The sequence below is a fragment of the Carettochelys insculpta genome, chromosome 11, assembly GCF_033958435.1.
Source record: "Carettochelys insculpta isolate YL-2023 chromosome 11, ASM3395843v1, whole genome shotgun sequence".
Taxonomy (NCBI): Eukaryota; Metazoa; Chordata; order Testudines; family Carettochelyidae; genus Carettochelys; species Carettochelys insculpta.
This window is the reverse complement of record NC_134147.1, coordinates 44,268,125-44,556,482: the sequence shown is the minus strand read 5'-3', so window position 1 is coordinate 44,556,482 and position 288,358 is coordinate 44,268,125. Positions and strand designations below refer to the sequence as shown.

At 45.5% G+C, this 288,358-nt stretch overlaps 1 protein-coding gene and 1 long non-coding RNA gene across 5 annotated transcripts; one reads left to right on the top strand and one right to left on the bottom strand.

The window, feature by feature from the left end:
- Window positions 1-88,861: 88,861 nt before the first annotated feature.
- ADAMTS9 (ADAM metallopeptidase with thrombospondin type 1 motif 9) lies at window positions 88,862-229,059 on the bottom strand. 4 transcript variants are annotated; one of them, XM_075004888.1, is made up of 40 exons: window positions 228,898-229,059; window positions 227,738-228,114; window positions 225,261-225,423; window positions 208,614-208,900; window positions 205,907-205,990; window positions 205,684-205,808; window positions 205,192-205,232; window positions 204,951-205,056; window positions 202,597-202,743; window positions 200,394-200,535; window positions 198,431-198,538; window positions 184,516-184,661; window positions 168,250-168,431; window positions 168,024-168,160; window positions 166,368-166,485; window positions 166,112-166,207; window positions 160,784-160,950; window positions 160,542-160,671; window positions 159,548-159,674; window positions 155,305-155,515; window positions 153,936-154,100; window positions 152,549-152,713; window positions 151,454-151,573; window positions 147,297-147,401; window positions 146,996-147,163; window positions 146,497-146,775; window positions 145,213-145,374; window positions 144,097-144,273; window positions 129,468-129,635; window positions 118,188-118,361; window positions 105,633-105,803; window positions 103,102-103,296; window positions 101,675-101,807; window positions 101,331-101,425; window positions 101,078-101,172; window positions 100,851-100,984; window positions 99,435-99,526; window positions 97,166-97,270; window positions 93,107-93,201; window positions 88,862-91,910 (listed from the first exon to the last, which is right to left on the bottom strand). In XM_075004888.1, the coding sequence occupies exons 1-39, from the start codon at window positions 229,001-229,003 to the stop codon at window positions 93,112-93,114; spliced, it is 5,793 nt and encodes a 1,930-aa protein (XP_074860989.1). In that variant the 5' UTR covers window positions 229,004-229,059; the 3' UTR covers window positions 88,862-91,910; window positions 93,107-93,111. The 4 variants fall into 4 exon arrangements, 3 of the variants coding, with proteins under 3 accessions (XP_074860989.1, XP_074860990.1, XP_074860991.1); XM_075004889.1 differs by lacking the exons at window positions 204,951-205,056; window positions 205,192-205,232; XM_075004890.1 differs by lacking the exons at window positions 225,261-225,423; window positions 227,738-228,114; window positions 228,898-229,059 and adding an exon at window positions 223,807-223,936.
- LOC142018795 (uncharacterized) lies at window positions 227,906-263,971 on the top strand. Its single transcript, XR_012646936.1, has 5 exons — window positions 227,906-228,031; window positions 254,017-254,092; window positions 261,833-261,900; window positions 262,816-262,951; window positions 263,266-263,971. It is a non-coding gene; the product is annotated as an uncharacterized LOC142018795 (long non-coding RNA).
- Window positions 263,972-288,358: the final 24,387 nt, after the last annotated feature.

Sequence of the window (288,358 nt, the reverse complement as noted above, 5' to 3'; positions counted from 1 at the left end):
AAAGAGAATGACACTGGATGTGCAGAAATATTAAAGGTATTAAATATCATTAGAAGTGTAGTTCCTTGAACAGTCTCAGTTTTTAGAAAAACCAGTTTTTAGAAAAACCTCGTAGACTGATAAATTTTAAGGCCAGAAGGGGCAACATTTAGTCTGACTCCCCATATAATAGACGTAACAAAATTTCACTCAGTAATCCTTGCAGGGAAAGGGATTACTCACTCTTGCAGATAAACTGGTGTGTAAGAAATGCCTGCAGTGTGAAGAATAAAGGGATACCATAGGTGAGAAGAATCAAATTCTAAACCAGAAATGACAGGCACAACTGGGGATGTACCTCACACACAAAGCTCTTGTACTGGCTGAAAGTTCTGCAGAAAATGTTTCCACAATAATACAGAATTGGCAGAACAGTTCCCAAGTAATATTTCTAATGGAAAAGGGCAAAAATAAAATGATTACCCTCAGATTACATTTACCACTATTTTAAAAATGATTGCTTAGAGGAAAGGCTGGTAGCTACAAAAAAAAGCATAAATGGATTTAATATAGCGACTCAGGATGGCTCATTAGTGTGGAAAGTGAAGAGTGTGTGCTTTACGGGTATTGTTAGGACTGCTCATGTCAGCAACAGAGCAAAAACGAGTGTAATTGATCCCAGTTATTTAACAGAAATTGAGTTAGATTTCACCACATAGGAGGGAGGGGCTCTTTCTACAAGGGTGGAAAACCTGACACAAAAATCAAGCTTTCCAAAAACCACAGATGCAACTGGGGAAAAATAAAACCCCAACACCACACAGCATCAGCTGTCTGCCTGGGCGGGGCGGGGCGCGTGTGCGTGTGCGCGCCTATCAAAGATGTTGATGCTGAGGAGCAATTACAAGAGCTAAGAAAGCCTTTTAAAAACACAAAACTGTTAGTTGTCAAAGGACTAAGTATTTTATTTGTACTGCACTTGAAATTACTCTGTCACGACACAAACCTACTGATTATATACATTGCTTGCATCAAAATTCTAACTACAAACAGTCATCTCAATCATTTTCCTCAGCCCATTGTTTGTAATGTTTAATTTTTCCTAGAAATATTCTTTAGCTGTAATTGCATGCCCTGGTACAGTTATGGACTAAGTAACAACTGTGTTCCTTATGCCACCACAGGCTCAAATTCCCAAAGCCATGTCTCTAGGAACTTTTAAAACAAGACTGAGCTACTCCACTATTACTCAAGGGTGAGGGCTTCGTCTCTTTTCTAAAAATAAAGCAACAAGGTGACCAGCTACCTGCAGCAGAGAGGCAGTACTTACAATGGAAACAATGGCTGATGTTCCAGTTTGGTCCAGATGTCCAACTACTGCCAGAAGCCACAGGCCAACTGGGAACCTTGGAAAAGCTCCATAAACTCCCAAGGCCCAATACCACCATGTTGCGCTTTACTAACAGAAAGGAACTCCCTTGCAGTTCTTTGTGAAAGGACGGGAAGGAAAGTTACCACAGCTTTTCAAAGAACCCCAATGGCTCAGCATGGTACGACCCCGATACAGCAACCAAGTCCACTCAAAATGTGTGGGATGCCACAGAGATTGGGCAAGATGTGGGCAGGAAGGGACTTGCCCTCTAACATTCATGGGCACGGTCATAAAGGAAGCCTTAAGCATGTGCTATAGGACCATCCAACAGTAAGGCAACTGTCAAAAGAGGTGGGCACACGCGTGCCAATGGCTCTAGACTTCAGCAACCAAACCTCACCAGAAGATTATACACTAGGTCAGTATCAGAGGGGTAGCCATGTTAGTCTGCATCCATAAAAACCTATGAGGAGCCCTGTGACACCTTGAAGACTAGCAGATTTACTCGGGCATAAGCTTTCTGGGGCAAAACCCCACTGCATCAGCTCAAGTAGGAGTATGCATACTCTGGGTGGGGGAGGTACAAAAAGGTCTTCTAGGGGTATATCAGCTCATCTAGATATTTCCCTTGTTTTACAAAAGGCTACACAAAAAACATTAACAAAGAGAGTACAAACACATTTCAGACAATGACAATATCCTACTCTCTATTCTGTGTGCTGACATGTAAGAACTGTATTTATATGCCAATTGATTTATTTCGTAATTATGGGGTAAAAATGGGAACATGAGCAATTTTTCCGAATCAGTGTGCTGTGACACTTTTTTATGTCTGATTTTGTGAGCAAGTAGTTTTTAAGCGACGTGGAACTTGGAGATGGGCAAGACAAATCAGACTCCTGAAAGGGGGACAAGAGTCTGGAAAGCTTGAGACACGCTGTCCTAGGTTGTGTACTTCTGTTGCTAGGTTAACCGTGCCACAAAGCCCTAGATTCTGGAGGGCCTCAATGATTACCAAGAGCATTGTTTTACCAAAAATGTAGGTGTAGGCCTAGGCCTACAAGACAGCAGTGATATCTGGACCTGTCTGACCTGGCAGAGGAAGAATAGCTTAATGATATAGAAAGCACTGGTGTGAAACTATACAAATTAGAAGCCTGTTTCTTGATTCATTTAGCTAAGGATTGCTGAGATAGCTCAAATAATTCAAGACTTTCCTTCTACCTAACCTCTCCATTTCCTCCTAGTCTCCAACGCCCTGGTTGCCATCTTCTCTTCTAACCTGTGTATGTCTTTCTATTGATTTAGGTATTACTATCCCCACATCAGCATGAGCATATGGACAACAAAGTTGCAGCACTGCATAGTGCTGCCTCAAAGGCAGGCCTGAAAATCAGTAGATGTGAAACTAGAACTATGAGGGTCAACCACACTAAACAAGACAACATCACTTTATGGGGAGAGACCCTCGAAGACATTGAACAATTTACTTATCTAGGTAGTGTTGTGAATAAAGATGTTGGTACTGACCTAGACATCAAATCCAGGATTGGCAAAGCAACAGCTGCATTTCAAACTCTGTGGCCAGTATGGAGATCACACAACATCTCTGTCGAAAGAAAACTGAGAATCTTCAATTCAAATGTAAAGTCTGTCCTGCTGTATACCTGTGAATCATGGCGCACCACAAAGTCCTCAACACACAAACCGCAGATGTTTTTGAAGAGATGCCTGAGGTACATATTACAAATAAGATGGCAAGATAAAGTCACAAATGAACATCTGTGGACACGAACAGGCCAAGAGCCAGTGGGGATCCAAATAAAAAGGAGAAAATGGGGATGGCTGGGACATACTTTGAGGAAACCCCCATCCAGCATTGTTCGACATGCCCTAAAATGGAATCCTCAGGGGAAACGCAGCCGAGGAAGACCCCGAATAACATGGAGGAGATCTACAGTCACGGAAGCACAAGATCTGGGATATTCATGGGGCCAGATGGAAGCCATTGCCCCAGATAGAACCAGCTGGAGGAGCCTTGTGGATGACCTGTGCCCCACTTGGGGTTCATGGGTTTAACTTAACTAACTAATCCCCATGTAGCAAGTTATGTCTGTATAAGGCCTTATTTTGTACTCTCTGGCCTGGGAAGCTTTGACAAGCTGTAAATGGTACAACTGAATAATTTTACTCGATATCCTGTAAAAAGTACAGTATTTAGTAGCCTATGGAAGCAACAAGCCATTTATCTTTTTGTATTTCCTATTCACCATTTCTTTATGAAAACACATATATTAATCACAAAAGAATAACATGAAGCTAAACATTAAGGGTGAAATTCTGGTCCCCCTGAAATGAGTGGCAATGTTACCATTGACTTCCAGGAGGCCAGGACTTTCCTTAAAAATTTACTGCAGGGAGCAGTCCTTCACTGACAGGCACACGTGCTTTCTATTTCTGACTTCCCTAATTCTTTGGAATCCACACTGTGCTTTACTGTATGGGCCAAATTCATCACTGGAGTTGATTCACTAAATAGAAGTCACCAGTGGAACACTGGTGCAAAAGCAAAAACAAAAACAAACAAAGCTTTCTGGGATGTATTAGCAGGAGAACCGTAAGCAAGACATGCAAAGCAGTTCTTCCTCCACTCTGTGCTTATTAGCTGGAGTGCTGTGTCCAATTCTGGGTGCCGCATTTAAGGAGAGATGTGACCAAACTGGAGTAAGTCCAGAGAAGAGCAACAAAAATGATTAAAGTTCTTCAAAACATAACCTTTGAGGGAAGACTGAAAAAAATTGATTTGTTTAGTTTGAGAAGAGAAGACTGAGGAGGTACATAACAGTTTCAGGTAAATAAAAGGTTGTTACACAGAGGATGGAGAAAAACTGTTCTTCTTAACTTCTCAGGTTAGAACAAGGAGCAGTGGCTTAAACTGCAGCAAGTGAGGTTTAGGGCAGATATTAGGAAATCGTTCCTTTCAGGCTGCATATAATTTTCCCCAGGAGGCTGTGGAATCTCCAGCATTAGAAAGTTTAAAGAGAAGATGAGATAAACTGTCAGGGCAGATCTAGATTATACTTTGTCCTGCCATGAGTAGAAGAGCCTGAACTAGATGGCTCTTGAGGTCCCTTCCAGTTCGGATTCTAAAGCCAGAAACGAAGAAAATAGTCCTCCCTCTAAGACTTGTATCAGTCAAAACCTATATTAAAATAATATTGAGGTACAGAATTCCAGGTGTCTCCCCTTGCTCTTAAAATAAACACACCAAAATTTACAGCTTCTTTGTTGTAGCCAGACTGAGTAGTGCCACTTTGTAAAGGTTCCATGAAATATTAAAATCAGACAAATGCCTCCATAACCCCAGCCAAGTCCCTTAAGATTCATCAGAAGATATTTGCTGTTAAAGCAGCTACAGTCTGAGATGCACTGTCTTGCTTCTGTGATAGCCTGTGGGCTAGAAGACATAAAACGGATGATTTCAGTTCAGTTCCTAGAACTGAAAAAATAGTTACCAAGGATGAATTTGCTCGTTAAGGTAAATGCCCACACAACAACATTCTCCCTGCAAGACAGGCAGAGGCATGCTTGAATAGCTGTGTTTATCAATGGATTATTAGACATAGATGGAAGCGTTAAGATCCATTACAAACTCACTATTGTGGCTACTCTGGAAAAGCCTGGGACATCTTTGTGAAGAATCAAGCCTGGTCCACTCACAGGACAGATTTGAAACGGCAAATGAAATGCGAGAGTCAGGACCACTGACAGGAATTCTGGGGCCCAGGACAGCACAGCCAACGGGCCTTCTGTCCCTGTCCCTCAGACAGAGCGACATGCCACCCCTCTACCCAGGGAAAACCCTGAGTGCCAATCAGAAGACCTCCTGGTCACTCACAACCTCACCCTCCTCCTGCCTGGAGATGTCCCTCCCACTGGTCTCTGCTTCCCCAGTCACCTCGCCCAGCTCTGCCCCGAGAGGTCCTGTGCCCCCCTGCCCACCTTTGCCCCCACACAGTCCTGTGCCCACCCTGCTTGGCTCCTTTCTCCCAGCCATCCCTGCCTACCTCTGCTCCTGCCACTCTGCCCTCTTCCCTTGCCAGCCCAGTTCCTTGGTCCCCCTCAGCCCTCACTCCCTAAGGTCCCGAGGCTGGCTCTGCCCCAAAGCTTGGCTGCCTCCTTCTCTCCCCAGCCTGCCTCACCTCAGTTCCCAGCCCAGCTCTCCCCTCCCCACTCACTCACATGGTTACATCTTCTGGGGCCCCCTCAGCTCAGAGATCTGTGGCTCCCCGCAGTCCCACCACACTGCTACAGCAGCACTACTTAAAAGGACCTGAGCAGGACTACAACAGTCCACCGGGCCCAATCCAGTTGGCCCCTTTGCCCCCCTCTGTCGACAGGCCTGGTTAGAGTGCAGAGGAACTAGATAGGAAATACAGAAATTATTGCAGTGCCATTCTGCAAATCAGTTATCACAGCAAGCTAACATGGAGGGCAAGAGCTTAATATCGATTAGACATTTATATGGATAATGAGAAACTAAACAGTTACGTTACATGAGAGAAACTTTTTTCTGGTGTTTACAAGGGTTATAAATCCTTGTGCTTCAGAGAGCAAACCAACCAGTGGCTGATGGTGGTGAGGAAGAAAACTCCCCCAGTGGGCTGCTTATGCCATGGTTCTCCATTACAAGGTTTCTTTCATCTTCCCCTGAAGTATCTAGCACGGGGCTCTGTGAATGTATCCTCCGTTAGATGGACCAGTGACCTCCTAAGGAAAGAACAAGCTGCAGCACACAGTCCCAGAGAACAGCAAAATCTAAGCAGAGGACAGCACAGGGCAGCAATGGGACCTACTGCTTACTGATGCGAGCTGGGTTGAACACCAGCCCCTCCTAGCTGGGAGGTACTAGTACTGAGCTGTGTACACCAGGAGCTCAGAGTTAAGTTCGGTACTCCCAGGACTAGGCTCTACAGCCTCCAGCGGATTCGATAAATAGTCACATGTTCTGAGCAAAGGAGGAGTTTTGCTGGAGCTACCAGAAATTAGGAGGTACTAACGTCCTTGCCACAATGATTACAACAGAAGATCCATCCAACGGTTCCTAGCTCAGTCCCTGGAGACAGTCCAATGATGGGGACATAAAAATAACAGTGTCTTCCTGGGGTTTCCTCTGTGCTGCCCCTTAGCTGCACACATGCAGTCATGTCCATGCCCACTGCTTATGGACCTCTGCATCCTCCTGCCTCAGCTGCTGCTAGCCTCCTGCCCACATCAGGCAGCCTTCCCCCCAGGTGCCAGGCTGCGTGTTATTGCATTTTGGGTGTGCTTCAGTTTCTGATCCACTGGAGTTACATCCAGCTTACCCACCCAGCCCTCTGGTTACAAAGACTCGAATTGTGGTGACAATTTGTCCCTGTCCAGGAGAAAAAATCTAGCCCAGCACACAATCTAGCCCAAGTTCTAGCCCAGCACACAATCCTGCTGAAAGCTGACAATACTGCGATGGCTCGGGAGCTAACCAGACTCCCAGGTTGTGATCACAAGTAACACAGAGGAGACGCAGCTCTCATGCTGCCCAAGGTACTCAGTGCTGTGAGGTGCCTCACTACCACCTACCATTGGCCTAAGAAAGCCTTGTTATGGGTTAGCTCCACCAGCTACTGGCAACACAGGTGTAACCGCCCCACCAGACTCAAACCTGGGACCTCCAGAGCTTAATGCAGGAGACGCTACAGCAGGTTGAGCTAAAAGCCAGCTGGCGCTCAGCTGAGGCTATAGAGCAGATTCATTCTCTCTCTGGAAGTGGTTTAGGTGCCACTACATGGAACAGTCAGGATGTTGCTGAATCCCCATCAATCAGCATTGACAACTATACGTTAGAGGTCGTCCATGAGTTCGTTTACCTCGGGTCCACCATCACTGACACCCTGTCGCTGGACACTGAGCTAAATAGGAGGATCGGAAAAGCAGTCACAACTCTGTCCAGACTCAGCAAGAGAGTGTGGAATAACAACAAGCTTCACACTCACACCAAAATGCAAGTCTACAGAGCCTGCATCCTCAGCACCCTCCTTTATGGTAGCGAGACTTGGACCCTGTATGCCTGCCAGGAAAAGAGGCTGAAAGTCTTCCACTTGCGCTGCCTCAGGCGCATCCTTGGAATATCATGGAAGGACAGAGTGACCAACACCGCCGTCCTCGAGCAAGCTGGAATCCCAACCATGCACACCCTCCTCAAGCAGCGTCGGCTCCGCTGGCTTGGCCACGTCCACAGGATGAATGATGGAAGGATTCCAAAAGACATCCTGTATGGTGAGCTAGCCTCTGGCAAAAGACCTCCCGGATGCCCCGAGTTGCGCTACAAAGATGTCTGCAAGAGAGACCTCAGAGAGGTAGACATCGAGCTGGACGACTGGGAAGAACTAGCAGACGACCGCAGCAGATGGAGGCAGGGGTTACACAAGGGCCTTCAGAAGGGCGAGATGAAGATCAGACAGCTAGCAGAGGAGAAGCGAGCGCACAGAAAGCACACTAAGGACTTGCCAGACACCCACCACATCTGCAAGAGATGCAGCAAGGACTGTCACTCTCGTGTGGGTCTTCATAGTCACAGTAGACGCTGTAAATGAAGTCCTTAATGGAAACTATAAAGGGCGTGATCCATAGTCTATGCAGACTGAAGAATGCCTACCTACCTACATGGAACAGTGTACCACACCCAGTAGGTGTGTGAGTCACACAAGCATTGCCCTCTAGGCCATGCAGGCCTCCAGCTACTCTGCAGGCTAGTGACAGGCACACCCCAACACCTGAGAACTCCAAACAGCTCCCCAGAGTGTCCAGCCCCTGGACCACTGACTGCATGCTCAATGTTCACAGATTCGCTGCTTGCAAAGTCACAATATGCACCAGCATACCAGTCCATCCTCAGACTCCTGCTCTGCTTGCCACACACAACACCGAGGTACATTCAGAGGGGGATTAAGTATAATTTTATTTCACAAAGCACAGAGGTTCGTGGGACAGGCACTAGCAATACTGGAGACAAATGAGGGCATAAGAAAGAACACATTCAGGAGATAATCTCATGTCCTGTTCAGTATTGCTCACCCAAAATCTCTGTGGCCACATTGGGTGTGATCCTCCTTACATGAGACAGACACACTGTTAGCTTGACCGTAGATAAAGGAATCCATGTGTTCCCTTGCACCCTGAGACACACAAGAACTATCCTTTTTTTATAATGAGGAAACCCCCTCCCTTGCAGTTGTTTCATTCCATAAATTTCCTTTTGCCATCTCTTTTTTTATCTGAGGCTCGGTGCGTAATATGCGAACTTGAGGAGGCAGACATTGCGCAAATGGCCAGGCAGGGACACAGACATCTGTTAACTCTCACCTTACCTGTGGTTCCCATCAGATGTTGGCTTAGACTCTTCCTAAAATATACCTACTCCAGAAATAACTGTCTTCTGCCAGCTCCCTGTAACCGTGAAAGCAGTGAATATTTTATCTCTGGTCACACGTATTCTGTATGCTTTAAAAGGTTGCCTTTCCGAAAGTGTACTTCAGCTTGGCTGTGGACATTTGTCTGAATTGTAGTGGGATAAACTGGATAAGGTGTGAGACTTCATCAAAGAATGGTATCAAATAGTTTAATAAACTTTCTGGATCCCTGCTGGATTGGTAGCTTCCCTGCACTTCCTGCTGAACTAGCCAATGAAGGGCTCTTTTTCCTTGTTTCACTTCTGTTCCAACCAGGAGAGGGCTCTATGATCCTTGGGAGTCTGGCTGTGCAAGCAAACCTGTTTTTTTCTTTTTTTTTTTCCCCCTTTTTTCCCCTTAGTGGTCACTCAATAACAAATAGGACATTTTCCTTCATGTCACCCTCCTATTTGAGAGTCCATTGATGGCTGATCAGCCTGATTCTGGAACTGCAGATGTTATCACAGAACAGGCAGGTATTGGTAGAAGCTGAAGGGGCTTGGGGTAGTTTTTGACTCTCTTTTCTGCCTCTCCTCGTCTGCACTGCAGCAGGACCTCTCAAATTGTGCCATCCCCTCACAGATTACTGTTTGGCACTGGGGACAGTCTTGGGCAGGATTCTCCCCAGTGTCGACAATGATGCCGTACCTTTTCACGTGTGCCTTCTGCTGGCCCCCAACGCTCCTCTGTCCTTCCTCCAACTCGAAAAACAGAATCTGGGAGGCACTGACCAGACATCTGAACCACATTAGTAGCCCAATGAAGTTGTTGGTGAATGATAATGGCTTCAGTGTTGGTCACGTTCAACTCTTCCAGGACGCAAGTGTTCCTGCACCTATCCTCCCAAGGACAGGATTCTCCTGAGGCAGTGCTGATAATGTTCAAGTGCCTTCAAATGACACTTGTATATTGTCCAGGTTTCACATGAGTACACTAGCGCTGGAACAACCACTGCATGGTATACAAGTACAAGACTGTGTAACTACTTGTGCATTGCATACTTATTCGGTTGTCGCATGACCTACTGGCTGCCTGTGGGTTTCAAGCTGAAGTTTAAAGTGTACTGCCCTGTAAAACTAAAATCCAGAGAGTTTCCATTTGGCAATGGTGCAGGAGTGCACCATGCAAGCTGTAGTTCAGATTTCATATTCCCACTCTCCTCTGTGGGCTACACTCACCTAATGCATCATTGTCTCTCTTCTTTCTAAGCCAGAGTGGTGCATCATGGGGATCCCTGGTCTTTGTGCACTGTGGGAGGTGTCGTTTGAGTGGATGAACCCAGCCCACAGAGCAAAGGCACATAATGCAAAAACTTAAGAGTCACCTCAGCAGTGTGAAGGCAAAATAACTTTCCAAACACATGGAACGTGAGAGTGAATTCTGCTGCTCTGCTGATGTGATTGCTATGTTAGCTGAAGGTTCTGCACATCAGCGCAAGTGTGAGGAAGTACAGGTATGAGGGTTGTGTGAACCTGAAGTGGGTGAGTATGCAGTGCTTAAGGGTATTTTCTGGAAATGGCAGCAAAAACCCTATGTTGCATGGGAGTCTAGGCAAGATGAAGGTAAAAGGAGATGCACAAATCTGTCTCTTTAACTTATGTCCAGGATTTTAAGATGTTGGTTTGGATGGATGTGATATCCCCTGTTGAAAACTGAATCACCACTACATATAGCCTTTATTTGTTGACTCATCTGGAACAGTGATAAGCAGGGCTTTTTAAAAGATGAACAATGATATTTTTGGTGACTTAAATTTCAACTAAAATATTTCCTCTCCATGCATAAACCCTGCATAAGAGTGTCTTATTACTTCCTGGAAAACAATGTTCCCTATGCAATATGAAAGGCAGTGAAAGCACCATCAAACCACAGGGTAAAATCCAACATATTTACATAGCATTTTTTTAAGTGAAAGAACACTAAGCTTTTACCTTGTCAGATGTTACAAGCATTTGACATTGCGAATGCAATCCAATAATCCAGAACATGAAAGACAACATTCCAGGTCTCCAAAGGGATAAAATTATATGTTATTTATGTAGAGTAATGTGCATGTACTTTTTTTTCCCAAGAAGCTCATGTTTCCTTTAACAAGCTGCCTAACATAATTGTCTAAGGTGATTTAAATGGAAACTGAAAATCCTCCCCCCCTCAAAAGGGCTTAAGCTGCACTGACCAATTTGTAAATATTCTGGGTTCTATGGAAGATAGTTAGCATTAATATAGAAAACCTCACCGATATGGACAGAAAGTTCTCATTATGCAGTCTTCTTGAAATGACAGTGCTCAGATCACAAAATAACCACAAATGTCTGCTTTGGATTAGAGGAAGCTGTTTAGTGTTGCCATTATTATTTGCTGTTTTTATGGTTTGAGGGTTATGTGCAGTACTCTACAGACAAATGTAAAGATAAAGGCTGAAATTCGGGCTTCACTCAAGTCAGTGGCAAAACTGACTCCAGAGGGGGACAAGATTTCTTGCCAGGTTATTGCCCTGCTAGGTTTACAAAGAATTCAACAAACACTCATGCGTGGGAATAGACTTACTTCCACGAGGAGTCCCCAGGATGGGGAATGAAATTGAGATTCAGTTATCAGGAAAACACTGATGGATGGTTTTATCAGTGTTGGGTTTGGTGGATCCAATTAGAACTGATATTTTATTTTATAGGGGAGGCACTGAAAAAAGCACAGTTCCATTGACAGCACTGCCTGACCATTCAGCTGTCTGTAGTGAGCGTGCTTAAACTACAACTTCAATATGAATGCTGGACAACACGAGAAATGAGATACCATAAGCTAACAAAGTCATTTTCAGCCATCAGTCTAGGAAATTCTCTCTCTGTTTTAATAAGCATGAGGCTATTTTAACTAAAAAGGTAATCAATCATGTCTGTATTTTAGAAAATTAAGTCCAAATCTAACTGGAGAGAAGCTAGTTGATAGTCCTATAAAAATGTGACTGTGTAGCTTACCAACTCAAGTCACTTGGCATGCATTTCTTTTTTGCTAGAAGGGATGACATTCAACCAAACGAAAGAGCCAGTTTGTACAGTATTAATGAGACAATATAGATGATAAGAAATACATCCAGTGTCTGGATATAATGTATGCTCTGGGGAACAAAAGTCATACAAAACTGGAAAAGTAATGATCTATTGTGTAGGATGTATGTTTCAGTGAATGATTTCCAGATGGGACCACACAACTGAAAGATAGTAATTGTAATTTTTAATATTTGTATTCATGCTGTAGCATTTGTTCTTTCACAAACAATTTTAAGAATTTGTAGCAGCTCAGTTATAATTAAGAATTCGATGTTTAATGAGCAAATATTTAGGTCTGTAATTTTTAATTAGTTTTTCTGGGAGGGATGGGTTTGGTTGCAGTTTGGTGTAGAACAATGTTTTAAAATCAGGTGCGGGGAGAATAAAGTAGCATAATCAAACCTTGTTACAGAAACTGTCAGATCCAATAATTCTCTAGACAGCATAGCTACATTCACAGACTGGTGCTCAGATGTTGTACCTGAATCCTGGAATTTCTTTATTTTATGGCATTCCTATAGGTGCATTTATGATTACTGACTCAGTGTAAATAAAATCATTGTTGAACATGAGGAAAATAATCAAATGTGCACACATTTAAATAATTCCATCAAGCTCTCAGACTGTGAAAGTTAGCTGACACAGTGCAATCAAAGGTTACGTAATAAGGCCACACAGTAAAGAATTTGCTAGTAGAACATATTAGGAAATTATAGTAGCAAATAGTAGCACTTGTGTATTGGAGAAACAGCAAATTGGAGACAAAGGCAGCTCCAAAACTTGGGGGAGAGGTTATTAAGTTGATTAGTTGGTCTTTACACTCTGTGCTCAGGGTTGGTAGTCTCCCTGCTTGCCAGTGAATTTTAAAGCAATTTGCACCAAGCTTTGGAGTTACTACTGACAGCCAGATAGGCCAGGTCTTCCTTGTGGAGTTAAGATGGGTGATTGACACCCCACTCTCAGCACCTGGGTTTTTCCTAGCCCAGGGGCCAGTGCTCCAAGTGCGAAGAAAGGACTAGATAATAAGACAGAAAATGTCATATTACTGCTATATAAATCCATGGTACATTCACATCTGGAATACTGTGTGCAAATGTGGTCATCCCACCTCAGAAAAGATATACTGGAACTGGAAAAGGGTCAGAAAAGGGCAACAAAAATGATTAAGGATATGGAATGTCTGCCATATGAGAAGAGATTGGTAAAACTGAGACTTTTTAGCTTGGAAAAAAGACCATTAAGGAGGGATATGATACAGGTATATAAAATCACGACTCGTGTGGAGAAAGTAAATAAGGAAATGTTATTTACTTCTTCTCAGGACACAAGAACTAGGGGTCACCAAATGAAATTAATAGGCAGCAGGTTTAAAACAAACAATAGGAAATATTTTGTCACACAATGCATGGTTAACCTGTGGAACTCCTTGCCAGAGGATGTTTTGAAGGCCAAAACTATAGCAGAGTTTAAAAAAGAACGAGATAAATTCATGGGGGATAGGTCCATCCACGGCTATTAGCCAGGATGGGCATGGAGGGTGTTTCTAGCCTCTGTTTGCCAGAGGCTGGAAATGGGCAACAGGGAATTGATCACTTGATGATTACCTGTTCTGTTCATTCCCTCTGGGGCACCTGGCATTGGCCACTGTCGGAAGACAGGGTACTGGGCTTGACGGACCTATGGTCTGACCCAATATGGCTGTTCTTATGACCTGTTCATAAAAATATCCATGACTAAAACACAGCCTTACTTATGAGCTACCCTATAATAACCAACCACTTCTCTGACCGAAGTTTTGGTTACACTTCTCCCTGCACCTCCTGATCTCAGCACACCCTGTCCATAGCCCCACACAAGTCTCACAGACCTCCTCAACCATCTCCTCCTGGTGTTAATTAATGTTCATCCACCTGACCAGGAGGAGGAAGTCCTATGGATGGTGGGGGGTGCTCTGCGACCGTGGGGCCTATCTGCACCTCCAGTGATCTGCAGGGTGGTGTCACCTGACTCCTTAGATGACTGTGAGGAGCCAAGGTTGCTCTCCAGGGGTTCTCTGCTTGAAGTCCCCTTCTGGTTCTCTGATTGTCACCCTCTGCTCCCATCCCTGGTTCTTCATTTGCTGTCTCCAGTATTCAGCTGCATCCTGGGTCCTCTGACTCCTGCACCCCTTGACTAAGGGGGTGAACTTTTCACGAAGGATCAGTGATAGGCAACCTGCAGCTCCTCAGCGTTCTACGTGTGGCCCACTAGACACTTTGTTTACCCTTCCTCATGCACAGGGTTGTCAGATTCCACTGGTTTCTGTCCACATAGGGTTTTTTCCCTATCAGTATTACTAGGATAACATGCACGTAAAGCCAGGGCGCATGTAGTGAGGTATGTGCAGTCAGCACTCAACACTGAGTCTGAGAGCCGTGTACTCACTCTGCATCCAATCAGAGCACTCCAGTGGTTCTGTTGGCACACCCCTCAAATACTAAGTTCACAAGTGCAGTTAGCAAAACTATCCTGTCCCAGGAGACTGCCTTGGTTATGACAGTCTTGCAGCCCACTGAGATGAAAGAGGGCCATTCATGCTGCCCACTAACTAGACTAGGTTGCCCATTACTGCCATCTTCCAGTACCCACAATAAGTACAATAACTGACCATTTATTATATACAAGTTGGAATATTTTTGACCTTTATAAATATAATGTAGTACCAGACACAACAATGCGTTTGCACAACTATCTGAGGACCGTATGCATTTTGACCTACATTTTGTCAGCAGAAGAGACTGAACAAATTCAAAGGACCTGATTCTGACCTCATTTGTACCAATATAATCCAGAAATAACTCCCTAGGGGTCCATGGACTTGCATCAGCGAAAAAATCGTGAAAGATCAGAATCCGTTTTGTGAAGTTCACAAGTTTCAGCCCCCAAAGCGAGTAGAACCAAAGTAAGTTTGGTTAGTTTCTTAAAAGACCACACATCCAAGCACTCTCAATGATACTATGCAAAGTGCCATGTTCCACAAGAACCCAGTGGCACACTTTTTTTGCCTTAGATTCTGAGATGCTGAGGTTAGTGTGTGAAATGACAGCAAAGACGTGACGTAAGTGCCAAGGACCGTAACAAATGTGTGTCAATGATAAGCTGCTTTGTAAAAAGATAAATTAAGAGTATTCCCCTGCCATCAATGAATGGGCAATGAAAACGTGGTTTGGTATGTTTAAAAACAATTCACAGGGAAAAGTTGTTTTGAACTCTGCGGAACCTGGTACATTGGTAAATACTTCTAGTTCCTGTGCTATTTGTGTAGATAACTGTTTCTCTGGTTATCAACATTTTCAAAGATTTTAATTAATTTGTCAGAAAACCACTAATTAAAGAAGGGGTTTTTCTTGTTCAATGGACTGTATCTGGTGGTAGTTTTTATGAAATCCCAACCCCTCCTGATTGCTTCAGAGACTGCTTCAAAATGGAGTCTGAGATAGTGAAGGTCTCTCTTAGGCCGTTTCCATACATGCCACCTTCTCCAAAAGTGGCATGCTAATAAATGGCCCGAGATAGGCTAATGAAGTGTGGATGCAAATTCCCCATGCCTCATTAGCATAAGGTCACGTGATTTGGAGTCCGGAAGATGTTCTTCTGGACTCCAAAACGCCATGTAGAAGCATGGCCCCCGGGGGGGGGGTCTTCTGGAGGGAAGTCCTTCTTCTGGAGGCCTCTTCTACATGGCATTTTGGAGTCCGGAAGAACATCTTCCAGACTACAAATCACGTGACCTTATGCTAATGAGGTGCGGGGAATTAGCTTCCATGCCTCATTAGCATATTTTGGGATGTTTAAGTGGCATGTGTAGAAACGGCTTTACAGAGAAGAAAAATCTGATCTTTTCCTGAATATTCCTGACACTGGCATAAAATTTCATTTAAAAAAAACGTGAACTATAATGCTTCCTCTGAAAGGGTGCTCTCCTCTGTCTCAGATATAATGAACACTTAAGCCTAATATTGACTTTCAAGGCTTGGTTTTGGTTTCTTTTACACTGCTTTTTTCAGAGGGGCTAAAAAGATCAGAACCACACCCACTTTATTGATTCAAAGAAGACTCTTACCAGCACATGGGCCTGGTACTGTAATCACTTACACTAAATGATTCCAACAATAGCACTAAAGCAGAGGACGGTAAACCTATGGGATATTTTTTGTGTGTGTGTGTCTTCTATGAAAACTGAGAACTTGTACAATATTTAAACCTCTTCTCTACCAGCCTCTGGGCAATACACCGAATCAAACACCAGGAATAAGCACACCATGAATTACTTTGTTATTAAAGGTATACCTACACATTGCTATGTCATTGTTAAGATCACATACTCTATAGCACACACAAGGGACCACAGCAACCCCTGGCACGGGGACACAGAAGCCGATTTTCAGCGGAATGTGAGGCAGGAGCTCAGCCCCGCCCCTCCTCCCCCATTCTGGGAGCTTGCTCAAAGCCAGGCTGCCTGTGCATCAAGAAAAGACCAGCTATGCTAACAACCACCACCTAAGCTGTGAAGCCCGGCCTCTTAATTTATTTATTAAGGAAGCTATTGTAAGTAGGACTCTTAAGCTGCGTCTACACGTGCACGCTACTTCGAAGTGGCGGCAGTAACTTCGAAATAGCGCCCGTCACGTCTACACGTGTTGGGCGCTATTTCGAAGTTGAAATCGACGTTAGGCGGCGAGACGTCGAAGTCGCTAACCCCATGAGGGGATGGGAATAGCGCCCTACTTCGACGTTCAACATCGAAGTAGGGACGTGTAGACAATCCGCGTCCCGCAACATCGAAATAGCGGGGTCCTCCATGGCGGCCATCAGCTGGGGGGTTGAGAGATACTCTCTCTCCAGCCCTTGCGGGGCTCTGTGGTCACCGTGGGCAGCAGCCCTTAGCCCAGGGCTTCTGGCTGCTGCTGCTGCAGCTGGGGGTCCGTGCTGCATATACAGGGTCTGCAACTAGTTGTTGGCTCTGTGTATCTTGCACTGTTTAATGAAAGCGTGTCTGGGAGGGGCCCTTTAAGGGAGCGACTTGCTGTTGAGTCCGCCCCGTGACCCTGTCTGCAGCTGTGCCTGGCTCCCTTATTTCGATGTGTGCTACTTTGGCGTGTAGACGTTCCCTCGCTGTGCCTATTTCGATGTTGGGCTGAGCAACGTCGAAGTTGAACATCGATGTTGCCAGCCCTGGAGGACGTGTAGACGTTATTCATCGAAATAGCCTATTTCGATGTCGCAACATCGAAATAAGCTATTTCGAAGTTGGGTGCACGTGTAGATGTAGCCTTAGTGGCTTTAAAAAGGATCATCAGCACTCGGACGGTACATAGAGGTCCAAAGGGCAAATTTCAGCCCTTCACCTTGGAAAGGTTGCAAACCCCTGGCATAGACAAAGCCTACATTGACAAAAGGGGTTTTCCATTGTTGTAGGAAGACCATCTCCCCAATGGACGGTGGCCACACAAACAGAAGCCTTCTTCCATTAACATAACCGTGTCTCCTACAGGAGCTATCTCAGCACAGTTACGTTGGTCAGGGATGTCGATTTTTTGTGTGGTTTATCAACCTAAATTTTACACATGCACCGGGCCTCAGTATGAACCCAAGCTAATTAGCTGATTGGATTTCTTCCTCTGTACTGTATTTATTTAGTGCAACAAAAGCAAGTTACAGCATTCATTCATCACAATCTGAAGAGCAAGAATCAGGAAACTTGAGGTAATTATTAAAAATAAAAGCTGACTCGAAAAATCCACTTAAAAAGCATCCTTGAGGGAAAACACGGTTCTTGACAAAATGCTTCAGAAATGCAGCAAAACTGTAAACAACTTAGAAAGGGATTTCATTTCCTATTGGGCAATTAATACTTCAGGCATCTCAAACTACATTACACTGAGATACTGTGCATTAAAGGCACAGTAACAAAGGACCAGGTCCTGCAGTGAGCTTCCATTTTTCCTTCCATTTTTCGCTCAGTAACAGCTCACCAACTGCTGTTACAATCTTTTGCGAAGAGTGACAGAACAGCTATCGCTTCGCAGGAGCTGCTACAGCATCTTCAACTTCCGCTTGCCCAGCCTCTCGAGACAAGGCAGAAGAGACCTTTGTTTAACATCTCATCCAAGGCATGGCTTCTTCTTTCATATGCTCAAACCGTGTTTAGTCAAAACAGAACCAATGCATTTTCTAACCATAATTTTCAGAAGGCTGCACAGCATTTTGGGCACTTCAGAACGGTGACGGTAAAGTAGAGAGAATTCATGAAAGCACAACACAATTATGGGGTGACTACAGGAAAGATGATTAAATGACAGGAATATATATTGCATGACTGTATTGAGGAGGAAATAGGATAAATGTCTGCATTTAACCTCTCAGCATTCGAGAAGTACAAACAAATGATGGAAATGAATTAGTCTGGGTGCACATGTACCCAACTCACAAGATGAAACTGACTAGGGAAAAAATTAGATTGAATATCAGGAAATCATTTCCTAAACAGAGAGGTCTATTAGACTATGGAATAGCAGGCAAGGGCAGTGGTAGAAGACTTGAGTCATTTAATACCAGACTGGACAATGAAACCACTGCCTGAGTCATTTTCAGCTGAGCTAGACAAAACATTTGAGAACACACAGTTGTTAGGCAGACGGACAAGATGACCTAATAGCTCTACTCCAGCTCTGACTTTTAAGATTATTTTTTGTTCCACAAGGTTTCTTCTAGTTTTTCTTGAGCATGGACATGCTGATCATCCTAAAATTACATTTTAATTAGACTAACCTCTACTCAGTGAGATCATGAGCATTTGTTAATTTCCCTTTTATCATTAGTCATCTAGCCATAAGCAAAGCTCAAAATAGCTTTATTTATTTGTACTGAAGATAGCTGACTCTTTTTAATACAGTGTCACTCTCAGTTTTTTCTTTTTCCATTTGCAACAGGACTGCCATGAGAGTGATGATAAAACCATCAAGAAGAGCTCTGCACAATACGTGCACATCCACACGGTCAGACTAGTGGTTTTTTTATTAGATTTCTCTGCTGCTCATGAGAGTGTAACTGGCAACAGGCAGACTTGAACCAGGGAGCTTACTGCAGGAGCATCTATGATACGAGCTAAAAGCCAGTTGGCTCTCAACTAAGGCTGTAGAGGAGACTCATTCTTTCTCTCTATAAGTGGTCTAAGTGCCACTGCATGGGACAGGGAACCACACTCAGTAGGTGTGTAGGTTACCAGAGCAACAACCATTGACCTGTCTACAAGACCTGACAAGTGTGGACAAGTTTATTCTTCTGTAGCTCCCCTCCTTTAAAAAAAAATGATGGTACTGGGCAATGGTTACTCTGCTCCAAGGGCTCCACTGAGTCATGGCCTCCTGCTCAAAGTGGGTGTCCCTTGAGGAGAAAGGGAAGTATTTGGGGCTGCAAATATACGACCTTAATCATGCCACTTAACTCCACTTCTCCATTATGACAGAAGCAACAGCTTTCTCTGATTTCCGGTCAACCAGCTAACATGGAAACCAGGGTGATTACTGAGATGGAGCTGGATAAGGCTGATGCCTGTTTGTATGACTACAGCGCCTAGCAATTCTAGTTATGGGTCATGGCCTCGCTGCATGGGGCACTGAACAAGCACAGGACACAGCTGCATTCTCTGCCCTGTGAGTCTAGGGTGATTCCAGCTGGCAGAGAAAAGCAACTGGGGGCACTTAAGGGTTGCCCTTTGCTCAGAGGCTCTCAAGATAGGTTATGTCCTTCTATCCCTGTCTGCCCCAGCTCCCTTTTAAATTCCTGTCCCAGCTGAGTCCCTGGAGGTCCAGCACTGCTCCTTAATCCTTACTGTCCTCGTGTGGGATTTATAGAGCCCATCAGGAGCCCCGAGCCATGACCTGCCTGAACTGAATGTCTCTACACACCTGAATGACATTCTGTGAGTTTCCAGTGTCTCTCACTAAAGAAATCAAGTTGGGCTCCACGGGGTCTTACTTGCTTTCAACATAAATTACTTTTTTTCCTTTCTCTTCCTCCTGCTAATTGTGGCACCTCACTCAGTCCAGAAAAGACTCCGCTGAATCTCTTGCCAGTTCCCAGCCTTTGCCTTTTCCATCAGGGCCCATCCTATCAAAAAGAAACAGGTTGGTTTTGCCTTCTGCCGGAGCAGCAGAGTAAGGAAGCAGAACTGCTGCAGGTCTCCATGTGTGGTCTCTATTTAAGTATCGTTTGTCTTGAGTGTAGCACAACAGCACTGCAGTATAAGCAATTAAAATGAGCTGCTCAAGTTATACCCTGCATGAATGCAAAGTTAAGCAAATGGTCAGAGGTAAAGATAAACAGAGCTAGAATTCTGGAGTGACAAAATATATTACACAACCTATAGGAATGGGCTAGCTCAGCGAAAAATATTTTGGCTACCTTCCTTCAAGAGGGTATTTGCAATGCTGCCTCTTTTCACGTGCCAGACTGACACCAAGAAATGCCAAACCAGGGCTCCCAAGCAATCGGCTGTGGTTTCTCTGATTAAGCCATCGACCAGGAGAAGGGGTTTTTATGAACGCACATACAAATATACAAGCTGTGTATTCAAGTATGCAGATTGAAAAGAAAGAATGTCAAAACTCTCCTCGGGTTTCAAATCACCTCTGGCTGAAAGAGGTAAGGGCCTGCAGCCCTTTCTGAAGGTCAGAGGCCTGTTCACATCCCAGATTTAAACACACATTGGTTTGCCAGGGAGTGACGATCACATATTCTCAGAAAATGCAACTCTACAATGGACTTGGAATGGTTCCACGACAACAACTAGGAGATTCTCTAATGCAAACATGTAAAAAAATGCAAAAGCCCCTGACATCTATGGCTCAGGAGACTTGATTCCCTATATGCTTATACAACTTCATAAATTACTTGTTCCAGCTGAGCTGTTTCCCAATTCAGTACCAGAGAGAGAGACAAATCAAATTTTACATTTCTAAGAGACTGAGGAATAATGACCAGGATGAAAAGTTAAGCCACGTTCCTGAAAATCCCCAAAGCCAACCAATTATGAGCATGCCCATTTCCTCACCCTCAGCTATAAATGGTCGAAGGACCAAAACCAATGAAGCCAGGAGCCTGGGTTTACAATAAAACTTAGCACTGACAAGTACACGGACTCCTTTTTATTCTCTTGCAGCACAAGCATCAGTTGAAGGAGAGGCTGAACACAAGACACCCACCGTTCCTAAAAAGTGCAATTAATTGGTGAAAGCCAGTGTTCCTGGAAAGCAGCATGGAAAAGGCACAGCCTGGATTTGCCATTGAGGGCCTACACCTATGAGTTAAAAGGAGGAGCAGGTTTAGCTGATGGAATTCCAGATTCTTCAAGGAGCATCTAAACTAAAGCCTTTGCCCATAATCCCTCCCTCACACTTTTGATGAGGAAAAGTGCACAGGAGAAGGATGTGGGGAAAGGATAAAAATGCAGTGCTGGCCTGCTGATTACCATGTGGCCAGAGTGATAGAGGATGAAAGGGTGGCTATGAAATCCGCATATGCAAGAAACCATCTGTACTGGTTTGGAATATGAATGTGGCTGAGTCAGACTCATCTGGACTTATGTTACTCTTTGATGTGGTTTTCTTCAACCTGGAGTTAAATCCATCGTGGCAGCTGACCTCTATTAGATTTTTCTTGCACATTCTGCTAAAAAGAGGCCTATTTCTCAGTTGTAGGAAGTTACATATAGAAAAGTAAAGCTCGATTAAAGTAAGCAGAGGGTGTGTCAGGTTCATACAGCCACAGATACCCAGGTCAAAGATTAAATAATGCGTTAGCTGTTCATTATAGCATATGCCAAGCTGCCAGCTCTGAAGGACCATACCCAGTTCCTTCAAACTATCAACTGGAAACACGGACCACTGCACATTCAGGGGCCTGGTGCACTATATTGTACAGGAGATGGAATGTCAGCTAGCTCATGGCTAACCGTTCATGCCCTGAATTCACAGTGTCCTTCTCGGGTGTTAATAAAACGTGTCCAATGTGAGAGGGTGATTACACCACCCCCGACCCCACATGCCTCTTTTAAACACTGCTTCAACTTACTGAACAATGGCTTCCCTATGCACTTGAAGATGCTGCGCACTTGGAAATACATCAGCAGTTACACAAACAATCTGTGCAAATTGTTCAAGGCATGAAAATCTCTGAACAAGTAACAGGAAAGCAACAAATCTGCTGAAACATAAAGGGAGCAGTTCCAGCTTACTGCAGCTGAACTAACTTTGGGACACATCCTGGTCTTATCACAAGCAAAATTCCCTCTGAGGATAAAGCAGGGAAAGAAAGTAGTTTGGGGTTAGGGCTGAGAAAGGCTGTTGGAATTGTGCTGCAGAGGTTTGAAGAACAAAAAACAAAGATGTGCCAACTACCCTGACAGAAGTATCAGATGTAATGTTATCCCTTTTGCCCAAGAGAAGCTTGTTAGTTAACTTTCTGTGGCTATTAAACTTCTCAGCAGATGATGGGGAAATGGCCCTAGCTGAAGCAAATCTGTCTTGGAGGTTTTAAATGTGGATTAAAATGTTTAGAATCTGGATCAGCCTTGTCCTTTTGTTTCCTGTAATTATTCCTCAGCCCCCCTATTCCCAGGTGTACGACCCTGGGATTTTGAACTTTTTGACCCTACTTACACAGTCTTCGCAGTTCATGCGGCAAACAGATGGGAGCCAGTACTGAAATCACACTGACAGAAGCGCATGGCTCAAGTGTCTTCAGGACAACATAAACTGAAGTGTGTGCACCTGTGTATGTGAGTAGAAGTTAGTCTGCCCATCATAGAAGTGGTGAAATGCTTTAAAGGAAGCGTCACTGCTCTGGGCATCCGCTCAGGACAACGTGAACACGACTACTTCCATGCCAGGCCTGCAGACAAGAGTGATTTACGTACCAAGTCTTGGAGGTTTTACATTTGTCTGTCTGCTCTCAAGTCAGACGAGGTGATTTTAGGAGGTGCAAAAGCGACTTGTGAAAGCGTAAGCGGCACAGCGACACCAGCAGACTGTCAGTGGGTCAAAAACGGATGTGCACGCCGGTGCCTTATCCTAGGGCTCTCGGCCATCCCTCCAAAATGCATCAGGATTATCCAGGCAACGTGCCTTAAGCCAGTGGAGAAATGTTTCCACGTTGAATGGCCCATGATAGCTTACAAGAACGTAGCAAGTCGCTTGATGCATGCACACAAACATAAATCACAAATGTGTACCCATTGCACTGAAGGGTCCAGATTGAGGTGGACTTCCTGAATAGCACCTGAATGCCACAAACCATCCCTTGGACCTCAGTGGAATGACTCGTAGTGCAAGTTGCTGTGTAACAGCACCGAGGAGGTCACAACCTGATCATGTGATCGCTACTGGCCTGACTCTGCTTTCATGGAGGCCGGTGGGATTTGCCATGGAGTGCAGTGGCAACAGGAGTCAGTCCTAATGCAGCAAGTGCAGAGATCTAGCGGTGGGTTAATAAGCACCTGATCATAACTGTGTGGATAGTTAAAGTTGAGACTAGCTTACTGTTCACCAGCTGGTGTTTCTGAGTGCTCTGGAGACCGCATCCTTACTCAGATTGTACCCGATGGAACACGATCCTCCTCTCCAAACCCAAGCACCCTCTACCCCTCCCAGGAGCATGAGTCCTGCTGTTTTTCTCCATCAATGGGCAGAATAAATTTTCTTCTGTGCACCAAGGCATGTGCAGAGGTGCACCACCCATAGAAACACACGCTGCCAACAGTGGATGGCTGTGGGTGCTCTGTTAATTCACTGGGTGACATCTGAATCTCTTGTGGGTGGCCACCCAAGCCCCCCCCTTACAGGGAATGCTGCCCGTGACCCTGTGGGCTTTGCAATGACTTCTGGGGGCTTTGCATCAGATTTCTTCTGCAACCGACCCACTGCTTCCATTTCGTTGGTTCAGGAGCTGCTGGCATGAGCTCATCAGTACAACCAGCAGCAGAATGAAGTCTCACATCAGGGCTGGAACCCCGGAAAAAAATCATCATCTTTATCATGTTAGAGCTGAGGGGACCACCTTCGAAAACTCACTCAGCCAAACTTCAGTCACCTGTCTCCTACATTATATGGTCTATAAACATATAAAATAGCTCACTCCCAATTTCTGTGCAGTATTGTATTTGCTTGTATTCACCTCCCACATACTATTTTATTCAGACATAATTAGCCTCACATAAGAACTGCTGCAATGGGTGAAGTTTATTTGAACATATGGTTGGCTCAGCATAAGAAAAACATGTAAAATACATTTAAAACCTGTTATTCTTGCCTAATAGTTCTTATAATTTTTCTTTTGCCCAATATATACATTCCAAATGTAGGGGGTAGGTAAAAAAAATATTTTATCAGTCATATGGTTACTTGCTAAGTGAAAAAGTACTATATTACCTTTGCATTAGTCCAAATATAGCTGGACCTGTTGTAATTTTCAATATGAGAAGGGTAATTTGTGGTTTTGTAAATTCTGTTCACAACATCACCATTCTTACATGGTAACAGCTGTCAGAGGAAGATACGGCTTACTACAGCCAGGGACTTTTAAGCCAGAGATGGAATGTCCATTGAACTGACGAAGAATGTAAAATATAGCTAAATTTTTTCAGTTTGGAAAAGGCCCAGATAATACCCTATTCTGATTAGTCACTAAGCTCACAATTCAGTGAGGCACTTAAGCACCTGATTAACTTTAAGCATGAAAGTAATTTCATGTAAGCTATACACCTGATTCAATACTCTGCTGACTGAGCCACAAGTAATTGGCAACCATTTGGAAAAAATCTCTCCTCTTTTTTTTTTTTTTAAATAGAATCGGAAGGGACCTCATTGAGTCCAGTCCCCTGCGCTCACAGCAGGACATATCACCGTCCCTGGCACATTTTTTTTTCTCCAATCTCATCTGCCTCAGAACCTTGAAAGGCCCCCTCAATGACTGAGCTCACAACCCTGGGTTTACAAGGCCAATTCACTAACCACTGAGCTATCCCTCCTACCACTGCTAAAGAAATGTCCTGTAAGCAGCACCTTTCCTCCAGTGTTGTAATCGCATTCACATACACACTTCCTAGGAGGCAGCACCTATAAAGACGACACTTCACCTTTCAAGTCTGGGGTGATGTGATCACAAATTATCAACCTGATCAGAACTGCTGCACACACATGTGCTACAGAAAATTATATTTTCCCGAACTGCCTTCTGGCAGCTAATTACTATCCCCAAAGCATTTGACATGATATTAGACAGAATAAATAGACTTGCTAGTTGCATTGCCATCCACCCATAAAAATTATGCTTGCAAATTCTGTGTAGCTACAAAAAATATTTCCCCATTCCGGCCAATGGCAGAATAAACACCACTTTAAACAATGGACTTGTCCATGTGCTTGCAATGCATTTTGTTTTGTTTTTTGAGATCCTTGCCACATTTGGACAGCATGGGCTTATGAGGGTCTCACATTTATCACGTTCAGTTGCTCAGTAAGGTGCCATTAAAAGAGTCCCTGTTACATAGAATTGTCAGCTGTGTGCCATCAATAGCCCTGAAAAGACACAGGAAAAATGGTCTTATGGTTAACCCACTGAACCAGGATGTGGGAGATCTGCATTCAGTTCCCTACTCCATCACAGGTTTCTTGAGTAACCCTGGGCAAATCTCCATTTCTCTGTGCCGTACTTCCCCATCTGTAAAATGGGGATAATACTTCTTGGTCTCAAAGGGTATTGAGAGATCTTGAAACACAGTTCACTGCTGTAACATCTGAATGTCATACAAAACACTACTGCACCACCTGTTCCCAATACCCAGATGAAGTATGAAATTCTTCCTCATTACCAGCGCTACCTACTGTTGGAAAAAATCCCTAGCTGCAAGGGGCTGATCAGGTAGGTAGGCATCCTTCAGTCTGCATAGACTGTGGATCGCGCCCTTTAAAGTTTCAATTGAGGACTTCATTTACAGCATCTATTGTGACTATGAAGACCCACACGAGAGTGACAGTCCTTGCTGCATCTCTTGCAGATGTAGTGGGTGCCTGGCAAGTCCTTATTGTGCTTTCTGTGCGCTTGCTTCTCCTCTGCTAGCTGTCTGATCTTCATCTCGCCCTTCTGAAGGCCCTTGTGTAACCCCTGCCTCCATCTGCTGCGGTCGTCTGCTAGTTCTTCCCAGTTGTCCAGCTCGACGTCTACCTCTCTGAGGTCTCTCTTGCAGACATCTTTGTAGCGCAACTGGGGGCGTCCGGGAGGTCTTTTGCCAGAGGCTAGCTCACCATACAGGATGTCTTTTGGAATCCTTCCATCATTCATCCTGTGGACGTGGCCAAGCCAGCGGAGCCAACGCTGCCTGAGGAGGGTGTGCATGGTTGGGATTCCAGCTTGCTCGAGGACGGCGGTGTTGGTCACTCTGTCCTTCCATGATATTCCAAGGATGTGCCTGAGGCAGCGCAAGTGGAAGACGTTCAGCCTCTTTTCCTGGCAGGCATACAGGGTCCAAGTCTCGCTGCCATAAAGGAGGGTGCTGAGGATGCAGGCTCTGTAGACTTGCATTTTGGTGTGAGCGTACAGCTTGTTGTTATTCCACACTCTCTTGCTGAGTCTGGACAGAGTTGTGGCTGCTTTTCCAATCCTCCTATTTAGCTCAGTGTCCAACGACAGGGTGTAAGTGATGGTGGACCCGAGGTAAATGAACTCGTGGACGACCTCTAACCTATAGTTGTCAGTGCTGATTGATGGGGATTCAGCAACATCCTGACCGAGTACGTTTGTCTTCTTTAGGCTGATGGTAAGCCCAAAGTCCTTGCATGCTTTGGAGAACTGATCCAGTAGTTTTTGAAGCTGGTCTTCTGTGTGAGACACTACAGCAGCATCGTCTGCGAACAGCATGTCTCTGATGAGGACTTCTTGCCCCTTAGACTTAGCTTTCAGCCTTGCAAGGTTAAACAGTTTCCCATCAGATCTTGTGTGCAGCAAGATGCCCTCTGTTGAAGATCCAAAGGCATGCTTCAGGAGGAGTGCGAAGAAGATCCTGAACAATGTCGGAGCAAGCACGCATCCTTGTTTGACGCCGCTCCTGATTCTGAAAGCATCCGATAATGTGCTATCACATTGGATGGTTCCTCTCATGTCTTCGTGGAACGACTGGATCATCTTGAGTAACCGTGGAGGACAGCCTATCTTGTGGAGCAGTTTGAACAGACCATCCCTGCTGGCCAAGTCAAAGGCCTTGGTCAGGTCGATGAAGGCTATGTAGAGTGGCTTTCTCTGCTCCCTGCACTTCTCCTGCAGCTGCCTTGATCATGCATAATTTATCATATCCAACAGAGCTGCCCATATAAGCCTTCTAAATGTTTCTTACTTTTCAGGCTGTCAGGAAGCAATCTTTATTTGGACTCTTCTCATGTTAAAGACCCATGGTACATTTTTTAAAATATCAACTTTTGTTTCCTGACAGATAAAAAAGAAAACAAATCACTCTTATACGTATATGTGAAACAGTGACTGAACTAAAGATTCAGACGCTATTAAATACATTTCCCTCTGCATCTGAAGGCAGGTTTACACTAGACCTCAAAGTCAGTCTTTGATACACAATTCCTGCTACGGTAACTGTATAGCTGGAATAGACGTATCTATGATCGATGTATCTGGTTGTCCTGGCTGAGGGAGGTAGAAACTCTCCCATTGACCTCCCTGACTCATTTTGTTAATGAGAAGTACAGGGGTCAACTGTCCCCACTAGGCACACGAAACTGAATGCTGGAGGATCAACCTTGAGCAGGTCAATCCCCCAATAAGTATAGATGTACCCTCAGGTTCCAGCCCGGGATTTAAATATTCAGGTTATGGGATGAATTTTCAGACAAATTTTACAGGCAGTAAGCACATTCTAAAAATGGATTAAAACAATTGATTCCATGTGCCAATCTCTGTCTTCCCAGTAACCTTATTGATCCAAAGATACGATGACTAGTTAAATTTATTTAACTCTGCCAGCTCACTGCCTGAAGAAAGTGAGCTAAGAGGTCAAGACAAAAACATTTCCCAATGTTAGAGGTTTCTGTTAAGACTCATCAGAAAACAGATGGGAGAACTAGCTGGAAACATGAAATCAGATGACACTTGAGTCTCCTGCCTCACGCATGCGCCGCATACCTTTGTGCATTATTTACATTCTGAGCCACATCCTGTTTTGATCTAGTCATCATGCTACTTAACTGCTGTTTGCAAATTTGGCAAGTTGTAAGGCTGAGCTATCCAAACCCTGAAACCTGTGCTCACGCTCCACCATATGGGTAGTGCCTTTGAAGTCACCTTGGCAACTCCCGCGCTTAATGCTGTGTGGACCCTTCATTTTTGTGTGTCTTGCAGCCTACAAATTGGGAGGCCAGACACCAGTTCTGTAAGGTGCTGCTCACCCCCACCTTAAGAAGGATGCTGAGTTTCTTTCAGGAACCAAGCTGGTAAAGATATTTAAAACTGTGCTCGTTTAGTGCTCCGATCAGTCCCATTAAGTTATACTTACACGGCTACACACAATGCAGTGCCAGAACAGTCAAATATACGTTCTTGGTGCATAATAGGTTTGATCTGGTTTAGGTAGGGTATCCATGTGGAAACAGGAATGCCACAGTACAAGGAGCAGAGCTCAAAAGAAAGTCAGCACTGCTCACCACCAATGACTGCACATTAAGGGGAGGGGTCTCTTCTCATGCAGTGCTATTTGTATCATCCAGATATACCCTAGTCTCATGGGATGCTCTGAAAATTGATCCCATGCCAGCTCTGGGTTGTCATTTTTGTGACCCAGCTCTTGTTTTTTTATAGAAAGAAGAATCATGCCTTTCTGCATCCAGTGAATCACACTCCTTATAATTAGGGTTGCTGGTTTCTATGGCAACAAGGAGCCAGCTCTGTTTTATGTGAAATACGAACATAAAATAAAAGAATAGGAACGCTACCGCCATCGGTGTGGTCTGGGCTTTGAAAGGCAATTGAAGAGGTTTCATTGCTTGTTCAGTGCAGACAGGCAGTATTTAAGTCATACACAGCCTGTCTCTGGGACCATGGTGCTCAAAAATTCCAGCCAAACTGTTCTTGGTGGTATTTTTTTAATCACCATTGTAGTTGGTGTTCCTCCAGCTTCCACTTCCCTCTGCAGTTGTCTATATGAGCCTTTAGCGAGCCAACTGCCCCCCTCTGACAAGAAGGCATTAAAGCAGGCTGGTGGGAGCCTGTGTAACCACCGACAGGCAGACTCAAACTTGGGACTGTAGGACCTTAATGCAGCAGCCTCTACAGTTTGAACTAAAAGCAAGTGGGCTCACAGCTCAGGCTGTAGAAGAAAAGCATTCTTTCTCTGTGGAAGTGGTTTAACTGTGATGCAGTTCCAGACAGTAGAAACATCAAGACTATGTCTACACTAGCACTCCTCCCTTTTGAAAGGGGGATGCTAATGAGACACTTCAGGATATGCTAATGAGGCACTGCAATGCCATTAGCATAATGGCAGCCGCGGCACTTCGAAAGTGCCGCTTTCGATCGATCGCGGCTTGTCTACACTGGGTCCTTTTCGAAAGGATCCTGCACACTTCGAAATCTCCTTATTCCTATAAGCAAATAGGAATAAGGGGATTTCAAAGTGTGCAGGGTCCTTTCGAAAAGGACCCCGTGCAGACAAGCCGCATGCGATTGAAAGCGGCACTTTCAAAGAGCTGCGGCTGCCATTATTCTAATGAGATGCTGCACATTCATTGCAGTGTCTCATTAGCATATCCTGAAGTGTCTCATTAGCATCCCCCTTTCGAAAGGAGAGTGCTAGTGTAGACGCAGCCCAAGAGCGAGAATGACAATGGGTGATATATTGGCCAGAAGAGGGTACCCCACTGAGGACCAGAGATAATTCCCAGCATGACCACCATGGTGGCAGGTTGACCCTGCTACTGCTCTATGATACATCACACACACCACTCTTGGAAAGTGAAAAAAAATGTGTCATGGGAATTCCCAGTCATGGAAGTTGGGGAGCCAGGCCCATGGAGAGAATGGGGATATGAGGAAACAACAACTCATGAGAAATTTCCAGAGTGAAATACTGTCATTTTGGACACCAATTTCTGACAAAATTACATTGTACAAGGAAAGCAGAAGCTTTTCAGTGAAAAGAAACCTCCACTAATTTAGCTGAAAACCCAACTTTCAATTAAAAGACAATTGTGGCAGAAAATTTTCAACGAACTCTACTTGTGAGTCACCACAGTTTTTCCAGGAACAATTTTTGGCAGTTTTTCTTCTCCATCTGGAAACACAACAAGGTTGTTTATTTTTTCTTTTTCTTTTTCTTAAAGCCATCGATCACAATGTCTTGAGAGCTGGGTACAGGAACGTGGGTTAGGTCGAATTGGAGAAGTCACATACCTGACCTAAATTTACAAGACTAGCAATTTAGCATGTTCATGTGTTTGAGGGGCCAATTTGAGGCACTTTAAAGAAGCCTTTATTTTCAAAGGTGGGGCCCCTCCCTTTTCAGGAGCCTCCGGGGGCACCAAAACCACAAGTTACTTTTGAAAATGTAGTTCAGGTTAACTAATGTTAATAAACTTAACAGTAACAAATCACCGGGACCAGATGGCATTCACCGAAGAGTTCTGAAAGAACTCAAATGTGAAATTGTGGAACTATGAACTGTGATTTGAAACTTATCCTTTAAATCAGTTTCTGTACCTACTGAATGAAAGATAGCTAATGTGATCCCAATATTTACAAAGGGTTGTAGAGGTGATCCTGGTAATTACAGAAGAGTCAGTCTAACATCAGTACTGGTCAAATTAGTTGAAACTATAGTAAAGAATAAAATTGTCAGAAAAATAGATTAACTAATTTGTTGGAGAAAAGTCAACATGGTTTCTGTAAAAGGAAGTCATGCCTTACTAATTTACTAGAGTTCTTTGAGGGGGTCAATAAGCATGTGGACAAGGGGGAGCCAGTAAATGTAGCGTACATAGATTTCCAGAAAGCCTTTAACAAAATTCCTCACCAAAGACTCTTAAATAAATTTATTTGTCATGGGATAAGAGGGAAGGTCCTCTTGTGGATTGATAACTGATTAATAGATGGGAAACAAAGGGTAGGAATAAATGGTAAGTGATCAAAATGGAGAGTGGTTACTAGTGATGTCCCCCAGGGGTCCGTATTGGGACCAATCCTATTCAACCTATTCATAAATGATCTAGAAAAAGGAGTAAACAGTGAGGTAGCAAAATTTGCAGATGATACTAAACTGCTAAGGATAGTTAAGAACAAAGAAAACACTGAATAACTTCAAAAAGATCTCACAAAACAAAGTGATTGGGCAACGAAATGGCAAATAAAATCTAATATTGATAAATGCAAAGTAATACACATTGGAAAAAATAATCCCAACTATACACACGAACGTATGGGGACTAATTTAAGTTATAACTACTCAACAGAGAGATCTAGGAGTCATTGTGGATAGTTCTCTGAAAACATCCACTCAGTAAGCAGCAACATTCAAAAAAATTAATAGAATTTTAGGAAGTATTAAAAAAAGCAATATAGAATAAGACAGAATATCTTATTGCCACTATATAAATCCATGGTACACTCATCCCTCGCTTTATGAGCACAATTGGTTCCCAACTTTCTGCTTGTAGGCAGAAACTCATAAGAGGGACACTAAATTCCTATTAAATTACATGTAAAAGCCTCTGATTAGTTCCTAGGGCTCCCAACTCAAGAAAGGAGTGGCAGCAGGTGGCGCTGCTTTTGAAAGGTGAGTGAACCTTGGGTTGGGGAGAGTTAAAGGCTGGGGGGAGTGTGGGGGTAGCGTGGGGCTGTGAGCGGGAGGGAGGGTTAAAATCTGGTGGTGGGTTAGGGGGGCGTTCAGGCTGCTGCGGTTTGGGGCCAGTGGGGGAGGGAGGGTCGGGCTGCGATGCTGGCGGGAGTCAGATGGCAGAAGGGGTCTGGCTGTCTGCCTGTGGGCCAGTAAGTGGGTCTGGCTGCCAAGGTTTGGGGCTCTGGGGCTGGCGGGGTCAGGCCATGGGGCCGCAGAGGTTACGGGGGTGTCTGGCCATGGGGGGGGGTACAGGTGGCGGGGGGGGTCTGGTCACAGGGCCACAGGGGATACAGGCGGCTGCAGTGGGGTCTGGCCGTGGGGGGTACAGGCAGCCGTGGGGGGGGTCTGGCTGCGGGGGTTACAGGTGGTAGGGGGGTGTCTGGGTGCGGGGCCGCAGGGGGTGTACAGGCGGTCGTGGGGAGTACAGCTGGCTGCGGGAGGGTCTGGCTGCAAGGGGTACAAGCAGCGGGGGGGAGTGTCTGGCTGCGGGGCCAGCAGGGGGTCAGGCTGCTGCAGGTTGCAGCTGGGGGGCTGGCGGGGGGGGCAGGCTAGGGGGGTTGGAGCGGGAGGGGGTAAGTCTCGTGTGAGCAGGGGAAGTTCATCCATAGAGTGAACTAAGGTAGGTAAGTGTGTCCCTCATTTAAGCGAGTACTTGTAAATGAAGTATTCGTTTAATGAGGGGTGAGTGTACATCCTCATCTTGAATAATCGGTACAGAGGTGGTCACCTCATCTCAAAAAAGATATCTTGGCATTAGAAAAGGTTCAGAAAAGGGCAACAAAAATGCTGAGGGGTTTGGAACGGGTGCTTTGTGGAAAAAAAAAATTGAAAGACTGGGACTTCCCAGCTTAGAAAAAAGGAGACTAAGGGGGAATATGACAGAGGTCTATAAAATCATAATAGGTGTGGAAAAAGTGAATAAGGTAAAGTTATTTGTTCCCATAAGAAGTCAGGGTCACCAAATGACATTAACGGGTAGCAGGGTAGCAGGTTTAAAATTAACAAAGGGAAGTTTTTGTACCGCACACGGTGAGCCTGTGGAACTCCTTGCCAGCAGGATTTTAACAGGGTTCAAAAAAGAACTAGATACATTCATGGAGGTGAGGTCCATCAATGGTTATTAGCTAGGATGGGTAGGAATGGTGTCCTTAGCCTCTGTTTGTCAGATGCTGGAAAGGGATGACAGGAAGGAATCACCTGACGATCACTTGTTCTGTTCACTCCCCTGGCGCATCTGGCTTTGGCCACTGTCAGAAGACAGGTACTGGGCTAGATGGACCTTCGGTTTGACCTAGTGTAGTTGTTCTTGTGTTCTTATTTTCCAGCCTGATCACTAACTTGAATTCTGGTGAACTAGAACACAAAGTAATTTCACAGTCAGACTTGAGCACCCATCCTAACAAATAGGTTTATTCCAAGCTAACCCTCTCAGTATTCCGCTTACCTAAGTGGAATGTACCTGTTGCAACAGTTTGCAATCCCACTCCCAATTATACACAGAAAAGGGTGCACAAAGGTCCAGTGATGAAGTGCCTCACTTCCATTCACCATGCTAAAATCATATTTTATACACTTACTGCTTTTAAAGAGTCTGGTTAGCTTTACTTTGCTATGACAGTTCTTAAATACAAGTTGTCCTTGCTGTTTGCACAGAACGCAGAGAAATGTTTTTTATTTGTGCTGAAGGATTCCTCTAACTTTTGAAGGACTCTTTTTTTTAAAACAGTGTTTTCATTACTTTTGCCTTTTCACTGTACCCAAGCTCGATGCCTTTTTCTGTCACCATGATAAATATCACAGTCTCTAACAATGATAAGAGTATGTGAATTGGTTTAAAACAGAAGTCAGGTAGTTTGGATGAGAAACACTAACAAGAAGGATAAGTTAAAGTAACTGATAGGTTCTGCGACTGGACACACATGCCAAATGTATGCATTGCCGACTGCCCTTCGGGCTCAGGCGACACGGTGAGGCTTTCCAGGGCTTGGCGTGACGGCTTGGGGCCAAGCAGAGTCACTGGGAGGGGCAGGGGGGTGGCACCTGGAGGAGGGGAGGGGAACATGTGGTGATGGGATCAATTGGTTTTGGACATCACTGTTATGGACTAACAGATTTTTTTGGAGCAGAATTTTAAATTTTACCAAGAAAGAGGAGGAAAATTAAGAAAGGGGAGGAGAATTCCTTAGTACGTTTTCAGGAGAAGCTATATTTTCTTCTTCCTAACAGTCAAAAGAAAAATTCACCTAGAACAAATGGGACTGCTGAACAGTTCTAGCTGTGCACTGGCAAAGCATGTAGGCAGACACAGCCCCGGCCCCAAGGTGCTTCTCTTCTAGATGAGACAGACAGGACAGTTCAGAGAAAGTATACACAGGGTGGCCATTAGGAGGCTTAAGAGATGTCTTGGAATAAAACAGAGGAGGCCCAAGCGAAGAAGATGCAAAAGGGGCATTTAGAAGGGATGGGCAGAGCGTAAGCAGCAAGAAGCAGAGGAGAAATAAGCACTGGGACGGAGACTGGATCAGAGGCCTGGAGAGAAGGACAGGAGGCTGGAATGGACAGAGCAGGTGATGGGGTTCACACAGGGGCCTCAGCTGGGTGGAGCAGTGGGAGAGGGGCACTTTTCAGCAGAGATCAGATGGCCAGGCCAGAGAGGAATCAGGTGAGATATGGGGGTCTGACAGGAAGCAACACTCTGTGCTTTGAGTCTGATCTAGATTTAAAGAACTCAGTTGCGCACTCGGAACACACATCCTACAATCAACACAGTCCATAAGTATCTAATGGGAAACAAATACTTAATAAGGGGCTCTTCAGTCTAGCAGAGAAGGACATTACATGAGCCAACAGATAGGGGCTGAAGTTAGCCAAATTCAGTCTGGAAAGAAGGCATTAATTTTGAATGGTGGGAGTAACTAACCACTGGAACAACTGACCGAGGGTGAGGGTCACGTCTCGATCACTGACCATTTTTAAATTACGATTGGTTGTATTTTAAAAAGCTCTAGGAATTATTTTTGAAAGTTCTCTGACCTTTATTATACAGGAGGTCAGATTAGATGATCACAATGCTCCCCTTCTGGCCTTGGAACCTATGACTGCATGGCACATCCAGGTGTCATTCAAAAACTAAAAAAAGCCTAATCTACAGCTTCAGCAGCTGAAATAAAGCTAATGAAGGTGTCCTGAAGCTACACTGGAGTGTGAGTGTATAGCAGGGAGAGGAAGAGTATAGTGAACATGGATTAGATAAATTCCGACTTAAATTCGACAGTCTATCCTAGTCAAGTCAAATGCTAATTCAGACAGATATGCTGCTAAGGAGAGGGTGGAAAGGCAATCACATTTAAGGCACTATATTAGAAATTATTGACAAAACCATCTCTCTCCTCCAAAAGGAGTGGAAAACAGTTTTCAGGACTGTAAGAAATTAACTTCAGTGACTTTAGTAAAGAAAAGAAAAAAAGAAGTTTGATTAACTTTTGGAATGCATGACATGAGACATCTGCTGCATGAAACAGGGAACACATCAAAAACTTATAGGTCTGGTGAATTAGGTGCCTGATGCAAAGCCAACTGAAGTGAAGAGAGTGTTTTTTAATTTTGGCTTTAGTAAGTATTGGATCAAGCCCTAGGTGAAAAACAACTACTCTGAATGAGAATGGATGTTGCATCTCTAAGCCAACATGCACAATGTTGGAAAAATTATACCCGTTAACCATTCATAAAGAGGCAAAGTTCCCCAAAAGACTTAACGTGTAATCCTTTTTTTCTGACACTCCCCTCCCATGGCTATCGGCCTTCCAAAACTAAAGCAGTGTCCAAAGTAAAAGAAAAAAACATCTTATTTTCCTTAGCAACAGCAGGGAGTAGGCTGTTTTAAAAAAATAAGCAACAAATCTCAAGCTAACACAGATGATTTCAATGGCAATAAATACAGTCCGTGGGCGTAATCAAAATCACTGAAACGCAAGTCACACTTTTCAGCCTGAATTATTTTAAAGCACCAGCAGAACTGCTAGTGATCACCAAAAGGAGAGAGAATGGAAACGGGGAGGGGAGCTGGGAGGAAGTTAGCAAGAGCTTGTTAGTATGAAATGATATTTTACATTCTTCTTAACCGAATCTCATCTCTTTATTGCTGCTGAGATGCTGGATATTTGTCTTCAACACTCAGCACTGTACGGTCTCAAATTTCAGCAACATATTTCTCTGCCTACACATTGCAAAGGTCAAGTACAGTCAAAATCTGTTAAATGCATAACCTTGGTGCACAGCAAACGTATTCTTTTCACAGCTCTATTCCTTTAACAGTTCATTTAAGAGAGCGGTGTTGCATTTTTCCATTTGGTGTTGGGAAAATGTTTTCTTTCACCTGGCTTGGAGCCCATTTCAACAGAGAGATTAAAAAAAGCCCTTCTCGTTTCCACGGGGTTCCGTCGGGCGGAAGCTGGACACATTTTTGCTTTAATTTGGTCCACTTCAGTCTTTTGTCAGGTATTTGTTTAGCAATCCTCTCCCCCTTTCTTCTGTGGATGATTTAACCCTTCACTGTTCAAAGGCCATGTTTACCAACGGTAACAGCAAGTGCAAGTCCCTCATGCTGCTTTTTTTTTTGGCTCCAAGTGTTAGTAATCTTAGGGTCTGATTCCCATCACAGTTAACTAGTTTCACTCCTCCAGAACTGCACTGATTGCCGTGGAGTTATTCTTGAGTGACACAAGCATACCTGAACAGAATTGGGGCTGGAATACTGACTAAATGGAAGCCAAGGGAAGTTTGCCATTGACTTTAATGGACTAGGGTTTCAGCCCAGAGCCCAGCTGTCTATGGGCCTTACCCAATTTGCATTAAAGTCACTGCGGCCGTGTCTACACTAGCCAAAAATTTCGAAATGGCCACACGCACGGCCATTTCGAAGTTTACTAATGAAGCGCTGAAATACATATTCAGCGCTTCATTAGCATGCGGGCGGCCGCAGCACTTCGAAATTGGCGCTGCTCGTCCAGACAGGGCTCCTTTTCGAAAGGACCCCGCCTAGTTCGAAGTCCCCTTATTCCCATCTGCTCATAGGAATAAGGGGACTTCGAAGTAGGCGGGGTCCTTTCGAAAAGGAGCCCCGTCTGGATGAGCCGCATTTGCATGGCCATTTCGAAGTTTTTGGCTAGTGTAGACACAGCCTGCAAGTCTTCCTGTTAGCTTCACTGGCAGTTGGCTTGAACCCTAAATCCATTCCCTGCCTTCTCCAGTTCCTGGTGCTCAGAGACATCTTGTGCTGCATCTCTCTGATTACAGTAAGGGTCTCAAAGGTGGCTCCTGCTTTTCTTTATTGTAACCCGTGCTCCTACTGGGTGTGGGTCACTGTCCCATGGCGTGGCACTTAGACCACTTACAGAGAGAAAGAATGAGTCTCCTCTACAGCCTTAGCTGCGAGCCGGCTGGCTTTTGACTCAAGCGGCAGAGCCTCCTGCACTAAGCTCCCAAGTCCCAGGTTCGGTTCTGCCTGTCCATGTGACACTGTCACTAACACCAAAACAGAACGCAGGGAGCTGTAAATAGAGCCTCCGTTTCGCTCTCTTGACTGACACACTCACGCAAGTCTAAATTCCCTTCCCCTCACCTTTGCTAAACCACATAACTGAGCAGTTTCTAACTAGCACTGTGCAAAGTTAAATACCACGGCATATGACACATCACAACACGGTCTGTCAAAACATGTAAATAATGATTTTTAAAACACGGCCATTCCCATAACCTGCATTGACGAAAAAGGCCCCAAGAACAGTCCAGAGTCTGCACCTTGTTTCATTCAACACAATGGAGTTTCGTGCACGTGAGGACATCTGGAATGGAGTCATTTGCAGGACTTGGTCTGCGAGCAGGAAACATGTTAGCAAATATGATCTGGACCCCTGCAAAGATCTTTGGAGAATTCCTTGTCCCTGAACAGCTGAAGATATTTAAGGGGCAAATGAAATGAAGAACACAAAAGAACACAACTTTAGGTCAGTTTTCCATTGTTTTTGCCCACAATATGCCCTTATCTTATTGTAAACTAAAATACAGATGAGAACTGTCCTGAATGCTGAAAGAGTTAGAAAAGGGAAACCAATTATCACCATCATCTCGTAATTATTTCACCAAGAAAATGATCTTTGATGTGCTGTACTATTGGAGCTGTGTGCAAGCCCCCATGCATTCTGGGGTAAGCGGAGTCAGTTCCATGGCACAGGTCCTGGCACTCTTGTGTGGCAGATGGGAAGTTCCTCAGTCTGTGAGCAGAAGCCTGGACATTAAAAAGCTGGAGAATTTTTATTAAATAAATAATGCAACCAGCACAAGCCCCTGCATTCATTGCTGTATTTTCTGCCTGCCGTGTGGGAAAGATTGTAGCACTGACCACGCACAGCTGCAGGAAAAGTTGTCAAGGGAAAACCAGAGGGTTTGGCAACAAAATAGGAGGACAGTGGAGGCTTCTGGCACCTGAGGATGCCTTTGGGACTGAAGGGTAAACCACAGTAGGGCAGATTACAATTCCTGGAGCTTTCGTGTCAGTTTCTCCACAGACTCAGGAAGACAACAAGATATGTAATTTATATCCAGTCCCTGAATTTGAAAAGTCTTCTAGGAAATATTAGGGATAAAAAATAGCTTTAGTTTTTAAATTAAAGTGGAAATTCTGGACTGCAGTTCCATAGCCAGGGAATCACAGGATACTCAGCCCCTCTGGCTGAAAGAGCCTGCAAAAACCTGGCCTGCCTGAAAACTTCTCCCCGTCTCATTCTTATAAGCGCCATTTGCCAGGTGCTTTTGTCTAAATAGCTGCCACCTTCAGGGAAAGTCCTTGACAGAAGCTTGGCACTAACACATGGATTAACTAAGGGCTGATTCACACCACATCTAGACAAGATTAATCTCTCTGAGGTCCCACGCTGCAAGACCACAATGGGTACCTTACGGCCATTATGTACATATATGTATATTTACTGCAGTGGAGCTGTGCTGATTTACACCAGCTGAAGATTGGATGCTTTTATAGTTATCCAAATTATGTATATACTTAAACCCCTAAACCTGAAGTAAATAGGTTGAAAGCTACAACCACACAAGACAGATTTGCTCCCAAGTCCTCATCATTTTCAATCCTCTCCCATATTTTTCCTACATTAAATGCACCCTTTCGGGGGATTAGGTGGCATATGATTATGTCTAGTCTTCTTTACGTCCATAGAACCTCGTTTCCAAACTTTCACCAACTTTAATTAAAAGCTAAGGTTCTACCAACTTGTGCTGAACTGAGAGTCCCAGCAAAAATCATTCTTTGAATCAAATTTACATCTCTAAAGCAGCCTTGTGTGCAAGCCCCTCGGGGCAACTGCACAAAATCAGCTTAAAGACAGATCAGCATGGACATCAAACTACTCATAATATTAAACGTGCAGAGACCCGCAGACTCCTGAGCTTTCTACATTCAGAGAAAAGGGGAAAAATAGTATCGGAGGGAAAAACAAACAAACAATAAAAACACTCAAAAAGTAGCAATTTGTAAAGCAAGAATGTTAGTCAAACTCAATCAGCTGCAGATGTATGCAGAGAACCACCGACTATCACAATGAAGAAACGTTAAGGATTTGCTTTAAAATGACACGCATGGAAATCCAGAGCTAAAGCTCAGTTCACTTCCACCCCGCTGTCTTAAAGTAGCGCAATACATAAGAGTTATAGATCCCCTCAAGATACCACTGTAACTCCCATTAAAGTTAATGGGACTGAAGTGGGCACAGTACAATATGGATACAGATAATTGTATGCAAGATCATACTGCTACAGAAAGTCCTGCACTAACTAGGCAATAGAGAACGAGTTAAGAATGAATAATCAGTCAGAGCCAAAATGTAAACATCTCCAAAAGTGATGTTGGGGATCTGCTGGTATTGTAAGTTCAATGTGATTTATTTTAAATGGGAGCTGATAAAACAAAGCAAAACAAAACAAAATAAAACAAAACACATCAGGTCATGTCCCTGTTACCGATGTGTTTCAGCCTACATGACTTTTTGCAGCTGAGCTACAATGGCTTATTACAGACATACCAAGAGAAATTTAATTGGCACCAGTGACTGCAACCATAAGCCTAATATTATATTTCCTATAAACCATGTGTGAGGAATGGCCATCACAAACTCTGCCCAGTACTATATTTTAGAGGCTGAACAATGCCAACACTTTGACTGTGAACCCCTTCAAAATTCTGGGATGAGGTTCTGGATTTGAATTATGGGTTTGCACCTGAGCATCTTTGGTTCTGGTTCCAATCTGGATCTGAAGTTGGAAGGATCAGCAACAAAAGAGCAGTGGTTTCTCTTGCACCCCCATAAAAAAGAGGGATACTAATGAGCCATTTGGTTTTGGGAAGGGGCTTTCGAAATGCGGGGGGTCCTTTCGAAAGGCCCTCATCTACACTGGTGGCGTGCGTTTCGAAAACAGCACTTTTGAAATGTGTGCTGCTGCGATTACGCTAATGAGGTGTTGCATACGCATGGCAGCACCTCATTAGCATCTGCTGAAGTGGCTCGTTAGCATCCCCCTTTCGAAGGGAGGTGCTAGTGTAGCCACGGCCAAGGTATCAGAAGGACCAAGGGAACAAATTTTACTGCATGGGAGTGCTGGGAGCCACTGAGCCAAACTGTATCTAAAGGAATCTGCTTCAAACCAGGGTGTGGCAGCAATCCTTGCAGCCTGAGAGTACGTCTTCACAACATGGAAGATCGACCCCGTTACAGTCGATCTTCTGGAGCTCGATTTAGCGTGCCTAGTAAGGATATGCTAAATCAAAATTGCAGGACATCTGAATCAGTGCCGGTACTCCTGCTCCTCATTAGGTGTAAGGGAAGTCCTCCTTATTGGAGGTGGCACAGAAATCCAAATTAAGGTGCATTGACTCCAGCTACATAATTAACGTAGCTGGAAGTGTGCGCTTTAATTCAGCCTTCCCCTGTAGTGTAAAACTGCCCTTAGTTCCAGCATCTATGGCAGGTATCAGGTACCAAATTCAAGACCAATCTGTAGCCTGAGCCTTTCCTCTGCAGTCCATCAAAATAAAGCCAAAACAACTTGTTAGAAGAATGCTTAGGATGTAAGGTTATGGCTTCAAAAGTCTGCTGAAATCTAGATTAGGATTGCACATTCTCTTCATTCATTGTGACCATTCTTAGCTGAGTGTCTTGAGTGAAATTCACAGATGCAAAGAAAGGACAGCACAGAGCCATTTATGGTAGCCATGTGGCTAACATATAGCCTCATGCAATGCAATGTGCCTCAGTGTATCCTGCCAGCCATCCTTTCTAACTAGTTGGAAGGAACAACCTAGTGCTGGTCTTTCACTGTTGTCCAAGTGGGAACAGACTGGAAAGGACCTCGTGACTCATTATCCTCACCCTTTTGCCCTTAGAACTGTTCTCTTCTTCAAGAGTTTAAGAATGTTCTTTGTATTATGGAAGAATTTGTTATAGGAGGAGTTATTTTAATCTTAGTATATTTTGTACTAGATCTGTTCTTATGAAAGTGACTGTAATTTTTTGTGAGGCAATTATGAACTTCTTGTTTATGTGAATGAAAAACGAGTGTTTGAAAGGAAATTAGCCTGCAGGCTAGCCCAGCATCCAGATGGTCAGAGGTGGGGCCACAGACTCAGGGGCACAAAGGAACTATCGAATGTGTTCACAGTATTCAGTGGTGAGTGAGAGACAGTTTGGCGACCCTGAAGTTAGAAGCACACACTCCCAATGTGTGAAGATAACACATCTGTCAAAAACAGGGTGGGGAAACACCCAAAAAAGTCATCAGCAGACTGATGTTAAACAATGAAAACTATCTTCAGATAAACCTATGTTGCAAAGCGATTGATTACAACATGATGCAGCAAAATCTACAGATTTGCCTGAGAAGAGATTCCTATAAAAGACAGGGTGTGTTGCACGGTTCTTTGGGTTCTGTCCTGACAAGATCCAGAACATCAGCATGGACCACTCAAGTCCCAGTTCCTGACCCACATTCAGTCTAGCGGGCCACTAGGTTGATGTGAGCAACAGACTGTTAACTACAACATTGATAGACTGTGTGTGAGTGTGAATGGATGCATTGCGTGTGAGTGTGAATGGATGCATATGCTTTTTACTTCGTATTCTCTATAAACATGGTTTATAGCCCTTCTCCCTAAAAAGATACTGTGTGCTTCTTATAAGGACAACATACAGAACAGACTTGTCTCACTGAAGTCCTTACAATAGGGCTTTGGCAGGATTTAAGTCGTGCCTGGTGTTTGGATTTGCCCTCTGTGCACAGGTGAATTTCACCCTTTGGTTAAAAATGTATTGTGCTTACACTGTCCTCAAAATTTTGGAGTTTTATGGGTCAATCAAATCAAAACTTGTTTTCTCTGGAATGCACCAAGGCACTTCCATGAAGGACAATTTCCATGTCAAACTTCAGCTCTCTAATCCCCACACACTGCTGCTGAAGAGCTTTCCAACAGTGAGATCCTTTTTAAGAAATCATGGAGAGTTTTAAAAATCCTTGTTGTACTCCAAAACACTCAAACTCTCCAAAAACACATCACCTTCTGGCCAAGATCAAGGATAAAATCCAGGTCCCATTTAGATCAGTGGCAAAACTCTTCCATGGGGGCCAGATTGCCTCGCCAGCCTGGATTAGTTCAGAACAAAAAGGGTAAGAGTGTAAAAAATTATCTTGCGTGACTAAAAAGAAGAGTCAGAACAAAACCCGCAAGGTAACGGTTGCCAGCATCCCAATAAACTGTACACTATATGTTCCTTCGTTTAGGGCAGAGGTCTGCAACCGAAATAGCGAAAAGAGACACTTTTTCAAATTCAGTTACAAAATCAATACTTCAAGAGCCACAATGTATGAGAGTACGAGAGAGTCCTTAATAAATAACATCAAACCATACTTTTTGTCACCCCTATTTTAAGAACAGTGCACACACAATGGTTTGTACCCCCATCCCCAGGCTTTGCCCACCTCAGTCCCCAAATCTGCCCCCGATCCTCAAGCTTTACCTTATCCCACGAGCCCACTCCCCCAGCCCCAGGCTTAACCCCTCTCAGTCCCAAACCTGCTCCCCCATCCCCAGGCTTAACCCCTCTCAGTCCCAAACCTGCTCCCCCAGCCCCAGGTTTAATCTCTCTCAGCCCCAAACCACCCCCCATCCCCAGGCTTAACCCCTCTCAGCCCCACACCTGCCCCGCCATCTCTAGGCTTTACCTGCCTCAGCCCCCAAATCTGACCCCCACATCCTGAGGATTAACCTGCCTCAGCCAATGAGCTCCTGCAGCTAGGTGCACTGTCGCTGCTCCTCTGCGGCTGCCACCTTCCCCCGCTTACACTTCCCCTCCACCTCCTTCTCCAGGGGACTGCACAGCTTCAGCAGGGCAGACCCGGCCACCCCTCCTCAGATCACCTGCTCACTTGCCCCACCGGCACTGCGGGGGGCTCCCTGCCCTGATGTGCTGAAACAATGAAACTAAATTTAATTGGTTTGGTGGCTGGATCCCTCCTGCCGCCCTACCAGTCATTAAACCAATTATTTCAGTCCATTATTTCAGTCGCGGCAGGGCAAAGAGCCACAAGAGGAGTCAGCAGCCGCAGTGCCCAGAGCCGCATGTGACCCATAAAGAGCCGCAGGTTGCAGACCCCGGGGTTCGGGGATCCATTATGTTCCAACACACCTATGAACAGTCTGACTCTCTCGACCCCCCCACCAGCAGCAAAAGAAGAAGAACTCCATGTGGACTCCCCCTGACGGTTGTAGTGAAAGTCTGGATTTCTAAGTACAGTGCTTTCGCAACCGTGCTCAGGCTGACATTATAAGCAAACAATGCCAAATGAGACACAATCTCAACCATGCTGAACGCTATGCTGTCCAGCATCTCAAAAATAACCCAGACATTATAATCAAACCAGCTGACAAAGGGGGTGCTGTTGTCATCATGAATAAGTCAGACTACGAACAGGAGGCAGCCAGACAACTTTCCAACACCACATTTTACAGACCTCTCTCCTCTGATCCCACTTTGGAATTCCAAAAGAAATTACAACAACTATTCAAGGAACTCCCTGCTGCTACTCGTGACCTTATTTACTCAGACACACCATCTGAGCCCCAACCTGGATTATTCTATTTACTTCCCAAAATCCACAAATCTGGGAACCCCGGATGCCCTATCATTTCAGGTATTGGCACCCTTACCACTGGACTATCCAGTTAGGTGGACTCCTTCCTCAAACGCTATGGCACCAACACTCCCAGCTATCTCTGAGATACCACTGACTTCCTGAGGAAATTACAAAACATCGGAAAAGTTCCTGACAACACCATCCTTGCCACCATGGATGTAGAGGCTCTGTACACTAATATTCCACATGAAGATGGATTACAAGCAATCAGGAATACCATCTCTGATGGCACCACAGCCAATCGGGTGTCTGACCTCTGTAACTTTGTTCTCAGCCACAATTACTTCCGATTTGGAGACAATTTATACCTCCAGATTAGTGGAACTGTTATGTGCACCCACACGGCCCCACAATATGCTAATATATTTATGGCTGACCTGGAACAACGATTCCTCAGCTCTCGTCCCCTATTACCCCTCCTCTACTTAAGATACATTGATGACATCTTTATGATTTGGACCCATGGTATAGAGACTCTGGAAGAATTCCACAGAGACTTTAACAACCTGCAGCCCACCATCAACTTATGCCTCGATTACTCCATGCGAGAGATACATTTCCTTGACACTACAGTACAAATCAAGGATGGCTTGATTGGTACTACGCTCTACCAGAAACCCACTGATCACTATACTTACCTACACGCTTCTAGCTTCCATCCTGCACACATAACTAGATCCATTGTTTACAGTCAAGCCCTTAGGTACAATCGCATTTGCTCTGATCCTACTGACAGAGACCAAAAACTACAGGATCTCTATCAAATATTCATAAACCCGAATTACCCACCAGGAGAAATAAAAAAAACAAATCAACAGGGCCAGACAAATACCCAGAGACCAGCCACTCCAAGATAGGCCCAAAAAAGCCAAGAACAGAACACCACTGGTCATTACCTACAGCCCCCAACTCAAACCACTGCAACGCATTATTATAGACCTACAACCTATCCTTACTCAGGATGCCACACTCCAGAAGGCCCTAGGTGACAGGCCTGTTCTCTCCGACAGATAACCTCCCAACCTTATGAGGATTCTCACCCACAACCACAGTCTATACAGCGGGAGCTCTTCCTTGCAACAAAGCCCACTGCCAGCTTTGTCCACATATCTGTTCTGGAGATACCATCACTGCACCTAACCAGGTTATTCACAGAATCACGGGCACATTCTCATGTTCCTCAACTAACATTATATATGCCATCATGTGCCAACAATGCCCAGATGCTTTGTATATTGGACAGACTTCAAACTCTCTCCGACAAAAAATTAATGGGCACAAAACAGACATAAGAACACTCCCGATTCACAAACCGGTCAGTCAACATTTTAATGGAGTGGGACATTCTGTTAATATCTTAAAAGTTTGTGTTTTAATGAAGAGGAATTTTCACAACAGTCTGCAAAGAGAACAACAAGAAGTTTTGTGGCACCTTACAGACTAACAGATATTTTGGAGCATAAGCTTTCGTGGGGAAAGATCCGCTTCATCAGATGCATGAGTGTGGGGGTGGTTTCAGAGCTGTTGATACTGGGCCATTTCCACCTTTCTGAATAGACCTTGTCAGCTCTGGCCCTCCCTCTTACTGGGACCCCACTCTTTATATACCCCTCTGAAACCAACCCCCTACTCATGCATCTGATGAAGCAGGTCTTTGCCCACAAAAGCTTATGTTCCAAAATATCTGTTAGTCTATAAAGTGCCACAAGACTTCTTGTTGTTCTCGAAGCTATAGACTAACACAGCTACCTCCCTGATACTTGTCAGTCTGCAAAGAGAGGCTTCTGAACTCTCTTGTATATTCAAATTTGACACATTAACACGTGGTTTGAACCGAGATGTGAATTTTCTGGGTCATTATAGGGGCTCTTTTGCATACTTGGCTTAATCTAACTCTTACTCGCCCCCCCCTCACCCCTCTACTCTCTGATTTGCTCACCTTGATAATTTTTTTCTGATTTGTCAACCTTGATTACTTTTTTGGTTCTCTGTGCCTTAAATATTGAGTCTGTTCTGGTATGGCTATGGTCTGAAGAAGTGGGTCTGTCCCATGAAAGCTCACCACCTAATAAATTATTTTGTTAATCTTTCAAGTGCTACTTGACTGCTTTTTTGTTTTGATAGTGTGGCATTTCCTTTACCCTGTCACTGAGACATTGGGGTGCTGAAGATGTGAATTTGGTACACAGAGAGGAAGCTAATGTGCTCTTGCTACATATGAAGTACACTCAGCAGCACTTGACTGATAAATGCTGAGAGGTTTTTTAACTTTTGTGTGCCTTACATAAGGGTCCTTTATATGAGTATCATTAAACAATAATCTTGCATGGAGGTCCACACACTAACGTAAGAAAATATTTTAACTGCATATTTAAGTATTTTCACTTCTATTGATATTGGCAAAAGTGAGCTTTTAAACTAGAAGGTCTTCACAACAACGCAGGGCTGCCATTAGCACAATCATTCTAACGATGTGTCGATAAACACACATTAACACTCATGGCTCCTATGAAACCATTATAAAATCCTAACCTCACGATTGGTCAGTATTGTGAAGCACTCTTATTTTGTTAAGTGTGGTGTTTCATGAAGCTCTTACAACGGTGGGAGGTCCTGAATGACAGGAGAGGAGACAACCAGAGACTGTATTTGTACCACACTTAGCACAGTGGGAACATGGTTGATGAGTGGGGCTTCTACACACGACTACAATATAATAGCATCTTCTAGGGTAAGGAACTGTACCGCAGAAGTATACAAACAAAACTACAGAGGATACTGACTGCATATACAGATGTATCTTTCTACACAGCTTTGGATTTCTCCAATCTATGCCATTCCTAGGATAATACTGTGGTACATAGTAGTAGAGATCAGTGCCTAACAGGTCACCCTCCTGTTGGAGGCAAAATCAGCACAACATGAAGTTGGGTATATTCCCAGTTCAATGTGGTTTATACCATATACACTAGTCCTGGAACAGAGGTGCTAACAAACAGTATGCAAGCAATCCCCCTATTGTAGGAGTCTCAGCCAAATAAACCAATACCTGGTTACCGTGGAGTAACTCCACCTCCACAGTGGAATAGGTAGAAACAGTTAGCCAGAGAGCGCAATTCCTTTATGCATGTCATAGCTCTGCCCCAAATGATGCTGCCTCACAATACTAACCATACCACAAACACTTACAAGACTGAGCAGCACTCATTTTAAGATGAAGAATTTGTTTTTTGTTTTGTTTTGTTGAAAAAAAGAGGCCTAGTTATAACAGCACCATCTGGTGATTTCTCCCGTAATGCCACTCAGCTCCTCAGAAGCGCATATACACGACTTCCAAGCAAGCAGCATCCTGTGCATGGTTTACCCAACTGTTGTTATTTCAAATACTTTGGATAGAAGGTATTTTCAGATGTCAAATCTCCATATTTGAAACCTGGGCACTAGAAACTCACCATCAAAACAGATTCTTCATCTGCTCCCTGCTATGTATCAACATGGGGCAAAATGAACCACAGAACTTGTTTTTGCTTCTGCATCCCAGCTGCTGCTGCTGGCACTGGTTTTCCCTTGTTATAGTAAATTCCTTCCAGCACATCACTGGAAACTCAGCTCTTCCATCCAAGATTCCAGAAGGAAAAACTCTTCAATTGTCACAATGGCCCTTGCGGCCTGCCATTTCAACTACACAAAAATGGAACATGGGAATTGTCATGTAGGATGAGAACAACAGGCCACCTCGTCCAGGATTCCATTTCCAACAGGGGCCTGTACTAAAAGGTGCAACGAAAGTTTTAGACACCCTTAAGCGGGTAATTAGGCCTCAAACTAGCACAGCTCTTAAGTACCTCCATGTCTTTCTGCCTGCATGCAGCACCCCTATCTATTATGTATTTGAGAGAGCCTGGCTCTCCATGCACTCGTTTGTTCAAAAACTCCTCTTACATGGTTAGATTTAGGACCACCAGATTTGGCATGAAGCTTGCTCTTATCATAACAAAGCAAGGTCAGGGTTTGGTTGTGCCAGGACAATGGAATGTGCCTGGAATGGGATTGCTTCTCACAAAACCATACAGAAAAGAGATGGAATCACCAGGCAGGTGAAAGGGGCTGGCTAGGGCCATGCCTGCCATCTCCAGGACAGCCCCAGCCCTGAGCCTCCTCGCACCCACAGGAGTGTCCTTTAGGGAAGGTCAGGGGGAACTGAAGCTCCCTTCCCCTGTGAGTTGTACGGAACATTACTGACTGCAGCCCTTTGTCAAGGAGGAAGGGGAAAGTGCACTAGTTACTGAATGTTTTACTCTGACCGGGGAAGCACAGGAGGTAGATGAAACTGCACCTGCCCCAGACGAGGGACATGCAGCCACACAACCCCTGGCTGTGCTTGCTGGAGCTGCAACAGCCATAGAGAAGCACTTCTCACCTGGCCCCAAGCTTCTGCACAGAGGGCTGGGGAAGTCCTCTCTCCCCAGGGCAGCCTGCAGACTGAACCCCTCAGCACCAGCCCCACCATGCAGCAGTAAGTTAAGTGAAGAAAAATAAAATTAATTATGGACCCAACACCAGGTCCATTTTCTAATAACTTTATCTGCAGTGTTGCTACATATATTTCACCGTGATATCAATAAGTGAGTTATTAGTTTTCAAATGCTTCAAGACAAATTTTGTTATAGAGATGACTACAATAATGCACAGGGTGTGAATTCAAGGGTGCTTTCGGTAACATGCAGCTCTTCACTGAAACCTCCCTAGTTAAGACTTCTGGGACAATTCATGTCCTCAAGTTACACATTGTGCTGAAATGATTTGCTACATCAGGAGCTTACGGAATAATGTGCCTATGGAAAAAGTCTCTTTCTAACATGCTCAGAGGTTGTTTTTGAGCCCAAAAACCCACAGGTTTATATCCCTTCCAAACTCTTGGGCCTTTTTAACTCCCTACTAATATAGCTTGGTATAATTCTAATACCATATAAGTCCAGTTGATCTTTAATCGTAGAATCATAGGACTTGAATGGCCTCAGGAGATTCTCTAGACCGGGGATAAGTATTATAGACTACCCCGACAGATGTTTGTCTAACCCACTCTTGAAAATCTCCAGTGATGGAGATTCCACAGCTTTGTTGAGTGATTTATTCCACTGCTTAACCATCCTGACAGGAAAATTTTCCTGCTGTCCAATGTACCTCCTGTGCTGCAACTTAAGCCCCTTGCTTCTTGCCCTATCAGCAGAAGTTAGGGAGAATAATTTTTCTCCATCCTTCATGTAACAGCCTTTTATGTACTTGAAAACTGTCATCACGTTCCCTCCTCAGTCTTCCCTCCTCAGACTAAACAAATCCCATTTTTTTTCAAGCTCTCTTCATAGGTTTTCTAGTTCTTTCATCGTTTCTGTTGCTCTTCTCTGGACTTTCTCCAATTTGCCCACATCTTTCCTGAAATATGGGGCCTACAGCTGGGCACCATATTCCTGGTGAGGCTTCATCAGCACAGGGTAAAGCAGAAAAATTAGTTCTGTCTTGCTTACACCATTCCTGCAAATAAGTCCTAGAGTGAGGTTTGCTTTTGTCTCACACTACAGAGTCATATTTAGTTTTTGGTCCATTCTGGCTCCCAGATCCCTTTCCACAATACTCCATTCTAGGCAATCACTTCCCCTTTTATGTACGTACAACTGGTTGCTCCTTCTTAACTGGAGTATTTTGCACTTGTCCTTACTGAATTTCGTTTTATTTCCATTAGACTATTTCTCCAGTGTGTCGAGGTCATTTTTAATTGTAATCCTATCCTCCAAAACATTTGCAACCCCTGCTTGTAGGGTATTTTCCAAAAATATTATAAGTGCACGGTGTACATCAGAAAATGGTGCCCAGTATAGTGAAACCTCTCCAACATTTCCATGTTCCCCTAACTGTTCTTTACAGTCCACAGATATTCAGCAACAAAATTTACATAGCGTGACATTTTGGTTATCTTTTCTAGAAGGACGATCACTATAGTTACCAGCTCCCCTGTTGAATGCAATGATGTTCATACTTTCTGCGTACTGTCGGTGGAAAGCTCTTAGAGACAGCTTTGTCAATGTGCAATTTGAACGAAAACGGGCTGGTTGCCAAGAAGGAATGCTGAATTCCTGCTAGATTAATGGCAAATTCTAAAATTTGGTATGGAAATCTATGGGTCCGCCTTAAGATACAGAGGCCAAAGTGAAGCATCAGGAATGAAGCTGCATTGAATATTTTAATATGCCAGAGTGAAGTAAAGCAATTTAGGGTTTAAATTGAACACAGACTTGGCATTTCACAATCATACAGCTGCTGGCTGAACAAACGCCAACACATCTCACTTCTCCAACCACGTACATGATGAAATACGGGACACATGAGCAGGGTTTTCCCCTCCCTCGTTTAACAGAAACACTTAATAAATATATGAAGGAGTTCAATGAGAAATAGGATCAGCACTGGATTTACAGTTTAAAATGGCCTAACCTTGATTTTGACTTCAGCAGGACTACTGACTCTGTATAATGAATCACAAGCCTAGGTCTCTGCAGGATTAGGAATTTAACTAATATGCTTGCATTGTGATAAACTTGCCTGTGTGAGTGACTTTACAAACTGAAAGAGCCTGAAGGTGGCAGGACTGTAAGCATCTTAATTAAGGCCCATTCCTTCCACCCCGTTTTCTCATTAGTTTTCCCAAACAACCAGTTGGGTCCTGGGTCCAGTAGCCGCTCCCACTAGGCTGGAGGAGGGGGTTCAGCAGTGGGCAGGCTTAGTCCGCCCACTTCACATCCAAACAGGACTCTACCACCAGCCTTCCATGGCAACCACTGGGACTGGGCGTGCTGGCAGAACATGGCATGGCAGAGTAAACCGGACTGTTAAGTTCTTCTTGGCCAGGACTGTGTCTCCCTTCTCTGCTGTGAAGCACTTCTGGATGAAATGCACAATACTCTAATGCTGTCTAGATACTGTTCAGGATCTCTTGGATTGTAAGAGTGCCTACAGCTATATTGACTGGTAGCGACAGACTCCTTCAGACAGATCCCTACAAAGCTGACATCCATCATCATTAATCTGAACCAATCAGAATCTCTGCCCTGTCTCTCAAAATGCATCTTTCTCCACCTTAAACCACTGAAGCCTGGCGTACCAACAGGCTGAACACTAATCAATAAGACAAGTTCTGAACCAGCTACAGAGGTGGCCACATATTATAAATATATAGCTGCTCTGTAATTAATTTCTGAAAAATATGATTCAAGCAGTTTTTTCCTCTTTACACAGATACTAAGCTGCAAAATTCTCAGCTAAGCATTACACAGTGCCCTCTGCTGTGCACGAACATAAATGCTCCTTTATTTACAATGAAGAACCAAGCAGTGATTTTAATATTTATAACTTTAGTTTGGATAAAATATTAAAATTAAATGTTTGCGCAATTGACATGCTGAGCAGGAAACCAATGACTACAGATGTCTCATGTTAGACACTTTCAAAAATTCATATTTCCTTATGCCACAGCTGCATCACCTTTTCAGAAAGTAACTACAGCCTCTGCTGGATATTGGTGATACGCATTAAACAACAAAGGAAAATCAGTACAATGTGGCTTCATTATTCCAGCATTTATCAGATAGTTGGCACACTTGATCAAATTTCCATTACAGGTACAAGGTAAATCCATCGTAAGACAATGGGGAACCATTGTTCTGCTGCAAGAACATCATTTTTCCCGGTATTAGGAAGAAAATTCACAATAATAAAAACAAATTCAAATGCATCTATTTAGAGCCTTAAATGCACAGTGTGACTACTCTATACAAACTGCAGCGAGTATTTACTTTATTCTATTCACATTTCTCTGCCCTCTTTAACTCTGACATTTAAAGAAGCTAGAGTTCTGACACATTATTTTTATGGCACAGAATACAGATTTAATACAGCAGGAATACAGCTTTGTTATAAATAATACAATTTCTTCTGTGTGTGAAAAGAGAGAAAGAAATTCTGTATCTTGAGTTGTTCTCTATTGGTTGCCTGTTCTTTAATCGTAATTTATTTTAAATAAAGAGCTGACTTCTCCGTAGTTGTCAGTTTTAGAGTGAGAGTGTTTAAATAATCAGTAGAAATCAACATGACAGATTACTGTCTACTAGAAGCATCCAGCTAAGCCACATTCATGTTTTATTCCAAGTTCAGGTTTACGCAAAATTAAAACTTGTCATAACAGGAGAGGGGACTCATCTATTCAATTAGGATATCAACTACTTTCTCCCCTACTCCTCTTCACAGAAAACATTCCAAAAAGGCCCCAGGTATCTCCTATTCCCTCGCTCCCAAAATTCTGGGGGAAGGAAAATGCACACGACACCACGGGTCAAACAATTAGAATTTTTTTCCTCCAAAAATTTAAACAAAACCAAAAGAATGATTTTTGTCTAAACTTTCTATGAACAATGCACATGTTTTCGTTAAAATTCAAACCCCCAAATATTTCAGTATGGCTATGCCACCATAGTGCCTCATGCAAGTTGTCGTTTGGGTGCCTTGTGGTCCCATTCTCTTCCACGGGATAGACTCAGAGATGAGACTACACCCCACAGCTTCCTCTCGTGGAGAGAGAGAGTGGTACAGAATCTCTGACCATGGTGTCTTGCGAGTGATGTAGTCTGCACAGGGAACCTGGAGAATGAGGACCTGAGACAAAGAAACTACAACTCCCACGAGTCACCGTGGAAGAACGTAAATATCTAAATATTTCCAGAAAGTAGTTCTGAAGTATATTTTTGGCCAGTCCCAACTGCTTCTCCAATTCAGTAGTCAGAGAAGGAACAGAGCGAGGGCCTTCGGATAATGACATGCCTTCTCACCACAGGCTAATGTGAAAGATTACGAAGTCTTCAGACAGCTCCCTCCGGAATCCCCGCTACTGGAGTTGACAAAATCTGCACCATGGCCTCACAGATCAGGGTCTACATACACTGGTCTTATGGCATGGAACGGTCACTGTGACAGAGTGGGATGTGTGTGGGTCAAATTGTGAACTCCACATTGCATTGTATCCTGCCTTTTGCATTACGTACTGAACTCATGTCTGTCCTGGCCCAGCGCAGGGTTATCACACCATTTGTTTCAGTCAGCAGCCTGGTCACAAAGAGATGCTTGCCATTTTGTAGAATGACTCATGGAGGAGCCAGCACAGAGGAAATCTGCAGCCATCAACTGTGGTTGTCTCCAAATGGCTCACCCGCTCCTCTGATCCACCACCTCACTGCCCCTGCCCCACCCTCTCCCTGACCATGCTCTGCCCACGCCCCTCCACTTTGCCCAGGCCTCACCCTCTTCCCAGCCCTGCTTTGCCCTCTCCCCTCTCTTCCTTCAGAAGCACTGCACCACTTCTGGTGGGCGCAGGGGCAGTCCCATCTCCCCTCCAGGCGGCGTGGTCTGGGAGCAGCGCCAGTTGCAGGAGAGGCAGGACTGCCCCCACACTCACCAAAAGCAGTGTGGAACTGACAGTGAGCGTAAGGAAGAGGGCCAACCGGGGGGGAGAGTATGTGACTTCTGGTGGAACCCCCAAGTGTCACCTCTGGGCAATGCCATACAACGTTACCCTCACTTCTGCACCGCTGCTTTCCGAACTGGGCAGCTGGAGAACATCAGCAGCTGCCTGAAGGCCCAGCTCTGCTGGCTGCAGTGCAGAAGTAAGGGTGGCAATACCAGACTATGCCTTCCTTCCTTCCTTCCTTCCTCCCGTGCAGCTGCTATGAGCATGAAATGGACCAAAATGAACTGCAAATTTGGTAGGGGCCTTGGTATGAACGGTCACACTGCCCTGCTGAAGCAGGATTTGAATTGCACCCTCTTCCTGCAAACTGCTGGGCCCCTGAGCAAGGGGGGTCAGCTCTCTGGTCCCAGAAGGGGATGGCTAGCCCTCAGCACCACCAGGACTGTGCCACCCACATCCCGCCCCCCACCCCAGGCTACCCAGAGCACCCTTGACTCCAGTGTCAATTTAAAGGGCCTGGAGCAGTCGCAGAATGGAGTTCTGGGCCCTTCCATATTTCTGGCCCCAGAGGAGTCACCCTTTTTGCCTCCACCCCCACTCTGCTGTCCACAGGCCTGCCTACAAATCTCAGAGAAACTCTGCTCTAGCTGTTCTCTTCTTTGGCGGAACAGCAAGAACTGCCCACATACACTGAGATGACAAGGAAAGATGACAAGTGAAGACAAACCCACCAAGTTCTCCAGTCTGACTAGCTTGTGTATGTTGGTTTCCTTACCCCATCTTCTTCACAGCAGCCTGTCTGAGGAATTCCAAGAACTAATACAGCCCTGCAATGGCCAAGGGACAATGGAACAGTTGTTGGCAAAACACGAGAGACAGAAGGAGGATGGAGAAGACCCATACCGAGTCATCCAGGCAAGGTATATTTACTGGGACTGTAACTCCTTGCAGCAGGGACAGTCTGTTTGCCCTGAGCTATTGTTTTTATAGACACATCCACTTTTGGGGAGGGAGTAAATTGATCCTTATATTTCTGCCTTGTACGGAATAACATTAATTGTTCTAATCATAAATTAAATCTTCTTCCCCCCGCTTCTCCTTATGTGGCTAAAGGTGAAACCAAAACATAAATGGCCTCGTCTCCTCCTCATGATCTTCATCCCTAGAGCTGGGCAAAGTATTCTTTGTGACAACAATTGCTCTTTTTCCAGAGCCATGATTGTCGTGAACTACCAGACTCTAGTTCTCATTCCCATTTGCACCACTGGTTTCCAATTCATTAAGAGGACTGATTTAGAAGTTTTATTTCCAGCACCAGGCTTGTTTTTCACTTGAGGTTTCCTACACGCAGTGGTAACCCAGGGACCCCTTCTCTGAACTATCCCACTGAAAGCTGCTACAAACATTCCTTACTTCAAGTTCCTGATAATACTTTTAACAGAAAGTCTGTTTTCAACAAAAAACATTGATGGCATTTTAACAGTTTATTCTATAAATTGGTTTGTTCCAGATTCTCCATCCTTGTTGTAGGGTAAACATTCCCTCTCTTTTGCCCGGCTCCAAGGACTGTGTTACTCTGTGTTTGTACAGCTCCTAGTGTAATAAGGTCAGCCCTAAGCTCTGCAGTAAAACACAATAATTAGCTCACGGTTCTACTGAACAAACACCAGAGTTACGAACTGATCAGTGAACTATGCATGCCATTTGGAACTGGAATTGTACAATCAGGCACCAGCACAGACAAAAAAAAAAAAAAAAAGCAACTGCAGTCCTGTTCTGTATTAAACCGACAGTACTAAAAATAAAAAAGGGAAAGCAACGTTTTTCTTCTGCATAGTACAGTTTTGAAACCATACTAACTCAATGCTCAGTTGCACTTTTGAATGAACCCATAACATTTTCTTCAGAGTTACAAATAACCTCCATTCCTGAGATATTTGTAACTCTGGAGCTCTACTGCATTGTACATCCAGAAATACATCATCTTCCTAAAGCATTGTCAGACAGAACAGAGAAAGACACCCAAAGAGAATTAGGTACTGGAAGCCAATTCACTTGTCTTTCTAGAGTAATTAGCATTAGCACATTGTCCTCTGAACCCTGTGAGAGTGCGCAGGAGTCAGACGATAGCTGTGAAATTTTATGTCTTCCAGCAGCTCTTGCTACAAAAGCATTCCTAGCCAGTAAAAGAGAATTAGTCATCCAAACTTGGTTTCTCCACCCCCCAACCCATGCAGTTGTGCAAAAACATTCCAGTACACTTGAAGGAATGACAGACTTGAGGTGCTCATCAGCCAAGGGGCACAGCAAATATTCTTAGCCATCTATACAGTTATGACGTGCACAAAATCTCGGTGCGACTCGCTGTTCCGTTTGCAGAGTACACAGTTAAAATAAAGGAGCAGAGAACAAAACAGGACACATTCAGAAGGTTTCCTATGGTTACTGCTGCCATGGAAATCATTTTCATCCGCACGCTCTCAGAAATATCTGGCTGCAGGACCAGAAAACAGGCTTCTGTCCAGGTTTAAAAAATGGGGCCTACGAGGAGACACGGAAAACAAAGAGGAAAAATAAGCTTGAGTCTGGTCTACCCTGAGGGCTTCAGCCACCAGGATTGTCGCACTGATGTCAGCCCACAGCACAGGCCTGACCAATGGAACAGGTACTGGGCAACTCCTCCTTCCTATCTGGGTGAGCGGAACTGGTTCAACTCACTGGCACAAACCACATCTGTGCACATTTGTGTAAGCTCAGGGAGGGGCTAGAACTCCACCTGAGCAAGAAGTTTTAGAAATGGAACATTTTCTGAGACCTCAGTAGCTCCAGGTAGTCGGGTGTAACTCCCAATAATTTATGATGAGGCTGAATTGGTTCTTGTGGGTAGGCTAGTGCAGCAGCAGCAGCCCTTTATAAACCAGTTAGCCACAGTGGCTAATGCAACTTCAATGTCATTAACGATACACAGTTGGCTAAAAACTCTAATACTCTTCCTCCATCCTACTAGGGGCTCCCTGTTTCTTGCTCCTGGATTCCAAGTGGGGTTGGTGACAAGCAATAAAAGGGGGAAGAAAGGTGGTGCTGAGCTGGTTAGTTAACTGCTCCCAACTGTGACCAAACAGCATCACTTTAATATGCCAGAAGCTGCAACCAGCTGGAGCTGCGGTGAGTGGTTAGCATGCGGGTGGGTGGTTTTATCCCTTCTCTAGGGCATAGCAAAGTGCCACAGGAGCATCCTGCAGTTGAAGAAGCAGAGGGACTCATCTGTCTCCAGGCTTTCCCATTCCCTTGGCGCAGAGGGACATCAGTAATTGTATTTATATAGTTTCCTTATCTCCAAGAACAGCTATTAGGTCTTTTATCATTGTAGCAGCATGTGCATAAGGGTAAGTGATAGCAAAAGAAATGTTTGCCATGATGCTCAGCATCACCCTTCTTAGTAATAGTAATAAGAAGAAGACGAATAACAATCATTAATAATAGCAGCAATAGCACTACAAGCACCAAGCTTTGGAGTCCGATCACGGCCGAGAGTCAGAACCATACCCGGAGGAAGAAAAAGCCATGCTCTTTCTGCTTAACACAAGAGTGCACTGTGATTTTTTGCTGCTCCAGCCTAACTCCTGTGGTCCCTGCTCTCGTAGGGCCCAGTTCAAGTTGGAGATCAATTTTAATGGACATCTCTAAGGACCCTGGAACAATTTTCGTATGGTGGGGGTACTAAGAGCCAGTGACCCAAACTGCCAGTCCCATGTAGGATGGAAACCAACTCAAGTAGGGGGCCGCTGCACCCCTACATTCCTCATTTTAGCAGTGATGGACCCCTCTGTGCCTATACAGAGCTCCAACAATTTCAGTGGCACTCCATACAGATGCAGAGCTCTGTGGGAACAAAGACATACAGTGTCCACAGCTCCCCTTGAACACATGGATTAGACAGCCATGGTAGGTGATCAGCACCTTGCAGAACCTGGTTGTGTGCAGCAGAACCCCCTATTCAGCACTAATGGGAGTAAAAGTGACCAACAAAGTGAACAATCGGCAGCTGAGAGATCATTCCCGTCACATGGATCTGAAAGAGGAGCAGCTTTACTGAAACTAATGGAAGACCAGATTGGTGTAAAAAGCTCGTCCCTGTTACTCTCTGTGCTGTGGAGGAGGGGGTGGGTGGTCTCACACACTGCCTCTGTGCCCAGCAAAATCAAACATTATTGCCCACCCACGCATGATGCCAAATGCAACTTCAACAATCAAGTCCTCGTGCTGGTAGAATTACGGTCAACTACAAACAATGTGTGTACAACTTGCACCACATCTTAAGGGCAACCACACACCCAAACTCTGCCTAAACACTAGAGAATTACAGACAATGGCTAAGAGGCCTATTTTGCTTGGCTCTGTGTGTGTGTGTGTGTGTGTGTGTGTGTGTGTGTGTGTGTGCACGCGCACGCACACGCACCCACAGGACTGAAGATGTGGCTCCTTTCCCAAAAAGCTTGCCATCTGAAGAGAAAATAGAGTGGGAGAAAGGAGCTGGGTTATTGACCCCATTGTCCAGATGGGAAATTGAGACATTGCTGAGGAAATCTGGAATGGAATCCAGACCACCCTACCACCAGTTCCATAGCTTAACCACAAGCTCATCCTCCTTTCATGGATGCAAACTCCACACTGAAGGACCTTCACATCTATGGAGATGGCCCTTACCCTGAAAATTCACTCCTGGGAATGGGCAGGAAGAATGCTGAGACAATCTCAACTGCTTCTGCCAGCCAGGAGAGACTCAGGACCCATCTCTACTCTGAGTTATGCCAGTTTTGTATCAGTCACATCCCCATCTCTGACGAGTTCCCAGGACTAACTCCCAACTTACAGCAGCGTAAGTGGGAGGAGAATCAGACCTTCATTCTCTGCTATCAGAGAGGCCTTCAAACATCTTTGAAATGTGGACCCTATCTTAATAGAGAGGGAAGTTTTCGCCTGGACAATTCCCACTAACAAACTCTCCTTCCTATTTGTTACCACAGTACATTCTGGTGGCAATCATGGACATTATTTCCAGTGAAAAATCATACTGGGGAAATACTTAATGTAACTTTCAGCTGATTTTGGTGCAATGTGACACCTGGACACAATAAAACAGGCAGAGTCACATGGGCTGACAATTCTCCAGGGACCTTCCAAGTGCTAATGAAAGTACCCACAGGCAGACTCAACCCTGGGACCTTGGGAGCTTAATGCAGTTGCCTCTACAGCTTGAGCTAAAGGCCAGCTGGCTTTCTGTCTCTGTAAAGTGGCCTTGATACCACTACATGGGACAGTGAACCACACATAGGTGTGTGGGTTACATAAGGAGGGCTGCCAGTAGACCACCATTTGAGAAACACTGCTTCAGTAAACTGCGCCCTTTAGATGTCTTTGTCAACCCTTTCAATTTTTAAATGCGTTCTGGTTCTCTGCACTGAGGTGTTTTTCTCACCAACCCACTAGTATTACTCTACATCTTGTCACTGAATTCACACACGTCTTTTCACTGGGATCTTGAATTGCATCTTGAATTTGTAAACCACTCTGCTATCCCAGAGGGACAGCGCCCTTTACAAAACACCTCTTTTTCTCAGCAAGATACAAACGTGGCTGTAAAAAAACGTTCCAGCAAAGGATCAGCAGTGCAAACAACCAAACCATAACAGTATGAACCTTTGAATAAATGGGGTCAGTTCCTGCCAGTGTTCAAGTCATCTGAATGAATGAATGAATGAATTAATAAATGAAAGGCTATTCAATCACACAAACATTTGGTCAGTGACAGCTGTACCAAATTCCACCTGCCAGGCTGGCTCTCTGCTTCTGAAGTCACTTCCCAAGAGATGCTCTCTCTGAGCGTATTCAACACCTTTCATGATTAATCTTCCATCTCTCACTGAGACACACAGCGTGTGACATGCAGATGATAAATATTAAGACTCCGGCCTGGTCAGCAAATAAATGGCAGCTGACTACACGTAGTTAGTATGTGAATCAGAAACCCAACTTGAAAATTAGAACAATATTGCTGCAATTGATCTTCAGAAAGAAAGGAGCTTTGCCGCACAGTACTGGGACTTCATCAAAAGCAGGTTGTTATGTGGAAATACATAAGATACCTTCCAAGCCACCTCCTGGCTGAATCTCCACCCAAAACTGCACAATAATATATCGCAGAATTCTGATCAAACTTGGGTCAAAACTACCACTGCCACCCCAAAAATTTCTTCCCCTTCACAAGTTCTCCAACAGCTGCTCATCAGTTCTCGTCACACCCAACCCTACTTTATTTACATGAACTCACCACAAAATAGCCTTGACTCCTGATTGTGGCTTCAGAGCAATACAAACTAATAGCAATCAGGGATGGAAAATCCCATTTTATTAGTTAACCAGTTACCTGATTAAATAGGAGAGTGGCTGGGGATGGGGTCTGCTCCAGCCAAGCTAGACTAGTTAACCATTAACATCCCTGCTCTTACCCCTGGTGATGAGAGTGTGTCACCGCACCTCTATCATTTCTGTACCTCACAGAGTGCTGGAAGGACAAATACATTAAAGAATGTGAGGCTCTCAGCTATAACAGCAGTGAGGCCCATGTAAATACTATAGATAGTTGAATAATATTAACACTGGATTTTCAATGAACACTTAGAGAGGTCATAAAATAATAAATCAGGCCTCAATACTGCAAACGTGCGTATGTGCTTAACCTAACACATGTAAGGAAACGGGGCTTATGATGTTACATGCACGCACAAGTATCTTGCTAACTCAGGGCTTTTGTCTGTATCACTCAATAGCAACACAATCTAGTTCCTAATTTCTCTCCATAAAAAGAAGTCTGAAGAACTTGATCTTGCAAAAAGTTTTTTTCTCTTTCCCCTTGTTTCAGGTTTCTGAGTTGGTTGATCAAGTTTACAATAACCGTAGACAAACCTATACTAAAAGTAAATGCTTTTCCTAGAAGCATTTATTGTGGCCAATAAAATATACTCATTTACATTTGGTCAGTCATTTAAACAGGACACAACTATTGTATGCCAGTGCTTTAGATTTCCTTCAGGACTTTACAATATGTATACAGAGTTAAAAAGAAATGATCGAGTGTAAATATTCTCATGCAGGTGGAAACAAAATTAACCCCAATGGGACAGTTGAAGTCCTGATGTGAAGTCCTGATGTGAAGCCAATGATCCAAAGGTAGTGACTGCAATGGATCTATAGTATGTCTACTCTGCAGTTGGACCCCTCTCTCTGGCCCATGTCCACTTGTACAGGCTGCTGATCTGCTTAACTGTAGTGTAGATTTCTGGGCTCGGGACGCAGCCTGAGCTCTGGGACATTTCCACCCTGCAGGGCCTGAGCGCCTGCGTTCCCAAGCACAGGCTCAGCATTAACAACAGAAGATACAATGCCATGTAAGAGTGCTTCAAGAGAGAGATCCCTCTTCCCTCACCCTGTAGAGCCCCCAAACACATGGCAATTTTATAGACCGTCTTCTGCAGACGGCAGTAGGAGGGTATTTGTGGTTGTTAGGCTCACTATTCTTCCCACCAGTACTGTTTTGTCTATTTCAACAAGCCCCTGCAATAACTGAGCAAAACAGTCTGCAACAGAAGTTATATGAACAGAAGCTCATTCAGGATAAGGTTGTGTAAAGTATGCTCACGTCTCCAAACTAACACCCCTGGATATGCAGAATAGCTGAATCCTAAAGGAGACAGAAATGCAAAGTGTGTTATTCATGAAACAACGGCAAGCAGTGTGAAAGAGAGTGAAAACATGTGGAAGCAATAAACAGTATTTTCTTTCCTCTTTTTAAAAAGAACAAAAAAAACCAGAGACCAACTTTTCAGAATTTACTGTTATCCATTCATGGACTACACTGAAAACATTGTTGTTTCTGCCCTTTGGAAGCTGTACCAGTAATCAGACTTAAGACCAAAAGCTGGCCAGGGCCCTGGAGTCCTTTGTGTACATCTCCAGAAGGAATGAGACTCCAGATCAGCATTCCCTGTAAGCTGAGCACTTAGACGGCCACCCAAGAGAGATTCAGGTGCTGCCCAGCTGATTGGCAGAGAGCCCACAGCCACCCACAAGAGGCAACATGGGCTTCTATTGGTGCTGCACTTCCACACAGGCCTTGGCGCACATTACAAAATGTATTCCACCCATGGATGGAAAAAAAACTAGAGGGAACACTGCTCCAGATGGAAGCAGATTTGGGTTCTGTCCAAATACAGAATTGCTAGTTGTTTTATTAGTGGTATGTTAATCCCTTTGGCAGTGGTTCTTAAGCAGGGTATATATTCTTCAGAGTACACAGAAGTCTTCCAGAGGCTACTGCAAATCATCTAAACACTTGCCTCATTTTACACCAGGGTACATTAAAAAGAACTAGCCAAGGCGGTATACACCAATATTGGATTCAATGACTTATGTATAGTGCTCTATATGCTGTACAATGAAATGTAAGTACAAAATTTACATCCTAATTGTTTTATTTTATAATTATATGGCAAAAATGATAACAAGCAACGTTTCAGTACTAATGAACTATGACACCTGTCTTTTTTGTCTGATTCTGTAAACAAGGAGATTATAAGTGAGGTGAAACTTGGGGTATGCCAGACAAGTCAGACTCCTGAAAGGGGTACAGTTTGGAAAGGTTGAGAGTCACTGCCCTAGAGGATTCAGCTGACATCAGGACCCCACTGAACTAGGCACTGTACAAACACACTGTAAGAAACAGTCGCTACCACAAAGAATTTACCGCCCATTTCCCTACAAACCCAGAGCAACTAGATCTCTTGATCCCCAGCCTCATACTCTGCCCACTAATCTACATCACCTCTCTATAAATCTAGGGTCCTCATTCCTTGAGGCACTGTACTCTTAATTAAACCCAGTGAATGCTTTCAGCAGCCCGCTCCAGGGGATTTCATTTGTTAAAATATTAAATATGACCAAACTGAGATTAGCGAACAATGGCTCTGCTTTTTAAGGACTGGACAGTGCTTGTTACGTAAGCAGACGCCAAAGTTATGGAGACTGTGAAACAATTTTAATGGGCTACTTGAGGAGAAGTGGAGCTCTGGACCAACAAAATATGATTTACACAAAACATGCTGCAGCATGTTATAGGGCCGAGAAAAAGAACACAAATGTGATTTCACCATGGCAGTCAAAAACTTCAAGCATGAGAATCATTCTTATGACACATTTCTTACAGCTATTTAAAGTTGTTGCAAGTGAGAAGCATAACTATGGCAACAAAGACTTTCTGCAAGAGTTTGGCTAATTTTAAAAATACTGTCTGTCTGACGGTTTTGTACTGCCACCCTTTCATGTAAAATCAATAGCAACAGCAAAGTCTTCAGTGGACTTCATGGAGTCTCTGGTGCTTCTCTCTTTAAGGACATGAGTGGTCATACTGACGGTCCACACAGACCAGACTCCTGTCTTCTGATGATGGCTGATGACAAATGCTTCAGAAGCAACGACCAAATTCACTATTAATCCCTACTTCTGACAGTCAGAGGAAGAGGGACGCCATAGCATGGGACTGACCACCGATCGACCGATCCTCCATGAACTTATCTAATTCTGATTCTGAACCTAGTTATAATTTTGGCCCTCACAACATCCCCTGGCAACAAGTTCCACAGGTTGACTGTGTGTTATGCAAAGTATTTACCTATGTTTATTTTAAAGCTACTACTTGTTAATTTTGTTGGAGGACGCCTACTTTGTATGCTATGCAAAGAGGTAAATAGCACTTCCCTATTCCTCTTCTCCACACAAATCATGATCTGGGAAACCTCAATCATGTTCTCTCTTTTTTCAAGTGAGCAATCCATCTTTTTCATCTTTCCTGATATGAAAACTGTCCCCCAACCCTAACTGTGTTTGTTTCCCTTCTCTGTACCAATTCTACCATATGTTTTTTGAGATGGGGGGTGACCAGAACTACATACAGTATTTAAGAAATGGGCATACCGTGGATTTATATAGTGGAACTATGACATTTTCAGACTTATCCATCCTTTTCCTAATGGTCCCTAATATTCTGTTCAGTTATTTGACTTTCAATGCACCCTGAGCAGATGTTTTCAGAAAGGACTACATACAAGGATGTCAAGATCTCTTTCTTGGGTGGTAACAAGTAAGTTAAGCCTCATGTTCTTTACTGAATTGGGCCTTTGGTAAGGTTAATATGCATGGAGGAATTATGAGATTAAAACTCTACTTGGCATATAAAGTTTTTTGTGCACAAGTGGAAGCCTAGGTGGGGAGCTGAGAATAAAAGGGCATTTGAATTGCTGGTGTCACTGATGGTGGACAGGCTCTCTTTAAGAGGAAATCTACAAAACCTGTGGCTGTAGATGAGACAACAAAATCAGACAAGATACAGTATGCATGATTGTATATTTTAAAGCAGGACTGAAAATGTCAAGTATAACGTTCACCAGTGTCCATGTGAAATGACTATCAGAAACTTCAGGGTGGCAAAAGCAGCATGATCCCTCCTGAATGGTACTCATTTGTCACCTTGAAGGTTTGCATATTCATACTAATTGCATTAAGAATAACCTATAAATTCCCTTCCCTTTTCTCTCCTCTGCCCACCTCTTAAGCAGGCTTTTCTTCAGCCAGACGTTATCCACAAGCCACTTCCAATAGCTATTCATTCACTCAACTCCAGTGACAGCTTTATTTAATGCAAAGCTTGTTAACAAGTTGAATGGCGGTCAGTTTAATGTAATGCAGATCTGATTAGGAAACAGCAACCAGACTACTAAGGAGCTGGAGATTTTACTGAGTAAGATTTCACTTTCTCACACAACACCACCTAGCAAGTACCCGCCTATGTTAAATACTGAATGAGGAATCTGTTGTTTACATTATGGGTGACTTTCAAGAAAACAGCCATAACAAATATTTTTATGCTTTTCATGCAATCTACTGTAACTAAAAAAGCCCATGCTATTAAAGTAAAAAAATCACTGTGCTGCTCAAGATCACTGGGAAATTGCAGGTTATATTAGCTATTGTTTGATAGTCATGTCTTTGGAGGACTGCAGTGCAGAACTGATATCTAGTGATGACTAAATTCAGTCTTGAGTCATTTAAATAAAGTCTATTTTTCTTCTCTTTTTGCACAGTCACTACAAGCTTAAAATTTCAATAGCTGTGTATTCAGGGATGCACAAACTTCTGTGCAATTCCTATTGGGTATTGTATATATGAAAAGACTCCAATTTTAAAGAATATGTTGCATATGCTTTATTCTTACTTATATCTGTTGAAATACAGATTAAAATCGCTGGTGTGTTAATGCAAAAAATCTCCAAGTTTACATGAATGTGACATTGTAATGTACAAATATGATTAAAACAAATCATTCATCAAAGATATTTTGAACCTCCTTCCTTTTAAATTATTATTTCACTTTCTCTAAATTAGACACAATGGCCTTTCTCTCAAGGCAGAAATAGTTTGGCAGAATATAATTTATTTACGAAAGCTTTCCTTCAAACGGGAGACAAGCATATGCTTTCAAGAACAATAATTTCAATCAATCAAAATCAACATACCTGGAAAAGGGACTTTCCAATTAATGTAAAAGCATAACAGTCTCTGAGATCTGACAGAGAACACTTGCTCGATAACGTGGACATGTAGATCATGACCAAAACAGAAGTTAATTAAAAACACATAATTCCATACAATTACATAGACGGTACAAAGCTTGCCTGAGCAACTGGAGTGAATTTCACTTTCGCTGTCCGCAAGCTTTTAAATTCCTCTCTCCCTGATGTATGCTCTAAATTCCCATCTTTGAAGCCCAAGTCCAATTTACATTTATCAGCAAAAGTGCACTGTTAAAGGCTTACACAAAAGGCTTACAAACCTCTAGCGGTTAACTGATATAGGCTTGCAGCCTTAATCCATGCAGCCCCTTGAAAACCATTGTTTCTTTCAATTTCACCCAACAGTCTAATATGTTCACAAACGTCCCCAGTACTAGTTAAATATATTTTTTCCATATTCAGCCGATCTAGTCTCCTGGGTGTGTGCAACCTACTAAAACAACTGCTATTAACATTTGCCTACTTAGAAGTCTGGGGTACTAATGGGAGAACAGACATCTCAAAAGCAAAAATGAACATATACCCACATCATCTGTTTATTAAAGTAGGCAAAATAGCTGGCTTCATTTAATTGACTATATAGTCTTATATTTAGTCAATTAAAATAATTATATGGGAGATGGTACAGTCAGCAGTGTAACAAAGCATCTAAAAGAGGTTCTGCCTTGCGCACGTGGGTTACTCTAGCAGGCAGGGACAGAGAGAGTGCATCGTGTAAGAGCCACACACCTTGTGCCTGTGGGAAGGAACATCTTGCATTGGCCTGCATGGAGGCAGTGTGTAAGCGCCAATGCTGAACAAGATGAATCCCCAGATACCCAGAGCAGGGTGCCAGAATCTGGCTCAGTGGCTTTACTCCTGACATATAACGGTGAAAAAGAGGTCAGAATCAGGCCTTCAGTTAGGAACTAAGTCATTCTGACAATATGGTAGCCTTTCCTTTAGGGCCACCATGATCTCAACTCCCAACCTGCCAGAAATCTCCAGGATGGCTCAGGAATTCTGAGAGGGCAGCTGCTGCTATATTAGTGACAGGTTCTGGCAAGCAATTCATCCACAGAGATCAGTGCAAGTCCATTTATAGTTGTGAAATAGCATCACCAAATTGTGACTGTAGGAAAAACTAGCTAGCATAGATGTGGATAAGTAGCTGCAGATTTTTACATAATGAAAACCAAACCTGTGCACCACGCAGCTATTTTTGATGGTTAGAGACAGACAGGTGGTAACCCTGAAGGTTGCCTTTATCTTCGTGTTACATATTTATAAGGTTGCCTGGCCGCTGTCGATGTTATAAAGCACCTCACAAGCTTCTGAGACAGTATCAAGTACCACAAACCTGAGATGCCTTTGAGAGCTAACAAAAGCCCTTTATAGTCCCTGGAAAAAAATGCACAGGGTGACTATACAAACATATTATGAAGCATACGTGGTGGATGCAGAGTATGGCAAAAGCAGTGGGGCACTACAGCTGCATGAAGAGAAGGGGACCAAAAGCAGGCCACAAAAAAAAAAAAGGCAGCAGGGCTTCTGCCAAAGGTTAGGGTATGTGGCCAGGAGAGAGCAGTCACCATGGGGAAAAGCTGCCTGCAGTCACCAACCCTGCACTAAATGACACTGGGATGTGGGACATAACTGTTCATTCCTACATGGAGAAATGCTCAGTAAAGGGGCGGGCTGGAGCGTAAGTGAGGCAGTGTGTAAGCTCCAATGTTGAACATCTTGCCTGATAGTTTACTGCCAGTATCACCCCGACCTAACAATTCGCATTCATTACAAGGGGCATCCTTCGCTAGAGGCCCAGATTTGCCCCCATCCTTCCCAGATCTTGCTGTACTTCACTTTCACTGTTGTTAGGGAATGACATCCGAAACAGGGAGCTAGTGAGCTGAGGAAACAGAATCACGGACTGACAGGACTGGAAGGGACTCGGAAAAGTCACCTAGTCCGCTCCTGTGAGCTCAGGGAAGGACCAAGTATTATGAAGACCGTCCCTGACGCGTTTGTCTGACCTCCTCTTGAGAATCTCCCACGATGGAGATTCCACAACCTCCCTGGACAGTTGATTCCAGGTGCTGCTTCATGCTGCATAAATGATCCCAGCTCCTTCCACCATGTCATCCAAGGCCCTTCTTTTTGACTCTACTGCTTGCTCAGCCTGCTGCGCCCCAACCCTTAGAGGGATGACGGAAGCCCCAGATGTTGGCCTTTCCTTTGCCCTGGGGGCAGCGGCCCTCGACGGCCCCGGTGCATAAGATCAGCGAATGCCCCCAAACCCCTGTGCCAAGAAGGGAAGCGACTTGCCCTTGAAAAAGCCAAACCCGCCAGGGCCTTGCCAAGGACTCGCTGTGACCCCCCCCCCGCACCCGGGGCCCCGCTCGTAGAAGTCACTGACAAACTGGGGGCGTGGAGGGGCAGGTAGGAGGCTGCCCCAGGGAGAGGAGGCCGCACCCCCGGGCAAAGGGCGCCCCGGGGGAGCCGCGCCGCGCCGCGCCGCGCCCAGCAGCGGGACAGCTCCTCCTGGCTCCCGGCGGAGAGGAAATGCACCCAGCCCCCTCCCGCCCAGTGAGCCCTGCGGCCGCCCCGGCTCCAGGCGCTGGGGCGGCGTCGCGCCCCCCTACCTCCATTCGTGCAGCGCAAAGCCCGGGCACTGGTCGCCGCAGGCGCTACACGGCTGGCCCCGCTCCGGCTCGCCCAGGGCCGGCAGCTGCAAAGGCAAAGAGAAGCAAAGCGGGTGAGAGCCCCCTCCAGCCGCCGCCCGGCCCGGCCCGCCCGGCTGCCCCCTGCCGCCCCGGGGGCGAGCTCCGGACAAAGGCGGCGCGCGTGGGGGCAGGCGCCGGGCAGCGGCCGGGCGCTCCCAGCAGCACGTGCCGGCCCCGGGCCCCGCAGCGGCCAGTGGGGAGCACTCACCGATCTGCCGGAGAGCCGCTTCCGAGAGCCCCGGCTGAACATGGCAGCGCCCGGCCCCGGGCTGCCCTGCCGCGCCGCGCCGCGCCGCCCGTCTGCGAGAGAGCGCGGCCAGCACAGCCCTGCCGGCGCCCGCCCCGCCCGCCGGCTCCCCTCCCACGGCTCCCTCCCGGGGCCCTGCAGCTCCACCTGCTCTGCCCCCTCCCCTCGAGCTCCCGCTCCACCTGCTCTGCCCCTGCCCCCTCTCCTCCCCTCCCCCCACCTGCCCGTTTCCACCTCCACCTGCTCTGCCCCTGCCCCCTCTCCTCCCCTCCCCCCACCTGCCCGTTTCCACCTCCACCTGCTCTGCCCCCTCCCCTCGAGCTCCCGCTCCACCTGCTCTGCCCCTGCCCCCTCCCCTCCCCTCCCCTCCCCTCCCCCCACCTGCCCGTTTCCACCTCCACCTGCTCTGCCCCTGCCCCGTCCCCTCCCCAGCTCCAACTCCAGCTGCTCTGCCCCCTCCCCTCCAGCTCCAGCTGCTCTGCCCCCTCCCCTCGAGCTCCAGCTCCACCTGCTTTGCCCTGCCCCCTCTCCTCCCCTCCCCCCATCTGCCCCTCTCCAGCTCCACCTGCTCTGCCCCTGCCCCCTGCCCCCTCCCCCCACCTGCCCGTTTCCACCTCCACCTGCTCTGCCCCTGCCCCTGCCCCTGCCCCGTCCCCTCCCCAGCTCCAACTCCAGCTGCTCTGCCCCCTCCCCTCCAGCTCCAGCTGCTCTGCCCCCTCCCCTCGAGCTCCAGCTCCACCTGCTTTGCCCCTGCCCCCTCTCCTCCCCTCCCCCCACCTGCCCCTCTCCAGCTCCACCTGCTCTGCCCCCCAGGACTCCCTGATCACGCCTGCTCCCTCCCCACTCCCCCCCCACCCCCCTTCCTTTCAGCTCCCTCTGCTGCCCTCAGTGGCGCTGGAACACTTTGTGCAGTGGGGGCACCCAGGGCACAGACCAGGCATTTGTGGTGGTGTTACTACTTCACACCAGGCAATGGGGCAGCAAGCCCAGTTCCAGCACTTATGTGGCTCATTCACCACTCCCCTTCCTGGGCCCCATCCTGCCCCTGCCCCTCCCCACCACCACCACACGCACACAACTTCTGTCAGCTCTTTCACTGCCCTTGCTGCCCCTCCATCCTGCAGGCCCTGCTCCCACCCTACAGCTTACTGCACAGCCAGTGGAACCAGCCCAGCCCAGCCCAGCCCAGCGGGTCCCCTGCAGCTTCTCAGACCCTGGTCACATTAAGGACCCCTGCGCCCGCCTGCAAGCATGACCTAGACCCCCCAGCACTCGGGTGGAAATCACAGCAGCTTCAGGTAAAGCTGTCGAGGACTTTTTTTTTTTTAATTGAATTTGATCAGAATAAACAGTGCCGTAGCCCTGGGTATTCAGTGAATTATATGCTGTCCTCACAGTGCCAGTTTTCATTATGCTGCAGCAGGTCCTCATTCCATTCCAGAGTCAACATGCAGTTTGTTAGCCTGTCATTACTATTATTTATACAGTACAGGAGACCCAGCCCCAGCCCCTGCCCCTGCCCCTGCCCTAAGGCCTTAGCAAGGAGAAGGGTTATCGGACGCAATCCAGGACGAAATAAAAGGCACCGTGATCGTTGTGGGGGGCGAGAACCCTCCCTAATACAGCGAGCTCCATAGAAATGCTCAGGGAGGGGAGATCAGGAAGAGCTCCTGAGTCTCCTGCCCAGATGATGGAGCAGCATCTCCATGACTTTTTCACAGATTCACTCTTAACCCTTCCTGTCCCCAACCCGGTCATCTCATTTTCCTCCCTTCTTTCTTGCTTCTTCTCTGCCCATCTCCCTCCCTGTATGACCCCATCTCAAAGCTGGTCATAAACCTGTTAATCCGTTTTATATTTTTCAGTGAAAATGGAGCTTTTGTGCTGGACATGTGTAATAAACATCATTTTTAACATTGGTCCAAATTTTCTCTGAGCACCTTTTGAGGTTTTGGTGAAGGAAATTGAACTGGAAACCTTGTTTCCTGGTTTTCAAATACTTGTTTGAGTGAAAATGTTCATTTCTCAAGTCAAATGGTTGGGTTTTGAAGCCCAGTAGCTGAACATGTTTAAAAACCTGCACAAGGTATAGCCTAAAAGTTTCTGTAAAAGTTATTGAAAAGCCAAAATGACACAAAATTGTTGCACAAAATTACAATTCTAAGGAAAATGTTGACCACCCCGTTCCCTGTCTCCCTCTCTCTGCTTCCTTCATCCTGCTACCATCCATTCCTCCACCTTCCTTTCTTTCTTGGTTAGTCTTTTTTGGCTTTTTCCCTCTTTTCCTATGTTCTCCTGGATTTTTTCTTATCCTGTTAGCTGTGAGAGGATTTTATATACATACCGTAAGCTGCTCGGTGACTGGGACAGTCTTTTAATGCATGTACGCACAATGGGGGTCTGACTTCTGCATATGCTTCTAGCTGATACTGTAACACAACTCATAATAATGGGAGGTGGCCAAGGTGCATGGTCCCTTACTGCATGCCAGCAGGCTTTGGGTGGGAGACAGGAGGATCCGCTGCAATGTCAGTTAATATAACCCTGGTACTGCAAACCTACTGGCTGCAGTAAAAGCATCAGAGTAGCTCCACAGCTGCTTTATGTCTGATGTTGTAGATGATTGCATCCTCCTTTGCTCTGCATGAACCCTCTATGTATATTCTGATGATGTGGGTTGACTGATCAAGCACAATTTTAGGGTTCCAAGCATTAATTAAGCCCTCAATAAGATGCTCGGACCTCAAAGGGGAGTGCCCGAAAAAAGGCAGTCCAGGATCACAGGAGTCAAATTCTGCCAGCTGCTGAGCACTCTCATCTTGAGGAAAAGTCAGCAGGATTTCCTGACACTAGGAACTTGCAAGTTCAGGACCTTTGCAGTGTTTCAGAACTCTGTAGAAGGCACGACAAAACTAGAATGTCAATTAAAGCCAGCCAAACGAAAATCTGCATCAGATAAGTGATTTAAAACCAGAATCAGTGTGCGGTGGGAAATGCTTTCCAGGTTACCTACAAATCCTTTTCGTTTTAATTATTTTTGCTGAAAAGTGCTGAGTGCCCCAAATAGACTTACTGGTCAGGACATGTGCAGTCAGTTTAAAACATTTTATTAACAAAGTAACCCAGACTTCTAGGGCTAAATTCCCTGCTGGTGTTGCTGCACTCAAATCAGTGAAGTCAGTCCCACTTAAGCAAGGTTGAATTTAGCCTAACGTGCAGGCTGTCCCTTTTGGCTCAATATTGGGAGCATATGACAGGAATTGCTACAGATGGTGCTTTATTTTTTTTTTAAATGTGCAGTTTATTCTTAATTTAGTAGGATACTAGGCCAGATTCTCTGTTGCAGTAGAACAGGGACAATGATGTCTCTCTGATTTTCTGCTCTAGTCGTAGACTGGAGGCTGCTCTAATTGTACCCGAAGTTATGGCCACCAAAGCCTCCTGTGCCAGTTGGAGACCATTGGCGCATGCTGGACTGAGGGCATACTCCCCTCCCAGGCAGCACTCCCCTTCCTGCCACCAACATACCCTCTGAATTGGCGACCACTACACGGACGATGTAGAAACTTGCTCCACTGACTTTACTCCTTCTTGCTGCAGAGATTTCTGTGATGGGACAATCCCTAATGGGGACTCCTGGGTGGTTCCCCGTAAGCTGAGTGCTTGGCAATGACCTGTGAGAGATTCAGCTGATTAGCAGAGTGCCCACAGAGGTCCACAGTCCAAAGGATGTGTTTCTGTTGGCGGTGCACATTTGCTCATGCCTTGGCACACATAACATTTATTCTGCTCATGGATGACAAAAATCAGAAGGAGTGCTGGTGGCTTCCCAAGCCATTACAGTGCCTGGGTGGCACAAAGCGCATGGGAGGCCGGGCTTAGAACTCAAAATGACCTCAGCAAATTAGAAAGTTGGTCTGACTTCAACCAGATGAAATTCAGTAAAAGCAAGTGCAAAATATGTCTCCTAGGAAGCAAAAATAAAGGCACTGTTACAACACTGGGGGTAAGGGGCTAGGCAGTGCTACGGCTCAAACCAGTCTGGGATTGGTAGTGGATCATAAACTGAATGAGTGCCCACACCACGCTACAGCTGCCAAGGGGGAGAGAAACAAAAGTGATAAAAAGTTTGGAAAGCCTGACCTCAGCGTAAAGGTTAATAAAACTGGACATGTTTAGTCTTGTGGGGAGGGGGGGAACAGTGGGGGCCTGATCACAGCCTGCAGATATCTTAAGGGCTGTTATTTTGAGCACGGTGATCAATGGTTCTCCATGAAGGTAGGTCAGAAAACAATGGGCTCAGTCCCCAGTTAGGGAGGTCAGGTTAGATATGTGGACAAATGTTCTAACTCTAAGGTCAGTACAGTTCTGCCACAGGCTTCCAGTGGAATCCCCATCACTGTGGGTTTTTAAGAATCAGTTGGAAAAATATCGGTCAGGGCTGGTCTAGGTTAACTTGGATTTGCATCAGTGCAGGGGGCTGGGCTAGATGACCTCTTGAAGTTCCTTCCAGCCCAGCACATCTATGGTTCTGTGGTATGGAGCTGAACAGGACAGAGACCTGCCCCCTGGTCCTAATGATGGGTTTACAAGCCAAACTCCTAACCAGGGGAACTCCACTAGGAACTCTTTTAAGGCCAACAAAGCTGGATTCTTCAGCTGGCCCAGCACAGTGAGCCTGTTCTTAGAACTGGTGAGCCATCTTAACTCCCAGTACCCTCAGCGGGTTTTCTGCACCGCATAAGGATCAGGCTCAATGTAACTGGTACACAAGACTGGGATCCAGGAATCCTGGGACTTTTTACTGGGCCCTGTCACTGACTTCTTCTGCAACAGTGGGCAGATGACACCACTTCCCTGGTTTCCACTTCTCCTACCTGTAATGAGGGGACATTTATTCCCTCTTTCCTTACATGGCCTTAAGGAGAGAGCATGAGAGAATGATTCGCGAGACGGAGGAGGGGCTTATCTCTCTCTCTGATAGATGCTGGTGTAATAAAAGATATCACCTCCCCGATTCCGTCTCTCTCACAGCCTGGGACCACACCCGTACAATAGAGTCTCCAAAGCCTTTGTGGTTCCTGAGAGGAAAGAAGACAGTGGGTCTCAATAGGGCAGGCCAGTGGTGGCCCAGTCCACACAGAGCTGTGGCACACTTGACATCCTCGGGCCACACAGATAGCACTGAACGTGGCCCACATAACACATTATGGGCTGCATATATAGGTTGAGAACCACTGGAGAGAAATATAGACCTCTTGCCTGTTCTCCAGTCTCAGTAAGAGAAAGTCAGTCTCCGGCTGTTCTGGTTACAGAGAGAATCTTCAAACTGTGACCTGCACATCACCAATGCAGGGGAATCTGCTGACCCTTGCAGAGAGCCTCAACCCCTAAGGTTGTGTGATGAACTGCTTTGTTCATTCCACGAGTGCTAACCCTGGGGCCAATTGGGATGCTTTGAATGTTATATAGTCTGTAGCTCAAAGCATATTAAAAAGGCGAGGAGAGAGAATCTTGTGAAGATTTACCACCGCATGTCCCAAAAAGTGGGGGCTTGCCCCCTGGGGCATGGAAGATTCGCCTGGGGGGAGGCAAGATGGGGACATCACAATCTGAGTTTGATTCTTGGCTTTGCCCAATGTTCCTATGTGAGCCTGAGCAAGTTGCTTAATCCACATGCCTCAGTTTCCCATCAGGAGGCTGGACGTGACCATCCTTCCCTACTGGATAGCCCTCATTTGAGGGGGAATTCATGAATGTTGGTGAGATCTTTGGCTACCAGAGGGCGAAGGGCACCATGCACAGAGAGATGGGCCAAGAGAACATCTGTGAGATCACTGTAGTTTGGGAGCCTTGTGCATTTTGGGAGGGGGAGGGGGAGGCGGAGGGAGAGGGAGCCAGGAGGCAGTTCCTCCCAACCCAAACCCTCACCCCCAGGAAATCCCCTGGGCATCAACACTTCCCAGGACATGAACCCAGCCCATGGTTCTGCCACTTGGAAAGTGGGGGTGATGCACAACTCCCATCCTGCAGTGGTTTTGTCTGTGTAAATGTGTGGTGGTGGGAGGGAACCAGGGAACAGAACTGAAGCTCTTTCCCCCCTGCTCATTCCTACATATTTTTAAGCCCCCCTGTAGTTAGAAGGCCATTGCCCCTACCTCCCCATGACGTCACAAATTCTCTCCTTCTAGAGGGCCAGGCCATGGGCTGATCTACAAAAACATTAGTCTTCTTCTGGTCATTCTGAAGGAGGCAATGAAAATCAGAAGCAGTATTACTTTTTGGCTAGACAGACACCTCCTACAATAGGCTCAGCAACAGAGCTGGTAGAATATCATTTGTCAAATAGAGTTGACAGATTGTTGGCTTTTGCTGTTTTTTATAGTGCTCAACAGATTTTTCTCCCCACATCATTCAACCAGCCCTGCACAGAGATGACACTTCAAATTACCACCGTTTTCATTTTTAGCCTATTACCAATATTCCTTAGTGAGCAATGCTCCTTCTTCCTTTCGATGTTCCAAACTTTTAGGATGAGCAAAATGGCAGAGAGGAATTATCTTTTGCCCTTCCCTCTTGTAATTGGTGTATCCAGTCAATGGAATTCCAGGGAAGTGGAGGGGAATTCCATGGGAAACCTTAATTACCAGGCTGGACGGTTTTGAATTGCACTGCAAACGTTAGCTTTTGTCCACAAATACTGCAGAATGCAATATTGCGCACCAGCTTTGCCCAGGCTACACTGGAGATTATTCAGGAGCTTTTTAGCCCATGGCCTGAGCAAGTCATGCGATGTTTCTTAGTTCTCTTTGGTCACCTCCATCATATGGCCTTGCTCCTTTTCCCTGATGGGCCGAGCACAGTTCTTGGATGAAGTCCTGATAAGCAAATTTAAACCTTCTGGCTCTGCACGTTTTTCTGGCAGCAGAAGTCAAAGGCTTGAAGGTTCCTGGAACGCAGTCATGCACGTTTGTGTGCTGATTCTATCGGCACAGCCAAGTTGCACTGCCCCACAGGGCAACTGCTTCCCAGGACTCTGGGGGCACATGCGTGCCATCGCACCCTCTGAGAGGTGCAGCATACTAACACTGTCCTCAGGGAGGGCGTATGGGAGGGATGCAGGCGGCATCACCACTCTGCCTACTCAGTGCCTTTCCATGTTCTTCTTAGGACACCTGCCAAGACAAAGGAGTATGTAGGCTGTAGCTTCTGAGCTCTCCTGAAGTAGGGACTGGAATTCTGCCTGGCCTGACAGCATGAAATGAGAGGTTCCCGTTTCCCTTCCGCCACCCACCCTTTACCACTCTGTGCACCTTTGTAAGAGCTAGAATATAACCTTTGAAAAGTAAATAACTGTTCATGGAAAATTTCAAGTGTTATTCACCCACCTCCCACCATACCACTCCGCAGGGGCTCCATAGGGCGGATCTCTGCTCATTTACACCCCGCCAGCAACCTCACTGAAATCAGATACATTTCATTGGCAAGACAAACAAAATGTGGCCTTTCTAGAGCCCATTTAAAATTAGCTGCTTACGTTCATAAATTGAAAGGCTGGGCCAGATCCTCAGCTGGTGTGAAAATCACCATAACTCCTTTGTACTCCTGGGAGCAATACTGGTTTACACCAGTGGATGATCTCCCTCTGCCAACAATAGTTTGCATCACAAATGACCCCAGAGTCCATGGTGGGCCCAGCTGCTGCTGTTCGTATATTGCTCTGTCAGCCCTCTTGTGGATCTTGACACGGAGAGAGATTCAATGCAGGTAAATTACAGTCCTTATTAATGCCGCTGCCCTCCACTATGCCATTGATGATAACCCTCTGGCTGGGACCGTCAAAGCTCTTTCAATAACAAAAGGAGAGTTGGAAAACCGAATAAGCATCTCTAAATGCCACGCTGCTGCAGGACTGGGCTATAAAAACAAGGATCTATTTTATTGCACTGTCTTCAGTTTATTTACCAAAGCCTTTTCTTTGTGGCCAAATGTGCCCTCACTTGGGTCCTTCATTAGGGAGACAATGCGATGCTCCACTCTGGCCCGAAGACTGTATAGAAAGTAGAGATGATTATGCATCAAGCTGTAGATGAGGAAATATCAAGCTGTGCCATGCATAACAGCAACTCAAAACAAGGTAAATCACAGTGTATCGCTTCACTTCATTGAGTTTATTTTTTGTAATGTGTAGATTTTCTGCTGCATTGTCCATGAGCATTCTCATGCTGGTAAAACTGACCTGGCACATTCGCTACACAGTTATTCTGTGATACACACACTATGCATGCCTGAAACAATAGCCAAATAACCTTGTGGCTCACTGTGAGCTCTCCATGTTTCATTCTTTAGGTGGAATGCCGCACATCAGTAATGCAGTCCTTTGACTAATATGAGCATTGCTTTCCCTCTGGCATCACACTGGTGGGGTATGTTGGTTGAAACAGCTTTGAATAATTTTACAGCCCTTCCCTGCCTTGATCAATGCATTTGTAACTATTACATGAACGTTCTTTGTCTTCCCACCCAGGAATGTGAATGTAAACCTGGGCCGTACGTACACATCAAGGTATTTCTATATACTGTGCAGCCCCCCACCCTGCCTTTAAACCTTTGCATTTGAGTGGGTTAGTTGCTAGGTAACAGACTGTGATTTATAGCCCTGTATTGTTAATTTCAGTTTCACCATGAAAGTATTTGGGAGTCAACTTCAAGACAGACCAGAATAAAACCTACGAGCTGAGACAAACACACTCCATGCAGATTAGAGCCAAACAAAACCAGAAACAAAAATGCACCCTGGCCCAAAATCTGCATGGCCCTTTCGAACATATCCAATAATATACAGATATTAAATCCAATCTTCAGTGCCCTCTGGTGCCAGCTGTGAGAAATGCTCACATAGCTTTGCATCCATGGTGCTGGCTGCATCCTGTTTACCACTCTGCTGCTCCCTCACCTCCCACAGAAACTCCCACCACTTGTTTTTGCATTTTTATTGTCCTTTTAAGCTATTACTCCCTAGCAGAAATTGTGGGGAACAGCTCTTCTCAAGCCTTGCGTTCCTCTGCCGTAAAGAATAAAATATTCCGAAGAGAGCTGAATTTTCTTTGTGGGTTATGCTAGCTGATGCATTTGTTCTCATCAGGGATTTTAAAGCAAAGGTTAACTAATTATACAGGGATGGGTCAGCAAAGGGGCCTTCTTTACCCATATGCTGGGGAAAATGCCGTGCTGTCCCTGCAGTAACCTCTAGTGTGACCAAGAAGGGCTTCTTACAAATCAGTCTCCTCCCATACTACCTGAAGCACAAAGATGTGATTCTGGGGAAATGAAGGAAGCAAGGTAAGAAGAACTGCAGGGGATCCTCAATATGCATCAGGGATGGGGTCCGTAAAGTTGCAGCTTAAAGCAAAATGACGTATCTTGAAGAATTTCCCCCCATAAGAAATAGTGTAAATAGAGGGGGGCAGGGACTGTAGGAACGTAAACTTTGACTAGGTGAGTAATGTACCAGTCATGTACAGTCCCAGACATTTAAAACATTTTAAGCAACACTTAAAGAAATGATGCTAACCCAAAATCCATTTGTAAGCCATTTTATCCCATGTGCCGTCCGAGACAGAGGAGAGCTGCACAGGCTGCTGGGAGAGGGCGCTTGTTTGTCATTTTCTAAATGATGTAATGACTTCCGGGTGAGGAATTTTTACGTTGTGTTTCTCAAAGTTGCAGCGGTGTAAGTGTGAAACAACTTACATCAGAGCTGCTCCTCTTGAGGCCTGAAAGCACAGTAAGCTATTTAGAGCAGAGTTATTTGGATGTGCACTTGGGAGAGCGATGGAAGAGCCACTGTCCTGTTATTCAGTGTCTGAAATTAATCTTGCATTGCAGTCCCAGAGGTGGAAGGCCAATTTTTTAAAATCCTCAGAGCTGTTTTTCCCCTGCCTGCCCATGAGGAATAAAACATGGCGGCTGTGTGTACATTACAAAAATAACTTTGAAGGTGCTTACTTCCAACTGAGCGACTTCAAAGTTGAGCATCTACACACATCCTGCTTTGAAGTATGGCAACACTCCATTCCTGGGAATGGAGTAAGGACTTCGAAGGTGGGCTTCCTACTTCAAAGTTAACTTTGAAGTAAGGAAAAATGCATGTAGACTCTCTGCCAGCTACTTCGATGTAGTGCCTAACTTGGAAGTTAGTTCCTAGTGTAGATGCACCCAGTATGTTTTTCTAGGCAGTAACTAAAAGTACTGAACATACCAAATATTCTTTTTGTTTTGAAAATGTAGGGGTAGCACGAGGTATTTCAGAAACCTTCTTGCTTTTGGACATGTGGTGAAGTTGGGGGGTTTGTAATATTTATGGGAATCCTACTGTTTCACCATGCCTCAGTTTCCCTATATATTTTTGAATTGCCACCCAGGGAGGGATTCAAGAGTTAAGTGTGCTCTTGGGGGTGGGACATGACATAAGAGGTGGGTGCTGGCTTGCTAGCTGGCTGTAATGAATGAGCCATTGAGGAACCAGATGGCATCTTCTGAAAAATCAATACAGAAAAGAGGCAGCAGCTGCCTCCAGTGACCAGAACATTAGTGCTAGGAAACAGCAATAACAATCCAAAGTTTCCCTGGAACGACCTCTGAGCTGGGAAGCTGGCCAGAGACCAGCTCCAGGACAAAGGACTGAGCAGTGACAAGCAGAGGATAAAGGCTGGGGAGTGCCGAAGAGGTCAGAAAGAGACAGAGCCTGAAATGGAATCCTCTACAGGTTGGCTGGTGGATTGTTATGGCTCGGCCAGATGAAAGCAATTGGCCAGAAGCCCTGGGCCCTTTTGAGTCACCAAGCCCAGGGCAGTTGCCCCCTTCTCCCTTCTCCTCGGGTAAGCGTCCCTGGTGCTAGACACTGTACATATCCAGAGACACGCTCTCCCCTCAAGACTAATTTGATGAGCCAGCAAAGTGTGGGAGGAGGAACAGAGGCTTACACAGCTCAGGTGACTTACCCAAGATCACACAGGAATTCAGAGGTAGAGGTGGGAATAGCCCAATGATCTCCCAAATATCACACCAGCGCCTTATCCTCTAGGCCAGTGGGTCTCAGCCTTTCCAGACTACTGTCTCCCTTTCAGGGGCCTTTGTCTTATTTTCCCCAAGTTTCACCTCACTTAAAAACTCTTTGCTTGCAAAACCAGACATAATAATACACAAGCGCCACAGCATACTGGTTGAAAAAATCGCTGACGTCCTCATTTTTACCTTATAATTATAATATAAATCTTGCCTCCCAGGTTAAGACTGCCGAGCGCAATACAAACTAGTCACTGTCTGTATGACGTTTTAGGTTGTACTGACTTTCCTAGTGCTTTTATATAGCCTGTTATAAAACGAGGCCAATGTCTAGATGAGTTGATGTACCCCCTGGAAGATCACTGCATACCCTCAGGAGGATACACAGCCCTGGGTTGAGAACAACTGCACTGGGCCATATATAAAATACATAGAAAACTCTTTCAATCCAATGAAAAATCAGTGCCTGGAACTGGCATGCCTCAATATATGTCACACAAATTCTCCTCACACATCTTTCCCCATACAGGAATAAACTCATTAAGGAGAAGGCAATTATCAGCTTAGCAAGGTCACGTAATTAAGAGGTCCTCCACTGTGCTAGCATGCTTTCTTCCTACTTTCAATTATGCCAACTACCATGGAAATGAACAAGCTCTGGAAGAACCTATAGGTTTTTTTCCATTATGTAGCATAAATCTGTGGATACCGGTAGCAGTTCGTGGAAACACTTTTCAAAGATGATCGAAAGGGACTGGTAAAATTTGGTCGGCAGGGTTTGTGAACATGTCATTTTGAAGGCAGTCTTCAGAAATAAGTGCATAGGGGTCTAATGAAGTAAGCTTGCATCTTACTTGGATGAGGAAACATAGCTTGACATGGAAGCTAATGGTATGGGGTGTGTCATTATAGTGCTCCATCCTATTGTACAGCTGTTACTGTTCTGTAAGAGATTTGTATTTACAGAGAAAAGATACATGGGGAAAACCATGAAGAAGGAAGAGTTAGCAGACAAGACAAGAAGAAATGAAGGCCAAGCTAAGACTTTCCCTCGAGGTGGATGTTGTGGGTGTAGTAGCAGATTTATTAGTTGTATTGTATGAACAGGAAGAGGCTCTGTGGGATTTAAATGTTGTAGGAAAAGGATATTGTATTCTCCACTCTTGTAGGGAAAGTCCAAATTTACTTTTTTTCCCTCTCTGCTGGCATAATAAAGCCAATGGATTCACACCCATTTACGTAATTTACATAAATGCACATAATTTGGGGCATAGTCCACTTGGGTTATTATTTGTCACTTCAATTAAGCATTCACAAGTTCAGTTGAAACAGCAACATTTCATTTGCATCTAGATTTATCTGGCACAGATCTAACTTTTCAAACTATGGCTCACGTAGCTATGCTCATGCAGCTATACCCTAACCAGATCTGGCTGAGTGGCCACGTTGGGAAAATGTGCACCGAAACCAGGTATGTGCCAATGAATGTGCTCAGCTGTGTGCTCTTAATGTTGAAAATCTGGCCCATACTGTAAAGGGCTGGCAGAAGATGAGGACTGTAGTACAACAGACTAATACGTGCATGTGATGGCCACTATCGTAGCCAATACTACTGAATGGAGCAAGAAGCTCTGGAATAGAATGAACTGCCACACTTGAGCTAAAGTTCTCTGGCTGGAACTGTGAAAGACTAATAGCCTCTGGATTAGCCACATAAGGAAGTTAGTAACTCACACTCACCAGTGGAGTTATAGACACACTGCAATGATTAATTACTCGTAACTCTTGGCCACTCACCAGACGATGACAAGATCCAAACACTAACTCCGTGTGCTTTAAACCTCCAACTCCAGGCACTGCCCCTGGCTTGGAGTTTCTCGGCACCCTTTCAGAGTGCAGGACCCTTAGCAAATTTTCCATTCTGACCGTAGAGACCTCCATAGCCCAACAGCCTCAACCTTGGGACCAGTGCTCACTCCCAGACTTCCCCATTGGTTAAACACACCCACTCCCAGAACTCAAGCCATGTGGGCCTTCTGGATCTACAAATTGGCTCTTCCACGTTGTCAAAACGCAGGAGCATAAGTACACAGAGGCAGACTTTGCACAGGGTTCTAAAGCACCATTGGTCCTAACTTAAGACATAAAAGCACAACAGAGACCAAATCATTTAGAAAACAACAAACACACAGCAAACAGCGACCCTCACTCTCACTCACCCTTCTCTGGGCGTCACCTGAGCTCAGGTAGGCCAGGACCCTCACCGCTTCATTTGACTACGGCAGCATTCACTTATCAATTATTTCCTCAGGCTTTTGCATGACTTCTCCTGTTAGGTTATGGTGCTCAAGTACCTGTGCTCAATGCTGTAACTTCACTCATATGATATTTATGTTTGCAGGGGCCCATATTTACTGACCAATAGGTCCAGTATTGATTGTATATGCAGTCCAGTCCGCAGTGCTTTCCTGTTTGACTTATCAAGTTTATTTCCCGTCACTTCTGCTTAGAGAGGCTCAGCTCCCAGAATCTTTTTTTGTTTCTGGCCATGTTTAAGCCAGGTCAAGTCATGTTCACATCATCTGTTCAGTAGGCCACCCTAGCATGGTTTCCGTCACTGACAAATTTTAAATCAAGTTTAGTGGTTTTTCTAAGGGTATGTCTACATACAAAATTATTCCAGAATAGCTTATTCTAGAGTTGTTATTCCAAAATAATACTGCATCTACATGACAGGGAAACTCCAGAATAAGCAAATGTAATTCCGAAACAGTGTGTCTACACACAATAGAGCCCAATTTGAAATAAAGCAATCGAATGCACTATGGCTTATTTCAAAATAGGCTCTATTCCCTATCTACACAGTCCCTTTTTAGAAATCCCTATTTTCAAATAGGCACTGTTCCTCATACAATGAGGTTTATCTATTTTGAAATCAGCCATCTGCTATTTGGAATTTCAAAATAGCAGTTGCATTATGCAGCTGTTCACAAAGTTATTTTGAAAAAGCGGCCAGTATTTTGAAATAACTTTGCTGTGTAGACACACCCTAAAAGATCACCTCTAGGACTTATTCTGCTGCAGCTCTCTGGCCTATGTTACACAGGAATTCAGGCTACATGACCACAAAGGTCCCTTCTGCCTTTGTAATCAATGAAAATTCACTCCCATCCCTGTTAATTGAAGCATCTCATACAGAAAGCTCACAATCTCACTAAGTATTTGTAAATTGTACCTGGCCCCAAATTGTAATGCTAGTATTCACCATTCACAGGAGTCATCTGCAATGTGTATTTCTCTGACTATAAAAATATTTCTGGAGAAAATGTCCAGTACTGAGAAATGTTGCAGAATCAGTGCAATTACTAAGGTTTCCCTCCACAGACATCCTTGAAAAATAGAGAACATTAGCGCAGCTCAATATTCCTGGTGGGTTGGAAATGTGTCTCCGTGTTCAAGCATTATTCCCTGCTACATTGAGTGAGAGCAATTAATGAGTTTTATTTAAAATATTCCCTTCTGCATCATGCAAAAAATCCCCAGCAGTGAACAGCTTTAAAGAGAAAGGTCAGCAGCTAGCAGTCCTGGATTAGCACAGAACAATGAGGCAAAAACCTGATTAGTTTAACTGTTCATGTGAAGGGTAGTTGAAGATTATAGAAGGGTGATGAAAATGATCAACGTATGAATGGAGCCAAGTAATCATTTTTACTGAAGGAAGAATGCATATGTAACCCTACTTACCACCATACACACACAAGGGATTTGCACTCGGAGATTATGCTTTATAATTCTGGATTTTGTCCCTAGCTTTCTTGTCGAAGATGAACACTTTTATACACCAACCACTAATAAATGTCTAATTAGCTGCAGTTTGATATAATAGTTGTAGGTCCTGATTCAGCATCTACTTAAATGCCAGGTATGACTTAAGCAAGTGAATAGATTTCACATGCTAAAGTGCCTTCTTAACGGAGAGAAGGGACAATCTTTAATCACAACTTGCTCCTTGCTTAATCAGTGTTTCCCCTTGTGCATCCCATCCATTTCTTGTCTGAAATCCACAGTTATTTTTACGTTAGAGTAAGCTAAAAATGTAAATGGCCTGAAATATGCTTACATATGATTTCTTTTGGTTTTTAAGATGCACCCTGGAAAGAAATCTTGTGCACAGGTAGTTTAGCTTATGTTCAAACATTTTAGAAATGGTACCTCCAAATCTGTGGTTTTTAAGAAGGATGTGGTGCAACTCATGGATGACCAAAAGGACGAATGAGTCTGTCTTAACTGAAGCCAACAGCAAAAGAACACTGTTAAATAGGATAAGAACAAGGCAGGCAAACTTTATAGGCCATATAATTAGAAAGTCTGCACTTGAAAATTTAGTGACAACAGGAAAGTATAATGGAAAGCGAGGACGAGGTAGACAACGTGAGAAAATACTGGATAGTATCACTTCATGGTTGCATTGCCACAGTACTGTGGAGATGCTCCAGAGTACTTGTAATAGACAGGGGTGGAGGGCCATGATCGCCTACGCTAATCAGCATGGCATGAATGAATGACCTCCAAATGGAGCTCTGTGGGAAATGGAAATGGAAATGCTAAAATTTTGAAATTTGAAGTCAAAGACATTTTGAAATTTCCTGCAAAAGTTCAGTTCACTTCAAGCAAAATGTTATTTCGATAAACTCAGAATGTTTTTATTTCTGATTTGGCTTTTAAAACTTGTATTTGATAATTTACAATGTAGTATGAAATGAAATCAATTTCTAAAACAAGAGCCCAGGTGGGGGAGGTAGTATCTTTCATTAGGCTATCTTTAGCTGGCAAAAGAGACAAACTTTTGAGCTACAAAGAGTTCTTCATTGTGTAGCTTAAAAACATGTCTTCCCAACAGAAGTCGGTACAGGTTGAACCTCTCTACTCTGGCACTCTTGGGGCCTGACTAATGCTGAATAACAGAATTTGCTGGACCACAGGAGGTCAATATTGTCTAGCAGCATTACCAACACTTTCATAGCTCAGTGGGCTCTTAGAAGATATTTAGGGATCAATTAGAGTTAAATAACAGCACAGAACACTGAGAGCCAGGACTGGTAGCTGTAAGCCAAATTTATGGGACCATGGGAAACCTGGCCACATCCATAAGTGGTTGTCCAGCTAACCGAAATCATGCTGGATAATGGATGTTGCTAGACAAGAGAGTTCCAGACAAGCAAGGTTCAACCTGTACAATAAAAAATATTACTTCATTTACCTGCCTTTGTTATATCTTGGTACTGATACAGCTACTACAACATTGCAAACAAGTTGTAAACAAAATAATTTCAAAGTGAAAAAGTGAAATATTCCTACAACGGCAAAATGCTTTAATCTTAGTGCCTCGTTTCAACTTACTTACCATGCCACTTCACTTAAATTCAACATGTTCCTGCAGAAAGTTTAAATTTCAACAAAAGGCCATTTGGGATGGAATTTTTGTCAACTGATTATGGAAAGAGGCTCCTTTAAATTAGCTCTATGATTACTAAGCGTATGCAAAATGCAGAAGTTGGCCCAATAAAATGTATTACCTCACCCATCCTATCACTTTCAGGAAAATAAGCCCATTTGGAGAGCCTGTAAGGGACTGTTATAATTTTGAGTTGTGACAATTTCTTGCAATATCCTGGACCAACCTCACTGAATTACATTGAACCTTAATGAATCAAGCTGTCAAGATAGTATTCAAAAGGCAAACGTCTGCTCAACATTGTAGGGTTGTAAGGAAGAGAGCTGACTAACGTAAACTCTGGAGAGTTGTAAGCTCCAAAGGCCTATTTGAAACAATGGGAATTTCTACAATTAAGTGGCTTTCCTAGGCAATACCTGTGTACATGACAGAGGGAGAGTCCACCAACATCTGGATGGACTAGAGTATCTTTTACAGAGGCAGCTCAGGGGCAGGGCAGGGGAGGGCAATAGCCACCCCAAAATCTGCCTGAACCCCCTGTAACAGCTGCCACTCTCCAGCCACCCATCTCTGAAGGCAGCGTGGAGAGAGCAGTGGCTGCTGGCCAGGAGCCCAGCTCCAGAAGCAATGCAGCAGAAAGCCTGGGCAGGGGATACCAAAAACAGCCCCCAGCCCATGTCTTCACCCACTGGGGCACACCACCCAGGACAGACGGAGGGTCTGGAGATCCCCGAAGTAGCCTGGACTGACTCACTCCGGCCTTGGTTCTTGGGCCCTTCCCCTGAGTGCTGGGAGGGGTCTGCTGGCCCCAGAACTAACTCCCCGTTGCTGGGTGGCTCTTACTGCCTGCAAGTAGCCAGTGCTGCACACTGTCTGGCTCTGGCCGGACCATGGCGAAGGGGCCCTCAGTGGTGGAGAGCAGGGCCTCCTGGTCGCGGGAGGGAAAGGCCCATCTCAGTCCCTGCACAGGGAAGAGGCTGGTGCCACCCGTCTTTCAGACCCTCAGTCTTGATGTAACAAGTCCATCTGCTGGAGAACTCCCTTGGAGAACTGTCCCAGTTGTTAATGACCCTCACCGCTGGCCAGTAGTGGTGCTTCCAGTCTGTGCCTTCACTAGACGAAAGGGCCTTCTACGATTACAGGATTCCTCTCAGCTAGAGCTTCCAGCTGGTGGAGCAAAAGCTGCCAAAGCAGGGACTGCTGCATTGGGTGGCAGGGAAAAGATGGGGCCCAGACAGGGTCTTCCATCCCCCTGCATCTCTGTGAACCCAGAACTGTGAACATACACACACGCTGGGAGCAGCAGAAGCCAGGAATTGCTCTCCCTCTGCTGCCCCATTTGGGCTTGGGAGAAAACTGTGTTGAGGCGAGTCAGAGATACCATTTAGACTGTAAACTCTTCAGGGCAGGGGCTGCCTGTTAGAGAGTTTGTACAGGGCCTAGCACAACGGTTGGCCCTGAGGCACTGCTAGAATAAACAATCATATTAATAAATAGGTTTGGCTCCTTAAGTCTTGCCTTGTAATGTGCATTTATCTGAACCTTGTAACTCTTTGACCCCCTCTCCAGTTGTCCCAAGTGTGCGCAGCACATCTGACCTCAGGATTCCCAGCAACGGTTTCTCTGCTTTGTGGAACATCCTCCTTTCATTTAAAAGCACCTTTTTGCTGGACGTCAAGAGAAGGAATGGTGCCAATATTCAAGTGATAGGCTGAATAATACAAAGCAATCTGTGTAATCTTTACAGCAATTAATCCTAAACGTACAATAAAGAGTTTGCAGGGTGTACATTTCTGGCAGGCTTCTGGAACTCAGTAATTCAATAATTCTGCAATAATTACCCTTTTGCAATTAATACCAGATGTTCTGACCACAAGGACGTGCAAATACAGAACCAGCTAGCTTGGACTTGGGAAAAGCTGTGTGATCCAAAACCTGGAGAGTTATATATTTCTTGATTAAAAGAAAAACAAAGTCTCCTTTAGTACAGACAAATGTTGAACTAGCAGTGGGGCACAGTAAATTAGGTTTTTATGTCTTAGGGTCAATTCCAGCACATTTTGGTATAGGATAAAAGGCACATACTTAGCTTAGCAAGCCAGTCTAAATTGCTTTTCCATAGTAGAACCAACACATTATAATAGAAAAAGAGCACCAGCCTTCCGGTTCTGAAACCAACACACCAAATTCAGCTCACGGACTTTCTCTGCAATGTTAATGGGGTTGCGTGGTGGTTACTGACAGCAATGCTCAGCCCACCATCATTAAACAAGTAAATCACTTTGGAGAACTTACAGAAAAATATCTGAAGGAAGGGGATGGAGTAAAAACCATGGTGCAATACATATACCTTGGGTCAACTGCCGGGGGGGGGGGCGTCATTTGGCCTTGGCCTCGGCCTCAAATTTAGCCACTTTTTAATTAAACTTGGACTCTCTGGGGTGTTTCCCAATATCACAATTGCATTGTGTATTATGGTCAGCTTGACTGCATCACTGGCTTCAGGTGAATGCACCTTCAACATGTTGAAGCAGGTAAAGAAGTATCATGGTTCAGCTCTGAGACAAGAGCGTTTGAATGGGCCGTCCTATTCCAGGGCCATCTCATTGTCCTGGCACAGTCAAACACTTACCTTGCTTTATGCTACGATAAGAGGAAGCTGCATGCCAAATTTAGTCGTCCTATTTTCTTGCCATTTAGGAGACATTCTTGAACAGACAGACAGACAAACTCATATATATAGTGAATGTATCTAGTTTTTCATATTTGTATATAAGGCACGTATATATCACCCACTATCCGAGCCCCTCTGTCTGACCCTTATTAAACCGATCCTCCCAAGACCCCTGTTAGGCAGGACAGGGTGTTATCCCCACTGGTACAGAGGTATAGATAAGCTAAGTGATTCACCCAAGAAGTCACAGGCAGTCTGTGGCAAAGCAGGGATTTGAACATAGGTCTCCCAAATCCAAGTGCCCTGACCCTTGGAGCTTCCTTTCCCTATGGAAAGATACATTTTTTTATGAGCTCTTGAAATCATCATGGGCCTCATAGGACCTACTACTTCTGTTTCTGCCATCTGAGATAGTGGCTCATAATCTTTCCCCTCATTCCTACCTTCTGAAACTTTTGATAATTTAGTATTATGCCTCCTGTTTTTCTGTTATGACTTTTGCACTGAACTACTCCAGTAATCAAAAGTTTAAGGAGAGAGATGCTAGTGTAACATTCACTTTTACCAGTAATGAGTTCTTCCCTTGTGTACAGACCATTTTGCCTTTGTACTAGTACACAGGGAGTGACACATGATGATGGCAAAGAAAGACCACAAACGCATATGCTACAGAACTTTTCATTTCCTTTTGGTGGTAAGAAAAGAAAAAACAATAACTTTGTACAGGAAAGTGCTTGGAAAATAAACTTTTTAGAAAAATAATGGCATTGGTATGGAAAATACATAATTATATTTACTTCACATGAGCTAATATCTCAGTGGTCCTCCCCAATTTTCCTAACTTATTTAATCTATCCATGATTCTAAAGATAAGTATCAATAATTCCCTTATGTTTTATTTCATAATTTTAGGTTTCTCTTGCCTCTGTTGCCAGCGGTTACCAAGTTTCATGGTAGAACGGAATGCGTACAGGTCTAAATAATGTTTTGTTTTTATAAATATTTGTTCACTTCATTACAAAAAATAAAACCAGCCTGTGCTGTGTACACATTAATTGAGCATCACTGTTTTTGTTCCTAAAAGTAAAAGTGCAATTTTCCCTTTTCCCCTACAGAACAGGAGCTTCAATGGTGAGTAGCAATGGCAAAAACACTGCTTCAGAACTCCTCTCTCTTTTTCCCTGCTTCTCCTTTACAAATAAAAATAAAATGTACTTTGAAATGGTATTTTTGGCATTTTTGCAAATATTGTATATGTCATTTCGTTATTCTTTCACATAAACAAACAACCCAGGCTGTTGAAAAACAGTTTGCCTGTCGTAAAACCATATCCAACTACTTGGGGGAATATAAAATGCAAAATGGAATAACATAGCCTCTTTCTGGATCCAAACATTAGCACAAATAACTAGGCAACATTTGACTAAATAAGCAAAGACCAGAATTTTGGAGTGGTGGAAATCACCAAAACACTATTGACTTTAATATAGCTTTGCCAGTTTATTCCCACTGGGGATCTGGCTAACAATTTTCATTTCAAAATAGACCATATTTAGACCTCTGAATAAAGATGCTAAAAATAGCCTAGGCACAGGTACGCATTACATACCACTGGATCTGATCATGAACAGGTTCCAGCCCTACAGTTCTATGTTTGTAGTTTATTAATATTATAATTTTATATTCTTATAATAAACATTTTAAATTTGCTTTATGTAGTGTTGGCTGTTAGACAATTTAGGTTAACAGGATCTCAGAAGGATCTGAGTCTGGGTGTGGTTAAGTATGTGTGTAACCCACACACCTGGGTGTAACTCACTGTCCCATGCACTGGCAGGTAGATGAGTTAAAAAGAGAAAGAATGAGTCTCCTTTAGAGCCTTAGCTGAGCATTGGCTGGATTTTACGTCAAGCTGTAGAGCAGTGGTTTTCAACTGATGGGCTGCGAGGCCTCTCAAAGTGTGCCGCAGAAATTTCATCCATTTCCCCTCCCACCAGCTCTTTGTGGGGGGTGGAAATTGATGAAATTTCATAGCACTTAGATGACCCTGCGCCAGATAGGGGCTCAAGCAGCAAGGCTGCCCGAGTCCCAGCTGGCTTGGGGTCATCAGTTCCCCCCATGGCTCTGCAAAGAGCTGAAGGGAAGGGAAATTGATCAACCCTGCAGCAGCTGCCAGGTCAAGCAGCCAGGCTGCCCGAGTCCCAGCTGGCTTGGGGTCATCAGTTCCCCCCATGGCTCTGCAAAGAGCTGAAGGGAGGGGAAATTGATCAACCTTGCAGCAGCTGCCAGGTCAAGCAGCCAGGCTGCCTGAGTCCCAGCTGGTAGGGGTTGTCACTTTCCCTCTCACCGCTCTGCAAAGCCTCTGCGAGGGGAAATTTACCAGTCCCATGGAAGCTGGGAGTCAGGCAGCCTTGCTGCTTGAGCCCCCAGCTGCCTTGGGGTTGTCAATTCCCTCCCCGGGGGGGCTCTGCAAAGAGCTGAGGAGAGGGGAAATTGACCAAACCTGCACCAGCTGGGGGCTGAAACAGCAAGGCTGCCTGATTCCCAGCTGGCTCAGGGTTGGCCAATCTCCCCTCACAGAGGCGTTGCAAAGTGGCTACTGTGGGGGCAACTGATCAACATTGTGCCGCGTGACGAGGCATCTCCATGTTCTGTAACTACAGTAAACACAAGTCAACGTGACATTTATGAGCAATCGGTTCAGGTGGAAAAGGTGGATGTGCCCTGGAATTGTTGGTCTCATTGAAGTGTGCACTGAGCTCCGGAAGTCTGAGGTTTCAGTCCCCCTGCTGGCATTTAAATGTACATCCAAAAACTTGGGTATTTATGCAAACTTTTGGACAAACTCTTTGGCTTCTCATGTTGCTGAAAGTCCCATGATAACAGGCTCCCACTCCTACTGTTCCTGAGAATTCCTGGCATTGGGTCAGACCAAAAATGCAGTGTGAATGGGCAATATGTTCTTATGGGTAGTGAAACTGTAGGGAAAGAACTAAGGGGTACAGTCATCTACAAAAGTAGTCCAGAGCAATACTAACATATGCATTGTCTGTTCAGTTAGGTGCTTTTCCTGAGTGCCCTGGCTGTCCCATGACAACTCCCACATTTCCATAAACCCCACTTCCAAAATGAACTTCAGAGGCGTGGTGGCACAAGGTGGCAGGAACATATTACAGGTTGGACCTCCCTGGTCTGGCACTATTGGGACCTGACCTGTCCCGAATGAGGGAATTTGCCGGACCACGGGAGGTCCCCTGCTTCCAGCTCCCCAGACCGCCGCCCCTCCCTGCTGCTGGCAGCTGGCCCCAGCCATGCATACATTGGCTATGGCCCCAGCCCCAGCCTGGGCCTTGTGGATGTTGGCTCCAGCTGGGCTGCCACTGGGCCCACAGATGCCAGCCCCAGGTGTGGCCAGGCTGCCAGAAACAGTCCCTGGCCCCACAGATGCCACTCTGGCCCCGACCTTAGTACTCTCTAGTCCTGGAACATCTGTGGCTCTGCCAGATAAGGAAGTCCTCGATTTGGGAGGTCCAACGTGTACAAAGTAGGTGGGTTTGATGTTTTATGATTTTGAGGCAGATTTTGCTGTGCTTTTTAGCATACACGTATGGCTCAGTCTGTCTTGGACAACTTAATTTCCATATGGAAACAGGAGAGCCACAGCAGATACAGTTAGAATACGTTTATTTTAAAAAATGTAACTGAAGTTTTGTGAGCCTTAAAAATGGGTTTCAAGTTTTGGATCCATAAACAGGGTGAGACCCTAGGTTTGGGTTAGACTTAAGTTTATCTTAACTGGTTCATCCACTCATTTCCCTCCTTTATCTATGGTGGCACTGGATCTAACTGTTTAAAGCTATGCAGAATTAATAAATACATTGTGATAGCACCAAACCAGCGACTGTTAGCGCTGGCCACAGAGGTCAGATGCAATTAAAATATATATCTAAAAGATAATGACTGATAGTACAGCAAATACTGTATTCATTTTCCCTTACTCTTAGTGCTGTCTGCCTAATAAGTAAAAAAACAAAAAACAAAAACAACACCTCCCAAAATAAAAAAATGCTCTATTTTCCTCATAAAAAGACTGTACTTTGAAATGCCAAAAATACCCCTATGCAAATTGTGTAGCACCTTGAATGGCTAAAGCAGCCTGTAACAAGAAGAAAAATTACTGATGAAAGTAAACAATTGAGTACAGTGACAATGAAGTATCACTTTTGTCATAATGCTACATATAATGTAGAGTACGTAAAATGCAGTGGTTTGACTGCAAGATTTAACAAAAAAACAATAAAAGCAGCCTTAATATAAACATTTTACGTACAAAAATATTAAATCAAAATAAATAATTCCAGCCATAAATATTATACTTTACATCATTAAGAATATAAAATACATATACATACACACGCACACACAAACAAGCACAAAAGTAGAAGGCAGAGGTATTGCAACACTATCCTTCATCCATCTCATCTCCCTGCTTTTCCAGAAAACCTGAAATAGACAAACAAGTTGCATGGTTTAGTAAGATGGTTATCTTTGTTTGTGAAACATTTGATTTCTCATCTCAGAAAAGGACTTGCAGCTGGAAGGGCTTGGTAGCGCTGACTCGAAAATCAAATATCCATCTGCAAACATTCTACCTGCTATTGTTACATTAGCAGGTAGCTGCTAATGCTGCAAGAGGTGAAAAGAGCAGAGGAAACACATTCCTCCATTTCTTTCAGTTTGGCTAGGACTGTTCGGTATGTACAGTCAGTCTCACTGTTTCCCTGAATTTGATCCTGCTCCCTTTCAGGTAGATCAGTCAATTCCCATGAAGTTTAATGGTGCAAAAACAAATGGTTTTATGCCGTGATCCACTCAGTCTGGGGTTGGGGAAGCCATCAAGGAACCATAATTATAAATATAACTGGATCCTTGATTCTCAAATTGCAGCTGCTTCAGCCAGAGGGTCTGGTGTAAGTTTGGGCAGTGGCTGTTAATTTACCCCAGACAACTATGGTCTAAGGGGCTGCATAGCTATTTGTATTTCTGAGTAAATAACCTATCTCCACAGTGGGGTCTCTTGGAGAAACTCTTAAAAATGGAGCCCCAGCCTAGGTGGAAACAGGGGATTTAATTTTCAATGGACAATTTGAACAGTGGGTACTTTTTCCACCTTTTTTGGAGCATAAGCTTTTGTGGGCAAAGACCCACTTCATCAGGTGCTCCAAAAATCCGTTACTCTTTTTGCACAGGGACCTTCTCTGAAAAGTTGGTCCATGTGATTGCTGGTATTTTCATGAATTGGAGTGGTTTGTCCTCATGTCTAGGCCAGAAAGCAACTCCCTGCATTGTGCCAGACAGCATTATTTTCCCTCCCAAGGGTGACATATGAATGTTATGATCATTTGATAAGACCTTTGGAATTAAAGGCATTATATACAAGTCAAAGTTTAATACCAGTGAAGTTTAAATACTGGGTAGTATTTTCAAAAGGATCCTAAGGGCCTTAGAAGCCCAAAACCCACATTCCATTTGCAAAAGAGACTTAGACACTCAGGGTAACATTTTAAAAAGGCTGAATTCCCAAGAAAACAGAGCTTGAAGTGCCTAAATCTAGTTTGAAAATAGGACTCAGGCGTGTGTTGCTTCAGCAATAAATCCCTGCAACAATTTCCCTTAGCACCGAAACAATGGGAACCCACCATTGCTAGAACACTTGAACCTTGAGGCCTGTTCCAGAGGACGGAGTGCACTTTCCACAGTAACCACCACATTTCCCTATTACTTTGGTACCATCCTGTGGGGGGAAAAAAACCAGAAATGATGGTTCAAACTCAGGTCACATGAGCCAAAACAAAATGCCACCATTTCCAAAGACCCAGGTCTGTGGGTGTTTTAACAACAGAATAGAAATGATTTTTGGAAGGGAAAAAATTCCCCTGCAAATGTATAATGATTTATAAATTAACGGCTATTTTTTCTTGGATGCAAATGTAAATTACGTTTACAGATAACAGGTCAGACACTGGCTGGTTTGAACGCAGAGGAAGTAGAGCACAGTAAAACTCCTTTAATCCAGCATGTTCAGGACAGGACAGGTGCCAGATTACCAAATTTCCTGGGTTGTTGGATATCCCTATAACCCCCACGCCCTAGTTCAACCCTCGCCCCATCGTGGCTCACCACCCCTCCGCCCAGCTGAAGCTCACCACCTCCGCACATCCCCAGCTTCTTCACCACCCCCGCAGGCTCCACAGTGCCATTTGCATACCCAACGGCGAAGGAAACCAGGCGTGCACGATGATGCCACCCAGTGCACGACACCCTGGAGATCTGCAGAGCTCAGCGTGCCCTGGGCTAGCGCCATGGTGTGCCTTGGGCCAGCACCATAGTGCTGGGGACAGCGGTTCCACAGGCTGCTTTGCCGCGTGGCTAACAGACGCCTGGGAGCTGAGCCCTGCCTGTGTGCGTGAGTCCGAGCTGGTAAGAGGGGGCCAGCCACGCAGTCTGTGCTGCACTGAGGGGCGCAGAGCCTAGGTAGGGCCTGGGCGGCAGGTGCCATCTCCCTCTGTTCCTGCATGCCTGAGGCTGTTCTGATCTCACGTCTCAACACCTGTGCGCAGGAAGAGTGGGTGAAATGGGCAGCACTGTAGAACCAGCTTCTTCACCACCCCATGCTCCTCCAGCTCCTTCACTCCTCCCACAACCCTGGTGTATCTCGGGGACTACAGACGCTGGACCACCAGGATTTCCAGACCATCAGAGGCCGGATTAAAGGAATTTTACTGTATTTGTGATTTGCCAAATGAAACAACATCGAAGGAGAAGATGATGTGACAGGAAGTTCTTTACACCTGAGGTTTCTCCAACTTGCCTCCACAGAGATATAGGAGAATGTTCTCTGAATACGCTAACCCTATGTCCCTAGGGGAGGAAACGAGAGGGGAAATCCAAGTATTTATTTGACATGGAAAAGCCGGGTGTGGCTCGGCAGCCCTGGGTGTGATGGAAGTGATGCCCTGATAGTGGGGCTGACTAGATCTGGCTGCCATCTCCCTACATTCCTCTCTATCCGTTCCACCCTGCAGATCACTGTGATATGGTAGAAGACGGGAATACAGAGAAGAGCTTAGGCCCGAGTTTGACCTCAGTTAAACTCATGCACCGCCATCAGATCCAATGGCTCTACAGAGTCACTGAGATTTAAATCCACCTCTTATTGTCTACAGAGCATGCACCCTGGATCGTTTGCACAACGATCTGGGTGCGCTTCCAAGGGGAACTGAGCCTTTATTACCTGAACATAGGACTTAGGCCCCGTGCAAACCTGCAGAGCACTAATTAGTAAACTTTGACAGCTGCGCTCCATGCTATTGTTCTGGGATGGTAACGCATGGCTGGCATTTCAGATTGGTATTTCTTTTCTCCTTCGGTTTGCACTGGCACTGGCACCCCAAGAATTATGCCGGCCAGGCTGCCAAGAGTGATTAAGCCAAGTCATGTCCCTTCAGGTTTCTTTTGATGCTGCCAGCTACGATCACCTCATTTGCCTCTCCCAGCTCCTAACTCAACAGCCGGAGGTTTGCTGCTGAAGCTTGTTCCTGAAGGGGAGCTGAGTAGATCTGTCCTGGCCACAACTCAGATCCAGAGCTTGCATTCTTCTCGTGAGAGCCGGGCTCACTGACAGCTAAAGCGGTGCAGAAGCAGCTGTTCCTCTCAGGAACAGGTACTAGTGACATCATCAGCTGCCACAAGGGAAACAGAACCCTGAGGTGGGATTCTGCTCGGCCCTGACGTGAATGCATAGCAGGCGGCAGTACAAGGAACTTCTGCCAGCACTGAGCTGCCTCCGAAAGGACCGGAGAGAATGCTGCCCTCCTCTGTACCTTTTCTGGTTCTAGTTTAACATGTCGAGATGGGACCACCAGATCTGCATGCCACATTCTAGCTATGGGCACGCCATGAGCTGGTAATATGATATCTTCTCTCTTTTTATCCCTGTCTGTCCTAATGATTCCCAGCATTCGGTTTGCTTCTGCACATTGAGCTGCCTCCTAAAGCTCTACACCCACAGGAGAGTCCTTGTCTCAGCAGACCCTCGTTCTTATTCTGGGAGCCAGGCTTGAAGTTTGAAAGGGGCCTACAGGTGTCAGAGTCCCAAGCCCATTTGAAGCTCGCTGAGGTTTTGCTGAAAACCCCAGCCCTGATCTCTGAGAGGATGCAGCCTGAAGACCTTACAGCCCAAGAAAGAGTCTTCTTCTTAGTTCTTCTTCTTCTCTCAGTCTTTATGCTTTCCTACTCCTTTCCTGCCCTCTCTTCTCAAACTGTCACCCCTTCCACCTCACTCCCCCTCTCAGAAATACGAGCATCATATTTTAGTAAAACTGTATCTGTATTTCTACTCTGTGGTCCACCAAAGGCACTCACTTGAGGCTGCAGGCTCCACAGCCATCACCTCTCTTCTGTGGAGGCCTGGGCCTTTCTCCGTCCTGACTGGGATTTTCCCAGGCTGCACAGTTCCATGCTTACACACATGCTAATTATCTTACCAGAGACCATTCTCCAACTCTAACAAGGGCTCTGGTAGGAGTTAGTCCGTCAAGTCTCACCAAGGAGATTTGCTGCAGTAGTAAGTTCCTAAGAGCCTCAGTTCAGAACCAGGCATTGACAGTGCACATTAGCCTGTTTCTTTTTCAGCTTTGGCCTTTGATCCCCACACTTCAGAAACGGGTAATGAGCAAACAATGATCCCTTCCTGTGGGCCTGACTTCAAAAGGCTGGGTTTTGGCTAACCAGCAGATGATATTTGCATTCACCTCCTCCTAGAGATACCCCACAAATTCCACATCATGCATATTGTCCCAAAAGACCATTCTTGTCAGCTGCATTGTCCAACATAGGCTCTTGATCATCCCAGCCTGTAATAATGCAGAACCACGTCATTTACTGCATGGGATTCCAAAGACACTTACATCCTATTCAGTAAGGTCTTCCCAAGCCTATTGCAGGGAATTGCCTTCTCCTCACAACCAGCATCTGAGACTTATCAGACATAAATCAGCATCTAGTCCTAACGCCTACCTACTGAATGAAGATGGACAAACATCAACTAAGCAGGTCTTTAACTGTTCTAGCAGCCGAAAGACCTCAGCTTTTTGGGCGCAGGGACTGTCTTCTTCATTATAGATACGTGCAATGCCTAGCGCAAAGGAATCCTTATTCCTGACTGGAGCCTCTCATAGCTTCTGCAAGCAAATAGTAACAGCCATACGTCCATTACTGGATTTACTATGTGTGCTTGGTCATGAAATTCAAAGTTATAGATAGAAAAGGCTTCTGAGGTCAAATTTTACTGTCCTTACTCACGAAATGCTCCCAGAAAGAATGTTCCCAGAGTCAGGGACATAGAATGTGGCCCTGCTTATTATCCCATCAGGCAAAGGTACCACGCAGAAGGGTTCACAAGCTAATTAAAGACATGTCTGCACCATAGGTCTCAGTGTTTTTAGTTTCACAGTTAAACAAACCCATTAACTAACTGCAATAATTAAGATCAAGTTACGTTTACTACACCTGTCCTGTTCCAATACAAACATAGATAGAGGGCATTCTTCTTTACGCTTCCAATACGCTATGCTAGATTTCATTATGATATGGTGCAAGAAGAATGATTCAATGCAAGATAATGCAGCACATGGTAATTAGGCACCTCACATTAGCAGGTATAACCAGATTCAGAGTTAATAGGCTCATTCTCTTACTGGGGATTTTTGAATTTCCGACACTGCGTAATTCCCTTGCGAGATCCACTTGGCTGTTTCTGTTACCGAAAGGCCTGTTCCGGAAAGATCAATGCTAAAGCGACCCTAGAAAACAAACACAAACTGATTGTCACAAACCTGTATCTTCTGAAATGGCTCAACCACAAAGTGCTCTGAGAAGGATGCACAAGGAACCTCACATCCCATGCAACTCCAGAGCCCTATTTAAATTATGTCATTCTTCACTGCTGCAAGCCCCCTTCCGTAACAACATGTCATGGTGTCATTTTTCTAATGAGATCTCACTGGCAATATTTCCAGTTTTTCCAAGCCCTGATAGCAATTAGCACATATTACGCAAATCACAGCGTGACTCAGATTAAGAATTTCTTTTCATTTGGGGCGGCAGAGGGAACTGCTTTTCCACTCTTTGCCAGCAGAGGACAATCTTGGCCTTCATGTTACAAGCTGCAGATCCTACTCTCATGCTTCATCAGCTGCTGGTACACAGAAGGAAACTAGATCCAGTTCAGCCTCAGCTTTTCTCTCCCTTCTTACCTGCAGAGGGCATCAGTATCCCTATTTTGATCTGGCTCCTCTCTTCCCCCCTCTTAAATAAAAATCTGAACTCGGTTTCGTGGTGGTGTTAGATATGTCCTTAACCCTTTTTTCCAGATGTGGGGAAGGTCTGCCGCTCCACCCCAGCCCCACACCCTCCGCAAATAACCTGTCACACATCTCCGATTATCTAATACAGCGGTTTCCAACCTGTACTCTCTGCACCCCAAGGGTCTAGAGCAGTGATTTTCAACCAGTGTGCCACGGCACACTGGTGTGCCTTGGGAACTGTTCAAGCCTGCCCTGAAATTTTGTCAATTTCCCCTCGCTGTGGCTCTTTGCAAAGACACCCAGGGCTGTGGGGATTGATGATCCCACGCCAGCTGGGGCTCAGTCAGCACTGCTGCCTGAGTCCCATCTGGTGCAGGGTTGTCAATGTCCCCCACTACCCCTTTGCAGTGGCTCTTTGGAGAGCCGCTGCAAGGGGAAATGTAAATCCCGCAGGACCTCATTCATGCTGGGGTGCTGCTGAAATGCTGCTTCCTGACCTGAACGAGCTGGCAGGGAGCCTGCCCCTACTTCCTGCTGTGCCAATGGGTGGGGGGAGGGAGGGAGCCTGCTTTCTGGAGCCAGATCCCCAACTTCTGAGTAATTAAGTAACTGCTGAAATTTTCAGTGGTTATTTGTTTACTCAACATCCATAGAATGGCACTGAGCAGATTCTGAATATGCGCCTGTGCTCACTGTCTAAGACGTTGTATTTGGTGGTGGATTTGAAACATTAACGCATTGGAGCCTTGTTTAGCTTGTTTTATGCACCACTGTGCTGCAAACCTCTCTAGTAAGACTACAACCACAGTAAATGTAAGTAAAGGTGATGTTTTTGAGCAATCAATTCAGCTGAAAAAAGTGGGTGTGCCATGGAACTGTTTTCCTCATTGAATTGTGCCCTGTTATGGAAAAGGCTGGGAACCACTGGTCTGGAGATTACATCAGAGGACTACACAAATGGTTCCCGTTACCTGAGAACAGTGGTTTTCAGTTCCTGGTCTGCACACATCTGGGGGTCCACACACTATGTCCAAGGTTTCTAAGGGGGGTCCCCACTGCCATCCAAAATATTTTAGGGGACCACAAATAAAAAAGGGGTTGACAATAAAAATAACTGAGCCTAGTAGGAAAACGGTTCCGTGGTTAATGTGATAGCCAGAGATTTGGCAGAGCCAGGTTCAGTTCCCTGCTTCGCCACCGATTTGTGCCTTATCTGAAAAGTGGGGGTCCCAACACTGTCCTATTGCATGGGGCTACTTTGAGGAGCCATGCCTTAAGAAAGCGAGGCACATAGACACTACAGTCCTAGGTCCAGATAATTATCCAAGATGAACAGATCCTGCCAGCACACACTAATAAACCTCCCCAACCCCATCGTTACTTTTATTTCCCCTTTACTGTCAATTCCCTCTCCCCCTGCAGGGCTGCTGAATCAGACCTGGCATTATGGAATGTCTCTTTTCAAACCCTGCTGGTTATCACCCAAGCACCCATTGGCTGTTTGCAGAATGGACAGTACACTTTGTACAGACAAAAGAAAGTTTCACACCACTGAGATGAGAATGTGACAAAAGCTGGGCTGACGCGATCCAGAGTAATAAATAGGCAGTCTGAACATAACAAATGGACCCAGTTCCTACAAAATGTTATTGTCAAATACCTGTGGGCATTTGGCCGCACTGTAGCAGTCTCCTGCAGTGGCGTAAGGAACAGGTCGTCCATCGTGTGTCCGTGCAAACTGTAAATCAGTTGCTGAGACAATTATTTGGTGAACAGCGCCGAGAGGGCAGGTGGGGGAGAGAGAAATTTGAACACGTTATTTGCTAACAAGGACGCTCGGGCAATTTGCTTTTTTTGCATTAATCTGGTGAGTTCAGCAAGATCTCGTCTCTTATTCTTGCAGCAGTAAACCCTGATTCAGCAGGATGCTTAAAAACCAAGTGTGGCATTCTGCACATGAATAATGCACTTGACTGAACGGGACTCCTTCACCTATTGAAAGCTACACATGCGTTCGAGTACCTTGGTGAATCTGATGGTGTAGAAATCACCGACATGGACATCAGGCTTTCGTTATATTCTCACAGCAGAAAATTTCCCTGTAACCTGAGCCCACTGCTCCTGGAGTAGATGCAATCCCTGGCAGGGAAGATGGGCTGTGTCAACCACAGCCACCTCGGGCCGATGTGCAAAATCACATTTCTTAAATTGGATGCTCAGTGGAATTAAATAATGGATCTAATTTGGTAGTCGAGCCAGGACCTGAGATGTAAATGTGTGGGACTCCTCTGGAGTCAATCTCAGTGGGACACCAGACATGCAATTCTCATGTCAGTGAATGTGGCAAGTACAAGATTTACATGGAACTGCTGAAAGCCCCAGGTGTCTCCCGTGGAAGCCAAGAGCACAGCTCCCAGCACTAAGCTTGATTCACTGGGGCTGGCTCACGGCCTCCTAAAGCCAAGAGAAACACTCCCGTCGACTTCAGTGGCCATTGACTCATTCTTGTATGGAGCTCAGAGTCCAGGTCCAACTGCACTAAGGGGAGTTCTTATACCACAGTGCTTCATGCAGGGATGAACATCTCTGATCCTCTCAAGTCTTATCCTGCAATTGCACCTAATATATGTGTGTGTACGTGTGTGTGTGTGTGCGCGCATGTGTACGCGCGTGTGTGCGCACCTACACACGAGAGAGAGGGAGGCAGAAAGAAGGGGATGTAGGGCCAGACTCTCCAAGGCTCTATTTAAATTGATTCCAATTTAATATCAAGTCCAAACAACACATAAACCCGGTTAAGTTCTCAGAAAGGTAACAGACCATTCAAAGGAAGGAGAAAACTGGCATTATTTTGTGGTTTTTCCTGTCTAAGGGCCATACAGTTTCATCATTCCTTGTGCACCTCAGCAGCTTTTGGAGAATGATCTGAACTCTATGTGTCAATGATCTGGGAGGACCGGGTATAAAATAAAAGAAGGGCTTTCACAGGGCTGCCCAAGAGCACAGCTCACGAAACTCCACCTATGCCTGGAGTCAGACCTGCATTTGGGTAAATGAGACCCTGCTTTTTACTCACTTATTATCTGCATAGTGCTCAGGTCCAGCCGGACTTTGCTGAAGGCAGAGAACCCTGCTGCTGTGTAATCTTTCCGACACTGGCAATCTTCTCGTCTGCTCCCGTTATATGGGCATTCGGTCGGGTTATGCAATCTAAATCAAAAGAAAACCCTTTCTACTCATGGCAGGAAAATATTGCCATGGAAAACAAAGCATCATGAAGCGCTGAGTCAAGAGGTTGCTTACCTGTAGCCGTACACTTCAGAGAAATTCTCTGCATCCCCCCTGACAAAAGTTACATACTCTTTTGGGCTGTCAGTCTGCATCCCCGCACAATAGATCTGAGAGTGTGAGAGAACACAACTCTGTCAGACACTTACCGTACAAAGCACATCTCTAGAAAATGGATGGTGGGAAACGCTACAGTGGAGGTGAAGGGAACACACACAAAAGAATTTCTGCAGCATCCAGAAATGTATGTCATATAGTCGAAACACACCTTTAATATCCTTCCTTGAACTTTAAGATAATATTCGCCATCTTCAATAACACCCTTGAGTCTTTGCACATCCTGGCAGCTGCTTGGTAATTCACCTGCAATGACACCGAAAGGATTGTGGTTGAGAAGTCACTGGAGATCACCACTCCTTCTGGGAGTGCTCAGGCCCTGCTCATGAAGCATATACACGTTTAATTTTAAGCACGAGAGCTGTTCCAGTGAATTTAAAGGCCTGATGCAGGAAATGCCGAGGACTGCAGCCTGCATGGACATCCACGGGAGCTGCAGGAGCTTGGTGCCTCTCTAGCTCTGACAGAATGGACAACATCAAGCCGTAGACTTACAGTCATGGATGTTGTGACACCTCCTCCTCTCTTCAGGTTTTAATTCCGCAGAGCACAAAGTGCTTGCCTGGTCATCGTTGGTTAAGCACTGCACTGACCGATGCATCACTCCAATGCCACATGTCACCGAGCACTGTAAAATAAAACACGGTGAAATCCCACTCCATCCCTGGTGCTTATGGTCCAAGGAAGGTAAGACACAGATGACTGGCTGGCAAAGATCAGCTTGCCAAGACTCTAATCTAGCACAAAACATGAGCTCCTGCTGAACTTCACAAACACACAAGGAAGGAGCCCCACAGATCTCAATGGGACTATGTGCTAGTCTTAAGGCGCTTGGCTGCAACCATACGGTTAAGCAAAGAGTTCCAGTAGCAACTCATACCACTAGCTCAGTCCAGTTGTTTGACATTGTTTCACACCAGCAGGGATGAGCAAACATTTATTTGGGAGCCACAATCCAAGCAAATCTCTGCTTATGAATATGAGGCTAAGCTCCAGGTCACAGGGAGGTCCCCCATAAAACTTCAATGGGAGCAGAATCGGCCCCAGGGTTTGGAACAACACAGTTGAGAATTATTTCCACATTGAATTATTTTGAAAATCAAAGGTTGGCACAGCCATGGTAATTTACAATAGTTGGTAAGGACAATGGGGAAAATTAACAGCCAATTTTTGACTTCCTGAAGCATGTGCCACTCTCAAAAGAAGTTCTATTAATTCAGGGAAATCTCATGTTTTGCTTGACTCAACCCTCACAACTTCATAAACATTTGTTACATATCCTTCAATGCCAGAGGGGAGTTAATGAACCAAACTTCCTGGGGAAGTGTCAAGAGAATGGCAATGCCTTCGGAAACTAATCAGCTTTTAATTGAAATCTGAGCTGGTGATTTAGGATCCAGAAGATGTCCGGCACTATAATAATTTTACACTGAAAGGTTAGCTGTGTTTCAGTGCTCTATCACTGCACATGAAGGAAGCAGGGAAATGAATGCAGAATTCTTCGTATGTTGATACTCAAAACTGTCCATATATTACTATATCATTTTTTCACATTTTTGGTCTTGAACATCCACATAAGTGAATTTCATCCAAAACCATGTGGTCAACCATCCCTTTGGCTAGATCCAAGTCAAAGGGTCACGTATGCTTTTTTGCCTATCTCTGCAAAGGCTGCTGGGTACAAACTACCTTGATCGTCCAAGGTAAGACAAGCAAAGCATGGTGGGGAGCTGGGAGGAGGAGATCTGGGTCATGCTGTCTTGGCAAGACAGAAGGGTTGAATAGAAAGGAAGGGCCATAACGTGTGTTAACAGATACATCAATTTCAGGCCAACATTTGGACTCTCATGCTCAACTTAAACCTTTCTTGCCCTTGCTGGTATGGCCTTCCTCCAGGCCCAATGACTCAGCATTCAACTTACACTTCCCCAGTTGCCCACTCGCCAGGTTGCCAGAACTGGACATTCCCCGAGGTAGCATGTGAGGACATTTGGCGGCTGGGTGCCAGGACAGTTGTCTACATTCTGGTAACCATACTCATAATGGTCCTTCTCGGTGTAAATTTCACTGCACGAGACCAGCCTTTGCTTATACCCCTTGCCGCAGGTCACGGAGCACTGGGGAAAATGGAGGAGTTTGGTTAACATTGTACGTGGCCACTCATATTAAGTCTTTGACATTCAGGAAAAAGAGAGACGAGCTTGTATTCTTATGCCAGTTCCAGAGGAGATGGGGAGTTTGGCTATATGCTTGTGATGCGAATGACCAATAAATGCCGGGTACATCTTAAATTGAGGTACGATATGCAGATGCTGATTACTGAAGCAGCTGATGGCAACTTACAATTCCAAGAGCTAAAATCAGCTGTGGGTCACATTCTGACTGCCTTACTGAATAATAGCTCAGCTCACAAGGAGTCTCATGGGGACAGATCCTCAGCTGTTATAAATGTGCATGCAGGGGTCCACTGATACTGGTGGGACTTTTTACACTATATGGTGTTTCTCTTCATGAGTAAGGGCAGCAGCATGTGGCTGACTTTGACCAGTGAATCCGTCTTGTTCCACAGGATTTTCAGAAAAGGCGGGGAGGGTAAATGCCTGCCCTGCACCATTGGAACAAAGATACGCTAGGAGGCTACAGGATGAAAGGTGGAGTTTTTGTCTGCAGTTAAATAAAACAATAGCTCTCCATTTACATCCCGTGAATTTAACAGCAGCTGGGCTGAAACATTTGAGCTGTGTCATAGGCTAGGCCCCAATTCCACAAACATGCACATGCACAACTTTACGCATGCAAGCAGCCTCACAGCAATGGCTAACTGTAAACATGCGTAAGCGTTCGCAGGACGGGGTCCATAGAAGGCTACTGGAGCAGATACTTTGGTAGAGTGCAGCAACTGTATGCCACCTGGGGAATGCTGGTTGTAGGGTGATCCTCTCCAAAATCACTCTCTCTCCTGCCTCTATTTTCTTGTTCTCTCCCCTGCACTCTTTATACCATTGCTTTCTTTCTTCCCACCCCCACTCATTTCCGCTGAGCCAGCAGCAGCCTTCTCATTGTCCTTTGCTGCTCTTCCAAGTGGGATGTGCTCCTTCACATGACATAGAAGGAAAACCTATGATGAGTGTTTCCCTCTGCCGTGGGCTCTGGCTGCAGAGGGAAGTAGCCAATTTTCCTCAGCATGCCTCCTTCTTCCTGTTTTAGGATAGGTTTGAGGCTCATTTCACTCACATGAGTAACCCTATGAGTGCCAGTGAGGGCTCCGGGGATCAGGAAAGTCAGCAGGATCGGGCCCTCAAATGCTATGCTATGCAGGATTATGAGAAGGAGCTGGTCATTACGCTGATTTTCAAATGCTGATCAGGCTCAGCAGCAGGCGGGGAAGGCAGAGAGGGCAGCTGCCCCTGGACCTGGCATTTCAAAGGGGCCCGGAGCTCAGGCTGTCACTGCTGCCCAAGTAGACGTGGCAGGGGCTGAAGCCTCCAGCTGCAAGTGGCTATGACGGGCGAGGGCCCAGTGAGGTGGTCCGGACAGCACTGAGGGCTAAATGCCATAGGCCCTGCCGCTTCTGCCCCAGGCCCTGCCATTTCCAGGGTGTGGAGCCAGGCCCCCTTCCCACCTTGCCCTGGGCCTGCGGCAGCTGTCAACAACGCTGCAGCTGATGAAAACAGCATAAATCCAATGAACTCAATGGATTCCCGCCCGGTAAGGATATGTCTCAAGTGAAACTGTGGAGCTAGAAGGCTTTGGTTTCATTGTGTTCACTTATGTATACAAAGGGAATAAAAACAAATTTAATATACACGGCATAGTAGGTGGAATCCATGTGGGCATAAACACGCTTCAAGTTAATCAACCAGGATTTGTACTGGAAACCGGCTGTCACTTTTCAATATCCTCTCCTTTGTTCCTTTGCTCCTCCCTCCACCAGAGAAACTTCATAGGAACAATCAAAAGAGTAATTAACCTATCCAGCACCACACTGTCAGAACTAATTACTGTTCCAGCATGGCAACCCCAGGCTACTCTTGAGGTGATGGGGAAAAAGGGATAGTGCTCCTGTGTGGAAAAACTTGAGTTTTTGGCTCACATCCAGTTTTTCCTGAAAGCTGTGGACTTGTGTGACCACTCAGGAGAGATTCAAATGTCGCCCAGCTGATTAGCAGGGTGCCCACAGTTAGGCTTTTGTTTCTACTGGCAGTGCACATTCTCACATGCTGCAGTGCACATTAGAAAATTTATTCTGCACATGGATGGAAAAGACTAGTGGGAACATTGGTCACATCCCCCAACAAATCAGCATTGCTCCATCCAAGTCATAGGAACAACACTGATTTGCTCCAGCTCTTGCTGTTCAGATGGTACATTCAGCCGCTCATCAGACTACCGATACTGAGGCTCGTGGTCCAATCAGCCTGGAGTGTTGGGATAGCATCCCCACAATGCTCACCTCGGACCACTCCCCTGTAATCCATATGTACTCGCATGGTGGTAAATTGCAGCTCTCCATGTCAGGAGGTCGCTTGCTTGCATCACAGTTCATGCTGTCCTCCTCTTGGTTATTCTGATTCACGCACACAACTTTACGGTACCGGGACCCTTCCCCACATGTTTTCGTGCACTGCCAATAAAAGAGAGACGTCAGCACCGATGTTACAGAACTTCATGTATTGATGCAAAACGCTTTCCAGTGACACTTTTTGAAGTCACTAATAGTCCCACTTACAACAGCTTCATTGATAAATAAATAAAGATGAGGAACTTTCCCATTCAGGGCGTGGTTGGTAGCATTAGCTGGTCTTTTGTTAATCCACTGGCAGCCTGACTTTCAGCAAGCTGCCGACTGCATGAAAGGGGAGGGCTGGGCTGAGCTCCCACTTCACATGCCAATGAAAATCAGCTCACGTGCCACCCATGCCAGGGGTTGCTGACCCATGCCATATAGGTTTTTGGATCCCCAGTTCAGTGTCCTACCCACTCACTAAACCCCACCTGCTTTTTACTGTGTAACTGTTCATTGTATGTCAAATTGATTTGCTTCCTTTTTGGCCACCCATATTTGGAAACTCGGAATTGTTGAGGTCGGCTTGAGCCTGATGTAACTAGAGCTGGTAAGCGTCAATAGGGTCATGCTGATTAGTTTTTAAATGCTGGCAGATCCCATTTGTCTTTGGTTACCTTGTGCCACCCCAATGGAAGAATTAACTTCAAGGAGGGCTGATGTATTTACACTTCATCAATGGTATGGCCAGGAGAACATCAGGCAAGCAAAAAATAGACAGAACGTGCACAGAAAAAATAGGGACAAGATGAAAGTAAGAGGCTTGTTGATGGAAGTCCCAAAGAACACACATTTAAGGATGGTGAATCATGTGATGAGAATGAAGAGTGAGCAACAAAAAAGCACGGGAGGAAAAGGACTGCAGTGGAAGACAGGATACAGCAGAAAGACTTCCAAGAGAAGAGTGGAGAGAAAAGGACTTGAACTGTAGGGAAAGGCTGATGGATTTGGTCTTATTTAGTCTACAGAAGAGAAGAGTGGAGGGGGTGGGATTTGATAGCAACCTTTAGTTTCTTGAAGGAGGATTATAAGGAGGATGGAGAGAGGCTGTTTTCAGTGGTGGCATATGATAGAACAAGGAGCAATGGTCTCAAGTTGCAGTGGGAGAGGTCTAGGTTGGATATTAGGAAAATCTATTTCACCAGGAGAGTGGTGAAGCTCTGAAATGTGTTACCTAGGGAGATGGTGGAATCGCCATCCCTAGGAGTTTTTAGGTCCCGGCTTGATGAAGCCCCGGCTGGGGATGAGTTAGTTGGAATTGGTCTTGCATTGAGCAGGGGGTTGGACTTGATGACCTCCTGAGGTCTCTTCCAGCCAGTGATTCTATAACCATATGGGTAGTTTGACTTCTGCACTTGGAGAGAGAACTCCTGCCAGGCTAAGAGAGGTGCACTTGGGGGCGGGGGGCAAATTCTGCATCTTCCTGAGACTTGAGGTTTGGAGGAGCAGAGCTCCACCTTGGCCTTCCCCAAACTATGCACATGCCTGTAACCCGTGCCATGAACTGGAAGGAGTGGTAAAGAACCATAGGTGCCTCCAATACCATATGAATGGAAAAAGGAGAGGAAAAGTGAAGCAAAGTGGGGTTTATGTATTTAGATTTAAAAGAATCTATCACCAGTATTAAAAAAATGAAAAAAGTGATTCATGTCTTACACAGAAGATGAGAGTCCAAAGAAGGACTGTGGAGAAAACGTTCCTCATGTCAAACCTCGGGTGCCCTTTACAACAGTATTTCAGCACTTCACACTCTCAAATCTCCCCCCCTGTGAATCAGGGCAGTACTACAACCTCCATTTTACACAACGTGAGCTGACATACACAGAGATGAAGTAACTTCCTCGAAGTCGTTGGCAAAATAAGGACTTGAAGCCAACTCCCCATCAGGCAAGATCCCTAATCTCTGGGCCAGTTTTCCTCAACAACCAATCCCCTCTACCCTTCCAGGAAGGCCCATAAAAACAGAGGACCCTTGCAACATATTCCAAAGCTCAACAAACTTGGGTCTTGCTGGACAAAAAGTAGGAGGAAGTGGGAATTTCAGAGGAAAGAAAGCCTGTCAGTTGGCTCCCTTCTTATAAACCTGGGGTCCACTGGCTCAAGGGCCTCCGCTGATTGTAAAGGCCGGGGAACCCCTGAGGGAGAGAACCTAGCTCTCACTCTCAGCCTGGGCTCAAAACATGGAGAGGTTCATGCACCAAAGCCAATGTTTTAGATTTCACTTTGAATCTGACTGGAAGCCAGGGCAGGCCTGGGAGCATCCGCATAGTACGTTCACTGTCTGAGGGTGCAAGCAGCCTTCTGCACCAACGTGTGTTTCCAAAAGCCCTGGAAGGTGCAGCACACCAGCAGAGTACACTGCTACCTCGAGGAGACACAGGCAAGGATCGTTGTAGCAAGGCCTGCTTTCTGAAGGGACAGTTGCCTCTCATGCATCTGATGAGGTGGGTCTTTGCCCACTAAAGCTTATGGTCCAAAATATCTGTTAGTTTATAAGGTGCCACAGGACTTCCTGCTGTTCTCTCAGATCTTCCAAGTACTGATGAAGGGAAAACACCCTTACTGAGATTGCCTGGCTTGGGGGTGAGCAAATGAGAGCAGAATGTAACCTTTTTCTCAGATAAACGTCCTTTGTCTACACGCTGCAGCAACTATCTGCCTTCACCCGGGCACTGAAAATGCCTCCCTCAATGGAGGGGAGAGACCTTGGCAACCACTTTTGACAGAGCCTTTACAGAAAAATTAAGGTCCAAACATTCAGCCCTCTCTGTGGTGCCAGACACATGAATATGGGCTGGAGATCAAGAGTCTATTCAGCTTAGCAAAATTCCCCCACCTACGCTAAAAACAGAAGAGCTTCTCTTCACGACTTGATTTGGGTAAGGCAGGCTCTGCTCTCTCCCCCTTAACCGGTGCATTGAGAGGTCCCCCGGTGACTTTCACTTGTTTTAACCACTAATGCACGTTATTAAGAGGAGGGATACTTCAGCCAAGCCCAGCAAACACTTTTTAAGCCTTCGCAGCTACAGGAGACAAATGGGACTTGTCTCCTTGCCCTCTCTTAGCAGAGAAACACTGATCACACAGTTGTGCTGAACTAGGCCATGGGTACTTCCTCCATTCACACAGGTATCTGCTCTGCTCAAAGCGTATCCCACCAAAAGTACTGAAAGGTAAAGGGCACCGAGAGCCAAAAATTCAGAATAAAAAATTATCCCATGTACTGGGCTTATCAGCTTTCAAGTAAGTGGCGTCGTTAACAGATCATTGGATGTAATGCGCAAGAATTGTCTTCCCGAGGAAAGGATGTACTATTCAATCAGACAACTCATACACACATAACCACCCACCAGTCCCAAGTCACATCGGGTTTAACCCAGTTAGATTCACCATTTGTTAGTTACTTTTTAACTCTGACCTTGGCACTGCTTTCCTACGATCAGCAAGATCTGACACATAGACCCCAGCAAAAGGCAGCACGATCACAGCCTTTGGGTTTTAATTAGCTGTTAGAGCCCAGACTGCAAATATTTCCTGACCAGGCTGAAATAAAATGTCACAGAAGTGCAGTGGTCCTGAGGAGCAGAGCCCTTTGGAGGCCCAGGGCTCACAGGAAACGCAAGTTAATGCGTACTATTAATATTTAAGTGAGTAGTAACCATTCAAAACTGCAAACACTGCCACACGGCAGCATTTATTCTGCAGGAGTAATTTAGGTAACAGTCAACATTATAAAATCTGCAGGCTGGCAAAAGACCCCACGGGCTGCATGTGCTTTCAACCTTATTTACTCTTTTGCTGTAAGTCCCTCGAGTGGAAATTTCCCCCAGGTCTGAACTAAAATGTAGCAATCCTAACGGGAAGAGAATAATTTGCTTGACTGTGATTTCCCCAGAGGGGGAACCAAATGTGCTAGATTTACCCTCCTCAGCAATCGCCTCACAGTGTAAGTAGAGAACACCTTTAAATTAAATTTAGAAGTGGGTTATTGGATTCCCTAAGCTCAGTCAACAAAAAGCATTTGACCGACCCTTTTCCAAAGCAGCATGTTCTTTAACAGTAGTGCTCCTTTCTAGCTGGGAGTTTGAAAACCTGGATGCAGTGGGAGATGGACTTAGTTCTATGATTCCATGTCATGTAAGTCCAGCAATAATGCCACAAGCAACAGGCAGCAGAAGCCCCCTTGCTAGGCTGCAACGTGCACTAGAAAAAGTCCTTGAACTGGGCTTTCATTTTGCCCTTTGTTGAAATAGGGAAAAGACAAAATGACTGAAAGATGGTGAAAATATATTGCCGTATTATTTTTAGCTACTTAAGAAGGTCTTATATTTAAGATACCTGACTGAGACCCTCAGAATACGGTTCCAGTTCCTGGCTCTCCCACAGACCCCATGAGTGTCCATGGGCAAATCGCTTCATCTCTCAGTGCCTTAGTTGCTCATCTGTAAAATGAGAAACCTTGCCATGTATCCTGAAGGGCAAGAACTGAGGCAGAGAGGAAGGAAAAGTGAATCTAAAATGCATCTCCCACCTTTCTTCTGTCTTGACTATTTAGGCCCCTTACTTGGTAAGATAACTTCAGCAGATGCTTAACATTAAGCTCATGAATAGAGCTGGCTGAAAATAATAGCTTTTTTCCACTCAAAAATGCACATTTAGATCAACTGAAGCTTGTGGTGAATTTATGCCAAGCTAACAAACAAAACAAAAAGCACAAATAAAATCAGAACATTTTGATTTGACATGTTTCAAACCTAGCAGTGTTTATTTCTTTCATTCAAAAGAACTTTTTGGTTTGCACTTGTCTTCAGTTTTATTCTTAATTAAAACCAACCCTTGAAAATGACAGGAAGGGTTTTACTTCCAGCCAAACAAAGTATTTCATTCCACCCAGGATGAATGTTTCTGCTCTAATATTTGCTACAGCTGACAAGCTACAAGTCAGTTACTTGGCCAGCTCTACCTGCAAAGAGTGTCTTTGAAATTAAAGGATTTAAAATTAGGCACATGCTTACGTACCACGCTGCATCAGCCCCTAAGTGTCTAAACTGTTCCCTGGCCCACCAAGCGCGGGGAGAGGGACAAAGGAGCCACTGCCTCCAGGCTCAGCGTTTTGAAGGGGCTCAGAGCTCCAGCTACTGCTGCTGTTGCTTTGGTAGTTGGGGCTCTGGGTGCCTTTGAAGTGCCAGAGCATCTGCTCTGGCTGTGTGCAGTTGTGAGGTAGTGGGTGGGGCCCAGCATTGTGGTCCAGGCAGCACTAAGGGCAGAGTGCCCTTGGCCCCACCCCTTCTGCTTTTGTCCCTGCCCCTTCCAGGGCATGGAACGGAGGCCCCTCTCCCACCTGGCCCCAGGTACCACAGCAGCTGTTGGTGCGGCTGACTTTTTCCATGCTGGGCTTGTCTCTTACCTTGTGCATGCAGAGTGCCTACCACAATACATTTCCAAAGTCAGATAGGGCACCTAGATGGTACTGTATTACAAATAAGTAGTAATAATCAGAATACACAAAGACAACATTCAACTGGCCTCTTAAATATGGCGGCACACCATAGCCCACATTCTTCCTACAGGTCATAACGTTTCTTACAAATCCAGAATGACAGCACTCGAAAGTGGTGTCTCTTGTCCCCGAAGCAGGTGTTTCTGGCCTCTACTATTGCCTGAACCCTCCATTTCTATGACTGAACCTTCTCGATCAAAGCGTAGTCCAGATGCATGACTGTTCAAATAACGAGCCTCCCAGTGAGAGCATCCATGGGATGGTGGGTTGGATTTTGCAGTTTATCTGCCCACTAAGGCCTCTACTAAGCCCACAAACTAATTTGATGTAGGCCACTGAACAACTGTCATATAATAACAGTGCCATACATTTTAAATCATTAATAGTTGCCTAGCGATTAAGTCCTTTAACTCTCATGTAATGTCACACATAGCAGCCACATTTTCTAAACATTCTTCTTCAGGTTCTTTGAAAAATTATGGTCATGTGGCTATCTAAAACTGTGCAGCTCCCAAACACTCATTTTTTATGCAATTTCACTTAATCTGACTACTTACATACTGTCCAAAATAAATATCATTTTAAAAATAATCCCATCAAAATTTAAAACAGAGCTAAAATGAGTAAAATAGAGACATCAGATATTCTAATTAGCCACAGTAGGATTATAAAATTATCATTTATATCAAAGTTTGACAGTTCAAATAAATCTGAAGAGGCTGCCCTTAAAGCCACGAGAGATTTATGTTGATATTTCATGTTAACGACAGCTATAAATCTCTCATTCACAGTAGACAATAGGGAGCAGGGATTCATAGAGAGACCTGAAAAACAGGCAAAGTTTTCACAGATATTGCAAAACTCAAGGTGTTGATAAAGTATTTAGCTGACATTTCGAATTTAGGAATATTTCAACCCATCCTAGAGCTAGTGAAAAAAACTTGGACGACAAAAATTAACAGTTTAGAAATATTTTACCAACTCTAAAGTCTACACACACACACACACACACACACACACACACACACACACAAAGAGAGAGAGAGAGAGAGAGAGAGTCATTTCCAGCATTCTTGCATAAGGATGAATGTTCAAATTCTTTCCCTACGAATTTTGTGGTTTTCCTTTTGGTCCCTGCACCATGTCACCCTGGACCCTAACAAGGCCCTTTCGACTGGCTTCTGTTTCACAGAATCAGAGCAGAAGGCGAGGTGGGACCACTGAATCATATTCCCCATGCCCCCATTTCAGAGGCCACCAACACCGCGCACTCAACCCAACGACCTCAGTATCCTCTGTGATGTACAAATGAAAAACAGTTACTTAACGGATATAACAAGAGATGGTCTCCATTATGTTCCCTGTGACTATTCACTGGTATGAGCAGAATGGTAGTTTATATTATATCTATCTATGTATCTGTCTATCAATCAAAGGAAGAATATAAAATGCTTGACAAACTCCTTTTAAAAATGAAACCAAAAAAGCTACTGGTGAGGTAACGTTACCTCAGGTCATGCCGTTCATGTCAATTTGGGTTCACTGCATTCCTTGTTGGTAGCACACGAATGCAATTTGCATCTCATCTCCATGAATAACGTGCACGTTATAGTTACATCTGGCAAGGAGGTGACTTTGCTTTAACTACATTACTGACAAAATAAAAGCAATTCCAAGAGAAGGACTTGAAAAAAGTTACATGCTCAAAATGTGCAACGCCTGCAGTCTGTCTCTATTAGTGATGCTTCATGGGCAGGAAGGGTTCTCACTCCCCTCACCCCATCCCTACAGCTTTTTTGGAATCTGTATGTCACATGCTTCAGATTTCTCGAGTGCACACATCCGGGGGAAGTCCTTTAAGAAACCAATGTAAGCATCCACCCCAACCTACAGAAGTGTTGGCAGTGATGGGAAGAGGAATGGACCATTTTCTCTGCTCAGAGAAAAGTTGCAAAAATAAGAAAGCAGACGATGGGTTGGAGAAGTCGCCAGTTATGTTGTGTGGTAAGTCGTAAAACTGCATGCTGGGGGGTGATCTGCTTTGCTTTCCCCTGGCACATTCATTAGCTGAACACGTTTAATGTGCTCCGTAGAAAAAACGTGTTTTACAATGAGCTTGGGACACCAGCTCAGCCCTTTCTAAATGTCTTGTAAGTGAATGCACTTCTGTTTGAGAGGACCAGCTCAGAGTCTGTTCTGTTCTCCCTCTGCTTTTTATGTCCTGGATCTTGCAGCGGCAGGATCAGAGTTGCAGCAGCGGAAAATCGGAATAGTTCCATTCCAGTCAATGGACTTACGTTGCTTTACACCAGCTATAGCAATGATGCCTAATACTTCCAGCAGCCTAGGACTCATTCCTCAGCTGCCCCATACAACATCATTGCAGCTTTCAAACATGAAGACGATGATATGCCTAACGCAACCAAATTAGTTAAATTGATCTGGAACATACTCCATGAGGCCACGTATTACAGGGCAGTGAGATAAAGGCAATAACCCATTATGTGACTGGCAATGAGTGACCATACTGCAGAGTAAAGAGTCAAGGACTAGTTAGGGGAGCAGAAACAAATAAAATGAAAAAATGGAGTGCAGCTTTAACCTTGAATCTTCTTGCTGCAAGTAAAACACTCTACCCCCTTTGCAGGCCTGAAACGCTCTCGGCTTTGTCTGTGATTCTCTTATTTCTTGTACCAAACCATGGCACGAGAGTAAAGACAATGGAACTTTCTGAGCACATCAATATTCCAAGCAGGTGAATACAGTAAATGTGCCGAGCTAGCTCGTCCTTTGCATTCTGAAGAAAAGGCACCAGATTATCATTTACATTAAGGACCCCCTGTGGCAGCATAAACCAGCCTTGAAAAATTTACTCCTGCTTTAAGACCCTTCTGCATTGAAAAGCAAAGTAAAGGGGCCTTCATGTAAATTAAAACCTGGCCCTAGATCACTTAAAGATTATTTTGCTCAGTTTATGGGTTTGAATCTGCTCCATTGCAGCCTTCATTACCAACCCCAGTGTCCACAGATTCAAGATATAAGTCCTGATCTTGCACCATGCAAGCCATTGGGAGCTTTGCCCTGGATTTCAATGAGTCCTGAATGCATCCCAAACCTCCATTGACAGCAACGAAGGCTATGTGCCCGAAGCAGGAGGCAGAGCAAAAGGACACACCAAGCAGTTTTCCATTTAGATGAGAGAAGGGACCCGTGCAAGGTGTGCTACCCATGAGGATGCAAAGCAAGTCTTCTCACAAAAGCAGCAGAATACAGTAAACTTTCTGACATCCAGCATCCATGGGACTGGGACATTGCTGGAGAGTCAAATATTCTGGATAACAGAGAACAGCTCATGCTGGGTGGGAAAGCAGAGGAGCCTGCCAGCTGCGCTCACACACAGCATGGAGGAAGGCACTGCAGCACGTACCAGGCTGCCCCCTGAGGGACAAACCCCAGCTCTGATGCCGCTCCTCCTCTGCTCAGCAGACACAGGCAGGAGTGCAGAAAAGCAGCATCAGGGCTGGGGTTTGCACACAGAGCATGAGAGCAACACCTGGCCCCTTGGTGGCGGGGAGGCAGCTGGCTCAGGGCTGCCCTGCCTCCCTTCGTGCTGTGTGAGTGCAGCCGGCTGGCTCCTCTGTTCTCTCTGTGCTTCCACCCGGTGTCCCCTGACCAGAGCTATTCAGCTCTCAGTTACATTGGTTATTTGAGTGGGATGGTTAACTCAAATCCAGGTTAAACAAGAGTTTACTGTAAACCCCCTGAGCTTGAACCCCAGTCAGCTACTGCCTGCTTGGACATTCCCAACCCCTGGGTTTTCAAAAACATAATAAACCAATTACTAAATTCTCAAGCTGTTTCCATTCTGCAGTGTTTCAAACAGACTCTCCACATTTCTTTTGCTAGAAATCACCCAAAACGTGGCCAAGAAATGAAACATCTCAGAAAAGCCTGCAGGTGGTCAGGATTTTCCCAAATACCATCTTTACGACAATCCATTTGAAAACTTTCAAACTACTCTACTCTCACCTCTTTGCATCTCATGGTTGGTTGTTTCATGCAGGGAGTCTATTGGGAGCCATGCCTTTCCCCTCCCGTTCATCCCGATACCACTTTGGGGTAACTCCTGAAGCTAGGACATGGGAAAGCGATGTTAGGGAGTTCTGCTTTTTTTTTTTTTTAACAGTATTTGAATATAATGTAGCAGGTGGAACATGTGCTAAAGTAACTTAACATTTCCTACGGGTACTGTCCTATTGCAGCGTGGGTCTCTGCTCCCTGCTGGCTTTTGCCACAGCTCAGCCAGCCCTTGCTAGAGCTGTGCACCAGAGTTCACCTACTTACTTTCACCTCTGAGCTGACAATAAGGGAGAGAGGCTAGTAACATGTGACCATTCAAAAATCAATTGACTAGGCCTTGAGAACCTCTGATAGAGGCCGTTTTAGAATGTACTGTAAACTCTTGTTTAACTGCTATTTGAGCAAACGGCACACTCAAATAACTGGCATAACTTACAGCCAAGCAGTCTGGTCAGCCGACACCAAGAAGGAGCACAGAGAGAGCAGAGGAGCCTGCAGGTTGTACTCAGGCACAGCAGCACGAAAGGACACAGGGCTAAGGTTCGAAGGAGACTGCCCATTAAGAGATAATTAACGTCAATTACAATGTAGATATTTCTTCAAAAAGATGTAGACAGAGGATCTGCCAAGCAGCCCTCAGGCAGTCACTTTTAACTATCCAATCTCCCCTTTCTGGGGGACAGACATTGTCTGAGTGCAGCCAGCAGACTCCTCTGCTCTCCCATGCAGAGTGAACAACAAGATAAATACCCCTCTGAAACCACGCCCCCCACTCATGCATCTGATGAAGCGGGTCTTTGCCCATGAAAGCTTATGCTCCAAAATATCTGCTAGTCTATAAGGTGCCACAAGACTTCTTTTTGTTCTTGAACAAGAAGTTCTGTGGCATTACAGACTAACAGATATTTTGGAGCATAAGCTTTTGCAGGCAAAGACCCACTTCATCAGATGCGTGGGTGTGGCGGGGAGGGCCAGAGCTGACAAGGTCTATTCAGTCAGGGTGGAAATGGCCCAATATCAGTAGCATACATCAAGAGAGGAGAAAAAACAAGTCAGATCAGTCGGGGGGATGTGGCCCATTGTCAGAGTCTAATGTGGAGGTGTGAACTTCCAGCACAGAGAAACTGCATCCAGAGTGAGCTGTTCATGCTGCCCAGAGCTACTTATGCTGCGGTTGTGCCCTGCTGGCAGAGGGTAGTAGTCTTCCAATGTATGTGGAAGCTTGTGGAAGAAGACTGGGAACAATATTTTGCATACATTTTTGTTTGTTTCTTAATATCTAATCTTGTTTTTCTTCAGCGTTATGCACTACTAGGTATACCTCTCTATTACCCAGAATATTTGATTCTCTGGTAGCCTCCCAGTCCCATGGATGCCAGAAACCAAACAGTTTACTGTAATTGGCTCTGTGTTTTCATTTTTAGTATAATGCAAAATGGGGTTTATAGACAATCATATTTATCTTCAGAAAAATAATCTGGTGCCGTAAACTTCCAATGTTAAAAACTGTCCTCATGTTGATTCATTAGATGTCTAAATTCTGAGTATACTTGTCCCAAGAGGCATGAAAATCCTGCATTGAGATTGTCAAATTGTCAGATATTGAAATGCAGGATTTAGACTGCTGAAAAATGGACCTTACGTCCACTTGTAGGTGTTGGCAGACAGTAAGAATCTGCAGCTTCTCTGCTGACCTTAAACAGACCTCTGGCTTCATCCTTGTTTGCTCTTGCTGTATTCAGAGTCCAGCAGGTATGTCATGATTTCCGTTATAACTATCATCATCCCTCTTGGACACAGCATGGTAGGTTTATTGCAAGCATTGCTGAAATGTCAGTGATACTTGGCACAGTGAACCGCTCGCAGTGGAGGAGATCTGAGTGCAGCTTGAATCTAGGTGGTTTTTAAAGATAGAGGAAATGTCATGTTGGATGGAGAGAGTTATCCCATTACTGCAGGGGCTTTGGAAGGAAGGGGCATTTGGACAAGTATCCAAAAGGCACTTAGACAATTATGTAGCATGGGAGGTTAGTTTTTAAATGCACAGATTACACTACTTCCTGCAGCCCTGCAAAGGGTTGAAATTATCTCAGTAGAACTTTCTTGTCACATTACTCCTCCAGCATGTGTACCGGCAGCTGACTCACACCCAAAAGAACTAAGAGGAAGCCGTGCTAGTCTATACACTATCAAAACAAAAAACAGTCAAGTAGCACTTTAAAGACTAGCAAAATGGTTTATTAGGTGAGCTTTCGTGGGACAGGCCCACTTCTGAAGAAGTGGGTCTGTCCCACGAAAGCTCACCTAATAAACCATTTTGCTAGTCTTTAAAGTGCTACTTGACTGTTTTTGGTTCCAAAAGAACTAGTGGAGCAGAATCAGGGGAAGTGTCAGGAAAACGTGCAAAATACTAGCTTTGTGCAGGTCCTACCAAACCATTCTGTAGAATGCACATGTAAAACTACACTATGCTTCTCCTCAAGCACCAGTGCCTTCTCTGGTACTTTCCACAAAGCTGGCACAATCCGCACTCGTTACCATTTAATCGGCACTGGGCTTTCCAATATTTTTTTTTCTTTTTGGCAATCAAATGTTATGAACTCAAAGGCGTGGAAGTGCGCACGTACACACACAAACACACATGATCATATAGCCTGCCTCAAGACAGGCGCTAACACTGCCTAGTGTAAACCCTGAATCTGACAACAAGCCTTTGAACGAGTCAGACATCTCCTCAGGCTCTCTGTAGCTCTCACCACACAGAACCAGTAATGTGATACTGGTAAACATCAGGGAGACGGTCTTACTTTTTGGTATGCTTTGAATACTGCTGAAGCTGCCCACTCTGGGCCCTTTCTACTCACAGCTTGCCATTCCTCCGTTTCCCAGCTGTAACTGGGACATTCAGCCATGTGGCATTCCTGTTCAGAGACGGGTCTTGTGAACTGGTAGCAGTCAGTCTCCCTGGCGGCTTTCTGAGTTCCAGCGTGGCAATACACATTTCTCTGCCGAACTCCTCGCCCACAGGACACAGAGCACTGAAGAGGGACACAAAGAAGTAAGTTGCATCTTTCCTTTCAGTTTTGCTCATTTTCTTTATGAAACTCTCTGTTGCTGCAGTGAACGTCTCTGACTTCAGATAAGGAAGGGAGAGGAGATAATGCTCTGCTTTGAGTTCTGCGAACGCTCTTCTAGGCGAGCAAGCAGTAACACATTGACATTTAAAACTCTGCCTCTTTTGAGGCAGAAAATTCTTCTCTGTGTAAAAAAACACTCTGCAGGAACTCTGAATAAATAGGGCAAAATCCCAGCTCCACTTAGGTCAATGGGAGTTTTGCTATTAACTTCAGTGCAGTCAGGGTTTCATCCATAAGATGCACGGTACAAAAATCTCTAAGGATAGCTGCACTGTTAAAAAAATCACACGGTAGCAGGACTTGTATATTACTGCTTGCACACCTAGTTCAATAATCTAAAAACATCAATCAAACATAATTTAGTAGATTGATCAGCTTTCTATGGAAAGGAAGCATGAATTATGCTGCATGTGGAGTGAAGCAATGAAGATCTGTAGGTACGAGACTTCTGGAATTACTTTCAGCTTACACATCCCCCATTGCAAATCACCACATCCCGCACACCCCCACCAACAGAACTGCTTTTGTAAATTAGTTGCTTTACTTGCACATATTTTTGCTTCATTATAGCATGGGAACATTTTATCTGCTTCTAGTCATATGCTGAAAACCTGTTTTAATCATGAGCAAAATATTTTTTTCATATTTATGACATCTACAACTCAGTTTTCAACAGCTTAATTTTTTCCTGTAAAATTCTTATTTGCTAACATGCCACAATATAATATCCACAGAGGAAACTGTGGTAGTCTGTATCTTCACAAAATAAAAAAGCAGTCATGTACCACTTTAAAGACTAACAAAATCATACATTAGGTGATGAGCTTTTGTGGGGCAGACACAGATCTTTTTCAGTCTATTTCCAGACCTGAAGAAGTAGGTCTGCCCCAGGAAAGCTCATCATCTAATAAATTATTTTGTTAGTCTTTAAAGTGCTACATGACAATATAATATGTCTGACAGGTGCTTAACTTCACTGCTTTATATATAGATTATAAAAGTGGAACCACAATAGTAAAATCTATATAGGAAGTCAGTACAGCAGAGATGCATGGCTAAAAATACAGATATTATGATTAACATTTTGCTTCTTTAAAGTGAATAGGAAAGCCCTTATTCCTACATGATTTACAAAAAACAAAAAACAAGTTTGTAATACTATGACTGTAAGCCTTTTTAAGTAATGTATAATGTGCAAGTAATATTCTTCCAAGTACCTTTTTAGAAATATTCTTCTGTAATGCCGTACTGTATTTCCTTTGCTACCTGAACACATTTACATAAAGCAAAGGAGACCAAAGCAAAGCTGATTGTGAACATTCCCCTGCTTATAAATATTTAAGAACCCCTGAGTTGTGTAACTTGGAAAAGTAATACTACGCAGTTTGATTTCTATGATAGGTGAGGCTAATGCATCCCATATGCTGTAGTACGTCTATTGTGATTAATAACACTGCTTATCTTAAGCATTCCACAAAGAAGAGTTAGCTAAACAATGGAGAAACAGTCAGAGTAACATCTACCCGGATGCTTAGTGCATTCTAAAATGACTTTTGCCCAAGTTTATCACATAGAAAACAGTGTGCACGTTTGCAAGAATTTTGTGACATGTCTGTCCTAGAAGGAGCTGATCCTGCATTAGAAACTGTATTGAATAAGGAGTGTTAAACAACAAAGTGAGCGAAAAAGGACAGTGAAGTCTTATTTTCATCATGGAAGTTTATTGTATGTATGTAGAGCTAATAGAACGGTACTGCCGTTTATTTTATGTAAAGTTATATTATTGCCATGGATCAGACAGTGGCTTTTAAGCCATAGGTCCTAGCTCCCAGGAAAAGATTTTGGCTAATTAAGGAATTCAAGTGGGATGAATTTCTGCTCCAACTGAAGTCAACAGAAAAACTTCTGCTCACTTCAGCAGAGCCAGGATTGCACCCCATTTGTGTGCCTAAGCCAGGAAACATCTTCTGGAGTGGAAATTGTTTCATCAACTTCAACAGGACCAGGATTTCGTGCCTGAGATTCCCTGCTATGTCTTACTTGTTTATCCAGAATACATCCAAAACTCTCCCCCACCCTGCCTCCAAAACTACTACTTTGGCTTAGTGGATAATAGAAGAGTATTCACTGGTGGCATGAAAACATTAATGCTGGATGGACTTAATTTCTCTTTCAAAGCAGAGCAGTGACAAGGAAGTTGCCAGCTGATGAGCTAGTGTTCTTTCAAAAGGATTTCTATGCCTAGCGTGCGGATCCCAAGGAGACTGGAGCCAATACGACTGTTATTCCACTGACTTCATTCAGCCTCTACTCATGGATGCATCTTTGTCAGAGTACAGATAGGAATTCACTTGTAAAACCCTAAATAATAGAAGTACAGGTTGCACCTCCCTGGTCCAGCATGGTTGGGGCTTGACAAGAGAATCTGCTGGACTGGGGAGAACCAGGGCTTCTGTCCCCAGGCAGCCCCCTGCTCCTGGGGTTGCTGCTTCCCCAGTCTCCAGCCTCCCACCCTTGGACTCTGGCCCATGCCCAGACACCCCATGACTGCCCTGGGCTGCTGTGGGGCAGGCAGGCAGATCCGGCTCTGGCCCCTGCGCTGTCATGGGTCAGGCAGGGGCTCTGGCTTCCAGCCTCAGACAGGCTGTCGGCTGCCGCTCCAGCCCATCTTGGCTTGCAGACCCCCAGAGGCCAGTAGCCCCAGCCTGGTACTCTCCAGTTTTGGAACTTCTGTGGTCTGGCTGTCACACAAGGGAGCTCTGGATCTGAAAGGTGTTGGCTGTATACACTGCAGGTTGAACCTCTCTAATTCGGAACTTTTTGTCTGGCAACATCTGTAATCTGGCATGATTTTAATTGTCATGGGTGTGGCCAAGTTTCCTGTAATCCCATAAAGTTTGTTTCCAGCCGCCAGCCCTGGCTCTCAGTGTATTATGCTGTTATTTAGCTGTAATTTGCCCCTAAATGTCTTCTAAGAGTCCAGTAAGAAATGGGAGTGTTGAAGATGCTGCTAGACAATATTAACCTCCCATGGCCCAGTAAATCCTCTTGTCCAGCACCAGTCAGGTCCCAAGGGTGCCGGTTAGAGAGGTTCAACCTGTATTGTAAATTACCATTTAGACAGGCTCTACCATACAGTATTTTAATCTTTTCTTTTATGAAACCAATTGACTTATCGCTGTGGATCTGAGAGAAGCCACTCTGACTTACACCAACCATACAGCTAGCCTGAAAAGCATGATCAACTTAACACTTCAGTCCTCCCCTATATGCATAAGGATCAGGGAGGTCATACTGTTACTATACTCATGTATTCACCATCTATGGAGTAGCTGAAACCTGCCACATTCTTCACCATTTATAACAGGTCTCTGTGTAGTTTAGCACAAATTCTCCACAGCCTGCAGAGAAGCACAACAGTAACATATTCACTTCACATCACCACTGAGAAAAATATAGGGCCAGGCTTCAGCTTGACATTTACAAAAATAAATGGACAATTTTCAGACTACAGAACAAGTATTGGTATTTTTACTGCTTAAAAATAATGGTGCTGATTTACTAAGATACATAAGCTTACAGCCATCTCAGTGCAGTGGCTTTGTTAAAAACACAAACCCATTCATTGCTGGAAGAGACAACCTTTTCTGATGAGTGCATCAATTAACATGTGTTTTGCTCTGGGAAGGAAGCTTCTAGAAAAGAATTGCCCAGAATTTAAATGCAAGCCATTCCAGAGAATAGAAAGTATGAAGAACTCAAGTACTCCCTTACACTCTGCGCTGGCCGATATTTATGATTAATCATTCATGTACCAATCCTCGGAGGGAAAGGAAACAGCCTTGGGCACACACAATAAACCAGGGGCTTGTGGAGACAAAACAATTGTATTTGTATTGTAAAACTCTCGTTTCACATTTCTCACAGTCTGTGGCTAGCTTACCTGCTGCAGAAAGAGACAATCACAGGGTAGCAGAGCACCACAGCTGCTATGATCTACAAAAAAAAAGAGTGCTTCCCTGATGGTATCCATAGCTAAGATTTCAAACAGTACCTACGTCATTACACCCTGGGTGTGGAAGGAACGAACTAGTTCTCACCTCTCACATTAGGTTTCAACATAGAGCTTGACTGGGGCCCACAGCTTGAATTGGCCTGCTAGAAAATGCCACTCCTTGAAAATGGCACATAACTGGCTGTGGTTTTGCCCCTATTTGTATTAACTGGGGACCCTATCTTGCAGTTCTAAGTCCGGCCAAACCCCTCTGGTCTTCAGACCCAGGGAACAGGGTTCCCTCTCATTTTTTCCATCCTTGGGCAGAATAAATTTTGTTATGTGCACTGAAGCAGGTGTGGATGTGCACCACCCATAGAAACATATGCTGCCAGCTCTGGTTGGCTGTGGGTGCTCTGCTAATCAGCTGGGCAGCACCTGAATCTCTCCTGGGTAGCTGCCCAAATGCTCAGCTTACAGGGAACACTGCCAATGACCCACATGTACATGGACTCCACACGCTTTCCTGCCTTCGCACCTCTGGCTATACCTCCATCTCTTAAAATAACCACTGAAATTAATAGAACCAACTGAACGGATCTCCACAAGCATTGGATCCAAAGTGCGTTTGTTCATTTCTTGTGCTGTACATGCATTAGATATGTGTTAAGTACTATACAGGTTGAACCTCTCTAGTCCAGTACCCTCAGGACGTGACCAGTGCTGAACGAGAGTTTGCTGGACCCCACAAAGTCAATATCATCTGGCAGTATTACCAACACTTCCACTGGTTACTAGCCTCTAGGAAGATATTGAGGGGTAAATTACAGCTAAGTAACAGCACAGAACACTGAAAGCCAGGACTGGTGGCTGTAAACAAACTTTATGGGACTGCAGGACACTTGGCCACACCCATGATAAGTGGTCATCTAGCCATCTAAAATCATGCCAAATTACAGATGTTGCTGGATGAGATAGTGCTAGACTAGAGAGTTTCAACCTGTGAAGCTTTTTGATATGTAGTTTCTAATGATAAGTCTGTTCCCCAACTCATTCTGACCATTTCAGTGACATTCTGGAGCACAAATAGAGACAAGACGTTTGAAAAAACATGGGGCTCAGGTGTTGGTGTAAATCATTACAGGTGCATTGGTACACTTGCAGCTACACTGATTTACACCAGTTCAGGATCTAGCCATGCTGACTTCAGTCAATAGTTACGCTTTCTTGTTTCATTTAGCAGGCTTTCGGACATACCCTACAGAGAAAGCATTTGAACTGCTGAATAGTAACAAAGAGGAAGCTGTGCTAGTCTATACACTATCAAAACAAAAAGCAGTCAAGTAGCACTTTAAAGACTAGCAAAATGGTTTATTAGGTGAGCTTTCGTGGGACAGACCCACTTCTTCAGACCATAGCCAGACCAGAACAGACTCAATATTTAAGGCACAGAGAACCAAAAACAGTAAGCAAGGAGGACAAATCAGAAAAAGATAATCAAGGTGAGCAAATCAGAGAGTGGAGGGGTGGGGGGGAAGGTTAATAATTAGACTAAGCCGAGTATGCAGACAAGCCCCTATAGTGACTCAGAAAGTTCCCATCACGATTTAAACCATGTGTTAATGTGCCGAATTTGAATATAAAAGCCAGCTCAGATGTTTCTCTTTCTTTCCAAAACGGTGCGATAATTCCTTTTCAGTAACACACATACCTTTAGGTCATTGACAGAATGCCCCATTCCTTTAAAATGTTGACTAACTGGTTTGTGGATCTGGAGTGTTTTGATGTCTGTTTTGTGCCCATTGACCCTTTGTCTAAGGGAGTTAGAAGTCTGTCCAATATACAAAGCATCTGGGCATTGTTGGCACATGATGGCATATATGATGGTAGTAGAGGAGCATGAGAAAGTGCCCGTGATTCTGTGAGTAACCTGGTTAGGTCCAGTGATGGTACTTCCAGAGAAGATATGTGGACAAAGCTGGCAGCGGGCTTTGTTGCAGGGAAAGGTTCCAGGACTGGTATTCCTGGGGTATAGACTGTGGCTGTTAGTGAGGATCCTCATGAGGTTGGGAGGTTGTCTGTAGGAGAGAACAGGCATGTGACCCAGGGCCTTCTGGAGTGTGGCATCCTGATTAAGGATAGGTTGTAGGTCTTTAATAATTCGTTGCAGTGGTCTGAGTTGGGGGGCTGTAGGTGATGACCAGTGGTGTTCTGTTCTTGGCTTTTTTGGGCCGATCTTGGAGTAGCTGGTCTCTGGGTATTCGTCTGGCCTTGTTGATTTGTCTTTTTACTTCTCCTGGTGGGTAATTCAGGTTTATGAATATTTGGTAAAGTTCTTGTAGTTTTTGGTCTCTGTCAGTTGGATCAGAGCAAATGCAATTGTACCTAAGAGCTTGACTGTAAACAATGGATCTAGTCACGTGTGCATGATGGAAACTAGAAGAGTGTAGATAAGTATAGCAATCAGTAGGTTTTCGGTACAGTGTGGTACTGATCAGGCCATCCTTGATTAGTACTGTAGTGTAGTTGCTCTGATCCACCTGACAGAGACCAAAAACTACAAGAACTTTACCAAATATTCATAAACCTGAATTAACCACCAGGAGAAGTAAAAAGACAAATCAACAGGGCCAGACGAATACCCAGAGACCAGCTACTCCAAGATCGGCCCAAAAAAGCCAAGAACAGAACACCACTGGTCATCACCTACAGCCTCCAACTCAGACCACTGCAACCAATTATTAAAGACCTACAGCCTATCCTTAATCAGGATGCCACACTCCAGAAGGCCCTGGGTCACATGCCTGTTCTCTCCTACAGACAACCTCCCAACCTCATGAGGATCCTCACTAACAGCCACAGTCTATACCCCAGGAATACCAGTCCTGGAACCTTTCCCTGCAACAAAGCCCGCTGCCAGCTTTGTCCACATATCTTCTCTGGAAGTACCATCACTGGACCTAACCAGGTTACTCACAGAATCACGGGCACTTTCTCATGCTCCTCTACTACCATCATATATGCCATCATGTGCCAACAATGCCCAGATGCTTTGTATATTGGACAGACTTCTAACTCCCTTAGACAAAGGGTCAATGGGCACAAAACAGACATCAAAACACTCCAGATCCACAAACCAGTTAGTCAACATTTTAAAGGAATGGGGCATTCTGTCAATGACCTAAAGGTATGTGTGTTACTGAAAAGGAATTATCGCACCGTTTTGGAAAGAAAGAGAAACATCTGAGCTGGCTTTTATATTCAAATTCGGCACATTAACACATGGTTTAAATCGTGATGGGAACTTTCTGAGTCACTATAGGGGCTTGTCTGCATACTTGGCTTAATCTAATTCTTGACCTTCCCCCCCACCCCTCCACTCTCTGATTCGCTCACCTTGATTATCTTTTTCTGATTTGTCCTCCTTGCTTACTGTTTTTGGTTCTCTGTGCCTTAAATATTGAGTCTGTTCTGGTCTGGCTACGGTCTGAAGAAGCGGGTCTGTCCCACTTAAGCTCACCTAATAAACCATTTTGCTAGTCTTTAAAGTGCTATTTGACTGCTTTTCATTTGAATTGCTGTTGTTCAGCCATTTATATATACACTTTACTTGTATGTCTCCAGAGGTGTTTAGCATAAAAGGGACTCTCGAAGGATGATATGCAGGCTGCTACGTCAGCGATGGACAACGACGGGGCACTGCTTTGCCAGGGTTAGCTCCTGGTGCCTGCTGCTGTATTTACTTGCGCCTTTGACAGTATGGAGGGTCCTGTGGCACCTTATAGACTAACAAAAGTTTTGAGCATGAGCTTTTGTGAGCACAGACTCACTTCATCAGATGCTGGTCTTGGAAATCTGCAGGGCCAGGTATAAATAAGCCAGAGCAAGGGTGAGGATAACAAGGTTAGCTCAGTCAGCAAGGGTGAGGCGTACTGCCAGCAGTTGATCTGGAGGTGTGAACACCAAGGGAGGGGAAGCTGCTTCTGTATTTAGCCAGCCATTCGCAGTCTTTGTTTAAGCCAGAGCTGAGGGCGTCGAATTTGCAGATGAATTGTAGCTCAGAAATTTCTCTTTGGAGTCTGGTCCTGAGTGGTCCTTTCCTACAGCAAAGAAATTTCAGGACCAGACTCCAAAGAGAAATTTCTGAGCTACAACTCATCTGCAAATTTGACGCCCTCAGCTCTGGCTTAAACAAAGACTGCAAATGGCTGGCTAAATACAGAAGCAGCTTCCCCTCCCTTGGTGTTCACACCTCCAGATCAACTGCTGGTAGTACGCCTCACCCTTGCTGACTGAGCTAACCTTGTTATCCCCACCCTTGCTCTGGCTCATTCTTACCTGGGCCTGCAGATTTCCAAGACCAGCATCTGATGAAGTGAGTCTGTGCTCACGAAAGCTCATGCTCAAAACTTCTCTGTTGGTCTATAAGGTGCCACAGGACCCTTTGTTGCTGTTACAGATCCAGACTAACACGGCTACCCCTCCGATATTTGACAGTATGGGTGATCGCAAGTTCCCATTGGCCGCAGATTGCTTTTCCTGGTCAATGGGAGTGGCAGGAAGTGGCTCAGACCATGGCACCACTTCTGCAGCTCCCATTGGCCAGGAACCCTGATCCACTGCCAATGGGAGCTGTAACTGCCTGTATGTGAGGAGGCACAGAAAAATACGGTGGTGGCGGCCCACCAGGGCTAACCCTGGGGTACTGGGTCTGGCCCATGAGCCAGTATTTGTCCACCCCCTGTACTAGGGCATGACACTATTCCAGCTTGCTAACTCTTTTGGTTGTACTGTATCAAACATAGACAAACTCTGACAGTTTGCTATACAATGACTGGAGCGTGTTACAGATGGAATATAAAGGAAGAGTATCCGAACATCATTATTTTAAAATGATCTATCACATGGCTAGAATATGTATGTTTATCTTTGCTTTCACGGCTAACTTTTCATGGCCAGATCCTCACCCACTCCCACTGGCGATACTCTATTGACTTAACTGCAACTAGGTCAATACGCACCAGCTGAGGATCTGGCTCTTATACTAGAAACAATGTGACTATTCAGAGCTTGATTATTACTATACAAATATTCGTTAATGACCTAGTCATAACAGATTACTTTAGGCCATAAATAACCTCACATTCTCATTAAGCTGAGCTTCTTTCCCAAGTTGTATGAAACTGAATCCTATCATGCAATAGACTGTTTTGAATTTCAAGCCATTTATCTTTATCAATTAAAATTAGCATGTTTTTAAGCACTCAGCAGACCATCGTGTTGCTACATTGACTTTTATTAGCTGCAAAAATTGCCTTCAGGAGCAGTCACTTTAAATAAGGTGCTGCTCTGATACGATAAGACATTTTAATGGTCCTGTGAGTCCTTATTGTTGGGAGGAGGAGTCCTCTTGAGTTCAATTGAGCTACTCTGCTGCTTCAAGTTAACGTGTGTACTTTTTTCGGAGGATCAGGGATTAAATAACTGAATCTGCATGAGGATTACGCCATCTTCCAATACAGAAATGCAAATATCATAAAGCATCTATTCTACTTAATCTATGATGAGAATAAAAACAATCCAAGTGTGAAAATAATGATCAAAATTGATGGATTTAATTCTTTTTAAATTAAATACTTCAGATCTGATAATGTATCTACAGGTTGAACCTCTCTAATGCAGAACCCTTGGGACCTGACTGGTGCCAGCTGAAGGTATTTGCCGGATCATGGGAGGTCAATATCATCTTGCAGCATTACCCACACTTCCACTGCTTACTGGGCTCTTACAAGACATTCAGGGTAAATTATAGCTAAATAACCACAGAACACTGAGACTGATGGCTGGAAACAAACTTTGTGAGACCACAGAAACTTGGCCCCAATCATGATAAGTGGTCATCCGGCTAACTAACATTATGCTGGATTATAGATGTTGACTCATGAGAGCGCGCTGGACTAGAGAGGTTCAACATGTAGTAATACTAACATTTGTCTATAAAAATGCCTGTATATATGTGTTTATGTTTTGTCTTTTACGGAGGACTGCATACAGTAAGAATCTTAGTGCTTTATGTCTTAACATTAAAACTAAAGCACGATTGTGACTGAATATGACATTGTACAAGTTCAAAATTCATTTTGCTATGATCTTCAGTAGCTCGATTGGTTAGCACATCATTATGGTACATGCACAATGGTGATTCAGAGGTAAAAATAAATCTGATGAAATAGGTTAAAGGTGCAATTTGGTGTTTTGGTGAATGTTGAATGTTAGTTTCAAAAACCAAATTCCGCTATTCATGTTAATGAAAAAAGGATGAGAAAAGCAAACAGATATTTCTCATGCCTGAGATATTTCTCAAGAGTTTAATATGGGGAAAGCAATGTAAGGAACCAAAATGGGTTAGAGATATACTCTCAGCAAACAGCACACTTTAAAAACATACCCTGACTTTCCCACTTTCCTGTAGCCTATGCACTAAGCATCTGATGCACAGAGGTAATCTGCTGTAGCTAGTGTTATGCATTTGGAAGAACACCAAAATGAGTGACAAGTATTTCTTAAAATTAACAGCGCCTCTACATTTTCTCCACATTAACCAGAAAATAAACAACCATGATAATTTCATATACCTCCAAATTAATCAGAATTGTACTCATGATCCAAAGCATTTAAATAATAAAGAAGTATGAGAAAAAAGTCTGGCTACTCAGACAGATTAATGTCTTTTTTAGCAGCAGCTGAAGAAATTTACAGTTGGTGCTTCTTTGTTCCTAGTCAACCACCTCTCTCTATACAAAAGCAGTGCTAGGTCTTCAGCTAGGTACACATAATACAGCTCCATTGGCTTATCTGGAGCTACCCTGATTCAGCCCTGCTCTGAGCTTCTTCCCCAGAACATTTATATTTTTACTGAAAAAGGAACTAAATTAGGCTGCAAACAATTAAATAAATGGACAATGAATTGTTGCGAATGGGTAATGGTGCGAAGGGTAAAATGATAGGCTCACCTGTCCCCACTCTCCTGTTTTCCACTTTGGACATCTGCCCCCTCTGCACTTTCTCTGAACATTGGGTTTAGCCAGGTGCTTGCAATAATCATTTTCTATGCGGTTTCCTTCCTTTGATAAGCAGTATACATTTCGGTGTTTATGGCCCCGTCCACAAGAGGCAGAACACTGGAAAGGGAAAACAAGGAGACAGCTTTAATGTAACTTGGGCCAGTGTTACAAAAGTCCCATAATAAATAAGGTAATCATTTGCAATATAAAGAGGTGAAAAATTATACCCTCAGTCTCCCCATGGTAACCCGTGATGATGAGGGGTTGTGACTAATGACAGCGTTTACCCCTTGAGAAACATCCTCATTTGTTTCATGTATTGCATCTTATGTTAGCTTGCAAACACCCTTTTAAGCAGAAAATACCAATAAAAACACAAAGAAATTAGCATTCAGCAGGCTAGATATTTGGCCTGGCTCCAGTAACATCAAAAGACCAAAGTCAATTTGCAGCAGCAGAGAACTGGGCCCTTATACCAGCACATTCTGCTGCTAAAAAATGTAAAGGAACAGAATCTCTTTTGGAAGCCATGGACTCATGCGCCAAGCAAGCCTAAAAGGCGGGTAAATCAGAACAGTAACATGCTCCGCCCACTCTGCAGTGGAGAAATATAGCCACACCCTCCCAAATGCCATATTTCTAAAATGAGGTTTATTTTATGCTGTACTAACCAGTGGAAATGGATTAGTTTTTTTAAGAAATACTAAAATGAAATTGGGATCTCTCCCACTTCAGACTGATATATTTTGTCCAACTCAGAAGCCGCCAAGAAGGCAGAGCATGAAAATTCCAAGCAAAAAAGCAAATCAGCAGGTATGTTAGCTGCAAGCTTTGTAGTGAAGCCACTAATTTCAACCCTCTCTGCAGGTTCATTGAACTCTTTCAAATGTGACCACTTCTGGCATGCCAACCCTAAGCAACTTCACTTTGATTTCAGATTAGTTTCCTCCAAAAGATTTAGGACTCAAAAGGAGTCTGGACTCACAACAAGAATTTAATGTGACAGTTTTGGGTAGAACAAACCTCGTACTCAGCATGATGCACTGGGAGATTCAATTTCATTTTCTTCATGACATGTTATGCAAGTCATAGCTTGTTCTATCACAAACATGCTGGTTTAACCCTTCAACGCAAGCACGGGATTTCTGCTATCACTCCAGCTAAATGTTCTCCTGTTTTTCTTTCAGAATGGACCAAAGACAAGATGGAGATAAATAATGGCAAATAGACCTCAGAATTTTTCCTTCCTTTTGATGAGAGCCTTATCGCATCGCTTTTACTAGGAAATAAATCAAGCCGAAAGGTTCCCCTTCCTCCTCTTGGTAGCTAGAAACACAAGGATTATATATGTAGGAGCTCAGAGGTTACATTTGATCTAGAAATTGGCCAGAGCCAACCCCCAGCTATTATTACTTAAATTGCAGCATTCAGACTCTATTCTGTTGGACACTGCACTGACTGGCAGAGTTCCTATTCCTAAAGGGTTACTAACTAAAAAGGCCAAATAAAATTGGGGAGCAGGGGAGATAGCACATAAGCAAAGCTTACAAACTGAGGCTAAGAAATATGTTTGGCCCCAGATCAGGAAGGCCCTTAGGCACACATTTAAGTGCTGCCCTGAATGGGGATTTTCCCTGCAGCAGAGTATTATGTGACTTGCCCAAAGGCACACAGCAAGTTTGTGGCAGAGCCAGGAATTGAATCCTGATTTCCTGAATCCCAGTCCAGCATTCTAAGCACATGAGAACTGCCACACTGGGTCAAATCAATGGTCCAGCTAGCCCAAAGCCCTGTCTTCTGACACTGGCCCGTGCCAGATGCATCTGTAGCCAGACCATCGGCTAACAACATCAGAGGGAATGAACACAACAGAGGAACAGGTCCATCCCCTGTCATCCAATCACAGCTTCTGGTAGTGAGAGGCTGAGGATACCCAGAGAAAGGGGTATTGCTGATCATCACGACTATGGCCAGTTCATGGACCTATCTCCATGAACTTATCCCATTCTTGACCAGGAGATCACACAGATGCAGACTGTGGGGAAGGCCTTATCCAACCTTGTGCTTGGCCCCAGTCATTGGAATCCATATTGTCAAAACCCTAAACCTAAAAAGCCCTGATCTTAGAGGAAGCTCAGGTGCTTATTTGAACTTTGCCTCTCAGGTCCAGCCCCTCACTTACACAATTACTTGTTAAAGTGGCCAGCTGGCTGCTCGCTTCTCATTCATCTCAAAGGGATCCCAAACTGCATAATCCACAGAGTGGACTTTTGAAATACTCACACAAATTGTGGAGTAGTTACTCACACTCATCTCACTGACATCGGCTGAGAGTCACTCAATGCACGAAAGAATTGCAGAAATGAGTGCTCTGCAAACAGAATGTCCTAGAAACAGGACTCCCCTCGTGATTAAATGTAGGACAGTGCAGAGCACAACACTGGGAATGAGGGAATGGAAAAGTTGGCCAAAGCTACTCAGGTTAATCCTTACGTACACAAAAAGAGCCATGGTAACAGATGCCAGCTCCTTGACTATTAGCATCCCCCTAGCAGACACCCTCCACCCACCCCTAGATCAAAAACAGCATGGTGAACTGTCTAGCTCAGATCTACATTGGTCCCACTGGATTGGAATCTGTGATGCCAGGTATTCAAACGTGCATGTATGTGCAATCAGGGTCGGACAAAGCACTGGCACATGATTCTGAACGTGGGAGCCAAACACCATCTCATCTGTAAATATAGTCTAATTTGTATCTGGCAAAGAGCAGAAAAGATGAACCAACATAGAACATAATTGGTGCCTACACAGTGACCTTAGTTAGTCAAGATCACTCCAACTGTAGCACCTCAGCCGTGATTTGCTGCAGCAATGGGATACGAGTGGGCAGAACTTTCCTAGGGATGAGTCAATCCACTCAAGAGAGAAGTCTTTCATTTAGGGAAGGGCCTTTAAGTATTCATACGAGTTTGGTTGATGTATATTGTAATTTCAAGGGTGGTCAAAAAAAGCTCAGCCTCTGAGTAAAAAGCAAAGAGAAAACACGGCTTCCCCTTCCAATGCAGGAATGGCTTAAAATGATGGAAATTCCCAATCTTGACAAAATTTTGGCAACATTTTTGATACATCTGAAAAAAAGGGTCAGGATTTTTGTCAGGATTGACAAAAAAAATTAAATGGTGTTTTTCATTGCAAACTCAGGGCTTTTAGTGAAAACTTCCAGCAGCTCAACTGCAAAGTGAATGTAATTAAAATTAAATTGCGCCTGGGCAAGAACATTCTCAAATAGTGTTATAACCACATACCTTCTAATGTTTTCATTTGGTAATTGTCTTTGGACTAAATCCTGTCATTGATTATTTAATACAAATGTCTACTCTTTCCTTACCCATTCCACACCCGGAATGGTGGCAGATGTGCCTCTTAAACACGTGAAGTCCTTAGACTTAACTAGTATTTCCACCCAGTTAGTGGAGAAATGTGTCACTCACTCACTCACTCACTCTCACACACACACACACACACACTATCCTCCATTTATTATAACAACAACAACAACAACAACGCTTGTGCATAGCAACCTTCTAGGGAGTAGAAAATATTTGATAAATATTCTGTTTTATGAGAACTGTAGTAGTGGTAAATATGGTGGCAGTGGTTAGTATTTTTATCCCCATTTTACATGTAGCTCTACAGAGAGATTCAGGGTCCAGTCCTGCGAGGTGCTGAGTGCTCTTGTAGAAGGGTCAAAACCTTCCTAGATGAATTCCACACACACAGTTTACTTACTGTACCAGGGAGAATATCCAGAATATGTTAATGTAAGACCTATGCTCCTATGAGCATTCTAGGAAAAGAGTTCTCTGCCTGCAGCACACAATAGGCTACTGTCCTGTGAACTGTAATATTTTGGTCTCATTTTGGTCACTGGGATTAGTGCACGGATGGCCTGGCATATATGTAATATGATTTGATGGCCTCTTCTGGCCTCAAACGTGATGTCTGTAATTGAGTTTCACGCACATCTGCATTCACATCAGTACAGTCTCATTATCATTACAGTCTGCCCAAAAAGTCTAGAAGTCTACGTACATTAACTAATTGTGTGAATGGTTGAATATAATTGGCATATTTTCAAGATGCCATTGTCTGGTATCCCAAATACTGACTCTTTCTAGAACGTAAATAAAAAAGAGACAGCTGTGCACAACCTTCTTCCCATCTGAACTGCATTGCTTTCATGGCCATGGGATATACAAAGTCTTTTAAACTTAAAGACAAGATAGCAGCATGAACAATCAAATGCAGCTAAGTCTCTGACGACTGAAAATCCCTTGCCAAAGAGCATGTGCTGTGATGTCTTTGAAATTCTTTTCAGATATTTCCAGTTTTACTCAGAGCACAATTTTTAGGCAAATGTGATGAATATAATAAGCTTACACGTGTGCTTCACCTCCGTCGTATGCGCTTTACGGACAGTGCACCGTACGGTGATGTATTATGGCTAATCTTTTATTTTAACACAGAAAGAAAGATGTGTGTCATTCACAGAATTCAGAATTCTCTTCTAGCTGGGAACGACAGTGTCCATTTATACTCTGTAATGACTCCACAGTGAGGTAGGCTTTGACTTCCTTAAAGCATGTGAAGTGTACAAATGAAAACACTTCCTTTTTTCCTGGTTTTGTTGGTAGAAAATATTTCAGTGTAGTGGAGATGGGGGAAATCAGACTCTTTTCATGGGGAATATTGGCCTAATCCAAAGCTCATTTAAGTCAACAGAGAGAGACTCCTATTAACCAAAATAATCTTTGGCTCTGGCTCCAAAGGTGTAGTAGAGAGATGGGATGGATGATTTTATGCTAATAGGGTTTCTAGACTTAAGGGCTGTACTCTCAGGCCAGGCCTACACTAGGAAAATACATTGATTGCAGAGACACAGTTCTAGCTATGACAATTGCACGGCTAGAATTGACTTAACTGGCTGTCCTAACTGAGGAAGGTCAATGGGAGAGTTCTTCCTGTCAACCTTCCTTACTCCTTGTGATAGTGAGGAGTACAGAGGTCTACTGCGGACCCCTGATAGGTTAATTTTGTAGTCCCTACCAGGCATACCAAATCAAACCCTGAGCGGGTTGCTCTTCCGCGTAATGTAGACATGGCCTTAGGCATGCTCATTGTTACTCCAACTCACCTCCCACTGAAATGCTTTTGAAAATCTAGCCTAACACAATACCAGCCGGAGAGAAGTTGTGGCATAACAAAGGAAACAGTAACAAATGCCAAGGGGGACCTTGCAGTCTAGCCTCATGACAAACTCTCTTTTGCTATGGCTGGGTTTAAGTGAGTGGAAAGACTCCAGGAAGTGGATACCAAGGGGCTTCGTATGCTCCAAAGCTCAAATTAGATGGAGCCTTCCCACTGGTTTGAGAGAAAGGATAGCCCAGAAAGTCAATCAGAGCTGTTTCAATTAGTCAGCATAAGCAACTGCCTCTGATATTAGACACTGACTAAGGACTGCACAGGGCCCTACAAGCTCAAATGGGCCCTAGATTGCACCAGCATAAAATGGAGTCACTCCTTTGAAATAATGAGCATTCAGCACCTAGAGAAACTGGGCAATTTGGTAGCTATCTGAAAGTTTATGGCATACATGGACAATGAATTTAGAAGGTCGAGAGAATTTTTTTTCTTGGATCTTTCATAACTGCCCCAAACCTTCACTGCCTACCGCCCTCCAAAGCCCCATGAGCAAAGAGTGCCCCCCTCATACCTCCATTCCTGAGCCAGAGATATGGAGGTGCTTCAGAATAGCAAACAAGTTCCATTCCACTTCCAACAAGTTTAATTCACTGCCAGCTGGGGAATGTAACTTGGATCTTATCAGCACAAACTGATGAAACTGTGGTTTTATCTGACAAAGCATTAGGGAGGCTGATTTCTAGTCCATTTCACTTTTATTTGCCGTCAGGTTTCAGCCTTCTGCATCTCATACTAAAGCAAGTTGCTGCAGTGCTTGGGTTGAGAAAATGAGTGTAGAGAACTCTTATTACTTTAAAAATAAACTGTGTCCACTACACTAAAAATATAGTGAAACATTTCTATTGTTTATTATCATTATTCTTTTATATGTGCATAGCACCAGCTTTACACAGAGAATAAACGAGCCATCTCTTCCTGGAGAAGCTTAGATTTACTTTACTTATATTTTGTTATGATTAATTACAGAGAGACTCCTAGATTCTTGGAAAGGTGTCTATCTAAAACAAACAAACCTAAAATTCACCACCACCATTAGAGGAGGTTTTGGAGTTAATTGATAAACTGAATAGTAACAAGTCTCCAGGACCAGACGGTATTCACCCAAGGGTTCTGAAAGAACTCAAATGTGAAATTGCGGAGTTATTAACAGTGGTTTGTAACCTATCTTTTAAATCCGCTTCGGTACCCAATGACTGGAAGATGGCCAATATAATGCCAATATTTAAAAAAGGCTCTAGAGGAGACCCTGGCAATTATAGACCGATAAGTCTAACATCAGTACCAGGCAAATTAGTAGAAACAATAGTAAAGAATAAAATTGCAAGGCACGTAGAAGAGCACGAATTGTTGGGCAAAAGTCAGCATGGTTTCTGCAGAGGGAAGTCGTATCTAACAAATCTATTAGAATTCTTTGAAGGGGTTAATAAACATGCGGACAAGGGGCACCCAGTGGACATAATATACCTAGATTTCCAGAAAGCCTTTGACATGGTCCCACACCAAAGGCTTTTATGTAAATTAGGCGGTCATGGGATAGGAGGAAAGATCCTTTCATGGATCGGGAATTGGTTAAAAGACAGAAAACAAAGGGTTGGAATAAATGGTAAATTTTCACAATGGAGGGGGTAACTAGTGGTGTTCCCCACGGGTCAGTCCTGGGACCGATCCTGTTCAACTTGTTCATCAATGATCTAGAAAATGAGGTAAGCAGTGAGGTGGCAAAGTTTGCAGATGACACCAAGTTGTTCAGGACAGTCAAAACCAAAAGGGATTGTGAAGAACTACAAAAAGATCTCAGCAAACTGAGTGATTGGGCAGCAAAATGGCAAATGAAATTTAATGTGGGTAAGTGTAAGGTAATGCACATTGGAAAAAATAACCCAAATTACACGTACAACATGATGGGGTCAAATTTAGCTACGACAGATCAGGAAAGGGATCTTGGAGTTATAGTGGATAGTTCTCTGAAGACATCCACGCAGTGTGCAGCGGCAGTTAGTAAAGCAAATAGGATGTTAGGAATTATTAAAAAAGGGATAGATAATAAGACAAAAGATATCATACTTCCCCTATATAAAACCATGGTATGCCCACATCTTGAGTACTGCGTGCAGATGTGGTCTCCTCACCTCAAAAAAGATATATTGGCATTAGAAAAGGTTCAGAAAAGGGCAACTAAGATGATTAGGGGTTTGGAACAGGTCCCATATGGGGAGAGGCTAGAGAGACTGGGACTTTTCAGTCTGGAAAAGAGGCGATTGAGGGGCGATATGATAGAGGTATATAAAATCATTAATGGTGTGGAGAAAGTGAATACAGAAAAATTATTTACCTTCTCCCATAATACAAGAACTAGGGGACACCAAATGAAATTGATGGGTAGTATGTTCAAAACAAATAAAAGGAAATTTTTCTTCACACAGAGCACAGTCAACCTGTGGAACTCCTTGCCGGAGGAGGCTGTGAAGGCCAGGACTCTATTAGGGTTTAAAAAAGAGCTTGATAAATTTTTGCAGGTTAGGTCCATAAATGGCTATTAGCCAGGGGTAAAGTATGGTGCCCTAGCCTTCAGGACAAGGGCAGGAGATGGATGGCAGGAGATAAATCACTTGATCATTGTCTTCTGTTCTCCTTCTCTGGGGCACCTGGCATTGGCCACTGTCGGCAGACGGGATACTGGGCTGGATGGACCTTTGGTCTGACCCAGTATGGCCATTCTTATGTTCTTATATTCTTATGTTCTTACTTAAATATTCTTAAAAAAAATTTTTATATGTGTTGTTCCCCATGAAGGTCAGTGAAGCTGTAATTCAGAACAGGAAGCAACACATCCAAGATGCAATGTTCTGTTCCACTGTGTATAGGTCCTGGCATTTTCATTTTCACAGGAATACGCTTTCTGTTCCTCTTATGTCAAATACATGTAAGAGAGGCTGTGACCCTCATTCTGCTGTTGGATCTACGTGGGTAGATGGCCTCAAATCTTAAAACTGCATTTGCAAAACAACATCTGATTGGCTGCATATAGTGTATCAAAAGCCTGCCAGTAATCTAGACTTTGGTTTGCTGAATAATGAGGCACATGGAGACACACCCGTAGGGTACAGCAGCCATTCCATGAACCAGGGTCTGTTCAGATGACCGCTCAACCAGCTACTTAGTTCCCAGAAAGAGCAACAAGCCAGTCTGTGCAGTGTCACCACTCAGCTGGGAACTTGTCCTCTTCTTTATAGGGCTACAGACCGCCTGGGCTTCCAGCCTACTCCTGTTCCTGGCTCAGGCTATCAGCCTGTTCTCAGCAGCTGACCTTATACCAGCAATCACTTGCCCAAACTGTCTCTGCCCTGCCTCAGTGAATCACCCAGTGATCCCCTCAAAGCACTGAAGCCTTGCTCTTCAGAGAAAGCAGAAAATGTTGGATTACCAACAGAATATCAGTTAAAAGAAGCCGAGGGCCCGCAGGAGGCTCTACCATCAGATAATGGAGTTGAACAGAAGCTTTTCAGCAGAACATGAAGAATTATGAGATACTTTTGAATTCTGCTAACGTCAATTGCATGCCAGTTACGTCATGTTAAATACCACAGTCCCACCAATCAGAAGATTTTCTAAACTGTTGTGTATATGTTACTCCCTTAAAGGAATAACAGACTTAGTATATTTGAACTGTTCAGAAGAGGTTTCAATAAGGTAAGACATACATTTTAGAGGAAAAAGCTGGGACTGGGAGTGCTGGGGTAGTCTGGCAGAGGGTAAGGCTAGCAAAAGTCAGAGTGTAATTCAAGTGTGAGTGGTCCAGGTTGGGAGCTACAATAGTAAGGCATTGCTAGGCACCCCAGGTTCCAATAGTAAGGCATTGCTAGGCACCCCAGGTTCCAAGGCAGAACTGACAGCTCCTGCATTGGTCTGGCTATGACCCCAGTATGTCACACAAAGTACTGTTGAAATGCAGCCATTTCTGGGGTGTACTCGGGTAGCTGTCTGGCACACAACTGCACAACAGGGGGCAAAGAGGGAATTTTTGTCAAGTATAACTGGGTAAACTTCTAGGGTGGTTCTCTGAAAGTGAGAAGTGGGCTGAGGCATCAGAGGTATGTGGAATGAGGTACCCTCTGCAGATGAGTAATGCACAAGGCCACATATAAGAAAGAAGGGAGGAGCGGGGATTTGATAGCACCCTTGAACTGCCTGAAGGGTGATTACAAAGAGAATGGAGAGAGGCTGTTTTCAGTGGTGAGAAATGACAGAACAAGGAGAAATGGTCTCAAGTTGCAGTGGAAGAGGTCTAGGTTGGATATTAGGAAAAACTCTTTCACCAGGAGGGTGATGAAGTACTTGAATAGGTTACCTAGAGAGGTGGTGGAACCTCCATCCCTCTAGGTTTTTAAGTCCTGGCTTGACAAAGCCCTGACTGGGAGGAGTTAGTTGGGATTGGTCCTGCTTTCAGCAGGGTGTTGGACTTGATGACCTCCTGAGGTCTCTTCCAACCCTAGGATTCTAGGAAAGGGAAGAGTGCCCACAAACGGAACCCTGGGGACAGCATGGTAAAGAAAAGTAGCATCAGGGATTCCATGGTCAGAAGGAGGAGGAGGAGTTGGGGTGGAAGACAGAAACTGGGAAATGGAGATGCTGTAAACCCAATTTCACTTTACCAGGTAATGAAGAATGCCGTAGCTGGGCACTGACTCAAATACCAAAGAGAAGAGGAGGTGGCTGAGTAGTTTAAATACAATAAAAGAAAATCAACGTACAAGCTTTTGCATTTCGGACACAGGTCTAAGAGTTCTAGGGGGCTAATTCTGACATAGGCACCAATTTACCAGTTTTTCTCCCTACACATGGAAGTTGGCTGTACGTGGAATCAGGACTGCACAGCTGCCAAAAGAAAGATAGTCTGTGTCCCAGCGAGCTCACAGTTGCAAGGGGCAAATCCAAGCGGGCAGAAAATGGCTTTGACAGAGGAGCATGACAGGAGCATGGGTGGGGTGCTGGGGAACAGCAGGCAGAAGGGATGGGAAGGGGTCCTCACTTATTGAGACCCAGAGGCCCCACCAAACCCCAATCACCCACTGCAGAACCTTAAGTCTGCCTTTCCTTTGCCATTACAGTATTTTGTTTCCCCTGTAAGCGTCCACAGGAGAGGTCATTATTCCTCATATAGCGGTGGTGAAACCTGTGATACATAAGTAAATTCTTTATACAGATGTATCAAAGTACAGCCAATCTAACTTTTAGGGTACCCTTTACTGCAATCATTATTTTCTTGAGAAAAAACATACTCTGATTATTTGCCCTCTAATCATTGTATGCCGTTAGTTTGAAACACTCCTACCAGAATGGTCTGCAGTGTTGTGGTTGCCTCATTATTCAGCAAACCAAAGTCTAGATTACCGGCAGGCTTTTGATACACTATATGCAGCCAATCAGATGCTGTTTTGCAAATGCAGTTTTAAGATTTGAGGCCATCTACCCACGTAGATCCAACAGCAGAATGAGGGTCACAGCCTCTCCTACAAGTATTTGACATAACTCTCATTAACATCACGGAATACAATATTCATGTAATGAGGGTTCAACAGACCTGCCTCATTCAATACTTAGGTATTGTTAGCAGGTATCATATGATTTCCTTACTGTTTTGAGGAACTATAGTGCCCAGTTCCTCCAGACCTCTGTGCAAGAAACTCATACTAATTTCAGTTTGGATTCTAATCTCAGGAGGGTGACATCCTGATCCGAAGGAAGTCAGTTTGAGTTTCCCCACTGACTTCAATGGAATCAGAATGATATTTGGACAAATGAACTCACCCTCTAGTTTTAAGTGTACTGATTCTTGGCAACCTATTTTAAAAAAAGTGTGAGATGATTCTTCTTCTTCACCATTTGCAGGTACTGTACATGAAAAGCTGTTCTTTGTCAGCCAACCTAATTATGCACCTAAACATGCATCTAATTTTAAAGAAGTATTCGTTATCCCCAGTAACAGTCTCTATGTGTGTGTTCTAAAGAAGGTCTCTCGGATGGATTATGTTTCCCTCAATGCTTTGATCCTAAATGTTCTTGAATAAATAAGGAGTTGAAAGCTGCAACAAGGCTTTGTTATTCTTTTGTTCCCTTGTACATTATAAAGGTAATGTTTGGGGCCTTCACGCCAGCCATCTTGCATGATAATGGTATGATTTCACACAGAGCTTTAAAAAAAAATAATCTGAACTATACTCTGCAATGTTTAACTCATATAAAACTCCCTCCCCCCATTTCATTTCATAACATGTCACTACAGAGTTAGCCCAGCTAAGGGCTGCAGGATGAAATATTAATAAAGTAAACAGTCTATATTCTGATGTTTTATATAATAAACATCACTCAATCATGCAAGAAAATTATCCAATTAAATGTGTGCAAGGAATAACTCATTCGTACTTCATAGCTCACAGTGGGAAGTCTTTAGAGCAAAAGCATTCCTTCAAAAGTAACAACATTTCTGCCTTTCTAAATATATTTGTTTTTATTACTCAGTATGAAAGACTGATTTCATTAGAGAAACACTAAATAACTAATAATGATTTTTCAAAACCTTTTGATAGATATAATCTCACCTCACCTAGCCAGAAAGGCTTGCCATCTTATAGCATCAAGCTTCTTATTATAGTTTAGCATAAGACTCAAATAATCATTATACAAATTCATTTATGATTACATTCTACTTGTCTTTAATTTTCCACTGTTGAATGGTAACATTAAACATCGTAAAAGTATGCAATATTTATATAAAATTAAATAAGATATTGAAAAAATAAATACACTTTATTACATAAATACATAAATCCATGCGCTGAAAAGTTTCAGCTAATACTACACTCTTGTTTCAAAAGTGACCAAAAATATGGCAGTGACACTCCATCCACACAGATGAAGTATGAACGGCTACAGAATGTTTTCTGCAATCAATGTCCGAGCTAGAAGCAAGTGAGGTGATACAATATTAAAAATTGGACTTTCCCCTACAACAAATTTGAGTAGTTCATGGTAATATGAAAATGAGGGAATATATATATATATATTTTTTTTTTCCAATGAGAAGCAATACTTTGGTTCCTTGCTAAATCCACAGATGATCACCCAGGTCCTCAAATACAGCTCTGGAGTCACATAAGGCAGAGTTTGGGCAAATAGTGTAGACACTTGACAAGAAAAATCAAGACCCTACAGAGCAATAAGAGTGGCTCAGTTTTGAAGACCTGTCTTCAGTGAGAATTTTGCATGAGAAAGAACCATAGGAGTGGGTGACTGAATATTGCTACTGAGTACTTTGACCACAATGTTCTCCCCTGAAGAGTTAAAGTAAACATTAATTTACCTAAGACTAAGAACACAGTTTACTACTGCATGCACTCTGGTGCCACAAGACTGATTCTGCATACCCAACTCAGTTCACTAACACCAGGCATCAGTGGCCCAAGATTTGGCTGTGGAAAGAATGCAGGATGAGGCCCTATACAGCAAACCCTGGGGGGCAGCTTCAGCTGTAGTGTAAGTGGGCACAACTCCACTGAAACAGATAGTTATGCCAGAGCTGCGTACAACCCTGTGATCTGTTCTGAAAAACATGTGGTGACAATGTGAAATACTGGATCACACAAAAGCCCAACAGTCTATCCCTCTCTTTTGGTTTTTGCAAAAGTTCAAGAAGATGAAAAAAAAGTTAGCAGCAGTTTTCAGTACATAGTCACGGGAGAAAATAACAGCATGGGGTAGTGCTCAGCTCATTCACTTTTAGCACCAACCAGTTTACAAGTGATACTTTAGCACCTCAAGTTAAAATCTGAGATCACTGTCCCTTGTCAGGATGAAGCACCGTATAAATACTGTCTGCAATTTTATGGCTATCCCATAATTCACGGAGGTATGAAAAATATTCGAAATGTTACCAAAAGCATCCACAGAAACTAAGGTGATGTTAAACTCCAGCAATGTGACTTTTAAAAGCAAAGTGTTTAAGGAAGTCAATATGTCACAAAAGGCCACTTTTTTAGATAAAGTGCTTTTGCGTCAAATCACCTTTTAAAATATCTTAAGCAACATGAGAACAAAATATACAAGACACTGTGATGTGTGTCAGCTTGTAATTTTAAAACGGTCACATCAAAGGCTTCCATGGGGTCTAGTGAGTGTTCCAAGTGGCACACCCACTCGCATGTACAAGCACCTCTTAGCAATCAGCCTGGAACACTAAATTCCATCTGTCTTCAGATGGAGAGGGTCTTTTATAGAGGAAGTCAGTACAGTATTATTCTGTGGAGTGCACCTTGCAGAGCAGATAGATCCCGGGCTGGGAAGGGTAGTTTTTAGCTATACGATGACTGAGATTATCACCTGAATTAGAGCCACTCTGACCTGCTGGAACTATGGGAGGATTATCCAGAGCAGGAGAACTGGCCAAGCGGTACAGCACCATTATACCTGTTCTTATTTAAGTCCCCTCCCAGAGGTTGGGAGGGGGAACATGGCCTAAGATAAGGGGACTTCCCTACCACCTGTTGATTCCTGGCTTCCTTAATTATCCAATGGGTGCCATTTTTACCTACTGTAATTTAGAGCAATGATCCAGGATTAGATCAGGAATCAGGGAAATCTTAAAAGCCACTCTAAGCATGGCTCCTCACCAGTTGCCCTCTATGCTCCACAGCTGAAAATAAAGGACATTATATGTAATATGTACACACACACACACACACACACACATATATATAGACATACATATATGTGTATATATGCATTATACTAATGTAAGAATGTGCATGTGTTTTCTGGATGGGTGTGTATATATTTATAAACAAATACATACACACTTATAAACTCATATATTTGTGGATGAGGGCATTTTAGCTCCAGAATTCTCCCCTAACTGTATTTTTTTCAACAGAGAAAATATAACGTGCTCCAACAAGTGCACAGTAAAATATTGACTATTATCAACATTTTCATTTAAATGTAAATGTCCTGCTTAAAATGCCAGGTTTAAATTTGCATGCAAAGAACTCAGTCATAACCAAGACTCATAATGCACAGCGCTTGCAATGTAATGAAATGTACAAAGCTGGTTATCTAGCAGAAAGTGCCTTTTAAATTAAAGGACTTTACCTTGCTTAATGAAAGCCTTTCCTGAATGTGTCACTGTGAATATATTGTAAAACTTCTTTAAGTGCAGTGTTATGATGAAAAATATGGACACCTTGGCTTTAAGCAGATGAGATCTGTTGTAACGGAATATCTACAAAGAGTCACAAAGATAAATATGTTATGGTCGTACCGAGCTCCAAGGACCAGAACTCCAGAAGGCATCTCTTGGACAGTCCTGCATATTGCACTGCTCACGATCTGGTGGTTTGTCGAGAATTTCACAGCTCAGATCTGGAAATCTTTCACCGCTAGGGCGCTGGCACACCACAAGCCTTGTTCGTGTTCCAGCACCACATGACTTAGCGCACTAGAAAAAGGGAATCAGCAGAGACGGACCTAGTTATAATCTTAGTCATTTATGTATTGAACATGAGAAGCATTGTTTGAGCCATCCACCACAGAAATCAACCAGAGTATTTCCACTGACTTCGGGCAAGGTAAGACAGGCCCCAGGTGGTGTTTTTGGATTTTTTTTTTTTTTTTGATATTTTTGTTTTTTCCTTTAATATCAGAAGGCACCAGAGATTTTGGATGCCACTATTTTTGGGTGCTCAAAATAAAACACATTAAATGGGCCCAACAGAAAGGCTAAAAGCCAGCCCTGCCTAGCGCTTTTAAAGATGTTTGAAGTTGGACCCTAAACTCACTAGAGCAGGTTGGCATAATTCAAATGAGTAGCTGTTCTCCCAAAAAATTATGTCCTTTTATAAATAAAGAGTTTTCATTGTCTGGAAAAGTTTGAATGAAAACATTGTCTGACACTTTACAGAACTAGTGCCATTCCTGAGAACCTTCTTTTCAATAAATGAAAAATTTTGCTTACTATTGTTCAATTTTGCTGGCTACTGAACCTCTCTAATCCAAGATGCCGGGACCTGACTGGTGCTGAATGAGAGAACTTGCTGGACCCTGTGAGGTCAATAATGTTCAGCGGACTTACCAACACTTCCACTGCTTACTGGGCTCAAAGAAGACATTTGCGGTAAATTAGAGCTAAGGAACAGCACAGAACATTGAGAGCTACGACTGGAGGCTCTAAACAAACTTTTTGGGGCTGCAGGAAACTTGGCTACGCCCTGATAAGTGGATATCCCACTAAAATCATGCTGGACCAGAGAGTGCAGAACTAAAGAGGTTCAACCTGTATTTATTTCTTTAATTTTTTAACCTTCCCTCTCTCCTCCACTAACAGAAAACCTTGGCTTACATCTTTACAGAGACAGGAGAAGGTTAACTTGGCTCTCACCTCTCCCCAGCTGCCGTATGCCCACTGAGGACAAGGGCCAGACTCACATGATCTCTGCTCTACAGGTTTTGCTTTCGCATCACAGTTACTTGCTGTATATCCATTTTCATCCTGGCACACCACTGCCCGACGCTGGAATCCCCCAGCGCATGTACTAGAGCACTGCAAAACACAATCCACCACACCGCAATTAAGTTCAGGTTCTGCTGAGCTTTCACAGGCTTTTCCCCTCAGTTACGGATGAGCAACAGGCAGCAAAACCCAGCTCTCTGCAAAGGAGCCGGAGTCAACAGACAAAGGTGAAGTCTATGTCATTAGCACAAATAACATCCTTTTACCTTCGCAGCATAAGCATCAACTCTGTGGGTGTTCCAAAGCTGGGGTGCCCAGAAGAAAAAGAAGTGGGTGCTTAGAACCTGCCAATCAGCTCCTTCCCTCCCTCACAGCCACTGGTGGCCCCACTAAACAGCTTCTCCCCCTCCTGCCAGTGTCTCCTGTGTTGGTGGGAGGGAACGGAAAGTGAAGACAGAGTAAGGACAGGGCCTGGAGCAGAGTGGGGGATGAGCACCAAGTCAAAGGATTTATGTCTGGGCATCACTTCAGGTGCCCAAGCAATTCTACTCAGGCATTTAAAATTACATCCACCGCTCATTGCCTGGCTGAAGAGGGACCTGAGCAATGCAGTTTCAAATCTGCTTTCATAGGTTTTGGTTAGGGAAGCAAAAAGGCTCCATCGTGGTTGGTTGCCAACCCTTAGCAAGGAGCAGAGCTGCACTGCCCCAGGAGAAGACCAGTAACCAGACTGACTCAAAGGCCCCATCTGGCTCCTAATTAGTTCTTTACCTGAAGGGAAGTAATGCTGCCAGCCCTGTGTCTGGCACAGATAACTTCTCCTGCCGATGGTTTGGAGAAGCAGAGCTTAGGACACACTCACAAACATGGGCAGGGGGACAGAAGGCCCACAGAGGTTTGAGTCATAGGCAGGGCTCCCTCTAATTTTTTTCCATCCATGGGTGGAATAAATTTTGTTACATGCACCAAGGCATGTGTGGATGTGCACCACCACAACAAACAGGCTGCCAGCTGTGGGCGCTGTGCTAATCAGCTGGACAGCACCTGACTCTTCCCTGGGTGGCCGCCCCAAGCACTCAGCTTACTGGAAACACTGGTCACACAGGCAGTGAGTGCAGAGGAGAGGGGAGGTATCTCGTTGCATATGCATGCAGTGGGGAAAAGACACACAAGGTTTACAGTTTGGCCTGAAATGAATACATTGACACTCACAGCACCCCATGGGCCAATTCTCCACTGGTTGCCACGCAGAGGGCCACTGCTCTGGTCGGGGTTCCCCCCTGGGTAGGATTTTGGTCGATGTTCTGGGTATGGGAAAGGGTGGATCGGTCTGCCGTAGTCGTGGGTGTTCTGACAGGAAGACACAGAGCAATCCTGGTCCGTTGCCGGGAGATCATCTGGATCGCATTCACTGCTATCGACCACCTGGTCACTGTAATTCACGCAGACCACCTGCCGCGTTGCCTTACCCAGGCCGCACGTCACTGAACACTGCATTGAGAAGTAGAACAGATGACACTTTCACCCCTAACCTCATGAGATGCTTTTAAAAATCAAACCACTTGCTAATAAAAAGAAGTTTAAAACAGCTCAACTTCCTGGCTTTTAGCCTCACAAGTACACTGGATGACTGAACCCATGAGAAACATATCAAAGAAACTGCAGGAACAGGCAATACAGATGATGCTGTGATAAGAATGGGAAGACTTACAGAACTCCACTCCAGGGCTTTCCATTGTCCACAGGGGGTTATGATGCACACCTCTGTCACTGAAGGCTTTGGGAGGTGAAAACAGGCGGCTTCATCAGCCACTGAACCCTGATCATCACGACAGCTGACGTATCTCATCCTGGTGCCTTTCCCACATGTCATTGAGCACTAGGAAAGAGATCAACATGTTGTTTTGTGGAAAGTCAGCTTCTGCTGCACAACGTTACTAACTTTGGTATAAATTCAAAGGCTGGATAAGAACATGTGATCTTATCAATGTGGTCATTGACCACACACTCACAGGTGTCCAAGATCCAAATCTCCATTGGGTCCTCAGAACGCTGGGCATGGCTCTTTTTGTTTCTGGAACAGCTGGATGGAGTGGACATGCTGCTAGTTCACAGTCCTAGCAAACAAATGGATGAGAGGAAAGGAAACATATTGGCTTATTGGTCTGCAGATGTTCCAGGTAAGCAATTTCACCAGTGAGGTTAAGAAAGAGGGAAAAATACACAGTGCCCTCAAATCTGTTATTTACAAACTCTTCATTTTAGAGCCTCTCATATCCTCATAACAGATCTGCAAAATTTGTAGTCAATACATGTGGGTGGGGGAGGAGCACAGATAGCAAAATTGCCCCTAGCTTTTAATTTGTCAGCACCCAAACCTGACAATCAGATGCCATCTACATTAATGATGATGAACTTCCAAAGAGAGGGAAGTGTGGGGAACAAGAGTTATGATCGTCACCAAGAATGCAATAGGAGTTGTGGCTTCTAACAATTTTCGATGGCCATTGGGCTCCTAACACCCTTAGGTGCCGTTATAAAATACCAGCCAAATTAGTTATTTACATCCATGAAAAAACTGGATCTGGTGCAAATGTACTGGACATAAGTCACACTAGTTCTGGAAAGAATAAGACCCACTTTTAAGCGTCCTCCAATATGTTTCAGATAGGGAACTGTCTGGTCAATGTCTTTGCCTCTTTCAATCCGTCGTTCACAAAACAGTATAGCTGAGAGGACAGAGCACTGAACTGGTTCTCATAAGGTAAATGATTTATTACTGGCTCTGCCACTAACTTGCTGAATGACCTCAGGCAAGTCACTTCACTTTCCTGTGCCTCAGTTTCCCCATCTGCAAAATGCCTTGCAATCTCTTGCTGAAAAGAGCTCTGTAGTCATCTTAAAGGTTTAACTAGACTGAATATACAAAGGATATATTTAGTTTTTGTGTACATCAGCTGGGGTTTGTGACCCTCTCCCTTGTGAGCTTTGGATACACATACACACAAAAGATGGACTATTTTGTTTCATACATTCCTGTATTCTGGAGCCAAATTGGTGTAAATCTGGTGTAACAGTGAAGAATCAAGCCCATTTTTTTTCAGGTCTGGAAGGCATCAAAAAGAGAATGTTACCCATTTATTTAAGTCTTTCAAACTCTATGGGCTATGCCTGCACACACCAGCTTGCAGCAGCATGGCATTTGCCCTTAAATGGGAAAGAAGGCCACACATTCTTACTACACCTTTGGGAAAAATCTGCCCCAATTTCCCCCTCTCTCACACTTGGCTGTGTATTATTATTTCTGCTGGAGCACATGCTCTTTGTGTTACTTTAATAGTTGGGATTAGAATATGAGAACAAGGGGCCAATTATCATCATTACTGCAATTTTCTCTTCTCACGTAAGCTACGCTGTACCTCTGCAGAATTCTCCCTCGCTACTAACATACAGAGACCACCTGCACTGTGAACACAGAGAAAGGCCAGATTTGATGGTAAGACTAACTGTGATTCTGTGATGTGATACATCATTTTCAATCAGAAGGGCGATACACTGGTGATTGGATGATATCAGGAGATCTGAGAGACAGAGCTGGTGATGTCAGGCAGAAGCCATCAGTAGAACCAAGACTTGTTCTTGTCTTACCTTCCTTGACATCTTTGGAATTAATGGAAGAGGAAGGAAAACATACATATAAATCTACAACATGATGGTTCTTCTGTGCAGGGTTTATCAACACATGAAAGTAAGCTTCCTGCAAGTTCAGGGTCATGAACCTTGGGATATAAACTAGGAATAATTTAAGTTAGAGTTATCGTATGAAATTTGGTGCACCAACTGTATTTGCATAAATTTCTGAGATCCAGGATCAGATACCATCCTCCTGTCTGTTTTGGTGTGAGGAAATATAAGGAACAGAAGCCCTTTCCCACAAACTCTTGAGAAACCTGTTCTATCGCTTCTTGGTAGGTCATATACCTCCAAACACATACTGCTCTTGTAACTGCTGGCAGGAGGACTCAAACCTGGGACTTCTGGAGCTTTGGGCATGGGTCTCTACAGCAGGGGTGAACAATCTTTCCAAGGCAGAAGGCCGAAATTTGACCCTTTTGACCTCTATACTGTCCAAGTGTTGATGTCACTAATAGTCCTACTTACAACAGCTTCATTAATAAATAAATAAAGATGCAGAGCTTTCCTGACCAGGTGGTGGTTGGTAGCATTAGCTGGTCTTTTGTTAATCCACAGGCAGCCTGGCTTTGAGCAAGTGCCTGATTGCATGTAGGAGGAAGGGCTGGGCTGAGCTCCGACCTTGAGTGCTAATGAAAATCAGATCACATGACACTCTTGGCCCTGCCCACCCGTGCCATGGGTTCCTGACCTCTGCTCTACAGTTTGAGCTAAAAGCCAGCTGGCTCTCAGCTAATGCTGCGGAGGAGACTCATTCTTTCTCTGTGTATGTTGTTTAGGTGCACTACATGAGACAGTGAACCACAACCCCAGGTGTGCGAGTTACATTCTCATGAGACTAGTCACTAGAAAGGAACTGACGGGAGGCAGAGACTGAAACTGAATGGTGAAACCATCCGTGATACTGGAAGGACACCTTTGTCATTCAATCTTCCTGGATAGGAACCAAAGCAAGAGAAGATAAAAGTATTGATCCTTGTAGAATAGTCCAAGATCCTTGACTGTGGCACTGAATCTAATGCTTTTGCATCTGTCCTGATTATGAGGTTACCCAGGAGGATGGTGGACCATTCTCTTCTCTTGATGTCTCAGTCTCATCTAGGATTGGTCAGAAGACCTCTGTTGATAAAAGTCCCAGAAAGGTGTAGGAGCAAGACTTGTAGGGTGAGCCCTTTCTGATCTAGTGTTCCCTGTTAGCAATGCTAGCAGTGGGCTGTGTCTTGCAGTATGTATTTTTGCCAGGTTTGGTGAGGATTTTAGGTTACTATGCCATGAAATGTTTCTCTATAGCATTGTTGTCGTTATCACATGGTCTGATTTGACTGTGACACCACCATGGGCTTCCTGTCGTCATTTCTGTGCCCTAGAACAGGCCACAGTAGGAGTTGTGTTTATTGTTACGTGAGGAGTGAAATAAGTCTTGAACAGTTTAGTTACTGGAGATCTGGATAAGAAATCTGTCTGCTGCAATATGATCCTCAGAGGACAGATTTTTATCTCCATGCTGGGAAGCAGAGTGAGATGAGTCACCCCTGAGTTACCTCAGAGCCTGCACAGGCCTGAGGAAGCATCCCTGAGTCAGAGAGCATGAGGAGTCCCCTGAGGCAATTATCTCCCTCACACCATTCAGTCACAGTTCAGGCAATTCACATATGAGGACCCACCCCCAGAAATCCCAAAGCAAGTCTAAGAGAAGCTACCACTTTCCAGACTGCACAGCAATTAGACACTGGCAGCTTGCCTGAGATCTTAGGATGGCCACCAAAGGCTTGTCTACACTGCAGTTAAAACCCTGGGGCCGGCCTGTGACAGCTGACTCAGGCTTGAGAGTCCATTTAATGGTAAGATAGATATTTGCATTCAAACTGGAACCCTGATCCTAGGACTCCACCAGGCGGGAGGGTCCCTGAATACTTTCACCTCACTTAAAGAGCCCCACAGCACAGCCCAACCCCTGTGAGCCTGAGTCAGCTGGCATGGTCATGCTGCAGTGTCTATTTGCAGTGCAGATATTATAACTTCGTTTGGTGCAAATTAGCACTGTTTCACTGAACTAAGGCTATGTCTACACTACCCCAGAAGATCGACCTATTGGGGTCAGCATCAATCCCCGTACTCCTCAATACTGTGAGGACCAAGGGAGGTCAATGGGAGAAGCTCTCCGGTCGACCTTCTTCAGTGAGGACGTCCAGGTAAGTTGATTGCAGACACATTGAGTCTAGCTACGCAATTCCTATAGCTAGAATTGTGTATCTGCAGTTGACTTACTTTCCCTAGTGTAGAATTAGCCTCAGAAAGCTCTGTTGATTTATACCAGTGAGGGATCAGGCCCACGGACCTTCAAAAGAGCCAGTCTCGGTATTAATTTACTAAGCCAGGAACAATTAGTTCAGTGGAAAGGCATGCTTGTTTTATCACTCCTGCAAGCGGTAAGGCCAGAATGGGAACAAGAGATGAGGAGAGGCGTAACCTTTACCTGTGTGTCTGTTGGCCTCGTAGCAGCGTTACACTCGTTGTCATCCGCTTCCGACACATAAGCACCGACCACACATTTCACTGCTCTCATTTGGTAGCCCTGCCCACACGTCGTCGTGCACTGGGAGGGAGAAAAATAAAAAAAAAAAAAAGACATTCATATGACTTAACAAAGATTTGACCCAGAAAATATTAAGCCAGGGAAATGTATTTGAAGCGCATCATTTCCCTCAGAACATCCACCAAAAGTCAAAAAAAAAAAAAAAACAGGCCTTTTTTTCCTACTTCAGTCATTTCATCTTAAAATTAGGTCAAACTTAATTCACTGCTTCCATCGGAACCCAGCATGCTTCATTTATCACCTTCAAATAGGGACGTATGAGTGTTTAAATGATTTCCCATTCGGTGGAATATGAATTTACTATAAGCCCTGTCACATTGCTTTACGTACAGGCTGTGCAGACCTCCAGTCACTTACCACCATCATGAATGAAAAGTATTATGCTGGTCCATAATCTGTGTGGTCTAGCTAACTGTCTGTTAAATAGCTAAATCACAAAAGTTACAGCTGTAGTGGAAATCAAGGTGGCAGAATTCTCTGGAAGAAATTAGCACCAATTGCTTATTTCCCCTCTGTGAAAATTAATTTGAAACAGACAACAAAAACAAAAGCAAGATTTTGAAAAGGGGCTGCCTACAGTCAACAGGAGCTGCACTTTTGAAAATCAGGTGGCTTGCTATTAAAAGGAGGTAGTGTTGCCTAGTGGACAGAGCAGTGGCCTGGGATTCAGAGAAGTCCTAGATCGAGCTCAGTTGTTGGAAGGTTTTGGGCAAGTCCTTTCACCCCCTATACCTCAGTGTCTCCATCTGTAAGACAACGATGATGTCTTCCTTTGTGAAGAGCTTTGAGATGCCAGGTGTTGTGTAAGAGCAGCAGGTACTGATAATATTTAGATGCCTTAAATATGGACTTTGAAGTCTAAGCTTGGAAACCTATTTTGGAAACTCTTAGGCAATCTACTGCAAACACAAATGAAAATTAGCAGGACAGTCCATTCATACCAGAAGCAGAAGGGAACGGAGTCTCTTACATTACCTGGCCCCATGGTCCTACTTGCCAGGATGCACATTCCCGCTGCTGACAGGTCTGCACCGATTCCGGCTTTGTCTCAGGGTCACAAAACCTGTCATTTAATCGCTCTTCTCCAAACTGGCACCAAGTCTGGCGATGTTTGTGCCCCTTCCCACAGGTGACCAAGCACTGCAAGGAGTAAATCGCAGACTGTGGGTCAGGATCCCCAGTCGGTGTCACTGGAATTATGGTGATGGACTTCGGCTCTTGATATTAAAAACAGATCAGAAACCTGCCACAGAGAGCCACCAACTGTTTGCCTAGAGGCAGCAGGGCTGACAGCCATCATGGGCCTGGGGTCAAGGTGTGTGCTGTGGTGGGGGTGGGGAGAGTGACTGCATGCCCCTGGAAGGGATGGAGCCTTGTCAGGAAGGGGCGGAGCCATGGGCAGTCAGCCCCATAGCGCTGCTCAGCACACGGCACTGCCCACTGCCGTAGCCTTCAGAAGCTGTATGGAGTGGTGGAGTGATGCTCCTGAAATGTTTAAAAGGGGCCTGAAGCCAAAGAACCAGTGGAAAAAAATCAGGGTTATTAGTCAATCACCCTTTTTGAGTAAAATCAATGTAATTAAGGATGTGCAATCAACTGGGCTGGATTCTGGATTATGATGTAAACCTGGTGTAAGTGACTTCACGGGGGCTAGCTCAACTTTCCCGTGGTAGAACTTCTCCTGCACACTTGCTAACATCCTTGTTATTTGTGACGTTGTCTCCCGAGAACATCTTATGAAGCGCCAGAAATCAAAGCAGCATATTAATGGCTGCTGTAACATCAGGGCCAGAATCGGAGTCGTGCCAAGGAGAAAGGGTACAGAAGCCCTTGTCTTCAAACCAACCCACTGCAAAAGGCAGCCACAACTTGTCTCCAAGAACTAATGTTCCCTCTAGTTTTTCACATCCATGGGTGGAATAAATTACGTTATGTGCACATGTGTACCACCAACAGAAACACGTGCTGCCGGCTGTGAGCTACCGTGACTTTCCTGGGTGGCTGCCCAAGCGCTCAGCTTACAGGGAACACTGCCAAGGACTGCGGAGTTTGGAAAGTCATAAGCCAAGCATGAGCCAGGCCAGACCGGGGACAGGAGTGTAGGCGACATCTCTACAAAGATGTTGCAGAGTGCTGTAGACACAGGCAGGATGGGTGAAGAGAACTGGGATTTAATTCTCATTCATTCACTATGGGTAAAGACAGGAACCTCAGTGCAGGCACAGCCACGTCAGCCCCCAGATATGAGATACACAAGGTGGGTGTGGGATTGTCCTTTGTTGGACCAATGTGTGTTGGCAAAAGAGAATCACTCGAGCGACACAGCGCTCCCCTTTTTGGCTGTAAATTGACAGACACTTACTTCTGACCACTCCCCCGTTTTCCACTGTGGGCACAAGAAGTCACTGCAGCGCTGCTCCGTGAGTCTTTCCTGCTGGCTGCATTTGCTGTCATCCAGGACATCGTTGAGGCTGTTCACGCAGATGGCGCGGCGTCTCCTCGTGCCACCCCCACAACTTTTAGAGCACTGAAAGAAAGAGAAACTCCATAAACACATAGCGGCCAAGCCAGGAGTCTCTCTGGTCCTGTATCCTGATCTAGGTGCTTCAGCAAGAAAAGCAAGAAATCCAGTAAAGAACAACTGGAGAAACACTTCCCCACAGCGTATGTAAACTTCATAACCCCAGGCAGGCAATGTCTGGATTCGACCAGAGCTGCTCCTGTACTGTGTCCCTTATATATCCTTTTTTTCAAAAAAACAAACAAACAAAAAAAAACCCTAAGTATAGTAATATCCTGCAGCAATGAGTTCCACAGATTTCATTGTAGGTTGTGCCAAAAAAAGAATTCCATTATCCGCTTTAAATGGCTTGTTTTTGATTTCGTTCAACTTGTGTCATAAGAAATGCTGAACAGCAGAGTCGTGATTTAAGATCTCTCTATCATCCATTGTTTTACATCCTCTACCATTTATACCAGCATGCCTTAACACCACACAGGCACTTTATGTGGCCTCAACATGTGGGAATGCAAGATGTGATATAACAGAGCCTCTGGGTAACTATCGGGTTCTTGCATTTTAAAAAGTAAAGCTAGTCACACTGCAGTCATAGAATCACAGAACACTAGAACTGGAAAGGACTACAAAAGGTCATCAAACCCAGTTCCCTGCCCTCATGGCAGGGCCAAGCACCACTTAGATGTTCATGTTAGTATCCATGTGAGATGCTTATCCAACCAGTTATGAAACAAAGTCTTGCCTTTATTTCAGTTGGCATGCTCAGGCCACACACCAAAACTCTTACAGATGGCACCAGTAGTGGACATCGGAGGAATGCAACAACCAGTGGTGGTTACTGGGCTGCTCTGAGAGCCTCCTGCCTGAGAGAATATACTGAAAAATCCATGTAAACACCCCTGTGCTATTTATAGCTACCAGTTTCACAGAACAGCTCCTCCTGATGACAGATCCGTGCAGGACTGACAGATCACAGAGTATATATAACGCACTGTACCAGCAGGGGGCTTCAAAGCAGCAGCAGAAAGCTGAAGGACTGGCATGAGCGCAAAAAAGCACCTCAGGACACTTCCCACAGCTATTTTTATTGCTAAGTTACACTGACCCAGTGCCTGTCCCACCTAAACATTTGATTGAGAGCTGTCACAAGCACACAGGCTGTAGATTTTTACCTGCAATAAGGCAAATTTCACCACTCAGGTAACAGACTTACATCAGACCAGGCTGAATACCGCCATCCTCCAACATTACAGTCTCCAAAACACTTCTCCCTAGTATTGGGCTTGGCTTGGCCGCTGCAGAATCGGTCATCGACTTTTTCCATCTTCCCTTCCAACCTACTGTACTTTGTGCAGTAGACCTCCAGTGTCCGGTATCCCAGCCCACACTGTGCAGTGCACTCACTCTTTCTAGCAACATGCCACCTGGGCACCAAAACACAAAAAATCTCACCGTCAGTAGATGTACCAGTTTTATCCTAGCTAAAACAGGAAGCCTAGGGAAACACAGCAAGCACACCTGCTCTGAGAGGAAAGGAGGAAGCAGAAAGGGTTGCTCGTTTTCACTACTGGTTAAGCCTCTCTAACATGGAACTCTCTTGTCCAGCAACATCCGTCATCCAGCTTGATTTTAGTTAGCCGGACAACCACTTATCATTGGTGTGGCCATGTTTCCTGTGGTCCCGTAAAGTTTGTTTATAGTCACCAGTCCTGGCTGTCAGTGTTCTGCACTGTTATTTAGCTGTAGTTTACTCCTCAATGTTTTCTAAGAGCCCAGTAAGCAGCGGAAGTGTTGGTAATGTGGTATGCAATATTGACCTTCTCTGGTCTGGCAAATTCCCTCATCCAACACTGGTCAGGTCCCAAGTTACAGAGGTTCAACCAATACCTTGCATGTATAATGAAGTTAATATCATGCTACATAACTCAGGAATGCATGTACTTTAATTATGAAGGGTTTTAACTTGTTACACCACCACCCAAAGCTTTGCATCTTGAAACTGCTCTCTCAAACATTAGCTAATTATTCCTTGCATCACTTCTGGGATGTACATATATATTACTGGCCCCTTTTTAGAGATGAGGAAACCAAGGCAACGAGTCTAAGTGATCTACCCAAAGCCACAGATAGCATCAGTGTCAGAACAAGGATTAAAATTCAGGGGTTTCTAAGCCTGGGTTTGGACTCCTAGACTATTCCTCATTCTAAGAAAACCAAGGGTTTTCCAGAACATGGCATCATGTGTCTTGTACCGTATGGGTATGGAACATTCATCAAATGTAATTCCGTGGAGCAATATGTATTAGCAAAATCTGCAGCTCTCTGAAGTGGAACTAAGCCCTTTGTGCACTGTTACAAGACAGCCGATACAAAGAAAGAGTTGTCCAAGAGATAAAAGAGCTCTTGCTCTCAGCTGGTGGCACTCTGGCCCTGGCATTTACCCACAGGTAGTGCTGCAAAAATTAAAGCAATTCCATTGAAAACCTCAGGGCTTTCCTTTGCCTTTCAATTCTTCAATGAACTTTCTTCTCCCCAGCCACATCCTCCTGCTTTCATCTACTGTCTCACCCAGGAGGGGAGAGATGAAGAGCAAGGGTGCAAGAATGCAGTATGTGTGCCCTTCACTGCAGAATACTAGCAGCATCATCCCCATGCTGTCCTCAGGCTGGAAACCGGAAGCCCATATGTTGCCGCTTCTGACCTGGGATTTCTTCCCTCTGGTTGCATTAAATTCATCTCCACATATACAGTGCAGTTCTCACAAGACACCCAACACCACATTGTCTCAGCACCCAAAGACTTCAGCTGGAGCGATGGGCACTTGGTGCTTCTGAACATCAGGCTCCAGATGCACTTTCTAGTGTCTTGACGCCCACCTTGTGACAGTACTACATCTGTGCAGGCAAATTTCATTCACACTCTGGGGATTCCTCATTCCAGAATAAGAACATAAGAACATAAGAATCTGGCACAAATTAATTCTCCAACATTGCCAAGTCAGGCATTTGATATAAATGTGACATTCTTTAACTGAATGCTGGGAGGGGTGCAGTAGACCAGACCAGGAAACAGGAGCCCTGCAGGCTGTTCTTTGCTTTGCCACTGACATGCAGTGTGACCTTGGGGAAATTCCTTCACCTTTGTTCCCCAGCCTCTGGGTTTCTTTCCTACTCAGCTTGTAAACTCGATTGGACGAGATGAGTCTTAACATGAGGTTTATACAGAACCTAGCGCACTGGGCCCCAGACCTGGACTGTATTACAGTATTGTCTAGTAGTCTCAGTCAATAATAATAAATAACAAAATGTACATATAAGTCACAATCCTACTTTTGTATTTGGCCGTGACTAGCTGTGCTCACTCTTCCGTCAATGTGCTGAGGATATACGTGGGTAACTGACATTAATGGGCACTACCCAAGCATGCTGCCCAGAGGTCAGAGAGGAAGTAGACCAATTTTCAGAGCTATTAGGTAGAACCCTGTCCTTGCAGAGATGCACCTGCCTATCTGGAAGTAGAATTTGGCCTTTTATACCCTTGACAGTGTTCTCCATATTCCTCTTCAATAGTCCTCCATTCCCATTCTTCACACACACATTCTCCTGCATTTTATCAAAGCCCCCGTGCTAAAGATCCTCCAGTGCTGAGCCCATTTTTCTAGGTGAGGATTGGTCTGCCTTCATCACTGCCTCTGCTAGCAATCCCCTTCCCAGTAGGAGGTGCTCAGGGTTTCTTGACTGTGATCTCACACTTTGAAGACTCGCAGGATATGGCCCTGTGAATGGGAACTGATTGTGTGAGGTCCTGAGAGCCCACTGAAGTTAAGGGGACTTCATGGCACTCAGCATCTTGAACAATTGGGTCCATGGAAATGAATTAACGCCCACTGAAGCCAATGGAGTGAGTCCTGCTGACTTCAATGGGCACTGGATCAGGGCCCAGACTTCAGTCTACTGTACAGAAAATGCAGAGCTCCTCAACCTGGCCACAGGGCCAAAGTCCAGCAGAGCAGCTAGGAAAATAAACCAAGATCTGGAACCAGCAGCTCCAGACGTACGTGCTGACCTCAGACCTGGTACAGGTTGACCCTCTCTAATCTGGCACCCTTGGGACCTGACTGGTGCCAAAACAGAGACTTTGTTGGACCATGGGAGGTCAATATTGTCTAGCACCATTACCAATAGTTTACTGGGCTCTTAGAAGATGTTTAGGGGTAAATTAGAGCTGAACAACAACACGGAACCCTGAGAGCCAAACTGGCGTCTGGAAACAAACTTTTTGGGACTGCAGGAAACTTGGCCACGCCCATAAGAGGTCATCCAGCTAACCGAAATTATTCTGGATTATGGATGTTGCCAGACAAGAGAGTACCAAACTAGAGAGATTCAAATGGTATCTCTTTCCTAACTTGTGCAGTTCCCCATCATCACCCATCTGGAACTTCCATGCCTTTGTAATGGCAATCAAGTAACCTTTCAGCTGTTGCCATGACAGACCAATCAACAGACAGACGAATCACCCCATTTAGTCTGAAAGCATACAAGTTAAAAAGGGCTAGAAATAATGGTTCTTATTCCTCCCCAAAATCTTTTGCAACACTGTACACCTATCCCTGAATTTACAAACTTCTGATTTACATATTTGCACTACAATGAACCATGTAAATTTATACCTATTTTTCAATTTACAAACACTATTTTTGCTACAACAAAGAGCCAACCTTCATTCTAGCGTCTACTGTACAGCCAGTGCTCTGCCAGCAGCTCCATTTTTCATTTACAAATTTTCACTTCATGAACAGTTTTCATCCAACAAATTATGTTCCTAAATCGAGGGACAGGTGTACTTGTAAGTAGTCAAAGTTCACCTCACAGGCAGTTCTTTGGCTATGGCCTTGATGCAGCAAAACACTTCAGCACGTGCTCACTTAAAACTGACAAGTCATCCCCTTAACTCCAGGAGGACGACTCAGATGCTTAAAGTTAGGCTCGTGCTTAAGATGCTTTGCTGGATTTGGGCCTTTATTTATTTATTTTTTTAATGTTTTCAGTCGGCTTCTCCTGGAAAGACAAGACCACCTCAGAGTTCCCCACCTTGATGATCCAGCCAGGATAGGAACCACAGTCATTTGTGTTGTGTTTCTACATTTCACAGCATCAGGTAGAGGATGTGGGCCTTAAAGATAGAGCTGCTTTCACCACAGAAAGGCAAAGCTGAAGTGAAGGGAGCAAAACACGACCCTGCTACAAGGAGGCCAATGTGCAAAATTAGCTCTTGGCTGAGAGTAGTGGAATTCTGTCTCCAGAAGCATAGGAAAGCAATGTATTGGCAGCTTCCGCTACCACAGGTCAGAGTGGAAAAAAAAAAAAAAAAAAAGAACTACAAAAGGCAGTGAAAGGAAAGAAGAGGCAAGAAATATGTGGTATAAGGTATATACATGACGGAGCAGAGTGCACCTTAATTCACATTCTGTGTTACAAGGCTCAGTTACTGGATCAGGTTGTGGGGTTTGATCACATCTTTGATCTGACACCATGAGTTGATCAGATTCTCTGGTACAAATGGGTTTCCTTTTTCGAGTCCCTAGATGGGAAAAAATACATTTGTAAAGACATGCAGGAAGGTGACCCAGGCTATTTTCATTCTGTGCATGGTCTCAAAACAGTGTCTTAAAAAAGTTCATTTGGGCTCTGAAAATCTATTTCATGTGGGAGAACGCAGTAAAGGGGTGAAATCTGCATCACGACCTCACAAAGGATTTGCTTGTTTAGAAAGCCTTTAGTACAACCGGTAAAAGAGAGAGTGTAGAGACTTACAGAGACAGAACCTCTGGAACGCTCTGCCCCCAGCTCTGAGGTCGACTCCCTTTGCAGCGCTAGGGATGGCATCTCTCATTGCCACATTTCCCCACCTGAGAAGTTTATGGTGAGCAGCAGTGAGTGAAGGTTTGTGACACACTAAAACAGTGCTCAGCATAAGGCAGCAGAGATCATCCCACTACTACAGCTCACCAGACCCGCCGACAAGGTGCGGGGGCGAAGCGGACAGCTGACCTGGAACCCAACAAACAGGCCTGGAGCTCTGGCCACCATTGGTGTCAAAGTAGCAGTGGTCTGAGCGCTAGGCCCCTTTGACGTGCTACGGCAACCCTGCTGCACTGCTCCACATGGCTCTAAGGGCTCGGGGAGGGGCCCAGTGGCATGATCGGAATAGCACTAAGGACTGACTGCCCTAGGCCCCTCTATCAGCCTTTGGCCCTGCCCCTTCCAGGGCATGGAGCCGGACCCTCCTCCCACCTTGCTCTGGGGCCCAGTGTGGCTGTCGGCCCCGCTGCAACTCACACAAATGATCAGACTCACGCACGATGAGAAGCAAGTGAAAACACATTTGTCACCACCACCAAATTCCAGAAGACGCCGTGTCTGATTTACACTACACTAATGCACATACCTTGGCATAGCTTACTGCAGGCTTGCCACGGGCCATAGATGTTCCAGTAAAACTGCTGAGGTTTGTCTTCTATAGGGATATTGAATGCATATCGGACATCAGGGTTATACAAATTACCCACCGAGAGTATCTGGGGAAAACAAATACATCCACAGGTAGCTGAAAGACAGTCAATATCTGTGCTACTTTCATGCCAATAAAACCCAGGGGCATTGCAGTCATGTGAAGAAAGTACGCTTTACCTGAAGAATGATCTCTTGCTCAATGCGCTCTGTAGAATTAATCCTTTCGACTGTATTGTCAGAGCCACTGTATTCAATCACAGCATTCCCAACTTTGATTTCCCTTTTAAACATACTGACGACAAAGTCTCCATTTAAGATGAAGGCTCCATGACTGTTCGATAATGCTGCATAAGAGGTTTTTGAAAAAAACAACCCACACTCACGTAAGTAACTCAAACACCTAAGCAAGCATTTTATTTTAAAGCTATGGGACCAGACTTTCCGCTGGTGTAAACTGGTGTAGCTGCATTGGCTTCAGGAGAGCTCCCCTAGTTTCCAGCAGCTAAGAAGCTGGCCCATAGTCAGTGGGGGGAGCAGAGGGAGCCTCCATATCTTGTGGGGTCAGGCTCTTGGGTTTCAGACTTTGCCTCATGGCAGAGCCCGACAGCAGGATCAGGCAAATCAAGGCGAGGAGACTGTTTTGCAGCTTTTGAGACCTTTTTGTCATTGTTAAAAACCCTCATTTTAAGCCCCGCTGAAGAAGCTGTTTTTTGGGAAGTGGGGAGCTGCGGTAGCTTTCAAAGGAGGGGTTCTGGCACAATGAGCAGGACGGAGCTTGCATCATGGTTCAGGTCCCTGGCTATGACCGAGGAGAGTCCACCTTCAAGAAGAACCCTCGTTGGTCCCAATGCATGTAAGTGGGGAAACAGCTACAGCCTCGACAGTGCCTGTAATGAGAGGATCTCAGGGCTGGTGATGCTCCAGCCCACGACTGCGTCTCTGATTTTAAAATCGAGACTGGCTGTTTTTCTCAATGGTCTGTGCTAGCAACTATTTGAAAGAGGCTCTCTGGCCTGTGTCACACAGGAACTCAGATAAGATGATCACAGTGGTACCTGCTGGCATTAGAGCCTACGAACTATTTAGAGGAGATAACATCTATCCTCCTGCAGGAAAGCCTACTGGGTCTCTGAAGGAAGAGGGGCTCGCAAACAGTGCCTGCAGCGGAGGCCTGCTACTGCTTAATGTGGTGCACCACAGCATCACCCTGGGAGACCATGGGGATGTCTACATTGCACACTCTTTATGGAGGAGGCACATGGAACAGAGACACTGTATGGTCCCCTTGCGTGGGAACAAACAGCAGCACAGGTGCTGGGCGCTGCTTGAGCAAGCACAGTAAACAGGTGGCAAAGAACTGCAGCAAAGAGGTGCCAGTCTGGCGAACAGCAAACCTTTCTTTAAATAGCACATGTAAACTGCACCCTACATACTGCAACAAAAGCATGACACCGCTAAAAATAGGGCTGGGCAAGGCTATTAGTTGCGAGAGCTGCCAGGCTATAAAAAAATTTCACTCTGCATTCAGGTGCGTAAATGCCATATAACTAAGCTGCCTGGGTTTCACCTTCCACTGGATAATTAAAAGGAGTTTGGCCAGCAACATTATTTTGTTTGTTTTATTCCAGATCTTGAGGTCTGCAAAAGTGCTGACGGCTTAAAGCCGAACTGCTTTATAAGAAGAGTTTCCTGCAAACAGCAGTCTGCTGCACAACTTCACACTAATGCGATTAGGGAGCTAATTTCCTAAGTTAGTTTCTCCACCATTTCACCCATCACTGTTACACTACTACAAAGGCTCTCTGCTGTAAAAACCTGGAGCGACCATCAAACCATGGGAGGAGAATCAGAAGCATAACTAGGAGGGAAAACAGAGCAAAAGATTGCTCTGGACGCCCGGCTAACAGAAAACCTCAAAATGCAATGCACTGTTCAGCCCCAATCACTTTCCTCTGACTTTTACACTGCTAAGCAGCTGTAGGACACATTAAAAGAAGCCCTTCCATTTATTGCAACTTCCTACAATAATGGGGGAGAGCATTTAGACATTCCAAACTTGATGACATCATCAAATTCCTCCTAGATCGTTGTATAACTACTACAAAGTTCACAAGAGCCTAGGGCCTAAGCTTTCACACTCAGTGAACTGTTAAACGAGCACACACGTGCACACTTTTTCACTTGCTTTTCTTCAGGTCTAATGGGAAGCCGAACAATATTCACTTGAAGAAATCGCAAGGGTACACTGCACTGCAACATTCAAAAAGATCTGACTTCCTGCGTCTCAAGAAGATTAAAGCCCTCCAGAGAGACCTCAGAGGTTATTCTGGGCACGGGGCCTAGATGGGGTAGAATGCTCTGAACGCACAGCAGGGAACTGTGCACATGGAAGATTATTTTTATAGGGAAGAAAGAATAGGGAGGAAGCTCTCCCTCTGGAAAAAGACATAAAATGTTCAGAACGTTTTACAGTTCTCCTGGGTAACAATGCTGACGTCTTAATCAGGTTTTGTTTCATTAGACACTTGCATGAATCATAGGTTTAGATAGAAATTAATGGCTACATATGGGTAGAATATGTTTTATGGCCCCAATTCTGAAACCGAATCCACACAGCTGGATCCCTACCAGGGCTCAGGGGTCCACTTGAATAGATCAATTGTCGGCTCAAGGTCCAAATGATTTGCTTGGTTTTGTATTTCCTGTCCCTGCACTGTATTCTCGTCAGCCAGATTCTCTAATGACAGCAAAGGAAATATTCTCTAAACCTGGAACCACACAGAATGCCATCAGGCTGTTTATTTTCTTTAGCATATCAGTCTAGATTGAGCTTTTCGGATCAGCTCTCTGTAAACACATGGCCTCCTGGGCAGGAAGTGTGACTCCAAGTCCCCGCCCCCGGCCCCAGTCTCCTCTTGCTTTTAGCTCAATTCTCTTTCCAGGCCTGGCCAGGTCTTGTAGGGAAAGGATGGCTCCACCCACTCACATATGGGGCATGGAGTGTCTGCTGTCTCTCCCCATGCCTGGAACTGTGCCATACTGGCTGGAGGAGGACGGGGTGTTCTTTACAGCACACTTTTCCCTTGAGCAGCTGTAGTAGGATAAAGGACAATCTCCCCTATCATAAATCAAGGCCTAAGAACAACAAATCCACAGGTGACTTCAAGTTCCAGACTATGCGGTAGCAATCCCAGGCACAAGTGCCAAGAATGACACACGAGCCGATTTTCATCAGCATGTGAGGCAAGACTTAGCCCCTTCCCTGCACCCCCATGCAGCTAGGAGCTTGCTCAAAGCCAGGCCGCCTGTGGATTAACAAAAGAAACGCTAATGCTACCAGCCACCACCTAAACGGTAAAGCTCTGCCTCCTAATATACTTACTAATGAAGGTGTTGTAAGTAGGACTATTACTAGAGGTGGAAAAGGTACCCAAAAGTTACTTGAGTAAAAGTGCAGCCGCTTTCACTTCTGGATACTTGAGTACAATCAATGTGATGTGTGTGTGCACGTGCATGCACTTTTACTCAAGTAGTTTTCTAGAGGGACACCAGTGACTTGCACTTAAGCACAGCCCACCCCCAGCAGGCATACTTCTACTCGAGTAACTTTTAGGTGCTTTTTCCACCTCTGACTATTTAGAAAGTCACACTGGTACTTGGACCGTACATAGAGGTCAAAAGGTCAAATTTTGTCATTCTGGCCTTGGCCTATACATCATTTGGGTCCTACTTTGAGAACTAAGTGGAACATGAATGTTGGATGGGCTACCTGCCAGCCCTCTGAACAGGGATGAATTTCAACCCAAGTGAAGACAGCATTTAAAATAACTCCAATGAGTAAAGCGCGTACATGCGCGCGCGCGCACACACACACACACACACTTGTGTTCATTCATATATTTTTAAAAACCTATTCAAACAAAAAACCACCTAACAACAAAGCTCTCCTCTTGTGACAAGCCAAATATTCCACCTTTGGAAAACGAGATGAGACCTCCTGTCCAAACAGAGATCCAGAGAAATGCAGATGAACACACAGCAAGGCTGACCAACCCAGAGAATGTGTGCAAAGGAAGAGAAAACAGACCCCTCGTGTGAGCAGGCTGCAAATCATAGGCCAAACTTCCTGGAGTTCAATGTGGCCACAATTCGTGGCCATGATTTGACCCTGCTCGAGATGAAATTCACAGCTGTGTACACTTGATGTTCAAATCAAGAGAAGAAAGTGGGGATGGCTGGGACACGCTCTCAGAAAACCACCATCCAGTGTAGTCTGTCAAGCTCTCACATTGAACCCACAAGGAAAAACACAAACGAGGAAGACCTTGGACAACATGGAGAACATCTACTGAGACTGAAGGACAACAACCGGGGTATTCGTGGAGCCAGCTGGAAGTTTGATCCTGAGACAGAGTGACGTGGTGGAGACTTGTAGATGACTGATGCTCCACCCAGAGTACAAGGGTTTAAGCCAAGGAAAGGGCCAGCGTGAATCCCATTTGGGAAGAGACCACAGGCCTGAAGTGGAAGACTGGCCTTGTCCTGGGCATGTACAGAGGTATCAAACACGTCCCACGGTGAATTTCTGTAGTGCTGTATTTTGCTATCCTTGCTGCCCTCACTCAAACTGTTAGGTTTCAAGAGGAAGTAACTGCTCATCACGAACTAAGGGGTGAGAATAGCAAACGGCTGTGTTACCATTATATCAGTTTAAATAAAACTGAGATGCTTAGGACCTGTTTGTAGTTTACATGCTGTGGCAGGGATAAAGAGGGAGGTGGGGGTCAATGAGGATGAGGTCTGTTATTGTCCAGTGTTACAGTAAATAATACATATGGCTTCATCACCCAAGTACACATGTGTGGAATTTCTATTAAAATCTGGTAAATATCTCTGTCTTGCTGTTCCAGAAAATGCAGCTTATGAAGGGATCTGTTAACTTGCTCTGGGACCCAGGAATTCAGAGCTCAATTCCCAGCTGTGTTGCAGACTTCAGAGTCTTGGGGGAATTATTTAATTTCCATTACTGCCCACCTATGGAGCGTGAATACAACTATTTCCTGATCTCACAGGAGCAGTGCAACGATAAAGTAATTAAAATTTATGAGCCTCCAAGCAGAGTTCCCTCCAATTTTTTTCCATCCATGGGCAGAATAAATTTTGTTAAGTGCACCAACGCATGTGTTGATGTGTACTACCAGTAGAAACACATGCTACCGGCTGTGCGTGCTGAGTGCACTCTGCTAAACAGCTGGGTGGTACCCATATCTCTCCTGGGCAGCTGCCCAGGCACTCGGCTTACAGGGAACACTGATCCCAAGTACTACAGCAATGAAAACCTCAGACATCACCAGTCACACAGACAGATGAAACGAGATACAAGCTACTCAGTCTGGAAAATACCCTGCATGTATTTTTGACAGTGCAAATGAAATAGTCCTTAGTGGAGAAAGAGGCAGTATAAAAAGCAAGTTTCTCTACATTATAATGGGCATTGCAACTTACCAAGGTAGTTATCATCTTCTGGTTTCCCTGAGTAACTGTGCTGCCGCACATCAATATTTGTAGCACCGGCAGGTATGCGCACCACAGTGTTATAGCCTAAAAGATTGAGCAGAAAGGTCAAGACTGTTCTCTAGCCCTGTCATGTACATTTTGAATGGGAGGAGGGAGATCTTGAGTATTTTTATAGCCTGTATGTGGTTAACGCTTTTATAGCCTGGCCTTTTTCTCTCTACCCCTGTTGGTGATGGACTCTTACCATAATGCACGGTATTGAATGTGCCTGCAACAGTTTTGCATGAAGAATTATCACCACCACAAACACCACATTTGTCTCTTCTTGCCTTTGAATTTAGCACATGATCACAGCCAGCTTGCTTTAAGAGAAAAAAGTTAAAAAGTAGGTTGAACAAAAATTCAGTAGCCCAGAATAAAAAAGGCTCCTAATTAAATCATATTAAACAGCTGAGTACAAAGATCGGCACCAAACTCTCTTCCCTCTTTTCCACATAATTTACCATGTAAACATCTTACACTTTAGGATATTTAACTGGATAACCGTTTTAACCTGAGTCCCACCACCTGGCCTGCTGTGTCAAGGGTCCTGCTGCCCATCTCATTGCTCCTTCACGGCTGGGACTGCTCCAGCCCAGTGTCACTGGCCACGTCCTGAGATAATCAGCAAGAGCCAGATAACTGGTAAGCAAACCAGTAAGCACGAGGCTTCCCGGTAGGCCTACAAGTTAACATCCCGTCCTTCACTAAAGCTGATTTTAAGCAGAGGTTCTCAGGCCAGCCAATGTGGAAGAGGAAGTGAAGGGGGCATTTGCCCCGGGGCCTGGCAATTCAAAACTGCTGTGGCTACTGCCGCTCCAGCAACAGTGGTGGCTGAAGCCCTGGGTCCTTTAAATTGCCGCTGGAGCCTCACTCAACACACTCTGGGTAGTGCTAAGGGCTGGCTTGGGAAGGCGTGTGTGTATGGGGCACGGTGCACTCTGAGTGGAGTTGAGGGCCGGTTACATCCGGCCCCGCCCCTTCCACCTGAGGCCCCACCCCTTCTGGGAGTGCAGAGCCTCCCCAACCCACACCTTGTCCATGGGCCTGGCACAGCCGTTGGTGCCCCAATGGTTCTCCAAAAGGCCAGGCCTCGCTATAATCAAACATGGAATTTGCACTCTGTAGCACTATGAGGATTTGGGATTTCTTTCCATCACAGTCAAGTTATTGTACCTACTTCACCACTGTTAATAGCCCATTCCAGTGCATGCTGGTGTAACCTGCACACCTACTGGGTGCGGTGCCCTGTCCCATTTAGCGGCACTTATACCACTTACAAAAAGAAATAGCGAGTCTCCTCTGCATCCTTAGCTAATAGGCAGTTGGCTTTTAGCGCAAACCATAGAGGCTACCACACTAAGTCCCAAAGGTCCCAGGTTCGGCTCTGCCTGTCGGCAATTACACTAGCGCCTCTCACTCCCAATGAAAATAGCATTAAAATAGTTGCGACTGGGGAAAAATAAATTCCGGCAGGGTCAGGTTTTCCACAGAGCACACAGTTAGATTTTTCATGTGCTCCCTGCTCAAACTGGGCTCCAATTTCAGGAGTGTTCAGCACCCAGAAACTGATACGCATGGACAGATTTTCAGAGTTCAGGGCTGAGCTCTTCTGAAAATCTGGCCATGTACTATGGTGTAGAAGAAGTTGCTGAGGTCTCTGGAAAATCCAGCCCTTGTGGGGTGTGCCAAGCCCCCAGAAAACTCCAGCCACAGAGCATGAGACTATCACAGCAGGGCTTGCTTGATTTGCCTCAGGAAGAATCCACATGAGTACCAGTGAAGAACAGAATGTGGAGGTGGGATAGAGTTTTGCAATATAAACATGAAAATAACTTAACCGGCAGAAGGAAATATTTACCCGACAAAGCCCTTGTACACAGATATCATTTGTGTCTGGGCCACAGGGGGTGCCATCAACAACTCGGTCCCTGAGCTGATAGTAGGCGGTGTTTCCTGCTACTCTGCAGAACAACTTGCACCGATCTTTCATTAAAACTGAAAAAGCAAAAGGGCACGGTGTTTTTATCCTCTTCCCTTGAGCAGCCATTGTGCAGAGGCTAACATTCATTTCCTGGCATACTCACTTCCACTGTATTTTGGAACCCAACGCACATTAGGAGGTAGACCGTTAATATTAAAATGCTTCCCATCAAAGTCAGCGCACTGCTCATCTCGGAAATCTTTCTTCAGTTTAGAGCATGGTTCAGTGTTGCAGGATTTAAATTTCATTCGGCGGCCCACACAGTATTTTCCACCATTTTTCGGCCTGGGGAAAAAAAGTCATGTTAGTTCTAATATGCAATGTATCTGCTGAACCTGTTATTGGAGTTCATCCTCTCTCCCCACACTGCGCCTCTCAACCTCACTCTCCCATCTCATCCCAGCCGCTCTTCCAACCAATCGAGGTCATTGCTGCGTCAGCCTGGAGGTTCACATGCTACCCGTTCTCCTCTCCCAGGTACGTACGCTTCCTCTATTACACATGAGCATCTAAGTTACTCTTCCCCGGTTTGAACCCCACTCCTGGTAACAGTTGCTGGTGTTCTTATGGTGACATGCAGAGCTTGTCCTTAACAGTTATATTATTCTCTTACAGAGATTTCACAGCACATCAATCAGACCATGCAGTCATCCTCAAGTTTTCCCTCAGCCTTCCAAAACAGAAGATTACTTTGGTCTTTGTTTCCATCCTTCTCCGCATTACACAACAGCTGTCTTACACAGCAGAGGGGTAGGGAAGAAACTTTAAGTTCTTTAGATTGCGCTGATATTTGCGCATGCTGAATTGGATTCAAAGCCTGCTGATGTAAGCAGGAGTTTTCCCACTGACTTCAATGAGCTGTGCTACCAGCAATCCATCCCACAATCATATTCCTCTAACTAGTTCAAGACAAACAACAAACAGTCCTGTAGCAAGTTGGTTAGTCTTTAAGATGCTGCAGGACTGCTTGTTATTTGTGAAGCTACAGACTAACACAGCTATCCCTCTGAGTCTAGTTCAAGATGGTAATTATTTACAACAGTTCTTCTGTTACTCATGATGAAGAGCCTATATTTTGTTCAGGCATTTATGTTAAAAATATCTCAACGTGACAGTAAGTACTGTAAGCAGTAGATGGTGGAGATTAAGAAATAGACAAAAGGAGGTAGGCAAAAATGAAAAGTTTGGGGTTGGTGTGCGTGTGTGGCAGGGGTGGTAGTGTTTCAACTTTTTTTTTTAATTAAGTACCCTTTTAAAATTATAAAAAAAAAACCTCAGACTTCTCTCACTTACCTCTAAGGGCACATGTACCACCAGCAGAGAAACATGATCCTAAACAGGATCCTAAACATGCATGATCACTCATGCATCTGATGAAGTGGCTCTTTGCCCACGAAAGCTTATGCGCCAAAATATCTGTTAGTCTGTAAGGTGCCACAAGACTTCTTGTTGTTCTTGAAGCTACAGACTAACATGGCTACCTCTCTGATACATGATCCTAAAGCAATCTGAAGTCTTGAAACAAGTGCCATTCAACCTTTCCAGAAGACTGTACCCTTTGCAGGAGTCAGATTGGTTTTGCATCCTACCACCTCTCTTAAAAACTACTTACTTGCAAAAACATGCAAAAATATCACAGACGACGACTACTGAAAACTTGCTGATTTCCTGCCACCTTATTATCAAATAAAAATTAATTGGAATAGAAATATGGTACTTATATTTCAGAGTAAGGCGTATGGAGCAGTAGAAGCAAGTCACTGTCTGAATGAACCTTTAGATTGTACTATTTAACTTGTGTTTTTTAAGCAGTCTGTTGTAAAACGAGGCAAATATCTTGATGAGTTGATGCATTCCCAGAAGACCTTAGTGCACCCCCAACGGTACACATACCCCTGGTCGAGAAACACGGTGGTAGAGTGAGTCACAGCCTACAGCTCCAAGTAACACCAAGGCCATGACTCCATGGGTGACAGCTCAGGAGGCCGGGGTGGGATTGTACTTGGGCAGGTAGCCCAAGCCACCAGTCACAGCCATACTGCTATTTTTAGCACACTGGCTTAAGCACACTAGCAGCTCGTGCATCTCTTTTAGGGAATCTCCTCATTAGCATGTCACACTCCACCCTCTTTCTAGGAGCACAGATTAGAGTGGGAACAGCGGAAGAGATTCCCAGGAGGAATGAATTCTGCCTCTGCTGCATATATTGTGAGAATCTACAGATAAAGACAGGTCCATCCCTAGAGAGATGTACACAGACCTCATCACCATAAGAGCATTGTCACTGTGGATGACCTGCCCTAGATCATCCTGCTGTGATTATTATCAAGTACTGTATTACTGCAGAGCTTAGAAGTCCTACTTGATTACCATATGGAGGAACTAAGCCACCACCATCAAGGTTTACCTTGCCAAAAACAGCTTTTGCACCCGGGTGAAAATCTAGGCTGCTCATGCCAATTTCAACAGCAGCAAGTGAAAGGGACAAGGGCATCCCAGGCCGGCAGCTACCATTTCAACTTTCCTGAGAGGGAAAAAATTCTTCAGAACAGATTTTGCCCCACAGAAAGGGTGGAAGCAATCATCCCAACAAACATTTTAAATGGCTCTACTCACAACCCGCCATCCCATAACCACTGGTCTCCTCTACATCAACTAGGGATGTAAAATCCCGTTGAATTCCTTCACTGGTTAAATGTTCAGTTTAACCGATTAACCAATTAAACAGAAGGGGAGGGCGGCCAAGCCATGCCCCCTGGAACGCTACCTGGCTATGGCAGGCCACAAGGGGCTACAGCAACCCACTGCCATCACTTAACTGTAACTGGGAAGCCTCATCCATTTAAGGTGAGGCTTACTGGTTAAACACTAGCACATCCCTAACGTGAACCCAAGGGGACCTCCCATTGGCTGTAAGAAGCAATGAGAGGATAAATGTGCCCACCGTGATACTAGATGTACTGAGCAGGAAGTACTCCCAGGACAGGAACTCATTTCAGACATGGAAAGTATCCTTTGAGATAAAGGTTGTGGTGCATATTTTCAGCCCCCAGCACCACTCTTCTAGAAATTCTAGTAAAATTCCATATGGCCATGTTTGAGAACTGAGAATGAAAAAAAGGTTGTGGCACACCTCACAGAACATACAAGTGTCCAGTATAAAAAGAAGAAGAAGGTGGTGGCTGTTTTGGGTGCTAACATTTATCATTGCTGGACGATGGCTGTTCAATACAGAAAAAAACATTTTTAGCATTCACCAAGGTGGGGGGCAAGCTATACATTGTCCTCTGGAAGTTGGATCCCTTGCTTACCCACTCCTAGAACTGCCACAATCACCTGCTTGTTGAATTTTCAAGCAAGCACCTTCATGTTCTCCTTTTGCTGTCTCTCTGGCATCTCATATGCATCTGCAGTGTTCACTCCCAAATCCCTCTAAAATCTCTTTTGCAGTGATGCCTACAGAAAACTTGACAATGAATAGGACATTAGACCATAAGAAAGGCCATACTGGGTCAGATCAATTGCCCATCCAGACTAGTATCCTGCCTTCTGAGAGTGGCAAATGCCAGATGCCCCAGAGGGAATGAATAGAACAGGTAATCATCAAGGGATCCATCCTGTCACCCACTTCCAGCTTCTGACAAACAGAGGCTATGTCACCCAGTTTTGTGAGGTCCCTTTGGAGCTCTTCGCTGTCTACTTGGACCTTAACTATCTGGAGTATTTTTCTATCATATGCAAATTTTGCTACATTTCTGTTTATCCCATTTATCCAGATCGTTTACGAATATATTGAACCGCACTGATCCTCTTACAGACCCCTGCTGGACTTGCTACTGACCTCTTTCCATTCTGGAGACAGATCCTTTATTCCTACCCTCTGTTCTAATATTTCCCACATCTCAACCAGTTACAATCCAGTTTTAATCAATTAAAATATTCTAACCGGAACAACGTTGACCAGTTTTTTGTCATTTCCTTGTGCTCCCCATCTGATTGCTCTATCCACTTGTTATCTCTTGTCCTATAATTTTAAATACACATTCTGGGGCATGGAGACCATCTTGATGTGTGTTTACACAGTGTCCAGCACAATGAGGTCCTATGTACCATGATGATATAAACAACAAGCAATAACAACAAAACAGCATGGCACTGGAAAAAGTCCATTTAGCCCATCAGAGTTTGTTCTAGTCATTGTCTACAACTAGAATTTAAAACAAGCTCCAAAAGGGCAAAACAAAAAATTGTTGTAAGTGGAGAAGTGCTAGATCCCACATTCAAATGTGGGTGTATTGGTTTGATAACATAATCAAAACACACCCAGCGCTCTCCTTTATTTCTTGGTACTACTAAAGGTAAGATACGAGACTTCAAATCTGGGAGGAGACAAATTAGGTGGCTCATGAAAAACAGAAAAAAATTAGCTGGACAGAACAGTACATGTGCACAGAGGGGCCAAATTAATTCTGTTCCCAACTTTTGGGCATCGAAAATCTCCACTAACCCGCCTTGTTGCATTTAACCTACTCTTTTCAGATCAGCTGATAAGAAGGCAAAACCATTCCAAATAAATCAATGGTGGATTGGGGCTAACCTGTTCTGCCCTGTAGAGGGCAGTGTTACACAGCCTCAGGGGCAGAGCTGTCAAAGTATAAATGGGAGAGTGTCTACTTCAGCTTGGTGCCTCAAAATCACCTCCCGCTAAAACTACAGTAGCATCTGCTTCCCCTTCCGTATGCCCTTGGCCAAAACAAATGAGAAGGGAAACTTTCCAAATTCAAATAGGTTCTGAGATTTCCTTAATGAGCCACAGTACAAGAAAGTGAAACAAAAAGGTACCATGCAAATCCAAGAAGCTCGTCAGTGACTAGCATTGCGACGAGCTACATGATTGACCAAGTTGTTATTTTAATATGTCATAATGTGAAAAAAAAGAAAAAAAGACACACTGGCTCTCAACTGGGTAACACAGCCTGTCACTAAAAAATACATCTTCCGGTATTGATAGCAATACCTTATAAGCCGTGTCTACACGTGCACGCTACTTTGAAGTAGCGGCACTAACTTCGAAATAGCGCCCATCACAGCTACACATGTTGAGCGCTATTTCGATGTTAACATCGACGTTAGGCGGCGAGACGTCAAAGCCGCTAACCCCATCAGGGGATGGGAATAGCGCCCTACTTCGACGTTCAACGTCGAAGTAGGGCACGTGTAGTCGTTGCGTGTCCCGCAACATCGAAATTGCGGGGTCCTCCATGGCGGCCATCAGCTGGGGGGTTGAGAGACGCTCTCTCCAACCCCTCAGCTCAATGGTGGCCGTGTGGAGTGGCCCCTTAAAGGTCCCCTCCCCCTCCCTTTCTCTGCAGGAAGCTGAGAGCGTGTGCAGGCGGCAGCCCAGACACTCGGCCAGCCTGCACACTCTTGAGCAGCCCCAAGAACCCCCAACCGACCTCATGGCCACATGGCAGCCCCCCCAGCGGACCCCCCCCAAGGGGAGCCAGGGCAGCCAGGGCAGCAAGCGGCAGCGGGGCCCCTCCTGGACGGAGGCCGAGCTTCGAGACCTGCTGGGGCTCTGGAGCGAGGAGGAGGTGCTCCAGGTAACGGGGAGCAAGAGGCGGAGCATGGATGCGTTCGCTCGGCTGGCCGAGGGCCTGGCCGCCCAGGGTCACCCTGCCCGCACTCCGGACCATGTCCAGAGTAAAGTGAAAGAGCTGCGGCAGGGTTACGCCTGGGCCCGGGCTGCGGCCGGCCGATCTGGGGCTGCCCCCATCACTTGCCCTTTACAGGGAGCTCAGGGACATCCTGGGCCCCCGGCACACCTCCTCCCCTCCGGCCACTCTTGACACCTCAGCTGAGGAGCCCCAGCAGGCCCCAGAGCCGGAGTCCGCCCCAGAGGTAAGCCCCGCACCCCGGGGGCCCCCCCTGGAGCCCACCCCCGGGGCATCGCAGCAGGAGGAGGAGGAGGGGGACTCCTCCTCCGCTGAGACGGGGCTGCACATCGTCCTCCCCTCCTGGAGCAGCAGCCGGGCGTCCGCCCCCCGGGGATCTCCGGACCGTGGGAGTGGACCTACAGGTATGTACCCCCCCGGTCTACACCCCCGGGGTTGAGGGGCAGGGGTAATAGATATGTGGCCAGGGCCCTCCACATGCCCAGATGGCCATGGCCCCAAGGACAGCAGTGCCATGTCCCTCACAGGAGGGCATCAGCCCCTTCCCCACCCCCAGCACGACAGTGCCAGGCCCCATCCCCGGGGCAGGGGGGAGCAGAACCTCTACGGTCCCCCGGGAGGAGGGGGTGGGACACCCCGCAGCAGCAGCCGCAGCAGCATGTGATGGAGTGGGGGGAGTGCAAATGCGAGAGTCAGGCTAGCTATGAGCAGCAAGCTGAATAGTTCCCAGGGGCAAAGGATGATCCTGGGGCTAAAACTGGCAGGTGACACCCCTGCCCTGAACAAAGAGGGGGGAGGAGCCGAGCTGGCTTTGAATCGGGGGGGGGCCGCAGGTAGAGGCTAGGGGAAGGGAGAGCTAGGAGGCAGCCAGCCTGAGGAGGGGGAAAGCTACACCCCAGAGGGGCACCCCTTGGGGTCTTCTCCCCAGGACGGGTTGGAAGGACTGTCTCTGACAGCTGTACTGCCACTTCTGGGAGAAACTGGGCATCTGTGGCCTAAGAAACCTCTCCTGTCAGACCCTGCTGAGTGAAGTGAGAGTCACTCTCGCCAGGGGACGGGGTGCAGTGCAGGGGGACCCATGAACCCCATCACAGCAGCATCTCCCGGGGACGGGGATGGGGAACCTGCAGCACAGGGGTGGGGGGACAAGGGCCACGGCTCGGGGCCCACACTAACGCCTGTCTCCACTCTTCTTCCCCCCCTCCTGTGTTCCACAGCTGCACCATCGGAAAGACCGGAGAGCGCTGGCGAGGCGTCAGGGGTCCCGGAATCCCCTCCGGGGCCATCGCTCCAGGCCAGCCCCTCAGCAGAGAACCGACCGGCCCCATGGCGGGCAAGACGGCGGACACCGCAACACCACACGGCAGCGACGGACCCCCAGCTGCTGGCCATCCCTCGCCGGAAGCTGGAGGTTGCAGAGCAGCGTCTGCGGGTGGAGCAACGCCGCCTCCACCTCCAGGAGCAGGCGCTGGCCTGGCGCCAAGAGGCATGGGGGGCCTACATGGAGACATTCAATCGGCTAGTGGACTACCTGGCCCCCCATGCCGCACCGGCCGCCGCTGCGTCCGCCCTGAGTGCTCCACCCGCCACGCCACCCACTGGTCCGCTCGTCGCCGCGCCGTCCGCCGTCGCCCCGCCACCTGCCACCGAGGGCCGGACCGCTGAGGGACACCTGGGGCCAGCTGAGACTCGCCGGTCGTATCTTCCGGTCCGCCCGGCCCCCAGCCAGCCCCGGACAGGGCTGCGGCCGAGGCAGGGCTCCCGGCCGCCCACCCCCAGTGCCGGACTATAGGGGTGTGGGGCCCAGGACATGGCCCCCCCCCGTATATAGTTGGACTTATGTATTTGTGCCCCCTGTTTGCTCAGTCCCCCCCCCATGTAAATAGTTCTCCCCGTCCTTGCAATCCCTGGTTTTCTCTTTTTTGTTACATGTAAATATATGGAAACTTTTTTATTATTCACTTATGTTATGCTTTAGTTAGTAGGTCTTGTACATAGTTTTGTCGTTATTAGTTCAAAAAGCAGTTAAAAAAAGAAAACCAGTTTCATTTTACCAACGAGTGTGTGCTTTTATTTGTCCAGGAGAAGTGTGAGGGGGGGTGCTGTTGGGTGCTCCGTGGTGTGGATGTAGGGACAGGGAGTGGTGTGAAGGAAGGGGGGGGGCACAGTGGGGGACCTGGCAGAGTTCACCCCACGGCCTCCTCGAAGTGGGCCCGCAGGGCCTCCCGGACCCGGGTCCCTTCGGGGTCCACCTGGCGACTGGGGGCAGTGGGTGGCTGCATGTCGCCCCTGCTGGCTTCCAAAGCCCAGCCCTGAAAAAAGGCCTCCCCCTTGCTCTCCACCAAATTGTGCAGGGCGCAGCAGGCACCCACAATCTGGGGGGTGTTGTTGGGGCCCGCATCCAGGCGGGTCAGGAGACATCTCCAGCGCCCTTTGAGGCGGCCAAATGAGCGCTCCACCACCTGGCACGCGTGGTTCAGGCACTGGTTGAAGCGCTCCTGGCTGGTAGAGAGATGGCCCGTGTACGGGTGCATGAGCCAGGGCCGGAGGGGGTATGCCGCATCGGCGATGACGCAGAGGGGCATGGTGGTGTCCCCCACAGGGATCTCCCGCTGGGGGATGTAGGTCCCCGCCTCCAGCCGGCGGCACAAGCCCGAGTTCCGGAAAACCCGGGCGTCGTGGGTGCTGCCAGGCCAGCCCACATACACGTCCTGGAAACAGCCCCGGCTGTCCACCAAGGCCTGGAGGACCACTGAGTGGTAGCCCTTGCGGTTGATGTACCGTCCTCCACTGTGTTGCGGGGCGCGGATGGGGATGTGAGTCCCATCCAGAGCCCCGAAGCAATTAGGGAAGCCCAGCGTGGCAAAGTCCGCGATGGTGGCATCTGGGTCCTCCAGCCTCATGAGCCTGTGGAGGAGCATGGCGCGCATGACCTGCAGGGAAAGCACATGGGAGAGCACCAATGAGGGGTGAGCAGGGTGTGCGTGGCCCAGCCCTGCCCTGCCCTGCCCTGCCAGGGTCCCCCTGCCCTCCCCCCACCGTGGGTCCTCTTACCTCCATAAGGACAGCCCCGACGGTGGCCTTGCCGACGCCAAACTGGTGCCTGAGTTGGGGGGTGAGCCACTGGCACAGCTCCATAAATGTCTGCCGGCTCATCCTGAAGTTCTTGAGCCAGCGGTTGTCGTCCCACTCCTCAAGCACCAGCCGCTCCCACCAGTCGGTGCTGGTGGGCTAGCTCCACAGGCGGCGGCGTGTGCGGCGGGGGGCGCAGCGGGGTGCTGCAGGGTTGGAGGTTGAGTCCTGCTCCCCTGGGGGCTGCTCCTCCTCCGGTGTGGCAAGGAGGTGCTCAGCTGCCTCCCGCATGGCATGGATCAGGGTGAGCCCTGCTCCTGCAGGGAGGGCTGGGTGGACCTCTGGCTGCTGCTGCTGCTGCTGGGGGTCCATGACTGCGTCGCCCGAGGTCTGCGTGCCTATGGCTCTTCAGACCGCGTGCTGTGCAGGCTGAGTGTGTCTGGGAGGGGCCCTTTAAGGGAGCGGCTAGCTGTTGCCCCGGAAGCGCTAGTCCACCCTGTGACCCTGTGTGCAGCTGTGCCTGGCACCCCTATTTCGATGTGTGCTACTTTGGCGTGTAGATGTTCCCTCGCTGCGCCTATTTCGATGTGGTGCTGCGCAACGTCGATGTTGAACATCGACATTGCCAGCCCTGGAGGACGTGTAGACGTTATTCATCGAAATAGCCTACATCGCTACATTGAAATAGGCTACTTCGAAGTAGGCTTCACGTGTAGACGTAGCTATAGAGTGTTTTTCCTCTGCCAGTCTCAAAATACTTCACCAGTGGAGGCAACCTCAGTAATATCTGTTAAACATATATGCAAAGGCACAGAAAGGCAAATGCACTTTTTAAATAGGCCACTGACAGAGCCGAAATGGAAGCCAGGTCTCCTTGCCTCCAAATCCAATGTCTCCCAGTCAACACAGCCTCTCTACTACTTACTGCTCACTTGCAGGTACCCTTGTAAAAAGAGTCAATAAAACAATATTACTATTGTGCCTTCGTACTACTGAGTGCCTGGAACCTTGTGGCCTGCATTCAGACCCTACTGTGCTTGGTGCTGTACTCACACAGAAGGAAAAAGAATACAGACCCTGCCCCCACCTAAGGATAAGACACAGACAATGCACAGATGATGATGAACAAGTTGTGTGGGAAGCATAAGGCAACAATGAGCTGATATTGACCACCATGACAAGCAGTGGTGTCAGCCCATCAGGAGCCTACTGATTCTGGGAGAAAAAGGGGAGCTCTGCTGACTGGGCTCACCTACTGACTCGCCCACACAAATCAGATACTCCACTCCCCATCTTGGGCGACTGAAGAAGAGATTATGGCTTCCTACCCATCTTTACCTAATGCTGTTAACATCCATGGGGGTATTTTTAGATAGACTGAAGAATCAGACATTTCGTCTCAACCAAAAATCACAAAAAGTAGAATGCATCGTGAGATAAAAAGACACCCCATTGCCAGTCAGTGACCGCCCCTCCTCATTGAAATAAAGTGGAGTTATAAAGTAGGTCACTTAATTCTTCTCTTGACAATGAGGGCATGATTCCAGCTTTAGGAACTATTCTCTCCATAAGGCTGTGGTGTCCAACATGCTGGCTTAATAGCCACATGTTGCTCTTGGGCCAGTTGAGTGCGGCTAGTTGGCTTGAACAATAAATAATTTTCAGAATAATGTGGCTAGTTTGCTACATAGCTACTGCTTTAGAACTGGCTGGAGCAATCTTAGGATGCTGCAGCTTTGACAACTTGGTCATTTACTTAAACCCAGTGCAGATGCTCTTAATTCTGATTAAAGCTGTCTTATTTTGGCTTATCTTAACCCTTCTCATAACTCACCGAAGCTGAAAATTGATAGATTTTAACTGACATCAATGTGATAGAGCCTTCAGCGAGCCTTTTCCAATGGGTTAACTAAATCAATTTAAAATCAGCCCTTTAGCTAAAGCAGTACATGTAGACAAGCCCAGAAGCAAGGAACTCTCCTCTCTGCTCTGTTTCCAAGGAACTGTAATCTCCTGCTCGTCCAGAGCACCGATGATACTTTCTCACTTTATACTCTCATACCAACTCATCTAACTGGCCTGACTGCTGTGGGCAGAACCACAGCTCCATCCCGCCCCGCGTAGGAAGTGACTAAATGAGAGTTGTGTGTCCCCTCATGAAATGCCTCAAGAGGAAGTTCTTACTTCTTACAAACGCATAAAGTTCAAGTCAGAACTTAGCCCTTAATGCAGGGCTTTAAGGCTACGTCTACACGTGAAGCCAACATCGAAATAGCTTATTTCGATGTAGCAACATCGAAATAGGCTATTTCGATGAATAACGTCTACACGTCCTCCAGGGCTGGCAATGTCGATGTTCAACTTCAACGTTGCGCGGCACCACATCGAAATAGGCACTGCGAGGGTACGTCTACACGCCAAAGTAGCACACATCGAAATAAGGGTGCCAGGCACAGCTGCAGACAGGGTCACAGGGTGGACTCAACAGCAAGCTGCTCCCTTAAAGGGCCCCTCCCAGACACAGTTGCACTAAACAACACAAGATACACAGAGCCGACAACTGGTTGCAGACCCTGTGCCTGCAGCATGGATCCCCAGCTGCCGCAGCAGCAGCCAGAAGCCCTGGGCTAAGGGCTGCTGCCCACAGTGACCATAGAGCCCCGCAGGGGCTGGAGAGAGAGCATCTCTCAACCCCCCAGCTGATGGCCGCCATGGAGGACCTGGCAATTTCGACATTGCGGGATGCGGATCGTCTACACGGTCCCTACTTCGACGTTGAACGTCAAAGTAGGGTGCTATTCCGATCCCCTCATGAGGTTAGCGACTTCGACGTCTCGCCGCCTAACATCGAAGTTAACTTCGAAATAGCGCCCGACGTGTGTAGCCGCGACGGGCGCTATTTCGAAGTTAGTGCCACTACTTCGAAGTAGCATGCACGTGTAGACACAGCTTAAGAGTAATAGTGTGTGCTCTGAACTGGGATGGATCCTCAACTTGTGTAAACTGGTGTGGCTCCATTGAAGTCAATGGTGTTGCTGCTGTTTAGAACCGTACAAGATTGGACGCGTTAATCTTAAACCAGAAAATAAAAGTGGCGGTATATTTATTATAAACACATACCCACCACGCACAGGCAGCATTTGGTCATCTAAATAATCCAACATGCTACAGCAAATTCCAACGCAAACCCAGGCAGCTTGGCCTTACACCACTGAATGTCATCTTGGGACAATGACTCTGAACTAGAACAGGTGAAAAAATTCTGAATTACAAATTTCTGATGTCATTCTTAGATAAAATGTTACTTTAATTTTTAAGAAATTGTCAGGCATTTCAACTTGAACATAGGTCAGAATGATCATTGAATTATTAGTGCCAGAGTTTCCATTCTGTGGTGAACATTAGAGCTCTTCTTAAATCAAAAATAATTAAAACTAGATTTGACAGGAATCTTCTGACCCAAGAATCAGTTTCAGTTTGAGAACACTCTCCATTTATACTGCAAAGGTAGTACTTACAATTTCAGGATGGCCTTAAAATTATGCAAGCCTCTGCAGAAGTATGTTTTAAAGATAGAGTACATGACACAACCATGTCACTTTCAAGCAAAATGCTCCTGTTATAAAACAGATGTCATTAACAGAAGATGTATTTTTTATATTACGGTAATAAACAAGAACATGCACGATTTTTGTCCTATACAATACTAACCACTTCAAAAACTCCATACAATTAGATGTCTAAGCAATTACATTTTCTAGACATGATATTTGAGATAAGAGGTTAGTATACAGCATGTAAGAACCTAGCACAAACTAAAGGATGCTAACATTTACCATGAGCTGTCAACTTCATAACTTTTCTCGTCAGTCAGTATTTGGGGCTTAAATACACTTTACATTGATTTTTGTTTTTCAAACTAGCCCCAACCACTCATTGTTAAGAGGCACTAGAAAAACTTTAACAAAACCTGGGAAAATAGGTGACTGACCATGACCCTGAAAAATAAATCAGCTGCACATAAAATATTATTCAAACATGGATTTTCACCAGTAATATGTGACATTTTTAATGCTATGAAGACATACTTGCACATTAGATATGCTCAACCAGCACGGTCTAATATTTCTTACAGAGATCCATCAACAAGTGACAGATGATGAAAAACGAAGTAATTCATGCATAGAAACCTGCTCATGCAGTGCATACTCCTATCATTTCTGAAGCATCTCTACTATCATGTAACTTCTGCTGTGGACTATTTCTCTAGTCTAGAATATTTCCATTCCAACTCGGCTATCTAGCGAGCTACTTTTACATGTATCTGATGAAGTGGGTCTTTGCCCACAAAAGCTTATGCTCCAAAAAAACTGTTAGTCTATAAGATGCCACAGGATTTCTCCTCGTTTTTGTAAATTCTATGATATGCGACCAGGTCATTGCATTTGGACATGTGCATGTGGACGAACACCCACCGAAAATTTCACCCACAACATTTTGCACCTATCATTTTAGTGTTACATTTTTCAAGCCATGTGTTGCCAGCACAATATCTCCCTGACAAAATATTTCTCTCTAGGGCTAGACTTCCAAAGTTACACCCATTTTACATACATCAAAACCTGGCCGATGAGGGTCAGGTCTTCCAGATGGGTATGAGCCTGGCCTCTACTTGCAAGCAGTTCAGTGCACAAAAATCTGTGTGCCCAGTCTCTGGTGCAGAGGGGTGCATGAAGTGAAGCTTTTGTACTCAAGTGAGACTGCACAGACATTTGGGAGGAGATGCCATGCACACCCGACGGAGCCTGTATTTTGATAACCAGGCTGTAAAAGAGAGATCGGACTGCTCCATTCCAAACAACTAATCACATTGCAACAGGGAAAGGCTGAGAAGTATTTTAATCTGTAGCTCTATTTTACTGTATTGCCAGCAGCTCAGCAGTTAAGTGGCTTGAAACATTTATCTGTAGCTAGGCTTACATGTCAAAACTGAGGCAGTTTTCAACACGTTAACTATTCTTGCGATATTCCTCAAATGCAGATGTGACTCGAACCCCGGCGAGGGATGATATTGATAGCCAAACAGCCCTTCCTGCTGATGGGGCCCCCTGTGTTGACACCATGTTTTCTGCTGCTATTACTGCAACTGTGCCCTCTTTGGCACATGGTGCCAGAAATTCAGCTACCGTCCATGATACATTGCAGCAGTTGGCTTTAGCCATCCAGCCTTGATTTCCCAGGTGAAGGGTCTGGTCTGGTCAGCGAATACATTCCACTGAGTGCATGTCAAAACACAGCCTGCTTGGCTGTCGTAGGCATCCAGCTTCCTACTGTTCTACAAAGTGTTCAACCATGTAGGTGTCAGAACACATTATAGACAGAGGCAGCAGCACTCTAAGAGTGAGAGGCCTTTTCCCGTTTTAAATGATGGATTTGAGAGGAGCCTCATTCTGGCAGTATAATGGACTGCTTCATTGCCCTACTAGGCACCAACCGGGATGTTCATATAAAAAAAGCTTTATAAAAAGTTAAGATTTTTTTAAACATACAAGGGCACATGCAAAGGAATTTAGTTCTAACTTCAGACATTTTGGTGGTTTACAGTGTTCTATTTTTTTCCATCCATGGGCAGAATAAATTTTGCTATGTGCACCAAGACAGCTGGATGTGCACCACCAATGGACAAACAGGCTGCCAGCTGTGGGTGTACTGCTAATCAGCTAGGGCTACCATATAAAAAAAAAAAGGACACCGCTGAGATGGAGCACATGTGTATCAGCATCTATCAACTCACATTGTATTAATGTGTTATAGCGTATATAGTACATTAACACAACATGAGCTGGTAGATACTGATACAGACACACTCCCTGTCAGGGTTGTCCTTTTTTTTGACAGGTCAGAAACGGTAACTCTAAATCAGTTGAGTGGCACCTGCAAGCTATCATAAAAGAGCCACAACGATTAGGAGTAAAACTGCTTTTCGGCTAGACTAATGCTAGTTGATATGTTAGAAAAGAACATTTTGAAAAGCTGGGATGGGGGAGATGAGTGGATGTGTGTTTTAACAAGAAGAAAAGAGGCTATGCAGTGGCTTCTTCCTTTCTAACTTTATTCACTTGTCCAGGGGTCTGCAACCTAAGGCTCTGGATTATTTTCGATAAGCCGTGAACATCTAAAAGTTCACAAATGAACAACTCCCATCTAAACAGCAAACAATTTGTGATCCTGAAATGTTGTACAACTCCCCCTCGCGTCCTCCAGAGAGAAACAGTTCAGGAGTGTAAGCCAGGAAGACAGTGGTACAAACAAACATGTAAAGTGTGAAGAAACCGAATATGTAAACGTTTGTGAACGTCCTGCAGTAAACAGGTATCACATTACAAATCATTGTGTGCGCGCAGTTCTTAAAAAATAGGGGTAACAAAAAGTTCTGTTTGATGTTATTTATTAAGGATCATCTCATATGCACATGCACTGTGGCTCTTGAATTAATAATCTTTTTTTACCAAATTGGAAAAAAAATGACTCTTCTTCCTCTCTTGGCTGCTGACCCCTGCACTTGTCTCATTCACTTGCAGATGCCAAAAATTCTCGTGATGAGAACATAGTTCCTTGGAGCCCATATCACTATGTCAAATTTAAATGGCAAAACAAGTCAGTGTATAAAATCTATTCAGGCCAGCTTGAGACAAAAACACTCTGTGGAGATTTAGTGATGAGTTCAAGGGAAGGACACCACCACTTAGAGTGCTCCTGAAAGAAATCAAGGAAAATATACGCAACTGACTACATTATGAGTGGCGTTTTCAAAAGAGTACTCGGTTGTTAAGCCCTCAGCTCCCACTGGTTTCAATTAGGGTTCTTGCCTAACTCACTTAGGTGCTTTGGAAATGCCAGACGCAAAGATACACAATTTACCTGATAACTTACAGAGGGTACTGGCACTGGCTGTGGCTTGGTTCGGAGTCTCAGGAGTCTTCTTATCCAAGAATCTGTTCATTAGGTGCCCAGTGCTCCAAACCACCAGGAATGTATTTCTCCAGAACCATAAGCTTGTTTGCCATCTTTTGCACTCATGAAATTATATTTGATCTGAGAAGACTTGTCCTGTTTCTGCATTGCTTAGCTGTTGCAAAGCTGGTGGAGGCAGTCTGGAGTGAGAACTCTCTGATATCTGTGTTTCTGGCACATGCTCAACACTATTTTAACAGATTTTGTGATGTCCAACTCCCTTGCCCTCAGCCTTTCCTTCACTGTGACATTTGCTCAAACAAATTGAGCAATCTCCATGTAACACTCTACCACCCGTGTTCCAGGTATAAATCTCCTTTCCTCAATTAACACTCATCTGCCACAGACTTCAAAAGAGCTGATAGCAGGTTTTGCAGAGCAATGCAGAAACTAGCACAAATCCACTGCTAATGGGCAATAACCTCTTGGGCATTACTAGGAAGGAAGTGGAAGTGGAATGACTTCTGCCTCAAAGTGCTTGCTTGAATCTTACTTTTGCCTTTTTAAACAGTCTCAGAGGGACAGCGGTGTTAGTCTGTAGCTTCACAGAAAACAAGCAGCCCTTTACCACCTCAACAAGACCAGCAATTCAGCCCTATTGTACTTACTCAGGCCTGTTGCATTCTCGAACCGCTGTTTTTATGCCGCCACCACAGGTTCTTGAACAGCTGCCAAAGGGACTCCAGGAACCCCAGGCTCCATCGGTCACCGGCGCCTCTCGCTCCTTGGGGACGCACACGCCATACTTGCAGTGCTGTATACAAAAGAGGGTGTTACAGGCTAGTTTCATGCTACCAGAATACTGAATATTGATGTTTTCCCCTCATCCTTGAGCCCATGTTCATTTGCCTACCTTTTCTCCATGGCTATATTCACAAGGAAAAGGAACATTCTACAGAAGATGCTTTAACTTATTATTCCTCTATCACCTAAGTCACTTTGGCTCAAAAACAGCATTTAAAAGCCTGGATACCTGATCCTGCCCCCACTGAACCAAGGATGAAACGTCTGATTCTTCAGTCTATCTAAACTCACAGATCCCAATTCAGTAAATGACTACAATAAAGTCTCAGAGTACACGAAGACTGCATTCCACGCACCCTCGAGTAAACCCAGATTTTGTGCAAGTTGGGGTCCAGCTTTTTCCCTCAGCCAGGGAAACAGCAGAAAGGTAAGCCCTGGGCTGGGGGTGGCAGTTGCAGAGGGTTAAGCCTGGAGGTGGGTTGGGGCTGTGGGAGGTGGGGGCTAAGCCTGGAGTGGGTTAGGGCTGCAGGGGGGTGAGGGGTGGAGTTGAGCGTGGATGGTGAGCTGGGCTACAGGGGGGCGGGGAGTTGAACTGGAACCAGAGCTGTGCCTCGGTGGTGAGCCGACGGGGGTTGCACCAGAGCCCCACAGGGGGCTGGAGGGAGGCAAGCAGCTCGTGAACTGGTGGGGGAGGGCTGCACTGGAGCTGTGCGGAGGAGCGGGGGTTGGGCAGGAGGGCAGCTTGTGAGCCGGCAGGGGGGTCGCACTGGAGCCACGCAGAGAGCGGGGGGCTGGGTGGGAGGGCAGCTTGTGAGCGAGCAGGGGGGTCGCACTGGAGCCATGTGGAGGGGTGGGGGGTTGGGTGGGAGGGGAGCTTGTGAGCTAGCAGAAGGGTTGTGCCGGAGCTGCGCGGGGCAGCAGGGGCGTCTTGAACCAGAGCCACTTGCAGGTTGTTTAAACCGGGTCGGGGGGGTTGGGTCAGGGCAGATGGGGAAGAGCAGGGTTGCCTACTCTGTATATGCCTAGCTTTAATCACACTAGGCACATGCTTACGTGCTTTTCTGACTGCAGTAACTCCATGAGCAGGCCACAGGGCGTTATACTATTCTGCAGGACATTAGGGTAAAGCACCAGATTCAAAATTTTTGCCTCCTTAAATGGTGAAGACCAGCCAAGATTGCAGAAGCCAGAAGAGTGATTTATAGAGAGGCAGATAACAATACACCAGCCACAAAATACCTCCTGTTTACTGATCCTGAACTGTAATGCAACCCTAGGAGTGACTGCTTTCGGAAAACCAACTCATCTGATTTTTTGGCTAGAGGCTAGCCTCAATGTGTCAGAAGAAGAGGCAGAAGATCAAGAATACATATTTATTCCCCTCCCACACAACCCTCCAAAACTGTAGAAACTGACAGAATAAAGGTAAGGGAAAACATAAGAAAAGCAGGGCAATAAAATGCCAGTAAAAACCAGTTGGGTTTAGGGTTATCATATTTGAACTTTCAAAAAAGAGGACACCCCTGAGGGGGAGCGTATCTGCATCAGTAGCTACCAACTCACCTTGTATTAATGTGTTATAGTGTATATAGTAACTCTTTCATATCTGGCATTCTATCATCTGGAACTCTCAGATAAGGGATTTTAAACATAAGTAAATGTTAGTTACATTTTCCAGAAGTAAAGTGAAAGTAAATACAAATAATACAGCAAATGCAGTATAAGTTTACAGTGTACAATACTACTGTTGTTGGTAAATAAAGTACTCTTCATACATTTGTGTTTGTTTCTTAACATCTGATCTTCTTTTTCTTTAGTGTTATGAATTGCTAGGCATAATACCCCTCTATTATCCAGAATATCTGATAACCTCCTGATCCTGGGGCTGCCGGATATGAAAGAGTTTACCGGTATAGCACATGAATACAAGGTGAGGGGGTAGATAGTAATACAGATACACTCCCTCTCGGGGCACCCTCCTTTTTTGAAAGTTCAAATATTGTAACACTAGTGGAGTGTCTCTACCACAGAATCTCTTTTCCACTTAACCACACCACTTTGCTTTCCCAGGCCTGACTGCCACGGAAAAGATTTGCTGGCAAAACTATGTCAGGTACAAGCATGAAAAAAAATCACCTTCCTAACCTACACAGCTGGGCCAGCAAAAGCCTATGTGCAGCTGCATTTAACACTGGCAAACACAGTCCTTTTGCAGGAAGATCCTATTTAGTTCTGGGAACTCGTAGCAACTCTCCTGGGAAGAGCACTTGTTTGCTGGTATAAGCTGTACCGCCTCTAGGAAAGTTTGCTGGTGTAGCTTTAGCAGCATGGGCAAGGCCTGAGAAACAAGAGAGTCAAATCCTGGCCTCTCTGAATTCCGTGACGAAACCAGGATTTCACCCCCTTCCCCCCACCCGGAGAATTCATTTATTCTTCATTTATTTGTGTTGCATTGAAGCCCTTGTCCTGCAGCAGGACCCCACTGCGCTTTTTAACACAAAGGGTAATTAACCATTGACATCACTTGCCCAGGAAAGTGATAAATTCCTCACCCGATTGATGCTGCTCGTTGGAGAGAGGATGTCATTCCCAAAGCCATGCTTCATCTAATCCAAACACAATAAATGTTCCCCCCTGTGGAAAGTACTGGGTCAAATTCTACAGCCCATGCCATGCAAGAGGTCAGACCAACTGCTCATAAAGATCCCTTCTGGCCTTAAAATCTGTTAACACAGCCACACTTCAGAGCCTACCGCGCAGGAGATGGGAAAGGGAACAAAAGCTAAGGCGACCAGAGCTGCCTTGGAATACAAAAGGGGATTTTGAATAATGGACGCATATCACCCAGGCTCCAGCACCGAGGAGAGTGGGATGAAATAGGGGCTTGATCCTGAAAACACCTCTGTATACGAGTAGCTTTATGCAACCAAGTAATCTCAGTTACTTCTGTAAAACAATTCACATGTAAAGGATCACCGAACACTCGAACCAGAAAGGACCTCGAGAAGTCATCAAGTCCCATCCCCTGCCCTCATGGCAGGACCAGGCACCATCAAGCTCATCCCTGACAGGTGTTTATCTATTCTGCTCTTAAATATCTCCAGTGATGTCCAAAGACTGGGATGTACACAGGTGCTTACTTGCTTTGGGGAAAAAAATAAATCAAACATTCTCCACTGATCATGGCAAAGGTCCAGGGATTTTCCAGCACTACTGTAATGTTTACAGCGGTTCCTTGGATATTGCAACAGCTTCTTGAAAAACTTTTCTGTCAACAACCAGCAAGGATTCTGCACAAAATTCTGCCCATCCAGTGAGTTTCTATTTCTGTGTGTCTCTAAATGGCTCATCAAGAGGCTTCATTCACCCTAATGGGTGGCTGCTGTTGTACCCGAATACTTAGGAGTAAAACACTCTGCATATTACAGAGAGCAAGGCACTGGCAGCAAGTTCCAAATCATTATGATGCAATTGTTTTGCTTTTTAAATAGACCATATTCCTTTTCCATCACCTTTTGAGACACAACTTTAAAGCCAGCACTTTACTGAAGCAAAAACCAATGGAGGTTGCTGCTGTTTTGTGTGCCGTCTGCGGTGCCTTGAGAAGCCTGCAAACCTGCAGATATCTGTGGATGTGGATCTCCACAGCTCATTTTTGTGGATGAGGATGTGGGTCCAAATTTTTTTACCTAGACCCTGCAGATTTGCCAATATTGGCTTTGTATCCATGGGTATCCGCATCTGCGGACGTCAGTGTGGATATCCACAGCTCATTTTTGCAGATACAGATGGGGATGCGAATTTTGTATCCACACAGGGCTCTAACAGTGGGGTCTTTGTCCAGGACTAGGGCTGTCTGGTGATAATAAGCCAGAATAAGGAGTGCAGGATGAGGCCCTTTGCAGAACAAAATGCTCCCGTCTGAATTAAGAGTTTCATGAGAGAAATACAAAGCGTTTACATACATGTATCTCCAACAGTAGCTCATTAATCTTCAGAAATAGCCCCCAGAAGCATTAAAGATGATGTGATCATTCCCTTTCCTCAGAATATTCTGACCGTTTGATCTTGCTGCCTCCATACACCAGCCAGTAAATTCACTAAGAACGGAGGTTCTCCAACTTTGTGGAACAGTAAACTCCTACATGACATGGAGGGTGGGGAGAGGGACAAGAGCCAGAGTCCCACTGCCCCAGGTGCGGGGGACTGTAACCTAATCTCACTCATCCAGGGGTGAAGAGAAAGCCTGGGCCTTTCTGCGTAGGGTTGGATGCCTCAGGCTTGGGCTCAGGCAGTAGCTTCAGGCTTTTGCTTCTGCCCAGGGCCCATCAAGTCTAACGACAGCCCTAGTGGCCCAGTTTAATAGACTCCTGACCCACAGTTTGGCCTAGAACATCCCACCTCAATGCCAGTTAGGAAAGCGAGGCCCCTAAAGCTCTTTGTAGTGTTGTGGGCTTCTGGTTACAGATCCCAGGAATTCAGATCTCCCTGTTGTGTGCTCAGATTCTCTGGAAAATCCAATGTTAAGCCTAAAGAAAAATTTTACTCAATTCCATTCAACTCCCATTAAAACCAATTCTGGCTGGACTGGGACCTTGGATAGAGGAGTCATAACCCAATCATAACACAGGCCTTGCCATGAAAGTGATGACATACCCATAAATAAAGCTGAACCACTCAAATATTTAGAAAAATCACAAAGCACTCATCAAATTAATGCTGTGTCAACAAGCATTGCGAGATTACGGCTGAGGCTGGACTGAGATGGAAAGAAACAAACAAAATGCTCTCTCTGGCAGCGGAGTCAGAACTGGCTGATGAACCCAGGTGTCTTAGGCACAATGGGCTCTGTTGGTTTCATATTTAATTTGCGACTGATCACGGAAGCCACCAAGAATCTGAGGGGAGGTTCAACGATTTCTGCCGAATTATCCAATCAAAACTCCAGAGAAAGTCTCTGTAAAAATCTCAAGAAAAAGTCTGAGAGGAGACTTCCCCTCTCACTGCCATTGGATGCAATGTCAGAACCACAGAATCCTAGGAGGGGAAGTGTCTTTAAACTGAAGAGAGCAAACTTCATCATCTTAACTCCTCCACCCACTGCAATGAACTTTGCTCCTCTGACAGAACGGGGAACGAATCCATGCAATCCTCTCTGCTGTCTGCTACAGAATAGCAGAGGCGCTCATAATTAGGCTGCCTACACTCTTAGGTTAACTAAGAGAGTCATGCTTTGAAACAGGGAAGTACCTGGGTTCCAATCCTGTTGATCACACTGGGGCTTGGCCTATGCTAGGCAGGTAAGTTGACTTCAAATATGCAATTTTAGCTACGGCAGGTCTGTAGCTAGAACTGACTTATCTGCAATTGACTTACCTGGTCTTTGTCATGGGGATAGTGGGGGGGGTCAATGGGTCCCTTACTCCTTGTGATATTCAGGGGCACAGGGGTCAACTGCAGACCTGTGATAGTTTGATTTTGTGCATCTCTACCAGGCATGAGAAAATGAACCCTAGAAAAATTGACCCTGACAGGGTCAATCCTCCGTGTAGTCTAGATGTACTATGTGTCAGCTTACTCCAGCAGCCAGGACAACAGACTATTAATGTCTCAATCCAATGGCCAACACGTTTCTGCAGGCTTGGGGTCCTCACTGTACCTCCCAGGCACTTCTTCGGTCCATTTGAGGGTGATGAATCACAGCATGATTGTCCCTCTCACATTCACCTCACACACACTGCGCTGCACAAACACATGAACAAATCTTTCTCCCTCAGAAAGAACACAGCATACTTACTGGCTAAGCGGGCAGGATGGTGAATGGAACTGGAGAAAGAGAGTCAGGGTGCAGGGGAAGCTTGCTTAGTAGGACACTAAGGCTCTGTTGCCAGCTGCTATCCCCTAAATCTATATAAAATCCTATCTCTCAGCTCACTCTTCTCCTTGCTCCTACACATGTAGCTATGTAACCCTCATCAGGGGGACATGAACTTGGGACTTTGGGAGCTTAGTGCAGTAGCCTCTCCAGTTTGAGCTACAAGCCAGCTGGCTCTCAGCTAAGGCTATAGATGAGAATCATTCTCTCTCTGTAACTGAACAACAAGAAGTCCTGTGGCACCTTATCGACTAACAGATATTTTGGAGCATGAGCTTTCATGGGCAAAGGCCCACTTCATCAGATGCATATACATCTCTGTAAGTGGTCTACCTGTCACTATGTGGAACCACATCCAGTAGGTATGTGGGTTACAGCTAGTCACTCACTTTTCAGGATAAACGGTCTTTGCTGGATTCATTTGAAGATGAGCTTGTTCTCAAGTCTACAGCATGCCCAGGGTTTGCCTTCATCTGCAGGCTTGATTACGAAGGGACATTGTTTAACAAAAGCTTGCTGCAGTAAAACCTGTCTTATGCAACTATCCTATGATGTCTGGGTCACCTCCGTGGGTCCGAACCTGCCTTCTGACACCTACATCATTGTCATTAATATTTCATGGATTTAACCCCTGCAAGATGAGACTTTATGCCAGTTATTTTCAGAGGCACAAAGGGTTAGCAGTTGCCAGCAAAGTGGAGAAACATGTGGCCTCAAGATGGTAGTACCATCCCAGAAGAGAGACTTCCTGCAGAAACGTTGACGGTGGCAGTGGAATATCCAGCCATGCAAAGGGCTGGCACCAATGACCCCATAAAGCAGACTGAATAACTTACAAAAGCAGGCAATCATTGGACATTGACATGACTTGCAAGCTTTACCTCTAATGTCTAAAGACATAGAACTCAGACAGGAAAGTACACTAATCTACTAATGATATTCAGAATTTCAGGATTTTTGTTCAGAAATAGCACATCATTAGAGAAAGAAAGAGAGACATTCCATTTTAATAAACAGCAAGATTAAATTAAGGAAATACAGTTGGGTCTCTTGGAAACATATTGTGAATATGGAAGTTGCATAACTTTCATGTTGTCTTTGTTTGTTTTACATCTATGTTTGAATATTATTTTTGTGTTCTGGAAACACATGAATTAAAACAGAAAAACAGTGTCTGCCAGAACTTTCTTTCTTACAGGCCTGTGTTGTATGGGATGAGTGCAAGTCCTGTTGTTCATCCAGTTTTTTGTCTGTATCAACTTCAAAATAACTTATGCAGGCACAAAGTCATGAGGGGAAGTCATGGAGGTAGGGGCCTTCTTTCCTTTGGCTCAGCAAGGGGTTCCTAGGTAATTCACACTGTCCAGATCTCATGCATTCAGTTGAGTTGCTACTGAATAATTTGGCAGGGGGAAGACAAGTGTTCTGGGACTTCCTACACAACTACCTAAATGCCCAAACCAGGAAACCAAACATCACGATTATTCCGCTTCAGGTTGAAAACTTTATGGGAAAAAAAAAAAAGAAGGAAGCTACCATATATGCAACTCTGCTACTTTTTCCCATTGTAGAAATAGCTGCTAAAAACACAAGAGAAATGGATCTGAGTTTATAAGCCTCTTTTTTATGTCCTGGAACACAATCACTTATTTTAAAAATCAGGGAAACAGCGATACTGAGAAATAAAGGAAATGACTGGCACAAGAATTCAGCTAGCAAAGGCCAAAAACTGAGGTCGGATTATTACTTAATGTAGTGTTAACTTCCTGCTCTCATATTCAACTGTGTACAAGATACTACTCCTCTGTTACAGGAATAGCTTTGATTTGGGGTAAGATTGAAGGTGTGGGGATAAGATATTCCAGTTGTTTTATCTCAGTTTGGCAATGCAAGCTCTTTGGTTTCCAGAGATATTTCCATGAAAAAAAAAAAATGACACTTATTTTCTCTGCCAACCCCTACATAACAGACTTTAAACAAGGAGACCTGAGGCAACACATTACTGAACATGCAGGGCTGTTGACCACATCATAGCTTAATATAAAAATAGTGACTCATTCCAAAGAAATTAACTCCAGATTTTGTACGTCAGTGTTTTGCAAGATGCATTAAAATACTATGGAGGATTTTTATGCTGATCCAAACACTGGAAGGGTAAATTAGATCGAAACACAGAGCTGCTTCCTCCTCCCCTGGGCCTTTTGCCCATATCCACAGAGTGACTAAGGTGCTGCGATATTAAGCATCATGACATTGAATTTTTCGGTGCTTAGAAAAAAAATTACAGGAACAACAATGTGATCCACACTTTGAACAGGGTACCCAGGTTCTCTATTCAATGAATGGGGAGAGACAGATGCCTTAGAGAATATCTACACTACTGGGAAGATTGACCTGGTCAGAGTCAATCTTCTAGAATTCAATTTCACAGGCCTAGTAGAAATGTGCAAAATCGAACTATCTGGGGTTGTCAGTCAACTCCCGTACACCTCGCAATATTGAGGGGTAAGAGAGGTCTCCCATCAACCTCCCTCTGTGTGGATGGCCAGGTAAGTTGATTGCAGATAAGTCGATTCTAGCTATGCAATTGCAGTAGCTAGAATTGGAAATCTGCAATCAACTTAACTCCCTAGAGTAGACCAACCCTGATAAGGTGATCCACAAAGTGCCACTGCGCTAGGTAGGGAACCACCAATGGGAGATGGTGAGACAGGGGCATATCCCAAACTCTGCATTACAGACAGACACCTATATCTGGTCTGGGCCTCCCTCTGCTAGTGATCCACCGCTGAGCATGCGTCTCTTGGACACAGGTGGTACAGGAACCCGAGTCACTCCTTGTGAGAATGAGTCAGGTGTCTGGTTTGCTCCACACAGAACAGCAGTGGTGATTCCTACTGGTTAGAGCACTCAACCAGGCTACTGAACACCCAGGTTCAATTCCCGCCTCAGGCAGGGAAAAAGATGGGAAGCCCGTAGTCAAATCCTGCTTCCCAGGATATTCTGATCAGGGTGGGGCAAAGGGTCTCCTTCAGCTTCACCTAGTGAAGCTGTTCCACTGTGAATAAATAGTGAGAGAGTCACTGGGAGGCCTGTGGTGAGGAGATACAGGACTGACCTAGGTTTCAAGACACATATTTGGGGCCGACGAGGTTTGGATGGGCTCTTTTTGCATCTGCGATTCATTAGGATTGCGACACTAATTTCTGGATTTTGTTTTGAATTTTGCATCCCAATAAACAGGAACAGACAGGATGATGCTACAGCCCAGTGGTTAGGTCCCCAGCTGGAAGGCAAACAAGGCGAAGTCCAGTCTCCATACCTCAGTGAGTGTGTTTATATGCACTGCAACAACTTCAAGTGGCGAGGCTGAGGGTACCCACATCTGACTACCCCCGAGCTCAGCGGTTAAAGCACGCTGCTCAGACTCTGATTCACATCTTTTCCTCCCCTCTGCCTGAGGTGGGAATTGCACCTGGGTCCTCCCACACCCCAGTGAGTGCCCTAACCCTTAGGGTAAAAAGTTACAAGATAACAGGATTGTCACCACCTTAATTGCTGAGGGTTTGAATAGGACTTGCCTCTGAGCAGGCTTCCTGGATTAACCCAGATGGGTGAGATAAGTACTCTTCTGCCTTATGCTTTGAGGATTGTGCTGGGACTTAGGTGGGAGACAGGCACCCCTCCAGGAGTCTGGAGAGCAGCAGCATGCATGACCAGAGGCAGAAACTTTGGGGCTTAGGAAACTTCCACCCTGAAAACTTGTGGGCAGGTTAACTGAGGCTCCTACAGGACTGGACAAGAGTTTTGTGGATCACAAAAACCTGTATCCCATTAACAGGCCTAAAATTGGGACATAGGCCCAGACCTAGACATCTTTCTCCTTGCTCACCTTTCGTAAATCTGGGCTACTTCCAGACTCAGCCTTGTGATTTCTCACTATTTTCACCAATATGGACCCTGAAAATGGTTACAAGTGGGATTAGCGCTTCACCCTTAAACAGTCCCACTGAAGTCAATGGAGATGCCTTGCTGCTCTAACTTTAATTTAGCCGTCATTAATTCTTACTGTGCCTGAAGGTAACACACCTGCTGTATCTACTACAATGCCACACAAACACTCACAGCAGCAGACCTTACATGTACTCAGTCAAAAGACTTTACCTGTAAGTCCAGGTTGAACTTCTTTAGTCCGGCACCCTCAGGACCTGACTGGTGCCGAACGAGATGAGAGAATTTACCAGACCACGGGAAGTCAATATTGCCTAGCAGCATTACCAACACTTCCACTGCTTACTGGGCTCTTAGAAGACATTCAGAGGTAAACATCAAGCAGTTAACCTCCAAGATGCAGCTGACAGACATGATTTTAAAGCATTCTATGATGGGATGAAGGCAGTCTATGGGCCACGCATTGCTGACGGCACATTAGTGAGCTCCGCTGATGGCCTCATTTTGATCACAGACAGTACTAAAATCCTTGACCACTGGGCTGAACATTTTGAACTAGGCCTCAACCGAGCTGGGCTGGGTCACACCACCAACTCTTGATGAAGTACAAAAAGCTGTTTAAATAGGTGAAATCTGGAAAGGCACCTGGCAGTGATGCAGTTCCATCAGAAATTGATAAAGCCACTGGTGACTAGCTGAGGTATCATCTCCCCATTTATTTAGAGCCACTCGGGAGAAGGAACTAGTCCCTCAGGACTTCAAAAGACACCCTGATTGTATACATATACAAGAGAAAAGGCGACCGTGCGTGTTGTGATGACCATAAGGGCATCTCTCTGCTCTCTACAGCTGGTAAGATCCTGGCCCGCTACATGCTTTCAAAAATTGCATTATTCATGAAGGCCAGCGCAGATTTTGTGTCAGTCGAGGCACTGCTCATATGATATTTACAGCCAGACACACACAAGAGAAATGTAGAGAGCAACATCAGGATCTCTATGTGATTTTCATTGACTTGACCACGGCTTTCAACATGGTCCACAGAAATAGGGTCTGGAAAATACTCGGGCGAGTTGGCAGTCCTGAAAAATTTATCAACATTGTTTGGTGTTTTCAGGATGGCATGCTTGGTCACATCCTGAACAATGGAGAGACAGCAGCACCTTTCGAAACATCAAATGGTACAAAGCAAGGATGTGTCCTTTCTCCTCTCCTGTTCAACATCTGCTTTTCAATGATGCTGTTACTTCCTTTTAAAAGACTGCCATTGGGTATACCTATTCAATTCCAAACCGATGGCAGCATTTTCAATCTCCAGAGACTTCAGATCGCACTAAAATGGTCGCTACAACTATCCGTGACCTTCTGTTTGCTGATGACTATGCATGGTTATCTTATTCAGTGAAGGAGGCACAGGAGCTTTTTGGTTGCTTTGTTATTTCTGCTCACTGCTTTGGACCCACAGTGAGACTCAAGAAGACAGAAGTTACACCTCAGCCTGTTTGGAAAAAGCCCAGCACTCCAGTGATCACTGCTGCTGGTGCAGTTCTTAAGGTTGTTGAAAAGTTCTGCTACCTCAGAAGCATACTGTCCTCTAGCATAAAAGTGGACCATGATGTATCTATTCGACCAGCCAAAGCCTTTGGCTTTGGAAAATTGACCAAATGCCTATGAAATGACCATGCTATTGAACTCCATAACAAGGTAGTAGTTTATCAGGCATTTGTCCTCAATATCCTGCTGTATGGCTCGGAGACATGGATAATATGTTGCTGCCATGTTCTGAAACTCAATCAGTTCCACATGTGCTGTCTGATGAAGATCGCCAACATAAGTTGGTGGGACAAAACTTCTAACACGGAGTTTCTTCAGTTGTGTGGTGTCATGGGCAAGGAAGCAATGCTTATGAAAAACAGCTTTGCTGGATTCATCACTTTATAAGGATGGATAATACATGGATACCAAAGATGGTCTTCTATGGACAGTTTGCTCATGGAAAGCGCCCTATTGGAGGTCAGTATAAGTGCTATAAAGACATCTTAAAGGGCAATGTGAAGTCACGTGGCATATCTCCGAATGACCTGGAAACTCAAGGTCAGTTGTCCTTGTGGCACACCACTGTATAGGGTTTTAATTGTTTTGAGAGTCAGCGTATCCAGGCACTACACAAAAAGCACAGGATCCAAAAAGAATGTACAACGCCTGCAGCTGGCAGGTTTTTATGTGGCATCTGTGATAGGTTGGCTTAGTCGCTCACCAATAGCATCATAGAAGATGAGACTCATCGATCGATGGCTCAGTCCAAGCAAGAGCTAAATAACAGCACAGAACACTGACAGCCAGGACTGGTGGCTGCAGATAAACTTTATGGGACTGCAGGAAACTTGGCCACACTCATGATACGTGGTCTTCCAACTATGTTAATTATGCCAGATTACGGATGTTGCTGGACCAGAGAGTGCCAGACTAGAGAGGTTCAATCTGTTTTATATCATGAGCAGGAGTAAGTCAAGTCACTGAAAAGCACCTAAATCAGATAGTAATTTTTGAAGGTCAAGCCCGTATACCTTTTAACTGGTGAAATTCACAAGCATACAGTGTGTCACTGCAAGGTGTACGCACCACTGAAGTTCCACTTACACTGTCAAAATAGGTTTACATTGGCTGAAGTGAGGCATGGGCCTTATGTTGATTCTCTGAACCATGGAAAATGTCACAGAAAATATGTGAAGACTGAGGCCACTGCCATTCAGTTCCAAACAGCAGTATACAAATAGGAATTTCATGGACCTTCTTATGACACAGTCCCATCACTGATGCATGAGATGATGTACAATGTCCATGCCTGTGCTTTTCCATCAGAAAGAAAAAACTAAAAATGAATCTTTATGCCCATCAAGCTGAATCATCATTTAGCAAAACTCATCCAGAAAGTTTTCAGAATGCAAAAAGACTAATAACCTGTTTAATTTAGGTAAATATTTGGGTCACAAATAGCCTGAATGCATTTTAGTTAAAATGCTTTTAAAAGATTGCATGCATTAGACAGTAGTAAGGACAGCAAGTTTTCCAAGGCAATGACAACTATAATCATTAATGGTTCACCAGAGTGTTAAACAAATGAAGTTGAAGATATATGTCCTAGAAAGGTACTTGATAAATGTCTTTTTTTTTTCCTTTTTCAAGAACAAATCTGATAAAAGCCAACCAGATTTGGCTGAAATTTTTTTCCAAAATGGTCAAGTTCTCCTGAAAAATCTGAACTCCCATAAACTATATTTTTTCAGTTTTTGACTTATGAACACTGAAAAATTTCAAGCACAAACTAACCCATTTTTTGAACTCAAACATTTCCCAGAGACATTTCCATTTCTGGTGAAGAACTTGTCAAAGTTTCAAATGGAAGTTTAACCAGCTCTGTAGTCTACTCCAAGAGCCAACTTTAAACATAGTAATTACCAAATGCATACACTAAACTTCCAATGACCAGGGTAGGAAAACTCCCTGTGTCTGCTCAAGGCTATTAATTCCAAAAATACAATTAGCCTTCTGAAATGTAGAATGTGTTTCAAAAACACAGGAATGGCAACCAGGAGATTTTAACCACAGTTTATCAGGAACAGTTTAGAGGCAGATGTGTCTGAGAAAGGCGTTTGCAGCTGACACATTAATACATTAATTCCAAGTTACAGAAACACTATCATTTTGACATCATACACCAGCAGCACTGACAAGGAACAGAACACTTTCCCTCCCACACCACAAGCCAGCACTATACACTGGGCCTTCACGAAAGCTACAGAGATTTAGCCTGGGGTGAATTTCAGTTGTAAACTGCACTACATAAATGCTGAACTTTGGCGGGTGGGGGAAAGACATTTGATTGATTTACAGTATGAGCTTTGTAACACCGTTTTTAATCGGCAAAGGGAAGAACGTCAGGCATTACAGACCTTTCCAGGTTCACACTCTGTTCCGTCTGCCCAAGGTGTGTGTTGAGTACGACAGCCTTTGTGTGCTCCATCAATGTTAATGCACCAGAGCCGACGGCACTGCATCTGCTTCATTGATTGAAACAATCAACGGATTACGTAATGTCCGGCTTGAGCGTGATGCACACTGTCATGACATTTCACACTAGGCTTGACATCACTATCATGCTGACTGTGTTCAATAGACACAGGGTCAGGGGAGGGAGAATACTGAATAGGCCCTGGGAATTGTGGCTGTAAGATATATCAGCCCTCAAACTGAATGAGTGCAGACAAACTTCTTCATTTGTATGGAGCCAACATGAAATCAAGTTACCAGTAGAGCTGACTGGAAAATTTCTGTCAACAGGTTTTGATAAAACAAGGGTTGCATGTGTGTCTTGGAACTCAAATCACAACTCTCACCCTGAAAAATCCTAGTGTCTCCGGTTACCAATTACTACTGAGCCTAAGTTAGCCATGATTGCAATTTGTGCTCCTTGGGTAGTGATTTAGTTGCCTGACACAACAGAATTGACACCAACTGGTGCCTGGGTAGGGAGTCTCAGCAAACAACAGAGGACCATGCCTTTGCCTTGGAAAGGTGGTCCCCCAGCAGAGCAAGACCAAGGTGTGCTGAAGAGCCAAGCGAAGACAACTGTGATGCTTCCGTTCTGTGGACAGAGAGCCTCAGTTTCCAGGGTGATTGTGTGTTAAATAGCCCCTCAGTGTCTCATCCGCAGAGGACACTTGCACTTCACAGCTCCCAGTAAATCACTGGGGACTTGGATTTTCCATAGCAACAAATTATTTTGGGGTGCATCTCTGTCTTGGCGGCCAATTTGATGTGCCTTGGAAGTGATGAGCCTCTACACTCTGGAAACAAACAAACCCCTCCCAAGTGTCTAAGTTCTAAAACTCAATACTCACTTTTGAAGATTATGGGTAGGACCCTACCAAATTCACGATCCATTTTGGTCAATTTCACAGTCATAGGATTTTTTTTTTAAAAAATCATAAATGTCATTACGTCAGCTGTGTCAATCTGAAATTTCACAGTGAGACAAGTTTCGGGGGTCCTGACCCAAAAAAGAACTGGGGGGAGGTCACAAGGTTATGGGGGGATGGTACTGCTACCCTTACTTCTGAACTTTTGCTGGCGACGGTGCTGCCTTCAGAGCTAGGCAACTAGAGCGTGATGGCTTCTGGCTGGGTGCCCAGCTCTGAAAGCAGTGCCAGCAGCAGTACGGGAGTAAGGACGGCCTGGGATGGTATTGTCACCCTTCATTCTGCACTGCTGCCTGTAGAGCTGGGCCATTGAGCCAGCAGCAGGGGCCCTCTGGATGCCCAGCTCCAACGACAGCAACACAGAAGTAAGGGCAGCATGATATGGCATTGCCACCCTTCCTTCTGTTCTGCTGCTGAGGGAGTTGCCTCTAGAGCTAGGCACCAAGCCAACAGCTCTCATGTTCCTGCTGCCCAGCTCTGCAGGCAGCACAGAAGCCAGGGTGGCAATACCATGACCCCTCCTTGTATATAACCTTGTGACCCCCTCACAAGTCCCTTTGGGGCCAGGACCCCCACACTGGCAAATGCTGGTCTCCCTTGTAAAATCTATATAGCATAGGGAACAAGTACAAAGGTGGCCAAATTTCATGGGAGACCCCAGATTTTCATGGCCCAAGACATGTTTTTCATGGCCATGAATTTGGTAGGGCCAAAATCATGGGAGAGCAAATGCTATGGAGATTTGTGCTTCAGAGATGGGAGACCCTGGACTGAACCCCTGACAATGCCTTATGGTTGTGGTTTTACCACACTGCCTTTAGCCACTTACGAAAATTAACCACGTGGGCACCAAAGTATACTGTTATGGGACCAACCCAGCCATGCTTTGCTTCAATTGCACATTGCAGGCAAAACAAAGAGGTGGAAGAGAACTTACCATGTAGGGACAGACTTGAGAGCCTGGTCCAAAAATTAACTCACACTGTTTGTTAACATCATAAATTACTCCTGGGAGTTGTTGAGGCAAAGTGTACATTCTTGAGACAGGCTCATCCAGCAAACACTCCCCATAACCAGTGCTTCAATAAAACAGAAGAACAACAGGGTTAAACGGGGATTTGTCAGTCCAAACCCCAGTTTGTTTCAATGCATCTGTCAGTGCAATATGTCTACCCCACCAACATGAATGAATTAATCCCCAAAGGCTCCTGCTCAGTAGGGAATTTTGATTATTACCCAATTAATACACAGGATTGCTCTGGGGCAGCATTTCCCAAGGTGTGGTCTGTGGCCCAGTACCGGTCCTTGGAAAAAAATACTGGTCCTTAGAAAATATACAAATTATCGCTATGTAGGTTGTTGTGAATAAACAATGAAAACTTTTTCATTTTTCATTTTTTTTAATATGCATTTATATTTTTGGGCCACGAAAAAAATAAAAAAAATAAAAGGTACTGAAAAAAGATGAGTCCGAACAATATAAAGTTTGGGAGACCCTGCTCTCGGGTACAAATGATATGCCCAGGCCTGCTGATGTGGCGAGGGAGGAGTGGGGCAGTTGCACAGGGGCTTTTGTAGCAGTGGTGGCCAGAGCTCTGAGCCCCTCTGAAATGCCACGGCAGCACTGGTTCACCTCTCCACTTGGCTCTGATGGGGACCAGAACTGCAATGTGAGCAGCGCTAAGGGCAGACTGCCCCAGGTCCCACCCCTTCTGCCCTTGGTCCTGCTCCTTCAGGGGTATGGAACCGGCTCCCCTTCCCACCCTGCCTTGGGTCCCGCGGTGGCTATCGGCCCCCATTGGGTATGCCCCATGTTTCTGTTTATAAATGGAGCTGTGAGGAGAACAGACACTGACTTCTCCCAGCCTGGGCCTTAACTCACAAGACCACGCTTTCTCTCGTTATTGGGTTGTCATCTTTAACAAACTCTAGTTCAGCTCATGGGCAATGCAGCACATAGCTTTGAGTTCCAAGGGTGAGTGCAAAAAGAGGAAATACGGACTATTCCTGCTACACAAACACCAGAGACACCCCCAAAAGGTACATGCTTTCAGCTTTGACTATACACAACGCTGGGACCTCACCTGGTCCCACCAAAACCAATGGAAGAAGCAAGCAAGCCGAGGACTGTTTGTACATAACTTAGGAGAAAGAAGAGGAAGAGAACCAAGATGTTTATTTAACACGAGCATATGGGTACCCTATCTACTACAGTTATGTATGATACAGAATCCAACAATGAAAACTCTTCGAGGTACTTATGAACTGTACACTTTCTACCAACATCCTGGGCATAGATTCTGGGCCATGTTAGGGAAACTTTGTGTCACTCCAAGAGGCTGAAGCTGCATAGAGCTACCTAAACAAGGATCAGAGGACTTCTTCTGGGCTTCACAGGAGCATCCCAGAGAGCTGCAGTGCCATTTTAGCGGCTGCTATGCTAACCCTATCCCAGCTGTCCAGAGAGGGACTGTGGCCAGAGGAAAGGATGCAATGCCAAGTTTCCTCTTCTCCCTTCATCCTGGTCATTCTCAGATGCCAGAATGGGCACTCACTGCAAACCAGAGGAACTTGATGGCCTCTCTATTTATTCCAGGGCCTAGGTTGGCTTGAGGTCAGGCCCAAGGCCCACAGTGGTGTCTCTCATGGACTGTAACAACTGCCTTCCTAGCTGTACCAAGTGCTTCTAAGATACAACTGGGTGTCAGAGTCACAATGCTTGGGAAACGCACTGCTCAGTAGCAGATATGATGAGTTCCTTAAAAGCGATTTCCATGGGGGGGCACTTAGCCCTCCCTACAGAGAAGCAGCTCCTTGACAGCTAACTGCGAGACAAAACTGGGAGGGTCAAGGTGTCACATCCACCTCTGAGAATTACAGAACACTAGAACTGGAAGGACCTTGAGAGGGCATTGTGTCCCATCCCCTGCCCTCCTGGCAGGACCACCACTGCCTAGAGCCTCTAGACCATCCTTGATAGATGTCTGTCTAACCTGCTCTTAAATATCTCTAGTAATGGAGATTCCACAACCTCCCACTTCAGTTCCTCTCCAAATGAGGCATACTTTGATTTCAATGTAACAAATGAGACCTTTGAGGTAGGCTGTACATATAACACCACCACATATGTAAGGTCTTACTCTAGAAACTCAGTAATGTATTTCCTACTACATTTTGACCACATCCAGGGGTTGGTGTAGAAGTTCAGTGTTGGTGCCATGACGTGTTGTTGATTTTTCCCTCCATCTTCTTTGCACTTATTATTGTCATCATGTGGCATGTTAAATCTACAAAAAAGAAAAACAAGTCTAATGAAATGCCCATTAAAAGCCAAGCATACTGTGCTACAGCAGAAACAGGGTGGATAAAACATTTTCTCTAATTTTGTAACTGCTGGTAAACATTACAGATAAAAATAAAATTAGCCAACATATCTGGAATAAGCAATACACAGTTACAATGCACTGGAGCCTTACTGGATGCTTGGGGAATGGCTAGAAACCACAACAAAGCACACAAAACCTTTCAACATCGGAACTATAAATAGCAATGTGTGTACTTGAGGTATTCCCAAGCCAGATACTTTGGTAAGTTTCAGTTGCAGATTTCTTTCTTGCTACCAGTTTCTGTGACCCTGCCAGCATTCTGGACCTAACAGGACTGGGCCCAATGTTATGCCAGAGACAAGTTTTTTACAGCCAGTCCAAGCCATCAACGATTTTGGCTGGGATTTAGAAAGCCCATAGAAATTTTTCACCAAACACTTTTTAGCTCCTTTATAAATCCCAGCATGTGCTGAAATCATGAAATAGGGGTGTAATTTGGATTTACCATCATTTGAAACTGCAGCACTGTCTGTACTGGGAACAGCTATCAGGGCCCAGTCACCAGCATCACTGGGCCAGTGAAAAATCCCTGGGGCAGAAAGACATCGCCACCACAAATGCAGCAGTGCAATGCGCCCCAGTTTCAAGCTGAGTGAACAGCACTGACGCAAATTCTGTTTTACACCAGTGCTGCATACCTACTCCAGAAATCTGCAAGCCATGGATGGCTAAAATTCCTAGTATAGTCAAGCTGTGAGAGTTCAATAGCCTAGTAGCAGAAAGCTTCTGATGAAGCTAAACTATAGCTTTAGACACCTATGGCCAGGTTTATCACTAATGTAGCTGCCTAAATGGAATCACACCAGGGACAAACAATGTGTATCTTTTATCTGGCAGGTTGGCAGAATATCATCAAGAAGCAATATCAATGTAAGCTCATGTGTGATTTGTAGCGTACCCTCTATTGGAGAATGCTGCAAAAATGTAACACTCAGAACAGCTTTGCTGTTTGAAGAGGAAGAAGGGAAATGACTTGATGTGATCCCAATTGTGAAGGCTGATGAGTTACTATTTCCATCCAACTCTTCCCCCGCCTCCCGTAAAAGAACGGAGGCACTTCCTGTTCAGGGCCACCTTGAAGTCCCTTTTGGAGGAAGGTAGTGATGTAAGCCACCAAGAGTCAGGGGAGGAGAAGACCGCACCTTTGGGGATTTCCATCAGGGAATCAGATTAAAAAAAAAATACAACTGCACTTAAAAATAACCTGCCCAAACACAGACTGCTCTGAGCAGAGAAGGAGCTGTTTATTACAACGGCCTGCTCCCAGCTCTCTTGCCTAACACACAGCATGTAATTTTACATGGTGGCCTTGCCATCAGATGCATAGCACACCCTGCACAGCCCAAGTCTACACGACCAAGCACATTGTTTTCATCCCTCAGTTGGGGTGCAGGGACAGCTGGACTCCTAGCTTCATCACCATGAGCATTATATTTGTGGAAGCTGTCTCAGTCCTAACACCAACCACACAAAGATAAATTCATTCTCCAGCATGACTACTGCACTGACTCCAGCAAAGTCCCACGCGAGGGTAGGGCCTGTTCAGACAAGCTGAGGAACATGCTGTGGTGGGGGGCGGGGGGGGGATGTTGGCCATATTTACTCTCAACTCTTCTGCTACGCACCGTCCCAACTTCAGAACGAGAATGAGTCTGTGCAAGGTAAGCCCATAAAATGAACCCTCTCCATAGGCCACTGACACTTTGGTCTGTTTGGAGATACCCTACTGACTCCAAACCTCTGCATTCAGACATTAGCTAGTCCTGAAAGAGCAGGGCGGGATGTGATCTGGATGCTAGTTTGATTTGGGCAGGGGAATGGGAAGGGCAGTATCCTTTTCTCCATTGCTCAATTGCTGCCCACAGCTGGGGGCTTTTTCTGACTTGTCATCCTGCCCCATCTGTGATCCCTCTGGGCTGGGCCTTCTCTTTGCTCATCCATGCTGCTACCACCACTGGGGACTCTAGAGCATCTTCAGCCACCTTCCAGAAGCTGCTCGCTCTTTCCCCTGCTTGTCTTTGCACCTTCTCACCACGTACACATATTTCTTGCCAAGTAGAAACGTTCAATGTGGCTACTTTAATGTAAACTTATTACATGAAACATACACATGGCCAAGTTCATGTGCTATGGTGAAAGCAGTGCTTAGTCCGTTATCTTCGCTAATTGAACAACTTCTGTATGGATCACACACGGTGCCCAGTTCAGCCAGACCTACAGAGGCAATGGCAGAACAAAAAGGTTTACTCTAAAAAACGAAATCTTGCTCATGGCTCAGCACATATTAACATTGTCACCTCAAAGGAGTAAAACAAAAACAAAAACAAAAAAAAAATAGATCAAGCTTACCTAATGTATCACATTTGTCGTGAGCTCTACATATATCCTGTCTGAAAGCAGAACAGACTTGACGCTTTTAATTTTCATGTACACGCAAGTTACAGTATAAATGCAAAAATAAAAGATATCATTCAAAAGCAGTTCTTGACTCTCCAGCTGGAATTCTCAAGCTGGTTTTCTCCCACAAGCAGTCAGGGAACTGAACAGAGAGGCTTGATCTGACTGCCTATTTACATCACACAGAGTTTTGCCAGTTTCCTTCAATAACATTAGAATAAAGCCTGAGACGCTACAATCAGTCTAAGATGCATTTAACAAAGGGATAAATATTTACCAGGTTTCTTTTCATTGCTACACTACTTCCACAGTTGAAATCCAAACGTTTATTTTGTCATTACAGTGCTACTCAAAATCAATTATTTCTGGTCATCACATGCATTATAAACCAATCGCTTCCAACTGTGATACTGACTACATTATTAATGAGAAAACCCATTATACCTGGTAACTAGGACGGCAGTATCATGTTTCGGCAGGTTGTTTTCTTCAGGGTGGTTCTGGGAATGCTGCCATTGGCAAAAGTTTTTTAAAGTTGTCTGAGCATTATAAGATATTGAAGGACCGTCCTAACCATAAAAACATATACAAAAATGTGTATTTTAGTTATTTATCTCAGTGCTCATTCCCTGCGGCAAACCCAAAGAGGACATAATATTTTCATTACCTGTTCATTTTGTATCACTACTAATTTCACAATAATGATATTAATTAAATTTCCAATACTTGGGTCTTTATAGATAGAGGCTACCTGCATAAAAAAGAAATTTTCAGTGTTAATTCTGGCATTCAACCAAACAATTATAGCAACACTAAATTGTTTCCTCTTCTGTGAACGAGGGGCGTGTGGCTGCAATTCATTCTCTGACTAGATTTTATAGTGGAATGGTCTGATCATCATCTTGGTGCAAACGAGATATTTAGCATCAGCGTGTGTGTGTGGGGAGGGGGGTGTCAGAATCCCAACACTTTTCTTCTGGACCCAGTCCTTTAGTTCTGTGCATGCATATTATCACCAAATCACAGAGCCATGGTTTATCATCAGCTACACACCTGCAAAGATCACTAGCTAAGATTTTCAAAAGCAACCAGTGATTTCAAATGCTTCAGCATCTGGGGTGCCAAACAGCGTTCAAACTCAAGAAGGTTTATGTTGTTGAGTGCCAGCCCTCTGAAAACCCAGCCCTTCTAAACAAGCCTCAAATCGGACACACAAAATCACTAAACACAGCTGATGATCTTGACAATTCACTTCTGGTAAATGAGACTTTATGAAGTTTGTATATTTTGTGGGTGGGGGTGAGAAGGGGAGACAATTTCACCAGATTATCTTTTTACTTTTTTCCTAAGAGGTACACATAAATGTGCGTTTACCTGTATTATACTCTACTTTTCCATGGATATCATTCAAGGGAGGAAGTACTGGGAGGAAATCTGAGAGTGGAATTTGTTCCATTGAAATCAGAAGTGGAAAAAAAAAACCTCTAAATGGCTCGTCTGGTCAATGCTGAGAACTGATCCAGGAATGTTTCACATTAGATATTCACTAGTGCTTTCAAATCAATCGGAGGTCTCAACCAAAAGGACTGAAGCTTTTGGCATAATGTCCATCCAGAGAATTATTATGTATCATGATTAATTTAATAACAACAATATTAATTACATTTTCAATACTTGGTTTCTTATAGATAGAGGCCAGCTGCACCCTTCTCAAGGGACCTTTCTAACAACATTCCGTTTTCTATACCTCTGTCTGTATGTCTTTCACCTTGAAGTGAAATCAGGAACTTTTTTCTTGACAGCTCAGCACTGTAAAGCACAATATAAATTATCTAAGTGGATAGAAAATGCATTTCCACACTCTTCAATGCCCCATGCACCACAGAAGATAGTCCCTGAACATTATGTGGCAAGAGGAAACCTGTAATTACTTTGAAACTGCTGTTCTAAGACACACGAGGGCAGCAGTTTGATACTTACCCAAGACCCACTCATCTTCTCTCATGACAGAGAACAGCAGAGTCTTTTGAGCCCCACCACCTGGACTTTGAGTTTAGAGAGTGCACGCGCCATTGGGAAGATGGAGTTCTGTAATCAGCATCTGCTACCCATTGCATCTGCTCGCACAGCTGTCTGCTCCAGTGCTGTGGACAGAGCTCAGCACTCCACAGGCACAGAAAACTCAGAGCTGATCACTGAGCCGAGCACAGAGATCCAGTGGCATCTGGAGCCATTGAGCCAGAGTGGAGTAAGAACTGAGAAAGAGACTAGCAAACCACCCTACTGCTGCATACCATCAAGAGTTGCCACTGGGGCTGATACTACCCTACCGGAAGGTCAACTGATCCTACTACCTTTCATGAACTGAGTAGTGCTCCATATACTCACTCATGAGCCAAATTTTTCTGGTTAAAAAACTGTAGCAAAGAGTGAGGGTTGGCTTATGAACAAGTCAGTAAACGTTGGCTACCAGCCTGCCAGAGTAAGCCACTGGCGCATCCAGACGTTTTGTTTACCTGGAGTGTTGGAGGCACAGATCCCCTCAACTCCCAGTGGCTGTGATTCGCTGTTCCCAGCCAATGGAATCAGAGGAAAACAACATGGGCTGATGGATGTGCTGACCACCACCAGTTGGCTGAGAACAGTGGATTGCTGAGACTGGGAGATGCAGGGCTCCAGGACTGCTGACACTTCCAGTAAACAAAAGGTCCTGGTGCACCAGTGGCTTACCCTCATGGGCTGGGACACAAAGTTTGCCAAGCAGTGAAATATAGGGTCAGCTTATGAATGAATCAGAGCAATGTGCCGTCTTTGACTATTCAACTTGGGAGCGGGCTGGGGGTCAGCTGGGAAAGAAACAGGCTAATGATCAAGTATATACAGTATTTCCCTCGTCCTTCAAGCAGCAAAGAAAATTGGGTAACAAGTCAACCTCCAAATCCCAGCTTGTCAAAATGGGGGTGGTGTAAGTGGGAAGCCCGTACATCAAGATCGCCATGCAGTCAGTGCTTCACACGGGCCCGAGTGTGAAGGAAACTACATCCCATCGACCCTAAGACTTGCATGTGGCGACCCTTCCACTGAAGCCACAGGCAACTGCAGGAGCGAGGCACAGGAACAGTTTGTTTGTGTGGTGGAGTCAGGGACAGATGAACCCATCCAACAGGACTGCAAGAGTCTCTTGTGAGTTACAACATTCTCCCTCCTCTGGGAGTAGCCAAGCGTGAAGTTTTATCAGCCTGAACCACTTCCCATCCTAACTCACTCCTAACTGTAGCACAGTGCTTGCTGTCCACACGCTGTGAGCACAAAACCATTCTGAGATGGACAAGTAAAAGGCGAGGGGGAAATTTTTCCTCCATTTTGATACCTACTATTGACATCAATGTTAAGACGTAGTGTTGCAGATTAGCTCCGTGGTAGGCAACCATTCTGTTGTCTGCCACCACCATCACTTCCACAAACCGAGGGTAGGAGAGGAATCGCTTTGTTCTTCGGTGGGGCTTGTCTCCTCTTGTGTTCTCGGTCCTGTTGTTAGCGTCAGAAAACTGATTTCCTTCGATGCTGCGTCTTAATACCTCCATGTCAGATAACAAGCTACCTTCTTGCCAGTGTCTTCTCTGGTTTTTCCTCTTGTTCTTTTTGTGAATATTTTCATGCCCTACGGTTAAAAAAAAAAAAAAAGATTCAGCGAGATTGAGAGATGGCATGGATTCCCAACTCAATGCATTCAAAGTCACTTGGTTTTCATGTTAGGAATACTTGTCAGTTCATACAACAGCTAGTAGTCTGTCCCTAACAATCTTTCAGGTTTGTTCTGGTTAGCTCTGCAAAACACAAGGGCTGTGTCTACACGTGCACGCTACTTCGAAGTAGCGGCACTAACTTCGAAATAGCACCCGTCGCGGCTACACGCGTCGGGCGCTATTTTGAAGTTAACTTCGACGTTAGGCGGCGAGATGTCGAAGTCGCTAACCTCATGAGGGGATCGGAATAGCGCCCTACTTCGACGTTCAACGTCGAAGTAGGGACCGTGTAGACAATCCGCGTCCCGCAACGTCGAAATTGTGGGGTCCTCCATGGCAGCCATCAGCTGGGGGGTTGAGAGACGCTCTCTCTCCAGCCTGTGCGGGGCTCTATGGTCACCGTGGGCAGCAGCCTTTAGCCCAGGGCTTCTGGCTGCTGCTGATGCAGCGGGGGATTCATGCTGCATGCACAGGGTCTGCAACTCGTTGTTGGCTCTGTGTATCTTGTGCTGTTTAGTGCAAGTGTGTCTGGGAGGGGCCCTTTAAGGGAGCGGCTGGCTGTTGAGTCCACCCTGTGACCCTGTCTGCAGCTGTGCCTGGCACCCTTATTTCGATGTGTGCTACTGTGGCGTGTAGACGTTCCCTCGCAGCGCCTATTTCGATGTGGTGCTGCGCAACGTCGATGTTGAACATCGACGTTGCCAGCCCTGGAGGACGTGTAGACGTTATTCATCGAAATAGGCTACTTCGATGTAGGCTTCACGTGTAGACGTAGCCAAGGATTGCCAGGAAAGCCAGAGTTCAGCAAAATGCTTAAGAATGTTCTTAACTTGAAAGACATGAGTAGTCCTACTGAATTCAATGATGTTTAAAGTTAAACATGTGTTTACATATGTTACTAGACCGAGACCAGCATAATGCCGTACATATGAAGAATTTATAACTTTAAAAAAAAAATCAGCTAATTTTGTTATACTGGTTGAGCCTCTCTAATCTAGAGCTCCCTCATCTGGCAGCATCCATAATCCGGGATGATTTTAATTAGCTGGATAACCATTTACTGTGGATGTGACCAAGTTTCACAGGGCCCCATAAAATTTGTTTACAGCCACCATGCCTAGTCCTCAGTGTTCTGAGCTGTGAATTTGCTCTAATTTACCCATAAATGTTTTGTAAGAGCCCAGTGAGCAATGGAAGTGTTGGTAATGCTGCTAAACATTACTGACCTCCCATGGTCCAGCAAATTCTCACGTGTAGCACCAGTCAGGTCCCAAAGGTGCCGGACAAGAGAGGTTCAACTTGTATTTGCAGCCAGGAATTGCAACTATTCTGTCTGAAGCTGTGTCTAGATTCCATGTGTATCCAATGTTGCTAACAACCCACATAACAGATTAAGGGCTTTCTCAGTCACAATGGAAGGACGAAATAAGGACATGAATCAACTCTATATGACCGATTTCTGCCTCAAACAATAGCATGGCTGTACTTCAGATATTTTTTCCTCTTATTATTCTGTGCCACCAAAACTGTAAAGGTCATCTAATAACACAGCTGCCTTTGACTGACGAATAGAGCACAGGAAGTTTTGCATATATTGCTCAATATTCACATAGGAAAAAAAAACATTAAAAGGTGCCTGGAAAGTATGCTACCTGCTGATATGAAGATGACAGAGCCAGGAGGGTGCTTGGGCAAAGAGTACATATGGAACATGTACAATTAAGATGCACCATCTGAGTGGTGTGTAATTATAGCATTATTTAAGTGTAAGAGGAAAAATCACTGGTATTTGATGCCACTTAAGTTTTAATCAGCTCATCACAGGAAGTAGCTAATTGAATGTGATTCATCCAAGAAAAATAGTTCAGCACCAGTAAGAAACAAAGCCAAATCAGCACTGTTCATCTCTCGGCCCTGCAGACCTTGCTGTCTTTGTAGCTTTCCTTTAATTTCATCAGGCTAGTGAAAAATACCCAATTTCCTTATCTGACATACTGACAAGGGTACAGGAAGCAGAACACTCCATGTGCAAACAAGATTTCAGTGATAGGGAATTTCTCAGCTATTTTACATGTGCACTTTCCTTTTCGGAAGTGCTAGTAATAATTTCCAAAGCCCTGATTTTAAAATGTTAATGAATTGCAGCAGCCAGCTGAGTGAATGCTCCAGTAACTGCTCATCTGAGAAATGTTTGTTCACGTCCGACATATGAATACACAATTTTTTTTAAATTAAATGATATTGTACAGAAAACAATAAGTAACTCATATGAGCTCCGACCTGACTGCTGCATGTGTGGTGTAGACCACCTTATAACAGCTAACAATCCATGCAGAATAGCTATTTGCATAAGAAGCTTGGAAAAACCCCAACCCTAACATAACCATATAACAGAATTGCTCTAGTTCTTTTGCACTAAGCAATGCTGTTTAACAGGGCACAATTCTGCATCTCAGGCTCACATAATTTCATAGGCAGCAGTGGCCTACCCTTAATTTACACCAGTGTAAAGCAGCACAGAAGCAGGCCAGCTATACCTATTGGTAACTCTGTTTTCTTTTCTAGCCTTCAGCCGGGCCAGGTCAACGCTAGACCTTAAAGTTGATCGCAGAAACAAATTCCAGCTACAGCAATTATGTAGCTGGAATTGACGTATCAATGATTGACTTATCTGGTGGTCATCTCCCTTACTCCTTGTGATAATGAATACAGAGGTCAACTGTTGTACCCTGATAGTTGGATTTTGTGCATCCCCACTAGAGCTGCGTCTACACGTGCACGCTACTTCGAAGTAGCGGCACCAACTTCGAAATAGCGTCCGTCGCGTCTACACGCGTCGGGCGCTATTTCGAAGTTAACTTCGACGTTAGGCGGCGAGACGTCGAAGTCGCTAACCTCATGAGGAGATAGGAATAGCGCCCTACTTCGACGTTGAACGTTGAAGTAGGGACCGTGTAGACGATCCGCGTCCCGCAACGTCGAAATTGCTGGGTCCTCCATGGCGGCCATCAGCTGGGGGGTTGAGAGATGCTCTCTCTCCAGCCCCTGCGGGGCTCTATGGTCACCGTGGGCAGCAGCCCTTAGCCCAGGGCTTCTGGCTGCTGCTGCGGCAGCTGGGGATCTATGCTGCAGGCACAGGGTCTGCAACCAGTTGTCGGCTCTGTGGATCTTGTGTTGTTTAGTGCAACTGTGTCTGGGAGGGGCCCTTTAAGGGAGCGGCTTGCTGTTGAGTCCGCCCTGTGACCCTGTCTACAGCTGTGCCTGGCATCCCTATTTCGATGTGTGCTGCTTTGACGTGTAGACGTTCCCTCGCTGCGCCTATTTCGATGTTGGGCTGAGCAACGTCGAAGTTGAACATTGACGTTGCCGGCTCTGGAGGATGTGTAGACGTTATTCATCGAAATAGACTATTTCGATGTCGCAACATCGAAATAAGCTATTTCGATGTTGGCTGCACGTGTAGACGTAGCCTAGGTGTGAGAAATTGAACCCCGAAAGATCGACCCTCACCGGGTCAATCTCCTGGGTAATATAGCTACACCAGAAACCTTAAACCTGTCATTACAGCAGCTGTTCCTACTTGCTCTGAGTTGAGATGGAAACATTCCCAGAGTAGGGGGCAGAAGAGAGGCTATTTCAGCACACAAGAGGGAGTGCAGCAAGACAGCGACCCAGCTCGGTACCAGTTCTGAAGACACTGTGGATGTCTTCATTAATGGGAAACATTCCCGCACGTATGCACATTACCCCTCAGTTGACTAATGGGCAGTGAATTCTTTTCCCCTGCCAGGGCACAAAACAGACAGACAAGTTCAGTACTGGTTGAACCTACCTACCCAAGAAGATAGTGCTGCCAGGGGTAACCTAGGCTGAATGCACAGGCTGGCTCCCAAAATGATTTCCTGTATTTTTACAGGCTACCTGGACCTTGTGGGTCAGCAGTATTTCTGGATTAAGGTATCTGGAAAGTCCTTAGTTCCAAGGGGAAAAAAAAAAAGTATCTTATATCAGATAGAGATAGCAATGACTTGTACTTAAGGGAACAAAAGTTTGGTACTGGCTGCCTTTCTTTTTCTAAGGCACATAGCTAAATAATCAATGGATCTACCCTTGCCTAACTTGGCTGTCTATACTACGGAAGGCTGACAGGAGAGTTTCTCCAATTGACCTCCCTTACTCCTTGTGTCTCGCAAGAAGTACAGGGATCGACTGTGATCCCTGAGAGGTTGATTTCACACAACCATAACGGACGTGAAATCGAACTCCGTAAGATCAACCCTGAGTGGGTCCATCTTCTGAGGTAGCGTAGACATAGCCTTAATCACTGCACTGCCACACCCCATCTGTATGATAGGGAAACGCTATTATCCGTAACTCCCAGGGCTGTTGTGAGAAGAAATACATTAAAGAAACTGAGGCACTCCAAGAATGGGAAGCACTTAAGTACTTAAGAGGTAAAGAACACTAACCCTGGCAGTGCAAGCCTAGGTCCCGATCCATACCTGGAATCGGTAATTGACACCACCAGTGTCTTTAACCCCATAGCACAAGAAGCAAGGAAGATAATGAAAATCCTCATTAACGGGACACCAGCCGAGTAAAATGAGGTCAATTAACAGCATTAGTGCAAAGTGGCATGTGGTATGACACTTCCCCTGAGACCTCTGCATAATGCTCATGGTTCTAATCATGATTTTCCTGTTGTAAAATGTTGTTATATCTCCTGTCACGTGAAAAATCCACCAAAGCAAAATGAGCATTCTGAGCAAGGCCCTGATGCAGCCACCAGTAGCAAAGATGGACAGCCCCACAGACAGGCTGGCTGACAGGACCTGGGGGAGGGAGGAAGAGGACAAAGGGGGCAAATGCACAGGGGCCCAGAATTCCCAGCTGCTGCCATTCCTACGGTGGCAGCAGTGTGGCCAGAGCCCTGAACCCCTTCGAAATGCTGTGGAAAGGCCACTCTGCGTGGCTCTGAGGGCAGAGGAGGTTGGGGGGGGAACAGCTGACGGAGGGCCCAGCAGAACACTCCAGACGGCACCAAGGGCTGACTCCCCCCATCCCACCCCTTCCACCCAAGGCTCAACCCCTTCTAGGGCTTGGAGCGGGGTCCCCCCACACCTCGCTGTCGACCCTGCTGACACCTGCCCTGGGGCCCTGCCCTGCCATAATCGCTGTGCCCAGGCAGGTATCCTGCCCCTGCAGAGCTCTCTACAGAATCGGAGCAAAAGCATCCAACCTGGAAACACAGAACGTTAACATACACCAAGAGCAGCCAAATGCACAAAGCAAACACACCCTCACCTCTGGGGAAAAGGTTTTCTCTCATCTCTTTCAGAGACTGGACATATTATTCATATACTAACAGGCACCTTCCCACTGCCCCCACCCCAAGGCAGGATCTTCAAATCATTTTTAAAAATCAAAATATTTGTTACACAGCAGAGCAACTCAGACGTACGTAGAGCAGGCCTGCTAAGGCGGCAGTCGTGTTTATTCACTGGCTGCTCCAATCTAGTTCCTGAGAGCTTGTCTTCACCAACCGCACTGCAGCTGCACCGCCACGGCACATTATGGAAGACACCACTGTGCAAGCAGGAGAGGGGTCTTCTGTCAGCACAGCTATGTGGATGGGAGAAGCCTTCCTATCAGCACAGTGCTGTCCGCATCGGGGGGTTAGGTCAGTGTAGTTACCTCTGAGCAGCACGGTTACACTGAGCTAAGTCTGCAGTGTAGACCTGGCCTACAGACTGTGGCGAGATTTAAAAGCACTCTTGGACTTTGGCAATAACAAGTTGTCACTTTCACCCATCTTTCTAGTATACCAAGAACCCAGCCAGATACAGCGCCTTTGCATTTGTAAACAATGAAACACTCAGCCGTGCAGAAAACACCCCTCAGTAACCAGGCATGGAGACAGAGAATGCTATAGGGACTGAACGCTCTTAAAGGCCACCAAAGGATAGAAACACTCTTAAATAGCTCTGCCTACTACAGTGAGGGTGCTAGCCAGTTAACTGTTTTAACTCAGGACCTACTTGCCTGGCCAGCTGCAGCCTGGGGACAGGGTCCCACTTCCACAGTCCACTGGCCTTTCCATGGCTGGGGCTGCTCCAGCATGCCATGGCCACCACCAGATTCACCAACAAGTGCACCTGTAGGCTTCATGCCTTCCACTAAACCCTTTCACATCCCTAACCACTGTCTAATTAAGCAGAAGGGAAAAACTCAAGACATTACCCTGAACACCATGATTTTGCAGTGTGAGTCTAATAACGGATATTACTTCACGTACCTCATCTCTCTATTAGTAACCTGGAACAACAAGTTAAGTTTAATTTGTCACTGGCAAGTAGCGTTCCCTCAAACCTTTTCCACCTGGGTGTGGATTTTTTCCATCCATGTGCTGAATAAATTTTTATGTAAGTTTTTAAGTTTTTTGACAGTAACAACAAAAACTTAGCTCTGGGCATTGTGCTAATCAGCCGGGTGCCCTCCGAATCTCTCCTGTGTGACTGAGCAAGTGCACAGCTTACAAGGAACACAGCTGGCAAGCTTACCACGATAGCAGAAAGCAATGAAAACCGCTTCTATTTTGAGCTATAATAAGGTTGTGATGTGCAGTCTGCCATGTTCATATCTCAACAGATAACAGGAAGCAAAGTACTTGTTTGGCAGTCTTGCAATTCTTGCAGATGATTGGAAAACACCTACTTACACGACATGACAGCAATTAGATGGGTTTAAGTAACAAGATATTGGTTTATTCACAATAAAATCTGAGTGCCAACAATGAGAAGGGTTTTCAAGTGCCCAGCATTTAAAGACCAGCAACAACAAGATTAATAATTCAGAAACGAAGGAAGCTATCCCCCATACAGCTTTGACAGCTGATACTCATTTAAATGTGGTCAAAGACATATTCCAACAATTTCCTAATATTGGCTCTTTAAAGCCATGTCTGTTTTGAATGCTTATTTTATTTCCTTTAGCAACCATCCTGGACTTGATGAATCTAAACACCGTTAATTTGCACTTGCAATTGCAAGGAAGAAACAAAGCACACAGAAGGATACCGCGACTCAGTCCTGTAAACTTCATTCTCACGAGCAAATGACATGGCCCTGGTATAGTCATTTACAAGGGTTTTAATTGCAGGTAAAATTCTACCTCCCTCTTGCTTGATCTGATAGCATCATACATTCACTTTGCACTCAGTTTGGCCAAAGTAAGATCCAAAGTTCATTGAAATGCAACCAGTGAGACTCTTTGCATTGAGCTTATTGAGCTCTGGACTGGACCCAAAGGCAAAAGGAGACTCTATGGGAGTTCTTTGACTGATTGCATTAGTAAGGAAGGCAGGAGTAGAACTAGGATTGTTTTTGAAGTAGAAATTATCATTATGCTCCACATAAGAAATTAAGAGAGAGATCATTTTTCACTAATAGCTCTAATCCTGTCCATTTCTACATCAACTTGCCCTTGGGCCTAGAAAGCATTTTACACAATTAAAAAAGACACGTGACAATGAAAGCAATTCCAGTCCAGCTTCAAGTTCATGAAGGTTGGGCGGTGGGGTGGAGGGGAGAGCAGCTGCTTAGCTAACCATATTGAAATTCCCACCCAAGTTTTATTTAAAAAATGCTTTTAAACTAACTTATTATCACATGAAATTTGAATACCTAAACCAGGTGTTTTAGTACTTAAGACTTGCTCTTTGGCAGTGAGTCTATAAAGTTTCTGTAACTGCTCTGCCCCAGTGAAGCAGATGCTAAAGCTATAGTTGGGAAGTTAATTATTGCACACTTCCATAAAGCTGGGGAAAATTTAACTGAGCTCTCTCCAGGCAGTTAAACACCTTGTGACCTGACACCCGGGAACTGAAGTTGTTAGTGAGAGCTACAGGGAATTCACCCATTCAGAATGGCTTTATGTGCTTGGATTCACTATACAGGCCTGATCTTGCTAGCCATACTCACACAAGTCCCATTAAAAAAATCACTGAGAGCTGGGACTCCTAAGAGTAGGGATCCATCACCCCTGTTGTTAGAAACACTCTCAGTGGTGACCGTAATGCTGATGATACCAGTAACAATTATACAGTACAAGGAAAGGAGAACAGACCCTCTGAGTGAACTTCAAAACACAGAAGCCCTTTCTCACTTCCTTCCTTTCAAAAACCATCTAATTATTTCAGAGCCTGTTCACTGAAGTTCATGAAAGTTGCTTATGGGACCACATGGGAAACAACCATCCTCTCTCTGGCCTATACACAGATACAATGGCGAGAGCAGTAAAACAAGCTTTCCAACATTACTAACGTGCCCCACACTTGATTTCATGGGGCCACTGGTGGGAGGGAGAGAGCACGTCAGTCTCCATGCCAGTTTAGTCCTTGGCCTCTCTGAAGCTGCTCATGGGGAATGAGGTTTCGATGGAGCTTTCCATGATGTGGATACCAGAATGATAGGGGAAACTTGGCATTTTACACAATTAAAAAACAGACAGTGGCCAACTCCCATCTCAGACGGGATCTAAACACAAAGATGGAAGATGCTATTCTACATTCCTAACTCCCTGATCCATCCATCCAACCCAGATTTCAACTCAACGCACACACTTGGACTGTAATGCATGAAGAATCTTTCACAGTCCACTAAGAAATCCCTGCCTCATGACAGGTAGTGGATCTGTATTTATAGTCATAGCCTAGAACAATATCAGAAAGGTAGCCATGTTAGTCTGTATCTTCGAGAACAACAAGAAGTCCTGTGGCACCTTATAGACTAACAGATATTTTGGAACATAAGCTTTTGTGGGCAAAGGCCCGCTTCGTCAGATGCGTCAGATGAAGCGGGTCTTTGCCCATGAAAGCTTGTGCTCCAAAATATCTGTTAGTCTATAAGGTGCCACAGGTCTTCTTGTTAGTCTACAACAAAGTTTCTTAAACTTTTTTGAGACCACAGAACACCAAACAATAACATTTGTATGCAGAACACCTATGAAAGTTGTCTTCAAAAAACTGTTGTCAGACCCACCACGCCAAAACAAAACAAAAAAAAATAACAGCGACATGTACAGCAAAAGCAAAATGAAGTAATTTAATCAGGCATCATAGCAATGAAGAAGTAACATGGTATTTGGTTTTAATAAGGGAAAATATAGACCATCAGTGTATTTTTTCCAAATGCTCATGGCACACCTGAGGTTGTTCATAGAAAAACAGTGTTCTGTTCAACACAAGTTTAAGAAACGCTAGTCTAGAAAATAAAGAGTTTACTGAATTTGGACTAAATAAAATAAACACAAAAGTCCCACTTTATTAAAGTGATGGGTGTTCACTAAACTGTCAAAGAGAAGAAGGCAACTTAGATCTTTCTCTTTTAATGTTACCAAGGAAAAGGCTCCTTCTCGTTACATCAGAATGTAACTCTAGAGTCACTCTACCGCAGAGAATAGATTTATTACAAAATTTACCCCCATGTAAGTGAGAGCAGAGTTTAGTTTTGGTGATGGAAGCTTGTCATGCTGCTGCGATGACAGCTGGAGGTGGAGTAGTGACACGAGGCGGGAGGAGAGTGGTTTTCTTGGGAGCATATTCTGACAATCAACCTTAAAGGCAGAATTAATGTTAATTCCACATGATGCTAACTTCACTGCCTTGACTATGGGCCCAGAGAGTTGTCAACTAGTACAGCAGGATATGGAAAATGGCATTTACAGACTAGGGAGTGGGAGTGAAGAACACAAAGGAAACGAGAAAAGGATAATTGAGCCCAAACAAGAATCCAATGAAAAACAACGTATTCTACATTCTTACATATGGAACAAAAACAATAATAGCCTGATTACTGCTAGCTGCAAACCAAAGTTCACATGCAAATCAATCTGAGCTAACTTAACCACGTATAGAACTAAATTAGATTGAGAAATCTTTCACCAGAAAGGGATTTGCTAAAAATGTATAGCTGTAACTTACACTGGCCGTGCAGTAAAACCTGTAGCACCACATAATCCAGCACACTGTTTGGAGCATGTCTGAGTCGGGGGGAGGATGGAGATCCCATTTCCCAAAGGATTTGGAGCTTTTGCTATTTGTCTTTGTTCCAATTAGGAACGAAACAAGAAAATTTTCAAATTTCCACAAAGGCAAATTCTGAAAAGCTTTGTTTCAATTTAAGCCTTTTCCAAGAACATGCAAGAATTTTGAAATGCAATGTTGTTTCAAAACAGAGAAATCAATTGGTCTTGGTCCAGGACTAAGCCCTCATGACCGATGTTCATCTTCTTGGTGCCTGTGGCTTATTTCCCCTCATTCTAGTCTCTTCAGCCTCTGCATCTAATTATTTTGCTGGACTGTAAAACCGAGCAGCGCGATATTCTGAGCATCAAACCCATTCAGCGCTGCTAGGGACAGTTGCCTGACTGGCCCTGAATCCTGGGTTTTCCTCTTAAAACGTATCAAGCATGTGAACAGCTCAAAGCACAACATTTAACACTGCTACTGCAAAACTCACACCTTCCCATCGCACTGGACTCCGGTGCCATGAATTCTTCTGGACTCATACCGATTGCTAAGCTGGGAGAGGAGGGAGATCACATAGGCCTTTGCAGTCACAGCAGGGTCTCACCATCTGCGAGGGTTCTGTGTTGAGAACCCTCGTGAATGCTGAATTTAACGAATATTGCAGCTTCTCCCGCCTGGAGCCCAGCTGCCGGCGCTCCTGCCTGGGGTCCCAGGGAAGCAGCAGCTGCTGGCACTCCTGCCCCAGGGGAAGCAGCGGCTGCTGGTGCTCTCTGCCCCGGACCCCCCCCCACCCCGGGGCAAGCAGCTGCTCGCAAATAACTGAATTCGTGAACCTTAAGTTCGCAAATGTTGAGACCCTACTGAACTACAACTCCCTCTCTGCTTCCACAAAGCCCCAGATAGTACATTCATTGCCATCCCCTCCCCATCAAAGCGCTGCCCCCAAACATTGCCTTCTCGATGTCTTGTGTCTTCTCTCTGGGCCCTGCACAAGCCCCGGCCCTCCCAAACATGCCCCCCACCGCCCCTGTGCCTATACTCCTATCAGCTCCCCTCCTCCTAAAGCCAGGTCCTCCTCCTCTCCTCACCAGACCCCCAGGTCTGAGTCACCTCCCGCTTGTCTCCTCTCTCTGTCCCACAGAGCCTCCTCTTTGGGAAGTGGAACTGGCTTGGGAAGGAGGCCCTGGCTCAGTCTTTACGCAGGAGCCAACTCACCCCCTTGCCTGGGCTAGCCAGCTCTGTGCACAAGAGCCAGCAGGTGGATGAAGGAGGGAGCTCAGCCCAGCCAGCTCCTGAGAGGTGCCTTGTATCCACCCAGCAAGGGGGTCAGAGCGCCCAATGGTCCCACCTACCAACCTAACTGCAGAGAAGTAACAGCTGAGCTGCACTCAAATGCAGCCTCCAGCTGTTTCCTCAGCTGACTTCCTCCCCTCCAGTAAATTTAAGCACTGCCTATGCCATTCCACAACCCCCCCACACCATCACTCACCCTCCACTGGGCCTGTTATTAACCCACTGGTGCCTTGGGACTTCCACTGGGAGACAACGAAGGGGACCATCCTACCCGGATTTCTCCTGCTACTGATGTCTCTGCCCTGAAACAGGCACTTTCCCTCGCCCTTCCTGACAGGCTCAAGTTCAGCCATGCTCCCTGTCTAGGTCTTGTTCTGCTGAGCTGCCATTGCAAGCTTGAGCCACCAGGAGGCAGCAACAGGTGGGCGGAGCAGAGAGAGACCAACATGCCCACCCATCCCTGCAGCCGTAGGTTGACTTCAGCATTGCATGGGGACAGGGCCCTGCTTCTGCTGAGGGCGGCGCAGCCGGGGTTGAAATCAGCCTGGGGGGTAGGCAGGCTCTGGGATCCGTGCAGCACTCCCAACACAAGTCAAGCCCTATGCAGTGATGGGGTCGGCTTTACAATAATGAGACAGACTCTCAACAGTCCTGGGGTTCTCAGGACTATCCTGCTTTGACCGCCCCCCCCAGCACACTCTTTTCATGGTCAAAGCTAGACTGTTTCCCACATTCACGCCACCTGGTTAGGAGCACTGTACGGAGTTCCCTCTAATGTTCTCCATCGGTGGGCACAATGAACTTTGTTGTGTGCACCAAGGCATGTGTGGATGTTCACCACTCTTAGAAACACAGGCTGCTGGCTGGAGGCACTCTGATAATCAGCTGGGCAGCATCTGAATCTCCCCTGGGTGGCCACCCAAACACTTGGCTTAAAGGAACACTGGCACCGTGCAAAAGCAGCACTTTGCCCCAGGCCCCCAATCCCAGTAGCAGGGTTACAGCACCACTCGTGTTTGGTTCTGCTGTCCCCCTTTTCTGTCAATGGAGGGGCAGCTGCGCCAAATCTGAATGACGCACATCCTGCTTTACCCACTAGAATCACTGGGAGGGATGTTTTTATTTGCCTTCTGGGTTTGCAGTTTCAGACTTCTCTTCACAGCAACAAGACCCAGAAGTCGACGTTTGTACAAAAGGAAAGCGGAGATTGCCACCTCATCACATGACTCCAGGACCTGGGGCTTTAAGACACACAGCCATTATTGCGAGACTCACAACCAGCCTGCAGGCTGGGAACGCAGAAACTGAGAAGGAAGAGAGTCCTGAGGGACAAGAGCTCAGGGCTGGGGGAGAAAAAGGGAGGTTGGGTTGGGAAGGGATGGAGATGGATCACATGGGATATGGGAAGAGAAAGTAACCCTGAGATATGGAGGCAGAGGTAGGGCCTTGCAGAAAACAGGTGATTGCGTGTCCTGTTAGAGCCCAGATCACATTATTCTGAATCAGGTGTTCATTGAAAGATGCCATTTCAATGGCCTGCAGGACTAATCTTCTCTCTCACTCACAGGCCTTCTCAGCGAGTTTGGCAGCTGCCCACAACTTGAGGCCTCTCCGAAAGTTTATCCCGCTCCCTCCTAAAAACCTTAAATTTCACAATCAACTATTCTGAGCCCCACTTCCCATTGCGCACACACTATTTGAAACCAAAAACCTTCTACCATCTCCTAAGGCAAGGGCCAAGTCATCCCTCAGTCTGAGCGTCTCGCCTGCCTCCCGGTTCGCTTGTGAGGAAATATGGGCTTGGTAGCAGGCCTGGAAGCCTTAGAAATCCCGGCTCTGATACACTTAGTAGGGAAGTCCCAGGTTAACGGGAAAGCCATAGTTGTAGCTACTCACTTCAACAAGAGAGCACCACAAGCAATCTCTGGGAGAGAGAAAACAGCAGAAGACACAATGAGAATGGGGATGCTCAGCACATTGCAGGTTCTCTGCATCATCTAGGATCAGGCCCACAATTAGAAGCTTAATTACAATCATGCTCTGGTAGCTCAGGCCATTGTCCAATTGGCTGCCAGTTCCAGAGACTCTCCAGTGTTGCATTCAGCAGGAAAGGTGGTTAAAAGTTACTGTGCAAATTACTCATTCATGTAACTGAGACTCAGTGACCCATTACCGCTTATGTCAGGGCCACGCACCTCTGGGGCTTAGTGCAGGAGCCTCTACCATTTGAGCTAAAAGCCAGCTGGCTCCCACCTACAGCTGTAGAGGAGACTCATTCTCTCACAGTGTAAGTGGTCTAGGTGCCACTGCCATGTGACAGAGAATCACATCTAGCAGGTGTGTGGCTTATGTGTTCAGCAGAGTCCATATTCCATTGATCTAAAAAGCACAAAATACAGCCATAAGAAACCACTGATTAAAAATGCAGCAGAATGAAAAACCAATATGCCCGCTTTCCCTAGCTGGCCCGATCCAGTGAAAACTAATAAGAGGCACAATAAAGGCTTTGCAGAGAAATGAAAGATCCTACTTTATCCATCAGTCATAGCTCGGGGCGGGGGAGGGATTTTTACTGTAGAATGCCTACAATTACTTCGTTATGCTAAACACACACTTGGAAATCATTATGTTACATAGAAATCATTTCTGTGCACTGCAGTACCTATGGGAGAGAGATTAAATTAAGCCGCAACCTTGTGTCGGCCCATGCAGAGCTCATTGCAGGTTTGGGGTCTAAATCTTTTCTGGGGTTGAATTTCCTCCTTTGGTGGATTTCCATTTTCCCCAGTCACTTGCAGTACAATGGACTCTCCACGATTGCTGCAGCAAGAGTAGAAGTTTAATGTAATCTACAGACCCCAGGTACAATGCAACTGAGCTCATACACCCTAATAAGATCATTTCCTTTTCCCCTGGCTCGTGCAAACATGGCAATCTGCCCAAAAGGTGGCTCCAAACTGACTCCTAAAGATAAACTTGAGAAATGTTGCTGGACTTGACTTTTTCCCCAGGCAGCCCTGGAGCTACTCTTCAGCTGCCAGGGGTGGTGAGGGTAAAACACTGGCAAGCCAGTGGAGGTGAAACTGACCACATTGCACTTGTTCTCCTGCTCCTGCGGCTAAAGTTAACACCCCAGCACCAGACACCAGCACAAGAGCCACATAAAATCATTAAAACAGAAATGAGAAAAGGGGAAGGGAGAAGCATGCTGCCTATGCGGGGTTATTTGGACAGGACTTTAAATGTACTGGGTTCCTCTTTTTCCATACTGGATGGGGACAATGACAAGCAAGCAAAGGCAAAGGGGAAACTAAGCTGATTAGCAGAGGTAAGAAAGAGGCCTGGATAATCAAGAAGAATACAGCCGGACAGCTTCTTGAGAAAGTGAACATAGCATGAACACTGAACCTGGAAGCAGCAGACCTGTCAGAGGGTTGACCTATTTATGATCCCCGCACAAAGGGAAAGTCCCTGCATTGCTTTCAGGACCTTGCATTCTACCTTTGGTTCAGTGTGTTCCATGGTCAGCTGGTCCGTTCCTCCAAGGATTACTGATGGACTGTGCCAGATTCCATGTTTCTTTCCAACTGTTCTGAGTCTCCTGCATCTGATCTCAAAGAAGGGAGCAGAAACAGCTGGAAGAGAGAAACCAGAGTGGCATAGTCCAGCAGCGACCCTTGGAAGAACAAACATTGTGAGGCATACTGTTATTCCCCCTGCACCCCCGTGTATGGAGACATGCGTGTACCACCATGTTTCCATTACCAATCTATCTTACTTTGTAATTAGTGCCTGGGGACATCTTCTTGAATCACTCTGTCACCATAACAGCTCTAACTAACATACTTACATCTGAATGGGAAAACCACTGCCTAGATACCCTCAGCCTCAACAAGCCACACATTTGTAGCACCCAGAGGCACTGAGACCTCATACGAGGGTGAGTGAAGTCTCTGCTCTACAGCCTTGGCAGAGAGCCGGCCAGCCAGCCTTTAGCTCACGTTGTAGAGCACAGGGCTTTAGCCCCTATGATGGCAGGTCTGTTGGCATTACGCGTGCAAAACACAATGTAAGTTTTCCATAACACTTCATATGAACGCATCACAAAATAATCCAAAACAGATTGCACTGAGCACACACTTGTGCAAACAAGAAACCAGCTCCTGCTGCTCCTACCTCACATCAAGTAGTACCTTTCCTCTGTGAGTAACCTCACCTACTGGTTACTGATCATGCCACACAACCCAAGTAAGGCTAGCATATTCGTGCTGTGGTGTTTATGTTGCCATACGCAAGAAGGATCTGCAAATGTAGTATGCCTAGTAATATGAGCGGCACCCAAACAGGGAAAAAATGGCAGGGGAAGCAAGAAGTCTGTAGGAGCATTAAGTGGCCTCTGCCAAGGGAAAAAAAATGACCGGGAGAAGAGACAAGTCACTGCATTTTCCACCAATTCAGTTAAGGAGAGACAGGGCCTTGAAAGACCACCATGGAAGGAATTGTGCACTCAAAATGACAAAGCTGAAGGCATAATTAAGTGTCCGCTGAAATGCTGTAGCAATTGTGTATTTTGGGACTTATGGTTAGGAAGGAAGAGAAGGGGAACAAACACAGAAGCCATGACAGGCGCAGAGTTCAGAGATGACTTTACCTCCCAGTAGGCATGATTGGGATCAAGCGTAGCGATGGAAGAGGTTGAATTTGGCCTTGGGTTGACCTTCTTAATGATGTTAGAAGTCAAAAAGCAGCTGTATCTCCTCTCAACCCTATCAGGGGACTACCCCAAAGCAAAGACCATCACCCCGAGAAGTCCACCAGAGCCCCTTCACTGCAGGCCCATCATTGCTTATCACTAAAATAATTCCAATGTCCCCTCCTGTATCATGGTAAATAGTTTATAAGGCAGAAAGGCAGAAGCATGAATGTGAACATACAGGGAATAGCCGAATGAATACCTGAAATATCACAAGTGTGGCTTTCCCTAGGTGAGTCTTTCTGAGGTGGGCTGTGTCTGTAGACCACATGTGGCTTACTGTGCTCTTCTTCGTACTCTTGTTCATCAGGCGACAACAGTGGCTCTACAAAATAGTCCCCATCGTGAGATCTGAATGTGCCTAGCTGGGAGTGAAGAGAGAGACAGGTCATCAGCTTCTGGTGGGAATATGCAAGAGATGAGAATTACATAACTACCATATGAAACGGACAAAGTGACCTTAGACATGCAGAAGTTTCTGGGGTGTTTACACTTCCTATCTATGTTCAGTGTTGCAAGCAATCCCTGCCTCCATAGCTTCTGCTGCTTAAGGACCCAGTTCTACTACTCTGAGCAGCACTTTTCTTTGTGAGTAGCCCCATCAAAACCAGGGAGATTATTTATTGTTTAATTTACTTATCACCAGGAACAGAATTCAGTCCTGTGTGAAGAGAGGACACATATTAGACTCAGTTCTGCCTTCAGATAACTTTGCAAAATTACTCCTGATCTCAATGGGAGGTTCTGGAGTGCATCGGGGGGCAGAGATGGGCCCAGCATTCCCTGTAAACTGAACACTTGGGAGACCACATAGGAGAGGTTCAGGTGCCACCCATCTGATTGGTAGAGTGTCCAGTACCAGCAGCATATGTCTCTACTGGTGGAACACATCTGCACAAACCTCACTGCATGTAACAAAATTGATTTCATATCTGGACTGGTAAAAATTAGAGACAACTTTGGTTGGAACCTATGACATTCTGCCCTTTGTTTCTCACACATAAGAAATGCCAAGAACAACTCTGTGCAGAGAAATTCGTGGCATCCAGAGGCTTGGTGAGGGAAAGGAACTCACTGGGGAAGCTGATGCCTATGAGAGGGTATCAAAGCTTCCAGCCCACTTGACTGTGTGGCAGGCCGGGGAAAGAAAGCCACTTCCAGGCAAAGGTGCCCCATAAGACAGAAAGGAAGCATGACTGCAAGGGGCTGCCAGTCTAACCCCCTGCCAAGACGCAGGTACAAGATTACATGGGCCTGGGCACAATTCTAGCTCTGAACATCAGCTGCACTGGCCATGCAGGCCACACAGACACTGGCCTTCTGCACAGTGCATCAGCCTGCACTTTGGGGACAAGCCTCCAGCTGTTCCATGTCCCAGTGGGGGCAGACTGCAGCTGTCCCCCCTGGGCAGAGGCTGCCCGGAAGATAGAGAGAAGCAGTGGAGTGCCCAGGTGCTCTGGGATAAGTCCCACCCCGACCAAACTCCTAAAGGCCACCCCCAGTCAGGATACTTGGCCTGGGCTCCCTGCTCATGGCTAAGCACCAGGCGGACCTGGCACCCAGATGTCAGCACTGCCCCTGCGGTACATGCCCAAGCCAGTGACAACCCCAGCTTACTCCACCTCCTCCAGCTTCCCTCCCAGGGACTGAGCCCCACCCCAGGGAATCCAGCCACACAAGCCCCCTCTCACCAGCGCAGCGGGTTATGTTGTCTCCTTCTCCCCTCCCAGAGCTGAGGGGATGGAGGTGTCTTTACATCTCTAGCCTCCTTAAACCCCCAGCCACCTGGGGGCTGGCAAGGGGCCTCGTCCCTCCTAAGGTCGGCCCCACAAAGGACTGGCGGTGGGGTCAGATGGGGGGCTGTGTCAATGCCCCCCAATCCGGGGAGCAGCTCACAAGTGTGCAGACACCCCCCAGCCCAGAAGGCAACGTTGGCTGCTAAGGGGCTCCCTGGCAGCTCCCTGGGGCCTGAGCACGTGGCGCCCACAGCACCAACGGGGTGAGGGGGGGCTGCTGCGGGAGAACAGGAAGACTTAAGGGGGGGTAGGGGGCTTGCATGGGGCTCCCTGGGAGCCTGCTCTGGGGACCTGGGCTTTCTTCCTTCCCCCTGAAGTGGGGCAGAGCCTACAGGCCTGGCCAGGAACTACCCCCATCACCCCCAGCAGCCCCTTTGCCGGGGCTGGGATCTGCCCAGGTTTGTCTCCCCGTTGGGGGAACATCTGGAGGCACCGCTCCCCAAGGCTTGCAGCCCTGCTGGCGTTTTGGGGGTGCCCCAGTGATCCCGCTCCCCAGGCCGGGACAGCGGGAACTTGACTCCCCCTCCCCTCCCGGTTCTGGGTCCTGCAGGGCAGAGGCAGACCTGGGCCGGAGGATGCAGGCCCAGGCCGAGCGGCAGGGGGCTAACCCCAGGGGCGAGTCCCGCGGGAAGCGCACGGGGTCCCCCCCTGAAATGCGTCCGGCGGGGGCCCCGCTGGGGCGGTGGTGGCGGGGGGGGACCCCAACGTGTGACACCGCCCGCGCGCTGGCGCCCAGCCCCCGCCCCCCGCGGCCCGAAGCCCGGGCGGGGCCAGGCGGGCGGCCAATGGCTCGGAACGCCCCCAGGTGCCCCGTGCGAGCGGGCGGAGCTCGGCTCGGCTCGGCCCGGCCCGGCTCGCTGCGCGGGGGGGAGGGGGCGCTTACCATCCCCGCGCACAGGCTGATCACGGCGGTGTGCTGCGGCTCGCCATTGACGTGGCCTCGGTAGAAGCAGTGCTTCACGTCCCCGGCCGCCGCCGCCGCCGCCGGCCCGGCCCGGCCCAGCAGGCTGACCGTGAACAGCGGCGCAATGAAGCCAGCCTGCGCCGTGAGGTTGAGCAGGAACTGCCGCCCGAAGGCGGCCAGCCGGTAGTGGGCACGGCCGGCGGCGGCGGCGGCGGCTGCCCCGGGCTGGGCGGCGGCGGCAGGGGCGCTCCGTCTCCGGCGCTGGAAGTGGAGGTGCGGGGGCAGGGGCTCGCCCCGCTCGTTCACCCGGCGGGGGGAGACGATCTCGAACTCGGCCAGGCTCTCCAGCAGCCGCGCTGCGAAGGGAGCAGAGACAGCCCGTGAATCAGCCTCCCGCGGGCGGGCGGGCGGGGATGGGACGCGTGCACGCGTGTCTCGGCCCGGGCGGGGGGTGGGGTGGGGACAGGTACGAGCGCTACAGCGCGGATCAGGGCCCCGCTCGGTGGCCTGCAGCTGGCGCGGAAGTGCCGTGGCTGCACTGCCAGGGGGGTCCCACGCGCGGCTGGCTGGCCTGAAGGACGAGGCTGTTCTCAGACTCACACAGGTGCGGGAGCCAGGGGTGCAGCCCCCCCCCCCCAGCTTGGAGCAGGGCTAGTCTCTCCCGGGGGGGGCAACCCCTCTCAGCAGCCCCCCTCCCCCGTCTATCCTCTGCAGAGCAATGGGGCGACATCCCCGCCCCCTGGGGCCCACCCGTGCCGAAGCCGTAGCCGCTGGCGTGACCTGGTTGGGCACCAGGGACCAGAGACCCCCCCACCCCACCCCACCCCCAGAGCCAGTCGTGGCTCTCAAGAGAAACTGCCCCGGCAGCTCCCGTGTGAGCCCGCAGGGGCTGCCCGTGGCTCAGCCCCGCACCGGCTCGCTGCCGGGCCAGGGCATCTCCCCAGCCCAGGCTGCAGGAGGCTTTCGAGGAACCCGAGCGCGCCGTGTTCGGCAGCGGCCGCCCGGGGCGGAGGGAGTTGGTAAAAGTTGGCGTAACTGACTCCTGGGGACCCCCACGGCCGGGACCCCGCGGGCTGCCCCCCCCCCCGCCCCGAGGCCGTCCGGGCAACGAGCCCTCGGGGCCCGAAGCATCTCCTTACCTTGCCTCGGGTGCAGCCTCTGCCTCCTGGCTGCCGGGCTGGCGCCGTGCAAGGCGCTCTGCAGCACGAGCGTGCCCAAGCCCAGTGCCCAGAGCGCAAGCTGCATGGTGCTTGGAGCCGGTCCTTAGCGGAGAGCTGCCTTCCCCCTCCCCCTCCCGCTCCCCCTCCCCCTCCGGCCGGCCGTCCCCCTCCCCCGGCTCCCGCCGCGGCTCAGCCAAGGGGAAACTCAGCGCGCTCCGTGGTCCCCCCCCCGCCCCCCGCTGCGCTTTAGTCAACGTGGGAATCGCGCTGCTGCGCGTCCGCCCTGCGCTCTGCGCTGCGCGCAACTGCCAGCGGCCGCAGGAGGAGGGAGCGCGCCCGGGGGAGCGGCTGCCCCAGCATAGTGGAGGGAGAGGGGCTCGCCCAGGGCCGGGGAGCGCCCGCCGCACTTTTGGTGGGCTGCGTCTCCCTCCCCCCTCCCGCTCCGAGCCGGTGCCCTCGGAGTTCTTGGGAACCAGCTCCGGAGAGCGGAGGGGGGCGGGCTCCGGCCGAGCAAATGCCCAGAGAGCCCCGCCTCCGAGGGGAGAGCTCCGCCCTGCCTCCTCCGCGGTCCCGCCCCGCGCCTGGCTCGCCCGGAGAAAAGCCCTTGGCCGGTTCAGTACCGAGGCCAGGACTCCGACCTGGGATACGCTCAGCCCCAGCGAGGAATCACAGCGGACCTTCCCGCTGGCCCTGGGCTTTGGGTCTCCGGTCTCCCTCCTTGTGATTTCCCTCTCCGCTGCCAGGAGCGGCTCCTTGTTCCTCCGGTTGTATTTGTTGTTTGGGTTTCTGAGCCTAGGCGCAGCTCCCCGGGACTTGTCACTCTAGTCCTCTAATAGTGACTCCGAGCAAAGAAAGGCTGTCCAGTGCATTGCAAGGGTGGGAACCACAGCTGTTCTGTAAGAGACATGAAAACAGGAAAATGAGGGTGAAGAAATGCTGCTCTTTATTTTGGGTTGTTGGAAAGACAAGAATTTAAAAAATTAACTTGCCACTTCTTATGCCGTTTGTTTGCTGGGGGGGTCTGCTGAGTCAGGACCATTAAAGTCAGTCCTCTTCACCCCAGTGTTGTGTGTAGCCAGGTGCACTTTCTGCAGTGGGGAACATTACAGTCAATCTCATTTCTCAAAATATTTCCATTGATCTGAAGTTTTATATTAAGATCCAATTTAAATTGAGCTCCACATTTAAACTGAGGTAGTCCCTTTAGTTTTCCCCTGTTTGCAGGAAGGGGAAAGATTCCATCCCATTTAAAGGCTTCTAATAATGAGAAGCAAGTTACTTGTGATTTCTCTCCTGCTTTTCAGCCACTTTACTGTCTGTGAACTTGAAGCAAAGAACATCACCACACTTTACATAAGGAATGTGAAGACTAGCAAATTGTCCCATGGAATATGCATGCTGTGTCTCATTAAATGTGTCACAGAGGCCAGCTGCAGGCAGGTCTCCAGTGAAGATAGGCTTTAGGGATTATGTTCTCTTAATAATAAAGTTTTGTGTTCCTTGTTAGAAGGCTGCAGCTCTTTCTGCAGTTCGTTTTCATTTTTGATGGCGTAGTGTGCTAGCCCAATACAGACCTTTGTCAGAACCACTGGAGAGTTCCCCCTTGCTTTGAATTGCCTCCGTCTTGCTCCCCTCCCATCACTTGCTCCTCTTTCTGTACCCTGCCTATACAATCTGGGATGTGCCCCCAGTTAATTGGTTGTGCGTGTACAAACAAGTTAAAGTAAACCCTCAAAATAGGAAAGAACCCAAACCACTCTGAAATAACTTCAAGCTGCTGGCCCCACGTGGTGTTCCGTGCAAACCCATGTTCCTGGTATTCTCACTTGGCTGTCACCAAAAGTGGGTCACTGCACATGGGAGGAGTCATCTGTGGCTGTAGTGGTTTCCCCCTCCCCTCCGGCACTCGTGGAGGCCTGAAAATTCACCTCACCTGGGTGGAGAACCAAAAAGGGAATCCCCCAAAGGACCTGATGTCTGCTCAGTCAGTGAGTCCGCAAAACCTGCTTAACCCTTTCACATCAGGAGCAAGGCCTCCTAACTCCCTGGGGGTGTATCAGGCAAACACCACCAGCCTATTACTGTCACCAGGCAATTCCTGAATCTCACCTGTGAGTGCAGGAAATCACTATGCCTGTAAGTGACAATAGATATTTTTTGTTAGTATGTCAGGCTCAGAGACATTCTCTTGGGACAAGTGGAGGTGCTAAATGAGCAAGTAACAAGGAATATGTTTTCACAGCAGTGTTAACCTAGCTATTGCCTGCATCTCCCCCATCTGCCCCCCCCGAGTTTAACTGGTGCTTTCCTCCCAGGTTCACTGGCCCTGTTGGGGCTACACACTGAAACCAGCATTGCTTTCACTGGGGCTAGAAACCTGCCTAGGTTGCAGTGAAGATGCGGGCTGAGTCACTCACATGGTGATAGCAGTGTAGGTGCTCAGCTATTACAGAAACAAGGTGCGTGAGGTGCTTGCAGTCATTGGCCCAACTTACCTTGGTGAAACAGAAGTGGAGCTAGGTGTGGCTGGGAAGCGTATCCCTCACCCAGAATAGTGGAGGCAGGAAAAGATATTACTTCATCTCTCATACACCATGTCTCTCAAGTACTGAAAATCTTCCAGTGCTTTCCCACAACCCCGCTTCCCCTCTCATGTGCTTTGAAGGGCAGTGTCTCCCATCATTCACTGGGACGGAATCACAGAGCACCACAAGGAACCCTCGACTGTGGTCCGTTGAAGTCCTAGTGACACTGTAACCCACTCACTTAGGAGTGTGCTTTCACTGTCCCAGGTAGTGCCACCAAGACCCCTTACACAGAGAATGAGTCTCCTCTACAGCCCTAGCTGAGAGCCTGCTGGCTTTCAGCTCATGCTGGAGAGAGGCTCCTGCACTTAGCTCCAGAGGCCTTAGGTTCAAGTCTACCTGGCAGTGATTACAACAGCTCCTATGAGGACTCAGTAATGGGGATCTGGCTTTGCCGGGCAGTGTGGCTGCTCACTCCTGAGCTAGGCTAACAGAGTGGCTTAGATCAGGGGGCTGATCACCACCATCAGCTTCATGGGGAAGACTTGTTGAGTGAGTCATGATTCCTACTCCCCAGACAAAGACAAGAGGGGTGGTTGGCTGCAGGTGCTGGGCAATATCAGGCTGCCAGTCAGCAATACATATAATGGCCTTGTAAAAAGGGGAGCATCCCCAGCTCAAGCGGGGTTCTGTTAGTGCTTTAATCAGAGATTGGGCCTCTAGCCACTATTATGTGTATTACAGAAGTGGCTCGGGTCCCTGTAGGGCCCAGTGGACCACAAAAATGTTTCTCAACTTTTTAGATACCAGCAACTGGCTTGCTGTTTTCACCAGCTGCATCAGGGAGGTGGGTGGAACTGGCACCAGCCCATAGACTGGCTGCTGAGTAACACTGCCATGCACAACCTAACATAAGAGTCCTTAGTCCACATAAACAAGACAGGGGTGGGAGAAAAACAGTATTCTCTCCATGTGACAGATGGGAAACCGAGGCACAGAGACTCATTCCCCCACCCTGCTGCCGTGCGCTGCCGGTCAGAACGCAAAAGCCTACTTGTCTGTGGTAGCAGGTGCCACACCACCAGTTTGTGCACAACAAGCATGGCACACTGCAGATTCACACACCAGTTTGCTTAGTTGCTGCGCAGTAAGTCACCACACAGACAAGCCGTAATGAGTTGCTGCAAGTCACACGGTCCATGGCAGAGAGCTGGAAATAGCTTTTCAGAGTCCTGACCTCCCAGTGCAGCTCACTTAACAACACAGTCGTCCCACCTCTCAATCCAGGCCGGCTGACCAGGGGATGGGAGGGAACCTGGGGAGCAACTGCCTCAGGGCCTGGCAATTCAAAAGGGCCCAGGGCTCCCGGCCACTACTTCTGTGGCAGTGGCAGGAGACCTGAGCCCTTTAAATTGCCTCAGGAGGAGGGATGCCTGGGAGGTGGGGCTGTGGCAGGTTGTGGGTGGTGCTAAGGGCTGGCTGGGCCCAGCCCTGCCCTTCCTCCTGACACCTCGCCCTCACCCCACCCCCACACCTTTCCTAGGGGCCAGGCAAGACTTCAGCCCTCCTGTCTCAGCCTGAACCCATCGGAAGGGCAGAAGCAGAGACAGTAAGATCTAGGCATTGGAAGTTAACAAGGAACAGTGAAGACGCAGATAAAGAGACTCGTACACTTTAACGCCAGAAGGGACCATCATGAGCATCAACTCTGACTTCCTGCACACTGCAGGTCAAAGAACTTCATCCAGCCACTCCTGTAACAGACATTAATAAGCCCCCACTTACTGCTAATCTGAGCAGGAGACAGGAAAGAGGAGTAATAAGAGAGCTGAAATACGGAGCTACACTTAATATCATACCATAAATTACTCGAGCAAATAATTTGCTCCCTTGGAGAATGTTATAATGCTTTATTTTATATTTTCAGTAACAGAAATTGTTGGATACAATTTCCAAGGGACACAATTTTAAAACACATTGCAGTTACGGTATTAAAATCATAATAGTGCGTTTTTTTGCTGTTCTAATCCATTCCAGTGCCCTTCCTGCTCAAGGCAGGGAATGCCTCCCAGGATAATAAATTATTTTGAATTAATGTGCAGTTTTATTTGAAAAAGCTGAATAATTTAACACTAAATTTCAATCAATGCACATCAGTTATGCCAGATGATCTATGTTCTGAGCTTAAGCCCCTATACCGTCAGAAGCAGAATGGCAATAAAGTTCATCACTAATCTGGGAGCTGTGGCATTTGGCTATTTAAAATGTATATTTATCATCATTTTGGATAATGAACAAGTAAGTTGTATATGGTTCATTGTTCAGAATAGTCACCACTGGGGCCTGGGAGATGCAGGAGGAAAATCTGGGCATGAGTGAATAGATATGCAAGATCTGAAGGAACTAAGGCCTAAATACAAACTCAGGAAAAAAAAAACAACCTTTCCTATCAGGAGGATCTCTGCACACAAAGTCTCTACACCCAAGGAAATTACTAAAAACCCAAACCTGCACAAGCAAAAGTCCTGTCAAAATGATGCAGGGAATGCATACATAAATGCTGCCTACATAAATGCTGCCAAAAATCAATCCGCAGTTCTCATTCCTTCCATGATTTGAGGAGCAAGAGTGCACTTAACCACAGCACCCGGACAGTGCATTGTCTCCAGCAATTCATTTAGGTTTAAGTAGGATACTCTTGAGAGAAAGCACCCAACTTGCGTCTAGCATCAGAACTCTTTTGCACTATCTTTCCTATGTCTCCTGGACCTTATCTTTCTATGTTGGGGTGCCTGTGAGCCTAAGTAACTTTAATCTCTCTGTTCTTTGCTGTCCTGCTTGTCTGTATCAGCATTGTCTTCTCTTATCTGCTTCAACAGTTTGCTTGCCCAGTTCTTATCCCACAAGGTAAAATGTTTTCCTTTGATAGCAGATCTTCCCTGCTACAAGATAACCAATGGCAGCAGCCAGGTTTTCCCCTCCTCTCAGGGCAAGATTGAGATCTAGAAATGGAAGTTTACTTGTTTCCTAGAGAATCTGAAATTCTCTCTATTGTGCCATCCTACAAAGTCTTAGTAAAGATATTGCCGTGGTGCTCTCTGTTCTATGAATTCAGTTAACTTTTCTCCATTAAAAATGGTTATCCCTCTGAAGAGTATTTTCAGTCCTTGTGCCAGAGCCTTTATTTAAAATCCCACCACCTCTGAGCTTTCCCAACCTGGCTGGAAAGCTGAACACCTGCAGGTTCTTGGCATGCACTTCATTTTCAAGCTTCTCTTCATTTCTCTGCCAAGCAAAAGCTTTTGATCGTGCACTGGTTAAAGGATTTAAATTTGTGGTCTAACTCCTCTCCAGGAGCCGTTCGTTCCAGCTTCTGCTTTCTCCATTCAATTTCATGGTCTCCAAACCTTCTCTTACATAACAGGCTAACCTGTGCCCGCCGTGTGCTGTGTAGCCTCGAGCAGGGCATTCCACCAAGACACTCAGGTTGTTCAAATCAGTGTAGGATTTGAGCAGCTCAGTCATTAAGAAATTTTATCTGGAATACCTATATGGCTAGGAAGTGTTAGCCTCATTTTACTGAACCACAGAAGGGTTAAATGACTTGCCCAAGTTCACATGGGATGCTAGTAGCTGAGCCAGGTATCACCCTGAACACGAGTCCAGGGCCCTATCTTCTGACTAGACCATTCTTCTTATCAGCAAGTATTATGCCTCTAGCAGAGGAAAGAAGAGTGTTGTAACCTACAGAGTGAGAGAGCTGCATGGGCTGATGATGGTAGGTTGGTTCTGCCCTTCTCCTCGTAGCTGCAATTTTAATCCCCCTGGGCACATGGAGGGAGCAGTCCCTGCTTTTCCTGGAACTTGGGGTAGCAGAAAGGAAGTTCCTCCTACAACTTCGTCCTCCGTGCAAAGGCCAGGAACTATCTGTGCCCCTATATTTAATGCCTTTAGGTTTTCTATATTAGGCAGGTGAGTTGATTGCAGATACACAGTTCTAGCGACAGCAATTGTATAGCTAGAATTGACTTATCTGCAATCAGCTTACATGGAGATGTTCACTTAGGAAGGTTGATGGGAGAGTTTTTCCCATGGATCTCCCTTACAGGTTGCAATAGCTGACCCCGAGAGGTTGATTTCATGCATCTCCACCAGGTGAACCCCAGAAGATTGACCCTGAGCAGGGGGGTGGGGGAAGAGTAGGAGAGGCAGGATCAAGAGTTATGAGCTTGATGCAGAAATTAGGTGAGGTTCTCTGGTCTGCGTTCTGCTGAAGGTCAGGTGAGGTGATCATAATGGTCCCTTTTAACATCTGTTAATGTTGCAGTTCCAGTTCTGGCCCATCCCTTGCTTTTGAGGCATGTTTTCTGGATATTAATTATTTCATTTATGCCTCCTTGAATTGTGTTCACAGGAGGTCTGAACTGAGTTTGGCATAACTGCTGTGTCCTGCCATTACGTTACAGGGCTCAGGAGAAGCAAGCACACAGAGATTCTATTTTAATGCAGCCATGAAGTAGGACAGAATTGGGTGGGTGTGGGACACTTATTTCTGCATTTCCTGGCTCTTGCACAATTAAAACCTCCAACTAAACAGGGCATTAGTTTATATTTGGTGTGAACACGCTATTAGTTATGCAGAACCTCAACACATTTATTTCCATTTCTCATATCATGCACCAATCGGCATTCCAGGTGCCTTAGCAAAAAAATTCAAAATCCTGTCAAATTAAGGATAAAAATAGCACAGTTTTCTTATCACAACACCAGAGAACAGCTTGTGAAAGCTGAAGATGATGTAGGTACAAAGAGGTTTCCCCTAAAGCAGCAGTTTTCAATATGTGGTCTGCTTATCACTCCGGAGTGGGGGAAATCCACAGAATATGCCTCAGATTTCCAAAGAGGTCTGCACCTCCATTTGAAAGCTTTAGGACCCCACAAGTGAGCAAAGCTACTGCCCTGGAGCCATGTACATTTACATTATTTCTTAACAGATGTTCAAATAAACTAATTGTCTCAACAGTCCTGTGTGGCAGCTCTTATGCATAATATCACCACCACCTTGGGAAACGGAGTTAGTCAATTGACTTGTGAAGGGCCATGCAATAAAACGGTGCTACAACCATCCTGTGATCACTGTGCTGGAACACAGCGCCTCTCCTTGACATCCATCTGCAGCACTAAAGGTACAAAGCAGTGGCAGTAGCAAGTATGATTAAATGGGTTTAGTTAAGTGAGGTTTGCCTGCTTTTCCTGAACATGAGGTTTCCCCCAAAGAACACAACATCTAAACAGCTAGTAGGTTTTTTAAAAAATCAAAACCATGGTACAACACCCATGAAAAAACTCTTCCCCCACAAACTGGTGTCTTTCTAGGCCCTACATGACTTGAAGGGAGAAGGGTGTCACATTTTACTTAATTGCCTTAAAATCTTTTCAGAAATCTTTAGCCATATTGTACTTTACACAGAGTGTTATAGGTTGAACCTCTCTCATCCAGAGCCCTCGGGATGGGAGAATTTGCTGGCCAACAGGAGGTCAATATTGTTTAGTACATTACTAATGCTTCCACTGTTCACTGGGCTCTTAGACGACATTTAGGGGTAGATTACAGCTAAATAACAGCAGAGAACACTGAGAGCCAGGACTGGCAGCTGTAAACAAACTTTATGGGACCACAGAAACTTTGCCACGTCCATGATAAGTGGTCATCTGGCTAACTGAAATCATGCCAGATTATGGAGTTTGCTGGATGGTGGTGTTTCGGATTGGAGAGGTTCCATGTGTACTAAATCTGCACAGATTTTAAAACTTGGAGAAAACAACTAATGGCTAAACTAAGGTAAATGATATTGGCACAAACCAGCTTCCACTGGACAAATCAAAGGTGGCAGGATCAGGCCCTTGGCGTGGCAACCTGTTGATATTTTACAGCAGCACAGAATGATTATTTATATTCCCCTGGACAAGGGAATAGACCGCATACGATTTCAGAGCCCGAGTGCAGTGCCTTGTGCAACCCCAGAGGCACTGGGACCACTGGCAAGGGAACACGAAATCTCTGCTCTACAGCCTCGGCTAAGAGTCAGATGGCTTTTAGCTCATGTGGTAGAGCTTTAGCCCTTAAGGTTGCAGGTTCATTCCCTCCTGCTGATGAGCTGGGTCTGTCAGCCATGTAAGGAAAGCACTCTCCTTCTCCAGCTTAACTGCATTCTCTAGAGCTCATCACATCACAAGAGATCCACACGTTTAAAAGACAGGCCAAGTAGCTAAAGACCACTAGTGGACTTCTGGAGGAAGATTCTAAGAGGGGCTCCACCCTGTCTAAGAGCTACCTGAACTGCATACCTCCCCTGACCTGAATGCATCTGTATCAGAGCCAGCTCTGGCACTGGGCAACATTGAAAAAGCATGTGGTGCCCCGTGCCTGGAGCATCTTCTTGGTGGCCAAAGCAGTGGCAATGGAGTACATTTCCTTGGTAAGGCCATGGGTCAGGAAAGCACTTAAGCAAACACTTAAATCCAGTGCTGTTCAGTGAGGCACTGTAAGCATAGGCTTACCTCCACTGGCTTCAGTGGGACTTAGGGTGCGTCTTCACTACCTGGAAGGTCAACCCAGTCAGGCCTATATGCCTCAATCTCGTGAGGAGTAAGGAAATTCAATGGAGAGTATCTCCTGTTGACCTCCCTCAGTGAGGACAGGCAGGTAAGTCGATCGTAGATAAGTCGATTCCAGTGACAAAATTACCGTAGCTGGAATTGCTTGTCTACAATAGACCTGACCTTAAGCACATATGTAAGAGCTTTGTCTAGGAAGCTAGGAAGAAGATGGGCGAGGTGAGTGTGTGTGGAAGCTCCTGTGAAGTGGAGCCCTATGGTAGGTCAGTGAAACTGAGTGAGCTGATACCAGCTCCGTGGTTCACATGCTTCCTCTGATAGAAGGACCCCAAAGGTCTGCTACTCAAACTAAGCATGGGGAACCACAGCTGGACACATCCCTCATCCCCACTAGCAATAGATCATTGGTCCTCTGGCGGTGGGGTGCAACTGGCAGGTAGGTGGGGAGGGCAGGACAACCTTGGTTATGAAAAAAAAAACAGCAGGCAAAATTGCACTAGTGGAAATTCTTCTCTACAGCAGCTTGTTTTCCCCACCACCTACCCCTCCACCACAAGCTCCCCTCTCCAGTGCGTGTCCTGTGTGTGCACACTGCTCCCGGGGAAGCAGCTGAGGCACTGCAGCCCTGAGGTTGAACCTCCTCTCAGAGCAGAGTGGGGCGGGGATGAAACAGCCAGAACTGCAGAGCACCCACCTGCAACAAGATAGAGCTCCTGAGTGCAGCCGCCTGTGAGGCGGAGCTGACAGCAATGAGTCTGGCATTTTGGGGTCTGAGTGGAGAAGCAACACAGACTCATTTCATGATCCCCCCTGCCTCAGGTGACGTTTTCTGAGTCATGTCCATCTGTCTAGCTGAGTCTGCAGCCCAGAAATCCAGGATCGAGTATTGAAAGCAAAATCTTTATTTAGAGCAATAAAATTACCAAATGTTTGGCCATGACAATAGGGTACTGGATGGCTTTGGAAGAATATTTAACAGAAGACCATTGTGTTCCCATTCCCAAAAGCACCTCGAGCATTCATAATAGTTTATTGCTTCAGAGGCAAAAATGTACTTGTATTGTCAGTGCTGATTGAGAGCTAGCAAGTACACAAACACATGCACACCTTTAGGTGCCTTCCTAAAATGTAACATCTGGAGAGGGATTTTTCCTCCCCTTTTTCTAAAAGAGAATTGCTAGCGTGATATTCCCTCTGTATTTTTATAGTTACATATTGATACATGAAGACTAATCTGACCGTTTGCCCCCAGAATAGAATCCTGCAGCAGTTTGTTCCACAGAGGAATTATTCATCGCGTGAAGTAGTAACTCCTTGGAGCTGTTTTAATGATCTGCTGTGAAATTCAGCAGTTCCCATTTTTTCCATTGCACATACTACCAGCTTCGCTTTGGAAAAATTAGAGAAGAGTAATCCTGAAGATGCCGGAGTGAAGGCAACATGATTCTTGTAAATTACTCTGATGTTAGTAGATCAGCCGATTTACTGGACAAGGCCGCTATAGTTTTACTATTTTATTGCGATTGCACGAGGATGCCCAGTTGTGGGACAGGACCATTGTGCTAGTGGCATACGAACCCAGAAAAAAGTCTGCCTTGAGCTGCCAATATGTACCCTGTGGGGCTCGTACGCTGTCCTCTGAAAAAGGGTTACGTAGAACTAATCGTATGGGCATGTGTTATACTTATCAAGGCAGAGAGCTTGTATTATATTACTGCATTATTTTTAACTAAAACATTTCATAACAGAGCAATGGGACGGGCTATCAGAAGCTGCTCCCTCTCCCCGCCACTTCCCCAGACTGCAGTCTAAGGTCTCAAATTCTGAACTACAGAAGCCTGACTTCAGTCCATGTAGCCACACCACACAACTGGGGAACGCCACAACGGCTGCTCCCTTCAGGTGAAAGGTTGGTATTGAGTTGTGGGCAGTTCCTGGGCTCAGGTCAACTCTCAGTTAGGAGGTTGCCTCAGAAAACGCTTGGTGTTCATACACAGCCCAACCCAGTGAGGTACAGGTTCAGAGCTCCAAGGCACGAGTGCAATGCAAATAACTTAAGAAGCAGATTAAGTCACGAGCAAGAGAAAAAGTGGCATTGCCTAGAGGACCCCTGTCTAATAAGGATCCTGTCCATCTTTTTTTTTTTTAATTTAAATATCTTATTCAGTTCTGTAAATTATGCTGATCACTTACCAGACTAAGAGAATATAATATAAAAAGCAGCGGTAAGCAACCTGTGGCCACCAAGGGTGATTGTGTTCTGACTGTTTGCCTATGATGATGATGAACTGAAAAGCCTGCTCCCAGCGGAGCGGCGTGCTTCAGCTTCAGGGAAATGGAAGCGTTCAAACCAGCCTCATTGCTCCAGCCGTCGCTGTTTCCCCATCTGCCTCCCCCTCCAGCCCTTTCTCTCTTGTGGCTGTTCACCTGCAGGCCACCTGCTGCATTGACAGGGAGAGGAGCTCTCTCAGCTTTCTCCCTTGCTTCTCTACCCTGAGGAGAGCCAGATTAGAGCTTCACTGGCTGTGCCCGAGCTTCAGCAACTGCTAAGGGATTGATTGCAAGCCTTCTGACCTTTTAAAAGGTGTTTGCCCCTCAGGCTGCATGACAGCATTAGCCATTGTTTATTCTGGAGAAGCCACCCTTCCTTTTTAAACAGCACCCTGCCATGAAAATAAATAAATAAATAAATAAAAAAAAGCTGTGGGTGGCATCAAAGGAAGCCTTGAATTGCTAGCTAGGATTTGACCTCCACTTTATGGTGCAGAGAGCAGAGTGGCTGGCCAGAAGTTCCACCACAGTACGGATGATTCCTGTAGTCATAGAGGTCTTCCCTGTTTTGCTCCCAGCTCTGTGCCATTGGCAGCTGGTGTTAGAAGGACCATTTGACAAATTAAAAGGTATACTCTGGAGTGACCTTCTGTCTCTGGATCACTCCTTTTGGAGCAGAATGATCAGGTGCATTCACCTTATAGCAGAAGACAGCCTGTGAGATGCCAGATTGCACACAGCTTTCACTGCAGCAAAGGCTGCAAAGGACGATTTTTTTGGAACATTCGTCACTGACCCCATGCTCACTCTATTCTTTGACAACTTCTTGTCTCCTGGATTTTCTACCCTGATGCTTCCATGCTAATGTTAGTACAGACCCACACAGTCACCTTAGTAGATCAGAATAAGCATTTCCTTCTACTTCTGTTAAAAACCAGACAAAGCGCATGGGTCTCTCTTTGATCTGCTTATACTTCTGCTTATTTCACAGCCTCTTAAAGCAGATAGTTTGTAGCCAGCATACCTGATCTGACAAAAATAATCTTCAAAGGTGTGAGGGGAAAACATGGTTATAAAAAGAGGAAAAGGTGTAACACAATCCTGTCATTATACTTACCTACACAGGGTTGTCTACACAATCCTGTCCCTATATTGACCCACACACTTCTAGCTTCCATCCTGCACACATAAAGAGATCCACTGTTTGCAGTCAAGCCCTTAGGTACAATCGCATTTGCTCTGATCCGACTGACAAAGACCAAAAACTACATGATCTTTACCAAATATTCATAAACCTGAATTACCCACCAGGGCTGCGTCTACACGTGCACGCTACTTCGAAGTAGCGGCAGTAACTTCGAAATAGCGCCCGTCACGTCTACACGTGTTGGGCGCTATTTCGAAGTTGAAATCGACGTTAGGCGGCGAGACGTCGAAGTCGCTAACCCCATGAGCGGATGGGAATAGCGCCCTACTTCGACGTTCAACATCGAAGTAGGGACGTGTAGACGATCCGCGTCCCGCAACATCGAAATAGCGGGGTCCTCCATGGCGGCCATCAGCTGGGGGGTTGAGAGATACTCTCTCTCCAGCCCTTGCGGGGCTCTGTGGTCACCGTGGGCAGCAGCCCTTAGCCCAGGGCTTCTGGCTGCTGCTGCTGCAGCTGGGGGTCCGTGCTGCATATACAGGGTCTGCAACTAGTTGTTGGCTCTGTGTATCTTGCACTGTTTAATGAAAGTGTGTCTGGGAGGGGCCCTTTAAGGGAGCGACTTGCTGTTGAGTCCGCCCCGTGACCCTGTCTGCAGCTGTGCCTGGCTCCCTTATTTCGATGTGTGCTACTTTGGCGTGTAGACGTTCCCTCGCTGTGCCTATTTCGATGTTGGGCTGAGCAACGTCGAAGTTGAACATCGACGTTGCCAGCCCTGGAGGACGTGTAGACATTATTCATCGAAATAGCCTATTTCGATGTCGCAACATCGAAATAAGCTATTTCGAAGTTGGGTGCACGTGTAGACGTAGCCCAGGAGAAATGAAAAATAAATAGATAGGGCCAGATGAATACCCAGAGACCAGGCACTCCAAGACAGGCCCAAAAAAGCCAAGAACAGAACACCACTGGTCACCACCTACAGCCCCCCAACTCAAACCACTGCAACGCATTATTAAAGACCTACAACCGATCCTTGATCAGGATCCTTGATCACACTCCAGAAGGCCCTAGGTGACAGGCCTGTTCTCTCCTACAGACAACCCCCCAACCTTATGAGGATTCTCACCAACAGCCACGGTCAATACCACAGGAACACCAGTCCCAGAACTTTTCCTTGCAACAAAGCCCACTGCCAGCTTTGTCCACATATCTATTCTGGAGATACCATCACTGGACCTAACCAGGTTATTCACAGAATCACGGGCACATTCTCATGTTCCTCAATTAATATCATATATGCCATCATGTGCCAACAATGCCCAGATGCTTTGTATATTGGACAGACTTCAAAGTCTCTTAGACAAAGAGTTAATGGGCACAAAACCGACATAAAAACACTCCTGATCCACAAACCGGCCAGCCAGCATTTAATGGAGTGGGCCATTCTGTTAATGACTTAACAGTTTGCGTCTTACTGAAGAGGAATTTTCACAACACTCTTGAAAGAGAGGCTGCTGAACTCTCTTTTATATTCAGATTCCACACATTAACATGTGGTTTGAACTGGGATGGGAATTTTCTGGGTCATTATAGGGGCTTGTTTGCATACTTGGCTTCATCTAATTTTTGACACCCCACCCCCTCCCGTCCCCGTCTGCCCCTCCACTCTCTGATTTGCTCACCTTGATAATTTTTTTCTGATTTGTCAGCCTTGATTACTGTTTTTGGTTCTCTGTGCCTTAAATATTGAGTCTGTTCTGGTCTGGCTGTGGTCTGAAGAAGTGGGTCTGTCCCATGAAAGCTCACCTAATAAAGTATTTTGTTAGTCTTTAAAGCGCTACTTGACCGCTTTTTTGTTTTAATCCTGTCAATAGTTATCTATCATGGTTTGCTGCACAAATACTTTAAAAGTACCTGATTTTCCCTTTCTGCCGTATGCTAGAGATGGTTTCTGGCTAGTGACATGAGAACATGAAATACTAAAATTTCAACCAGAAGTGTCAGTGCAGGCCCATGTGCGGGACTTTCTGGGCACGTGTGTGTGCTTTTGTGTAAATGTGGATGCTCCCACAATGGGCCCTGCCCTTCTCCTTCCACCCCAGCTCTCTGGCTGGCCCTGACCCCACACTGTTCCTCCAGCCGCCCCAGTTTGGCCTCCCCACCCCACTCTACCCCCAATAGGCCCAAAGTTCCTCTCACCCCACTTGGACCAAAGCACCCTCCTCCCACCCCATCCCTGCTCAGACTGACATTCCCCCCTCACATGGGCCAACATCCCTCCTCAGACTGAACACAGCCCCCTGCTTGGCCTGAACATGCACCCCTCAGCCCAAGCACCCCACCCTTCCCTCCACTCAGCCGGAAGATTCCCCCCACTCAACCTGAACACGCTCCCCCTCCACTCTGTGCCCCACCTACCTCTGCTCAGCCCGGGGGGTGGGGGTGGGTTACCTGGGACAAGAGGCAGGTGACAGCAGCAGCCGGGGATGGCCTCCCCCCATCCCCAGCACTCACCACTTGGCCTCCCAGCCTGCTGAGCCCTGCTTCTCCACAGGTGGCTGGCAGCCTCCAGCTGCCCTCAGAGAAGTGGGGCTCAGTGGGCCCAGAGGCAGCGGCAGAACACCAGGTGGTGAGCGCAGAGGGGTGGGGAGAGGGCGGCGATCCCCTGTGGCTGCCATTGTCCTCACCTGCCTGCTCCCTGTCCCAGGTAATCCCTGGCCAGGCTTGTCAGGGTGAGGATGGAGCAGGGAAAGGGCTGGGCAGGGTGGTCCGTCCAAACGCACCGCTCACTCTGCCTCCCACCCAGGGGAACAGACCTGCGCTTTGCTACCCTAAGGGTCACGAATCTGGTGCTCGTGGCATAGCTGGGACAAAAGAGCCACCCTAATAATTCAGCAAGCTGACGTGGCAATTGCTGTTCAGGAATGGAGACTGGAGCCTCCATCAGTCACAAAAGAAAGGGAGGTTCCCGTTGGTTTATGATGGAGGTCAGGGAAAGGCCAGAGTGAGGAAGTTTGTGTTGCAGCAATTTGTACCTTATCTTGTTTATAGATGTAAACAGAAGGTTTGAATTTCCGTTACCGAAGCCTTCTACACATACAAAGAGTTCAGTGTGGAGGGAAGCGGAGGAAGATAGGTAGCTCGTATCTATTCGTAAGCATATATTGAGAAGCAGTGTGAAAAGATGTCTCATTTTCTTTGCAGTACCTCAAAGCATTCAAACTGCATTGTGGTGAATCAAAAAGTAATCTCTCCTTTGCCTGCTATACTCAGTCTGAGATCTCAGTAGTTCTCCAGGCAGGGTGTAACTCCTAGCTTTCTAAGGGCTTGATTCAAAGCCCACTGAGTCCTTCTGTTATGTTCAGTGAGCTTTATCTCAGGCTGTAATTCCCACATAGTTAACAGCCTAATGTCACCACACAAACTCTTTGCAAGCTTTCAACACTGGCACATGTACATCCTGCAAAATCATTGCCAACATCTTTGACTGCATCAATCCCATGCCAAGTCAATACTACGTGTCCAAACTGTGTATCAGGGCCTCTCAAGAGGAGAATTTGGTCCACTGAGTCAGCATAGCAAAATGTTAATCTTCCTCACCACACAGTCATGGACCATTCAGAGCAAAGAACATTGTTCAGGACTCCCAGAGATCTGTTAATATGATGAGCTCTTTGAGGAATCTGACCACTTATTTTGGTGTCTGGTGAGTTCTGGAAATCCTGGTTGGAATTGTGGCTACTTCATTCTTTTGAAAATCTGGCTGCAGGAATAGACCACTTCACATAACAGGATAATGGGATAAAATACCAACTTCAGAAACCATTCCAAAGAGAACCTACAGCTTGTTGTAAAAGGGAACAAGAGTAAGAAATACAGAGAGGCTACATCTCCACGAGAGGCTTTTCCCAGCAAAACTGGGATTTTGTCAGGAAAAACTGTGGGATGTCTACATGCAAAATGCACTTTGTTGACAAAACCCAGCACTTCTACTGGCAGCGCTATACCTCTCCCCATTCAGGTATCATGCCTCTCTTGACAGTGATCTGTCAACAAAATAGCTGTGTAGATGCTCTGGGGCCCTTTTGTCGACAGACAGGGCTTCCGATTCACCCTGCAGCCCTGTTTGCAGAGCTTCTGCTTAGCCACTCTGTTGAGGTCTGCTCCCTGGCAACAGAGCGGATTGCTCTTTCAAGCTGCTTTTGTGTGTAGATGCGATCTGCCAACAGACATTGGGAAATCCCTTCCAACAGTCACTTTTTCGACACATTCGTGGAAGGTTTACTTGTAAAATCCCAGTGCGTTAAAGTAATACATTGCTTTTCTCAAAATTAGAAAGCAGATTACAAAATGCTGTTCAAACATTGTTGGGGTAATTTTCATGAGCATACAGTTGCTGTTTTAAGGACTTCACCTGTTTGCATCTTTTCATAGGATTAAAACTAGTGAGACTGAAAACTACGCTACTTACCTCTTCTGGAAATCAAGACATCACACATGAGACATTGAGGAACAACAAGTTAAAAAAATGTGGTAAATTGCAGTTTGTCTGCCATGGAGTTCTAGATGAGTTGTTAACACGTAAGTGAACTCCAGTTCACAAGACAAACTGGCAGAAATGTAGCACTTTAAAGACTAACAAAATGATTTTTTCGGCGATGAGCTTTCGAGGGACAGACCCACTTCATCAGATCAATCTCATTTCCAATACAGACTGACAATTTATAAGTACAGAGGACCAAAGAAAAAATTCCAATTAAAAACTGACAAATAAATACATAGGAGGAGGATGAGGGGTGGGGGGATATTAATTGTCCTGCCTGAAATAATTATAAGCCTCAAAACAAGGGAAGCAGTCCTTGTAATGCATGAGGTAATTGATGACAATAACTGATGTCATACACCCCATCCTACGTATTTATTTGCCAGTTTTTAATTGCAGTTGTTTTTGGTCCTCTGTATTTATAAATGTCAGTCTGTATTGGAAATGAGATTGATGTGATGAAGCGGGTCTGTCCCATGAAAGCTCATCACCAAATAAGTCATTTTGTTACACTTTAAAGAGCTACATTTCTTCTGTTTTGTTTTGTGGGGGTACAGACTAACATGGCTACCTCTCTGTTTCCATTTCAGAGCTACTCCTTGTGGCAACTGTACTTGACACATCATTTTGAGTGTACTACGTCAAACCCATCCTGTGTATAGTCAAATAAGTTAGCAGAAATCTGTTCAAACAGCAGAAAGCCTGATGGATTTGTTGGATCTGTCCTTAGTATGGGTTTACAACCACAGAATACCTCACAATATCATATTGGGCTCACCAGCTTGGAGAATTATGGGCAGAACAATGATGATTGAACATAATCTCTGATAAGATTGTTGCTCCAAAAGCAGTTATCCTCCAAGTGGCTGTGAGAGGTCAATGGAAAAAAGTAAATGCAAGAAAACTAGGAGAAAGATGCTATGGGAAGAATACCATATGGTTACTTCCTTGGCAAGCTGCAGGGAGAAGGTGAGATTTCAACCCTGTGGTGGTAGTTTGCCAGAGTAACAGGTATGGTGTATGACAATCATCTCCTAGGAGCAGTACTGCACAAATAATTGAAGGCATCTAAGCAAACCTAAGGGGTATGTTTACACTTGTTGTAGCAGTCAATCACCAGGAGTTGATTTAGCAGGTCTAGTGAAGACCCACTAAATCAACCACAGATCGCTCTCCTGTTGACTCTGATACTCCACTGGAACAAGAAGCATAAGGTAAGTTGACAGGAGAGTTTCTCCCATTGACACAGTGCCATGCAGATACCACAATAAGTTGACCTAAGTGACGTTGATTCTAGTTATGTGAATTTGAGCTTATGCTTCTTATTGACTTAACTTACATTAGCCACAGAGAGGTATCTGTGTTAGTCTGTATTCTAACAAAACAAACTAGCAGTCAAGTAGTGCTTTAAAGACGGACAAAATAATTTATTAGGTGATAAGATTTTGTGGGACAGACCCGTGTCTTCAGATTTGAATCCTGCACATAAATACATGGGTCTGTCCCACGAAAGCTCGTCACCTAATAAATAATTTTGTTAGTCTTTAAACTGCTGCATGACTGCTGTTTTGTTTTGTCACATAATGTTCATGATAGATGTGGAAACCTTCTTTTTCATGATGCTATTTTGAATCAAGGTTTTCAGCCCTGTTCTGAGCATGCAGGAGTTTCAGATAATACTAATCAAAACAAATCAATCAAAAACAGTATTTGGGCATGGCAGTTTAAAGTTTGCTCATCCCAATTTAAACCCACCACTCTCCTCTCTGTCTGTTTCCAACCTTTCAGAAATTCTCTGCTTGATCAGTTTGACAAGCCCTCCTATGCAAACTACAGAAAGAAGCTTAGATACTAAGAACCACGCATGTGTACTTGAAGGATTATTTCCTTTTGCCTAAAGGCTTTTGGAAGGTGTTTATCTGTGGCTCATTTGCCCCATGCAGAGACAGAATGACATCATACTTTTAAAGGCTGCTTAAATTGGTCTACTCATATTTCACTGTGTGATTAAAAACTGAAGAATCCCATTAAGTGGGGTTAAAATGTTTAATATAGTAATCTGATTTTTTAAACTATTCCCCCACCCTGTGGTTGTAGATACTAATTGGCCATATTTGATTACACTGATGGCCAAAAGGCTATTGAAACATTAAGTCAGAGGCAGGAGAGGTAATATTTTCCAGAATTTAAAAAATTCAAATATATTTGAAGTCAAGCCATAGTGTTATCTGAATAGCTATTAATCAGAAAAAAAAAAACCCTCACTGAACAGAGTGTTCCTCTCTGTAATGGGTTTATTAGAGAAAAAAAAGGAGCCATGTGTGTTTTGGATGCAGACTATAGGGAGGATAAGCATGAGATCAGCTCCAAAACGAATTGAGAGGTTTCCTGGCAACTTTGTATAGGGCAAAGTATGTGGTTTGTGTTGTTTAACAGTCCACAGTATTGCAGGAATCCCAGATAACGTGCATAGTGATCTCTTTAAAAGGGTGGAGGAAAAGAGAGCTGGGATCAGTTAATGAAAAGGAGTTGGAAGAGGACTGAGAGGCAGGATAGAGGACTCAGTTTCCTCCTCCAGTTGTATTTATTAGGGGTACTGGACTGGCATTATGCATCACTTGTGAATACGTGCATATTTACAGGAATTATATTTTAATTGGTCTCTGATTGCTGGGTTAGCTCCCTCTGCCTCCTCACTTCAATAGTGGCGGGAGTCCTGCTGACCTGTACTGCCAGAGAAGCCTTGAAAACTGGAACAGAGAAGCAGCCCAAATCCAAACACTGGCTACAGTAGACTTATTTATAAATCATTTAGAAGAACAGCATGAACTGTAGAAGCAGGGAAGTTTCTTGCTTTCTTTCTTTCCCTTCCTAAGTTTTGCTGCCTCGGTGTGCAGAGTGTAACACAGCAAATCTAAACACACCAGCAGGCCTTGTATTATAAAAGAGTAAAATCCAAATACTGGCCACAATTCAGCCAAGAACTTGCATCTGCTGAGATTCCCTTGTATTCAATGCATTAGGCCTTTGCTGTCTGGGGCCATTCTCCATCAGAACTCATCAGCTGCAATTGAGGTTTTAGAACCCAATGCCACAAAGATTCATGACTATCCCCTCCTGATACTAGTCGCCCCATGATGCCACCAGAACTAAGATGACCAGATAGGTGGCACACACACACACAATCCCAAACACACAATCCCACACACCTCTCACGTGGGGATTGGGTGACTGCCTGGCCTGACCTGACCCAACTGACCCTCCCTGCCCAGTGCTCTCCACCCTCCATGCTTGGCTGGGCCCAGGGATGAACCCACTTCTTCTGGTACCTGCTACCACATCTTCTCAAGGCAACACGTGTGGTGGGCGGGGCGGGGGCACACAGGGTCACTGGCCTTCCTGCCCAGATTTCTGTCTGGGTTCGCACCCAGACTCTGGCAAGCAGCAGTTTTCAGCACGGTGCAGGAGGGAGGAGATGGGAGCTGCTTCTGGCCACAGCAGATATGGGTCGGAGTAGGGATGACCTGCCCTGTGTTTTCCAGAGGCCATCTCTTCCCTCCTGCCTCGTGGCTGGAGGCAGCTTGTCCCTTCCTGCCTGCGCAGTGCAGAAAGGCAGTTATCGCCTTCAGGCTGCTGCTGGCCACCAACATAACTCAGCCGCCTCCTGTCTCCTGGCTACAGCACAAGTAGGAAGAGTTTATTGAGCACCAGGGTTCAGGGAAGCTGACTGCAGGGGCTTCAGTGAATCCAGTCAGAGGCAGCCCAGCAGAGATAGTGTCAAGGGGACAGCGCAGCCCCACACTCCCTGGGGGCAGGATGTGGGGTGGGGGCAGCAAGTGAAGAGATAGGTCCTGCCTGGGGACCTGAAGGGCCAGGGCACAAACAGGCTAGAAATAGCTTCCTCCCCACATCGCCAGAGGCTAGCAGAGGGGTGGTGGGTGCCAGCACTGTGTGAGGCTTTGGCACATGCAGGGCTTGGCTCCCCTTGGCCAGCACCCCTGGCCAGAGGGTCGTGATCTCTCCCTGAGAGCCAGCCCAGCCAGGGGCCGTGCGGCGAGGAAGGAGCCTGCCAGCCAGGCTGTTGGTGAGCTGAATGATCCAACCAGGGGCTAACTCTCCATACAGCTCCGGAAGCAGGCCATGAGGTGCAGCAGGAGCAGGGGGTGGGACAGCATGTCAAGGGCCGATGGGTTGGCAGCGGAGATGACAAGTAACTGCCCACTGCCTGCCCACGCTCACCAGCCACCTCAGAAAGCAGCCTGTGCTGCCTGGAAGCAGGGGTGGGAGCCTGGTCTACTGGGGTAATGGACCAGCAGGGGGAGCAGCTGGCCCTGCACACTGCAGCTTTGCCCAACCACACACCTTGCACACTCATCCCCATCGTCAGCCACTGGACCCCCAACTCACCGCTGGTGGGCGTGCAGGTGGTGAGCAGGGATCTGGCCGGCAGTGGGACCCACTGGTACTGATGGGAGGGGGGAGACAGGAACTACAGCACAATTTGCCCTTTTTTAAACAAAAGTCGGGACATCTGCAGGAGGGCTTAAATACGGGAGTCCCTTTAAAAACGGGACACCCGGTCACCGACTCAGCATCAGCTGGGCACAGGCAGCTATGCAGGCTTGTGCCCATATGGTTAAATGCATAAGCATCCGTTTAGGAATAAAGCAGCAGGCCATACTTAGGAGATGGGAAACTCTATCTTGAGGAGCAATGGCTGCAAAAGATTGGGCGGTGATCAACTGGACATGAGCTCCCAACGTAACCCTGTGGCCAAAAGAGCTAATGCCCTCTTGGGGTGGATAAACAGGAGACTCTCCAGGAGGAGCAGCCAGGTAATTTTACCTCTGCATTCGGCACTGGGGCAGCCACGTGCTGGCGCCCACCATTCCAGACGGATTTTTGACAAACTGGAGAGGGCTCAAGAGAGCAGCTATGAGAATGAGTAAAAGGTTAAAAACCTTCCTCGAAGTAAGAGACTTGACGAGGTTAAGCTATTTCCCTTAGGGCACATCAATACTTACCCACCGATCGACGCGCCGGAGGTCAATCTGCAGGGTTCAATTTAGCGTGTCTGGTAGGGGATGCGCTAAATCAAATGCTGAAAGGGCTGCTGCCGACTCCGGTGCGCCTCACAGTCACAAGGGGAAAGGAAAGTTGGTGGGAGCGTTTCTCCAACCCACCTCACACTGTGGGGAGAGCCCCAAAGTTTGAATCAAGGTGCAGCGACTCCAGCTTGGCAATTAGCATGGCCCAAGTTGCATATCTTAATTCAAACTTATTCCCCGGTGTGGACTTGGCCTTAAAGGGCTAGTTAAGGATCAGCTTGATCAAAGTCTATATCTACCTACATGGGGAACAAATAGTTAATAATATAGCTAGATAAATCCAGACTGAAAATAGTGGATATACTTTTAATAGTGAATAATTAGCTATTGGAATAATTTGTCAAGGGTCATGGTGGAATGTCCATTTCTGGCTATTTTAAATCAAGATCAAACAGTTTTTTCTAAAATATCGTGTCTAGAAATTATTTTGGGGAAGGAGGATGGAGCAGATGATCTAAGGTCCCATTTCTCCTTAGAATCTATGGGTCTATGATCACATGACTCCAAGAGCAGGGGCTTTGAGAAAAGCTCCAGATGTCCTGGGTCTTGCAGTGAAATCAAGACAGGCAGGGACACTGGAGCTGGTGTTTTATCTCAGAGGTTCTATATGAAATTAGGGAGATATACAATTGCTCAGGATGTATCCCTGCTGTTCCCACAATCCCGATGTGGTCTTGGAAGCGTTAGCCGGCTTTCAACACTATGCAGGCAGGAATGGACAAGCTGCTTCCAGCCACAGGGGAGCAGAGGGTAAAGTGGGTGAATGGAAGAGATGGGCTCTGCAAAGACACAGGCAAAACAACTAATCCAGCCTTGGGGAAACCCTGAACCTTGGTCTTCCTTCTCTCCCACTTCTGCCCCAACCCCCGTGGAGCTGGAGTGGCACAGGAATGAGGTGTCTCAGTCAGGAGTCACACTAATGAGGTTTTTTGTTGTTGTTGTTCTCACTTGTGCGGACCCCAACTGATTTTTCTGTGGGACAGCAGCCCTCAACCCAAAAAAAGGTTCCCCTCCCCATGCTAGAGGATTAGGAGGATGTATTCAGGACAGCTGGCTCTGTTCCCTCAGCCATGAGGCAGAAATCTGAGCAGCAGTGATGAGATAATAGTGCAACATTAATAGTAACAGAAGCAGCACAGTCCGGAAGACAGGAACTTCTATGCCCTTTCCTAAAGGGAAACTTCCCTTCTTAGTGAAGAGAGAGAAGCAAGAAGCCTTCAAGCAGCCAGGCTGGGCCCAGATGCCCCAGGAGAGAGAACAGAAGCGAACGGAGGCAGGAGGACGACAGAAGAGACGAGAGTAAAGGGAAAGGCGACATTTCCACCTCTCGTGTTACAGCTAGCACAGAGCCCAGAGCCAGGCAGGGCCAAGGAAATCATCTAGCCTAGGCCCTACCAGTGCAGGGTTATTGCCTGGAGAGTGTTCTGGAGTGTTTTGTCCAAACCAAATGACCCCGGCGGTGGCCCTTCCATCAATCCCCTAGCCAGGATACACCCAGCCTGGTAACCTGGCTGCTAGGAAATACTTACTGAGGTTCAGCCTCTATTTTAACTTTGCTTGGATTGGTCCAATTTTTCCACGTTATACCTCCTCTTAGTCCTGCCAGGGAGACAGCGTCTAGACACATCTCTTCCCTTCTCCACCTCTTTTTCACTCCTCAAATCCCTTTGCTCCTGGGGCGGCTGCTGAGACAGAGCAGCCACTCCCTGAAGCAGGGATATCCCCAGGGTCCTGTCACAGGGTGCTCTACTCACCACTGTAATGCCTGCCTGTGGCCATGGCTGGAGCTTAGCTCTGCCAGTCTGACTCCTCTTCCCTCCCTCCAGCTCTCTCTCAGGACTTGGCTGTTCCTTCTCCGTGGCTTGACTCTCTGGCCTGGTCACTAGTTTTCCCCTTCCAGAGCAGAGTATCAAATTCTTTCTAGATCAACTATCTCAGGCAACTCTCCAACTCACTGCCTCTCAATATTGCCACTTCCCCAGGCCGGTTTCGGGAACCCGTCCTTGCACTCTTCTCTGGTATCCAGGCCAGGAACCCTACAACCAGCAGCCAGCGTCTGCACTGTCCCACTCATTGCAATTGTGCTTCCTACATTTCCTCTGACAGGATACTTCTCCATCCTCCCCCGAGAACTCCCTTTGCTCCACATCAACCTCCTTTCTACTACTAATCTCAAAGAGAACATCCACACACCACTTTCCTGCAGCCCCATTCTAGCCTCAGCTACCTGGCTTTATACAAGTACGACCTGATTCTGTCCAGGTGAGCTTCATCCTGAAATTAGTCCTCATTGCTCCCTGGCTCCTCCTCCAGGTGCAGCTCACCACTTTGCCAGCTGGAGAGGCTAACATGGACTAAAGATCCCATCACAGGGCCCATCTCTCTGCCCTGTGGACCCCTTGTGATCTCAAAGGGACTTCAGGACAGTGATGAATAGGGCTCCTGTTTATGGGGGTCTGAACTCACTTCACAGATGAGCAAACAGAGCTGCCATCTTGCTTGATTCGTTAGGCATTGAACAGGAGTTCTCCGGAGAGTAGCTTACAGCTTGCTAAAGAGCCAGGCCTCCTAATAGGGGCTACAACAAAGTCCATAGCCTCTGAAGCTCAGGTGCCGAGTGTGCGTGGGAACTGGTAACCTACATTGATGAATGGATTACCACTAAAAGAGACACTGGGATCAGCCCAAAGCCCATTGAATCAATGAGAAAACTTCTATGGAATTCCCTGGAATTTGAATCCATCCTCCCAGAGACAGCAGCTGCAGAAGTAAATGGTTTCTTAAGTGAAGGGAAAGTTAAGTTGCTACTTAGGTTGACTACATCGCTGCAAAAATATAAACTGTTTACTAATAAAGGCTTTAAAAATCGGTTCCTGTTTTTAGAAAGAAGAAAAGACTTTGTAAAATAAGGAGCCACAGTTGAATTTCTGGAAGGACCAGTGGAGGGTTTCTTAGAAAGGTAAACACATAAAAATACTCCCATTTGGTATTTAAAAATATTAATTTGCACATGAGAAGGTTTTCGGAGACTCTGTCCTTGCATTTCAAATATTTTCATGCTGGTTGGAGCTTTCAGGCATAATCCTGCTTCGGCAGAGGAGATGGACCAGGCACTTTAACCGGCCTCTCCTTACTTCTTGATTTTTGGTACACAGCAGTCTGAAAGTTTCCTCAATAAATAATTCTGCCCCTGGATAAGACATTACTGGGTAACTGTATCCAAGTGGATGCTCAGAAGAAGACTGTCCCAAAGGGTAGATGATGTGCCTGCTACTTAGAAAATGAATTCTATTCCTGTTTTGCTTCAAACTTCCTGTGTAACATCTGGTAAGTCACCCAGGCAAAGATTTTCAAAGGCTTTTGGGTGTTTGAAGATACAGATTGGCACCTAGTGGGATTCTAAAATGTCTGGGTGTTTCACTCCAACTTGTATCTGGGAAATCCCACTTGGCACCTAGCTATGTCTTTAAGCACCTACGCAGCACTGATAATCTGTCCTCCATATTCTGTGCCTCTATTTCTCCACCTGTAAGATAGGAATAGTAGTAACTCCCTTCCTCATAGGGGTTAGGGCAAGACAAATACAGTCACCATAGTGAAATGCTCAGATACCACAGTAGTATGGGTCAAATAAATACCAAAGACTACAACAGCACTTATGGGTACGACCTTCAGAATGACCACAGGTCATACACAATATTTTCCAACACACAGATCAGTATGAATGGAGCATCCTCACAACTATTGCCCTCACTTTATTAGGCATCACCATCCATGATAAATCCCTGCACACCATTTGATTACTGTTTCCGAAGGCAGTTTCTTTGGAACTTGGGCCCCTGTCATGCAAATAATCAACTTTGCACAAGTAAGTAGTCTGATGGGAGGACAAGATTGTTTGCACAGATGCAATTAAGCATGTGTATGAGAAGTATCAGGCTCCTGTAATCCATATTCTAACGACTATTAAACCAACACTCCAAATTGGTTCATGTTCCAAATTAGACAAGATAGTTTCAAGAAGCTGAAAGGGTAGCTAAATGCTAACTTTTAGACATGTGTCCACTAACAAAAGTCAACTGCTTAGAGCCAGAACAGACTAATGTCTCTGGTCCCACTGTCTAACCAGCCTGGCATCTGGCAGACACACGTGGTCTTAGCATTAGTCATCCGAAGTCAATTACAGGCACTGCTCTGACACAGAAAACATGCTCAGTTTTTGGGTTCTAGGATGATGATGAGATTGCGCTATGCCCGAAATACCTTGCAAGTACATGTTTTGTTTGTATACAAGCCTCTACTCCACTTTTTGAAATACATGTCCACAGCATTACATTTGTCAAGTGAATACCTGCTATAATGTTGCCTTTTGCACCGATTTTTTTTCTACTTAAAGTGATCATTAGGAGCGGAAGGTTCTGAAGGTTGTCTCTTGCAGCGGTTCTCAAAGTGTGGTCCGGGGACCACGGGTGGTCCTCAACAGTCTTGCGGAGAGACTTGCCATTCCCTGCCTTCCTGCAACAGGGAACCTACTCTTGTCTCCTGCCCTGCACTCGCCCCACCTTATATTGAAGTTTCATATCTACATCTTTATGCTTCAATACACTAATAGGAATTGTTTATTATTTAAGGTATTTAAAGATAAGCGAATGCATTTTGTCCTCATGGTGATTTGCTGGTGGTCTGCAGAAAGGTTTGCATTGGCCAGGTTGGGCTCTGGGCCAAAAAGTTTGAGAAACACTGGTCTATCAGGTAAAGAAAGAAAAAATTTCATGTGCCTTGCCAGAGGCAACCAGATTCTCCAGATTTACAAAGAGATGAAGGAAAAGATGGTGAAATCATCTTTGGAAGCCTCATCAAGTTGTTCAACATGTTAGCTTTGTCATCAGCAGCCAAATAAAAATGTAGAGGAAGGTATTTGAACCAAGGAAGAATGTTTCCACAATGGTCTTCTGGGAAATACCTATTTTTAGAATATCAGTAATGAAAATAGTGTAAAGCTGGAAATATGTAAACACAGACTGAAAACAAACCAGAAGAGTGTAAATAATCACAAAGGAGAAAAAAGACACACAATGAAATCTCTTTTCCTGCTAACATAAAAGTCTGCCAAATATTGTGATGTCTAAAAGTTAAGTGTATTGTGTGGAGGTCCACCACACCCCATGGACTTGAGTCCCTCGTGGTGCCAGTGGCAGAGTAATGTGGTGAAAGACCTCCCAGGAGCTGGAGGTACATCCTAAAAATTGGTCAAGGCCAGCAGGGGTTTGAGGTTCAGCAGAATCAGTGTGTTCCTTTGGCAGCCTCTACCGGTGGGGCTCTATTGAGTCACAGCCAGAACCTAAAACTGCTGTCATCTGCCAGACTCTCAGTGGAAGCAGGGCAGAAACCTAGGCCCTCAAAGGGGAGGAAAGACCGAGTGACTTTTAAAAATGGCAAGATTGGTTCAGACCAAAGGTCCATCTAACCCAGTATCCTGTCTTCCAACAGTGACCAGTGGCAGGTGCCCCAGAGAGAATGATCAGAACAGGTAATCATCAAGTGATTCCTCCCCTGTCACCTCTTCCCAGCTTCTGACAAACAGAGGCTGGGGACACTATTTCTACCCATCTCGGCTAATAGACGTTGATGCACCCATCCTCCATGGATGTATTTAGCTCTTTTCTGAACCCTGTTAAGGCCCTGATCCTTGCAACATCCTCTGGCAAGGAGTTCCACAGGTTAACTGTGCATTGCATGAAGAAATACTTCCTTTGGTTTGTTTTTTAATTTCTTTTGTTGAGCCCTGGTTGTTGTGTTATAGGAACAAGTAAATAACGTCTCCTCGTTCACTTTCTCCACAACAGTCATGATTTTAGAATCCTGTCGTGTCTCCCTTAGTTTCCTCTTTTCTAAGATGAAAAATCTGTGTCTTTTTAATCTCTCCTCATATGGCAGCTGTTCCAAACCCTTAATCACTTTTGTTGCCCCTTTCTGAACTATTTCCAGCACCAAGATATCTTTTATGAGATGAGTTGATTACATCTGTATACAGTATTCAAGGTGTGGGAATACCATTTTAGACCCACCATGCTTAGTTTTACCTGCAATTTAACTTTTTTCCTCCACAAGTGTCATGTTTACGGAAGGGCCCTAACATTCATTGTAACTGAGGATTTTATCTGTCCCCTGAACTGCAGCTGTGTTTCTCTTTGCCTCTTTTAGTTGTGTTTTAAAATAACGGGAGTAATTATTGAAAGTCAAATAGTACTTAAGCCCCTAAATCACTAAGGTACTTTTGAGAATTTTACTCCAAGTGGCTTGATCAAGTTCACACTTTAAGTGAGTGGCAAATCTATCATCATAACTCAGGAATTTGACACTAATTCAATATAGGTGACCACAAAAAAACAAACAAAAAAACCCTCTTCTCTTTTAAGACAATGCAGCTAAAGTTTTGTATCTAACTCAGGCATTGGCTGATTCTGCCTTTGCCTTTTTATTGACCACTTCATATGTCATACTTTGTAGACAGACATTGAGGCCAGCTAGTCTTTCCCTATGCTCTCAAGAAATACTTTTAAACTGATACGTTCTTTTTACTCTGTGGAGCTCCCTGTCACAGCAGCCTGTTGAGGGTAAGGGATAAGTACGCTCCAGGAAAATAAAAAATTTGGGAGAATGAGAGCTTTCTCTGGAGATGCTTTAGCTAAATTTTTTCCCAAGTGTATAAGAGGTCCAGATCCTCAAATTTAATAAACCAATCTGTTAGTGGCTAGGGGTTTAGAAAGACTCTTCCCCTCTGAAAGACTAGTCCTTAATGGGAGCTCTTGAACTTGCCGCCACTCTCACAGATGGAATACCTAGCTAGGCAGTGATCCAGTATGGTAATATGTTAGGTTCCTGTTGATAGCCTGTGTTGAGAGAGACATTAAATATAAGGGTAAAATTTCATTAAATAGCAACCCCCCTTAACTCTTACTTCCTAGACAAGACCACCAATGTTAGCACAGAAAAGAGACTGTGGGAGAACAAGAGTCCCATCACCATAGAACCGAGCTTTCAAATGAAGAACACAGCGAGAAATCCATAGACTGGCCCTTTCCTTTTCAAGTGATGTCTTTCAGGGTGTCTTCGCTGGCAATTCACTTGGCACCTGCAGGGCTGTAAGCCATGCTCGACGCTGAGCGAGTGCCTGGTGATGAAGCAGGTGGCTTGGTGACAGCTGACAGCAGCAGAGGATGTATCAATTTGTTAAACAGGCCAAAACCAAAATTGCTGTTTAAAGAAAAACTGAAAAGTGAGGCCAGATGAAAGCTGGCTTTTCCTGGCCTGACAACGTACGCAAGAACAGATCCAAAAACACTGAAGGGAGGAAGTCACTGCCAGCTTTCTGTTTGGGTACGGAATGAATGAATGAATGACTGTGGTAGTTACATGAAAGGAGATGTCGCGTGACACTGCTACACAGCTTTCCAGGCTGTTGTGATTCAACTGCCTTCGTCAAGTGAGAAGACAATACCCACCATGGCTGCCTTTCTGAAGAAGAGAGACCGAGTTGGCAAAGCTGAGAAGAGGAAAGTGAATTGGCTTCTTCCAGACTCATCAGCTTCAGCATCCTCATGGAAGCTGTCAAGACTTGTGCAATCATATAGCAAGGCCTTGAGACAGCAGAGAGCAACACAAGCAAGAAGAACACACCAAGAAATCTTTGTCTCTGTCAGTGGTTGGGGTGTGAGCAGACAGGCCTAGTAACTGGAACAGGCATTAAAGAATAAAAGCCCGGAGTCAGGAACCGGATGCCAGAGTCAGGAAGCAGAGCTGAGGGTCAGCACCTGGTTACCTAGAATGAGGCAAGGTAGGAGCAAGCCATGAGAGAATGCTTTGAGCAGCCACTGAACTGCAGGGCTTAAGAGGTTGTCTGGGGACTCTGCCAACCAACTAGGTGGTGTAGCCAAACAGATGGCTGACGGCGGGTCAGCTGTGCTCATTAGGTTGCCCAGAGACTGGCTCTGCTGCAGGCCCTGCTTCCAGAATGACTGCCCAGGCTTCTCTGCTCTGCTGTCCCAGCAGTAGCAGGTGCCTTACCTGGCTGGCAAGAACCAGACTTGCTTATTCTTTCAGAACATGAACCTCCCAGATCCTGCCTCTCTTCATTCCTCACCACCTGGGACTGCAGCCTCAACATGTTCACCAACAGCTGGCTAGGAAGGAAAAGTTTCTCTGCAAGGGAATTCAGGGCATAAAGCCTCTCTGCAGGCTCTTCAGGCATCTGTTAAATAGGACCACTGCTTTCTAGTCCACAGAGAAGCAGCCTGATCCTCCAGCAAGGCTGCCAAATCCAGAAGAACAAAAGAACCACCATACTGAATCAGACCAAAGGTCCATCTAGGCCAAAATCCTATCTTCTGACAATGCCAGATGCCCCAGAGGGAGTGGACAGAACAGGTAATCATTAAGTGATCCCTCCTGTTATCCATTTCCAACCTCTGGCAAGGACACTAGACCAATGGACCTGGGGGGCTGATCAGCTGTGATAATTCTTGTGTAATACTGGAGCTGCTAAGTATGGAGCATTCCTGAGGCCTGTCCTATATGGACTGATGTCCATGAGAAGTTTTGTTTATGGGAGGAGCACAGGGTCACAACCAGTTCTAGACAAGGTGCTGAATGCTGGTATTTGTTAATATCTACCTCCTTAATGACTTGGGCGTACACTCATTTCCCCTGATTCCTCCTCTTAACCCGTGGGATTTATCTGGTAGGTATAAAAGTTCTGTTTAACGTATTTGCTAACTGCATGTCACCATTTGTAATTGCCTCATTCCAGTCTATTTCTGGGGAGCACTCTCTTGCCTCCAGATGAAGCCCTTAAGCAATACACATGATTATTGTTCATGTATCCCACGTTCCCTGTAAGCTGAGCACTTGGGCAGCTGCCCAGGAGAAATTCAAGTGCCACCCAGCTGAACAGCAGAGCACCTGCAGCCAGTCACAGCTGGCAGCATGTGTTTCTATTGGTGGTGCACATAACAAAGTTTATTCTACCCATGGATCGAAAAAATTAGCAGGAACACTGTTAACTACCTGTTTGATCTGTTCGATCTTCCCAGACTCAGACATCAGTGGCTTTGAATTTGCCCAAAGACTCCAAACCCCATAAGTTTTATATGATTCGGGGTTGCATTGAAGAAATATCCCACATTCACAGTATAGAATGGAATAGGATACTTTGTGCAGCATTGACCTTTATATTCACAAGTCCTGAAAGCTGTATAAAGCCTAACTAACGAGCAGTGAGTTCTTACTCTCACAGCTTTATTCCCTCTATTATATCAATACAGACTCCCCTACATAATCAGTCCCCAAAAAATTACTTATATATTTTAAGCAGCACAAAATATTTCACGTGTCAAACTAAAAATTACCCAGAAAGTTTCATATGGACCATCTGTATGTGCCACTCCATTGTATACTTCCCTGAGTTCTGGGTCACAAATTCTATTCATTTCCAAGAGCTGGCTAAAATATCTTTTGGATTTAATCCTGCTGGCTGGGATACTGCATATTTGGCAGGGTAGGACTTCCTGGCTTTGCAGATGACATTTAGCAGCAGCAAGCTGAGAGTATTTAAGAGGAATACAACTTTTAAAGCAGTCTGTGGACTCTGGGATGATTTTCAAAGTCATTGCAAACACACTCAATCTATCATTTGTTGTGTGTTACTCTAAAATATGTACATTCCTAGAGAAATAGAAGTAAACCAGATTAATGCAAACAAATGAAAGTAACTGAATGCAAAATTAAGATTGGAAAATGATATTTTATGTAGTGAATAGGTACTTGGACTGAAGAGTAAACATCTCCCATTTGACTGTAAGATGCCCTCTGTTTTATGTAAGGCTAGTTTTATCTATTTGCTTTGGCAATCAATTTCAAGTCCATTTTATTTGTTTACTTTTAATTAAAACAAAACCAGTCAGGCCTTGGCCCTGTAAAGTGGTTCTGATCCTATGTGTCCAAGATGGGTCTTTGTATGGGCATGAAGATCTGCCATAAGAATGAATGCTTTGGATCCTGCTGGGAAACAGACCATATTATCTGCCACTGCTGCTCCTGAAAAGGCTGTTTAGTTGGTACAACACAACTGTGCATATACTTCTTCCTCTAAACTCTGCTTCACCTTACAAAATGGTTGCTGGTGGGTGATGCTGAGCAGCTCCTCTCAAAGGATTCCCATCATAGAGACTCCATAGTCCCCTGCTTAACACAAAGTGGACAGAAAAGCTTGTGCTCCATTTTCTACAAGGTTCATCTGTCGAACTGGGAACACAGGGTGAGAATTCTCAGAGCTGACACGTGGATCTGACTATTGGCTTTTGGTTTCAATAACATCTCACATCATTAAATTTCTTCCCCTTCTTCTTTGCTTGTGTGGGGCTTCTTGGTCATACTGCAATAAAAACGAAAATGAAATCTGGAGCAAAACACTTAGGCCTTTCCCATTGCTAAAATCCCCTATCACTGCTGCAAATGTACAGCCAAAAGTAAAACAGATTCACACCAATATGGATGCAGAGCATACTTGCCATGTACTGATCAGTTGCCCAGAGAACAGACTGCAGCTCAGGTAGTACACAGTCCCCTTCTGTTTGTGATGCCCACAATTTCTACCTACTTTGTTGTGAACAGCGAAATAACCATCTTGTCTTGCTTCCAGCTCTATGGGGAGGGTCAAAGAACGTGGGAATCCCAATAAGTCAAGAGAAGGAAGAATGTCTCATTAAGGTCAGTGTTCAGAGTGGGTGAACTTCTAAAAACTTGGCTGCTTATCTGAACTGCACTCATGTCCAAGCCTCACTATGCCACTCTGGATCTTCACAATTCCCCTCCCAAATAACAGACCTCATGACAGGCCAGTCTCCAACAATTTACTTTTACATGGTAGGATCATTTAAGGCAGATACATGTCCTCCTCCCACCCCATCTGTGGGAGTGCTCTCAGCAAGTAGCTCTGGTGTCCCCTTACATTCGTAGACTCAGAGCATCATAGGGTTGGAAGAGACCTCAGGTGGTCATCAAGTCCAATCTCATGCTCAAAGCAAGACCAATCCCAACTAAATCAACCCAGTCAGGGCTTTGTTGAGCCGAGATTTAACAATCAATAAGGATGCAGATTCCACCTCTCTAAGTAGCGCATGCCAATGTTTTACCACCCTCCTGGTGAAATAGTTTTTCTAATATCCAACCTAGACCTCTCCCACTGCAACTTGAGACCACTGCTCCTCATTCTGTCATTTGTCATCACTGAAAACAGACTCTCTCCATCTTCCTTGTTATCCTCCTTCAGGCAGCTGAAGGCTGCTATCAAATCCCACCTCACTCTTCTCTTTGTAGACTAAATAAGCCCAACTCCCGCTCATCATAAGTCATGTGCTCCAGCCCCCAAGGCATTTTTGTTGCCTCCGTTGGACTCTCTTTAATGGGTCCATATCATTTTTATAATGGAGCCCCAGAATTGGACACAGTATTCCAGATGTGGCATCACCAATGTCAAATAAAGGGGAATAATCACTTCCCTGTATCTGTGGGCAAAGGTCCTGCTAATGCGCCCCAATATACCATTAGCCTTCTTGGCTACAAGGGCACACTGTTGACACATGTCCACCTTCTCACTCTAATGCTCAGGTCCTTTTTTTGCAGAACTGCTGGTTAGCCTTTCGGTCCCCAGCCTGTAGCAGCGTTTGGGATTCTTATGTCCTAGGTGCAGAATGACCTTTCTGAGGGAGTGTAGAGTGGCGTGGGGTTGAGACAGTGGATGAACATGCCTCCCACAAAGGTACTCCTTGCTCCTGCTGAGTGATCAGGCTCTGTCGGCAGAGAAAAGCCCCATTAAACTTTCTGAGCAGCTGCAAGTAGAAACCCAGGCTCAGCTTCTGGGAAAGACAGATTACTTTTCTCCCAGTTGACTGAGGGAGAAACATAATATACCCAGCCACTTGCAAACGGCAGCTGACTCTCCTGCACATATGACACAGGTTCAGCCAATCAGAAGGCCACCATCTGACCAACCCTGTCATAAGTTCTGGATCAATAATTTGAAAGACGGCCTCTAAAACCATGAAACTATAACAAAATTGTTACTTTTTACAGGGCTAAACTCTGGTGATGTCATCTACTATGAGGGATTTCATCAGGAGGAAATATTCCCTTTTACACGAATCCTGCAACTGACAAGACTGAGGGACCTGTTGCACTCTGCAGTGTCAGCTATCTTCAAATTAAAGTTCCCTAAATTCACAGTGGCCCAGCAGACTCCAAGCTCTTTCAATGTTCTGGTAATACACCATAGAGGACTCCTGTTCTCCATTGTGTTAGTGACCTGTGAATTACAGACCATGGAGATCTTTTATTTTTATCTTTAAATAAAAAGTTAAAATACAAGCTTCAATACAATACAATATTAAAATGTTGTTAAGGGACTACTCTAAAACCACACACAAAAACAGCCACACACAAAAATCCAAGAAATTTTTTCATTAGGGACTGCACTCAATTGAGTTACAGTACGCAGTTGTCCTGATGTAACAGCAACAGACCACAGTCATCTGTGGGCAGAATTGAATCTGGGACCCCTGGAGCTTAGTGCATGGGCCTTTACTGCATGTCCTGAAAATCAGCTGCTGCTTAGCTAAAGCTGTAAAGTAGACTCATGGCTGTCTCTCTGTAAGTGGTTGCAATGCCACTAGATGGGAGAGTGCACCATACATAGAAGATGTGCAGGTTACATACTTCCCCTTAGCTAAAGAAGCATGTTTCAAGCTTTAGTGACACCTCAGTTGAAGTCCTAGCTCCCTACATATAACACTGACAGGCCACATTGAGCTTAGCACCTCTGTAGCTCAGAGCATGAGCTACCTTCTGATCTTTTTATAGCTCTCAGGGTAGAGACATATGCTCAGAGGTCCCAGGTTCAATTTCCCCTGTCAGTGGTACACTGGTATCTCTCATCAGTAAGGCCACGTCTACACTAGTGAGTTCTTTTGAAATATTTTTCGAAAGGAAGGGCTTTTCTGAAATATCCAGCGGAGCGTCTACACACAAAGAGTGTTCTTTTGAAATTAAATTGAAAGAACATGGTGCTCCTTTCGAAAGTACTCTTCTACTCCCATTTAAGGAAAACCTCCTTTTTTCAAAAGCTTCTTTTGAAAGAAAATGTGTATAAATGGACCCTTTTTTCATGGTGCCTGATTCTTTGATCCTTGGCCTGTTCTTTCGAAAGAACAGAGGTTGTATGGATGCTCTCTTTCGAAAGAGCAGGTCACTCTTTTGATCAACTTTTTTGTGCGTGGATGCTCTCCTTTGAAAGAAGATTTTCTGGAAGATCTTTTCTGGAAGATCTTTCGAAAGAACATTGTAGTGTAGACATTGCCTCATGGCAGGTTTACGCAGCAGCATTATTTCAACGTAAGCTATTCTGGAAGAACAATTGCAGAATAGCTATTTCGAAATATAGCACCTATAGGCTACGTCTACACGTGAAGCCAACATCGAAATAGGCTATTTCGATGAATAACGTCTACACGTCCTCCAGGGCTGGCAAAGTCGACGTTCAACTTCGACGTTGCGCGGCACCACATCGAAATAGGCGCTGCGAGGGTACGTCTACACGCCAAAGTAGCACACATCGAAATAAGGGTGCCAGGCACAGCTGCAGACAGGGTCACAGGGCGGACTCAACAGCAAGCCGCTCCCTTAAAGGGCCCCTCCCACACACAATTGCACTAAACAACACAAGATACACAGAGCCGACAACTGGTTGCAGACCCTGTGCCTGCAGCATGGATCCCCAGCTGCCGCAGCAGCAGCCAGAAGCCCTGGGCTAAGGGCTGCTGCCCACGGTGACCATAGAGCCCCGCAGAGGCTGGAGAGAGAGCATCTCTCAACCCCCCAGCTGATGGCCGCCATGGAGGACCCAGCAATTTCGACGTTGCGGGACGCAGATCGTCTACACGGTCCCTACTTCGACGTTGAACGTCGAAGTAGGGCGCTATTCCGATCCCCTCATGAGGTTAGCGACTTCGACGTCTCGCTGCCTAACGTCGAAGTTAACTTCAAAATAGCGCCCGACGCGTGTAGCCACGACGGGCGCTATTTCGAAGTTAGTGCCGCTACTTCGAAGTAGCGTGCACGTGTAGACACAGCTATACACATAGAGCTGATTTTGAAATAGAGCCATTGGATGTCATATGGTCATCTTATTTCAAAACAGGATCTATTCCCTGTCTTAAGAGAACCTATTTCAAAATAGGCACTATTCCTTGTAGAATGAGGTTTGCCAATTTGGAAATAAGCCAAGCTAAAAATAGTGGCTGCCTCTTGTAGATGCTTGCATAGTTATTAAAAAATAACGGCTGTTATTTTGGACTAACTTTGCTGTGTAGATCTACCCTAAAGTTGATTTGAAATGCTGCACTGAGGTTTTTTACAGCTGAAAAAAGACATGTTCTAAAACATTAAATCTAAACATTTCTTCAGAGCATGTCCATGAAAAGCTGTTTGCAAAGTGAACATTTTCCTTTCTCTTTAATATTTTCCCATGTAAAATATTTAGTATTTTCCAACCATCTAAAGCTAAGTGCAATCTGATCTAGTTGGGAACCAACTTAGGGTGGCTTCTCCATCGAGTAATGTTGTGCCATTTTGGGTTATGAGGTTCTTGTGAATGCTATATGTGAAGCAAGGCACATCTTGGAAGGACGTTACTGTTCTGGATGCATTGATTCACTGAGGTCTGAATGTCACTCCTAAGAGTCCTGGGATCTGGGAGCAAAATCAGCAGGAATTATGGCTTTGGATATCTAGCCAACTGAGTAATTAAAATAGAGTGGAACTCAGACCTGAAAGATCAAGGAAGGACAGGTTAGTGTTAAAATACATGGCTGCTAATCAAAAGGCTAGGTTCTGTTCAGCTCTTTGCTACATACCTCCAATAAGACCTTGGTTAAGTCTCCATGCCTTTGTTTTCTCATCTGTAGGGTAGAAAAGTTCATAAATTTTGGTAAAAGGCTTTGAGGCCTTTGCTTACCAACCGGAGAAATGCAGTGGGTTATTATCATGTGGAGGATGAAACAACATTGGAAACAGGCCATCCCTGTAGATAACAGGGACACTGTCTTCAAATACATGCAATAGTTCTTTGTAATAAGGCACATGCAGGACTTTCCATTTATTTGCTTAGGGGATAAAGTCAGACTTCTGACATTTTTCTAAACGGAGCATTTGGGACTGCAATCCTAGCCCTCCACTAGGAGTATCCACCAAAAATCCGGAAAACCCACTGACAATATTTTAGCCTTTCAGTCACACTTTATAAATGTACCTTTCACACTGTTTATGAGGGGTTAGTAAGTGTTTATTAAGTGGTTAATTAATTGTTGGACAATCCAACAGGTTGCCTGTAATTACAGCTTTACACTTTCTACTGATGTGCCTCATAAAACTATCTATACCACCCCTCATGTATGTTCTGTGCTTATATCATATGGTAACCCTCCGGCAACTGTTTCTAAAAATATCCTTCACACAAGGTGAGGCTGCTGGCTGTAACACCTGCCACAACCAAAAATAAACAGGGAGAGGAAGCAAAGAGTTAGGTCACTTCAGAAAAATCATCACAAGATAACTTTTATATTGTGTATTCAGCACCAGCCCAACATGCTCATGAGTGTCTCTAATCAGGAGCCAGTTTTGATATTTTTTTTTAAATATGGCAGTGCTAATTCATCCTTGCAACTGTCTTCCATAGCTGGGATTTTGTGTGGTGCTAGACAAGCATAGTCAGTCACTGATATGGAAGGAAATGAGACAGGTGAGAAAGAGCATATGGTCTCTATGGCTTTTTCCCCAGGGTGTACAACCCTCGAGGCACTTCGTAAACTTGACCATAATGCTTACACTTGCATTTAAGATTCTAAAACAAAAAGCTGTGTGTTGAATTTATAGCCTTACAAACCTCAGCACGTTTGTGCTCGTGCTCGTTATGGCAGCAGACTTGTTAGAGATAGGAAAGGCCTGTTACGGTATCTAGCCACTGCCCTCACCAAAGCAGGGCTGTGCTTTCGCCATGTTTTGAAGTGGATCAAGTGACAGAATTTTTATGGCCAGCACAAACTGAAATGTGAAGGGCTCAGCTGCACGACTGACTGCCCGTCTTCATTGCTTCACCTTGTAAACTGCAGGGAACAATGGGCTTGCTTTTTTCTTGCAGCATAGTAGCGAAGAGACTGCCTCTCAGATAGAGGAAAGTCTCTTGCTGATGGGCTCTGCGTTTTCCTCTGCCTGGTCCCTCCAAGCTAGGCTTGTGAATTGCCCCTAAAAGCAAATTCCATTAAATGAGTCTCCCAAAGACTTATTAGAGAAACATCATCTCACTATTAATTCTGCCAGTGTCAGCATGAAGATTCCTGCAGACAAATAGCAGTGGTGACCAATCAGTGCGGTAGCTGTCAGAGAAGGGATTAAAAATGCGAGCAGTGGGATGGAACCTGGCCATGCATTTTTATTGTTTGTGTAACCATTAGAAATACAAGCATCAGGCCAAAGCAAAGGAGATTCACTGCTGCTGCAATCACATGAAATGTATTTCTGCTGCACAAACCTGCAAGGCCACAAATGAACAGAATCGCTCGAAGCAGCCGCTCGGTTTACAGCTGGCAACGTCTTCCCTCCTACTCCACCCTGGTAGGGATTTTCATGACTTGCTTTATTGTCCTTTAAAATAGAATAAAACAAGGCGCTGAATGGCCTGTGTATCTTGGGCTGAAAAGCACACCTTTGAAACGGGATGTACGGTAATAAACTGGGGAAAAGAAATCTGACTCATTCACCCCATGGAAAGCCCTAAAACTCCATCATTGGTTCATTTCTGCTCTCCAACAGGTGTAAGAACAAAAGACATATTGTCACTAGGCAGCTTACAGAATAAATAAAAAGAACACGGCCATGCGAGCTGATTTGTGTGTGATAGAGACTATCGTTTCATCTCCTGACATTGCTAGGGTCCTGGGTGATGAATTTCATCTGATCATGCCACAAAGTCAGCCTTGTCTTCTGAAGCCATCTCAATGTTAAAATTGACCTCTCCATATTTTTCTTGGTTGTCACGCTGAGTGCAGTGTTTATCTTGTTATGCTATTTATACTGAGCAGGCTATTTTTCCAAAAGGGAAATATCATGTGTCAAACATCTGAAATCCTAAAGAATTGTATATGAGGGCTGCTCTTTACGCTGATGAATGATGGGAAACTTTTATTGAAGGTTGGGAAATTTAAACCATCCTTAAAATTTTACCGCTCAGTGTGAGGTATTCAAACTCCTTATATGATGTTAGTACTACATGGGCCACATGCAACTAATATACTTCTATGGCCCTGTCGTGAGGTAGATATGTACTGTCAAAGGGTGTCTCGTTATATACAGTCGGCAAGGAGCTTAGAACCTGAGGGCCTATCCCAGAGAGTAGCAGACCATGACTTAGAGGTCAGAGTTATTTGACTCCCCTTGTTCCCAGGGGAGAGTAGCCTAGCAGTGAGACTCCATAGGACACCCTTACTTTCCGGACCTCAGGGTGACCTCATGGTCAGGAAAGACTGGAGTACCACCTAGGATCTCAGGCAGGGTGGAGCGGCGAAGGCAGTCTCAGTAGCCAAGTGTTCTGACCCGATGGACAATAAACAACCACAAGCCTCGAGGCTGAAGGTGAGGGAGCTGCCAGACTAGCTGGGGCTTGCCAGTATGGGTAGGGAGACCTGAGCCCAGCCTGCTCCACCCAGCCCACACCCAGGTCCTAATAGTGGCAGAGTTTTCCACCACTGGGTCAACAGAGATCCACCCAACACATGTAGACAGACTCCTCGGTCCTACGACCAGACTAGAGTCTAGTTCCCCTGGGATATTTCCTACCTGGTCTTCCAGTACAGCAGTCCAGGGGTCGTTTGGGTCTCTGGGTCATCGGCTGGTGAGATCTGCAGTGACTCAGTCCCCTCCCAAGCCTCTGCTGGCTGTTGGGTGTCTGCTTGGGCTTCAGCATGCCTAGCCTCTGTGAACTGGGGCTCCCACAGGTCCATGGAGGGAACTGGCAGAACTCATCCTTCCTCCTCAGCAGTCTAGCCCAACTAAGCTGGGTTGCTTCCATCTATACCTTCTCTCCTGGCTGAACATGCCCAGTAGGAAGGGAGAAGTGTGGCTTCGTTAGCCTGTAATCCACAGCTAACCTCTGTGGGGCCAGAAGAGGTTAAATAAACTGTGTCACCAGCCCCTATTAATATAGTAACTGAGCACCTTACAATCGGTGACATTCCTGCGAGGAAAGGAAATGTAAATATGCCCATTTTACAGTTTGGAAACTGAGGCACGGAGTAACAAGAAGACTTCCCCAAAGTCACACAGGAAGTCTGTATTGGTGGTCTCCTGAATGTTTGGCAAGGAGGCTGTGTCTAGCGGTTAAGTCAAAGTGGAGTCAGTTATCCTGGTTTCTGTGCTCAAAGAAGGCCAATGCACCTCAGGCTAGTTCCTTAATGAAATTTAGCAATTAACTTGTGTGAAAGTTGTTAATAACGCAACGTCTGGAAGCCCAAATCGAGATTGCAAGCACTGTACAGATATAGTAAGACAATCCCTACCCTCAAGTGTTTACAGTTGAAAGACACAAGACAGGGAGTGGGAAAGAAAGTATTGCTCTTCTCTCCATATCACATATTAAATATCATGAGGAATTGAGGTACAGTGATATTAAGGGTTACACCCAGATTCCTCCAAGAAATCTACTGCAGACATGCCCAAGTTAACAAGTATGCACTGGCACAGAGCCCCCTACCAACCTGGGCCTCAGGGCGTGGCTGGGCCAAGTTTGAGTGGGATGGGAGATGGTACATTGAAGTTTTACCTCATCTGTGGATTGTGGTGAGAGCCAACCACCGGAGCTGGGCCCAGAGCTGCAGGGCAGGGAATGTAGGGCAGATTTTCTTTCCAACCCCTTTCTCTGCCACATGCACCTTCAGGACCCTGCATCCTACCATGCAGGCTTAGGATCTGACCCCACAAGGTCCAATAGTCCCAGGTTTGGTGCCACTGTTCTGTGTTCACCACAACAAATCCAGGCCCAGTCGAAGCAGCTGTTGCTGTGCAGGGCTGGGCTCCCTGCACTGGGCGTTGTCATCTGGGACATGGCCCAAAGGGATCACTCCATCATGCAGGTTTGACCCAGGTACGCAGAGTGAATGAGTGACCGAAAGTGAACGTGTGACGCTGCAAGAAGGTTCACCAGGGTGGGGGCTGCGCCAGTGCCGCTCCCTCAGTTTTGGCTCTGGAACACTTCCGTCACGAGGGACTAGCCCCAGCACCTGCCTTGAGAGCTGCTGCCAGCCCTGTGCACCAGGACGAGGCCGGGGAGCCTTGCAGGACAGGAACCGCATCTCTGAGGTGAGGGGTGAGGGATGGGAGGTGCCATGGTTAACTTGTTCCAGAGCTGAGTCCTGGCACCTCGAGGTGAGGCAGTTCACAGCTCCAGCACCTCAGGGTTCGCACTCCAGCCCCACGTTCAATACAAATCAAGCACTGTGTGTGTGTGGGGGGGGAGCTTCCACTGTAACTTTCCCCCTACAAAATCCTCCTTCTGGGGGGCAAGATCCCAAGGGACTCCTACTTCAGGGGAAATGGGTGTCCCTCAGTTTCCATAGTGAACTGGGCCTGACAGCAGGACCAGGGGCTGAATTAAGGTCACTTCACTCCCACTCCAGGGTCTACACCACCAGGTATCATGTCAGCATCTACGCAGACATTCTGAGCGCTCACTCGCTCCAGTCCCATGGCCTCATGTCTCTTCCCTGGAGGGCTGAGGCCATTTTAACAAACCCATTGCTGTGCTCCCTGCCTACCCTCCGCCCAGGGACCGAGTGCTTATCGAGGCAATGTAATAAGATTCCGCTATTGCACCCGCTTTCTCCTAACACTGAAACTACTGCCAGAATTCTCACTTGCAAGGGTAAAACCATGGAGGGCGTAGAATAAGGATCATGTATTTTCATCTGTTTACCCACAGGCCATCTCTGCCTTCATCGAGGCTTTCCACAGTCTCCTCAGTTACTTCAGCAGTGGGTACCTTATGGATGCTGCTGCTAATATCTGAACCAATAACAGTCTGTGGGTCTCTTTCTTTCCCATGCAGTTCAGCACACCCTCTCAGTGCAGCTAGTCGACCTCTCCCCAGCAATGCGAAGTAAGCAGCACCTCCCATGCGAGTGTGAACTTTGCAGTGTGCTCCCAACGAGGCGCAGGTTCCAAGGTGCTGAGTCAAGGATGGGTGACGATATCAATTGGAATAAAGATTTTAAGGGGAAAAAAAATAAAAAAGAGGGACAGGGATAGATAGTTGAGACCTCCCTACAAAATGGACAGAGGAGGGAATCCAGATCAGACAGAAGGGTTTCTACCTGGATGAAGGATCATTTTCTTTACTCCCCATCCCTCCCACTCTATTTTAGGGTAGCTTCCTTGGTAAAGAAGCCAAACTGTTAAAAAAGTCACCGTCCCATTCCAGCTCCAGTCCTCCAGGGCCCCTGTAGAAGAGCACAGCTAAAATGCTGGGCTGAGCTCTTCCTTAATCCCTCACACACGATTCGGTCCACCCATGGGAAGCCAGTGAAAGTTTTCTTTCCCCTCTTCTGGGGCCAGAGCAAAGAGGTGACATTCCATAAAGCTGCAGTGCTGGAATACAATGAGAGCCCCAGCACAGTGCTGGGGGTTTCCAAGGCGGAGTGCAGAAAAGCAGGAGTGAGCGCCTTCTCTTTTTGAAAGCCAGCACTGCAAGGGTTTTGAGAGAAGCCAACAAGAAGAGTCCACGTCCCCTCCTGCTGGTGCCATAGTATTAAAAAAAATCATAACCCTGCCTCCGCTGGGGAAAGCATGTGTGTCAAGAGCAGCTCTTGTCGGAAAGCGCCTGCTCCATGAGTATCGGGTGACATCCCTCTTTGGCAGTACAGGAGGGGCCTATTTCATAAGTGGGCTGGGGGAAGGTTAATTAATTTAAAAGGATCTAAGAAAATATAGTTGGGAGGAGGGAAGGACAAGTGTCACCTGTTTAGTCTCCTATCAGTGATAGACTCTTATGGTTGGAAGGGCCCTTGGTGGGTCATCTAGTCCACCCCCAACACTGAGAGAGGACCCAGCATACTTAGGAGGTAGAGGGTTGTCAGGAGTCTGGTTTTCAACCAAAATACCTGGTCTAAAAGGGACCCCGGTGCCTCCAGCCAGCACTGCTAACGGGGCTATTAAAAGTCTGGTCACTGTTGCAGCAGAGGCCCAGGGCTAAGGTGGGTTCCTTACTCGCCCTTGCTCTGCACAAGTCTCAGAACTGGCTGCCAGCTCCCCGCAGCTCTGAGGCACAGGGAGGCCCCATGCACTGCCCCTGTCCTGAATGCCAGCTCTGCAGTTCCCATTGCCCGGGAACCGTGACCAATGGGAGCTGTGGGGGCAGTGCCAGTGAACGTGAGGGCAGTGCCTGCAGTATCTTAGGCTGTCCATGTGCCCAGGGGCTGCAGGTACCTGGCGGCCACTTCCTGGGAGCTTCGCTGGCTGGAGGAGCTGCCCAGCTTGAGGAAGGGCCGTGCAATCTGGGCCTAAATGAAACTGAGCAAGTGGGCTTGGTGGTGAGATGCAAAAGGTACCATCCTCAGGTGGCTGTTAATCAAATTCCATCTCCGGTTCCACATCTGTTGTCAGCAAGGCTCAGAATTCACCTAAAACAGAGGTGGACTCAGATGAGTCACTCAGAAGAAGGAAAAATCCACACCCTGGAGAGGCGTAGTTAAGCTGGCCTAAGCCCTGTACAGGCACTGCTAGTTTGGTGGAAGAAGTCTTCAGTCAGCCTAACCCCTGCTTCTCAAAGCGGGGGAGGGTAGTGCAGGAACACGAGGACCTGTTCTGTCGCACGAGCCAGTGTCAGCAGCTGCTTTCCTGCAGTGCTTGTAATGTAGCCATATCCCAGAGACATTCGCCAAAACCAGGGAGGGGGAACCCTTCAGTCAGGGCCACACTCTCCTCAGTCAAATGTGCACACTTATCTCAGAGTACCAAGGCTCCACTCGTGCTCCAGCCTCCTTGGTGGGGGGACACTGAGGTTCAGGGCTTCCCCCAGTGGCAGGGTGGGCCAGCGCTCATGCTCCAGCCCTGCAGCTTGTGAAGGTGCTGAGGCATGGAGATTTGTCACGGGGCTGGAGCATGATGCTGTGGAGGGAAGCCTCAAGCCTCACTGTGGACTGAATCAAAGTAAGATGAGGGCTGGATCCGGCCAATGGGCCATAGGTTCCCCACCCCAGCCTAAACCCTCCACTCCCATGTAGCAATGCTGCACTGCCCTCAATGTGGAGAATTTCACCCACCTGGGGGTATCTCCTCATGGTATAAATAACTCTGAGGCTGCTCTAAACTGGTCCTTAGGTCTTGCGTCTTGCAGCCCCAGGTAGTTACTTCATGCTTGTGCAGTGAGCAGCTGCAAATGGCATCCCGGTCTCAGCAAGGAGGTGTCAGTGCTGTGGATAATAAAGGAGACAAACCGGGGGCCCAGCTAAATAAAAGAACAACCCTTCCTTGTCCCCTCCCTGATTGTAGGTCAGAACTATCTTACCACAGAGCCAGATGGTCTCATGCCACAGAAGGGTGGATGGAAAAGGAAAGGGAATAGACATGAGTCAGCAGTTGTTTCAAACCTTGGCTTTCTTACAGAAGGGACAAGCGTGGAGCCTGTAATACCCACACAGATGAGAGAGATCCACTGGAAACGCTGGGCCCTAGGTTGCACAGATCCCCCAGAGGTTTAAAAAAATGGACGTGACCCAGTAAACCAGGTGTTACGGTCTTCACTGGTAGTTTGGGAGGGGAAGATGGTCAGGCCACCTGACCACAATGAAACTGGATGAGGGAAGGATGAAAAGGCACCTAGAAAGAGAGAGAGGAAGCTCTGCGCCTGGTAACACAGTATGTCGTCCAAGCCCTCACAGCAGACTTACTGTGTCAATGAATTAATAACAGTTTCCTATTACAGCAAGTAGCCCTGTATGGAACAGGGAACCAACGATCACCAGTTCTCACTTGCAGTGACTGGAAGCTGTTACCAACACATTTGCTTTACAATCAGTCTCAAGACATTTAAGATCTATCTTCAATTTTCTTAAGAAAATCCAGGACATTAATTTCAACCCTTTTGGTTTTGCTATCAATCAGCTTGTTCATTCTGATGGGCCAACCAAAAAGTAAATAACTTAGAATGCTGTCTGTTTAACTTCCTTCCAAAAGCAGAGCTCAGGATGGCTAGGGTGTCCTCTCTCAAAAAGAGTTTTACAAGCCCAGATTAGAGGACAGTTTTACAGAGGCCTTTCTTGTGCTTGGATGGTTAGCTGCTGCTGCTCCAAGAAAAGGTCTTTTATTGCAATCGCAGCAGAAATGTAAACATTTGAAATAAAGCTAAACAAGAGTTTAGTTGTTGAGGAAAGGGACAGTCATCTGTCAGCATTTGGCAAACAAACCATTCTGAAGAGTGGTTTTCTGCAGCTCTGCACTTCAGCTCCTGCAAGCAGATCAAACATTTTAACCTCCGTGCTTTTTTAACCCAATGCACACAGCTTCCTACAGTACCTCCTGCTGGCTGGAATACACAACATGGTTGATAAAGGCCTCAGGAAGTGGTGTGTAATTTGCGTACCAGCTGGAGGGTAGGAAAAGAAATGTGTCAAGTCCAGATCCCAGTGGAGTTTGCTACTGGGGGAGATTTTCCCAGGTAAAGAATTATTAGTTACCCAATTCTCATTGGAGAAAAATCCCTACAAGTTGGATGCCTGACTCTTCTCCATGCCTTGAGAAAATCTACCCTGAGGGCTTCAGTGGCCCTCTATGTGAAATCCTACAGTTATAAGGCCAGTTTTACACCAACGTATATGCAAACAGGTCCCAGAGGCTCCAGTGAAGTTGTGTGTGGCTCATGGAAAGCGCCATAAATCCAGGTTTGCCCAAGGTTTCAAACATTTTCAGGGCTGCTTCTCTTCTATCAAATTCTTCTGTTACCTCTGTGTGTGACAGTGTGCGCTTAGCGGCTGTGTGAGTGACTTGCAGACCCTATCAAATTGTGCACGTGTTTAGGATTTAACCAATAGCTAGTCTCACTAATCTGAACCATGTTTTGATATCTCAACATGCCTATGCCCGCACTTTTTCCTGTTGCTTTCTGTATCCATGTTTTTAGAAGCAATTACATGCCCCTAGCATCTGGTGTGTTTGTTCTGTGCCTGTCATTGACACAAAATCTGACAATTTTCTTCTCCTTTTGAATCCTGCAAGGTTTACTTCCAGAAATTTAAAAAAAAAATGCAGTCAGGTGAAAATTAAAGAATTAAACCATTATAACATGAATATTGAAAAAAGTATTTGCATCGGTCAGTTCAACTCAAAATCTTTCAGCACTGGAAGCCTGTCTGACTGAAGCAGTGTGTTCATTTTGGCAGACTGCGTGACTTACATTTTGCAATATCATCTCTGTTCTTTGCAATTTTGTTAATCAAAAGAGAGGGTTCCCGGTCTTATCAAAATAAACTGCTGAAATCAGCACAACTATTATGTAAAAAAATGTTAAAAGTACTGTGATTCTTTGGTGAAAGAACATCAAGGTTGCCAAGTCAAGCACTCAAATGCTAAGAAATGCCTGAGGCTGCTTGTGTAACGTTAACTTGTCTCCTTTCTTTATATGCATTATGATACCATGCTCAGTTAAATACACGTATATAAAAATTGTAGCTAAAGGCCAGTCAGCTATCAAGATTGTGCCTCTTCTGTAACTTGATGTTGAGAGGAAGGATGTTCCAGTGGTTAGGGATCTAGCCAGAGACTTGGATTCATTTCCTTGCTTCACCACAGGCTTCTTGTCTGACCTTTGGCAGGTCACTTAGCCTCTGTGTGCTTCAGTTTTCCCATCTGTAAAAAAGGGTTTGTCCTGCCTCACGGGGTGTTGTGAAGCTAAATGTGTTAGGGACTGTGAGTGTATAGTGATTTTGATGGGGACTAGATAATAGTGTACTGTAATAGTGCAGTGATGGGGACTAGATAAGTCCCCTGTTTAGACTGGGCACAAGGCTGGATCCAATATGCCCTGTCATTTGTATGACCCCTCCCCCAGATATTTACTTTGGAATGATTTGGCTGAATCATTCCAAAACCAGAATTTCATAACTTGGGAGATTATTAGTTCCTCCCTCTCCTTCCAGTTGTTCAAACGCCATCAAGCACATCCAAGAGAGGAACAACCACCACCAAACATTCAGCATGAAGGTTTCTGGGCAGCGACTTTTCTGGCTGTGATTTGGAACCCTGGCGTGCAAGGGAGGGAAAAGGAAGAGAAAATGAGGTGCTACGCTAGGGGTGAGATGTCTGCTCGACGGCCAGGCTGGGCTGAGGAGGGGCTGTGGTAGTCCCTGGAAGTGTTACGCCTTCGGAAGCATAATTGATTTCACTAGGCCCTGGGGTCAGCTGTCAGCAGGCTGGAAAGCTGCTTTGGAAAGATGATGCTTGTGCCCCACTCCCACAGTACAAGTCTATTGGTATCTCTTGGCCATACAACCATCCCACCCAGAGACTCTCTCCCTTGGGTGGCTATCATTGCAGCAGTTCAGATCTGGTTTGGGTCCCTCTGGTCAAAACCATGAAGCACAAGCCAATCTCCTCCCCCTGCAGATTTCCTCTCCGTTGCTCCCCCGTGCCCTATAGCTACATCACAGCTCTCCCCCAGGAGGTATCTTCCACAGATAGATTCCTCGAAAGATCTCATCACTGTGGTGCACCCTAGCCATAATTTGGGCTTCAAGAATCGTTCTCAGAACCATAATTCCTTGTCTTGAGGCCTTTCAGTATCAGCCTGTTTTAGGTTCTTGTATAGTTATTGCAGACACTCATCCACTCCCCCATGCCTTGTCCATGCTGATCTCAGCATGCAATCACCAGCCTTGCCTTCACCTTAAGGCCAGGACTGCTTGAACTCCGTGGTTTATGAAAAGAACTCCCTCTGTCTGCTCCTCCCAAGAGACAGACAGGGTTATGCTCGTGGGCAGAGTGTGCCTTCAAAGGACAGCCAATCAGTCAGCGAAAACTCACAAATGCTCCTATTTAAGTCTACTAGAACAAAGTTAAAGCCATGCAATGTGCAGCTTAGTGAAAATACAGAGTAGGTCTCCTTCTGGCCTGGGCCAAATGTATAAAGAAAAATTGTTTTTCTGCCTCACTAGAAATCTGTATGGTATCATCACACAAAGCATTTGTCTTATTCCTAGGACAGGGTCCGTCTCACTCCAGTTGAGATCAGTTTTAGAAAGTCTCTGATCCGTGGAGGGGAAATTGTCTTGAGTGAGCCAATTATCTATGTTTCCAACCCAAGGCACTCTGAAGGAGCATTAAGGCCTGCCATTCCTAGACTTTGACCCGTTGTGCATTACTCAAGTTATATTTGCCATTATGAGACACCTTCCGACCATTTGCCATAATCAGATCCATTATACATATCTGCATGAACACAGAGTTCCTTTGAACTTCAAAAGAGTTTTAGTTCTTTGATTGTGACTTTATCAGCAGCGCATAATCAGGTTACAGACAGACCCACTCAGAATTTAGCCTTAACTCTTTTTGACTGCAGACACTTGTAGGTACGTAGCCAGCCTATGGCCTTTGTGTTGTGTCCCAGTTATTTATCAAGATAAACTGTCTCTTCTTTTCCAGGAGACAGTCTTCTGCGTCAGGGGTGAAGACTTAGCTTCCTGAGATCTCAAAAGTCCTCACAGCTCATAAAGTAGTTGCATCCCAGACTTTCCTGGGAGAGGGACTTTCAACAATGACTTCACATACCACTTTGATCCTGATAACTTGTACATTAAACACTGAGTACCCTCAGAAGGGATTTGACCCTGAGTCTATGCAGCATTTCAGAAGCCTAGGCTCATGAGGAGGTCCAGCAGAACTAGTCTAATCCAATTTAAGGCCAGGGACTGTGAATTTTCACGTATTTTAAAGAGTAAGAATGCTTTCTCATTTGACTTCCTTCATTTATTGCACTGAAGGTGACAGAGTTTAGGGTTAGAACTGGGTATTTGGATCTCAGCACGGTATTGGGACAAGAAAGTGCCATATGTGAAAAAAAATCAGAAAGGGGCCCTGCATGATAGCTGGACCGTGGAGGTACCTGGTTGCTTTGCTACACTATTAATGAGTTGCTTTGTTTCCCCAGCAGGCTGTGAAATATTGATAGAATTGGCATTTCCAGAAAGTAGACAAAGCTCTTGCCTGCAACAGAAAAATAAAAATAAAGAGGGGAAAGTCCTTGTCCGTGTATCTCACCTTTGTATCTAGGTGCTCCCACCACTCTTAATTCTAGGAAATCCACTGAAACAAAATGAAGCCTGCTTGGCTCTTCCTTCACCACAGGACAGGGCAGCCAGGCTACTTTTCTCTCTCAACCCTTTCTAACTCCAACCCCTTTTAGTTCCAGCCTTCCACCCCAGTACTCTGGTGCCCTTCTCCTGCCCATCCCCAGTTGTCCCTGACCCCCTCTCAGCAGCCAGAAAGAAAGCAGAAGACCTTCACCTCCTCTCATCAGTTAGAAAAGGTGGAGAGGGCACGCAGGATGTACACTAAGAGATCCTCACTTCTGTGACACATCCACACTGAATCCTCCAGGAAACTGACCTTAGACAGCAACCTAAAAATATACAAAAAGACAAAAGCATGAGAAGGCATGAAACAAACACTTCTGGAAAATGTAGGCGTTGGTTCAGGTCATTTGTCAATACGGGCTTAAGTGAGTATCACAATCTGTACTATGTTATTCAGTTTCAGGGAGAAGACCTTATTTTCTGTCTGAACCTCTTCCAGATGCAGCTTTGTAATTTGCTGCAGATTTCAGCACAGAAGTGTGGTTGTCTTCTCTGTTAAGTTTAAGCTTAGCGTGCTTCTGAATACGCAGGGCTCCAAGGACGTTGATTCCAGTACTGCAATACAACAAGCCTCTCGGATTTAGATCCTTAGGGTTAAATGGCACAACACATTGTTGCTTTGTGAGTTGCAGCTGATGAAGAACAACGCTTTTTTATTGTTGTTCAAACCATTTCTATACCAAAAGTTGCACATTTTCTCAAGGCTGGACTGGGTGAGGCAGAGCTGACAGACTAGATGATGTGCTCAGGTTGGTGAGATGGACTTTTCATGGCTCATCTGAACAGAGATCAACGATGATGTTAATAGCACAGCTCAGCAATCAAAATAGACTGCACAGAGCTGTGTGAACATCAGCTGGCTCAGTTCACAGGCAATTCTGAAAAAAAATATGGCTTCAGGTCAAATGAAACATTTAATCAATATTGACCATTTTTCAAATGTTTTTGAATTGTCCAAATGAAAAGTCATTTTGAATGAGAACAATCAAGAGTTTCTTTTTAGTTCCTCACAACAAACAAATCAGAAAAACCAACATGAACTTGCAAAACATTTTTGTGTCACCAAATCGACATTTTTTACTAATCCAATTTTGCTCCATGCTTTGTGTTATTCTTCGTGCACAGCTTTTATGAAGCCATGAAATGATCTATTTTATGGACTGGGAAGCCTGACAGGGAACATGTTAATGTGGGTCAGCTCCCCTCTGAGGATCAGCTCTGCATCATTCCTGTTCTGTGGAGCTGACTGATCAGAGGTGGCTCAGTCTCTTAGGGTCAGCATTTCAGTTAATCTTCCACGATGCACTTGGGCTCCTATACAAATTGACTCTTGCTCTTTTCAGTCCCATACCTTTCTCACAGCCTGCTCTGTACCAAGGTGAGAGGCATTCAGAGCCCAGCGGGACCAATGTTCCCTCAAACTTTTTCCATCCATGTGTGGAATAAATGTTGTTCTGTGCACCAAGGCACATGCAGAGGTGCACCACCAATAGAAACACATGCTGCCAGCTGTGGGTGCTCTGCTAATCAGCTGGTGGCACCTGAATTTTTCCTGGGTGTTTGCTTACGGGGAACGCTGGTCTGGACCAATATTGCAATATTGCTATCTAGGTGATATCTAATAGGATGATTACTCACATGGCCCATGGCTCCGACTTACTTACTTAGACCCTTGTACCTCCAGGTGGAGCATAGGTCGTCTCCAAGTGTCCTCCACTTCACTCAGTCTTGGGACAAAACTTCTAGCTGACTACAGGAGTACCCCAGTTGCTGTCCTTCAACCTCAGTAGATGCTCTCCACGTTGTCCAAGGTCTTGCTCTTCTATGTTTTCCATGTGGATTCCACGTGAGAGCTTGACAGACTATGCTGGATGATGGTTTTCTGACTGAGACAATTTCAGGGCTTGAGAGGGGCATTCTTCCCTTCTGCCACCCCAAGTCCCTTCTTGGGCATATTGGGAAGCAACATGGCTGCGCAACTTAGGAGGAAATTAGGAGACAGCCATTTTGGATGAGATTCTGACTAACAGGGATGAACTAGGTGTGAATCTGGAGGCTGAAAGGCAGTTTGGGTGAAAGTGATCTACGATTGCATGATTTTAAAGAAAGGAAGAAGTGAAAGCAGCAGAAAGAGGAGAATGGACCAAAACAAAGCAAACTGTAACAGAAATGGTAGTAATGTCACACAGAAAGGAAATCTAAGGGAAAAAAAGAGCCCGGGAGGGCTGGCAGTTTCCCAAAGACAATATTAAAAGCAGAACAGCAAGCAAGCCTGATGCAAAGGGAAGAGAGGAAGAAAAGTAAGAGGTCAATGTGGTTCCATCAGGAGCTCTTTAATGCCCTGAAAATCAAGAAGGAAGCCTGCAAAAAGTGGAAATAAAGACAAATTGATAAGGAGGAGGACGAAGATGGCACAAGTATGTAGGGACAAAATCAGAAAGGCTAAAGCACGAAACAAGGTGTACTTAGCAAGAGACATAAAAGTGAATAAGGAGATCCTATTTGAACAATAGGGCCAAGAATGTAAAGTATAGGTCCTCCACTTAGCTGGGAAGGAGAGCTAATAATGGTCACATCATGATGGTTGAGAGTGTGTAATGCCTACTTAGTTTTGGTCTTCTCTAAAGGAGTTAATTGTGGGACTTACTTAATATCTATTAACAATTAATTTTAAAAACAAGGGAAGGGAAACAGTAGGAAAAGAACAGGTTAAATAAATTAAACGCATCCAGTCAGCAGAGCCTGAGGAAATTGACGCTATAGCACTTACGGAACTAGTGAAAGCAACATGAAAACTGTGAGTGATTATCTTTGAGAACTTCAGGAACCTGGGGAAGGTCCCAGGAACAGAGAAGGATAGATATAGTATCTATCTTGAAAGGTAGGGGGCAAGGGACCTGGAGAATGATAAGTCAGTCAGCCTGGAAAGATACTGGAACAAATAAACTCCAATACCTGGAAAGATACTGGAACAAATAAACTGATAAATTGCATAATTGTTCTGAAGCCAACAGGATTACATGTAACAAAGATGAGTGCAAAATACTTCACTTAGGAAGGAAACATCAAACATACATATACAAAATGGGGAATAACTGGCCAGGTGGTAGGACTGCTGTAAAGAACCTGGAGTTATAGTGGGTCACACGTTGAACATGAGCCAACAATTTGAGGAAGCTGGTAAAAAGACAGATACAGTTCTGGGGTGTATTAACAGGCATGTCGTATGTGAGACACAGGAAGAAACTGTCTTGTGCTATTCAGCACGGAGAGGTCTCAGCTGCAGAACTATGTCTGACTCAGGACCTGTAAGAAAAATGTAGACAAACTGAAGAGTCTATGGGAGAACAAAAAAAAAAAAAAGCTACTCAGATTCAGTCTTGGGTGAAGAAGACCAGAGAGGCCGTTAAGCAGAGGAAGAGGCTTCCAAGGGAGGTAATGGAATCTCTATCGTTGGAGGGTTTTATACAAATTCTGTCTGGGAAGATCTAGGATTACTTGGTCCTGCCTTAGTGCAGGGAGGTGAACTTGAGGACCTCTTGTGGTGCCTTTCAACCCTACATGTCTGTCTTTGCATGATGATATGACTGGGAAACCAAACCCAGATCATCAAAGAACCATCCCATCCACACTGAATAACTCTACCCTGGTGGATCAGTGGGGGCTACCCTTAATGCCATCAGCCCACAAGGTGTCTGGCACAGCAAAAAGTGCGAGAAACCGCTTTTTAAAGATGACATGGTTTCTAGAAGAGGAGATGGGGCAGACATTGCCAGGAGACCCAGGTGGAGGAGTGGAGGCAGGAGGGACCTGGCCTCTCATAAGAACCCCAAAACCAGAGGCTCGTAAGTGGGATGAGACAAGATCAAGGGGACTGCCGGCAGATCTGTGCTTTACCTAGGTCTGCACCTCTTTTATGTCACCTATTGGTAAAGTTCTTTGCCAAAGCCAATATTTCTAACTTACCTGGCCAGAACACAAGGGGTCAGTTTTCGTCCAGGTGCTTGGGTTCAGGTATGTAAAAGATCACCTAAAACTCCAGGGTGTAGAGTTCAGCTGAGCTGGCAGCTCTGTCACGGTGATACCAAGTGAGTAAAGCTTGAGTTTGGAGCCAGTCCAAGGCTGAAAAACTAACGCCTCTAAGAATTCAGAGCCACTGCCAGAACTTCCCCATGTTGTGTTCCATTGCAGGTGCATATCTAGAATCTCGCTTTAGCTCATCTAAGCAGGACACTTTGTAGACAAAAATTGTAAATCATAAATTAAACCCACACAATTCCTCCTTAGGCAGATCGAGTGAGAAAAAACAAACTGCAAGTGGCAGATGCTGGTCTCAAGTTATGCACATCTGGAAGATGCTCAGGGCCTGAAACACAGTGAAACTGGTACATGCCTGCTTGGAAAGATAGGGGAAAATTAGCGGCCAAGACTTTCAAGTCTATGACTAATGTTTAGGGGTAACTAACTTTCAAGTTCCCAGAGATTTTTAAGGGGCCTGATTTTCACCAGAGAACAGAGTGACCACCATCTGAAAATCTCCTACTCTGTCACCAGTCAGGCACCCAAGATGCATCATACATAACCACTTGTTACTTTAGAAAAAGGTAGCCAGTCTGTGGAGCTGCTTATTCCTTGGGTTCTGCAGGGCTGTGTTGAGCAAGTAGGGAGCTACATTTCCAATACCTCAGAGGAGAATTTTGAGGGTAGAGTCATTGGATGTAAATCTGAGAGTCTTACTGGATGAGCATCCTTCTGTCGAAGGCCTGTATATTTTTCCATCATGTCCAGTCTAGTTTTAAACATCTCTGTGATTGACAACTTCCTTATGATCTATAATAACAGAAATGAGCACCCTGACATTTAGAGATACCTAACATTTTTAAGTCAGTCTGATCCATCTTAATGAATTTGCACAATGTTTACAAATATAAAATATTAAATGACAAAAGCTGAACTGCATTTGATATAAGAGAACAAAGTACATTTTCTTACGTCCTTAGGCTTGCATTCTTTCACTTGTTAATTTCCAGAAAAAAAAAAGCATCTTCCTGCACCTGAAGCAAATCCCATTGAAGATTTCCTGACCTTAGAACCATTTATGAAGTCCCATTATAAGAACTAGCACGTCTTTTGCAGAACACACATACAGTGAAGACAATAGATATTTTGCCATTAACTACAATGAATCCAGGAGTTCACCCCTAGAAACAGAAAGCTCTTCTTTGATAATTGACTATGATTCCATAACAGTCAACATATACTGTAGTCTGAAGAAAAAATGTTTATCCCACAATAAACCCTACTGACTTTTCAAAAAAAATGGTCCATGTATTCCTACCCCTGCATCCAGCATTGTTCTGAAGTTTTGACCAGCCATGATTAGAAATCCATTTCTGAAGTTTAAAATCTCAGGGTTTTCCATATTATCACAACTCTCCAACAGCTCAATAAAGATTTGTGTACACAAAATGAGTTGCTGACCACTTTCTATTCTGGATCAGGGCACGCATCCAACAATTGCTGAAATGCTAAGTCTCTCAATTGTGATTTTTATGCAAAAGCTCTGTTGCTAAAAAGCTGGGGTTTGCTCACAATTTTGGACACAAGTCCACTCATGCTGAATTCCAAAAGAACCCAAGAAGCGTAAATTAAGGAAAAGTTATGCAGAATGCCAAGGCCATTTTAGTAGTAAGTTTCTCTCCAGGCTAGATTGTAGGAGAAAGGTAGTCCCACAGGGAGGATTGAACACATATACCAAGTAAATTCCTGATGCTGCATGGAAGTGCTTGGCTAGGGTACAACTATGTTTAATAGCCCAATGTAAAGCATTTAGCGGGGAAGATTGAGGCTAATCAAATGAAGCCCTTTGTGTAAGGGCTGAAATTAAAATCTTTTCCTTAATACAGATCCAGACCATGTTAATTTATTTTTCAGATAGTTGAGCGGGGACCTGAGAATTAAATTTAGTCTAGCATAAGTCCAAACAAGCAAATAAAGTTTGATACAACTGCAAGTAAAAGCAAAATCCCTTTAAAGATATAGTGCCTCCTACCCTAGATTCTTTTGTGTTTAAATCATTCATAACATAGGGGAGTAAATGAGAGGAACAAAAGGTGAAAAGGGTGTCTGGAGCTAGCGCGTCTTGTTCCACATTGAACCTGTGTGACCAAGAAAGGCTTTCCAGATTATCAATATGCAGATGTGGGTCATTTGTTTTGAGGAGGGAGCCTGGGAGAAGCTGCTCCACACACACAGCATGTTCTCTTCAACCGCTAAAGGACTGCTGAGCAGAACTCCTTACACGTAGAGATAGTCAGAAAAGAGGTGGGTTTGGAAAAAAAAAAAAAAAAAACTTCTCAGCAACATTGAAAAACAAATATTATGGTCTAACACTAGCGAGAGGAAGTTGTGTCATAGCAGAACCCTGGCATGATGTGGCCTGGGAATTGTAGTCTGGCCAGAGAGATGGGTTCAGAGACAGACAACGGTGGAACCTCAGAATTACAAACACCTCAGGAATGGCGGCTCTTAGTGACGCTGAACCAAAATGTTGTGATTGTTCTTTCAAAAGTTTATGGCTGAGGACTGAGTGTTGAAGTTTTATTTTTCAGAATTAAAATGGCCCTTTTAATCGTCATAACACAGAAACGGTTTCCTCACCTCGCGAAACCTCCCTTTTTTTTAAAAAAAAAATTCCTTTTATTTTTCTTAAGTTTACAGTTAAAGTTATAGGTCATGCATGGGGTGTGCACAGGCTGCATGCACCCCCCGCATGGTCCTCCCTCATGCACTAATGGGATGAATATGGGGTGGGGGTGTAAGTCCACCTCTCCCCTGCAGCAACGCAGCCCGAGAGCAGCGGAAGCTTCCTAATGCATGTTACTTGCAGGCTGTGCCACTCCAGGAGAGGAGGGGGAAATGCCCCACACTCGCTGGAAGTGACATAGCACTTCCGCAGGAAGAGGTGGGCTTGGGCGGAGGGAAGAAGAGAGGGTGGGGCACTGGCAGGGAAGAGGTGGGATGTGGGTGGAGCAGAGGTGGGAGGGGAAGGGGCGTGGGTGGAGCAGGGGCCTGAAATCCACCCCCCTGATGTCCCCATACCAGTTGCCTCTGTTTAAAAGATTACTTTACTGTTGGGGGTGGGGCTTTGTAGAATGGGGAGTCGTCTTTTGTCTCTGCCTGATTGCATCTCTCTGGTTCTAAATTAGAAAGATGGAGATAAACATATTTTATAGAGCTGGAAGGGACCTCGAGAGGTCATTGAGTCCAGTGCCCTGCCCTCACTACAGGACTTATCACCATCCCTGTCAGATTTTTTTTTTTTAATCTAACCTGATCCAGAAACTTGAAAAGCCCCCTCAAGAACTGAATTCATAATCTTAGGTTTACAAAGCCAATGCGCTAACCACTGTGTATGGTTGACCATTCAGTGTGTAATCTGCTGTTCATAACTTTGAGGTTTTAACATACCAGGCACCTGAACAAAAACATCCATGATGCACAACAATTCCATTTTGAATGGACACATTTCATTTCTCAGGGTCTTGTTGCTTAAAAATAAAAAGACATTCCACAGAAAGGAGATTATTTTCACAAAAAAGTTGTCTAATTCAAAATGCAATTGTCCATCTACAGCTTGAATGGAAAAATTCCAACCAATCACAATAAAGACCCATTCATGGCTTCTACCCATATAGGGCCTGATCTAGAGTGATAGCCTCCTCCACCTCTCTTCCAACCTTTTAATAAAACCCAGCTCAAGCAGCACTTCCTAGGAGAAGATTTAAGCCAGTTTACACCAGTCAAGGGCCTGGCTTTTAAATATTCAAAAAGAAAAGAAAAAACAAAAAACCCCATAAATAGCATATGTAATTTAGCACTGAAGTAGAAAAAAATATTAGTGTTACTATAGGAATGTCTGCAGTGGGTGACATTTCTGAGAAGAAATTTCCATCAGAATTAGGATTGCAACACAGTAGGTGTGTTAACTTTGATTCTGCTTGTTTTCAAACTACTAGACAACGGCTGAACATAGGTAATGATGGAAGGACAATATTTTCCCACCATTTCCAGTCTCCCTGCATTTTGTAATTGATGAATAGAGTTCACAGAGCCATTGATCTCTTGGTTTGGGATTAACTGTCAGTACAGAAGTGTTTAACCTGCCCCTGGCTTTGCCCTGAGCTCTCAGCTAAAAAGCTTGTTATTAACTGTGGTTAAAGTATGACTAAGTGGTTTCCAGGGATTGTACCAGCAGCAATTAGAACTGTTATAAGCACCAACAATGGTCCGTTATTTGACTGTTCCAACCCTTGACAGGTACCAAGCAGATATTCAAAATAATATAGCATTAGTCAGTGTTCCCTGTAAGTTGTACGCTTGTATGGCTGCTCGGGAGAGATTCAAATGCCTTCAGGCTCATTATCAGAGCTGGATAGCTCGGTTTTTATTGCTGTTGGTGGTGCACATGCTCATGTCTCAGTGCACATAAGAAAATTTTATTCTGCATATGGATGGGAAATTATCTGTGCATGGATGAAAAATATTAGAAAGCATTGTTATTGATTGAAAAATGACTTACTAGAAACATTGCAATGAGTTTGTACAGCAAGTTTCACTAAGGGGCCCTGGCTGTGTCCTTTAGGTGTGACCACAATATACATTTTAAAATGTTACCTCTTGTAATAAATCATATATTATTGCAATCATTCACAAGTCTGAGACTGTAAGAACAAGCAACAGCATTTATAACCTCAGCAGTTAATAACTACTGCAAGTTTTGATTTGGATTTGTCTAAGATTCATATTTAAAACTTCTTTCCAAAATATTTGAGAATTATTTAAAAGCGCCTAACATAAATACCAGTATTCTCTGCTCTTCAAGTTATCAGTCAAAGGGAAATGTTTCTGTAAGTGCCATTGAACAGATGTTTTATATCTTAATTAGGGGATTGAGTTGTTATTGGTACTTTCAGAAAAATATATTTTACTGATAACTAAAATGTAAATATTTATAACTTAATTATACAACTAAAGAGAAATATTTTAGAAATAGCTTAATCAGTTATTACTCTACCTCCTAGCTGAATAATTTGATTAAGCATTGTCGATATTAAAGATAAAGCAACAGGCTGAAAGCAACAAACAAACAAACAAACAAACAAACAAATAAATAATGTATTTTCCAAAAAGAATGATTTAACACTATTTCCCCTTTCCTGCAAAAGTCTTTTTTTACAAATGTGTTGAAACAAATAGTCTTCTAGTATTTGCCCAGCTTTTAGTGCTTTCCTGTGAATGATTGTGCTAGCTTTTAAACGTCCATTTTTCAGCTGTGTAGTTTTCTGAATCTATTACATACAAATGTTGCTGCTATTAATTTCACAGAAGCACCATCTTTTAAGCAAACATGGGAGAATACTAATGAAAGGCAAGCTTTACATTTATAAAATTTGAGTAGAGCACTTGAAATTTTAAGCCCTGTTCCCACAATCACTTATTCATATGTTTAACTCTGCTCATGACTGAAGTTCCATTGTTCTAAGTGGCACTCAGTGAAGGAGTTTAAGTTACATACCTGCCTGTAAGTTGTCAGGATCAAGGCTCTAATTTTAAGATTTGTGCTTATCCAGGCCCATTTCAGAAACGCATTATAGCAGAGGTGAAGAAACAGTTAAGCAAGCCAGGACTTAAAATTAAGTGTTTTTTAAAGACCCATTAAAGCA

What these genes read in the sequence shown, in the direction of transcription:
- ADAMTS9 (XM_075004888.1), bottom strand. Translation starts at nt 229,003, where the DNA reads ATGCAGCTTGCGCTCTGGGCACTGGGCTTGGGCACGCTCGTGCTGCAG. An exon ending in GTGTACAAGGGCTTTGTCGG is followed by an intron (nt 166,486 to 168,023) that starts GTAAATATTTCC and finishes TTTCTCTTAAAG; the next exon opens with CAAGCTGGCTGTGATCATGT. An exon ending in CGAGGCCAACAGACACACAG is followed by an intron (nt 147,402 to 151,453) that starts GTAAAGGTTACG and finishes TTTGTTTGCTAG; the next exon opens with GACTGTGAACTAGCAGCATG.